Source organism: Gordionus sp. m RMFG-2023, chromosome 1, assembly GCF_954871325.1.
Source record: "Gordionus sp. m RMFG-2023 chromosome 1, tfGorSpeb1-WG-v2, whole genome shotgun sequence".
Lineage (NCBI taxonomy): Eukaryota > Metazoa > Nematomorpha > Gordioida > Chordodea > Parachordodidae > Gordionus > Gordionus sp. m RMFG-2023.
In genome coordinates this window covers 43,158,393-43,421,549 of record NC_088775.1, presented here as the reverse complement: position 1 = coordinate 43,421,549, position 263,157 = coordinate 43,158,393, and the positions used below count along the sequence as shown (strand labels likewise).

At 27.3% G+C, this 263,157-nt stretch overlaps 5 protein-coding genes and 1 long non-coding RNA gene across 11 annotated transcripts; 3 read left to right on the top strand and 3 right to left on the bottom strand.

Annotated features, from left to right (window-relative positions):
• Positions 1 to 28,830: 28,830 nt before the first annotated feature.
• Positions 28,831 to 88,219, top strand: LOC135931390 (histone-lysine N-methyltransferase EZH2-like). 5 transcript variants are annotated; one of them, XM_065468460.1, is made up of 18 exons: positions 28,834 to 28,877; positions 28,922 to 29,015; positions 29,054 to 29,107; positions 29,143 to 29,283; positions 29,321 to 29,681; positions 29,756 to 29,891; positions 41,472 to 41,686; positions 41,824 to 41,924; positions 42,045 to 42,108; positions 46,497 to 46,717; positions 62,371 to 62,468; positions 62,872 to 63,266; positions 64,464 to 64,577; positions 65,365 to 65,423; positions 66,132 to 66,227; positions 66,486 to 66,543; positions 86,345 to 86,510; positions 88,095 to 88,219. In XM_065468460.1, exons 1-18 carry the CDS (start codon positions 28,870 to 28,872, stop codon positions 88,153 to 88,155), a joined length of 2,442 nt encoding a protein of 813 aa, XP_065324532.1. In that variant the 5' UTR covers positions 28,834 to 28,869; the 3' UTR covers positions 88,156 to 88,219. The 5 variants fall into 5 exon arrangements, with proteins under 5 accessions (XP_065324533.1, XP_065324532.1, XP_065324531.1 ...); XM_065468459.1 differs by having other exon boundaries at positions 28,839 to 28,877; positions 29,149 to 29,283; positions 66,486 to 66,567; XM_065468458.1 differs by having other exon boundaries at positions 28,839 to 28,877; positions 66,486 to 66,567.
• An 18,280-nt stretch (positions 88,220 to 106,499) lies between these two features.
• LOC135922970 (uncharacterized) lies at positions 106,500 to 168,520 on the bottom strand. Of its 2 annotated transcripts, none has more exons than XM_065457530.1 (15): positions 168,351 to 168,520; positions 168,193 to 168,309; positions 122,793 to 122,967; positions 117,651 to 117,845; positions 116,381 to 117,510; positions 116,173 to 116,268; positions 115,372 to 115,527; positions 114,955 to 115,230; positions 114,565 to 114,797; positions 114,356 to 114,413; positions 112,105 to 112,219; positions 110,831 to 111,024; positions 109,792 to 109,896; positions 108,182 to 108,274; positions 106,500 to 107,041 (listed from the first exon to the last, which is right to left on the bottom strand). In XM_065457530.1, exons 1-15 carry the CDS (start codon positions 168,411 to 168,413, stop codon positions 106,997 to 106,999), a joined length of 3,051 nt encoding a protein of 1,016 aa, XP_065313602.1. In that variant the 5' UTR covers positions 168,414 to 168,520; the 3' UTR covers positions 106,500 to 106,996. The 2 variants fall into 2 exon arrangements, with proteins under 2 accessions (XP_065313602.1, XP_065313603.1); XM_065457531.1 differs by having other exon boundaries at positions 168,363 to 168,520.
• LOC135922490 (uncharacterized) lies at positions 147,424 to 148,014 on the top strand. Its single transcript, XR_010570929.1, has 4 exons — positions 147,424 to 147,548; positions 147,590 to 147,634; positions 147,685 to 147,717; positions 147,823 to 148,014. It is a non-coding gene; the product is annotated as an uncharacterized LOC135922490 (long non-coding RNA).
• Positions 168,521 to 190,193: 21,673 nt separating the features above from the next.
• On the bottom strand, positions 190,194 to 190,907 carry LOC135925917 (uncharacterized). Its single transcript, XM_065461499.1, has one exon. It carries the CDS (start codon positions 190,905 to 190,907, stop codon positions 190,194 to 190,196), a length of 714 nt encoding a protein of 237 aa, XP_065317571.1.
• A 650-nt stretch (positions 190,908 to 191,557) lies between these two features.
• LOC135925912 (uncharacterized) lies at positions 191,558 to 209,498 on the bottom strand. Its single transcript, XM_065461488.1, has 7 exons — positions 209,416 to 209,498; positions 206,130 to 206,249; positions 205,798 to 205,978; positions 205,364 to 205,480; positions 195,914 to 196,003; positions 195,545 to 195,697; positions 191,558 to 193,957 (listed from the first exon to the last, which is right to left on the bottom strand). Exons 1-7 carry the CDS (start codon positions 209,496 to 209,498, stop codon positions 191,558 to 191,560), a joined length of 3,144 nt encoding a protein of 1,047 aa, XP_065317560.1.
• Positions 209,499 to 210,051: 553 nt separating this feature from the next.
• LOC135925906 (WD repeat-containing protein 76-like) lies at positions 210,052 to 260,712 on the top strand. The gene is made up of 9 exons (XM_065461476.1): positions 210,052 to 210,155; positions 210,333 to 210,438; positions 210,483 to 210,649; positions 215,262 to 215,418; positions 258,121 to 258,251; positions 259,644 to 259,748; positions 259,965 to 260,210; positions 260,369 to 260,471; positions 260,566 to 260,712. The coding sequence occupies exons 1-9, from the start codon at positions 210,052 to 210,054 to the stop codon at positions 260,710 to 260,712; spliced, it is 1,266 nt and encodes a 421-aa protein (XP_065317548.1).
• Positions 260,713 to 263,157: the final 2,445 nt, after the last annotated feature.

The following is a 263,157-nucleotide window of genomic DNA, read 5'->3' as shown; positions in this document are numbered from 1 at the left end:
GTGACACTCATGTATTTTATCTTAACTTTAATAAATTGTTTTTTTTTACATCCTTAAGCGATTTATGGCGTAACTTAATATATTTCAAATGTAATAAGAATTGTTTCTTTCTTTTTGTTAAAAACAACTTTTATATTTTAAAAATCAATTTGTTTATAAACTAATATTAAATTTTATATTTTATAAATCAATTTACTTAATAAACTAATGTTCAATTTTTTATTTTAACTTTAAAAAAATAAGATCAATTTATTATAAACTACATTAAATTAAATTGTCAATATATATAGGAAACTATTTTGAATTATGTGATCATTATATTTTTTAAATTTAAATATCAATAAATTGACGTAATATACGTTTATAACATTTAATTTCTGCCTTTGATTTCTGCAACCTTTTCATGGTGGCAGCATCCTAAATTAAAATTTTCTAAAATATTAAATATAAATTAACTTCTTAAAATTTTTATAAAATCCAATACTATAAAATAGAAAAATTCAAGGATATTGTAAATTATAAATTATGAAACAGACCTCAAATAATAACGTTAATATTAATATTGAATTTCCAACATACACAGGTAATGGCGATGTTTTTCTAAGTCGTTTCGAAGACATATTCAACGATGCTCAGATCTCTGATATCGAAAAAGCAGGATCCTTCACAAGAAGACTACCAGACGAAGAATACATCAAGCTCAAATCGATATGTTCACCTACCGATTTCATCAATCCATCGATATTGATTGAAAAATTTAGGTTATTACACCCGAGGAAATCTACAAGTTTGAAATTGTTATTATTCAATGCAGCTGTACAAGGTAAAAATGAAAGTTACATCAATTGGGTAAGTAGATTATGTATTTTACAAAATGAATGTTCGTTAAGCGATAGTAGAATCATTGAAAAAGTAAAAATTTTATCAAATAGCAGAAATATCAGGCAGAAAATTACGTTGAAAGAGAATATTACGTTAGCAGAAGTCTTTAGTTTAAGAGATGATTTTGAGGAGACAGAATTAAAAGAAAATATAATAGCTAAAGTTGAAAACATTTCTTTAAGTGAAAAGACTGAAGAAGAAACAAGCGTAAAACATTTAGAAAGACAAAGAGGCATAAAAGTTGAAGAAAACAAACAGGTGGTCAGATACGACGATAGACATAATCCACGATCGAATAACGATAACAGACAACGCTGGACAGCAAGAGGCCATGACTTTCAAAGTTTATCAAGGAAATAGTTATAACCCCAGTTACCAAGGAAATAATTACAACCCTAGATATCAGAATTATAACGCGAATTATTACAACGTCAGAGCAAACTATCCAGGATCATACAATTCTTCGAGATTTGATAATAGAGCTAGTTATAATAAAAATGACTATAATAATAATAGATTTAATAATGATTATAATTACAGATATAACAGACATTATAACGATTCAAGATGTATTCAAAGATATAACGATAATCATAATATTGGAAATCGAGGAACTAATCAAGTATGCAATTGTAAATATCATAACAACGACAATAATCAATCACGATATACAAATAAAAAACACTGTAAATATAGAAGAGATAAAAGAAGATGATAATGACAAACTAGAAAGAAAAGAATATAATTTATACAATTTAGACATAAACAATATGGATACCGATAATAATTGCACAGCTAACGATGCTTATAAGGTCACGGTATATTTGAACGACATGCTTTTTTTGATGCAGATCGATACCGGGTCAAGGTATAGTATTCTACCGATTCATATCGCGAAAAAGATTGGAGTAAAAATCTTAAATAAATCAGATATTAAATTAACTGGTTATGATGGAAACACAATAAATGTTTTAGGAACTACCAAAGTCAAGGCAAAATTCGAAGACAAAAGTCAAATCTTAACTGCTTATGTAGTCCAGAGTGATAAAATTGCACTGTTAGGAAGGACCTGGATAGCAGTCTTTAGAAATATATTAGATAGATTTGCAAACTTAGTCGAAGAAGATTATGACAATACTATTCAAGAACTGATCAAACAATGCGAGTCAAAACTTAGCAAGAAACCAATACTACGCAATTATGTCAAACCAATGACATATAATAATACCTAGACTGACGATTCATTCATTAAAAGTGTACATCAATACAAATCAGCTGGGGACGCCATTTTTGTAACCTATAAAGTAATTGTTCTCATGTAAAAAGCTGCTATATATTTTCTAATTTTTTGGAATTAAAAAAACAAATATATATTATCCTAATTTTATGATTAAGATTGATGTTATTTGTAAATATGTTATTTTAAAAAGATTTTTCAATATTTGAAGATATTTGCCACTCATATTTTCCAAGTATATTAATAATTTATGATTGATATTTGATAATGGTTTGTTTTTCATTTATGTAACAAGACTTAAATTCTTAAAGATGTAGATTTGGAGAAACCTGCTAGTCATGTAAGCCCTATTTATTAAAATTCTTGTGAGATTTATTATTTGTCTATATTTTTATATTTATTACAATATTTATATTATAAAGCATATTTTTATAAGAATGTTTCAAAAACAATTGACACTATTAATATTCTTGAAGATGTAGATTTGGAGAAACCTGCTAGTCATGTAAGCCCTATTTATTAAAATTCTTGTGAGATTTATTATTTGTCTATATTTTAATATTTATTACAATATTTATATAAAACATATTTTTATAAGAATGTTTCAAAAACAATTGACACTATTAATATTCTTGAAGATGTAGATTTGGAGAAACCTGCTAGTCTTGTAAGCCCTATTTATTAAAATTCTTGTGAGATTTATTATTTGTCTATATTTTAATATTTATTACAATATTTATATTATAAAACATATTTTTATAAGAATGTTTCAAAAACAATTGACACTATTAAAATAAGGCCAGGTTTATATTTTATAAATTAATAATTTGATTTTAATTTTTCTCGATGCTTCTTTTGATAGAATTAAAAGATTTCAATCTCATTCGAAAGTAAAATTATTCACCACATTAGCCTTGATGAAATGTCCATTCGTCATATTGTACAATGGGACAAAAAGGAGTACCATGGATATGTTGATTTGGGCAATGAAATCAAACCATCTGATTCTCTTCCTAAAGCCAAACAGGCTCTTTTTCTTATGGCAACATGTCTTAATGGAACATGGAAAATTCCCATAGGATACTTCTTAGTATCAAATACTACTGGAGATTTGCTTGCTAATATAGTCACTAATGCTCTTCATTTATTACATGATACAGGCACTTCCTGTAAAGTTATAGTATGTGATGGTTTGGCGGCTAATATAAAAATGTACCAACTACTTGGTGCATCTATAGATCCTGATCTATGTATACCCTATTTAACTCACCCATTAAATTTTGATGAAAAAGTCTACATTATGTTGGAAGTATGCCACATGATTAAGTTGTTGAGAAATCTTCTCGGTGATAAAAAAATTTTAATTTATAATAATGGATCAGTAATTAAATTACTATTAATAAATTGGAAATATATAGCTAATCTTCACAATTTACAAGATAAAGAAGGACTTTGTGCTGCTAATAAAATTAATAAATCTCATATTGACTATCACAAACAAAAAATGAAAGTACAATTAAAAATACTACAATACTTATATTTTTTTTAAAGGTTAAACTTGCTGTACAAGTTTTTAGTAGCTCAGTGGCAAAAGGTATTCTTTTGGCACAAGAGCTAAAGATTGATGGGTTTGAAAATTGTGAGAGCACAGTTGACTTTATTCAAATGATTGATCAGTATTAAAATATATTAATATTTTAAATAATATTTTTATAGAATGTTTGACTTTTTAAATACATGGAACATAGTTGCTAAAGGGTTTAAAAAACCACTAACTACAAATTCACTTTCTTATTATGAAAATTTTTTTGAGATGTGCATTACAACTTTAAAATCCTTAAAATTTGAAAGTGGAAAATACGTTTATAGATCAAAAAAAAAGTCTGCATTATAGGCTTAATCTTGTCAATGAAAAGCATTTTGGGAATTGGGAGGGAATTATTATTAGGACCTAACCCCAAACTCAAGTATTTTATTTAGCATTATATATATTTTCGTATATTTATTGCTTTTCATATTTTAGATATCTTTTAACCTACAAAACATCTCAAGATCATCTAGAGCTCTTCTTTAGCTGTTTACAAAGCAGAGGAGGTTTTAACTTCTGCCTATCAATTACGATCAGCTATAAGAGGCGTTATGATAGCAAAGATGGGAGCCTTATGCACAGGTAATTATATTCCACTCGATAATACAAATCTTTTTTGTGGAGATTATCAAGATAATGATGATGACAATATACAAGCTATAGATTTTTCTTTTATAGATGTTCCAGATATCCAAAAATTATCGCCATTCGTTAATAACATCGCAACTTATATATCAGAATATATAACACGTAAACTTATATCCGAAAATAAGGTAAAGTGTTATATATGTATTTCTGCAATGATTATTAAAAATTGTAAAGATCAAAAGAGCTATAATTTAATTAAAATTAAAAACAATCAGGGATTAATAATTCCTTCCAGAGATGTATCTAGATTATTCCAATATCTGAAAGTGGTTTCCGTACATTTGAACATAATAATCAAATTAAAAGGCCTTGTATATTTAAACGAATAGTATCTTTTGTGATTTCAAAAGTGATAGAAACAAATATTTTTGATAATCTGGTTGATCACATGCTAGATCAAGAAGAAACATCTAGCCATTATCAAAAATTAATTAGATTAATAGTTGAACGTTACATAAACATAAGATTTTATCATTTTGCAGATAAACAAAATGAAAATGCCAACATTCGTCAGAAGCTGACCAAAACCATTCTATTTAAAGGACAATAAATATATCTATATAATCTTTTTTAATTTAAATGATATTAGATATATATTGTAACTATATATATTTAAATATAAATAATATCTATAAATCCTTTTTGTAATTCATGAATATTATTTCTATTTATTAATTTATAATAAACAATTATTGATTTTCATCATAAGATTAATAATCTCATAATATTAAGTTATGAAATTCTTCAAAAAATAAAAAGGTAAGATTAAGCTAAATTTATCTGAAGTCTTAGAAATGTTTTAATTTATTTAATCTATATTTTTTATTGATAAAATAAACTGGATAATATAATATAAGGAAAAATAATTTTTTATTTGCAATACATAATTTATCCTAAGTAGTGTTGCGTAATCGGCTAATTTTAGCCGACTAAAAACGGCTTAACCGAGATTTTAGGTGGAAAAATCGGCTAAGCCTAATTAGGTATGGCCTAAAAATCGGCTAAACCTAATTAGGCTAAGCCTAAAAATTGGATAAGCCTAAAAATGGGCTAAGCCTAAAAATTGGCTAAAATAAATTAGTCAAAATTCTGCATCGATGCTTAGCATTAATTATTATTTATTTATTTTAGTAAAATAATTTATTTTATTTATATTTAATGTAAATATTTTATTATTATCAACAAATAAACATGATATGATTTAATATTTTTTATTTATATTATTATATTTTGAAATGAAAATAAATTTATTTATTTGATGTTTTTTTAATAAAAAAAAATAATATGCTGCTATATTGTAAAAATGTAATATTATTTATAATATAATTTATTAGTGATTTTCACAATCTTCTTTGTAAATACATCTTTTATTGAGGTATTATATTGTAAATTTTATTAGATAAATAAACAATCTTTTAGGTGAAATCTTTTATCATTTTTTTAAAATTATCTATTTATTATTAAATAAGGTGGATTTTATGAAACTTTTTTGATGTTATTTTATATGATCTTTTTAAGGATAATATTTTAATGTGACAATTGTCATAATCGTTCTTTTATAAGTTTTTTGAATTTTTTTGAAGGAAGTATGTTAAAATAAGTATTAATAACATGTGTAAATACAAATTTAGTGAAGATGTACCAATGAAAAGTGACAATTGTCATAATCGTTATTTTTAAATTTTTCGAATTTTTTTGACGAAAATATGTTAAAATAAGAATTAATAACATGTGTAAATATAAATTTAGTGAAGATGTACCAAAGAAAAGTGACAATTGTCATAATGGTTAATTTTAAAGTTTTTTGAATTTTTTTGACGAAAATTTGTTAAAATAAGTATTAATAACATGTGTAAATATAAATTTAGTGAAGATGTACCATAGAAAAGTGACAATTGTCATAATCGTTATTTTTAAAGTTTTTTGAATTTTTTTGACGAAAATATGTTAAAATAAGTGTTAATAACATGTGTAAATATAAATTTAGTGAAGATGTACCAGTGAAAAGTGACAATTGTCATAATCACTATTTTTAAAGTTTTTTGAATTTTTTTGACGAAAATATGTTAAAATAAGTATTAATAACATGTGTAAATATAAATTTAGAAGATGTACCATAGAAAAGTGACAATTGTCATAATCGTTATTTTTAAAGTTTTTTGAATTTTTTTGACGAAAATATGTTAAAATAAGTATTAATAACATGTGTAAATATAAATTTAGTGAAGATGTACTATAGAAAACTGACAATTGTCATAATCGCTATTTTTAAAGTTTTTTGAATTTTTTTGACGAAAATATGTTAAAATAAGTATTAATAACATGTGTAAATATAAATTTAGTGAAGATGTACCAATGAAAAGTGACATTTGTCATAATCGTTAATTTTAAAATTTTTTGAATTTTTTGAAGAAAATATGTTAAAATAAGTATTAATAACATGTGTAAATATAAATTTAGTGAAGAAGTACCAATGAAAAGTACATTTGTCATAATTGTTATTTTTAAAGTTTTTTGAATTTTTTTGAAGAAAACATGTTAAAATAAATATTAAAAACATGTTTAAATTAAAATTTAGTGAGGATGTGCCATAGAAAAGTGACAATTGTCATAATCGTTATTTTTAATTTTTTGAATTTTTTTGACGAAAATATGTTAAAATAAGTATTAATAACATGTGTAAATATAAATTTAGTGAAATGTACCAATGAAAAGTGACAATTGTCATAATCGTTATTTTTAAAGTTTTTTGAATTTTATTGACAAAGATATTTTAAAATAAGTATTGATAACATGTTTAAATAAAAATTTAGTGAAGATGTACTCTAGATAAGCGACAATTGTCATAATCGTTATTTTTAAAGTTTTTTGATTTTTTTTGACGAAAATAGTTAACTTGCATCGATATTGATTTTAAAATAGAAAAAAAAGTTTACCCAAATTTTAAACAAGATTGTCTGGCGAAAATTGGTAAAAAAATAATAATTTCTAACTTAGGATTAGATATTATGATATAAATTTTGCATATTAATTTCTGACCCGATGAACAAATGTAATAAAATGCCAATTTGCTCCTGTTTTTGGGGAAGAATCTATTATTACCATATGTTTTTCTATGGCATATACTCAGGCAATTTTAATTTTACAATCTATATTTTTACCCATTTACATCAAAGAAATTTTAAAAATAACGATTATGACAATTGTCACTTTTCTATAGTACATCTTCACTAAATTTATATTTACACATGTTATTAATACTTATTTTAACATATTTTCGTCAAAAAAATTTAAAAAATAACGAATATGACAATTGTCACTTTTCATTGTCTTCACTAAATTTATATTTACACATGTTATTAATACTTATTTTAACATATTTTCGTCAAAAAACTTTAAAAATAGTGATTATGACAATTGTCACTTTTCATTGGTACATCTTCACTAAATTTATATTTACACATGTTATTAACACTTATTTTAACATATTTTCGTCAAAAAACTTTAAAAATAACGATTATGACAATTGTCACTTTTCTATGGTACATCTTCACTAAATTTATATTTACACATGTTATTAATACTTATTTTAACAAATTTTCGTCAAAAAAATTCAAAAAACTTTAAAATTAACCATTATGACAATTGTCACTTTTCATTGGTACATCTTCACTAAATTTATATTTACACATGTTATTAATTCTTATTTTAACATATTTTCGTCAAAAAAATTCGAAAAACTTTAAAAATAACGATTATGACAATTGTCACTTTTCATTGGTACATCTTCACTAAATTTGTATTTACACATGTTATTAATACTTATTTTAACATACTTCCTTCAAAAAAATTCAAAAAACTTATAAAAGAACGATTATGACAATTGTCACTTTTCTATGGTACATCTTCACTAAATTTATATTTACACATGTTATTAATACTTATTTTAACATATTTTCGTCAAAAAAATTCAAAAAACTTTAAAAATAACGATTATGACAAATGTCACTTTTCATTGGTACATCTTCACTAAATTTATATTTACACATGTTATTAATACTTATTTTAACCTATTTTCTTCAAAAAAATTCAAAAAACTTATAAAATAACGATTATGACAAATGTCACTTTTCATTGGTACATCTTCACTAAATTTATATTTACACATGTTATTAATACTTATTTTAACAAATTTTCGTCAAAAAAATTCAAAAAACTTTAAAATTAACCATTATGACAATTGTCACTTTTCATTGGTACATCTTCACTAAATTTATATTTACACATGTTATTAATTCTTATTTTAACATATTTTCGTCAAAAAAATTCGAAAAACTTTAAAAATAACGATTATGACAATTGTCACTTTTCATTGGTACATCTTCACTAAATTTGTATTTACACATGTTATTAATACTTATTTTAACATACTTCCTTCAAAAAAATTCAAAAAACTTATAAAAGAACGATTATGATAATTGTCACTTTTCTATGGTACATCTTCACTAAGTTTTTATTTAAACATGTTTTTACTACTTATTTTAACATATTTTCTTCAAAAAACTTTAAAAATAACGATTATGACAAATATCACTTTTCATTGGTACATCTTCACTAAATTTATATTTACACATGTTATTAATACTTATTTTAACCTATTTTCTTCAAAAAAATTCAAAAAACTTATAAAATAACGATTATGACAAATGTCACTTTTCTATGGTACATCTTCACTAAATTTATATTTACACATGTTATTAATACTTATTTTAACATATTTTCTTCAAAAAAATTCCAAAAACTTAAAAAAATAACGATTATGATAATTGTCACTTTTCTATGGTACATCTTCACTAAGTTTTTATTTCAACATGTTTTTAATACTTATTTTAACCTATTTTCTTCAAAAAAATTCAAAAAACTTATAAAATAACGATTATGACAAATGTCACTTTTCATTGGTACATCTTCACTAAATTTATATTTACACATGTTATTAATACTTATTTTAACCTATTTTCTTCAAAAAAATTCAAAAAACGTATAAAATAACGATTATGACAATTGTCACTTTTCTATGGTACATCTTCACTAAATTTTTATTTAAACATGTTATTAATACTTATTTTAACATATTGTCGTCAAAAAAATTCAAAAAACTTTAAAAATAACGATTATGACAATTGTCACTTTTCTTTGGTACATCTTCACTAAATTTATATTTACACATGTTATTAATACTTATTTTAACATATTTTCGTCAAAAAAATTCAAAAAACTTTAAAAATAGCGATTATGACAATTGTCACTTTTCATTGGTACATCTTCACTAAATTTATATTTACACATGTTATTAATACTTATTTTAACATATTTTCGTCAAAAAAATTCAAAAAACTTTAAAAATAACGATTATGACAATTGTCACTTTTCTATGGTACATCTTCACTAAATTTATATTTACACATGTTATTAATACTTATTTTAACAAATTTTCGTCAAAAAAATTCAAAAAACTTTAAAATTAACCATTATGACAATTGTCACTTTTCATTGGTACATCTTCACTAAATTTATATTTACACATGTTATTAATTCTTATTTTAACATATTTTCGTCAAAAAAATTCGAAAAACTTTAAAAATAACGATTATGACAATTGTCACTTTTCATTGGTACATCTTCACTAAATTTGTATTTACACATGTTATTAATACTTATTTTAACATATTTTCGTCAAAAAAATTCAAAAAACTTTAAAAATAGCGATTATGACAATTGTCACTTTTCATTGGTACATCTTCACTAAATTTATATTTACACATGTTATTAATACTTATTTTAACATATTTTCGTCAAAAAAATTCAAAAAACTTTAAAAATAACGATTATGACAATTGTCACTTTTCTATGGTACATCTTCACTAAATTTATATTTACACATGTTATTAATACTTATTTTAACAAATTTTCGTCAAAAAAATTCAAAAAACTTTAAAATTAACCATTATGACAATTGTCACTTTTCTATGGTACATCTTCACTAAATTTATATTTACACATGTTATTAATACTTATTTTAACAAATTTTGGTCTATTTTAACAAATTTTCGTCAAAAAAATTCAAAAAACTTTAATATTAACCATTATGACAATTGTCACTTTTCATTGGTACATCTTCACTAAATTTATATTTACACATGTTATTAATTCTTATTTTAACATATTTTCGTCAAAAAAATTCGAAAAACTTTAAAAATAACGATTATGACAATTGTCATTTTTCATTGGTACATCTTCACTAAATTTGTACTTACACATGTTATTAATACTTATTTTAACATACTTCCTTCAAAAAAATTCAAAAAACTTATAAAAAAACGATTATGACAATTGTCTCATTAAAATATTATCCTTAAAAAGATCATATAAAATCATCAAAAAAGTTTCATAAAATCCACCTCATTTAATAAAAAAGATAATTTAAAAAAAATGATAAAAAAATTATAAAAGATTTCACCTAAAAGATTGTTTATTTATCTAATAAAATTTACAATATAATTTCTCATTAAAAGATGTATTTATAAAGAAGATTGTGAAAATCACTAATAAATTATATTAAAAAGAATATTACAATTTTACAATATAGCAGCATATTATTTTTTTTATTAAAATAACTTCAAATAAATAAATTTATTTTCATTTGAAAATATAATAATATAAATAAAAAATATTAAATCATATCATGTTTATTTGTTGATAATAATAAAATATTTACATTAAATAAAAATAAAATAAATTATTTTACTAAAATAAATAAATAATAATTAATACTAAGCATCGATGCAGAATTTTGACTAATTTTTAGCAGATTTATATAGGCTTAGCCGATTTTTAGGCTTAACCTAATTAGGCTTAGCCGATTTTTAGTTTTAGCCGATTTTTAGGCTTACCTAATTAGGCTTAGCCGATTTTTAGGCTTAGGCTAATAGGCTTAGCCTAATTAGGATTAGCCGATTTTTAGGCTTAGCCTAATTAGGATTAGCCGATTTTTAGGCTTAGCCGATTTTTAGGCTTAGCCTAATTAGGATTAGCCGATTTTTAGGCTTAGCCTAATTAGGATTAGCCGATTTTTAGGCTTAGCCGATTTTTAGGCTTAGGCGTAGTTTTTAGCCGATTACGCAACACTAATCCTAAGATATATTTATTAAATCAATATGATCCAATTAGCACAACTGATTAAAATATTAAATTCATATTGTATTTCTTTAATAATATAACATATTTTTTATAATATATATATTATTGAGAATCTGAAGATTAAACATTTACTTTATATTTAAAAAAAAGAAATACCTCTATTTTTAAGATTCAGGATCACAACTTTAAAATTGAGAGAACTTTACATTTATTATTTAAGAAAAATATTGGAAAGGATGCCTAATATTCTGGATTTCTAAGTTATATTTTACTTTTTTATTAATATCATAATGTAAATTTTTAGCTAGAATTCTTTAAAAATTAACTTATGTTTAGATGTTTAAGCCAAACAATATGAATATTTATAATAAAAATCCTGATTCAGTTTATCACCTTGTATGATTCGAAATAATAAAAGGGCAAGTAAAGTCTCATATTAAGATAAACATAAATTTAAGCAATGATTTAAATATATCTACCTTATTAGATATTTTAAGAATAGAATAGAAACTAAAAACAATTATATTGTGTCTTAAGAAAAACAAATGATAAGTAAGGGAACTTTATTTGATACTTTATATTCTATGTATAAAAAAATGTTTAAAATAAAAATTTTAATAATTTAGTCATATAATTTTAAATTATTTGAATTTGGTCTGCTAAATATATATCTTCTTGGAAGAATAGCCTTGGAATATTTGTGGGGTAGGATCCTTGATGGTACCATTAATGCAGATGGATGTGGATTTAAATTCTTTGTTAAGTATCATAGGAAAAATTTCAGATATAGTAATAAATTAGGCTCTCGTTTAAAATTTTAATAATGATTTCTGTTACCAAAATGGCGGGTCCAGCTGATTTGCTTTTAACGACGCTTAAAAATGCATTTTAATGAATGAATCGTCAGCCTAGGTATATTATATGTCATTGTGTCAAACTACATCTAAAACAAGGTGCTACACCGAAAATCATACCTCCCAGGCGTGTACCTTATTCAAGAATTGACTTGGTTACAAAAGAACTACAGAAGTGGATAAGCGACAAAATAATCGAACCTGTTGAAGAGGTAAGATGGGCCAGTCCTCTCACTCCTGTTGTCAAGAGCGATGGTTCAATTCGGCTATGTGCTGACTTCAAGAATACTATTAATCCTGCGTTAGAGGATTTCAAGTACCCAATTCCACGCATCAATGACCTTATGGCAAAGTTATCGAAAGGCAAGAAATTTACAAAGATCGACTTTAAAAATGCATTTCTTCAAGTTCCAATACACAAAGAATCAAGAGATTTTCTCACTATTTCAACTCATAAAGCCTATTTCAGGTTTACAAGACTTCCGTTTGTATTAAAAACTTCGTCAGCAATATTCCAACAAACTATGGACAATATTTTCGGGAACATGAAAGACGTCGTGTTTTATATTGATGACTTATTGATTACTGGGGAGGATGATGAAGCTCACGTGAACAACATAAAAATGGTATTTGACAAAATATCAAAGTATGGGCTTACACCAAACTTCACAAAGAGTATATTTTTGAAGAAAAAACTACGGTTTCTACACGATATAGACGACAATGGAATCCATCCGAACGCAGATAAAATAAAGGCTATTTCTAATATGCCGGAACCTAAGACAAAAGAAGAGTTGGCATTTTGGGGATGGCGAGCTATTATCGAAAATTTCTGTGCAATTTTGCTGACATCGCCGATCCCTTATACAAAATAGTAAATAAAGACAAGTGGTCATGGGATAGTACACATCAAGAAAGCTTTGATTACCTAAAAAAAACTCATAAGCACTCCGCCTACGTTAAATTTTTATAACCCGGATCTACCAGTGGGCATTGCAACTGATGCTTCAAAGAAAGGTTTAGGCGCAGTCTTATTTCATATTGAGGGTGATGGCAAAGAAAAACCCATTGCTTTCGCGTCAAGAGCACTATTGAAATCAGAGTTAAATTATACCAATATGGAAAGAGAAGCTTTGTCGGTAATTTACGCGGTTAAAAAATTCCAGGAGTATTTAATAGGCACAAGATTTGTAATAATTACCGACCACAAGCCACTCGTGTATATATTTACGAAGGGACTCAAGGACAATTTGTTATGTTCATCATTTTTTTTTATTTATTTTTTTTTCTCGGAATTATATATATTATTTTTTTTTATCGATTTTTAAGAAGAAAAATTATTATGAGAAAAGAATTTGAAAAAAAAAAGAGAATAAAAAAATATAAGAAATAATAGAAATCGGAAAATATTATGAAGATATTATAATAGCGACGATGTATACGGAAGAACCCGCGCGGAAATATATATAAAAAAAAAGAAAAAAGAGAAAATTTAAATTTGATATAAAATTGTCTAAAATGCCAGCAGTAATTCCGGTCAAAGAAACCAATGACTCATTTACTACTTTTCGAATAAAACTAGAAGCCTACTTTACACTAAATGATATATCGGACAACGAGAAAAAGAGAGCAGCATTGATATCGGCACTATCAACCTATGACTTAAATAAAGTAATTTTAAAATTCGCTCCCAAGTCTATTAATAAAATTAAATATGACGATATGTTAGATTCTTTGATAGCTAACGAAAAAAAAATAGCACCATTGGAAAGTTTCCAATTTGTTAAACGTACCTAAAGAGAGGGAGAAACTAATTTGGAATTTTTAAATTCGTTAAAGGCTTTAGCATTGAAATGCAACTTCAAAGAGAAATATGAAGAAAATCTAAAAATGCAGATAATCAACGGATTGGAGAGTAAAGAGATCAAAACAAAGTTATTATTAGAAGAGGACATGGGAGTAGAGGAAATCGAAAAACTCCTCCGAACTATGGATTTGATAGAGGAAAAAGAAAAAGCGAAAGATATATTTTATTGTCAAGATGGAAAGGATCGATGCGAAGATAAAATAGAAAATAAGGAAATAAACTATATACAAGACAATAAAAGGTATAATAGTAATAATAATAATAACAGAGTTCAGGAACGCTACATTGACAATTATTATCCCCACCAAACGAGATTCGATAACAGATTTACAAGATATAATAATTATGACAACTTGAATTATGGAAGATATAATAACGTTAATCCGCGGTACAAATATGATAATGATAACAAATATTATAATAATGATAACAAATATAATAATAATGACAACAAATATAATAACAATGATAACTACCGACATAAAAACTGGTACGACAACAATAATTATTATCATAAAAATAAGTATCAATATTCTTACGATAAGACAAGGGGAAATTACAACACCAACAATAATAACTTTAAATACAACGACAATCAATATTACAGTCAGACAAAAAAAACTTGCTTCAAATGCGGTAGCGATAAACATCTTATTAAATATTGCGATCAAAGAGACAAAGAGGAAGATATATCGTATATATACTCGATGGATATCAAATCTTGTAAAGAAAAATTCAAAATCAATTTAAATATAGAAGGTAAGAAAACAAACATGATCCTAGATACAGGAGCATCAGTATCAATCATTTCATTAAAGACATGGAATAAAATTAACTCCAATAAAACAATTCATGATTCGGACACAAAATTAAAGACGTACGAAGGTAACGAAATCGCCATCATAGGCAGCGTGGACGTAAAGGTTCAAATAAAAGAAACCATAAAATATCTACCCTTAATAATAGTGAAAGCTGATGGACCCTCATTGGTAGGTATAAACTGGATAAAGGAATTCAGAGAATTGGTATGGAAAGAATCAATATTAGCAGGAACAGAAAACACATACGATAATAATAACAAAATATATTATGTGGAACAAGAATTAAAAGCCCTAACGGAGAAGTACGTAACAATATTCGATAAAAAATTCCGGGAAAAAGCACCCCACTCAAAAAAATTACCAGATTTTATGCCTTGTCATATGACTTCCATTAACGATTCTGTAAATTCTTACAGTTACTTGTATCAAGTATCGAGAAAAAAGAGCAAGTCCCGTCAAAACGAAAGATATGTTCTAAGTATTTATTAAAAGATAAATTATACCTTAAAACCACTAAAATTTTACATGAGTGTAATAAAATTGATGTAATACCCAAGTCTCCAACTAGACATTATCAAGATATAAAAAATATTTTAAAAAATAAAAATAGTGAAAAAATCAAATTAAATAATGACAATATAAAAGTGAAAAATATTTTAAAGGACAAAAATAAGGGAAAATATTCACCCAAAATCAAAAAATACAAATTCGATATATGTAAATTAAAAATATTTCAATATAACATCTGGGACGACGATGTATCAGCACCTCCGATAAAATTAGGAGAAATTGGCAACAAAAAGATTAAGAGACTCACGATCAGAATAATTCAACAAATAGAGCTACCGAAGAGGGAACAATTTACGAATTCCAACAAGACTAAATTCACATCCAAGATCTTCAACTTCGACTTCGGAAGGGGAAGGAAATGGAAGCAGGATACGAAAATAAAAAAAAAATACTAAACGAATTCTTATTAGCTTATAGAAACACCCAGCATACGACTACAGGAGAAACCCCAGCACAGATGATGTTGGGACGAAATGTTCGAAATCATCTGGAAATGATTAAAGAGACCACCCAAGAAAGCCGATCAAACGATACACAAACGGAACAGAGAGGTCAATTTAGGATAGGACAACCGGTGTGGGCCAAAATGTACAACGACAAGGTAAAATGGATAAAAGGAACAATAGTGGCTCGTGCTGGGAGGTGCATATACGTTTACCTCCAAGGGCCGATGGAGAAGACATCAAGATCAAATGCGGAAGAGAACAGACATTCTCTAAGAGGAGAGATGTTATGTTCATCATTTTTTTTTATTTATTTATTTTTTTCTCGGAATTATATATATTATTTTTTTTTTATCGATTTTTAAGAAGAAAAATTATTATGAGAAAAGAATTTGAAAAAAAAAAGAGAATAAAAAAATATAAGAAATAATAGAAATCGGAAAATATTATGAAGATATTATACAATTCTTGATATCAATGCGACTCCAAAAATGGAACTTGGCTATGGGAGCGCATGACTTTACGATAGTTCACAGACCCGGGAAACGAAATATTGTACCAGACTGTTTGTCCAGATTACCACTAATGAATACAGAAGAGATGGTACAAAAGTTAGATGACGAAATAATGGATGACAATTTTTGGGACACACCAATAAATTTTAAAAGAATAGTTAAAGAAACTAATATTGATCAAGAACTAATGGAAGTAATCAACGATATAAGGAATCATGAGCAGATAAAGAACAAAACGTATAAAAATATGGTATTGGAATAGTTTAATCAAAGGTTGCCTTTTTAAAGAGAATAGGATCATAATACCGAAAGGTATGAGAAAAGAGATTTTGCAAGAGTTGCATAATGGGCATCTCGGTGCTGGAAAAACAAAATCATTAGCGAGAGAGTATCTGTGGTGGCCTGGTTTAAATGCAGAAATAGATCAGGAGGTAAAGAATTGCGATGCTTGCAATAAATACGCAGACAATCCTCATAATATTCAAAACCCATGGGAAACAGCAACGAAAGTATTCGAGCGCGTACACATAGACTTTGCAGAGTTCAAAGATAATAATTTTATGGTATGTGTTGACGCCTTCAGCAAATTTCCTATTATTAGGAGAATGAGAAACACAACTACGGAATCAACGATTAAAGAATTGATGAAAATAATAAGTTTATTTGGTATACCTAATAGAATAGTCAGTGATAATGGAACTAACTTTACCAGTAAATTATTTAAGAAATTTTGCGAAGATCACGAAATCGAACACTTACTCACCGCACCTCACCACCAACAGTCCAATGGCCAATGTGAGCGTATGATTAGATCAATGAAAATGAATATGAAAAGGAATATGGAAAATAATAATAAAATAGACGTAGACATAGCTCTAGAAAAGTTTCTTTTTAATTATCGTAATACACCCAACGCAACGACCAACAAAATACCAAGCGAAGTAATGTTCTCCAGAATGATTAGGACAAAATGGGAGTTGATAAAACCGAGGGATGAAAGAGATCATATACTAAATCGCAAGATATCAATAGATAGGGATATAGAAATAGGAGACAGCATATGGTATAAAACTTTTAAAGATAATAATTGGGGAAAAGGTACAATAATGCGCAAAAACGGAAATTTGTTGTATGATATAGATACTGGGAACAAAATTATAAAAAGACACTTGGACCAAATAAAAAAAAGATCAACTAATGTAGAACTTTCTTCTAATGGTGCAACAGTTTTTAAAGCGAATGTTAATAATAATGCATCACCTTATACATTGAATTTTAGAAGGGGAGGTGATGAACCAAGAAACCAAAATGTACAAGTGAATCATCAGAATCGCAACGTTCAAAGACCAGTTAGAAATAGTGTGTTGCCTAGAAAATTTGAAAATTTTATAATGAATTAAATTTGATAATAAATTTTTTCTTTCCTCTTCCTTATATTAAAACAAAATTAGTTTTTTTGTGTGTGGAACTAAATAGATAAAACGTACAACAAAAAAAGATCAACGAAGGGGTTAACGAGCAAGAATGACAAACGACAAAATTATAGACAGAGGGCAAATAAAAAATAAAAATAAAAAAAGTGTGAAATGTTAAACAGTGACACTCATGTATTTTATCTTAACTTTAAAAAATTGTTATGTTAAACAGTGACACTCATGTATTTTATCTTAACTAGTGTTGCGTAATCGGCTAAAAACTACGCCTAAGCCTAATAAGGCTAAGCCTAAAAATCGGCTAAGCCTAATTAGGCTAAGCCTAAAAATCGGCTGCCTAATTAGGCTAAGCCTAAAAATCGGCTAAGCCTATTAGGCTAAGCCTAATAATCGGCTAAGCCTAATAATCGGCTAAGCCTAATTAAGTAAGCCTAAAAATAGGCTAAAACTAAAAATCGGCTAAGCCTAATTAGGTTAAGCCTAAAAATTGGCTAAGCCTATATATATCTGCTAAAATTAAATTAGTCAAAATTCTGCATCGATGCTTAGTATAGTATTAATTATTATTTATTTATTTTAGTAAAATAATTTATTTTATTTATATTTAATGTAAATATTTTATTATTATCAACAAATAAACATGATATGATTTAATATTTTTTATTTATATTATTATATTTTGAAATGAAAATAAATTTATTTATTTGATGTTATTTTAATAAAAAAAATAATATGCTGCTATATTGTAAAATTGTAATATTCTTTTTAATATAATTTATTAGTGATTTTTACAATCTTCTTTATAAATACATCTTTTATTGAGGAATTATATTGTAAATTTTATTAGATAAATAAACAATCTTTTAGGTGAAATCTTTTATAATTTTTTTATCATTTAAAATTATCTATTTTTTATTAAATGAGGTGGATTTTATGAAACTTTTTTGATGATTTTATATGATCTTTTTAAGGATAATATTTTAATGTGACAATTGTCATAATCGTTATTTTATAAGTTTTTTGAATTTTTTTGAAGAAAATAGGTTAAAAAAAGTATTAATAACATGTAAATATAAATTTAGTGAAGATGTACCAAAGAAAAGTGACAATTGTCATAATCGCTATTTTTAAAGTTTTTTGATTTTTTATGACGACAATATGTTAAAATAAGTATTAATAACATGTTTAAATAAAAATTTAGTGAAGATGTACCATAGAAAAGTGACATTTGTCATAATCGTTATTTTATACGTTTTTTGAATTTTTTTGAAGAAAATAGGTTAAAATAAGTAGTAAAAACATGTTTAAATAAAATTTAGTGAAGATGTACCATAGAAAAGTGACAATTATCATAATCGTTATTTTATAAGTTTTTGGAATTTTTTTGAAGAAAATTTGTTAAAATAAGTATTAATAACATGTGTAAATATAAATTTAGTGAAGATGTACCATAGAAAAGTGACAATTGTCATAATCGTTATTTTATAAGTTTTTTGAATTTTTTTGAAGAAAATATGTTAAAATAAGTATTGATAACATGTTTAAATAAAATTTAGTGAAGATGTACCATGGAAAATTGACATTGTCATAATGGTTATTTTTAAAGTTTTTTGACGAAAATATGTTAAAATAAGTATTAATAACATGTGTAAATATAAATTTAGTGAAGACAATGAAAAGTGACAATTGTCATAATCGTTATTTTTAAAGTTTCTTGAATTTTTTTGACGAAAATATGTTAAAATAAGTATTAAATTAATAACATGTGTAAATATAAATTTAGTGAAGATGTACTCTAGATAAGCGACAATTTTCATAATCATTATTTTTTAAATTTTTTGATTTTTGTTGACGAAATAATAACATGTGTAAATAAAAATTTAGTGAAGATGTACTATAGAAAAGTGACAATTGTCATAATCGTTATTTTTAAAATTTCTTTGATGTAAATGGGTAAAAATATAGATTGTAAAATTAAAATTGCCTGAGTATATGCCATAGAAACACATATGGTAATAATAGATTCTTCCCCAAAAACAGGAGCAAATTGGCATTTTATTACATTTGTTCATCGGGTCAGAAATTAATATGCAAAATTTATATCATAATATCTAATCCTAATTTAGAAATTATTATTTTTTTTACCAATTTTCATCAGACAATCTTGTTTAAAATTTGGGTAAACTTTTTTTTCTATTTTAAAATCAATATCGATGCAAGTTAACTATTTTCGTCAAAAAAAATCAAAAAACTTTAAAAATAACGATTATGACAATTGTCGCTTATCTAGAGTACATCTTCACTAAATTTTTATTTAAACATGTTATCAATACTTATTTTAAAATATCTTTGTCAATAAAATTCAAAAAACTTTAAAAATAACAATTATGACAAATGTCACTTTTCATTGGTACATCTTCACTAAATTTATATTTACACATGTTATTAATACTTATTTTAACATATTTTCGTCAAAAAAATTCAAAAAACTTTAAAGATAACGATTATGACAATTGTCACTTTTCTATAGTACATCTTCACTAAATTTTTATTTAAACAGGTTTTTAATATTTATTTTAACATATTTTCTTCAAAAAAATTCAAAAAACTTTAAAAATAACAATTATGACAAATGTCACTTTTCATTGGTACATCTTCACTAAATTTATATTTACACATGTTATTAATACTTATTTTAACATATTTTCTTCAAAAAAAATCAAAAAACTTTAAAATTAACGATTATGACAAATGTCACTATCTTCACTAAATTTATATTTAAAAAACTTTAAAAATAGCGATTATGACAATTTTCACTTTTCATTGGTACATCTTCACTAAATTTATATTTACACATGTTATTAATTCTTATTTTAACATATTTTCGTCAAAAAAATTCGAAAAACTTTAAAAATAACGATTATGACAATTGTCACTTTTCTATGGTACATCTTCACTAAATTTATATTTACACATGTTATTAATACTTATTTTAACAAATTTTCGTCAAAAAAATTCAAAAAACTTTAAAATTAACCATTATGACAATTGTCACTTTTCATTGGTACATCTTCACTAAATTTATATTTACACATGTTATTAATTCTTATTTTAACATATTTTCGTCAAAAAAATTCGAAAAACTTTAAAAATAACGATTATGACAATTGTCACTTTTCTATGGTACATCTTCACTAAATTTATATTTACACATGTTATTAATACTTATTTTAACAAATTTTCGTCAAAAAAATTCAAAAAACTTTAAAATTAACCATTATGACAATTGTCACTTTTCATTGGTACATCTTCACTAAATTTATATTTACACATGTTATTAATTCTTATTTTAACATATTTTCGTCAAAAAAATTCGAAAAACTTTAAAAATAACGATTATGACAATTGTCACTTTTCTATGGTACATCTTCACTAAATTTATATTTACACATGTTATTAATACTTATTTTAACAAATTTTCGTCAAAAAAATTCAAAAAACTTTAAAATTTACCATTATGACAATTGTCACTTTTCATTGGTACATCTTCACTAAATTTATATTTACACATGTTATTAATTCTTATTTTAACATATTTTCGTCAAAAAAATTCGAAAAACTTTAAAAATAACGATTATGACAATTGTCACTTTTCTATGGTACATCTTCACTAAATTTATATTTACACATGTTATTAATACTTATTTTAACAAATTTTCGTCAAAAAAATTCAAAAAACTTTAAAATTAACTATTATGACAATTTTCACTTTTCATTGGTACATCTTCACTAAATTTATATTTACACATGTTATTAATTCTTATTTTAACATATTTTCGTCAATAAAATTCGAAAAACTTTAAAAATAACGATTATGACAATTGTCACTTTTCTATGGTACATCTTCACTAAATTTATATTTACACATGTTATTAATAATTATTTTAACAAATTTTCGTCAAAAAAATTCAAAAAACTTTAAAATTAACCATTATGACAATTGTCACTTTTCATTGGTACATCTTCACTAAATTTGTATTTACACATGTTATTAATACTTATTTTAACATACTTTCTTCAAAAAAATTCAAAAAACTTATAAAAGAACGATTATGACAATTGTCATATTAAAATATTATCCTTAAAAAGATCATATAAAATAACATCAAAAAAGTTTCATAAAATCCACCTCATTTAATAATAAATAGATAATTTTAAAAAAATGATAAAAGATTTCACCTAAAAGATTGTGTATTTATCTAATAAAATTTACAATATAATTCCTCAATAAAAGATGTATTTACAAAGAAGATTGTGAAAATCACTAATAAATTATATTTAAAGAATATTACATTTTTACAATATAGCAGCATATTATTTTTTTTTATTAAAAAAACATCAAATAAATAAATTTATTTTCATTTCAAAATATAATAATATAAATAAAAAATATTAAATCCTATCATGTTTATTTGTTGATAATAATAAAATATTTACATTAAATATAAATAAAATAAATTATTTTACTAAAATAAATAAATAATAATTAATGCTAAGCATCGATGCAGAATTTTGAATAATTTATTTTAGCCAATTTTTAGGCTTAGCCCATTTTTAGGCTTAGCCAATTTTTAGGCTTAGCCGATTTTTAGTCTTAGCCAATTTTTAGGCTTAGCCGATTTTTAGGCTTAGCCTAATTAGGTTTAGCCGATTTTTCCACCTAAAATCTCGGCTAAGCCGTTTTTAGTCGGCTAAAATTAGCCGATTACGCAACACTAATCTTAACTTTAAAAAATTGTTTACATCCTTAAGCTATTTATGGCGTAACTTAATATATTTCAAATGTAATAAGAATTGTTTCTTTCTTTTTGTTAAAAACAATTTTTATATTTTAAAAATCAATTTGTTTATAAACTAATATTAAATTTTATATTTTATAAATCAATTTACTTAATAAACTAATGTTCAATTTTTTATTTTAACTTAAAAAAAAAAAGATCAATTTATTATAAACTACATTAAATTAAATTGTCAATATATATAGGAAACTATTTTGAATTATGTGATCATTATATTTTTTAAATTTAAATATCAATAAATTGACGTAATATACGTTTATAACATTTGATTTCTGCCTTTGATTTCTGCAACCTTTTCAGATATGATACATAATATTTTCATTATATCAATTATATTCAAATATTCAAAATTAATTTTCTTATTTAATTTATTTTTAAATAGATCAATCGTCATTTTAATTTGAATTTTTTTTTTATAAAAGCATTTTATAAATTTATAAAATCAAAATATAACAAAAACTATAACCCTGATCATAGTACAAAAAAATATAAGAATCATTTATTTTTATTTCATGGTTAACAAATAATGATGCAAACATTAATTGTATTATAAAAAATAAATTGTTAGAATTGTTGCAGTGAAAACATTCAATCTATATTTTTCTCTATAACTTAATTTTTAAAGTTATTTCCAATAATATAAGGTAGGATTTGTTATTTCTTTTAATAATATTAGGACAGATCTAATTTTGTCATGAATCTTTAATAAGTGGTTTGCCCAGGCTTTCCCATTTTCCCTTATTACAAATTCACGTGTTTTTTTTGTATGTATGCTGTTAAATTTCGATGTTTTTGGTATGAATAGAAAGATAAATATTAATGTCTTAAATATAAATTACTTTAGTAATAATTTTAGTAATCCAATTATAGTAATCCAAACTATGTAGTTCCAAATTTATTAAATAAGAAAAAAAATGAATTATTATCGATTCACAAATTCGGGGTTTATATATGTTAACAGATTAAATATTCACAAAAAAAAATTAATATTCAAAAAAAATTAATATTCAAAAAAAATTTATATGCAAAAATAAAATTAACAATAATATTCTCAGTATATTCAAGTTCGTTAACAATAATTTTAATATTCGTCTCACATTTTAATATTCAAATCATAAAATAAAAAATTATTTTTATTCAAAAAACTTCATAACTTTAACACCTTTTCACTTCGACTTGATTCTACCACTCATAAACTGCTATCTTGTCCTCCCATCGGTTCCTCCTCCTGTACTGCTAATATGTTATTGTCAACGCTAATCGTGGGACACCTCCGTAAAATATGATCTCCCCCACAATACCAACACGACATTCTTCTTCGTGTTCCCCAATCCCGTTCTCTTCTTCGATTGTATGACCAGCCTGCGGGTCTGTCTACCGTCATATCTCCATACCTGGTCTGTGTCTCTTCTCTGGCTGCGTCTACCCATCTTCTAGATTCTGCCGATCCATCAACCATCCTAATTTCTATCTTAATAATAAAGTTGCCCACTTGAACGTAAGAAGCCATCTATAACGGAATTAAGCTAAATATTTACTATATATTATCATTTATCTATCTCATATAATTCACCTACTTCCTAATTCTAAATACTCATAATTATTCTGTACTAACTTATACCTCTCTCATTCTCTTTTACCTTATATCAGATGTAATATCAAATTGTTCATCCCTTCAGCCTACCTATTCCACTAATTGTGTACATCATGCGTCAACATCATAATTATCATAACTCTCACAGACTTGTTACAAAAACAAATCAGTTAAGTCTATCATTATTCCCAACATCATGATTCTCATAACTCTCGCAGACTTGTTAAGAAAAACAAATTAATTATGTCTAACATCATTCCCAACATCATGGTTCTCATAACTCTAGCAGACTTGTTAAAAAAAACAAATCAATTATGTCTATCATCATTCCCAACATCATGATTCTCATCAAACTTGTTAAAAAACAAATCAATTATGTCTATCAGCATTCCCAACATCATGATTCTCATAACTCTCGCAGACTTGTTAAAAACAAATCAATTATGTCTATCAGCATTCCCAAATCAAAGCAATTTAATCGATTACACCGTCTTATATTCCTAACCTATAGGTTATCATATTCCAGTCCAACATCCAGAGCCAGGACACCATGAAGAAAGAAGCTTTTTGCATGAATGTGCTAAGGTTTGATTCTAGGTCATCTCCATAGATTAAGCAATCAACACAATAGGTAGTCATCACAATAGGTAGTCATATAAATAGAGTCATCTCAATGGATTAAGCAATCGTCACAATAGGTAGTCATCACAATAGGTAGTCATATAAATAGAGTCATCTCAATGGATTTAGCAATCGTCACAATAGGTAGTCACCACAATAGGTAGTCATATAAATAGAGTCATCTCAATGGATTAAGCAATCGTCACAATAGGTAATCAAATCAATAAATAAGGTAGTCAACACAATTTCGAATTTAATTTTTACTTTTTTATTTTAATTTTAGGCAAATTTTATATATTTTCTTCTTTTTTTTTTTTACCTTTTTATAATTTTGTAAATTTGGATAAAATTTTGACTATCGAAAAGAAAAGTAAAAAAATTTTATTTGTCCTTTTATCATCTCCAATATCGAACGACGAATTTGATAAGTAATTCCTTTACTTTTTATTTTTACAAAAGAAATCGAAAGAAAAGACGGATAAATTCTTTTATTATTTTATTTTCAAGGTAAGGATATATTTTAATTTTTTAAACTTTTATTATATACTTTTTTTTAAAAAAAAAAAACGAAAAACGTACCACCGTAACCGGGGCACCATGAAGTAAGCTATTCAAATTAATTATTTTTTAAAATATTTTATTATTATTCTATGTCTAAAAGAACTAAAAATATATCAGTATATATATATAAAAGTTAATTGAAAAATATATAATATAACAAATGTTTACAATCACGTTTAGTGAATAATAAGTAAATTAAAAATAACCAAAGTCGACTATGGTAATTGAAATAGTTAAATTAAATCAAACATATCAATTAATAATATAAGATTAACTATTTAAATTTAAGATTAATTATTTAAATTTATTTAAATATATGATCAATCAACAAAGGTAATTATAAGTTTTTATAATATATATATATATAAATTATAGGCATTCCTACTAGCAGCTGGTTGCAGAGATTTAGGAAAAGACAGAATATAAATTTTCATATTGTTTGCAATGAAAAGGGGAGTGCCGATATTATTAATGCAAAATGGAGCAGAAATACACTCCCATCTCTGATTAAAGATTATCAAAGGAGTAATATTTACAATTGTGATGAGACAGGACTATACTACCGAGCATTACCAAAGGGCACAATGGAATTTAGTGGAACTCAACCACTGGGCTTCAAAATAGACAAGGAAAAGGTCACAGTTCTATTTATCATAAATGGGGATGGATCTGATAAAAAGTTATATGTTGTAGGGAAATTTAAAAACCCTAGGTGCTTTAAAAATAAAAAATTACCAGTTAAATACTACCCAATAAAAGCAGCTGGATGACAACCTCAACTTTTGAAGATATTCTTAAAGAATGGGATTCCTCATTAAAGAAGAAAATTTTATTGTTTTGTGACAATGCATCTTGTCACAAAACAAAATTAACATTTAACAATATAAAATTAATTTTTTTACCAGCAAATACAACATCATTAATTCAACCTTTGGACATGGGTGCAATTAGATCCTTTAAATGTCATTATAGAAAGGGTATCATGAGAAAAATGATAACATTGATAAAAGGAAATGATACCACCTCTTTTTATAAAAGATTAACACTTTATAATAGCCTCTATATAAAATTTGCATGGGGTGAGGTGACAAGTACCACAATCATAAAGTGTTTTATTGAAGCTAAATTTTTTGATAAGTCTATGGCATTTGATTGGGAATCGGAGGATGATATAGCATTAACTGACAACGAAGAAGATGAATTTGATCCCATATTTGAAGAATATGTGTTACACGATGATGATGCTAGCTGCCATGGAATTTAAGATGATCAAGATATTTGTAATCAGATAAGATTAGAGTTGGAAGGTTTAATTACTTAAAATTTTAATTAATCTTATTTTTTATAGAAGGTTATGAAAGCTCCGAGAATGACGAAGGGAACCTAGAGATATCTGATCATTTAATTACAAAAAATCAGGCTCTTAATGGTTATTATACTTTTCTTGAATATGCTCATGAACATCTAAGGGATCAAGATTCACTAAGAAAGCTAGAGAATATAGTGGAAAAAGAATTATTTACTCCAGAGTCTAGCCAAACTCTTATCACAAAATATTTTTATTCTTACATTACTTTATAATAATTGTGATGCATGTATAATAAAATTAGTTCAAATAAAATCTTATGTTATAAAGCATTAATAAACTTTTATTCCAGCATGGTCTGTTAATATACATTTATAATATTAGAATTCATAAGATTTGAATAGGCACAGGATTTTAAATCAAATATCATGTGAATGAAAACAAAACACTTAATAAACTTAAATTCTTTTATATTAATCTTATTGTTTCCAGTTTTTTAGGCAAAATATTTTAAAATTTGGCTTTAATAATAAATTAGAATTTAAAAAGTGATAATATATTTGTGTAAAATTATATTTCAGTAAATTTAATGAAGGTAAAATGACAAAAGTAGTTAAAATTAATGGAAATAAATATTAGGGTATTGTAAAGGAAAAAATGTTATTATCTTTCACAAAAGCTTTTTTTTGCTTTAATTCTTACATATCTTAAATAAAAAATGAAATAAAATCAAGTAAACAAATTTAATTGAAATAATTTTATTCAATAAAAAATAATTTATTAACAACTATAATGCTAATACATAAATAATTACAATCTTTTTATAATTAAAAGTCTTGTTTTCTTTGTTCCTTTCTGTCTATAATCATGTGATCTAGAGAAAATATAAATATATATATCAAAATATATCACATTACTTTCAAGTGCTTCAGATATTTTAATATTATTTGATTGATCTAAATTAATTTAATACTTTTTATAAAATAATAACTTGATAAATTGACGATAAAAATATAGGATTATTGGTGGGAAGAAAAAAAAGCTATGATCATATGTTTTAACAAATAAGATAAATTTTTAAAATTTAGTTTTTTTATTCGTTACATAACTTATTCAAATTAAAATATATAGTTGGTTACATTAATTAAAAATTGTATTTATTGCAAAGTTTGATGGCTTATATGATTAAAATATATATAGATGATAAATATCTTTATAAAAAACACAAACTGATTTTTAATAAATAAATTGTTGAATTTTAATCGTATAATTGCGAAAAATCGGATAATTGCGAAATTTTTAAATATTTCGGTCCCAAGCTTTCGCAATTAAACGGTTTTGACTGTAATGAAGGTTGTATTTTAATTTTTTGAGATAATTGGAATTGAGTTATTGGTTGATTATCAGACATACGTAGAAGGTTATTGACTAAATAATAGGTGTTATAGTGAATTATTTATAAAAAATACTTACCAATAGGGGATTTACATTGTTCTAAGATATGATCATGAGTTTCTGTGAACTTACCTGATTATAAAATACTTCATCCAGAACAATTTCTTTTTCTACATCGGTAATATGATATGGAATTTATTACCCTATATGCATAGTATATTCCAAATCATTAAAACATAGAATATCATGTCCTCTTTTTGATTTTTTATTAGTAATTTTGTTTTCTAAAATTACATTACTAAATTGATTATATCTAGATTGTTAACTTTGAATTATATTGGGATTAATTCTTTACCAATGATATATATGTTCTTTTCTCAAGAAGATTTTCCCGCACTTTAATGAACTAATCACAGAATTGGACAAAACTTTACGATGAAGTGTCCATACGATCATAGACACGGAAATCAAAATAATGAAAAGGTTAATTTTTAAAGATTAATATAATCTAATTCTTATTCAAAAAGGAAATCAAATGAAAAAGATCTTTCTGTGGATGTTAGTTTTATATATGAAACAATTATTGAAAAGTATCAAAAGAAATATATCGACTCTGTACAAGTAATAAGTTTTAATAGTAAATAAATAAATATATTTAGAATTATTATCATTATAATAATAATGCCAAATTATCTTCTACTATACAAAAACAGGTATATGCTTATTTTTATCAATTAATTAATTATAGATAAAGAATATTGAAAAAATATCTGAAAATACCATTGAATCATTATTAAATCTTCAAGAATCATGCAAAGTTGTTAAACTCTATGGAGTAACTAAACTTCCAAATTCATATGCCTGGTGCCCTATCCAACATAATTATATGGTATTATATTAAATTAATGTTTTTATAATTAAAATAGGTAGAGGATGAATCATGTTTGCACAATATACCTTATATGGGCCCAGATATTTTAGATAGAGATGTTAATTTTATAGATGATTTATTAAAGAGTTATGAGGGAAAAGTTCATGAAACAGAAGATGATTTTTGTCAAACTCTGCAATCTTCTGAAGGAAATCAAATCTGGGCAGATTTAGGCATTAAAGAAGAGAATTTTGATTATTATTTATCAAATAATATACCAACAGGCTGGCTATATATAATAATATATGAGCTGATTGAGAATATAAAAGCAAAAACTAGCAATTATAATCACAGTTTAGGATTTTGTCATAGAGGATCTCCAGTTAAAGTTTCTTTGTCACCTACTAATATATTAAGTAATTTATTTTATTTAAAATGTTAACAAATAAAAAATTATATTAATAAATTTAATATAAATATGTTAAATAAGTGATAAAATTAAACCAATTGATTAATGAAGACATCTTATGTGGAATTTATATAATAACTGAAGAAGAACAAATGATTATGAAGGAAATATCTGAAAAATTCTCTTGTTTGGGGAGATATGAAGAAATCAAGCGAAAGTTATACATTTTCTTAATATCTCATATACTCAGGGCTGTAGTTAGGGGGGGGGGGAGATTGTGTCCCTTCAAAAAAATTAATTTTATTTATAGTGGTATTTAGCATTATGAATATTTTTAACATTAAACAAACATTATAAAATATTTTTTAAACAAAATGGTAGTATATTAATTAGGGTTGGGCATTAATGTGAATACTTAAGTATTTGTATTTTATATTCTAAAAAAATAAAAAGTATTTATTATGATTTCACAATTTTCAAACAAATACAAATTGTATTTTTTATTATAAATTGAATTATAAATGTAAATCCATATTTAAATATTAAATTTGTAACCCAAGTTAGCAACATTCTCCATTTAAAATCTTATTGTATTTTTTAAATAAGTATTACTGAAAACAAAAATACAAGTTTTTAGATGAGGAATGTAAGTAATCAAAGAAAAGGAGTTTCTATATTAAGATTATGTTTAAAAGATATTTTACAGAGATTCCATGTCAACATTACCAACCTCTAATTGTATTTTGACAATTTTGAATGGATATTCATAAATCTTATGATTTGGTTATCCAGCAATTTATTATATTCTGTAATTATTCATTAATTCTAAATAGATATTATTTAAGTTAAAAAATTGATAGTGTGTTGCAAAAAATTGACTTGCAAAAAGTTTTTGTTAAATATTTTATATTTAACCCACTAATGGTCAATGTATTATATCTGCAACATATTTATAGATTTTTCACATAAATTTTTTGAATTGATATAATTTCACATATGAATCTTATAGCTCGAGGATTGTACTATAACGTATAAAAACATTTTTTTTAAAAATAATTATTTTTGTATGCTTGATGCCACGACTATTTTGGAATATTAAAATGCCATATGTTCTAGGCTCTTTTAAATGCAATTGAAATAAATTTATTTCTTGTAGATGCCTTAACCTATTCTAATTAATTTTGACCCATCATTCTATCTATTCTATTTATAATCATGTTTTTTTACTCATTTATGCAATGTTGACCATATAAGGATTCAAAAAAAGTAATTTTTCTAAAAAAAATTATATAAAATTTGGTATACTATTTCATTATAAATTTTTATTTATAATCTTACTAAACAAATACTATTTTTTCATCATAATATTTATATTATTTATAAGAAAAAAATTCCAGAAAATTCATAATTTTATTGCTATTCTCATTTTATTTTTCATTTGAACATCAAAATTTGTAAATTATTTATTATCATCTTATATTTTTGACAAATTTTTAAATAATATTAGAATTATTATGACAATCAATTTCTAACAGTTGATGAAGCCCTATCCATGCTTTTTGATTAAGGCCCTATTTATAAAACCGATGTTCTAATTATACCTCCTAATGTTACTTTAGTTAGTCATGAAGAATATTTTGATGAAAATGATCTAACTGAAACACCTAATCTTACACAAGATACTGCAGGGTAGATTGAAATCCAGAAGACATTGATATTGTCTATGAAACTTCAATATCTACAAATTAGGAAAGCAAATTAAATTTTCCAAAAATTTAAAATGGAGAAAAATTGATCCAATATACACACTATTAGTTCAATTTATAAAACGTGGAATATATGGTTCCACTGGCAGAATTCAAAAATCTATATATCCGGCCCTTTCACTTCCTCCTTCTTTTAACAAATCCAGTAATAACTACATCCTTCATTGCAAAAAATTTTCCGCTGGAGACTCATTTTCATTCCAGCTATTATTGTAGAACAATTGTTATAACCATCTTTCTCCATCACTATACTTTTCATTTTTCAACCACGATTTCACTACTGCAACTATTCTCTCAGCCTGACTATTGGAACTGGTATGATTTGGAACCGTGATAACATGCTTGATACCGTGCATCTCACAAAACGCCTTAAACGCTACACTTGTAAACGCCGTTCCACCATCAGTTATCATCTTTAACATTTCATACTTCCCAAAAAATTCCTTCAATCTTCGTATGTAACGTTAATCCTGACACCTTTGAGCAATCAATCCATTTTGAAAAAGCACCCAATACAAAAAAATAATACTTCCTAATCCAAATGAATCCGTTCACATGCCTGTGTAGTTTCCATCCAGCCTTCTTGGTAGATTTGACCAAACATTACACGTTAAACACTCTCCTCACTATTCCAATCGGTCACTATACATATTCTCTAGTCCATTGTTTCATTCTACTTACCCCTTGATGTCCTGCTTGTAGCATTCTAACTACTTTATCCATCAATCTTCGTGGTACTATAGCTCTATTACCCCTCACCAAATAGTAATTTATAATTGTTATTTCCTGTTCCATCAATATATATGGATTAACTTTCCTTTTCCAATTTTTTTCTCCTATTAAACATTGCTTAATTTTCTTTAACTCCTCATTTTAGCGTGCTATGTTTTATTTCTTGCCAAGTTGCTGGACCATTCTCGAAGGATAATTTTCTAATCACTCAATTATCATAATCAACCTCATCCTTGTTCACAACTTCTTCGATACATAATCAGGATAACACATCTGTCATATGATTAATCATTCTCTGTCTATAATGTACCTCCATATTGAAATTTCCAACTAACAATAGCCACCTGCAGTCTAGGAGACCATCAGTTCCTTGTTATCTTTTTTGAATAGATACATCAACGGTGATCCGTATAAAATGAATATGCACCCTATCAGATACTCTCAGCTTTTCATGAACCCAAATATAACCGCCAACGGCTCCTTTTTGATAACAGAATAATGCTCCCCCTTGCGACAAAATATAACAGGCATTTCCTCCTTGTCTAAAATTTGTAATAGCCCTCCTCCAACCCCCCTTGCAGAAGCATCAACTGATAAAATCACCTCCAAATTCTTAACACATAATAAAATTGGCTTTGACATATATTATCCTTCAACTCTTAAAATACTTAAATCACCTGAAGGCTGTATTATCTTTCAACAAATAATATAATGGATGGCTATCTCTGCAAAACCTTTAATAAATAGATGATAAAAATTCATCATTCCCATAAATGATTGCAACTCCTTCTTGTCCTTTGGCGGCCACATATTTATACCTTAAATATTTTTGCTTAATGGAATGACTCCTCTGTCTTCTATTATATGTTCTAAATATATTACCCGGGTGACTCTGAACATACTCTTTTCCCTATTTGCGCAATCCTCTCATTTATAAGTTGTAATACCTCATCTAATCTTTTATTATGTTTCTCCATTGAACTCCCACTAATCAGCAGATCATCTATATAATAAAAAAATTTTCATTTCTTGGAAATTTGTATTCATCACTTTTTGGAAAACTGGCACAGACATACTTAACCCGAATGGTAACCGTTTAAAGTTGAACAATTCCTTATTCGTCGTTATAGTCAACAGCTTACTGGTATCTTCGCTAACCTTCATTTTGAAAAATATTTGGCACCTTTCAAATTAACTAAAAGTTCATCTATTCTTGGCAAAGGAAATTTGATCTCTTATACCCATTAAAATATCGTGATCCGGAAATCAACACATAAGCAGAGTGCCATTGGGCGTTCTATTTGACACTATCGGTGTCACCCAACTACTATTATTCACTGGCTCTATACTTCCTCCCTGCACTCATCTGTTCAACTCTTTTTCTATATCAGCCCGCCATTTAAAAGAAATGCAACAAGTTGGACAATACTTAGGTATTGAATTATCTTTCAATTTTATATTCACCTTAAAATTATTTAATTTACCCAATTCCTTTATAAAAATATCATTGTATAGAATCTAAAATTCCTCCATCTCTTGTATATATTTACCTACAACACTTTATCTGATTCCTTCACCATATTATTGTCATTTGTTCTGTTACCCTCAGTTCCGTCTTTATTTATCCAAACCTTTTTCCCATTTTCAATATCTTCTCCATTATCCCTTATTTCATTATTTTCTTTTAACATAAATCACTATATCTCTCATATAATCATGATTACAAAATTCCAATAGAAATATTTGAATTATTTTTTGATCAAAAAATGCATTCACTGTTTGTGGACCAATCACATAATTACTCGCAAAACAATAGACCAAGTTTTATTACAACCGAGTCAGAGATGAATAGATTATAGGAATTCTTTTGCTGACTGGATATCATTCAATACTGCAAGAATGAATGTATTGGTAGAATGACAATGATATTACTTTACCAATCGTTAGGAATTATGACACCACATACATTTTGTGATATCAAAAGGAATCTAAGGATAATCTTTAGTCCGCCCATATTTAAATTTACTAAATAAAAAGTTTTAAAATTCGGTATATTTTTACAGAATTTATGCATATATGAGCAAATAATACTTTATCGAGGAAGGATTTGAATATAAATCATAAACCCTTGCTTCCTCTGATGGATGCATATTTGCAATTAATATATATCAAGGTAAAAATAAAAGCCCAGTAGTTCGAATCTTGGATTAGGAGGTACGGTTGTTACAAATTTACTCAAAGTTGTCCAAGTACCTTCTTTGCATTCTATTTACTTCAATAATTATTTATACATCTCTAAGACTTTTATAACATTTGAGGCATTGATTTTTCGGACTATGAGAAAAAATAGACCTGAAAATTCTCCCTTAGAAATAATTAATATGGCAAAAAAGAGAGGGGCTATTACGACTGCCAGTTTGAAAAGACATATTGTAGTTCGATGGAATGATAGTTCAGTGGTGACAGTTACATCAACATGTAAAGTTCTTAGCCATCTATGCAATGTATCAAGATTCTCTAAAGATTTTCTCTAAAATAAAAATTACACAACCTAATCTTATAAATTCATATAATTCCAATATGGGTGGCATTGATCTGTGCAATAACATAGTACATATAGAATGAATATACGAAGTAAAAAATGGTGGTGGCCTATTTTTAGTAATTATTTACGTAATAGTAGCAAATTCATGGAAGTTATGGAATCTAGTGAATCCTGATGATAAAAAATTATTACTAATATTTCGGAGGGAAATAATTATGACACTTTTGAGAACTCCCTTGATAAATAAAAAGATGAGTACAAGTAGAGGCCAACGGATTCCGAAACCCCATACGACATATATATTATTGATTCTATTTTATAGAGCATTTAATAAAAATTTGATGAATTTCTATGAAACTTTGTTTAGATCTTGCTGAATTTGGATAATTTGTGCATATATATATATTAGTGATTCTATTTTATAGAGCATTTAAAAATAATAATTTGATGAATTTCTATGAAACCTTGTTTAGATCTTGCTAAATTTGGATAATTTGTGTATATATATATATATATTATTGATTCTATTTTATAGTGCATTTAAAAATAATAATTTGATGAATTTCTATGAAACCTTGTTTAGATCTTGCTGAATTTGGATAATTTGTGTATATATATTAGTGATTGAGCATTTAAAAATAATAATTTGATGAATTTCTATAAAACCTTGTTTAGATTTTGCTGAATTTGGTCTTTTCCATATTTATTCCCAAGCAGGAAACTATAATTATATTATGCAAAGTGTGAACTTTCACCCAATATTTTATTAATCATAACTATATACAATCATTATAATCATATCTAATTGACGTATAATAATTCATGATTTATAAATTTTTAAAAAAATTATACGGCCCGGCCCGAGTTAAATAATCTTAGGCCCGGCCCGGGTATTTAAAAAAAATTCGATCCGGGCTTAGGGCCGTGCCAGCAGGTCTCTAACAATTTGTGCATTATATAATAATAAAATTACAGATTTGTGCAGATTTTATGGAAAACATTCTCATATTTTTTTTAATTTGTTTGCAAATAAAATATTTAATTTGTTAAAATTGCTAAGAATATAAATGTTATTGTGACAATTTTTGCAAGTTAAATAATTTTATTTGCAAATATAAAATATGTAAATGTTTTTAATGAAATCTGTATGAAATGTATTTAAAAAATTACGTCATTTTTTATGGAAATATATTTTGCAATATATTTCAATTTTTAAATAGCTATTTTATATAATACTAGCTAATCACCCGTCAAGAATGACTGGGTTGAGGGGTAATTAGTTTATGTATATGGTACTAAATATATTTTATTAATAAATTTTATAAAATGTTAAAATTAGGAGAAAGTAAGGTAAATTTGTGAATCACACCTCATAAGATATTCTTAATTTAAAGTATGATGACCCGTCTTTCCTGTAGGGCAAAATGATAAATATGTAACTAAGAGTACCAGAGCTCTCGTTAGTCAGCATTGCTGAGCTCGTCAAAAATCATGGGGAATGAGAATTTTCTCCCTACTCTTATGATAGTTGTTACCTGTTATTTGAAAATAATAACAATTTTTATTCTTTATAACCCCCCCCCCCTTCAAACCAGGTCCAATCCATTAAAACTAAGTGTAAATCCTATTTTTTTGAGTAAAAATATATTTAAAGCTTGTACTTGATACCCATATCAATATTTTTTTTAAAAATATTACTGATCATCTATGCCTAATATTTAATATTGAAATAATTCCCAAGCAAGGTCCAAGACCATAATAGCTTTGAAAAAATTTCCCCAACCCCAACCAAAGATCATAATAATTTTGTTAGTTGAGAACTGGAATAAAATAAGGGCCTTGGTTTTTTGATCAGGCCGAGCTCATGCCTGCAAAAAAAATTTTGTTTTAGGTTAATATCTGATCCATAGTTAATAATAAAAAAATTCCTAAGCGTCCAAGCTGATAATAATTTGAAAAATTTGCCCCAAGCTTAACCCAATATAATTTATAAAAATATTTTCTAAGCCTAGCCCGACCCATTATAATTTAAAGAAAATTTTCTCAAATCTGGACAACTGATAATAATTTGAAATTTTTTTCCAAAGCCTGGAGCTTCCAAAAAAAAATAAATATTCATATAATTATATTACTTTATCAAAATATAGTTTCATTTATAAGAAGAATTGTAATACAAAATTTAAGATAGAAGCAGGCTGAGTTGGAAAGAACGTTTGCCTATGTAACGTTAACTCTATAATTCCTTTTTTAATAAAAAATAATTTAACATTATAGTTATATAGTCTCCTTCGATTTATTAACATTAAGATGATAGGAAAGTTGATAGAAAAAATAAAATTAACATTAAGATTATACGAAAACGTCATTTCCTGATTACGGCGATTATATATATTAGATAATGTATTTTATTATGAAATGGATCGATATGTAAACTATTTTAAAAAATATATAAAATTTACAAAAAATAATTTTTCCTCACATTCTTGCAAAAACAAAAATTCCCTTCTATTTTTTGCCCATTTTAGCGTGACCCATCCTATTTATTTCGAGCATGCGTGCCTCCGCCGCAAATTTTAGGACTAAAGCACAACATGGGTAATCAAATCGATTTGGGCCCGACCTTTTTAATTTCGATAAAATTTTATATACTGACAGAATATCATTAGAAAGCATCGAATCCAAAATTTTAGCCTCCCAGTACTCATTAGTTCCTGAGATATCAATGGTCAAAAGTGCCCAAAATGACTCGAAAAATACGATTTTTAAAATTGAGATAAGTTAAAAAATAATGATTTTAAAATATAAGTTATATGTCATTTTGTAAATCTATTAAAGGCCTTTTATTAAATATTAAGGATTTTTTTGCAATAATATTGTTGCGGTTTTTATTTACTTTATAAATTTTAAACATAAAAATCCAGGTGTTTCGCTTTTCAAATTTTTTTGAATTTAATATTTTCTTGTTCTCTAACCTTATATCTATTCATAAAAAAATTTAAACTTGGGACAACCAAAGGTTTTTTAGTTATTGGGATTTAAAAAATTAAAAAATAAATATTTTTTTCAAAAATAGATGGCGCTCCTTTATAAAATAACGCGATTTAAGATTATTATTTTTTAAACTTTTTTCTATTTTTAGCAAGATTTTATATCATTAATATCATGAAATGAGATTATTTAGCGGCGGTTATAATCATTTTTTTCTTATAAAAAATTTTAATTTTCGAAAATTTAAATTTTGTAGATATAATAGATAAATTAAAATTCATGAAAGATATTACCTATTTTCGGGTTTTCATTAAATTTAGTTTTTTTGACGCCATGATAATTTAGTGTTGCGATAAATTATATGTACGCCCAGTAGCCGTTGATAGGCTAACTATTGTTAAAATATTATTTTTTGGTATGAAAAGGATATCTTGTGCAGCTGGATTAACAAAAGAATTTGCTGGTCCTTTAGGGTGAAGAAAATTAATTTTTACTTCATCTCTAATTACATTCATTTCTTATGCAAATCCTAACCACCAATCGTGTTCATATGCACATGTTACATATCCTCTAATCTCATCGATTAACAGATCCTCCCTCAATCAAAGGATCCTCACGTGGATATACTATATTCTTCACAATAAATCTCTGCGAATTAGAATATATTTTAGTGTTGAGTTTAGTTAAACAATTACTCGCCTTAAAATGATTATATAATTTTTTCAAATGATTAAGAACTAACCTTTTTTGAGCGTTCACTCGTTCCCCCTTTTCAATGATAGATATGCAATCTTTTTTTCCTGGTAATACCCTACTAACTTCATTACTGCCAAATTTTTTTAACAATATCAACTGTTTTTTGATAGAGATATTTTTGCAGGCTTTCGATTTAGAGTTGAAATAATTACTTTTTCTTCTTAAACGATTTTGGATTACATGCCATATTATTAGGTAACGTTGAATGTCTTTTTTTTTATTTGCGCTCCAATTAGGAGGCAGAATGGTCAGCAATGGATATTTTTTTATTTTTAGATAAATTAGGATATTGTAATTTCATATTATTGAGTAATATCATTATTATCTTTTGTACCCGATTCTGGATTGTTAATTATTATATCTGAAATAGTTTTTTATATTTTCGCTAACCTTTTTTTTGGATAATTTTTTTCGGTTAGTTTTTTTTTCTTAATAGGAGATATTCCAATTTCGTTTAAAGTTATATTGATTGTATCTATTGATGTTGATGCTGAGTTGATATTATTTATATATTAGCTATCAGAATAGTTATATTTTTAATATTTTTTTGTGATAACCGTTTACGACATTTATCACAAATATAGTGTTCCGCCTCAATGTTTGCATATTTTGTCATTCACGTCATGACTTTACGCTATTTCTTTTTATAATTAAAGTGTTTAGATTCTTTATAAGGATTTAACGCATTTATATTTATACCTTATAAATAATTTTAAAAAGAAAAATAATATCAAAATATTTGTAAAATAAAAATTAATTAATATTAGGGACTTGCTTTTATCTTTCAACAATTAATTATTATATTTTCTTGTAGGAGATATCAGAATCTTAAATATCTTTTGAGGAAATTTAATCATTTATTATAAAACAACTAATTTTTACAAGTTATTTATATAATAGATAATCAGAGTTGTTAAAAAATACTTTTTATATGGATCTAGATACTGATACATTGTCTAAAATAATATCTAGATACAGATATTTTAATCAAAAATCTATTTAGATAGATACCATATTTTTATAAATCTGATAATAATAATAAGTAAGCCTATCAAACTGTCTATATAATATTTTTTCATGATAGTAATGCTGGAAAATCTTATTATTTATATTTAAAAATGAAAAAAAAGTTTAAAAAAATAATAATCTTAACAAAACACGTTATATTTATTTTTTGATTTTTTAAATCGTTAATAACTAAAAAACCTATGACTGTCCCAAGTTTAAATTATTTTTATGAATAGATGTAAGGTTAGAGAATAAAAAAATATAAAACTTTCAAAAATATCCTTAACATTTAATAAAAGGCCTTTAATAGAATTACAAAATGTAACTTATATTTTTAAAATCATTATTTTTTAACTTATCTCCATTTTAAAAAATCGTATTTTTCGAAAAAAGTCATTTTTGGCACTTTTGACCATTGATATCTCAATAACTATGAGTAATAGGAGGCTAAAATTTTGGATTCTATGCTTTCTAATGATATTCTATCAGCATACAAAATTTTATCAAAATTAAAAAAGTCGGGGCGAAAAGTTATCGATTTGGTATGGAATTACCCACATACTTAATATAAGGAAGAGACCTGCAAAGGTCAACAGTTTTGGCCTGGTCTAGGTTTGAATAATTTTATTTTTAAGCCTGGTCTTGGTTTTTTGCCTGGTCTGTATCCTTATTTTAGATCATTTTTTTTGGCTCATCCTAGAATTTGAAAATTTATTTAATCATTTTGGAGTATTTTGTAAAAAAAATTTATGGGAAATTGAAAATATGAGCAGTACATAAATATTAAACAACCCTTTATATAATTTTTCGATTCAACCCGTGTTTTTAAAATTTCTAGGCATGCCCGTTTATTTTGAAATTTGTAAGTTCAGCTCGGATTTTTTTAAATTGGACTATTGTTCAGGGTCAGTTCGGCAGGTCCTGATATAAAAATATATCCTATTACATTAAGGATCTGCATGATTGAATGAGAGGCAAAATATTTTTCAGGCCAAGAAATTTTTGCTCAACTTGAAATTTTGGATAATTTTTTAAACTTTGAATAATACAAAATATTATTTTTCTTCGTAATTAGTCATAACCCAGTATAAGGAGGTGCGAACTTTTAATTGACTCATCTAAATATTGTCATAGGCGTATCTAGGATTTCATATAGGAAGCATGTAATTTTTTAAAATTTGAGTATCATTATTATAGATATCATATAGTCCGAATACATGATATCTTAAAATGGAAATGCGGTGGGTATAAATTCCATGATTTATTACAATCTTTTTACATAATTTATTTTAATATTTATTTAAAGAATTCAAATTAAAATATTTTTTAATTATTAGGTCATAACAAAGATATATCATCCGGGTACATTAGAATATATCTTTCTATAAACTAATTTATTAACTTAATCAAAATAAACTATGACCATATTAGAGGAAAATAGTTACTGGTCAGAAAGGAAAGGAAACAGCTGAGTAAGAAAATGAGATTTTTATTTTTAAAAAATTTAACCATTTTTTAAAAACTTTTTATAATTAAATGAACACAAAAAACGAAGTGTTCATTAAAACAAATGAAGTTCAGGTTTAAAATTTGTCCATGCAAACGAATTTTTATTCACGAACATATACAATTTAAGTAAAATAGTTACGGTTCGATTCCATCATAAATTAAAGCCCAAATTGAGCTTGTTATTTTTTTATCATACTAAAAAAACAACTTTTCCATTAAGATGATAACTTTTTAAGGTGACTAAGGACCAACAAATTATTGAAGGACCATTTTATAAAGACATTTTTATTATTCTTCCATGATATAATAATAATCTAGAACTATTACCTGAACGGAGGAGTATAAATTGAATTAAATTTAGCATAAGAGGTGAAAAGGTAAAATCATAAATTTCATGAAAAATAAAGAAGGATGATTAGATGCCATCTTGCTCATTTTAATAATGATTATGTTAAAATAGACGACATTTTGGTCATTATATCTTCCTATCTAGGTATATAAAAGTTCTGGATTTGTTAAACACATCTCAGAGGCTTGATCACCCGCTTCTCAACGAAAAATGTGCTGTCCTTCATCGATCACCGTTCTCATGCCATAATTCGGATATTGTTAAGTCACATACCGACGAATTATCTTTCAAGAAGTTGGTTCACACCTATCAGACTCTCTTTTGTCGTCGATGTTTCAAATATGATTGTCAATTGCATCGTAAGATAAGCAAAATATTGAAATATTTATTTGCTGATGTTTTATATGAGATTAGTGAAAATTGAAAGAATTTTATAACATACAATTTCTATAAATCTATTATCTTTAATTAATTTAAAAAAATATATTATTCATAGTTTTTCAACCTCCATCTATGTTGGCCAGAGAAATCAGAAGGCCTCCCATTCCTGTGAATTTATTTGAGGACCCTTCGTGCTCACCTAATTGCTATATAAATGTTTTTTCTTCATGTTTTATTAAATTTTTATTTTTAGTATAATTCGTAAATAGTTTAAATTAAAGATATTTTAAAACTAAAAAATGGCAATGATTATAAATTATTTTATTTTTTGGAAAGTTTAAACCGGCATCTATAATGAAACTTCGCAGCGCGGTACATAAAAGTGACTTAGATACAAAAGGTAAATCCCCACCATTTAAAAATAAATCTCTATCTAAATCAGAGACCTGCAGACAGGCCCGGAAAATATTTTTTTAAATGACCGGGCTTTGCTGAAAATTTAAAATAATAAAATATATTTAAAAGTTGTGATTCATAGAACAATATATCACATTCATTCACTTTAAAAGATGCTGTACAAAGGTTTTAATCAAAATTTAATTTTCATTTTTTCGTTTCTTAAAAAAATATTTATATTAAAATATTATTCAAATTAATTATTCAACTAATGCAACAGAGATACACTCAATATTCAAAATGTAATACACTTTTTAAAGGGAAAACAGGGAGAGAGCTCAAAATAACTGATATTTTTATTAATGACTATATTAAATTACAAGAATCGCTGGGGTGGCCCAGTTGTCTGTTGTCCCAAGTTCAATCCTGGTAAGGAACTAAAAGTTTTCGGGTTTTTATTTGATGATGGATGGCTTTAGACGAATCCCGGAAAAAAAACCCCGGAAACCCAAGGAAAAAAACTTCTAGGAAAAAAACCCGAGATTTTTTTTTCGAATTTATTTAAGACCTAATAATATCGGTATATTTTTATTTGGATTAATTAGTATTTTAGAAATAAAATATTGTAGATCTCATATACCCTCCATAAAAAAATGCTGATTTCAAATTGATACAGGGACAAAAAAATACATCAGTAAAATAACCCTTGTATTACTTATTTCCGTAATAATTATTTGCTATAGTAATAAATACAATATCCATCCTTAATTACTATATTAAGTAGACAAAATTTGCAATAAGATGTGTTTATTTTATTAAAAAATCATTATTATGTATATACAAATTTAAAAATTTTCAATAATAATTATATCGGTTGACTCGTATATTGAAGGAAATTGCCCTCATAAAATCTGGAAGGCTTCGCACCCCATCACGGTATTCCTTGCAAAGTTTCTTTAACCGAATCTGTGTATTGAAACTGCGATTTTGTTTTCGGTGTCCAACTGACTACACGCCATCGTTCAAGTTTGGTTTCATCGGCAGCCACTTGACATTTCATTTTTTAGATCAATACCCAGATTGATAGGTGCTTGTTCACAACCAGATTAGAAAAACGATGATTCCAACCTTCGCATTGATTATTTGTGTGTTCTTTGTCGGATAGAGTGCTTTCATTCACGTTTCAAGTTTCTGGAGGAAATCGAGGCCCAATTCGACGTGTCTGGGATTGAGAATTGTTTCTTGAAACCTCCCTTGATACTCCATTGATGTAATTTTTATCGAAATATTCAAGAATATCTTTACCATTGGTCGCAGTCACCGATCTCAGGAATGCCATTGCATCGCCCATATCACATAAAGGAACAAAAGCTAAGCCGTCCATCATGCCACAAAAGAAGCTTAGGGCTTCATCGGTTATGTATTGGCTTTCCAGACCTAGATTTTGTATTTTCCCGTGGGTACTTTGACACAAATGGTATAAGCATACTCTGATTATGATATGATCCCCTAATTGAAAAAATAAATATAAATAATTTAACATATTAATAATCATACCAATGACAGTTTTAACCGCACTCATAGCAGACTTTTCGAAATCCATGTATATATATAATGGATCAGGAAATAAATCCCTTTCTTGACATTTAGACAGTAATATTTCAAATATTTTTTCATAAGTATTTTGTGTTTTTTTTGTAGTACACAATAAACAGCCGTGATAAAAATATTGTTTATTGATATTCTAACGATATATTTTTTTTTCTTCTCTTTAGCTTTCATCTTTTCTGGTGGTAAGCTCCTTCAACATCTCTCTCCACTTTATGTTATTCATACAATCTCTTTTATCTATTTTATACTTCTTTATATTGGCTCTAACTTTATGGCCCCATTGAAGTTTTGGCCTTCCTCTTTTACGTTTGCCCATCACTTCCAAACTTTCAACTTTATTTCCTATGTAGTTCATAGGCCTTCTCATTGTGTGCCCATACCACCTAAGTCTGTTTACCATTAACTTAGTCTTAATGGGCACTACCTTTAAACTATTTAGTATTCTTGTACTGCGCACCTTATCCTTTCTTGTTACCCCAGCAATCATCCTCAGCATTCTCATCTCCATAGTTTGTAGACTTCTCTCGTCTGATTCTTTGGTTGGCCATGTTTCCGAACTATATAGAATAGTTGGTTGTACTATGGAACTGTAGATTTTTCCCTTTAATTTGTGTGGGATTCTTTTGTCAAATAGCACTCCAGATAAAGATCTCCACTTTAACCACCCTTGATTAATCTTATTCTTTATCTCTTTTTCTATTGTGCCGTTTGTTTGTATAGTGGAGCCCAAGTATTTGCAGCTTTCAATCGATATATAATTGTAGAAAATTTTTGGGGGACATGGCAAAATTTCCATCCATATACCATGCTGTGTATTTGATATTAAATTCAAGGATTCATCCGTTGCAAACATGATGATGCGTTCTTCAGCTTGTGGGCCATTATCAAATAATAAAAATCTTTTTTCGTTCTGGGAACCACAATTCGCCCAATCACCTATAATATTTAAATTTTTATAAAAATATAATTTTATTTATACTAATACCTTCAATAACTATGTATTCCAAATTATCAAGATTTGAAGGGTTGTTCTTTGCCCTATGATTCCTTAGAGTTCTTTTGATTGAATCTTCAGATATCATGTGTGACTGAACACTTTGATATAATTTTACAACTTCCTCTGCATATATTTGAAGAGGTTTTGCTAAAGCGTCTGCACATCGTTTCTTCATGTTTGCAACAGATTTCATTGCTACTAGTCCATTGAAATTTTATGGATGATTATGAGCTGTTTCAACTATCGGGTTTTGATTTTCAAGTGTTGATGAAAGTATTGCCCGGCATTTGAAAGATGAATATTTTGAACAGCGCCATCTTATCTTGTTTACGCATTTTTTATGGATGGTATAAGAAAAACCTTCGAATATGATTTTTCCAGGATGAATTAAATCCATTAGTTTTTTTAAATAAAATTAAAATTTTATGACTTAAATATTATATTATAAATTATCAAAATTAAAATACAATAAAAAAATTTTTTGTCTTTTTATACCATATAAAGTTGATACAAATTATTAATTTTCAATTGTCTAAATACCAGGAATTATAGCGTTTTCAATGCAGATAAACAATTTTAATTCTTTTGATTAAATATTAATTTAAATTCTTAATGATAAACAGTAAGGTAAAACATCTTAATAGCTGTTCATTTAGGTACTTTCAGAGCAATTATATTTTGTAACAAATTATTAAATTTTAAATTGTTTAAATACCAGGAATTATAGCGTTTTCAATTCTGGTAAACAATTTTAATTCTGTTGATTAAATATTAATTTAAGCCCTTAATGATAAACAATAAGGTAATACATTCATGAGCAATCACTTATAAATTTATTTATCAAAATTAAATTGAGAAAAAAAAATCTTTTTTCTATGGGTTTTTTTTCCTGGGGGTTTTTTTCCGGGGGTTTTTTTCCTATTACCCTTTAGACATATGATATGATAAATTTTTGAACCGAGAAATGCCACCCGGTCACGACACGAGTGCTAGGATACTTGTCCAATAAACCAAAAATGACGGTCAGCTGAATTCGTGGGTCAGATGATAACGATTTCTTGGCCAGCGCTAGGATGATAGGATGATGGTGACCTCGGGGGCCGCTCAAGTTCAATGTCTACCAATACAATGGACTTGATAACGATACTCCGGTGGGAGATCCATTGGGATTGATACTCCAGTGGGAGATCAGGATTGGGATATCTGTCGATTTGATAATTCGTTGTGAGGAATACTCCGGTGGGATATCTGGTCGATATTGATTTGATACATCTGTGTGAGATCAAGATACTTTGGCCTCGATAGCGATACATCGGTGATCGATACAAATGAAAAAGATCAGAAATACAAATAGATAAAAATAGATAGCATGAATAAATAATAAAGTGGAGATAGATAGTGAAGGAGTTTACCACCAGAAACGGTGAAAGCTAAAAGGAAAAAAAAATTAAATTACAAGAGGAACAGGAAATAAAGGAATTACAATCGACAAGTTGAATAGAAAGTGTTTTTTTATTTAAACTCACTCATTTTATGATAAATGGAGAGGTAATATAATTGACAAGTTGTTATATATAGATTTTATATTCACGCTAAAAACGACCGTAAAATTCCGAATAGTAAAATTTATTTTATAGAAATCCTAGCAGATTTTTTTTGTTTAAAATTGTACCTTGTCATGCAAATGGTACTTCTGCAAGTCTCTAATCTAAATTATAATTGTTAAATCATTTAATCTATCTTAAAAACCATAAGTAATCAATGATTTACTGAAAATTTTTAAGAATTCGATCATAACTTAACCGATTCTCCTATTAAATATACCAACCAACCTAATGAAACAAACCAGCATCTGATCCCGAAAATGGATTGGGAGGAAACCCGAACGGAAAAGGATATTGGCAATTCAGATGACTTGACTACTCTCAGGTTGGTGAGAACCGTGTATGGCTCAGAGGATTTTTGCAGTATGGCCAAATTTTTGCCTCATTTGACCTGTCATCAGGTGATTTTTTGGAAAAAATAATATAAATACATATGGTTAGCAAAAATCATGATTTTATTTATAATGAAAGAGAAATAATAGGCTTGAGGATTTAATCTAGAACGGTTATTAGAATGGTCGCACAGTAAAAATTAGAACAAAAAAAGACACTTTATTAAATTCAATCGAAGAAAAATGATAGTCTTTATTGATTATATTATTAGAATATTAACGTTGATGTGGTCTTTTTATTTTATGATATGGTTATACAAAAGAAAACAAGTGGTGTTCGAAAATGAAAATATATATATGGTGAATTTCATATCAAATCAACCAAAAAAAGTCGATTCTCAACCCGACCCCCTTCAATTTTTCTTAAATTTTGCATAATGGTAGTATATACTATAACTAAGAAAAAAATGAAATTTTACCTCCCAAAAAGGTTTACTCGCTCAGATATGGGCGTTTAAAGCGCGGAAAAATGGTTTATTTTTGACAAAAAGTGCCTCATTTATTTTCAAATATCTCAAGAAATAATTAAGTTAGAAAAATAATTTAAATTTTATTATGTAGCTTAATAATAGTTCTTTAATATGACATAAAAATAAATATGATATAAATTTGATGAATGTCCAAAACCGGATGTATAAAACCGGAAATGGCCATAGAAAAAAAAGGTATTTTTTTTTTCGAAATTTTTTTTCTGTAGATAGATATATTACTATTTTATATTTGCCAAATCCTAGCCTGGGATGAAAAAGGGTCTAGGAGTTATGACTCTTTATATGGCTTAAATTGATCAAAAATATCTTCATTTAATGAATACTTATGAAATAATGTTTTTTTAAAAATTCTGTCTAAATGATAGGCCCTAACTTTTTTTTATTTTTATGTTAACATATTGTGACTGAAAATTATTGACAAAATAATTCTAAACCAATTTATAACTTTATTTTTCTGAAATGCATAATTACATATAATATAATAATTCATAATTATGTTTACAATATATCATATATTAAATTATCTAAAGAATTGGAATAAATTTTGACTTTAATTTTATTTTCGTCAAGGGGAATATAAGCATGGTATTTTTGTGTTCCCGGAATTCTTTTTGCTCTCAAAAATCTGCTTTCTAGATGATTTTCCATATTATTGTATTCATTATTGCTTACAAAAATGTAATTTACTCCGTGTATATTATTTGTTGCAAAGTCGAATAAATCCATTGGTGTCAAAATATGGTTTTGATATGGCCGTTGCAAACTAGCTCGAGCTGCTAACCGTTTTGTAATACCTCCTAAACTGTCGCACGGACTTTTTCCATGAGCTGTAGCAAAAAAATGCCACTCGGCCTTTATACCAAAATCACATTCATGATTATAGAGATTTATGAAATTTTTTTTATTTTTATATTGGGTTACGGCCCCATCAGAAAAATAATAAATTTTGGTCAATGTATCAAATCTTTCTTTTAAAAATAAGATCATTTTAGTTTGAAATAAATAAAAGGCACAGGCATTGTGCTTTAAACAATCTGATATTACCACTAAACTTATATGTTTTATAGTGTTGTCCTGACGATAATAAATGATAAAAGGGTGAATAGTGGACTGATTATTTGTCCAATGAAATCCCTGTGCATGGTCTTGCACTATAGATGCATAATTTTACGAAAAGTCGGCAATAACTAAGTATTCGCCAACATTTAAATTAGATTTTAAATTGTTTTGAAATAATGATTGTTGTGATGCTATAAATGAATGTGGAATCTAATTGTCTAATTTCTCAATTAAATAATCTAGGAATTCATCAGCTGATTTTGTCAGCGTTTCGAGCGTAGTTCTATCAACTGCCAACCATTGTTTAAATGATATATAATCTATTGAATTCGTATCAAATAATATAATAAGTCTTTGATCCAGGACAAAATTTACATTTATTGAAGTAACATCCAGGCTGGGCAGGATTTCAAAGACTTTGTGCAATACAATGTTTATAATCGTTTATTGGAGGATAATTATAATGATCATTATTGTTTGTAAGCTGTTTTAATTTTCCCCCTATTAAAATAAGCTTAAAATTTTGGTGTAGTGTGCAGATACACATGGTATGTGTACCTGGACCACCTGCTAAAACACAGTTTTTGGGTCGTAAGAATGCAAATCTACTAAGACCTAACTGAATATCGTTATGAGTCTCTCTAAAGTGAACGAAAAGTTCTTTAATATTACATAAAATTAATCTTTTCTGCACTTGATCCTTTTTCCCATTTATATTCATTGATATAAAATTATTTTTTCCAGGCATAAGCCTACTATTTACTTCAGAATTATAAAAATTTTTTACTTTTTCCACAATATCTTCTGAAATATACCGACTTGGTTTAATAATATTAGGATTTGAGAGAATACCCTTTTCCCTAACTAACTTCTTGGCTGTTCTGGCCATAAAATTAGTCGTGGAAAATTCTTCTTCAATTTTTTTATTAGTCCATGATTTTGGTAAAATAGTTAAAATTAAAATTTTTTCGCTGCGAGAAGTTTTTGTTAAAAATTTTTCTTCCAATTGATTAATGATTTCGGATTCATATTTTTCAACTACATCTGACTCTGAATTTATCTTAAAAATATCCTTTTTAATCTTTTTCTGAATTTTAATACATTTTTTTGTAGAATATTTTTTTTCAATAATTCGCTTCTTTTTAATAGGAGTCTCGTCTAAAAACTGTAATGTCTCGTTTAAAACTTCTATAGAAACATCTCTATCAATGTATTGTTCGGGAATTGTGGAAATAGATGGTAATGGTAAGTCATGTTCCGTGGATATATTTTTTAATTTTTTTCTGCATCCACTGCAAATTTTATCTTTTAGTGTTAACGACTTGTTTTTTCTATCATCCACTGCAAGACATTTCTCAAGTCTTTGCGAATGGAATGCTTTTCATATTTGAAAGGATTAGAGCAATATAAATTAATTGGGTTCATTAAGTTAAATAATTGTGAAATTAATAAAATATTTGTTATTTGAAATAAACCTATAATTTTTAATTTTATTTTTTTAAGATCGATTTTGAAATTTAATTTTCTTTTTAAATAATATAATATGATTTTTTTATTATTTTTTTCGTTTAATAATATTATTGATTCTGATAATTTAGTTTCTGTTTCCCAATAATATAATATGATTTTATTATTTTTTTAGTTTAATAATATTATCGATTCTGAAAATTTATTTTCTTTTTCCTAACTAAAAAAATAATAAAATCAATTATAATATTGGGAAAAAGAAACTTCTTCTTCTTCTTCTTCTCCGTTTTATGGCGATTTCCAGGTTTACCCGGGTAGGCCAGTTTTCCCTCTGATTTTTCTTTTCCATTTTTGACGGTCCTGAGCATCAATACTTGTAAGATTCAAGCTTCTCATATCCGCCGCTATCACATTTGTCCACGTCATCTTGGGTCTTCCTCTAGGTCTTGATCCTCCTACTTCCATCATTGTGCATCTCTTTACCCAGTCATCTCTTGTCATACGTTCCACATGCCCAAACCATAGAAACTAAATTATCAGAATCGATAATATTATTAAACTAAAAAATAATAAAATCATATTATATTATTGGGAAACAGAAACTAAATTATAAGAAGCAATAATATTATTAAACGAAAAAAATAATAAAATCATTATATTATTTAAAAACTAAAATCTCAAAATCGATCTTATAAAAATAAAATTAAAAATTATAGGTTTATTTCAAATAACAAATATTTTATTAATTTCACAATTATTTAACTTAATGAACCCAATTAATTTATATTGCTCTAATCCTTTCAAATATGAAAAGCATTCCATTCGCAAAGACTTGAGAAATGTCTTGCAGTGGATGATAGAAAAAAACCAGTCGTTAACACTAAAAGATAAAATTTGCAGTGGATGCAGAAAAAAATTAAAAAATATATCCACGGAACATGACTTACCCTTACCATCTATTTCCACAATTCCCGAACAATACATTGATAGAGATGTTTCTATAGAAGTTTTAAACGAGACATTACAGTTTTTAGACGAGACTCCTATTAAAAAGAAGCGAATTATTGAAAAAAAATATTGTACAAATAAATGTATTAAAATTCAGAAAAAGATTAAAAAGGATATTTTTAAGATTAATTCAGAGTCAGATGAAGTTAAAAAATATGAATCCGAAATCATTAATCAATTGAAAGAATGAATTCAATAATATGGAAAATCATCTAGAAAGCAGATTTTTGAGAGCAAAATGAATTACGGGAACACAAAAATACCATGCTTATATTCCCCTTGACGAAAATAAAATTAAAGTCAAAATTTATTCCAATTCTTTAGATAATTTAATATATGATATATTGTAAACATAATTATGAATTATTATATTATATGTAATTATGCATTTCAGAAAAATAAAGTTATAAATTGGTTTAGAATTATTTTATCAAGTAATTTTCAGTCACAATATGTTAACAATTAAAAATAAAAAAAAGTTAGGGCCTAATATTTAGACATAATTTTTAAAAAAACATTATTTCATAAGTATTCATTAAATGAAGATATTTTTGATCAATTTAAGCCATATAAAGAGTCATAACTCCTAGACCCTTTTTCATCCCAGGCTAGGATTTGGCACAAATATAAAGCAGTGTTATATCTATCTATAGAAAAAAAATTTCGAAAAAAAAATACCTTTTTTTTTCTACGGCCATTTCCGGTTTTATACATCCGGTTTTGGACATTCATCAAATTTATATCATATTTATTTTTATGTCATATTAAAGAACTATTATTAAGCTACATAATAAAATTTAAATTATTTTTCTAACTTAATTATTTCTTGAGATATTTGAAAATAAATGAGGCACTTTTTGTCAAAAATGTACCATTTTTCCGCGCTTTAAACGCCCATATCTTAGCGGGTAAACCTTTTTGGGAGGTAAAATTTCATTTTTTTCTTAGTTATAGTATATACTACCAGTATGCAAAATTTAAAAAAAATTGAAAGGGGTCGGGTTGAAACCTTGGTTGATTTGATATGGAATTCACCATATATATTTAATCGCCTTGAGATGTATTTATATATATGTTAATTTCATTGAATAAAAAGATAATATGAACATATTTAAATATACAATCACAACAAATTGAATAAGCGAAATATTTAAGAAGTATTTAAATAAGGAATTACAACAAATTAAGCGAACATGTAACAATTTATTTTGATTATCGCCATTTTTTTAAATATTTGAAATCAAATTTTATATTAAAATAAAAATAATTTTTAAAAAATATGATTTGGAGGTAAATATCTATAAGGCAAAGTTATGAATGAAGCTTGTATTGCTTGCAAATTGAGTATAATCGTTTAGCGTTGTTTTTTTTAAAAAACACTGTTTAAATTAAAGTATTTATTTTATTTTTTTTAAAAATATTGACAAACATAAACAATTTTGCCTTTTTTAAAGCAACAAACATTGTATTGTTAAATGGCTCCATTTAGCTAATTTTAAATTAGTATTTTAGTCAAAATGATATTACGCAAGCCTCGAGATTTTGCTAGTAGAGGTTTAATCCGCCCTCCAGGCTTGCATAATATTTTTTCGCTAAAATATTGAATTAGCCGTTTTTAAATCGAGCCTAACATAGCGTTGTTAATTCGTTGGTTGTGTAAAACCCAGACCCGGGGTTTGGGTCTGATAAATAGCCCAAACCAGCTCTGAGCATGAACCCCGAGCACAGACACGGGGTCCAGATTCGGGGTTCAGACCCTGGGTTTAGACCTATCGTTCAGATAAATGCAAAGTAAAAAAATAAATATCATTTTCATTTACTAATCTTAAAATAAATCTTATACATTTTATTCTAATTAATTATTAAAGCTTTGTTTATTATTATACTATACATTAATCTCATTTAATTTAAATATTTGTTTAAATTGGATTGGGGTGCTTTTGATTGGAATCTGTTAAATTCACATTCAGCATCCGTTTTTTTATATTTTTAAATTCTTAATTATTATTTTTCAGTGTTGTCTTGTTGGTATAACGATTTACAGTGTTGTGATGATTTAACATATTGACGATTAAATTCAAACCCATTCATATAAAATTATAATATTTGCAAAAATAATTAAAATATAGACAAAGCATTATTGAAATTTCTTTTATGCTCATTTCTTTTATTTTTTAAAAATTATATATATTTAAAATAACATGTAAACTATTTGTAAAATAAAATTTATATAAAAACTATATTAAATAAAATAATAATTAAACATTTAATTAGGTATGATCACGGGACTTATAGACCCATGTATGGATATGCAGTTAGAACGGCAGATTTCAGTTGATATTCTCTGTCGAAGGTAGAAGCCTTCTTTTGGGTCATCTATGATTAAGCGTAACCTTTGCCTTTTTGTTTTGAATAATTTTAGGGCTTGTAGTTCAAATGATCCACAGGTATCTGAGACTACCGGAACAAACAAAACATTATCAAGGTTGCTATTATTGTTTGTTTTTGTGTTTTCGGCTTTCGTGATAGAGTTGGAAGAAATAGATCTGGCAAAACGATCCACACAAGTATAATCCGAGGCGAGAGGTAGACCTTGGTTCCAAGGGACTAGCGTCATACCATCTGGTCTGGTTTGATTGTCGGGGCCCGGATGGTTCCGTGGAGGAAATATTTGAGGATTTCAAGGTTTTGTTGATGATTGAATTGATATGGTGTCTGGGTAATCTGCCTTTTGAGAAACGACAGTGAAGGGGGTGGTGTCCAATACTATTGATGTGGGTTTCACATAGGACGCATGATCTAGGTGTTACGATTTCACTCCTAAGCGAAGGCCTATGGCTATTCTGAGTTCTTCGTATTTTAATGACAAGCCTAGATTAGAACTAGTTACAGTTTCTAACCATTCATATCCTAGATGGCATATGGGTGAAGTTGGAATTATTGGATCTGGCAGAGGGGTCAGATTATTGTCATTATGTATAATTAAGTTAGGGGTGGAGAAAGAGTGATGGAGATTTTCTTTGAACAGCTTTGAAGTGTAAGTAATCAACGCAATGCTGTATCAATGGAAAGTTCCAGTCTCTTTGCTTTAGTGAATCTGGATATGAGCGATTTGGGGCATTTTTGCTTCAGAGGTCTAGTGCTGCCATTCGATGTGGGTCCATATACAAGTCTCTCAGTGTGTGTCAAAGTTTAGCCACTGAGGATAGAAAAGCTGAAATGCTTAGGGATATAGAGGATTGTATGCCTATACCGCCTAGCTTTGGTGGAAGAGCGGCTTGCATACAGAAGGATGATGGAAATTAGATATTTAATATGGATTCGAGAGTATTTTTTAAGTGAACTTCGAGGTCCAATAATACCTTAGGGGATGTGATAATTGTAGATTATCGTAAGGCATGTAAAATTTTTGGAATGAATAAAAAAATTTTCAGTAAATAGAAAGCCTGGTGAGCGGGTCAATATTTTAGAATATTTTTCATTCTATTAAATTTAGCAAGGAATTCATCTCTAAAATTAAATATAGCTTTTTCCCCTCCAATAGGTGAACCTAAATGGGTAAAGTTGGCTTTGTCCACTAAAATAAAATTTTCGGGTGGGCAGTCCGATTCAGAAGGGGAATAAAATTCACACTTATAAGTGATTAGTGAAAGTCCTGTAATAGGAGCTAAGTGATTTATAATTGATGGAATTTTTAAGATTTTGTTATAAGGGCCTGCTAGTGTGCCATCGTCCAGGTACCATACATTTAATTTAAGATCACATTTGGAGGAGATCTCTTTTATAATTAATTGGATGCCTTGGCAGAATAATACCGGACCTAAAGGGTCTCCTTGTTGGATGCCCTGTTTAGAGAGAATAATAGAATCATTAAATTTTAAAAAGTGGGTTGGTTGTAACATGCAGCGATGTATTTTGTATAATCTGGGAAATTTTCACAAAAGGAGGGGATAAAATGTTCCCTCCTAAGTGAGTTGAAGGCATTATGTAGGTCAATTTTGAGAATGCATTGATCATGTGTATTATGGAGGATGATACGTGTCAAGTGGGATGCAGCCTCACATCCTCCAGGAACATTAAAACCAAGCTGGTTTGGTTGTAGTAGATTGGATAGGTTAGATATTATATAGGAGCAAATTATTTTGATGATTAGCCGGAAGAGTGACCATATTGCAATAGGCCTGATGTCCCCATTGGTTTTATTAAAGGATATTAAGCCGGCTCCAAAAATGATGGGCTGAATGAGATTAGGTATGATATTATGAAAGATATGATTAAGCTATATGGTGAATTGTTTAAATATGTTTTGATATAGGGGTATAGTTGGTTTAATTATATCTTGAGATAAATGGCTTGAAAACCATCGATGCCTCCTGAAGAATCTTTTTTGAATTTTATTGCTTCCAATATTTCCATCTCGGTTTGTGGAATGGGATTATTAGATAGTGGAAGGATGATTTGTGATCTTGAGGATGTTTAGATTGCATGGCCATGAGAGTTATATCATTATTGGGGGCCATAGTATCACTTTAACAAGCTATGTTGATAGCGGAATTTTTGCATAGGTTTATTTTATTTTCAATAAACTTGGCCTTTTTTTTATCTGTCAAAAGCTTATTGAAAAAATGTGGAGGTAAGTAGCTATTATCATTTGAATTTAATGTTTTTTTGATGCTTTGTGTTAAGTTTGATTTTGATGTTGGAAGATGTAGATTTAAATATATAAATGATAATAATTTAATCCAATTATCTAAGCTTTTAATATTTTTATTTAGGGTGGTTAAAATAGCTAAAAAAAAATTGTGAAAATATAATTCTGACACCTTTTGGTATACGAACTATTGTGGGGGGGGGGGGGGACTGTGCCTCAGCAATAAAGGTTGAATTAATGTTATTATCTGGGCATGAAGATATAGTTAAAGGGATTGTTTCTGTGTTGAAGGTATTGTTGGAGCTTGAAGTTGTAGTATTGGTTAATACTATTAATAAGAGCAGGATAAGAAGAAGGAGGCATAACATGTTCATTGTTGTTAAAGAAAGTACCTGATGAAGGGCATCTGTTGGCTTGTTTACCATGACAAATAATTTTATTTCCTTTTGTTAAGGAAACATTCTTAAAGCATGTGGGACATATCACCATGGTTCATATTATTGTTATGTATGATTATGTTTAAAGGTTACTTATTGAAAGATTCTTGATATACAAAACAAAACTTATCTAAGATTCAATCAGGGACAGCTGGTGGATTGATGAAAAAATAAGTTAAATTTGTTATTTTAATTATTTTTGCAAATATTATAATTTTATATGAATGTGTTTGAATTTAATCGTCAATATGTTTCATTAAATCATCACAACACTGTAATAAACATGTTGATTAAATTAAAAATAAACACATTGTTGAGATAGAAATATATTGTTTGTAATAACATACCACATTTATTTACTTTTAAAACTTGAAGTTGAAAAAAAATGTTGAAAATAAAAACTTCAGATATAGTAACTTTAATTAAATTTAAAACTATATAAAAAGTGTAAATTTATCTTATATATTTTGACTTCAGAATAGGCAGGAGAAAAAGATGCTTTTTAGAAATTGAACAAACCTGGCTAGAAGGTTCGCACCTCATTCTGAACTAAGAATGTGCATAGTGATACTAATTTATTAAGTTAGGGCATGCTGAAACACGTTTTAAGAAAGTTTCCATGGCCCCTCGACCTGTTTGTTGTTTTGAATCATTTTTTTAATACCGGAAATGATTTTAAAACTCAAAATAAAAAGGATTTATATTTTGATTTAAAAATTTTAAAAAAAAGAAAATAATTTATGAATGAAATTAAAGAAAACTTTAAATTGTTACTGGATATATAAAATGCAAATGTGTTATTCATCTGAACCCCGGGTCTAAACATAGTAATGCTTACTAATTGCTGGTTAGCAAGAGGAAAATATATTACAATAATGTATTGTAGTCAGGGTTGGCATGTCGGTCAATTGACCGGTCAAATTCGGTCAATTGACTGGTCAAATTCGGTCAATTGACTGGTCAATTGACCGGAGGAGTATTTGACTGGTCAAATACGTTCAAATACTCTAAAATATTAATGGCGAATAAATATTTTGATATAATTAACTAGTATGCATTAAAAGCATGTTTATCAATCTTATTTTTTTTTATTAAAATATAAATATGTAATTTTTCTAAATATAGTAATATTTTTAGTTATTTTTTTGCCTAATCATTGCCGTTTCTCGCCTTCTTTATTTTTTTCAATTCATTTTTCTTAAAAAAAATAAAAATACCCGATTTATTATAATCATAATATAATTTTTTCATTCTTATTTTTTAATAAATTTAAATTTTATTTAATATTTAGCCGAGTATAAATTATATTAATTCTCATTTGTTTTACTTACACTTGCTATATTTGGTTTTTAAAATTAATTTTCATTTTAATTGTTCTGGTCAGATTTACGGAATATTATTCAATTCTGGTAAAAAGTTTATTATATTATATTTATAATATTAAGAAATTATTGGAATAATTGGTCGATAATTATAAAATAGTTAAGATTGATTAACTTTACAATAATCAAAATCATTTTTTGTTAAATTTTAATATATTAGGGATTATGGTCAAACCAAAGCATCATGTTTGGAAACATTTTCAAGAAGTACGCGATGGTAAATCAGTTAAAGCGGTGTGCAAGTTTTGCAAGATGTCCTATATCACCCACGTTGATAGAATGGTCAAACATTTATTAAGCAACTGTACTATGTGCCCTGTTATAATTAAGGAAAAATTTTATTCAAATTCCAAAATATCAACCTCTACAAAAAATATCACAAATGTAATTTGTAATACTTCTAAGTCTAACTCTAATGAAGAATTGGGTGAAATTAGTGAGAATGATTATCAAATGAACAATATTTTGTCTTGTGACTCAGGAGAATTTGATTCCCTTATTTCTAATCAATCTACAAGCAAGGCGATTAAATATAAATCTCAATCTTGTATAACCGGTTTCATAGATAGAATTAATCCCAAAGAAAAAAATGAGCTGGATCAATTGTTTGCAAAGGCTGTATATGCGAGCAATTTACCTTTCCACATCACTGAAAATCCCTACATCCAAGAATTTTTAAAAAAAATACGTCCTATTTACACATTACCCAGGAGAAGGCAGCTGGCTGGATATCTTCTAGACAAAGCGTCAGGTGATATGGAGGTGAGAGTTGCAGATATAATAGATAAAGCTCCTTACTTATCAATTGTATCAGATGGCTGGAGCAACATTAGAAACGAGAGTATTATTAATTTTATGGTGATGACGCCTGTTCCAGTGTTCTACAAATTTCTAAATACTGAGGAAAATCGCCATACGGCAGATTATATTGCCCAGGAATTTAAAAATGTAATTCATGAATTGAATCCGGTAAAAGTATATTCTTTAGTTACTGATAATGCCGCTAACATGAAAGCAGCCTGGAGAATTCTAAAATCTGAATCTATTTATAATAATATACAATGTTATGGTTGTGCAGCGCATACATTCAGTTATTCTTTCACGATTTTGAACGATTGGACGCCTTCAGTGACCATATTTCAATAATTAAAAAAATTGTTAAATTTTTCAAGAATAAACACATACCAGCTGCAGTATTTTCCCCTAATAAGAATCTTCATGGCATACCATCTACATTAAGTACAATTAGCCAAACAAGATGGGCATCGTCAATAAAATGTATGGAGCAAATTAAAATATGCAAGAAAGCTCTAAAAGCATCAGTTGTTGAAGAAGCTGTTTGTGATAATTGTCCCATAGAAATTACCAATAATATATTAGTCGAAGAATTTTGGACGAAAAATTTAAAATTTTTAGCTATACTCCAACCTTTAGCTACCTCATTGTTGAAAGTGCAAGGGGATAAATGTACTTTGGCCCAAGTAAAAAACGAGATGCTTAATTTGGAAAAACACATAATACAATCATGCCATGATTCTATATTTTTTTCTCCATCTCAAGAAAAAAAAATTAAGGTTATGTTTGAAAAGAGAAAAACTGATATAAATACATGTGCTCACAATGCTGCTTATTTATTGGACCCCCAATATCAAGGGGAGCATCTTACTAATACTGAATTTGATGAAGCATGTAATATAATACAAGAATTGGGTATTTTACAAGGTGGTGATAATCAAAATATTTTGAGTAATATAGTAAATTTCAGAAGCAAAAGCGGTATATTTAATAGCCATAATATGTGGAAAGTTGTAACTTCCATAAGAAACAATCAAATTTCGGCCTCAAGTTGGTGGAATGCATTTTGCCCACCTTGCCCATTAAGAGAAGTCGCTAATATTTTACTAACATTTCCTAGTTCGACTTCTTCTTCTGAAAGAAATTGGTCAGTTTGGGGCAATATTCACACGAAAAACAGAAATAGATTAAAGGCTTCTACAGCAGGAAAATTAGTAAGAGTGTATCATAATTTAAGATTGATTAAAAATATTAAAGAAAATAATGATATTGAATATGAATCGGAACAAGACTCTGCCACGGAGGGTGAAACATTGACTATAGAATGTATTAAAAAATATTATGATATTTATTATTATACATAGATTTATTATAATATTATATAAATGCAAAATAAAGTTAATATTGGTGTAAAAAACATTTATTTGAATTTGACCATATTTGACCGGTCAAATATCGGTCAATTGACCGAATTGTATTTGACCGGTCAAATGCACAACCCTGATTGTAGTGATCTGCATCGAGCCTAATTTTTCAAGCCCTGCCCGGCCTAAAATTTTTTTAAATATGTTTTCCGGCTAGAACCCGTATTTTTTTTAAAAAAATTTATCAGTCTGGCAGGAATTTATTTAAATATAGAAATTAATTTTTATAATATATCGAAATAAAGGATATATGTTATATGGCGTCTACTTTCTATAAATAAAATTAAATATTTTTATTTTACATAAAAAATTCAGCATAAAATTTAGTTATATTTAAAAAAAAATTTTAAGGCCCTACCCTAACTGGTCGGAATTTTTTTAAACCGATTTATTTTAAAAAAAATAAAACCGGACCTTACTTTTGCAGATATCTAATGTATTATACAATTTGCAACACTCGTTGGAACAGTTATAATTATAAATTTGATGAAAATTATTTTACTTCCTTTTTTTTATAATTTCGGAAGAAAAGGAAACTTTACAAGTATAAGAAATATATTTTTTAATTATATATTATTAAAAAAGATAGAAAAGTCACTTCTTTTAACAATATTTATACTTATTATTTTTTATAAACAAAATTATCCACCTCATAATTTTTCGATTACAGTCGGTCGAGTATTATTAATATTATTATTATTTAAACAAAGTAAGATTTAATTTTAATTTAATACACATTGAAATTAAATTTTTTTTTCATCTTTAAAAATATATAAATTCAAATGTATTAAAAAATAAAAAAATAGACTCGGGCCGGGCCCTGTTTTACAGATAAGATATATTTCTTATGCTACCCTGTCCTTGCTGATTATTGAGTTAGCCATTTATAAAATTACTATGTAAAAACCTTTTTAGATGCTGTCGATGCAGAAATTGAGTTATAAAATTTATTGAGCTAATATCACATCTATATACATAAATATAAATACATAGTGTAAAAACCTTTTTAGACTGTCGATGCAGAAATTGAGCTATAAAATTTATTGAGCTAATATCATATCTATATACAAATATATAATTAAAATAATGATTTAGATTTAAAAATATTGTACAAATCTTTTCTTTATTGAAATAAGGGAGGAAGCCAGAAAGTGGTGGAAAAAATTTTCAAATAAATGATTGCACACTATTATATCAGAGAGTTATACTGACACCCGGGTCTGGACCCCGGGTTCGTGGTCAGAGTAGGCATGAGCATATAATTGGGTCGTAAATTTTACGACCAAGTAAATTAAAAACATCAGCCTAACAACACTAAAAAAACGTTTACCATTTTGCACGTTGTCATTTTAAATTCATTATTTATAATAAAACAAAAACATTTCAATTTATTGTATTACATATGTTTTCCTGGAAATATATGATTAAATCAATATAAAATCGTCATATTGAAGATTGTCTAAATTAAACAGTATATCATAAGGATATCGACATTTAATATTTGTCCATTTATAATTTAATACATTTTGTTCTGAGTATATTGTGTTAGCAGTAATGTGTTTTTCCGGTAATATGTTATTTTTTCAACTATATCATTTTTTAAGCGCTTTTATTTACATATCAAAATCTGATTTTACCAGAAATATATTCCATCATGTTTGGAATCCTACCACTTTCATTTTAACAATTTTGCTGAACTTTTGATATTATTTATATTAGTTTTTCCATAAATTTTTTATATAATAATTGACTTAAATGTTAACGGCAAAATTGTCTACACTTCATAAGATAGGTATTCTAAACATGCTGGAATACATTTCCAGTAAAATCAGATTTTTAAATTTAAAAAAAATGCTCTCAAAAAATGATTTAAAGTTTAAAAAATAACACACTGCCCCTAACTTATATAACTTATAATGAAAAAATTGAAATTTATTGAGTATTAAGTAATGTTCGATTATTTTAACCGTTTTTTCACTCTTTCAAGAATTAAAAAACAAACATCATTTTTTATGTTTTTTAAAATAAATTAAACCGGTTTATGGAAATTTTTTATCGAATTTTTCTGCCTGGCCCGTAATTTTTTTTCCTGGCCCGGCACGTAAAATTTATTTTATGCAAGTTGTCCGGCTTGGAATTTATTAATTCCTTGTGAAGGAAAACGATATAAATTTGTCTAATTATCAAAAAGTTTAGAAATAAGCCTGGTTTTCCCCGTTTTTTATGCTTGTTTGCTCTTATATCCTTAGTTATAATAAATATTTTTACTTGAAAATTTAAACTAATCATTAAAATACAAACAAAATTGATTTATTATACTAAAATACTAAGTTGTTAAAGTAGCGGTAGCTAACAGCACTCTACTTTAAAATAATGATAGCGCGCTTTTTTTTAAAAGAGAAGTCGCGCTAAAATTTATATGACATATATATAGCATAAAAAATACAAAAATTTTAATTTAATAATTAATTTTAATATTATAATCTTTAAATTTAATCATTAAAATATAAAATATCGCCAATAAAGATAAATATGTAATCGAATTTCTAGGCATTTCACTAGAAAATGATATTTTGAAATTACCTTTCCACAAATTTTCAAAATATTTTGAAAATAAGATTGGTATAAGGATGCATAAAAGATGATGAACAATAGTTAAATAATCAAGCAGCTTCAACCTAAAAAAACCAAAGATATTATTCATAAATTTTAACAAAATTATTTTCTTCAAATCGTAAATAAATTAGTTGTAAATATTTAAACAATAAAATCGTTATTTTTAATATTCTAGATTTAGATTAATATATTTTTTTAATTTGATAACAAGTATTTTTTTGAATAATTTAAAAAAAATATATTTAACTGCTCTTTTGGATTTTTTCAGTCTTAATGGATTTAAATGAAAAATTGTCACTCAATATTTTGTTAATTTTTTTTCTCGATTATAGGTGAGTCAATTGATTAAAAAATTGGGGATCGAGAACATTCAAGAGACAATGGAAATTCGTTCGACCATATCTCCAACTTCGAAAAAGAAAACAAATAAGTTATTTTTTATAAATAGAATGCCTCAATTATCCTTAATGACATTAAGATGTTAACAAAAATATGATTCTAATTCTTAAATAAACCTAGACCTCGTCCAGATTTATAATATCAATTTTTTTTAAACAGAGTTTTTCTTTTAGTATGATTGAGAATTCATGATAATAACTATAATTCATTATTTGAAAGGAATCTGGGGAAGGGGTGGGTTCTTATTTGATTTCATATATGTCATTGGGTATAGTATTAGCTTATTTTAAAAAATTGTTTAAATGAGCATGGGCTGCAAGGTTAGGATATATTATTAAAATAACTGTAAATTTTGTTGGGACTCAATTTATATATTTTGAAAATACTCTTTAATAATGAACAGCTAAATTCTTTATTTTATTAACCATTTTTAGCACCAAGCTTGGGAGCTGGAAGAAGAATAGAAAGAAAATTGGTCATTTTGTCCCAACACATCCTTTTGCCTTACATTCTGATTTCTCAAAGACGATCGATGATGATTTGAACGATGTTAAGGAACCTATTTTGAACGATGCCTATTCCGATTCGATTATCAACACTGAAAATAATAACTTTCCAACTTTAGTGCTGGCCAAAAATTTTGGCGTTCGTGGTAATAAATCGAGCAGTCATAACGGACAGGCCAAGGGGGGAGGAGGTGTCAGCGGGTCTCTTTACAGCTATAATCCTTGCGACCATGGAGACTTGGAATGTTCTGATCTGGTGGGCTGCAATTGCTGCACAAACGCCGACGCCTTTTGCGAAAAATTTTGCCTTTGCAAGAACTCATGTTTTTATGTTTTTACTTATCCTTTTTTAAAAAAATAGATTTTAATATAATTAATATTATCACGTAAAGCGGTCAAGTGATTTTTTTTCACTCAATCGATTCTAAGATTAGGCCCTAATTTTTTGAGTCGCAAGATAAGTCAACAATCAGAAAGAAAATATTTTATCGTGCAAATATGTGAAGGCGTTTTAGATAACCTTAGCTATATTAAAGTATTGGGTACTTAATGAAGTTAAATATAAATCTCATATTAATAATTTACACCAAAAATATAAATTTCGTTTTAATTTTATTATATAGAAAAGGTAAAGATTTTAACTATGATTTTCAAGTGTATATATCAGAATTTACATATATAAACTGAAATTATAAATTTGCATAGTCATACATAAAATATATCAAAAAATATCAAATTCCACTTATTTAATTGACAAATTCCCAAACTCGATTTAATCCCAAATTTCAGTATTCAAACTTTATAAACATATTCAAACCTTTCCTTATAATTTGTTCCTCCCTACTCCATATTGTTCCCTAACTGGAATCTCTTATTATGTTCTTTTATAGATCCGCCTTGTTCAGGGTGAGCTATTACACTATCGTTATGGTAAAAATGCATGTAATGTTTTTCACATACTTCATATTTCATCTTTGACATGTATCAGTGGATGAAGAGAAGAGTATTGTAAAAATCAACAGTTTGTTGTGAAAGCTGATTTTTAGAAGAAAAAATTTAATTTAGATTATATCATTGAATAAATATATGCTTTGCATGTTGTGATGCAATAGATATGTTACGTTTAATTTTTTGAATATTTGCAATTCGATTATGGCATCCTCTCCCAAGTTAATACGAGATTTTGACTTAATTAACAAAAAGTGTTGTGATTGAAGAATTGTCTTAAATTGTATTTATTATTACTTCATTTATGGATATATTATATATTTGAATAATATACAATTTTTACTTTATACAAATTTAAGTTATTTTTAAGGGCCATAGTCAATCAATATCTTTTTTTAAAAAAAATAATGATAAAAAAAATAGAATATTGTTAAGGAAAATAAATTAGCGGGGTTCAGTGAAAAGAGATTAGCTGTTATCACCATATCCATTATTAATATTCTAACCTCTTAAAAATAGCAATCAAAAAATATACCACTATATTTTTAAATTTAAAAAAAAATATCCATTAGGCAAAAATAGATTTCCGGGTTGCCGGTGCCGATCTCAGTGCAACACTAAACAATGCCCTTGCTTTTTAGCTGTTCGGGAGTGCGACCCTGATTTATGTACCCCTTGTGGAGCTAGTTATTTTTTCATTATTACATTAAAAAAATTGTGGCTAGCTTGTAGAAAATATAGGGAATACTCATGGCTACATGACATTTTTTTAAATTTCAACTTTTGATAGTTAAACTCGCCTCTTATTCGAGAAAATTTATCAAAAATCTTAAAGGAATCATTGTGTAAATTATACTGATTTAAGATAATTAATGAACATTTTTCTATTCACATATGAATTTGAAGAAAAAGAATTCATTTATATTATTTTTTATTTTAGTAATCCATAAATTAATTATAACGTATTGGGGGGTTATTTTTTTGCAGATGATGTATTTTATTACCTTATTAAATAAAGCATCGAACGACTTTATCATAAAAAATTAAAGAATGAAAGGCAACTGAAATTTCTGTAAGCCAGTTACCTATTGTTATTTTTACTTATTTAAAATATATAAACTAAATTAGCTTTATTAAGGTAAAAAACTAATAATCTCACTCATGATAATTTTGTAATATTATCTAGTTGATCTTGCAATGATATTTGCGCTTTCTAAAGACTTTAAATATAAATTTGTTTTTAAAGGGCGTTATTTTTATCTCATCATAGGTGTGATTATTTTATTTTAACACAATCCCTGCCATCTTATTGGAAAATTGACATTATTAAATATGGAACCCTATGTAAATAAGATATTGACTGACTTCGAAATAATTATACCACTCTACTAATATAGAAAAAATCGTAAAATATAAAATAACGAGTCTATAATTTATATATGAAATTTATTGGATGTAATTATTATTATTTAGATAAAGTTGGTTCAGAAGTCAGCTGTCGTAACACTAATATTCAAAGGGGTCTCAAAAAGGTTTGTATTTTTTATAAATTGTTATGATAATCCAATATTCCAGTCAATCTTTTCAAAATTATATAGTAAAAGAAATAAAGGCAAAATAAATATAATACTCATGTAGCAAAACCCTATCCTATAATGGCAATGAGAAAGCTTGCAGGAAAAAATTTTCTCCGGAAAAAGTTTTCGGAAAATATATATGTACTTTTAAAAATAAAATAAAATAAAACTACCAAGGGTCATATTTAAGGTCAATAATTAATGTTTTAATTAAGGGAAAATCATAAGATTTTATTACTCAAGGTGTAAATATAACTCAAAGTTTCTTAGCTAGCCCAGAAAAAAAATATTTTACAGAACAAATTGGCTATCTTGTTTAGCCCGATCTGCTGACCATGCCGATGCAGATCTTCAATGTTTATTTTCTCCACTGATATAACATTTGAAAATTCCCTTTGAAAAAATAGTCCCTTAATTTTTTTAAAAATATATATTATTTTTAAAATTTTACGGCCTGACCAATATAGACTTATAGGTCTGTGACTTATATATCAATATGGTATAAGTCCTTTTACCAGTGTTAATAAAATATTAATGGGAACAACGTCGCGGCCCAGCCTTTCTTGCAACTTGCGTCTGCGAAGTGCAAAAATTATGCTTAAAGGGTTTCATCTAATACAGAGTTTATCTAAAAAAATTATTAATCTATTTTTTATTACAAAGCATCTCCTCTTGTCCTATTCAGACACTGCTGGTTGGGGTATATTTTTAAAATACGATGTTCAGAAAAATGATTTTATATCCGAATATTGTGGTGAAGTAATATATTTTATTAAAAATATTTTTTTTATATTACCAATTAAACGATCATAGTTCACTTCACTATGTTGACCAGAATGTAACATATTTAGTTGCAATTATATAGTAAATGATGCATATTTTATACTGTAGTCCAAAATTATCTGATTACCCTTAACCCCTCCCCTATATTCAGTTGCTTTTTGGTAATAATTTTCCCCCTATTTCAATAAACTTGCATTTTTTTTGAATCTTAATTTTTATATGATTTATTTTAAGGTCATTAGTCAAGATGAAGCCGAGAGGCGGGGGCGAATATATGACAAGCACAAATCAAGTTTCCTATTCAATTTAAACATAGGTTATATTCTTTCTAAATATTATTTTATGATTATAAAAGAAATTATCATATAGCATATAAGGTATCTCTAATTTAAGCCATAAAATTTTTTTTATCTCGAATTAAACAGTTGTTGTAATTATAAAAAAATACAGACACATAGTGGTAAAGATAGCTCGGATTCTATAAATCGCAAATTAGGCAGATCAGTCACGTAGGCAGAAATTTTCTATAGGGATGGGGGGGGGGGGTAATTTTTTAAAATACTGAAAGATTTTTTTGGGCATTAAAAATTTATTACAACTAATTATCATATAAAATTTCTTAGAACCAATCATATTTGAAAATATGATAATTTCGGATACAAAGAATAAAATATTGGAATACAAAATATTAAGAGCGAATACAATACGATTAAAAAATATTATAGTTATATAAACCGGTATGAAAATCACAATAAAATATAAAATTCAATCAAATTTAACATGTCATACTATTGATGGTTCTTATTTCCTGTAATAAAGAAAAGGTCCTATCATTTGTGCTTGTATGGTATCATTGCCAAAATATACAGTAATTTTAATATATTTGGAAAACTTATAAAATATATTTAAAAATATGCAATGCTCTTCTTTCACTGTACTTCTTCATAAATTATCTACAAAAATGAATCTTTCATACCTTTTAAATTCTGAAATTAATTGGCCTTCAGATGCAGTTATATCCCCTGATATTAAATTTTTCAATATCGAGATTTGATAGATCCTCAGTTCAGAGGGAATTATGAGATATAGTATTTGTAAATTGGATAGAGTCATTGCTAAATCACAAATCATTCTTTGATTTGAGTCAAAATTAAATCCAAAAGTGGAATAAAAACGGTTATTTTATAGTAATCCTCAATTGCGTCCACTTTAATATTGGAACGATTTGTTCGTTGGTAAAGGCGGGGCTTGTGAGAATCTCAAAATCATATAATATTACTTTCACCTCAACAATCACTCAAATCTCGAAAAATCCCTGGTCGATATTATTTCTTGGTCTTCTAGTAATATAATAATATTCGCGATTCTCATAACTTCTTTGAAAAACATTGCATAAAATTGTTGTGTAATAAATAATTTATTAATACATTACAATGAAAAAAATCGACTGTCATATTAAATCTAATAATGTATCAGCTTCAGATGAAATATGTGTTTTAGGTGATTCTGATATTTCTCCAAGGGCATAAAAAAATTCTAGATTCAAAAAATGCTGTAACGGTTTGATGCCAATGGATCCACTTGTCCTGCAGACTTTTTGTAGTTTCTTTTTTCCTATAGCACAAGCATAATTAATTATATTCTAAAATTTCTTTCTATTTGGAAATCTGAACATTTCATACACTAGAAATTTTCTAATCATAGATATTAGTAGAGATAAATTAAATAGAATTTATTTTTGTTTATAAAATTTTCTTATATCCATCAGTGTTTAGGGTTTAAAAAATGTAAAATGAACTTTAAATTTTTAAGAGGTGAAATATTAATATACAATAAATAAATATTTAAATTAATTTTAATATTTATAATATATAACTTATTTAAAATAGAATACTTTGCAATTCACGAAGCCCTTTTATATTTTTTTCAAAAATTTGGCTATGGGGCGGGGGCCCACCCCTCCTCACTGGCTACATGCCTGAGCCATTTAATATTTAAAAAAAAATTTGCTACGGATGTGGGGCTCTCTGACTACACGCCTCAGATAGTCTACATTCCTGTCTTATAATTATAAATATTAGCAAAATAGCATACATAAGATTCATAGGTTATATTGGCTACCCGCTATTTGCGGAAAAGTAACTCACAAGATTAAAACTCAATAGATTTTTTATTAATAATCGTGCGTTATTTTACCAACATGTATTTTTATTCATCATTTTGTTTTAAAGAATAAAATTATTTATGCACAACACCCTAAGACTAATATTACTACTTTCATATCATATATCAAATTTATAATATGAATGAAGGTATATTTAACAGCATATTGTAAAGCAAATTCGAGTGAATTTGTAAGCATCAAGAAAAGATGATATTAACCCTGTGTATTTAGGTCTCTGACCGAAAACATATATTTATTGAATATTCAAAAACAAAACGAGAAAAACCAACTTCTCCGTTTTATGGCGATTTCCATGTTTACCCAGGTAGGCCAGTTTTCCCTCTGATTTTTCTTTTCCATTTTTGACGGTCCTTAACATCAATATTTGTAAGATTCATGTTTCTCTTATCCGCCACTATCACATTTGTTCACGTCATCTTGGGCCTTCTTCTAGGTCTTGATCTTCCTACTTCCATCAAGGTGCATCTCTTTACCCACTCATCTTTTGTCATACGTTCCACACATCCAACCCATCTTAGTCTATTTTGTTACATTACCATTCTAATCATTTCTATACCCAATCTTGCTCGCAATTCCTTGCTAGTTTTTATCTCTCTCAGAGATACCCCACACATCCATCTAAGCATCCTCATCTCTATTCTTTCCAATTTGGCTTCGTGAGTCGCTTTCATTGCCTATATTTCGCCGCCATAAATTAGACAATTCCTCACACAGCTTACGTAAACTTTCTCCTTTAGAGAGACTTTTTTATTTGCTAGGATAGATAACATCTCCCTGAACTTCTTCCATGCTTGTCTGACACTTGCAACAACGGCAGAATTCACACCACCATCTCCGTTTAGCATATCACCCAAATAACAAAACTTGTCCATTTTCCCAGGGTTAACCCATTACCATATCCAGACTATCATTTTCTACGTTAACATTATTATGTACTGCTTTTATGCACGTTCTACAAATAAAGGTCATTCTTGCTAACATCACGCTACATCTATTGTGCACCCATTTCTGGCATCTGGTGCATTAAATCGAATTTCAATCAACACCATACACCACTAGGCCAGTTCCCGGATTTCTCTATATTCAAATTATCCCCACCATTTATCACCTTTGTCTTATTGCATTCATTCTCAGACCCTTTGCTTCCATAGCCATCTTCCATCTACTAATTTTATCCCTCACCCATGAATACAACGTCATCTCCATATAATAGCCTTGGGAAATCCTTCACGCATCTCTCTAGTCACCACATTCATTACTAAGATAAATAATAATGGTTTCAGCATGGATTCCACGAAGTCTTACCTTCACTCCAAAGCTTTCACTATCTCCATCATCCTTCCGGACCGGAGTTTGTGCTCCCACATTCATTGCCAACCATTCTTCCACAGCTGATTTTCTCAAGGCCCATCTAGTAACCTCGCGTGGTACCCTATCAAATGTTTTTTGCAAATCAACAAACGCATAGTTTCTTTTCCTTCGCAAGATATATCAGTATTTGTCTCACTACAAAAATTGCATCTGTCGTGCCTTTCCACGATGTATAACCAAACTGCATTTCATCAATTTTAGTTTGTTCCCTTATCCGCTTCTCTAACACCCTCTCAAATACATTCATTACATTTTCCACGAGTTTAATAGCTCTATAAGACCCGCAATCTAAAGGATCATCTTTCCTCTTGTATACTCGAATAATTATACTACTTTGCCAATACTTGTAAATAGTTCCTTCTGTGACAATTTGATTGGCTAAATTAATTAACTATTCAATCCCTGAGTCATCAGAACCTTTTTAAACATCTCTGATACCACCCTCTTTAAACTCGCGGCTTTCCCTTTTTTCATCTTTTCACTGCTCTATTTATTTCGTTACACTCTGGACCTTCTACCTTGCACAACTAACATCATTATCCCATTTATTTTCTTCGTTTAAAAGTCCTTCCATGTAAATCTTCCATGTGTTCTTAATACCATTACTATCAATCACCATTTTTCCTTCTATATTTTTCAAACATTTAACACCTACCACATCCTCCCTCTTTTTTGCCATCTGCTTTGCCATTCGAACCACATTTCCGATTCTTTCAGTGCATTCAATTTCTTTAGCAAACTCCTGCCTTTTTTCTTCTTGCGCCTTCGTTATTAATTTATTAGCATTTCTTTTCCCCCCTTTTTAAATATCTTATCACTATTTTTTTACTATTATACCATTCTTTGAAGCACTTCCGTTTCTCATCCATACTTTTGCTTACTCCGGATTTCACCACCATGTCTCCTTATGTCTAGACGGCCCTTTTGTCCATCCACATACCTCCTCAGTTGTCCTCACCCAGGCCTTGATGGTTTCCCACTTGTCATTTGCCTCAGATGCTTGTGCCACCTCCGCCTCTCTTATCACCAATGTCATATTCAATACTAGTACTGTTAATTTGCTTGGTCGTAAAATTTACGACCCAATTATATGCTCAGGCCTGCTCTGAGCACGAACCTGGGGTCCAGACCCGGAGTCCTTAATTAACAATCAACATGCGTTTTTTTATTTTTTGAATTATTAATTTTTATTTTTCAGTGTTGTTGTGACGATTTAATAAACATGTTTTCTTGATTAAGTTAAAAATAAAACACATTGCATTGTTGAGATAAAAATATTTAATTTGTAAAAGTAATTAAGATAACACATTTACTTTTAAAAACTAAGTTGAAAATAAAAACTTCAGATAATTTAACTTTAATTAAATTTATTCAGTTTGATTTGTACCATTATCGTTTTCTATGGCGCCAAAAATAAAAAAACACTCAATTTTTTTAAAAAAATTTCTTAACTTACAACGATAGGGAATTTTTTTCTCTTCCTAATGATGCCTCAAATTAAGTTTTATCTCCATTAATTTCAGAAATCAAATTTTAAACCTTATATTATAGCGTGAAGTTAGCCCCACGATATTCAAAACTTTTCAAATTGTTAAAACGGGATTGATTTGTTCCTGATTTGTACCGTTAGCTTTATTGAAAATTCGTTTATTCCTCTTTTTTGTATTCTCATTGAAATATATGTTATTATATTTTGTTTGCAAAAATAATTAAAATATAGACAAAGCATTATTGAAATTTTTTTCCCCTCCTTTTGTTATTTTAATGAATATTTTTATATGGATGGGTTTTAATTGAATCGTCAAGATGTTTCATTACTGTATATATAGCAGACATATCAAATCCTAATCAAAAATTTTTTTTATGCTTAATGAAAATAAATAAATTCTATTTAAGGATCCTATTCTCCCCTCCACCCTGAATATAATATATTTTCTCAATATTTTATTAGTATATATCTGCATGCCATTTCTTCGAATTAAAAATTTATTCACTTGATCCATTTTTTCTTATATAAAAATTCTCGTTGTAAAGTAAGTAAATCATAATTATTTTTTATTTCCCTCAGAATTTAATAATTTATATAGCTTATACCAACATGCTATATCAGTGGGGGAGACTGGGGTTAGGTAAACCCCGGGGCTTGGCAAACCACTTAATCTCACTTTAAATACACCAGAAAGTAAAAATTTTATCCTAATATAGTTTTTATTAGTTTACATTTATAGACAAAAAATCTTTTGAAATAAAATTTTGATGAAATTTTCAAAAGATTTTTACATGATAGAATTTTAATTTTTATTAAAATATATAATAATTGATATGTAAATTAAATTTTATAGCAAAGTTTATTATAATTTCGGAAAGTTTTATGAGTATTTATTATATCTAGACCTGTGCGCCGACGAAACTATCGGCGGCCGGCGCGATTTTCAAAAATTTTATCAAAGGCCGGCGGCGCGCCGATTTTTAGTCGCCGTCAACAAAAGCGGCGTAAATCGGCGCAGTTATAAATTTTTATAAAATTTTTTTTTAAAAATAAAAAATACACTACACATATCTTGGCATATTTTTTTAATCTTTATTTATGAGAAAACTCATTATACATCGAAAAAAGATTTTGTAATTTTATAATTATCATGTATAAAAATTATTTTATTTAAATTTTCCGAGCATAATGATGACCTCCTCGAATTCAACGTCAATCCAGAGGTAGAGAAAACTCTTTCACTGGGTGTACTAGTAGCCGGAATACATAGAATTTTTTTCGCCAGCCTGGAAAGATTGGGAAGTTCACTCTTCTTTTCTCTCCCAAAATTTAAAACACCCATTTCTTGTGAATGTCATTTTCCAAGTAGAATGTGGCATTCTTGTTCTGTCACCTAATGTGGAATCATAATTGTTAATTGTGGAATGTTTATTTGCCAGTTTTGTCAAATAACTTGAATTTGATAATACCTCTTGATCCTCATTAGCTATATTTACTACCTGATTATCATCATTCTCTATAAGTTTAAGATGTTTTAATATAAATTCTGAAGTTGCGCTAATTTGCTCTTCTATATACTTTGACACAATTGTCAATTTTTGAAATCTTGGATCTAAAAGAGAAGCCAATACCTAGATAATTTTTTAAATAAAAAATAAATTAAATAAATGAATATACATGTATATTATTACTTGCAGATCACAAACCGGAAATCGTAACGCAAGTTTTTTTATAATTATATTTTTAAAATTGTAGAAGAATATGGTGGAGCTATATAACATTCATAAAATAAATACAGAAATTTTAATGAGTAAATTTAATGAGTGCGTGAAATATAATTATAATATATTGCTATTTAATAACTATTTTAATTTATTAATTCCTATTATATAATAAAAACATGTAGAAAATAAAAATTCATTAAAATCCTGATTGGCATTAATAAAATTACAACAGTGATGTTTACCAATTATTAGAATAAAAAGGTATAAAATATGAAAAAAAATTCTGCGCCGGCCGTACGCCGCGATATGGAAATCGGCGGCGCGCCGGCGCAATTTTCATAAACGGCGGAGTTTTCGGCATACCCAAAAAAGCCGGCCGGCGCACAGGTCTAATTATATCTATATATCATTTCAATTATAATTTGTCGATTTAGAGCTAGCGGTGCTTGCTAAACCATACAGGTCATTTATGGTAGTTAATAAAAAAAATTTTAAATCTTGAAAAGGCAATTTTTATGATTAGTATTTAGGATTTATGCTTAGAAATCATAATTTCTCCTTAAGATCCTCATTTTTCTATGTCCATAATGTTTTAACCAAAATTAAGTTCAATTTTTTATATTTAGCTTCAATTTATAAGCATGATGATATTTTGAACACTAAAATTATTATATACATATCTTTTTTAATTAATTAATTAATGTGCTATCTAATTTTTTTTGTAAAAACTTATGATTTAGGAAGCCTCTTGAAGTGGTTTGTTTCACCCCGCTATTGGGGCTTGCTGGACAAAATTTTCACATTTCAAAAAATGAAATTTAAAAAAAAGATTATATTCATTACATAGATCCCACCTAGTCATCCGTGTAACTTTTTTAATCTGTTTTGGCATTGATATATTAAGCATAAATATTCACTTTTTTATACATGTTTTATATTAATTAAAAATTATATTCATTAAATATTATTTAAATACCGGATTTGGTCTTTTATACTGGCTTACAACTAAGATTTATTTATAAAAATATTACAATGATTCCATTCCTAAAACTTGTTCTTATTTTTATCAATTCCTTATTACCTGAGCCCAATTAGCATAGACCTAAATTTCCTTTACATATTAAGATATATTCCTGAAATTAAATAATTTATTTCTGCGCTGTAAAAAACACATAATTTTAACCGGTTTAATCCAAGGTTTTAAAAATGTCAAAATTTGAATATCGGGGGGCTAACTTCACGCTATAATATAAGGTTTAAAATTTGATTTCCGAATTTAATAATGGAGATAAAACTTAATTTGAGGCATCATTAGGAAGAGAAAAAATATTATTTAAAAAATAAATGGAATATCTCGAAAACGATGATTATACAAATCGAACTGAAAACGGTACAAATCAGTCCAACTGATAAACTATTAAAAATCCAAAAAGTGGGGGGCCAACTTTACGACCTAATATAATACATAATATTATATAAAGTGAAGTGTTATTATTATCTATTAAATTAATCGTTCAAAGATATAGATCGGATTTCCTCTTCGATATATCTTATCTTATTTGAGTAGAAGGCCGTGAAATCCAGTGTTGTTAAACGGCTCGTTTTGAGCCGATTTTTAAAAACGGCTAAACTCAAAATTTTATCCATAATAATATTACGCAAGCCGGGAGATTTTGTTTGTAGAAGGAACAAAGGTTTGGACAACTATTAGCGAAATCTCGAGGCTTAGGCAATATTTTTCTGGCTAAAATATAGATTTAGCCGTTTTTAAAAATCGGCTCAAAACGAGCCAATTAACGTCACTAGTGAAATCATAATTAGTGAAATTAACCAAAATGATTTTCTAAACAATATCTTTAAGTTTTATTTTATTTTTGCAAAGAAAATATTTTTATCTAAAGGGGTTTTATTTTTATAATCAACATATTTCATTATAAACATCGAAATTATTCATAACTTAATAAACCCCACTTCTAAAATATAATAAGAAATGGAAATTTTTTTAAAAAAATAAATAAAATAAAACACGCAATTTATAAAAGAAATTTTTAATTTTTCTTTAATTTCATATTAGAAATTTTTTCTTTATTTGAAATTTTTAAATCAAAATATAAATCTTTTCTTTTTTTGCGTTTTAAAATAATATCCAGTATTAAAAAAAGGATTCAAAATACAATATGAAACAAAACGGTACGTAAAACTTATTTTGAAGCGTCACTTGCAATACCTATAGGTAAATCTGGGTCTTAAAAATTGAGCGTTGGCGGAGAACCTATTAACTTTTTAAATCATCAAAGATTTTAAATGTGTATTTTCCCATAACCATTTTGTTGACTATCTTATATAAAGGTCCGTAAAATTACATAAAGATTTTCGTTATTAACTACACATGCCCAAGAATGTTGCTAATTCCTTTTTTGTTTTAGATTCTGGCGTGTGTGTGTTAGCATTTATTTTGTCTCCATTGGGATGTATAACTTTATCGTCGATGTCATGTCCCAAAAAACTTATTTCATTTTTGAAAAATATACTCTTAGCAAAATTAGTTATTACCCCATACTTTATGTTTTTGTCAAATCTTTTTATATAAATGAGCCTCATCATCATCACCAGTTATAAGCAAATCATCCATGTAAAATCATCTTTCGTGTCCCCAAAGATTTTATCCATAGTCTGTTGAAAAATAGCTGAAGTTTTCAATCCAAAAGGAGGTTTTGTAAATCTGTAGTAACCCTTGAGCATAGATATCGTGAGTATATCCCTAGATTCTTTATATATTTGTACTTGAAGAAAAGCGTTTTTGAAATCAAGATTTGTAAATTTCCTGCCTTTGATAATTTCTAAATTCAATCATTAATACGTGGTTTTGGATATTTAGAATCTTCACAAGCTCGATTTATAGAATTTTTGAAATCTGTGCAGTCTAAGTGAGCCATCATTCTTAAAAAAAGAGGTAAGAAAACTTGCCCAGCTAACATCTTGAACGGGTTCAATAATTTTATCATCTATCCATTTTTGTAATTTTTTTGTTAATAGATCAAATCTTTTATATGGAACACGCCTTGGTGGTATGATTTTTGGTATTGCATTTTGTTTTAAATGAAGCTTGACGTAGCTGCGAAATATTGGCTTTTTGTTAAGTTTCAAATTACATTGCTTTATTAATTTAGTATAGTATCTTTATAATCTTCCTCAATTAGTATCACAAATTTATTTAGTATATTTTCAAAATTTTTTTATCCACCAAAAGTGCAATCTTGTCAGGACCACATAAGCATTTATTGAGTTTTGTCTTCTAATTTTGTTGACTTGAACAGTGCCTAGAACTTTTATAATTCTTCCATCATAGCCAGTTAGTTTTGTATTTGAAGAGACGGTGCTTCAGTAAAGTTAGAACGGTAGGTGGTTCGTCTTTCTGAGATCTCATAAGAGGTATTTAAGTTATATAAATAAATTACTCGTAACTTTAATTTAACGGTTATTAATCTTATAAGAATTATAAAAATTATTTTTCCAAAAGAAAGTATTTTTAAGACTAAAATAAAAGGTGTATATCGTAAGTATAAAAATTTGTCCCTTTTACATGGAAAATAAAACGCGCAATTATAAATTTAAATAAAATTGGCGTAAAGTGAAAAAAAGAACGTTTTTGCAAAAGGGAGTTGTGTTAGTTTTATCTTACATAATTAAGGATAAAACCTACCTCCCCCCCCCATACTTTCCGGAACTCTAATTATACCTCTGGATGCAGGCGATCTCCCGGATCTAAATATCTAGCTTATATTAGCTGAACACCTTACTAAGAACTCAAAAGTATGAAAAACCCCCTAAGTAAAAGAAAAACTAAAACCATATGTTATACGTTTACTGTGCTTAACTCAAAACAAAAGAAAAACTTTATTTAATTTTTATGTATTTAAGGCAAACAAGGGTAAAAAGGGGAACTAATTTTAATTAGTAACTAGACTAAAAATAAAATACCATATTTAACAGTATCCGATTTATTTAAGATTATAATTCCTTTCTTACAATATCAATCGGTAGTAATCGTAAATCTTGATACTGTATCTATTTGTATTACATTTGGCACATCATTTAGGTATACCTTGACTTTATTCTCATCGTGAGCTCTGCTATCATGGTCTGCGTCCATATTATTCGCATCTATGTTAAATAAATTATATTCCTTTTTTTCTAATTTATCATTATTATCCTCTTTTATTTCTTGTATGTTAACTGTATTAATAATGTTCGAATATCGATGTTGGTTACTATCATTGTTTTGATATCTTTTGTTATATGATTGATTGAAATTTTGATTCTTGTTGTATCTTGGTATAAATCTTGATTCGTTATGCTGTCTATTATATCTGTAATTATTATCATTATTAAATCTATAGTTATTGTAATTATTATTATAATTGGCCCTTTATTAAATCTCGAAAAATTATTATACGATCTTGGCCCGTAGTATCCTCTGTCGTTATTGTAAAATTTTGAATAGAAGTTGTGTAGTAATTGTTTCCTTGATAACTATTCCTCTGATAGTTGTTATACCTCGATGTTCATTGTTGTCTATTAACGTAATTTGATTGCGTATATAGTCTTATGTTGTAGTCCTAATAGCTCACTATTTGTTGATCTGTATCCACTTTTTACCTCTCTGATCATCTTTCTATTTTATTAATGATGTTTCACCTTCTATTTTTATATTTTCTACTTCAGCAATTATATCGCTTTTTAATTCTTCTTTCTCTATTTCATTCCCTATACTCAAAACTTCGCTTATTGTAATATTGTCTTTACGGGAAATTTTCTGACGAATGTTCTTATTTATAGATGATATTTTTACCTTCTCTATCACTCTGCTATAATCAGTGAACTTACATTTATTATTTATAATGTATATAAGGCTTACCCAGTTATTATACATTTCATTTTTGTTTTGAACGGTCAAATTGAAATACGATGCATGTGACCTTTCTTGGTGTAACCTCAATCTTTCAATTAAAATTGTTGGATTGACGAAGTCCGTTGATGAGCATATGGCCTCTAGTTTCATATATTCATTAACTTCCTAATAAATGCATTTGCCTTTTCAATATCCGTTAGTTGCGAGTCCCTAAATATAACCTCAAACTTTTTGAAAATGTGGGGTATTCTATAATAATATTTTAATGTTTACTAATAGTTTCATTTTAATCAATTTATTTTATTTATTTAACACTATAATTTTATCAATTTATAATATATTATATAAAAAATATATAATTCGACGTGTTCTAATAACTTTAATATCGTTTTGCGTTTATAGTAGAAGCTTTGCCCTCTGAATTTAAGCATTGCCATGGATGTGTCAGTACGCCATAAGCCTCTACTTCTAATTCATCGTAGTAGAAATGTACTCTGAATCTTGTTTTGTATTCTTGTAGCACAAAGTTGCGTCAGTATTCATCATAAACGTATTTTGTTGGATATTTAACAACTATTACCGGTATATCTACTGCCACCACATAGATTATGGTAAGCAGAGAGTGGTGGATATCCAAAATCAAAAACAAGTTCAAGATCAAAATTGTTATCCAAGACGAACTAGAAAATTAATCAACAAGTTCATGATCAAAATTATTATCTAAGACCTAGAAAATTTTTTAATTATAAATATTTTAAAATTAAAAAAATTAAACGCGAAAATATCACATAATTCACATATCAATTAACGAATAATGGAAAATTGTAACGATAACAATCAAGGGATAGTCCAACCAACAAATAATACGATCAGCAAAGGACCAAAGTCGATGGGGGAAAACTAAGTAATCCACAGAAAAAAATAAAATGAAAAAATAAAAATGTTTTTTTATATGATAAAAAGAAAGAATAAATTAATTATAATACTTTTTTAAAAATCCACCACTCTCTGCTTAACATAATCTTTATGTTTGAAACACACGATGGCTAACTAAGATTAAGAAAACTATTTTATTAAAATTAAAATGAAGAATTACATAGTGTTACAATATATTTAAAATTTTAACTTTATATTATATTATCTTAGAAAATAAATTTGAATATAAAATAAAATGAAATAAGTTAGTAAAAATCGCGATATATTTTATAAAGGGTCATACGAATATTATAATTATTATAAATTATTTTAATTAATATTAAAATGTCATTTTATTTAATGTCTATAACATTCTCCTCTCTTAGAAATCCATTATATTTCTTTTCCGTGATCGTCAAATTTGTTATAGCAATGAATTTCGTTGTCATTTATATCGCGAATTAGTCGTCAGGTTAATTTGTTGTTTATCGATCTTGTTTGTATGTCAATAATCGGCATCAATATCTTTTAGTATTATCATCGTCGTTGTCTTGGTTATCCTTATCGAAACCATTAACCTGTTGATTTGATATAGACATCATAATTTCTTTTATTTGCATCATCGTAGTATTTATTTATTATCACAATTTGAAAATATTTGTTATTATCATCAAGTATATATTATTTAATTTAAATATTTATGAATATTTCTATTTATTCTAAAAAAATTTATTTTTCATATCATCAATTTACAAATATCTATTTAAATCTTTAATATTTTAAATATTATCAATTTATGAATATCTATTTAAATATTTTATTTTTTAAATTAATTACTTTAAATATTTTGTTTTTTAAAATTTTTAATTTTCATTAATTTTCCGTTTACTTGAAAATCCTGAACCTGAGGTGGAAGAGTTAGGTTTAATCTAGCACGATGTTTTATTATATTTATATAGCTTTCGGCATGTTTTGTAAATATCACCATTTTAATCTGTGTTATATAAATCATTTTTTAGCCTGGGGTTGGTCTGTATTTTCGTCATCAACGTTAGCTTGAAACTATCATCCTAGAAATTTTTGTCTTTGAAATATCTAGTCCGAGAAAATAGTTTTCATCTATAGCTTGCCAAGTGTTCATCTCCATATGTTTTAATTAAAGTTTATTTTTAATTTCCTTGATGAAAAAAATGGAAATATTTTTTATATTTGCTAACAAACTTTTACCGATGCCACCATGATGGAAACACATGATAAGCAAGGAGGATTAAGCAAAAGATTTTTAAAAAATTTTTTGAGCACGTTTTTAAATATAAAAATCTGATTTTACCAAAAATGTATTTCAGCATACTTAGAATATCTATCTTATGAATTGTAGCAGGGATTTAAACTGAATCTTAAGCCCGATTCAACCCGTTTTTTGGTGAACCCGAACCCTCATTAATTATTTATGAACCCGAACCTAAAAAATATAAAAACTCGGTTCGAGTTCAATAAGTTTTAAAATATTGTATTTTTAATATATTTATTTAATTTATTTCTTTAAATTATACTATTTTATTTCAAATGCCTAATTGATTTAAAAATTTCACATCAATTACCTTTATTTCCTTCTTTATTAGCTTATATTTCCTACAATCAGATAATGAAAAATCTTCAAGCTAGAATATAAAAAATATTTTATTAGAAGTGATAAACACTTATAATATTTCTGCAGATTTATACTATCACCTCTGTAGAAATATGTTTAAATATATTATTATTAGACCAAGAATATCAACAGATTTATGGTGTGAAGACTGACTATTTTCTAATTTCACAATAAAGCCCTTCAATATTAGAGAATATTTTTGGAGGGGATTAGAATGTAAAAAATATATTCGAATATTTATGACAACTCGATGCGCTGTTTCCACTTGCTATAGAAGATGCATTTAAGGAAAATGATAATTCCTATCATATTAAAGGCCAGGTTAATTAATAAAAAAAGTAAAATCGCTTACGGTTTTAAAGCTTATATTTTGTTACAATTTGTTAAAGTCAATTCTGGATTGTTATAGGTGGCATTCTACTTATGATATACTAAAACGGCTTATTAAGCTAAAAAAATTTTTTACCAAGATTTAGACAATTCGGATAAACTATTATTTGACAATGGAGCGAGATATTTTTTTTCTCTTTAGCTTTCACCTTTACTGGTGGTAAACTCCTTCAAAATCTCTCTCCACTTTATGTGATTCATACAATCTCTTTTATCTAATTTATATTTCTTTATATTGGCTCTAACTTTATGGCCCCATTGAAGTTTTGGCATTCCTATTTTACGTTTGCCCATCACTTCCAAACTCTCAACCTTATTTCCTATGTAGTTCATAGGCCTTCTCATTATGTGCCCATACCACCTAAGTCTGTTTACCATTAACTTAGTCTTAATAGGCACTACCTTTAAACTACTTAGTATTCTTGTACTGCGCACTTTATCCTTTCTTGTTACCCCAGCAATCATCCTCAGCATTATCATATTATAGTTTGTAGACTTCCCTCGTCTGATTCCTTGGTTGGCCATGTTTCCGAACTATATAGAATAGTTGGTTGTACTATGGAACTGTAAATTTTTCCCTTTAATTTGTGTGGGATTCTTTTGTCAAATAGCACTCCAGATAAAGATCTCCACTTTAACCACCCTTCATTAATTTTACTCTTTTTCTATTATGCCGTTTGTTTGTATAGTGGAGCCCATATATTTGCAGCTTTCAATTGCCGATATCGGCCATTCATTTATATCAATACTCTCTGTTTCATCTCCTTCTATTACCATATACTCCGTCTTTTCTCTATTTACCTTTAGTCCTTGCTTTTCTAGTATATTACTCACTAATTTTTCTTTCATTTCATCCTTGGATTCTACAAGTATCATAATATCATCTGCAAATATCATATTCCACGCGACTGTTTGAGGTATAGACTGTGCTAATACATCTATTACTGTAATGAAGAAAAGTGGGCTGAGAGCCGACCCTTGATGAACTCCTTCAGCTATTGTGAAGCCTGCTGAATACCTGTTGTGCTACGGACCATTGTTGTATGGCCCATATACATATCCTGTATTATTCATATATTATTTTTCGGTAACCTTTTTGTGGCGTAGCACCCACCAGATAAGTTTTCTTTAGATCGAGAAAGACCATGTGTAGCTTTTTGTTCTTTTCCCTGTATTTTTCACTCATTTGCCTAATTGCGTGGATAGCATCAGTTGTTGATCTTCCAGGCATAAAGCCAAACTGAATCTCCTATTTCGATTATGTCTCTTAATCTTTTTTCTATTATTTTTTCGTATAGTTTTAGACAGTGTGTCATTAGTTCTATGCCCCTGTAATTTTGACAATTGTGTGGATCCCCTTTATTTTTGAAGATAGGAACTAGATAGCTCTGCCTCCATTTTTGAGGAACCTCTTCATTTCCATATATTTTATTGTATAGATTTGTGAGGAAATGTATTCCATCATCTCCTAGTGCTTTAAGGATTTCTATTGGAATATCATCTGGACCCCTAGCCTTGTTGTTTTTCATATGCTTGAGGCATGTGATTATTTCTTGTTCTGTTATAGGTTGTACAAGGTTTTGACATGGGGAGTATTCGTCTAGATAGTATGTGGGGATTAAAGTTGAGAAGCTCCTGAAAATATTATTTCCATCTATTCATTATTTCTTTTTCCTTTATTATCAATCCCATATTTTTGATTACTTTCGGAGCTCCGTTTATATCCCTAGAATTCTTTTCTCACTGTTTGGCTAATTTCTATATTTTATTTTACCCTTCTTTGGTATGTAGTTCTTCATACATGTCATCGTATGCCATAGATTTGGCATAGCCACCGCCTTTGTAGCTATTCTCTTGGATTTTTTGTATCTTGTCTTGTCATCTGGGTTTTTGGATTTGTACCATATTTTATAAAGGGCTTTTTTCTCCTGTATAGTGGTTTGTACCTCTTCATTTCACCACCATAGTTCTTTGTATGATTTGTTACCTCCATCAATTTGGCAGTGTCTATTAATCTGGATGAAAGGTCTGTCCACATTTTTTTCACTGACTTGTCAGGAATCTATTGTTTCGATGTTTACATTGATTGCAAAAGCATCTGTCATTGTTTTTAATCCCATTTGATGCATGGTTCCAGTTTTATCTTGTTTTGAGTGGATTTATTTATGATGTGCAAATCCATGCTAGTAGCTTGTGTTGTGCAGCTATATCTTCCTTTGGGATGACTTTGCAGTCTATACATCTTTTAATCTTCTATGAGAGATTAGCATGCAATCTATCTGTGTTTTCCTTGTACCACTTTCATATGTTATTAAATGAATGCCTTTTTTCCTTTAGTAGGTGTTGGTTAAGGCAGGGATTTCCATTACAGCTTCATCAAGGATAGCTCTAAAGTCATCTTTCTCCTCTTTGCAGCCTGTTTGAGGAGCATATACTGAAAGGATGTGTAGTATTTATTGACCAATGCAGAGTTATATCTTCATTAGTCTATCAGAGATCCTGTTGACTTCTACTACTGAGGAGGTTAGATCCTGACTGAGGATGATGCCCACACCGTTCCTATTGCTAACAATTCCATTATAGTACAATTTATACCCATCTTCAATCATTAAAGTTTTCTGACCTTTCCATTTCGTCTCTTGTATGCACGCTAGATCAACTTTTCTCTTGTTCAACATTGATGCCAATTTTCTCATTTTACCTTTAAGTGTACCAATATTCAAACTTGCTAATCTTGTCTTTTTTGCTTTGACCTTTATTTTACTTTTCACAGGATGGAGGTCTACACCCTGCGCGTCGCTTGGAGGGAACGCCCTAGCTTTCATATTTTCATTTGTTTCATTCATTTTTTTTATTGGACAAGTATCCTTAGCACCCGGCTGTCCAAGCCTGTCGGTGACCGGGGTGTCATCTCTAAGCTCCGAAATTCATCTTGCCATATGTCTTTACACATCTGTCATCGAAGAAAAACCTGAAAGTTTTTATGTTCTTTATCAGGATTGAACCTGCGTCCTTCTGTTTCCAAGCATAAATCATAACCTATTAGGCCACCCCGTATATTATAAAGATATTGAAACCACTAAAAATAGCAACCAAGGTTTGTGGAGCGAGCAATTAACGTTGAGTAGTTTTTATTCCGATTCACACTAACGACACTCTTGCCAATTTATTAGCAACTAGCATAAAAATACAGGAACGTGACTATCTTAGAAATGGTGTACACCTTTCTGCCCTTTTTAGATCTTATATACTAAATTTTAATATAAAAATGGCACTTTTGGTAAAATGGCACTTTTGGTAAAATGGCATTTAATAAATTTATGGACAAGAATGCAAAATCGAGGATGTTATATTATTATTGTAAATAATGAAATTAATGTTGATGTTGATATGCCATCCCTAATGATGAACTAAAAAGGTTGTTGAGGAAGATAGAAAGTCAAAATTCTGGGAAGATTACTGGTCAACAAAATTATGAAAGAAACATTGGAACTCTACATGTTTTTTGGGTTGGATAAATTAACTTCAATATAATCTATGTTTGGCTTCTATTTGATATTTTAGATAAAGGTAGAATATCCTAAGAGGAGAATATATACTTCAATATTGGAAGGAATGAAGAAAACCCAGCCTGTTATTGTTAAAATTTCTCAAGTCATTTTAGCAGTTCCAGCCATAAAGTCAGCGAGGAAAGAGCATTTTCTTCATTTAAATTTGTATTATCACCATATAGATCTAGAATGTTCAATAATTTATTAGAAAATATATAGTAATTTTTTTAAAATGTAAAAATATTTTATTCTATATTATATAAATATATAAAGAATTAAAAATAAAGTATACATCAAAAATTATAATGATAAAAGATAAGGAGAAAGCTAAGTGAATGGTTCAGGCCAAGAATTTTTAAACACAAGATAATTGAACTGAATTATTTTAACAGCTATATTTTAAGTTTATATAATGGGTAGGTGTAATTTATTTTATATATATTTCGAAACGGTTTTAAAAAGATTCCAAGCGGCTTCTCCAAAAGAAAGGAGGATGTAGCTATCATGGAGGCGAAGTTGCAACAAATGTAATCAGGTAGCAGATTGTTATGGGCATGCCTTCCATTGTAAATTCACATCAAAAATTAATCGTCATAACAAAATATACACTAATTGCTACATTTTTGAATAAGACAAATCTCCCATGCATTCTTGAACCCAAATTCTGCATAGATAAAAAAAACTCCCCGACGGCAAAACTATAGTTCTCTTTGTATCAGGCAAACCCTTTGCCTGGGATTTTACTTGCATAGACCCCCTTGCCCCTTCTAGTAATATAACCCTCTTCTCAGGGCTGAGGCATTAAAGTGTTAAAAATATTCCTACCTGATATGTGATAACCACTTCGTCTCCAAAGTAGTTATATCCTTCTGCTCCTTTGGGCAAGTCGCTTTGAATCTTTTTGAGACCGTTTCGAAATCTATAAAGAGAAAAACATACATCTTCCCATTTTGTAAACTTTAAAAAAATATTTAAAGATACTTTACCGAATATGAAATTTTTTTCATAATAAATTATAATGCAAAACACAAGCGAGATATTTTTATTTGAATACAATTTAAGAATTATCAAAATAGATAAATATAATTGATGAAATTATGTTGGATCTCTCCTCTTTTATTTTGTGTAACACCTAACAATCTAATCTTCCACTAATTCGACGTCAACTTCATTTTTGCTTGCGAAATTTAAGGCCATTCAGGAATTTTTTTTTCAAGTTTGTCTAAAGATTCAAAAGGTTGAACTACATATTTATAAAGTAGCCTTTATTCGTTCCACACTTGATAATACGGTGATTATTTCGTAGTCGCTTTAAATTTCTTTGAACTGCATGAATATTTTAAATTTTCATAATCAAACTTGATGCATTCCAATTTTCCCCCTCATGCCATAATTTTATCAGTAAAAGGATCTTCTAAAATCTCAAATTTACATTTTATTTTATTTCATCATTAGCTTTCATCTATACTATTAAGTATTTATTTTAATTATCGTTTTGTTGAGTGTTAATGAAAACCATTTAATGAACAAATTTGCTCGATGACCCACATTTTTTGTTATAATTTATTAATACAATAGAATTTTTAAAAAAGATGAGCTTCCGGATATAATCCAATTGGAATTTTTTTTGAGGGTTAAGTTGTTTTATTAAATTTAATATTTTTGATTTCAATTTTTAAAAAAAAATCAAATTCAAATTTTGTTTAGCACATTAAATTAGATAAATTCTTTATCTAAATACTAAATTTAATTTTTAATAAACCGAATGAAACATTTATTATAAAGGTTTCAACGTGACGTTTTTTTTTGAGCCACCCTGTTATACCGTATTATTTATTGTTTCTATTCCAATTACCTTTGGTCACGGTTAGAAAATTATTATTATACACATACGAAATATGAAAGATTTCGTGGTTGATGCTACCCGAAAAGGAAACAAGATACGTTTTGCAAATCACTCACACACCCCCAATTGTTACGCGAAAGTTCTAATGGTCAACGGTGATCACAGGATAGGAATTTTTGCTAAACATAATATCAAAGCTGGTGATGAACTATTTTTCGATTACAGGTGCTTATTATTAAATAGTATATTTATTTATTACTTGTGAGAGGATTTATATCAGAGACCTGCAGAGGCACCATTTATACGGCCCGGCCCAGATTAAAAAATTTTCGGCCCGGCCCGGATTTTTTTTTCTAAAATTTTTTACGGCCCGAATATTTAAAAAAAAATTTTTGGGGCCCAGCCCGGCCTTGATTTTTTAAAAAAGAATTTTTAAGGCCCGGCTCGGAATTATTTAAAATTATATTCGACCTGGTATATATAAAAATATGATTATTTCGTATTTCATCATATTTTTTGGCGAGTATTATCATTTAATAAGCAAGTATATTAGCTAATGTTGTTAAACGGCTCGTTTTGAGCCGATTTTTAAAAACGGCTAACTCAATATTTTCGCCAGAAAAATATTGACTGCCTAGAAATTTCGATACTATATGTCTAGACCTTTGCTCCTTCTATGAGCAAAATTTTCAGGCTTGCATAATACTTTTCTGGATAAAAAACTGAGTTACCCGTTTTTAAAAATCGGCTCAAAACGAACCGTTTAACAAACATATTTTATTTTTATTTTAAACAGATATTTAATATATTACAAATTGATACGTGTAAATAATATTTTGAGAATATACTATATATTTATAAAAAAAATATAACATTATATTATATAATATATAATAATGTATTTAATCCTTTGCGTATTTATTCCATGGCAGCAAAACTATAATTTTATTATGTAATAGATACTATGAGTGTTAGCTAGTGTTAACTTTCACCAAACATTATATTAATCATAACTATATATAATTCTTATAACCATATCTAATTGACGAATATAATAATTGATGTTGTATAAATTTTTTAAAAAAATACGGCTCGGCCCAGGTATTTTTTAAAAAAAAATTTTCAGGCCCAGCCCGGGTATATTTTAAAAATTTAAAATCCGGGCCGGGCCTGCAGGTCGATTTATATAAAGGCTCATATATGCTTATTAAATTTTTTTTAAATTAAACTATCCTTTACTAACTACTATTATATCCTCAATAAAATAACCTAAATTAAATTTTGATGAATCAAAATATTAGAATAATCGTTTTGTGATTTTTAAAAAAATAATGTTAACAATTTTCAAATGCGTTTGTCACGCAATATTAATTTACTTTTACTACAAATTTAGCCATAATATATTTATTTTAGTAAAAGATAAATTATGTCTCATAATCCAAAGAGCTTGAGGGAGGTTATAATAAAAACGCATTCATGATGTGGCTACTAAAATTCAATCTATATTTTAGAAGAGTTAAAACTAAAAACTATTTCTTACATATAATTTAATTATATTTTTCCTGTTTTCAATATTAAGCTAACACCATAACCAGATCAGTTTTTATATAAGATACATTTCTGAATTAGTTAATTAATTCCCTCTGAATTATATAATACTAATTATAAAAATTTTATGAGAATATTTTCTCTGGGAAGTAATTTATTTACAATACAAATAAAATTTTTGAAATATATAAATTAATAAGAAATAAAATCTAATAGTCATTTTGCTAAAATGTTAAATTAAATTATGAAAAATTACATAAGATATGGACCCATGGATGCTCTGAAATATGTTCTGCACGAAAAGAAGAATCTAGAAAAATAAAGCATTTAAATCAACGATTTGAAATCCTTAATGATATATTTTTAAAATTTTTTTTACATTTTACGATTATTTCATTCAATTCTTATTTTATAAATTAATATTATACTAATAAATAAATATGTTATTTTTTACATGCGTAAAAAAGTGAATACAATAAAATATCAAGTATTAATATACATATGAGTCAGGCAGTTTGCCACGATATGGGCTAAATAACAACACTAGCATCTAGTTTCGGTAAAATATATTTAACTATGTAAAAATATTTTGCATAGGTTACTCTGCTTAACCCAAAATACTTTTTACCCGATCCCAGCCCATGCTGACCTCCAATTGAGTTTATTCACAATTATTCATGCTGAGAATAAATTGTCATGATTACAAAAAACTTAAATGAATTATTAAATGAAGATTAAAAAATTAATCATTTAAAAAAATATGATTTCTAAAAAATCGATGAGAATTTTAATCAATTGGGCGGGGGGGGGGGGTGATCTATCTAAAGTTTGAATTAAGAATCATTAGTGTTATTAAAGGGTCGGAGCAGCTCAAATGACTCGACTCATTTTGAGGATTTCATAGTATAAATATACCGAATTATGATATTCAATATTCTATACAGGCTAGATTATTGAAACAAGTTTAGGACCTAACTATAATAAATAAAAGTCAATGCGATACAACATTTTTGGTCTATTTTTTTATTACATTAAAAAAATAAACATAGAATAATCAATAAAATTGTCTATTTTTATTAATAAATAAAGGGAAAATTATTTCGAATGGTTGCAATTTTACTTTTAAAAAAATAGGCGTTAGGGGGAAGCAAAGAAAAAAAAATGTTCAATTTTTAAAAAAGTAATTATCTAATTGAAGTATTGAAAATTTATTTTAAATATTTTTTTCAAGAAATTTATTATCTAAAAAATGTCTCACTAGATAACTAATTCCAAACATTTCTTCAAAATTTTCCCATAAATTTGTTGGTAATTTTTTACAAAAAATCTTATTCTCATTTTTTTTAATTACACTAGTTGCAAACCAAATTAAAGAAGTGTTTCAGGACGATTAATGAATTACTAAAATTTTTAATATATATCTAATTAGTGTAAATTCTCAAAGAGTCTTTAAAATTATGTAAATTTATTTCAACTTTGATTTCAATCCAACAACCATAAATAAAGGAGTAAAGCTTATTTTAGAAAATCTTTATTATTAATTTCAATTTAAAAAAATTATTTCAAAATTTAAAACAGGGATGTGAACCCGGACCCTTAACCCCTGTATTTTGGTTGAACCCGAATCCGGAGACCCTTATTAAAAGTGGAGGGTCCAAGAGTTCTAGGTGTTATAAAAAATTTTAAAAATAAAAATATTTTTTTAAAAAATTATATAAATAAATTTTATTAACTTTTTTTGTGGAATCTATTTTATCTTCGCGTTTTTCTTTCAATTTTCTTCCAGGACTTCCATTTTATTTAGAGATTGATATCATTAGTATAGGTAATAATATTTTATTATGTAATTTTTTTTACATGCTATGTTATAGAAATACGTTGATTATTTTTAAAGTGAATTGTGTAATAATATTTTAATTTAAATGATAATGCACAACACGTTCTTCCTCAATTTGTATGATGCTAGAACGATTATCAAGTTTGAAAGATTTCTGTAATGATTTTATTATAGGAGCATGTGAAGTCATTTTGTCGGAAGATGATTGTTGCCAAATAAAGGACCTTACGTATTAGTTCCTTTAAAAATAGCAATAATAAGATTACAATCAGAACAATTATGTTTATTTCATATTAATCGCATATGGATTAGATGCCGATAAAATTTAGAAAAATTTACAGTTCGAAATATTAGATAACATGAAAATTAAAGAGCAACAATATTTGCAAAAAATAGTATTGTATACGCCTCTATATATTTAGACCCTCGATATTAAGTTTGAGTATTGAGCAAAATCAAATGGCTAAAGACCATCTTAAGGATTTATAGCATACTTAAATCTCCATTATTTACATTATATTGGAGGCTACGACAATACCTACTGGTAGTAGTGATAATAATAATGATAGCAACATTGATGATCTTGAAATTTTACTTCTAGATAGAGAAAAAAGAATCAAATTATCATCAGATAGAAAGGAGGATCAAAAAAGCCTATTGCTTCTTTAATAGTAAAGTTCTCAGAAGTTAAGAGAATAAATAAGGATATAAATATTTAAAAATTCTGGGAAAATATTTTTCAATATATCCAGAATTGTATATTTTATCTAGAATCTTCATGGCTGTACCGGCATCGCAAGTACAATAATTTTATAAAGATAACTATCTATTTTAGGTAAGGGCAGGGTTGGGCAAATTTTCAGAAAATTGTATTCGGATACAGATACAGATACTTTATAAAATTTTGTATTTAAGATACAAGATACTAAATACTTTAGAAAAATTTCAATAAGATACAAGATACTTGTATTTTTTTAAAAAAAAAGTATCTAAGATACAAGATACTTTTTTAAAAAACTTTAAATAGTCAAAATCAAAATGTATAAAGCTTTATTTTCTTATCTATAATATAAATTTATAAAAAAATATTTAAAATAAATTGTAGAAAATAACAAATTTATTAAAAAAGATAATGCGATATTCCATTTAATAATTATATAATTAGTAAATAATAATAAATCAGCATTATTTTTTAATATTATTAATTTTTCAAATGATTTATCGTTCAATCTTTGACGATTTGGTCTATTAACCATATTAGCAAAGCTAAATAATCTTTCAACGGGTGCTGAGGAGAGTAATATTGTGTTATATTTAATAAATATCTTTTATATATTTATAACTATTTAACATATTTATACTCCGCCTGTCATCTTTCATATAATTTAGGACCTCTATTTCAATATCATTTATTGAATTATTAGAATTGGATGTGGTACTTTTAAGGCAAAAGTAATCATCACCTTCATCAATTGAAAATTTTGTTGAAGTATTAATTTCAATATTATTTTTAAAAACAATTAAAACTTCATGTAATAACAAATCCTGAAGGTATATTTTTTCTTTTTCACCATCAATCCAACGATTTTTAAAATAGGGATGAGAAATAGTTGCCAAAAATGCACTTTTAAAATTGTTATCAAAATCATATATATTTTTAAATCTTTTATTTAAATAATTTTCTATGGCAATAGCTAATAGTTTGCAAAATTGTAGAATGGTTTGAATTAAATTTGTAATTTTTTTTTAACATTCAAAATTGGAGCTGATTCTCCATAATAGCAGTTGATTTCACTCTGTATTTCAATCGCTATAGCCAATGGGGCCATTATATTGCAATATTCTTCTAAATGTTGAATTTCAATATCTCTTAATTTAGGAAATTCTAATTTTTGACATAATTTAGGAAGTTCGCCTTTATTTTAATAAACTATGAAGACTATCATACAAACTATTCCATCTAGTGTAACTAATTGTTTTCCTAAAACTGCTTTGATAAGTTCTGCAGTTTTAGGCCTATTATTTGCATTCCATAGCTTAGTACATTTAGCTATTGCAGGATGATGAATTTTAGAAATGTTAGGAGAATCCTTAATAGCTCTCTCGACATCTGTTGTGGCAATTAGACTTATCGTATGGCACAAACAACGAATGTGTTAAGGCAATGTTATTGAGGCTTCTTTAGACCATTAAATAAACAAATAAATAATTTTATTTGAATAAAATTTTTTACTAAATTTACAATATCATAATAAATTTTAAAGAAGTATTAAATAATACTTTCAATGATTTCGAATTCTATACATTCATTATCATTGATGTCAAAGTCATTCTCTACAGCTTCCATAGAATATCCAAACTTCTTGAAAGCTTTCTTAAAGTTAGACCCGTTATCTATAACAGTTGCTATAACTTTTTCGTCAATACCAAAGTCACGATGAATTTTTTTATTATGATCATCTTGAAGTACTTCAAAAAATTTGCCATTAAGTATGCTTAGTTTAAATTTATTGTTATAATTTTCGGTTGAAGAATCATCTGAAGACGAAGATAAACATATTATTCTATTTTCTTCTTCCATAATTTTAAAATAGACAGATATAAAACGATTCAAATATGGTAGTTCTAATTGTTAGCAAATTGCTATATGACGACCAACGTCATATATCAAAAATTATCTTAAAATATCTATATTTTGATTAAATTTTTCATTTAAATCTTAAAACAATATTTTAAATTTTAATACTATTTAAATTAACCAATATAAATTTTTTTTAAAGTATCTGGATCTTTTTGAATATAAAGTTGGTTAAGATACAAATACTTTTAAATAATATGTATCTTAGATACTGGATACAAGATACTTTCCAAAATTTTAAAAAAGATACAAGATACAAAAGTATCTTGCATCTTAGATACAAATATCCGCGATACTGCCCAACCCTGGGTAAGGGTATACGTTAATTTACATCTGTGAAATATATATTGTTTAATTTACGTGGAAATCTCAAGAATGATATTTTAGAAGATATTATGATTGTGCGATTGAATAAAACATTTAACATATAAATTATTTCATTTGTAAATTATGAATATGTATATATTCAAGTATAATAATAAATGAATGAAAAAAATATCTTATTTTGAGTCATTATTTTTATGTTCCCTGAAACCGAACCCTGGACCCGGTTCTTTTCAAATTTTATTCCTGTACCCGAACCCTGACCTGGACCCTTTATTTTTATCGAAGGGTTCACATACCTGATTTAAAATGTAACCTTATCAATTATAATTCAGTACTTGAACATTTTACTCAAAAACAAACACGAATTCCGCTTATTTGTAAATCTTAATATATATGGTCTTACTATAAAAAAATATATTAATTGCTTCCCTAGTAATAAAATTAACGTTTCATCAATGTAATATGATATAGATGAATAATTATATTATCTTATTAAAATATTTAGTAAAAATATATTTTTTAAAATAATTAATATGCAAGTAGGCTTTTATTATTAATATTATTTTATAAGAATAAATTTCGGGTCAATTTTAGAAAATTATACATTTAATAGTTATTATAATTTATGTACTATAAAGCAACCTCGATAAAAGTAATGGCGTTACATTTTTAAAGAAATGTAAGGCAATTTGTTTCTTTTTAAGAGTAATGTGCTAAAAAAAATTTAATTATGGAAAAAATATTTTTTGTTTTTATTATATATTATATATTTTTTAACTTTTATAAATAATTTAAGGCGAGTTTTCAACTCAAATTAATAAACCAAAATTGAGCCTATTTCAAATGGTAGGTTAACATATAACAATTTACTTGATAATGACGAATACATTTAAAACGCAATAAGAGAACTTATTTTCACTTCAAGGAAACAATTTTTATTTGCCATAATCCAAAAATTTCGACCTGGCAATCCAGCCCTGCCACTATCTGAACAACATTAGCATCCTTCAAATTTCTTCCCAACTTTTGATAAATTGACTTCCTCCCACTCTCATGGTTGCTCCTAATAGTTCCCATTCCAATAATTCTCGGGTAAATTTTTCCCCATGGTAGGCTATGTTTAACAGTTTCATGATCCATTGATCTTGCCTATACTGAGTTTATCTATTGAAATCTATATTTTAATTTCTTCTACAATAAAATTATAGAACCATGCCAATCATAGCCTTATGTAGGATTTTATAAAAGGGGGAGGGACTTTTTCTGACAATGATTTGATATAGTATTCGGCAGTTTGGAACCGAAGAATTCTAGGAATTAGAACATTCTTTTAAAATTTACAAGAACCAGAACCAGGGGAGTCGCTAGCCTTTACAATCTCAGAGGGCTCAACTAAAAAAAATTTTATGGGGGGCGGCCCCCCATGCCCCCACATTTGCGGGCCTTTCTGCCCGCTTTTGCACAGTCTTCGGCCGGCCGGGTTTTATATTAATATATTATACTTTTTTAAAATTTGTTAACTCTGAGCAATTATTCTGAATTTTAATTTTATCATTTATTATATTTTGCATACAAATTAAACTGGCATATAAATAATAAAACAATACAAGACATTTCTAAAAATAAAATTTTTTAATACAAAATCTATTTATTACAGTATAAAATATTTTCGATTACTGAGATAAAATTTGCGTCTAAAGAATTACAATTGATAAAAAAAGATTAATTAATTCATACATATACCTCAATTGATAATAGTTTTTGAAAACCACATAATGCAATAATATAATTCTTATCAAATTACATTGACTAAAGGTTATCTAACTAATATAACTCTGTTACCATTTTACACATTTACAGAATGGACTAATAAGGAAAAATTTATAGGCCTATACCAAATCAACAATTCTTATAGAAGAGAGTATAAACGACCAATCCAAATCATAAAACTATTAAGTGGTTGGAGCTTCCTTTTAGATGACATGATGGTAACTAGATTAGTAATCGAGAAAAATATTGTGAGATATTAAATCTAAAAGATTATCATCCATTTTAAATGTTATATTATATATAAACGACTACACCATTGACCATTTTTGTTTATCTAAAATATGCAATCATATGCTCTCAGCCGTTGTAGTAATAATCTTAAATTACATACACAAATAATAGATGTTGGTTAATTTGCAGTAATAGCCATGACACTCACGATGTAAACTAGTATCAGAATTTATTATGTTGGATAAATTGATAAAATAAAAACATTAAAAATTTTTGGAAGAAATATATGTGCAAATATATTGAAGCCTTGAGTTATTTACACGGCAAGAATGCCATATTAGAAATGAAACATTTTTGAACTAAAAAATAAGGACCAGAATGATGATGAAACAATTAAGATTTTATATATTGTCGCACCACCTCTAGTTGGTATATTTTATCTTAAAATAATAGTAGTTTGTAAAAATATCAAAAATAAAACTCAAAACTGTTTTTTGAAAAAGAATAAAAATAGCTTTCCTAACGTAAAAAAGAAAAAAAATCAAATTTATTACATCTATTGTAAGATAAATAATAAAATGTATAATCTTTAAAAATATTTATAACTAAATAGATGGCGTTAAATATTTAAAAGCAAATTGTTACTAAATTTATTATCAAAAGCATTTATATTAGTAAAATTCATTATAATATTAGCTGTAATATATTATAACTGTCAAATACGTCTATAAAAGTGGCATTTTATCTAATATTTTATAAACAACTGTATATAATAAACGATTATAAACTATAGGTCTACTTATTTACTTTTTATTATACTTATTTAGACCTTGAAAATATTTTTAAGAATAGGTATGGTTAGACCTGTGCACCGATGTCTCAATCAACGGCGGCGGTTTTTGATGGCGCAATATTTATTTAAATTTTTTTTTAATGAATTTAATTTATAAATCAATTTATTAATCTCAGATAATATTGTTTCCCCAGTATGCTTTTAAGTCACTTTCTAGTTCCTAGGGTAAAATATTTTAAATCAAAATTTTCATCTAAATGATGAAGACTAAATGTGATATAATTTCGACGCTTGAAATGATCGGTCCATAAATCAAAAGTGTTAGAACAAAATTTTGGTCCAGAATTAATCAGATTTAAAACATGGGCCTTTATATATAAATAAACATCGTCTAGTGCACCCCGACTAATGGTTGTCCTATTTGGCAATTCTGACGAGGAATCAATTATCTTATATTTCAATTTTTGGTTTTATTTTTTAATAATCATTTTATATAAATTTTAAACCTTTAGAAAATCTGTCATTCCTTTATTGTTTATAGAATCTTATGGCATTAAATCTAAGCAGCACATCAAAACATAATTTCGCTATTAGATTTCATATTTATTTTAAACATTAAAAAGATATTTAAAAAACATCAAAATAATTAGAGCTGGAATGAAACAAATTATAAATTAGATTTAGTTTTAACTTTCAAAATAAAGCTTTACATAATTAATTTAATAAATTATATATTACGTTTATACATTAAAAAGACATTTAAAAAACATAATAATTAGAGTTTGAATGAAACAAATTATGAATTTGATTTAGTAGTAACTTTCAAAATAAAGATCTACATAATTAATTTAATAAATTATATATTAAGTTTATATATTAAGAAGATCTCAAAATATAGCTGGCAATAAATAAACTAAAAATTTATTTGTTTTGAACTTTCAAAATAAAGCTTAATAAAATTAATTTAACAAACCAGTTAAAAATTTTAAATGAATAATAATAAAAAATAATACTAATCTAAGAGCCATTTTTTATCTTTTGTTGCTGCATCTTGGTGTTGGCTTTAAAAATATTTTTAGACTTTGATTGTATTTATTATTATTCATTTTTTCTGATAGTTTGTGATAATTAATTAAGTGCCGAGATAGATTACTTGTACTTATATTTTTACTAAAACATTTTATTTCATAACTAAAATATAAATACAAGTCTAAAAAAAAATTAGTGTGAAAATGAATTATAATTATTCAAATCTTCCTCATCTTTTTTCGCCAATTTTAAACAAGGTTCACAATAAATATAATCAAGCATTATTGTGCTTTTCTTATTTTCATTCTTCAAAATAAGATTTCCAAAGTACCTCCAGAAATAACTTGATTTATGTTTAGTAGGAAAGTTGTTATTTCAAATTGTATTTAGTGTGGCTTAAAACGTGCAAGTCCATAAAAATAATTAATATAAATTGTTTATGGAAATAAAATATGATGTATGAATGCATGTAAATGATATATACTGGTCTATTATATATAGCAATAGAATAAAATTCATATTTTAATTTTATTAATGTTAGTATTCAAATTAAAATAATGATAATTTAATATATAAATATAATTAATATGATTTCTAAAAATTACACACGCCACGCCGCCGCCATAATAAAAATCGGCGGTTTTTCCGGCGCGAATAAAAATATCGGCGGCGCACAGGTTTAGGTATGATAATAAAATTTAAAAATAAATATACTGTTAATTAGTCATTTTGAATTCTGCTAATTACAATATTAAATTTTTTAGCTTTCAATTAATAAATGATTATATTTATTTAATTAGGGTTATAAAATAATTTAAATAATAATAGTCAATTAAGCTTCAACTGTTAATGCTGAATTAATATTTAGTGAGTGATATTGATATTCTATTTTTAACACAAAATTTAATTGCTAGCTGACATAGTGAAAATATAATTTATATTTATTAATTTAATCTAATATTTAAATAGTATTCATTTAATAAATATTTAGATAGTCTTATTAATTTTTAAATAAAATTAAATCTATATTTTACTTAATAGAATTATAAAAGAAATCTTTCAGGGGGCAATCAAAAAAATTGATTATTAGTTCAAAGGGTTAAGATTCCATTAAAAAAATTTTTTTTTGCTTCAAGGGCCTATTTAAATTTTCCAGGGGGCTCGAGCCCTTGCCCCCCCCCTTAGCGACGCCACTGACCAGAACCTATTTTAAAACGGAACTAGTTCTAACAATAAGGCAAGTTATTTAATTATATAAAATGTTGTATATTTCATTTTAGAAGGTTTATTTAGTATAAATGTTTTTGATTAATAATTTGGAACCCTTGGAACTAAATCAAATTTAGGAACCTGAACCCTTTAACGACCAGGTTTCTAATTCTGACTTTCTGCTTCCTCGTTGAAAGCTTTTCGGATTTATCTTTTGTTTTAATTTATGTTTTTAAGTTTTTTTAAAAAAATCGAAGTAGTCATTATTTTAAAAATTATTTATTTATACTTTAAAAAAAATAAGCATGGTGTTTATGACATATTGTATTCATCGTGAAAAACGTTGGGGGAAATTTTTTATTAGCTTAAAATAATATTTACAAAAACTCACAATTTCGCTTTTGGGGGTGGGGGTGTTCTTGCTTCTCCTACCCCTAACCTATCACTAATTGACATTTCACAACTTCGCTTTTCCACCTAATTTTTAAAAAATTCCTTTTTAATTATGATATTCAATCAGGCAGAAAAATGCAGGTCTATATTTTATTGAGGAAGTTACCTGGACGGTGCGGTCTTGTAGGAGTCTAATATACACTTATATCTATTTTTTAAACAAATCTTACAAGTCGATATCTGTAATGTAGTCGAAAGGAAAGTCAGCAGTCAATATTTTGCTAAAATGACTATTGTGAAATTCACTGATTCAAGGAAAACTCTTGTTGAATAATAAAAATTAAACTATTAACTTTGTATTGACCTTTTCATATTAAGCGTATTTGAATAATTGAGCGTAACTTTTATCTTTATATAATTTATAATTCATTATTTTTGTGAAGCATTCAAATTGTACAAAGATATTTTGTATATATACCAATGATATATTTTACTTAAAAAGTGATATAATATTTTTAGAAATAATATAATAAAATTTATTTATCCACCACCATTTAGCTTCGTTTTAGAGTACACCGGGTGAGGACTGGAAAACCATGGTGGTAGGAAAAATTTCTTCAATCTTCTTTACCTGGGAAATCAAAATTATTAAAAAATTTAAATTTAAACTAATAAAAATATATGGAAAAGTTATAGATAATGTTAACATGATTTAAAAATAATTCTACTCAATTTAAAGAACAAAATTTAGACATGCAACTCAATGTGATGATCAAGAAGCAGTATGGAAATTTGACAATAAGCTATAAATTTTATATAGTAAAATCAATGAGGATTTACAGGACGATTCTAAATGCATGTAAGAAGAAAAGTTATTATAAATTAAAATACCATTCCAAAATCAAGTCATAACATAAAATAACTTGTAACATAAATATTAATCATTCATAATGGATATAAATGAATGCATAGTAAACGTAGAAATATATATATATTAAACTATGAAATAAGAATTGATTTTCACCTGATTATATTTTTCAAATTTTTGATTTCTTGAATAATAATCAAATATTGAAATTAACTAGATGAATTCATAGGCACAATAAAAGTATTATGAATATAAATCATCTTTAATTCAACCATATAATCTTTATAAAAATCATAATATTGACAATTTTCAGTCTAAAACTCATTATAAAAAAAGTTATAATAGTAATTGTCATAATAGAAATAATAGTCCAGTTTATTATAAGAATAATCAATATAAAAATTATAATGAATATAATTATTGTAATAATAAAATTCATAATCATAAAATTTCCATAATAAAATTAATTATTACTATGGAACAACCTTATATTCATAATAAGAATGGAAATGTTCGTAAATAAAATAAAACTATAATAAAATATGGAAATAAAAGTTAAAAAATCAATTGATTTGGAATAAAATACCTGGTTGATTTATCGCTAATTATGGTTCTGATCTTTATCAAAACTACAAAAATGCTAATTGGATAAATAGGGATTTTTAAGGAACTTAAAATTAAAATGTTATGGACATATATCGTCTAAACTAATTAAAAATTTGAAAATTATAACTAAAAATTTTAAAGTAATTTCAAGACAATTCATATATGAAGATAAAATAGAGTCTTATAAATTAAAATATGCAAATCATATGATGAAATATAATGAAATACTTATTAGTGAAGAAATTAAGGATATAAATATTTAAAAAAAATTAAATTATTATTTCAAAATTGAATCTTAAAAATTGAGATCTATTAATCACATGTTAAAGTACAAAGAAACTCTTATAATTAATATTAAAGGTGATAAAGAATTTAGGAAATATAACACTTTGAAAATAATAAAACTTAAATCGTAATTAAAGGATGATACTTTTGTAAGAATAAAAGTATTACAAAGAGAGACAATGTCAAAACTAAACATCTATTAATTTTATAAAGAGGTTATAAAGAGATTATTTACTCGAAATTTGAGGATAAAGAAATTATTTTTTACGAAAAGCAATGATGATCTGAAGAAGAATTATAATATTAAGACCCTTTTTAAATTAAAAAATAATGGTAAGTCAAACTTTTTTTAGAAGAGAGGGAAATTTGCATAGTAATATTTTATTTGCATATTTCAACCTCGCGGATTGGAATTATTAATATAAACATAAATAAAAATCGACCTATAAAAAAATATATAAAATAAAAATTTAACACTAAAACGCGAAATTTAACATTAAAAAATATGATATAATAATCTTATTGATTTATCATTCTAATTGTCGATTTGAGATATTTTATATATTATTCCGAATTTCATATAATATTCCGATTATTCATTTATTCCAATATACAATTTGATCAATTATTATTCCTAATTATTCACGACTGATTGATGATGATAACAATTTTGAAAATTTATAATAATAACAACGCGGAGTACGACAAGCAAGCTAACATGACGAAATTACGATCGATGATAACAATTTACGATAAGGATATCAAGTTAAAGATTTGGACAAACCAACGTACAAGCTCAAAAAAGATTTGGACAAACTAACTTACAAACTTTAAAAAAACGATTTGAACAAACTAACGTATAAAATCAAATGTGATATAGACAAGCCAACGATAACGAATGCGACTTATGCAACAGCGAGAATCACTTTTTATATTTTTTATAATTCTTTATTTTTGTAAACATTCAAATGTACAAAGATTTTTTGTATATATACCAATGATATTTTTTTGGTATAATATTTTTAGAAATAATATATTAACATTTATTTATCCACCACCATTTAGCTTCCTTTTAACAACTCTTAAACCACATTTAGAATTATTTTTTAAATGATATTGTCATGAAGCGTTAGCCTAAATTAAAGATCCTGAAGTAATATTTATACTCTCATAAATTTTCCGTCATTTGAAAAATTCTTGATTTAATTACGAGTTATGACAATTGTTTTCAAAAAAATTACATAAATAAAATAAGCAAATGTAATCATTTATGGATATTATTTTGACATAAATTATATATTAATTTGTTTTTTAAATTAATTTATATTATGGTTTACAATCAAATCTCTTTTTGCAAAATTTTTCATTTTATACCTCAATTGCTATATTTGCTATATAATTCTGAAATTGCTAATTTTAGTCAAACATTTTTAATATTGTTAAAATTTATGGGGATACTAAGACATTTCTATAATTATATTTACCCTGTTTAATATTATACTAATTCAAAATTTTTCTGATAAATGTATTAATTCAAACGCAGCGCAGTCTATAACTATCAATTATTTTTTTAAATTTAGTAATATTGTAAATGAACGCGTTCAAATTGATGTTCGTGAACGAAGTTCTTTTATTTGGAAAAAAATGATGAACGACGTTCCTTTTATTTTTGACGAGCTTGAACCTTTTTTTTTGACGAACGCGTTCGTTCAATCTTAGAAAATCTTATTTTTATTCATTTGTAAACAAAAAACATTAATCCCAGCCAGTTTATATATTGTAGTATAGTTTATAATTAAATATTATTATTTATAGATTAGCGTAAGCGTGGATGTTGTTATTTCATCTTCTTATTCTCCAAATTTAAAAATACCTTATAGTAACATCCTGTATTCAATAAACTAATTCTGATATAAAAAAAAATTAATATTATGTATAGATATACAATAGTTAATTTTATTTAGAATTATTTATTTTTAGAGTAAATTTATAAAATATCAAATTTTAAACATGGCTAATATTGTGTTAAAAAATATATGGTATTTATTTATATTAAATGAATTTTAAAAAAAAATTTACTAATAGTTTTCAGAGTTGTTAAAAGATACTTTTTAAATGGATCTAGATACAGATACATAGTCTTAAAGGTTATCTAGATACAGATACAGCGTCTAAAAAGTTATCAAGATACAGATACAATTTTTAAATGTATCTGAATACAGATACATTTTTTATTATGCTCTTATAGGTTTGCATAAACCTAAATTAATATTATATTGTAAAAATTCATGAAATGAGCAAAAAAATTTATTGACGCGATATAAAATTTATCAGAATATAACTAAAATAATGATTTTAATATAATATATGAAAATATATGATTAAATAATTATAAATAATTATTAGATTTCAGTAATAAAATATTTTCAAAATTTTGATCATTTAGACATCCTCGTTTATCTGTAAAGACATTTTTAGCAACACTAAATAGTCTTTCCACAGGGGCGCTTGAAGGAATTGTAGTGTTATATTTAATAAATAACAATTTTATATCAGGGTATTCTTTAAAAATGCTAAAATCTCTACATTCATTTTTGAAAATTTTTTTTAAAATTTGTTGATTATCAAAATTTAAATCATTATTAGAAATTATATCTGATGTAGGGTACTGAAAAAAATCTGAAATTAAATTATTTGTTTTTTTTGGCAGGTTATTTGCTTGCAGTCAGTTGATGGGCATCCCCTTCCTTTAAGGCCTGGCGTAATTGCCTTCCAAAAATTAAAAATGGCGTAATTGCCTTCCAAAAATTAAAAACGCAAATCTTATATTGCTGATAAGTTTCAGCAGATAGAGGAATTATTAATTGCCTTCCAAAAATTAAAAATAGATAATTCATAAGCTAATCTTTGTATCAATTGTTTTCTTTTATTAAGATTTTCTTCAATTTGCAACCATGTCCAATCAAGTTTAAAAAAAGAGTGGAGCATGGTTGCTATAATATTATCATCTTCAAATAAGTTCACAATAAACCTAGAATCATTAAATATTTTTAATTTATTATATTAATTTACCTATCCTCAATCCCTTTAAGTAAGGCATCTAAGAGTGGTAAACAGAAGGTTCATTTCTTTAAAATTCTTTAATTTGATAAGTTGTGAAATAGTTGCACAGTAATAAGCTGTGTACATATACTTATCTCCCTGCAAAATATCAAGGGAATTAGCTATTGGCTTCATTAGCTAATTTAAAATAATGCTATATATATATATTATTGATAACTTACTAAACAATATTCATGAATAAAATCACATTCATTAGGTAAAAACCTAGGTAGTTTTATTCCATCACATATCTTATCCACTTTGTCAGATTTAGCTTTTAAAATTTCTGACATTAATTGTAAGGCATTATAGGTGGAGTTCCATCTAGTTATATTAGGACATATAAAATAACGACCAATATATTCCTTAATAATCTCAGATGAAATAGGAGACTTATTTTGCCTATTCCATATATTTTGGCATTTATGTAGTGTTGTGCTATATATCTAATGAAGAAAATATTACTTATTTAATTAAAATTTACCCTCTGATATTGTTTACACTGCATGGCTCCACAGTGACTATAAGATTCAATGTGTGACTGGCACGACATTGGTGATGAGGTAAACTAAATGATTCTGATAATTCAGAATCCTGTGCAGTATTATAAAGATTTGATATAGAAATTGGCATAACTGCTTCATCTTCCAGATCATCAATTGATTCACTTGTATTATTTTCAATTGGTATGAAAACTCTTTAATAAATTAAGTAATCAATCATATATTATGTTTATATTTATTTATAATAAAATAAACCTAAAACATTTTATAAAATTTTTGGCATTATCTGTAATGGTCTTTGAAATTTTATTTTGAATGCAATAATCCTTCGCTATATCTTGTAAATTTTTTGCTATTTTATCATATGTATGACCACCAGTCATTCTTTTACAAGCCAGCGCTATATTTTTTCTTTCCAAACTTATTGGATTTATATAGTGAGCGGTTACTCTTATGTATGAACTAAAAATGAAAATTTCTTAAAATTGCTGAAATAATTTATTCTTAATTAATTATTATACAAATTTAAATGTTAGCTATACCGGCGATAGGCACTCCAACAATCTGCTGTTGTACATATTAATGATGGTTCTATAAGACTTTTAATTATTTCTTTCTTTTCATTTTCCCATCTTTGGGAAATTCTACCAACAACTGTCTGTCGGCAAATTATATTTTGTGTAGAGCCAAAGTGTTGATCATTTTTTTAAAAGAAGGATTTTCAACAATTGAAAATGGCTGCATGCCATCTATAATAAAAGCAATAATTAAATCATCTAAAGTGCCTTGAGTTAAAGTCAAAGGTCTTTTAGCAAAAATATTATTGGAGGATGAGCCTTGTCCAATATTTTCTTTGGTAGTTTTATTTTCCTTCCCCTTTTTTATTTTTGTTAACAAGGTTGGGTGTTTTCTCTTAAAATTTAAACTAGAATTTTAAATATATAATATCTATACCCTTATGTGCTTCACGATATTGCACGTTGAAGTTATACTGACGGATATTTTTGTATTTTTAGGTAGACACGGCAAACATTTTACCATCAGAGAATTGTTTTCTTTGTTTTGAGATATTATTTTAAAATATGCTCTATAAATTGGCCATGGTAAAGCAATAGAACTTGTTGTTGCTTCCTCTTCTTCATCGATATAGATCTAAATAAATATATAAACTTAAAAATTTAGTTATAAAATAAAATTTACCATTTCCATATTGTAATATTAAAATTTGTATGGTTTATTGATAAACTCGGACATAATATTTAAATTAATGAATATTTATATATATTTTTTATATATAAGTTTTAATATTTTATGTATATATAATTCTTTATTATAGTATTAATAAATATTAATATATAATATATATATTTATTTATTTCATAAGCTCATATGAAATAAAATAAATTTTACAGTCAAATATTTTTATTTATAATAAAAAAAGGGGTATATCAAATGTATCTTAAAAGTATCTAAAAACATATACAGATACCTCTAAAAAAATATCTAGATACAGATACCTTTCTAAAAAATCTATCTAGATACAGATACTACATTTTTATATCTAGATACTTTAACAACTCTGATAGTTTTAAACGAACATGAACACGTTCCCTTTTTTTTAAGGTGAACGCGTTCGATTTTTGATAATAATTTTTTCTATATAAAATATAATTGAATCAATTGTTTAATTTTTAAAATTATTATAAGATTTTTCAGTCTCCAACTAAAATATTTTTAATTATTAGCCTTTCAGTCAAAATTTTTAAGGTAAAAAGAAATAGGAATTAGTGGATCAATTTTTTTTATCAATTTATAGCTTGATATAGGCAATTTATAAAACTTTCAATTTCTTTATTAGAAAATAAGACCTTTCCTTTATACATTAAAGTCAACTTAGCCTATGTTAATATAGCTATAGTAGACGTCATTGAAAGATATTTCATCTAAATGTATTTAATGGCGGACCTCAATGTAAGTGTACACTTTAATAAATGATTCGTAAATCTAGGTTGGTATTAATGTCAATGGGTTAGTAATTATTCTGAGTATCGGTTAAGATTGAGAGTATTCATTGATACCGTCTGTATCGATGTATCTCTAGTTTAAATATAAAATGAATGCCTGTTCGATGACCCAGGAGTATTTTCCTCGAAGTAGATATTGTTTAAAAAATAGCGATCAAATAGGTTTTTAGAAATAAAAATCATGATTTTTATAGAATTTTGTTAGCTCTAGTTTATTTGTTAAATGGTTTTTGTAACCCACAATCATTAAAATATGTCAACATTATAATAATTTTACTGGCACAACACAAAACATAACGAATAATTGGTTCGGATAAATATAGCGATTTGTGATTCAGGTTCGGTTCGAAAATATCCACTCAGTTTGAACCTTTAACCGGTATAGACCTTTTCGAATACAAGTATATTAAAATTATGTAAAAAGATATAATTTTAAATTTTATCACTATTCTCTATAAAAAATAAAATTGAGTTGTATATAATTAAAATATTTTCAAGATTCTCTTTTGTCAAATGATATCTATAAGGTTGAAGAATAAATTTTAAGGCTGAGAACACTTTTATATGCTAACTTGGGTAGCTGGCACGGTCCAATAACGATATAGAAAAATATCTAATAATTAATTATACTTTTTAGTCAAATCTCATTTTTAGTCATCAAAAGCATTTTTTAGAGGTTCATTTCAGATGACAAATCTTTTGCGGTAAATCGGCAAATAATTAGCGGTTAATACCGATTACAACCAATGAAACTGAAATAGCCCTAATTCGTTACTAACAGCAAATAATTAACTTTATTTAAAATTTTTGTTTGATAAGAATATTTAATTCTTTACTCTATTATTTTGGTAATAGAGGATTTTGGTAAAATCCTAAATATTTAAATTAAAAATGATCATCTTTTATTATTTTCAACACACAATATTACACGATAATCATATATAAATCAACAAATATAACATAGGAATTACTTGCATCTTTTTTTTATACATGAAATACATTAAAGTAACAAAAAAATAAATAAATAAAATATAGTTAAATATATAAATATACTACGTTTATGTTATAATAATTTATTTAAAAAATATAACAATCAAAGATATTATAATAAATTTGATATATAAAACAATATAAATGATTCAAAAAATATCTGCATAAAGATTAATTTTGATTCAAATTTTAATTTCCATTTTCACAATAAAAATCATTTTTACTTAATAATCACTGTACATATATTTAAATAGGATAAAAAGCTCTAAAAAAGCAGTATAAAATATGAATTGCTGGTAAAATTAAAAATTGCATTAATAAAAAATATATTTAAATAAGAATATAATAATAATTGAAAACGGGCTATAAAATATGTAAATTTACAAAATTAAAAAAATTATAATTTTCTGCAAAAGAACTCAATAAAATTTTTTTTATATTAATGTATTTTTTAAAAAATATATTTTAGTTCTAAAATTTTTTTAAATATCAAACTGCCATTAAAAAATTTAATAAAACTATATTTAAGATGATTTGATTCCTTTCATCATATCTCAATCATCGAAGATGCGAAAAGAGATTTAAGCTAGATTTAATTTCAGGCTAGATTATTTTTTGTGATAAAATATAAGAATGAGTTTGGAAATGGAGCTAAACTAAACTGTTAAAAAAATTATACTCTGTGATTTTAAATGATAAATATTTTAATTTTAGATTTTAGTATTTAAAAATAAATGTAAATAGGATATAATAATAGTGTCTTATTATAATTATTATTTTGTCAAATTGAAAAATGGCGTTAATATTATCTTAATAAAAATGGCCAACATACTTATGCATTATATTGACCAAAACTTAACTTCCAACTCCATAAAGTGGCTAAAAAATCAGACAAAGGTGCACTTTAAAAAAACCAAGAGCAAAACAAAGGATAAAAACTAAAGACAGAAAAATATAAGAAAAGTGCATTCTAAAAAATAAAAAAAATAAGAAAACCAATATTATAAAAAAAAATGCATTTTCCAACCCATTTTTATTAAAATCTATTAGATAATTCTTTAATTTTTCAAAATTATATTCAAATAAAAAGAGCCCTAAATAGAAAAACTAAAATCCAAACAAGATACTTAATAATTCCTAATTTTATGTTTTCGTCGCAGGCATCAATGTGGAACCTTGCTAATTTTTAGTTTAATAAATAGATTATATTAATTACTAAAATGAAATAAAATAATTAAATCTTAGTCATGGTTATCAATAAAACTTTATTTACCAAATATCTAAATCAATCAAAAATATATTCAATATAATAGAGGACTACAAACGGGCTTAAGTTTCAAATAAAATATGACAGGTTTTTAAAAAATATAAAATTATGCTTCCCCCTTTTTTATTAAGATAAAATGATAATTAAATTTTTTTTGGCATTGGAACTAAGTGATTTTTATTTAACTTTATAAAAATGCATTTATTATATTTTTCAATTCGGGCTGAGTACGAGGTTAAAATAAAAATTCAGTTAAGGTTCGGCCCTATAAATAAATAATATTTCGGGCAGGGTTTAAAAATTGATAAGGGCTCGGCCCGATAAAAAATTCAATTTACAAGGCTCTGCTAAGTAATGACCATTAATGAGTCACCTATTTAAAAATTGAATGATAAAATCCTTAAAAAAATAGTAAGAATAAGTTAAAATTTGCGTTGAACTGTTCTGTTGGAATATTATTTTAAACTATGATATACTTTTTTGTGAATATTCCTATCAAAAACGTTCCAAAATCGCAAAGTTTCATCGCCTGCGCCAGTCACGATAGACTTACCATCAGGAGATAAGGCCTAAATTGAAATAATTTTTAAAATCAAAAATAATACAATTTTCCAAATTTCAGAAATAAATTCTTAACCTAACTCAAAAGACATCAAGGTGCTTCAAAATAGAAGCGACGATGACATAAAATTTTTATTATTAAGTCTACAATGCTATCTATATTATAATTTGTCGAGGATTGTAAAGCATTATATGTAATTTTTAAGAAAACCCTATATTATATTTTTCTATTCTTCAAAATATATTAGATTCTTGTATTTCGTTACCGATTTCTATTCTTATAAATTACCGTTAACAAAATTGGTCTAAGATGGAAATCAAACTTAAGTCGATCGTTACATTATGAATGATGCCTAAAATTTGAAACCCTCGCTCATCATTCGATTAAAAAATGTGTGAATTAAATTTTATAATTTTGCTTAATTATTTTTGGCCTCTTGAAATAAGATTTTTTTGTCTACTAGATGTAAAAAACCCAAGTATGAATTTCGGGAAAAGGTTTGGCATGTCTAGCCATATGTATTATAACAACCTATTGTTATTTGAGTTATGAAATTTGATTTTTTTTTATTGATTTAATTGTATTATTTGCAAAGAAACAATTAATCGGTAAGTAAAAAAATGTAATAAATTAATTTTAAAAAAAGACAATTTTTATTAAATGACTTATTTTGATAAATATTTGTCTTTTCCCGTATTTTTGTAGCTGTAATAGCTAGGAGGCAATTTTGGATATTCTGGTTAGTCTATTTTAAAATAAAAAAAATTTACACTAGTCTTTATTTAATACACATATCTTTCAGGTGGATTCACTTTAAATTACTTTAATCTTGATTGAATTATTATTTTAATTAAGATTTAGATTCGACTATTAAATGTTTAATTGATATATATTATATAATATGCTAGTTTCAGACCCTTGATCCCAAATACTGCACAGAAGCCATTTCATTGGGGCCAATGAATTAAATTAACCCAGGTTTTTAGTATGTAAGGTCATAAAAAGTGACAATATTGAATTAGAAAGAGTTATTTGGAAATAAGTTTAGAAGGGCAGTACCATTCTTCATTACAAAGGAGATGATATGCCTATATATGATCTTCAAAAAACAATCTGAGATTTTTTTCAATGTATTACTAGATCAAGCGAGAAATTCGTTGGAGGAAGGTCTCCAGCAGTTAAAGCTCTTTCAATATAACAAAATTGATAATTGAGCCTGAAAGAGAGCTAAGAGAATATAGTCAATTAAATATTTAACAGATCAAGAGTTTTGGTATCAATTTTTTATGAATATCACATTGAAATGGTGAAAAAATTGTGGATCGGCATAGCTTGACATTAGTTTTACCCTAGCCAAAGGCTACACTGACTATTCTTCTTTTCTTTCATCTAACCCCCTAAGAGACTCTTTCTACCTGAAGGCCGGGCTATGGTAAAGCTTAGATTTTTTAAAATTTATCATACCAATCTTATATGATAGAATCATAAATCCTTGAAATCATATATATTTTTTAATGTATAAACCAAATATAAAACGCGATATGAGTGTCCAGTCAAGACGGTCATCTGGGACAAAGAAGGGTATTTCCATATAACTATTTGATTTTGAGAATATCCGTGTGTGCTAACCTGTTAAGAATTGTATTTAAAAAATTTTAAGCATTCAACTGTATTAAAAATAGAGAGTAATTGGTTTAATGTATGTAAAGATATAAAAAAAATAATAACATGACTTTGTACTAGTATAAACGGGGATACCCGCAATCTAATATATTATAATATAATATAGGAAAGTAATCATACATAATACAAACATGCGCCTTTTATTTTTATAATATAACATCCGGGTTCATTTAATATATTTAAAATTAACTAGTTGTCATCTGCAGGCGGCTGCTCCTAAAAAATTACAAACCCAGTTTTTAAATTTTAATTATATAAATTAACGCAAGAAAATCAAATAATTGATCATATAACATTCATTTTCTCAATACTTTCAATTTAACTTATAAATATCTAACAAAATAGAGCTGAAATTATTCAAAATGACAAAAATTTAAAAATCAGTGTTGGGCATAATAATAAGAAAACCTAGCAGTTAAAAAAATTATTAAGATAACTTATGCTGAACTTATAATGGGGAAATAAATCAAATCTGGACCAAGTCTAAAAATTTGACCTCTAAAGATTTCTGGTATTTATAGAATCTTAGGGTTTTTCAATCATTATAAAATATAATCGTATGTATGTTTTGCAATTCAATAATCTACAAATTTCTTTGATCTTTCCAAAATTATAAATGATATTAATGTCTTTTCTAGACGTGTGAAGTTGAGAGAAAAAAAAGGTAAATATTCAAATACTGAGAGGAAATACTACCTATCAGTAACTGATTCATAAAAGATAGGAATATATTATTATAGGGAGAATAACGGCTTTATTATGACGACTATTTATATTCTAAAGTTTCTCATATTTAGGATGCCACTTAAAAACGATTATTCGTGTTAAAAAAATTTAGAATATTTCGCCATTTTTAGTAAAAATAAAATAATGAACTCACAAATTCGTCCGGGTGAGCCATGGACCAGGCCAGATTACAAACCTGGCTGCCTGTATTGATGGCGAGTCTCGAGCCCTGCTCGGCAACAAGCGTGTTCCAAAAGCGGAGACTGCGATCAGCTGTCCCGCCCCCACTCACTAAGGAGCCTCGCTGGTGCGGGTTCCAGGTTATGGCCTTCACCGCGGCAGTGTGTTCTTTGTATATGTATAGCGTAATTGCAATAATTTTTTTTAAAAATGAAATATATTTTATATGACATAAGAAAATACAGTACTATTAGTTATTAAAACATAAAAAATGTTGCATCATGTTTCTCCAAATTTAGATACCTGGGTCAACTCAAATAATGATTTTTTAACATGTTATTTTAAAACATAAAAACACAATACTGACATTTTAACGGTAAAGAATAATGCTGCCCTATTATGGGGGGGGGGGGGGGTTCATCATCAATTGTTGGCCTGAGAGTTAAAGAATGAATATTGATATGAGAAATAAGTAATTGTTTTATTTAATAATTAATATAATATAATCATAAGAAATAGTTTTTTTCATAAAAAAAAATCTACGTCTTTTATATAAAATAAAAATGTAATTATAAAAGGGATATATATATAAATTTATATAATTATTTATGTAACGAGTTAAATTTAAATGAAATCAATTTATTTCCAATTATTTCTGTCGAACACGAATGCGTTATATTAAGTTGAACATGTTTGATTATTTTAGTTTACAGCACTAATATTACACGATTAAGTCATTTACCAATTATTTATATTTTTCTTTGAAATGTTGAAAATTTTAATATTATAATCTGCGCATTGTCCATAAAAAAAGTTATCAAAATATGCAAAAAAATTAGCCCCACCTCCTCCAGAGAAAAATCTCATTTATGGAACTGCCCTCCTTTTAACCCCATTTGGGTTACATGGAATAGGGTTGTATGTTGAAAAAAAGGAGAGGATATTATTATTCATATAACAAATTGCAAAATGAAATAAAATTTTAAAAAATATAAAAATGTCAGGAGAAAAGGCTGAGGTGATCTTTATAAAAATTCAATCTCGGGTGGTGGGGGAGTTAAGCCGGCAAACCACACTAAAATACTTGGTTTCCTATATGCATACTAAAATTTCATAACAATTATAAAAATGAAAAATTTGTCCTATCGGTATATTATAATTTTAATAACCTTTTTTAAAAATTGCTTTTTTCGTTTTTATTTAAAATTATAATTCCTTGCTAAGATAATCAATTACATAAAGGCCTACCAGTATATTCCCTCAAAGGTGTGACTGCTTGACGCAAATCCCATAATAACAACTTGTTGTCGTTTCCACCTGTCGCTAAGTGAACGTTATCAGGAGACCATTTCATACCACAAACCTTTTTTTTAATGTGCGGTTAAGTTAATAATAAACTATGAAGTTTTAAATTTAAGATGATTAAACACAATATAACAAATTAAATATATGGAAAATAATTAAAATAAATGAAGATTATGGAATGTTATATTTAAATAATCATTCGTGCGAGAAGTAACATAAGATACTAATTGACCGCCTTTGAGGGTCATGATGTAAGAATTTATTATTCGGATAAAAAGGAACATTACAATAGAAAATTGGTACGCCTCGTGCCAATATTTTAAAATAAAATCGCCTGATCATTCTTTTAAATGGGTATTTTTTTAATTGACAAATTCGATATAATAGATACGTTATTATTAGATAATAGAATTTTTATTTTAAATTGCAATCAATACATTTGCATTATATTATACATTTAATTTTTAAAATCAACAAAAAAACACAATTTTTTTTCAAATTTTGTTAAAAAATGTATATATTATAACTACGAATTGATTTTCTTTTCTCATAAAAATAATTACAAAAAATCAGTTTTTGATTATAATTTTAATGAAGACAAAATTTTATTTTTATATATTGTAAATAAAATAATTTTCATAATATAATATAATTTAGCTTTCGTTTAATTTTCCCTAAGAGGCATAAAAGCATGAAGCATCTTCAGAAAAAGTGTTTGGCCTTTGAAACGAGATATTTTTCTTGTGCATTAATTCCAGTGAGGTTAGCTTTACAAAAATTAAATAAGTCTAAGATATTAAATATTTGATTCTCATATGGATGCTGAAGAATCGCTTTTGTTACTAATTTGGTATGAGTTTCTATAAAATTATATTATTCCTTAAGATTACATAATGAGCCTTCTTCAATTGTCACTTATCACCTTTGACATTTATTGATATAAAACGTTTTTCTCAGGTATTATACGACTGTATTGGATAAAATTTCACAATAACAATTATACTATAATCTCGAAAAACATTCACAGGCTTTATATTTGGATTGGGCAAAACACCCTTTTCCTTGACAAAAAATTCTTCGTGTTTTTAGGGTCCAAAAATTTGGCAAAACCATCAATATCTTAATTTCGGAATGTGTTGTTTCAAATTTATTTTTCAATTGATTAATGATTTCACATTCATCGTTAATATTATAATTATCTTCTGAAGAAATTTTTAAAACATCTTTATTAATTTTTTCCTTACAATTATTTTAAAACAGGATATCTTTTTTTGCTTAAGCGTTTCTTCTTAAATGATGTCTCGCCCATTAATGGTAATGAATATTTAGATATTCGAGGGCACCATCCCTTATATATTCCTCATGAAATATGGATGTTGAAGGAAATGAGATACTGGTTGAAGCATTGAAGACAGATTTTCTAATTTTATCGTTAATTGTTAAGATTTAATCTGGTTAATCATCCTGGTAGCCTTCGCAACGTATGTTTATCCAAATTTAATATATTTTATGTACTGTTTAAAAAGAAGGAAGAAAGTTCAAATGTTATCAAGTAAATATATATCATAATTAACAATACCCCACCTCTATTTAAATACATAAAATATTTTTACAATTAATGATTTATTAAGAATTTTTACAATTTACTAATGAATAAAATGCCACATAAAACAGATCCTAGGTCCAATTTGAATATATTAATTGATCTTATATACGTAAAAAAAATGCCGATTTAGTTTTATGATTATTTCCGGTTTTGGGCATTAAAATTCTTTTGACAATATTTAAAATTACATCACTTTAAAGGCCCACCATTAGGCTGTATAAAGAAATTTGAATGAGGCTTCTAGTTCAATTATATATAGATATCTAAAATTAAGGGGAGTACATTTTCCCCAAATTGCCTTGTTTTTTACCTTTAGAGGCCCATATCTCGCCAATGTTTAATGTTGGAGGTTAAAATGTTATCTATTTCTTTATTATAATATATTCTAACTCTAGTAAAATTACTAGAAAAATCTGAAGGGATTGGGTTGAAACTCATGTTAATTTGTCATGAAATTCACCATATATTTCACATCGACAATTTTAATATTATGTTATGTAATTAGAAAAAATGCTGTATACATCTTTTTTATTTGGGTGAAGCTTGCATATAAAATAAAAATAATAAGCATTAAATATTCGAAGTCACTTCTTGTTTATGTCCTGTCAACATCTTCTTCCAGTCAGATTTATTATCATTTTCCGGGCTAAATAGTGGCAAAAAGGTTTTTTTTTAAATTATATGATTTTAATATATGGTACTTCAAGTTTATAAATATGATTTGGTAAAATATTTCCAAATCATATTCAAAACCAATTATCGAAAATGGCAAAATATACATAATATATGATAAAAACCTTGGCACAGGTACTCTGGTATCTAGATGGCAAATGTCGCGGTCCCGAGATCCCGTGCACAGTGAATTCGCGTCACGCCACGCTAAAGCACCTATACGCCCCTTATGCACGCGCGGGTAGCAGAGTACCTGCTTGAGGGCTGACGCATCCCAAACGTGTACGCGTCCCTGGTGGGTACCTATGGCTAGGAAGGCCGGATGACCCCATCCCCGACTCCAACTTACAGACGTTACCTAGTTTGTTTATTTATATCATTTTACGAAATACAAAAGGCAGTCAAAACTAAATAAAATTTTCCAAAATTTCTCAATGATACATTATTCTTATGTTTATATTAAATTAATCAATAGCTCTTTTTTTAAATTTAAGTTTTAAAATAGTTTGACGAACCTTATCGCTATCTAATCGATTGAAGTCATTATTTCCACCTTCGAGGGTGCTGTCATCCATAACATTCCCTGTAAATCCAGGCAAGGGGGTGGATCGGTTTTCTGCACCGTCATTAACATATTGTGACTCGCGTGTAGAGTGTAAGGGAGTAGATGCGTGAAGAGCAGGTTCGGCTGAGTCTCGGGATGGGTTAGACGATGAGTAGTACATAATGGATGAGCGGGATGGAAGTAGTGAAAAACGAACCTCGTGGCTCAGGTCACAAAGTTTGGTTACCTTGGTGTAGAATAAATATAAGAATTTAGAATTCGGAAGAAAAATATATGTAAACGACTAAATAGGTGTTGGTTGTTATTTTGGAACTTATTTTTATAGAACTAAACTATTATGATGTTGATACTAATACAGTTTTCATACTTGACTGGTAATGGCGTTCCATAAATAAACACAGCTGCCCAGTCCTACAGCTAATATGTTCGAGTCAGACCAATCCACGAGGTTAAGATAAAAATCGTCTTGCAAATCGGGGGCATCCAATATCTTGTAAGGCATAGAAGGAATTTTTCTAAAGCACTTAATAATGTTAAAATTTAATAATAAACAAATGGTTATATTTTGGTTATAGGTGATAGTTTTGTAACTAATTTATAGGTTCAGGCAAGGTGTCAGACCGAACCTTGAGCCGTAACTTCTGGACCATAACAATAACCGAAATAGGAGTAAAAAGGAAAGAATCAAACCGTTATAAGAACTTCAAATTGGCATAAACCAGTTTTTAAATTTATTTATTTAAATTGATTAACATTTATAATATTTATTAATTTAAAGAGAATATATTTCATCAATTTTCATTAAAAAATAGTATAAATTTATATGATGGTTATGTTATCAAACTTTGTTTCTCTTATTCCATAAAATCTTTATATATTTTACTAATATACTTTTAATAATTGTTTTATAATCAAATAAAGAAATTTATCTTTAATTTTTGTAAACATTTTTATTGGATGATTAATAGGGGCCAATTAAATATATCTTGTGATTAATTCAAAAATTTATCAAAACTAAAATGCAGTGAAATGAATTTATAACCAAAATGAAAAAATAATGGGAATGGAACTCAACCGTTATGCTAATGGTTTATACCTTAGTTAATCCAATAAAAATAATTATATAAAAGTGGTCATTGTTAAAATATTATAAATATTTTTAGATTACTTTTCTAGGGGAACTCATCAAACTTTCAGTATCCACAGTAAGATTTGACAAGGAAAGGGGGGATACTTTTATAGGGTTGTCTTTTCTTGGTGTGAACTGTATAAAAGAAATAAATATATATTTGATGAATAAAGAATAGTGTACATATAAATACAGAACAATGTTTAGCACATGGAAAAATTTAATTAATAAACAAATGAACACATACCCTGAATAGCTTTCGGGGAGAGTAGTCAAAACTGTCATCATGGCTGATGCCTGGCATAAGTTTAGTCTCGTTTTTAATGATAAACATGGATTTTCCATTGAATAAACCACTGCCCATTCCACTCTCATTAGGGCGGAAGGCACTCTTGAGAGGAGATACATAGAGATCCACCAGATCTACGTCTGCTGAACATCTTGTATAGTTGGCCATCGATAATTCGGTACAACCATCTGAGTGAATTTGATTGCCACCATTTCCACTACCGGGCAGCAGCAAAATGGGGCGATATCGGTCAGTTGCCCCAGGAACCATGTAGTGGGGTACCTCCAAACCACCAGCTCCACCTGCGATATCTCTTTCATAAACCAATGTGCGAGAGTGATGAATTCCGGTGCGAAATGAGCCAAGAAGGAAAAGTAAATTCTGATCTGCTCCATGACCCATGCGATCGTTAAATGCTGACCCCAGTATTTCGTTTTCAAGAGCTGAGGAATAGCGCTGATTGATAGCAACACCTCCAGAGCGATACTGTAGAGGGGAGGAAGAGGGTTCAAGTCCACCATCACCATCAAGATGACGAGGTGAAACTATGTGGCAACGACGACGACTATGAAACACACCACGGTGGATTACAGTACCAGCAGGTTCAATTAGTTCAGAGGAAATGTCCGAGTTATCGTGATGGGTTGAGACCACGTCACCTACTGGAAATGGGTAGGCCCGTTTGACAGAACGCTCAAAAATAGTGGCCAAGTCAGTAATGTTTTCTTGACTAAGAGTAAGTCCATGTTCGATGCCCTTATTAATGTCATCACCATTATTATCTTCAAAATGGTCTAGTTTATCATCGGTCATTGTGTGTTTTATAGGATTTTGAGATGCGTCAATTTCGAAACGCAACCTCCTACTAGCCGAGCACAGCGAGTTCATAAGAGTATCATCCGGAGATGCAAGCGGCAGTTGCTCGGTGCTCTCACTTATAGCAACCAGTTTTTGCATTAAATCTGTATCCTCGTCCCTGAAAGGACAGACACGTTTAGGGGCAGCAGGGAGAATGGGATTATCAGGTGTCTTAAATATGTCGCAAAATTCTTTGGTTTTGGTCCCTTTTTCAGAGAGTTGGGAAGGTTCTAAGGGGCAGGAGTGGGTATAGAAATCGAAAAAACTAATTAATTTTACATTTCAACATTTTAATAACATTAGACTCGGCCATGTTTTTTAATGAGGTTTGCAAAAATAAAAAGCAAAAGTTAAACTACAAAAAGATCACCTGTTTCTTGTTGAAGAGTTTGGAATCCGTTGGAATGGATTGATAAATCCTCTTTAACTGGCGGATTCCAGAATGAATGTGTTGGTGTCGAAATTCCATCACAATCTAGTGGAAAGATCTCCATATCCTGGAGGGAAATCAAATCATCCTGCTCGTTAGATATACATTCACTATTATTGACGTTATTTTCGTCATCTTAATTTTATTAATTGGTAAAAAAATTGTAGTAATTAAGGAGGGGAGAAAATAATTTCGCTTTGTTACTTTTTGAGGAAAAAATAATGGTAGCAAAACAAATTTAAGTAAAAGTAACTGTTGCAGATGTTTAATTAAAGATGTTTATTTATTTTCAAGAAATGTCAATCAGATTATTATTCTTTTCATAATATATTTTTATAAAAATAATTTTTATTCTTTAGTCGGAGAATTTATGGAATCAAAATCATTAATGTTGTAGATTCATGATTATTGGATTATTGTATCGAGATATATTATTATTGATTTGGAATTTAATCGATACATTGATTCATTAATTTTTATATAGATTCTTGAAGTGGTATTTTTTGGATTTAATAAAAGTGATTTTGTAAATTTTTGTGTGTACGATTAACAAATTGGTGATGTTGTACCAGGATAGAAATTCTAACTAGGAAATATTTAAATAAAGAGAAACAAATTTATAGGACGTGGTTCCTAAAGAAGATCATTTTTATTCGAAGAAGAAATTTTTCTGAAGAAGATCATTCGAATCCGGATAAAAAAGGTAAAAAAAAATGTTTAAATATCTTTTTGGTACACAACGTAGTGGTCTATTTTTAATGACAAAATTTTTATTATCAATATTCTAATGAGAACATGGTTTATTTTTTTATTAGTAATCATAGGAATTCTAAAGAAAATAAAATGCAAATTTATAAGAATAATTTTGTTAAATTATTTAATTCGAGTTAATATAAATTGGATGTGACCAATTGTGTGGTTACAGCTTTAAAATTCATTGATTTTTTTATACATTTAATTAAGATAATTAAGAATAAATATGTTATAAATAAAGTGAGTAAGTTATATGATTCTAATGTTATGGATTTGAATCCTATGACATCTGATAAATATTTAGATTTTTCTGAAGATCTAAAAAATAGTTTAAATTTGATTTTACTGGAACTTAGAAATTTGAAGATTAAAAAAAGGTAATTCCAGTGGGAATGAAAAGTCAAATACTAGTGAAGTACCTATTGTTGGTAAATATATTATGACATCAAAAGATATAAATGATAGTTTAAATTCATTTATGAGTGAAATTAAAGAGAAAATTTCTGAATTGTGATTAATAAACCTTTGTAAAAGATCATGATGTTATTAATAATGTTAAAAGAAATGAAAATGAATGTGTAATTTCAAATGATATAAGAGAAATTAGAGAAAGTTTGAAGAATATTTCTAAAGATATAGATATAATTAGAAATAAAAATCAAAATTTTAGTGAAAATTGTGATATTTGTGGCCGAAGGGGTCATAGTGGGAAAAACTGTTTTTCACGTGATCAAAAAATCAATGAAAATGTAAGTGTAAAAGTTAATGATAAAAATGATATAACTTGTCATCGATGTGGTTTTACAGGTCATATATAGAAAAATTGTATGGTAAGCAAATTTTAAAGATGGTTTTCCAAAGAGACCACCGGTATTGATAAATCCAGTGGTTCGTAATATAAAGGATTCTATTATTTCAAATCGAAGTGAAAAAGACGTGAGTAATAAAGATAATGACCGAATGTGTTTTAAGTGTGAGAAGATAGGTCATGTGGCTATGAATTTTGTTCAATCTTTGAGTGAATTACAATGATTATATGATTTGAAAGAGAACATATAAAAATTGAAAAATCTTATATTAATAATAAAATTTGTAATATATATAGTGTTGTTAAAAATAATTCCGATATATTTAATAAAAAAAGTATTGATATTTCAGAGGCCATTGAATTCAGAGTTGAATTTAGACATGAATATTAATGATATTAATGGTAATCCAAATATAATAAATATAATTCAGTTGATTAAAATGAATAAAATTTTAATGATTGAAAGAGAAATTAATCAGTGTTCATGTCCTCGTGTAAATATAAAATTTGATAGACAAAATATAGAAATGTTGTTTGACACGGGCAAGCATTTCAGTAATGTCTAGAGCAAATTATTATAAATATTGGCATGAGGGTACACTTGAGAAAGAAACAATGTGTGTTAGACAATCTGATGGATTTGAAATTGTGGTTTTGAGTAAAACCAAATTAGGAGTGATAATAGATGATAACAAATTTTTTTGATAAGGGTAACATATGGGAAGAAAAGTATTATTTATTTTAAGCCATGGAGAAGACTATTTTAATTTAAGAATTAAATTGTTATCAATTAAAGAGAACATTTATTTTAATAGATTCATGTGAATAATACCATGTGTCATGGTATTAGAAGGTTCAATAAAATAAAAACATTTATTTTAATAAATTCATGTGAATAATACCACACGTTACGGTATTAGAAGGTTCAATGAAATACAATCTTTTGTGTAAAATTAATTTTAAAAAAATAATAAAAATTTTTTTCTTAATAATATGTGATAAAAAAAACTTTTAAAATAAAAGTTGGTGGACAATAAAAGATTTTAAGCTTTGACCTTGTGGTTGAATTATGTAAAATAAAAGAGTTTGAAAAAAGGATGGAATGGAATGTGATGAAATTGTTTATAGTTTTAATAGTTCTAATTATTAATTTAAATATATTTTTGTAAAAAAATATGATTTTGATGATATTATATATATAAAATATGTTTTGTAGTTTTGTATTTTTGATATATGACATATCTTTTTATTTTTTTTGTGATTCATATTATTTTTCTAAATTGATATAATGATATTCAATGTATGTAGTTTTAATAGTGATAATTATAAAGATATAATGATATTCCATATATGTAGTTTCAATAGTGATAATTATAAATTATTGTTTTTATCCCTCTTCATATTCTTTATTTTGTTTGTGGCCAATTATATGTTTTAATTGAAAATTACGAAAAGGAAAAAATAATTGTAAAGGATTATTAGACATTAGTAATTTGATTGTTATATGTAATTTTCCTTGTATTGACTTATTAAAATAAAAGGATTGTTGAATCCAAATTTATATGTATTATGAAACAAACAGATTATATTATAATTATTCGCATTTCGGAAAAAGACAATTCAAGAGTTAAAAGTTGATAATGTTCAAACGATAAATGACGAGGAAATGATCAATGTCTTAAAAGAACGATAATTATATGGTATCTGGGCTTTTGAAGGGTGGGCGTGTTGCAGATGTTTAATTAAAGAGAAAAATAAAAAATGTTTATTTATTTTCAAGAAATGTCAATCAGATTATTATTCTTTTCATAATATGTTTTTATTGAAAAAATAATATTTATTCTTCGGAATTAAAATCATGAATGTTGTTGATTCATGATTATTGGAATATTATCGAGATATATTATTATTGATTTGGAATTTAATGGATAGATTGATTCATTAATATTTATATAGATTCGTGAAGTGGTATTTTTTTTGATTTAATAAAAGTGATTTTGTAAATTTTTCTGTGTACGATTAACAAATTAATTTTTTTATAGGTTTCGTTATAACAAGGATACACTCATTAACATTATTACTTCAAAGTGAAAGTGTGATAATTGAAAAAAGGGAGATATGATCTTTCTTTTTACAGAGGACAAAATGTTATCACTGATTGTGATGATAGTGTGTTAAAAAATCAATTAATACATCTTTCTCTAATCGAAAAATTGTTCAAATAATGGTTCCCAATTCCATCAAGCATTCTTGTAGAAAGATTATTAATTTGAGGGAATATTTTGAGAAAGCCAATTTTGATTACCAATTATTATTAAAAGTAAATATTGTATTAGTTAGTCAAAAACTCGGCCTGAATTCAAAAAAAAATTAAAACGGGTGGGGCCTGGCAATCTGTGCATAAATTCAGGCCAAGCCAGACAATTAATACATAAAAAATCAGACAGAACCTTGCAAATCTCAAATTTTTAAGTATAATTTTTATAGGCCAGCCCTGGCAATAAATTTTGATATTTAAATTAATGCTATTTGAAATAAATTACAATATTCTAATTTCTTTGTATTTTAAGAGTTGTCTAGCTAAAATACGAATTCTATAAATATAGAAAATTCACAAAAAATTAAACAATTTATTAAATAGTTGTTATAGAAATAGATGTCCATAGAGGAGAAATGAGAAATATAGGAGCCTTAACTGATGGGGAAAGGTAGATATTGAAAATTTGATGACACAAAAATTAAAATTTAAAAGGATCGGACCTGATTTTTCATAAAATTTTCAGGATGGGCCAGGCATGTTTTAAAAAACAACGGGCTGAGCCAAGCAAAAAATTTGAAGTGCTGGCCATCTTGTGCGTAAATTCTTGGCCGGCCGGAGGAGACGGGGCCGAGCTTTGCAAATCTCTAATACAGAGATGCACCTGGACCATTCTTTAGCCGATATCCAAGCCAATACTAATACAGTATCAGCCGATACCACAAATAATATATTTATCGAAAAGTAGCTATTTCTTTAATTTAAACTACCTACTTTTGAGAAATACTAGTAAGTAGAATAAGTTACTTGTGATAATAATTGGAATTAGTTACTTGCGAGAACATGTATATTTTTTAAAGGTAACTTGAACAACCTTATTTTTTAAGGACTTTTATAGAAGAGGTAACTTGAACAAACCTATTTTTATGTACAACGTATAAGTGATTTAATCTAATAATTAGTAGCCTTTAAATGTTACTGATAGTATAAAACAAAAAAGATCATTAAGAAAATGGTAGGCAATTCAATGTCAAAACGTTTCGGCCAATCCCTTTAGATTTTGGCAAAATATGGTACACAAAGTAAGGTTAATGTAACTAAGAATCATGCGCAATTTTAGATGCCTAACAATTACATTTTGGGAATTATTAGAGGCGCCACCATTATGGGGTTGATTAAATTAATAATTAGTAAAAAAAAAATTCTAGGGGGGGGGGGGGGGGGTTATCAGATGATATCCATTAATAATGTTATTAACACTTGCCGTTATTTGCATTATTCGTATTGCCATCCATATTGTTGAAGTTATCGGATAATCGACGAACGCTGAGTGAGGAATCGCTCGTAGAAGTAATATAACTTGGGCGCCAAGCCTTTCTACCGCTGAAAGTCGTTGGGTGAGATATTTTTTGCCGTTTTTTGGGTGTACTCCAAAGATCCTTTTCGAATTCGTATATGATAATATAAATGTTTTATTCTCTCTTCATTAAATCATTTAAAATATATACCATTAAATAATCTAGAAACCAGTTCCGGCTAGAGTCACTAAAATTTAAAAGAAATCCTGGTCATCTAAATTTTAATATAACACCTGCAGGCCGTCCCCGGAACTAGTCGAAAAATGGAATAATTGTTTAAAATTTTATTTTTAAAATAAATTAAATTTTATATTAAATCTGTAGCCAGGTTCACATCCTGCTTGTTTCGGATTTTAATTTTTTTCGATCCATAATCTTGGGCATGCGGGCCATTGCATCCCAAGTAGAGCATTAAAACTTATTATTTATTATCACCAAATTTCCCCCAAAAAAATCCTTATACCAGCTAAAGGTAACAAAAAAAATTTCTAAACCTCCACATCCTGCGAAAGAATATAGCTATTTTAAATACAATGCAATACGTTAATAATTTTGAAAATACGCGAAAAAATCTAATTTTTCGCAATTTTGTTTAATTTTGGAATATAATTTTCGATAAATACATTGAACTAACAATTATTAGGAATAATATCATTTACGAAAATTGGAAATAACATCTAAATCAAGATGATTGCAAATTGTTATCAATCAATTATTATGACTATAAAAAATTTGACATTGTTTTTCTATTTTTAAAGGCAAAATAATGGTTATAAGATTGTATATAATTGATAACACTGTAACGTTAAAAATAAATAGAGAATATTGTAGTACATAATATTAATTTATTAGTTTTGGCTTGCGCATTGTTTTTATTCTTAAACCCAAATTAGATGTTTAAAATTTCATTATTTTAAATAATTTGAAAATTGTAAATATGAGCAGCAAATCAATGTTAATTGATTTAATCAGAGATTGAAGATTTTTATTGCCTAAAATTTTTTTAAATCAAAATTGAAGATTTAATCATTCTTTTATTAACCGAATTCGTGATTAAATTATGGAAAAATATTAAGAGTCATATTAAAAAAATATTTATTTTGTCAATTTATTATCTATGAAAGCCATTTTATATTTGTTTATTACAGTATTATAAAAAAAACCAGTCGGAACGCTTCTTATTAAGCTTTCCCACTTTTAGAATAATAAATTAGTTTAAAATATGATTTTGATAATCATTTTGTTCAAAGGTTACATATAATTCGTAAAAATGATCCAAGCTCTCACATGTATAAACAGTTTACTTGTCTGATTGATTTATTAAATAAACATCACTAAATAAAGTACAAATTGGTTCATAAGATAGTGTTGGTAAAACCCCAATAATTTAGCCAATTATTAAAGAAGAACTAAATTTATCGCCAGAAAAATATTAGCTAAGCCTCGATATTTACCAAATGATGTTCTTCCGATAAAATCTCAAGGCTTAGATAATATTTCTTTGCAGTGGCGTAGCCAGGATTTTATCATGAGGGGGGGGGGGGTTTAAAAATTTTTTTTGGGGGGGGGGGCGAAGAACCCCCAAACCTCCTATTTTTTTAAACACTTAATTGCTTATATTTTTGGATTTGTTAAAATTGTTTTATATTTTCATATAACAAAATTTTAGGCTATTTTATTATATATTTTATATTCCTTTATTTAATCATATATATATTTTTATTAATTAAAATATTTTCAAAATGTTGATATTTTATATAATACAGATTTTAATATTAAAAATTATAATGTATAAAGACTCTATTTTAAAAAAAGTAATTTTTTATAATTATATAAAATATGTGTAATTCTTATGCAAATAATGGTATTTAAAAAAATATGATGATATTATCTTATAAATAATACTTTTTTTACAAAAAAAAAGTTGATTTTATATTAAAACTAATAAAATCTTATTGCTATTTTTTGATTTGAATTTAAAAAGAGAGATCTACTTTTCTCAGAGATTTTGCTAATTCATCTAGAATCAAATTTTTATCTAAAATAATCTCCTTGTTAATATTCAATAGGGCTAATCCATTTATAGGGTAAATTATTTAAAAAAAAACAAAACAATGTTATTTTATTTTTGCACAACCCTCAAAAAATAAATGACAATCAAATATATAATATATAACAAAACATTTAAAAAATACATACGGTAATTTTTTTGCATTTACAATTTTTATATAATTTAATTTAATTTTTTTTATAAAATACATACGGTAATTTTTTTGCATTTACAATTTTTATATAACTTAATTTTTTTTATAAAATAGAGTTTAATATTTTTTTCAAATGTTTAATATACGACAAATTTTATCTAGTAATACAAATTCATTTACATTAAATCCTGATCCTGTTTTATCTAATTCAAATTCAATACCTAATATTACAAATAATTTCCATATGATCAATTCTTCCTCTGTAAGTGGTGATTCTATATGAATGCACTAATTAATATTCTACCGAGTGATGCAGTTATTGTTATGGACAATGCATCCATCCATAAAAGCCACCTCATTGATTGTTTTAGAGCGCGAATAGAATATTTGCCACCCTATTCGCCGCAACTAAACCCGATAGAAAATTTTTTTGGAGTGTTAAAAAACAAATATAGGTCGATCAATCCCCAACCAAATACTCGAAACGAAATAATTAATAATGTAACATCAATTCTTAATGAATTTACTATTCCTTTTGATTTTTCAAATTAATCAATTTTTGGAGATTGGTTATCAAGGACAACCAATGAATTAAGGTAAATTTATAAAAATATAATTTATATTGAAATATATTTTAAAGGAATTTAGAAAAAGGAGAATATATATATAAAGAAAAAATGAAAATTAAAATATCCAATTTTTAATGTATTTTTTAAATCTGTTTTGTTATATATTATATATTTGATTGTCATTTATTTTTTGAGGGTTGTGCAAAAATTAAAAAACATATTGTTATTTTATTTTAATTGTTTGTTTTTTTTTAAATAATTTACCCTATAAACGTTTTTCACCGGTTATGTTTCTTAAATAGGTTTTTAACCTTTTTAAAGTTGAAAAAGACCTTTCATTAATGCAGGTACTAATTGGCAAGGTAGTTAAAATTAATAATGTTTTGATATTAGGCAGGGAATCTAAAATGCAAATACACATGGAAAGGGCCTACAGAGCATTTTTTGGTCTCAAAGAATACCCTATTCTGTCAAGATATTTATACCAAAATTCGACATCACAAAGTAACTTATCATATGAACCTACTAAATCATAAGCATAAAACTCTGAGATTTTTTTAATATCCTCTCGTTTCAAGTGTAATCAACAGTTTAGACTCAACCGGCAAAAGAAAATAAAAGCTTTGAAAATATAATTATGACTAATAAATCTTTCTTTTAATTGAAATGAAAATGTATCAATAAGGGGAATAAAAATGTTTATTTTATAAAAATCCTCAATCGTAGATGCATTAATATTTGATCGATTGGATTGTCTAGAGACTACTCTAGGTTTAAAAATTTCAATTCCAAACATAGTAGCAATCTCCTTTACTTTTTCATATATTTCATGAAATTTTTCATCCACATTCTCTCTGATATTTGTTGATATTTCAACAATATCTTTGCTCTATTCATAATCTCCCTTAAATCCAAATCAATTTTTTGTAGCATTTTGCTAAAATCATATGTATAATTAAATAAAAAATAAACATATTGAATTGAAATTAAAAACTGTGGCTTAATAATAGCCTGCAAAAGATTTTCGGCATATGCTGAATCTTTTTCCTTGCTTGATATATAAAATTCTAGTGCTGCAAAGACAACATCATATATTTCAATAAAGAGTTTCACCAACTCTTGTCTTTCGATGAATCTGGTCGGACAAAATCTTTAGTTTTTTTTTTGATTTTTTAAGTCAATATCATGATACGTTTGAATAAATAACTTCCTTTTTTTGGGTGGTGTGAAACAGCTGCAAACCAATAAATATAAAAATAATCAAATGTGTATATCTATTATTATTTATAATAAATTTAAAACATAAAAATCAAGCGTTTATTAAGAATTTATTAAATTTAAATTAAAAAATTTTTTAAAATAAATTAAAAAAATAAAATTTAAAAAAAAGGGGGGATTTGAATTCCCAAACCCCCCCCCCATGCCAACGCCACTGTTTCTTTGGGTAACATCTTAAGGCTAATTATAGGTTTTTAACAACATTCGTGTAATTAATTTATCGATAAATAGCTTCTTTGAAGGGAATTTTTTAACCAATCCGGACAGATACTCAGGATTGGGCATATCGCAAATACTTGTATCTTTATTTTGCATCTTGAAAAATTACTTTATATATTTTATTAATATTTAATAGATACAGAAGATATTTTAATTTTTAATTATTTTTTGATATATTTATTTAATTAATAGGGTTAAATATTTAATTTAAATTCAAGTTAAACTATTAAACATTTTTTTTAAAATAATTTCCCATCAATAATTCTTAACATCCTCTCCTCCCCAAATATAAATTTGTTAAAAAAAATTTAATAAATAGATATCAATAAATGTTAATAGTTTTCTTCTGATTCAAGGCAACACCAATAATAGCTTAAAGGATAATCCTAAGGAATATACTAAAACAATGCATCCCTTAGCAATAGCTATTGATAGGCTGCAGGGCCAAAATAATTGTTATTACAGAGATTGAGTCCCAATTTTATCTGTTGTAAATAGAAATATATACATCTTTTTACTTCAAGCCGACTTACGTTTTTTCCTACCACTTGTTAAAGCCGTAGAAATTGGGTTGAATAAAAGATTGGAAATATTTTCAATTTAATAATGAATATAAAATGGCTTTTTAGTCAATAAAATCATTGTTCTAAAATTAGATAGGTTTAATGATAGAAAAATATAGTTGCGAAATAGGTTGCTACGATTTTTTTATATGAATTAACACATTGTATTATAAACTACTTTTATAAAATTTGTAAACTATATATAATCATAATTGTAATATACTGCATTATATACCCTATATAAAAGTCAGAAATCGACAGAGGTATTTGCACGGCCCAGCCAGGATTTTTTTCAAAAAAATTTTTCGACCCGACCCGGCCCTAATTTTATATTTTCAGGCCCGGCCTGGATTTTTAAAAATATATTACATTTTTTCTTAATTTTTATAACTAATAATGGCGATTTAAAATATACGGCCCGGCCCGGGTATTTTTTTTTAAAATTTTTAAGTTCGACCCTGCCCGGGTACTTAGGACCGACCTGCAGGTCTCTGATAGAAATATATTAAAATGAAATGGATATAACTCATATCCAAATATATAAGGTCATATTATGTCAATTTTTTAAGATAAAGTATCTGTGTCTTATTGAACTTCTTGAAATAGTATTTTGTATCTGTATCTTAAATACTTATATATATTTATATCTGTATCTAAATATTTTATTTAGCCAATCCCTGCAGGAAATGCATAGGGCGTGTTATCATATAATTCATAATTCTTAACGGGTTTATATTTATAATAAAGAATACCCGAAATTAAAAATTCAATTCCCCCTCCCACACCTTTTAATTAAGTTTTCTAGCATTTTAAAAATGATAAATTTATTTTATAGCTATTTATAATATAGTAAAGGAAAGTTAAAGACAATTTTTAACAAAGTGCGTGAGAATAAAAATCGAAAACCAAAGGTATTAATATCAAATATTGAATGAGGCATGATTGATTGTTGACTAAAATGTATATAAATTTCGAATTTCTAATGTCTGATTATGAGAGAGGGGATAAAAAAAAATTTATATTTTTAGTTGGTATTTGACTATTGAGGGGAGAGTAAGTTGGAATGAATCAATATTCAAATCCGCTTTCCGCTATCTGACAAAGTCTTTTCTAAAAAGCATGGGTGAATTTCTTATGTAATTTATTACGCGTCCAGTAGTTTGTTTTTGAGGCTAGGAATTTCGAAAACTTCGATGAAAACAAAGAAATAAGCATTTCCCGACGACAAATAAAAATATAACCAAAATATTTTTTGAGGATTTTCCGTAAGTTTCAAATTTAGAAGGTAGGATTTTGACGAATAACTAAAATATTTTTGCTAAATTTTCAGTATTTTTTGATCAATTATTATTTTTATTTCAAAATAATTTGTTCAGCAAAAAATGGAGTTTCAATATAACTACTGCTGTAAACGTTACTTCAAAAAATAAACGCGTTATTCGTTACGACTGAAAAAAATAAGCATCACGTTACCGTTACTCTGTGAAAAAAGGAATGCGCGTTAATGACTATTCAAAAAAGTAATGAGTTATACTCGTTACTTAAAAAATTTTATTACAAAAATTTTTTTTTGCCTGTATATAATATAAATAAAATTATGCAAAAATAATATTAATAAGATATTTATTAATTTTTTTAAATATATAATAAGATATTTATTAATTTTTTTTTGATCCTTGTTTTCCAAATATCCATAGCCACGATTAAGGAAAGGTCTTCTTTAGAATTATGGGCGGTGGTTATTGGCTTTGTCAAGAGACTACTCGATATGAAAGTAGTTATTGCTAAGTCATGTGGAGATCTGATGCCGAGACCACCAAATTTGGTTGGAAGAGTTGCTTGGGCCCAAGAGGTTTCGTTGAATCTGATATTTACTTTTTTTTCGGATAAGTCCTTTATTCCTTTTTCGTAAGTTTGGAGAAGAATTCATAACGAGAATACCCAAAGGAGCGAGAATACAAGTAGCTAAATCTCTCAGCAACTGCATATTTTCTCTTTTGCAAAATTTTAACAATGAAGAAGAATTGTCGCTCCTGCAATGGACGATTCATCAGACACAAGCAATGTAATACAATCATCCAACATGCACTGAAATCCGCCCAAATTCCTTCCACTCTAGAACCACAGGGTCTTTTTAGATCTGACGGTAAACATCCTGACGGGATCTCTCAAATCCCATAGAGGAGAGGCCAACTTTTGGTATGGGACTATTCCTGTATTGACCCCTTTGCCCCATCCAACCACGCCATCAACATCCTTGACCAGAAGGATTATATTTAAAAAAAAAATCAAAACAATGGAAACTTGAACTTTAAAAAAAATTAATTGTTTTTCTAAATATATTATTTTAATAATTAATCCTTTTTTTATTTGAAACCTCTCATATTGAGCATCTTTCTCGCTCGTTGCTCGATTTTTCTGACATACATATTCATCATTCCTTCGCTATTTTTGCTCATCAATCAACAGACCTCTCACAGGCGCTTTTGCTTTATTATTGGCAGCATTTTTTTTTATACCTATGGCCATCCCCCATGAACGCAAAATCTGCCCATCCTGCCTGAAAGCAATACATTTAACAAATGATGGAAAATTTTTGTTCATGGACCAATCTCTAGCAAGTGTCCGCATTCAAAACACACGCCTCTTTCTCAGATCACTTACTCGCTTTCCCTCCCTCTCATAGATCCCCCCTAAACCAAGTAATTGTTCTCAGATATTTTTCTTAACACGACAAAACCAAGTATCATAACGAGAATACTCAAAGGAGCGAGAATACAAGTAGCTAAATCTCTCAGCAACTGCATATCTTCTCTTTTGCAAAATTTTAACAATGAAGAAGAATGGTAAAAATTTCTAAACTTCGGGCACAATACTTTCAAAATACCTGACATATCACTCCAAAAATCCTTAACTCAACAAATAAAAGATCCTGTTTAAACATCAACACTCATCTTCATGAGTCCCAAATTACCAGACATCCCAAAAACAAAAAAAAAATAACCTCACTTCAACAAAAAGCCTCATTGATTTCGAAGAAAATTGAGTCTTAATATCAAAGGGGCCCTCAAACTCATTTCAACCAAACACTCTGGCGGAATCCAATTTAGATACCTTAATTAAGCTTCGATCAAAGCATCCCACAACAACATTTATGCCAATATTGCCCCAACCCTACTCCCATTGTGCAGCAGACTTCACACAGGAAGAAGTAAGGAAAGCAATCCTATCTTTTCATCGGGATTCGGCTCATGGTCTAGATGGGATTAGACCAATTTTTTTACAGGACATTACCTCTCCTGTGATCTGTACACAGGTTTCAATTCTCACTAAAATCACAAACTTAGTCAACAAAATCCTAAATGGAGACGTACCCAGCTTTATTACCCCCTTACTCTTCGGTGCCAGACTCATCGCACTCCAAAAACCAAACAAGGACATTCGGCCCATCGCCATTGGTTCAACTTACCGTAGATTGGTCGCTAAATTAATCGCATCTAGAATCAAACACGATGCCGCACACATTCTAAGCCCCTACCAACTTGGTGTAGGGATACCTGGTGGGTGTGAAGCTGCTGTGCACTTAACAAGAATTCACCTTGAAAATAACCCAAAAAACGAATCCCTAGTAAAAATTGACTTCTCTAACGCCTACAACACTCTTTCGCGAAACACGTTTCTACATTCATCTTGCTTCCATTTCCCCGCTTACACCAAATTTCTTTTCTCTTGCTACCAAACACCAACAATCTTACAATTCAACAAAGAAAAGATACTTTCTGTCGAGGGTATCCAACAGGGTGACCCACTCAGATCCCTTCTCTTTAGTCTCGGAATCAATGACATGATAAAATCAATAAACTCTTCATGTACTCTATCGCTCCACGCTTGGTATATTGATGATGGAATCTTGAGTGGTCCCTGTGGTGAAATCGCCAAAGCAGTCAACATAATTAAAGAAATGGGCACAGCCATTGGACTTTCGCTTAACCAGAGCAAATCTGAATTCTCACATTAATTCTAATGCTCCCAACACTCACGATTTCAAATTCACATCAAGCGTTGAATTAACACATCTAGGATCGCCTGTAGACACGAGGCAATAAGCACCTTTCTTCATTCCACACTTGACATACTCCTTAAATTGGAGGACATCTTTACACTTCTTCCATCACACAAGTCTTGCTAAAAAATTTCTTTTTTACACTTCGGTCAACACCAATTTTTAAATATCCTATTCCTCTCCAAACTTACGAAAAAGGAATAAAGGACTTAACCGAAAAAATAGTAAATATCAGATTCAACGAAACCTCTTGGGCCCAAGCAACTCTTCCAACCAAATTTGGTGGTCTCGGCATCAGATCTCCACATGACTCAACAATAACTACTTTCATATCGAGTAGACTCTTGACAAAGCCAATAGTCACCGCCCATAATTCTAAAGAAGACCTTTCCTTAATCGTGGCTATGGATATTTGGAAAACAAGGATCAATGCTGATTCTCATCGCCCCACAACCCATAGACAGAAAGACTGGGATGCACCAGTGGTTGCTCGCTGCGTTGAAACTCTCTTATCTAGCATGCAATCTACCGACCGCACCCTATTCTCTTCCCTGCTCAATGGTACGGGTCATGAGTTTCTTGAGGCCATCCCATCTACCAATCTTCAGCTTCAACTATCCAACAATGAATTTACCTACGCCATCGGCATTCGTCTAAATTGTTCCATCACTCACCCTCACATCTGCTCAGGGTGCAACTCGCCAGTTGACTCGAAGGGTAGACAGTTTACATTGTCGCTCCTGCAATGGACGATTCATCAGACACAAGCAATGTAATACAATCATCCAACATGCACGAAATCCGCCCAAATTCCTTCCACTCTAGAACCACAGGGTCTTTTTAGATCTGACGGTAAACGTCCTGACGGGATCTCTCAAATCCAATGGAGGAGAGGCCAACTTTTGGTATGGGACTATTCCTGTATTGACCCCTTGGCCCCATCCAACCACGCCATCAACATCCTTGACCAGATGGAACAACTTAAAACTTCTAAATACACAGAAATAATGAACGATCATTGCTTCATCCCAATCATATCAACCACTCTTGGCACCTTCGGCAAACTCGCCTTAGCATTTTTCAAAAACTTAGGATCACAAATCAGCAAACTCTCAGAAGAACCTCGAGAGGTTTTTTTCTTCGTCAACGATTATCCATAGCGATTCTCAAAGCTAATTATATCAGTTTCAATGGTAGTCTAGCCAAAGAGCTATCCTAGACAACACTTACGTCCCTTTTTCATTTTTGTTTCCCTGCGTCACACCATCTCCGTTCTTTTTTTTATAGTATTATTATATTTTTCAAACATTTTTAAATATATTAAAACATAAAATATTATATTTTCGTTTTTTTTAATACTTTATATTATTTATTATTTGAAATTGAAAATAAAGGATTTTGGATTTAAAAAAAAAATATATAATTTTGTAAATAAAATCTACTCTCAACTTCTCCAAAACCGTTGTCTAACTATTTTCTTTATTGTATGCTCCCCACGCTTCTTCCTCAAGTACAACAGTATGTCCGAGAACAGTTAATTGGTATCTACTCCGCTCACCCTAATGTGTTCACAACTTGTATATTCGTTAAAATAACCGTTATATAATATTTATTTTTAAATTTACTAATTGCCTTAATCTCTTTTGTTTTCTTGTTTATAATAATACTTTTTATACTTCATGCATTTTTTAAATTATTTTTTTAATTTACCAACCGCCTTAAATTCTTTTTTCTGGTTTTTAATGTTTGAACGCGTTCGTTAACGAAGTTCGTTTTCATGAAAAAATGCTGAACGGCGTTCTTTTATTTTTGACGAACTTTGAACGTGAACGCGTTCCTTTTTTACTTTTATTTATTTGTAAAATTTAATATTAATTCCGAATTTTTTTTTAAAAAAAGTCTTATATTTTATAATCAACTGTTTTTCTTTCACATTTCATTTTTTTTAACACACCATTATTATAGTTTATTAATTTGAATATTATTGATTATATTTTAATTTAATAGATTAGCATAAGCATGGATATTATTATTTCATCATCATTATCTATAGACCTACAAAAATATTAATCGAATAATGGAATTATTCGTATTCGTTTAAATCGAATAATAAAATGATTATTCGATTTGATTCGTCGAATATTCGATTCAATTTGAAAATTTTATTTAACCGTAAATTAAAAAAGATAGCATATTAAATTTATTTTGTAAAATTTAACTATGGATAAAAGACAAACAAATTTTATTAGTATGATAAAATAGATACATATATAGTATATTTATATATAATGTAGAAAAATCAATATAATTTTCATATCATGTAGAAGACAAATATACCAACAACAAATTTTTTAAACGCAAAGTTTTTGCAAAAAGACAAATTTATGATTTCTCTATCATCAAACAAAGGAGAAATATCTGGTTCGCCCCTCATTCTTGACGGGATAGCTACTAGTTATTTATAATTGTATATGTGTTATAAATCATATAAATAAATACTTTCTTCGTCCATCATAAAACAATTTTCGGAAGTTATTTTGTATTATGAATTATTCGATTAAAAACAGCCGTTAATAACATTTAGAAATATAAAATGTTTCTTCATTATTCCACTAGGAAATTATATTAAATAGGAATAATTGCAAATAATTCCCGACGAATAATATATTTTGCTTATTCGAATTCGATTAGAATTTTCGAATCGAATAATTGTTTCGTATTCGTAAAATACGAATCGAATAATTCAAATCGAATCGAATAACAAATAATTCGTTTTAGGTATAATTATCTGATTCTGAAAATTCAAAATCAGATGAATTAACACTATAATGGCCCATGATAAATATTTTACAATAACATCCTATATTGAAGAAACTAATTCAATACTTACCAAATGTAAAAAAGTATTATATCAGTTACAAAATCTTTAAGTTCCAATTTAGGCTGCATTCAAAGTGGAGACGGATCCGTTTTTTACATCCGTTCTGTCAAAAGTCAATCTCATTAAAAATGAATTATATGTTTAAAAATATCTTTTTATTCGCTATATTATATTGTATTTATATAATTACTAGTAGATAGCCCGTCAAAAATGACGGGGAATAAAAATTTTCTTCTTACTTTTATGCTAGATGTTACCTGTTATTTGAAAATAATATCTAATCCCCCTTCAGGCCAGGTTCAATCCATTAAAACTAAATGCTATGGGTTTGAATAAAAATAAATTTAAAGCATTTACTTGATAATACCAATATTATTTGTTAAATATTACTGATTACTTAAACCTAATATTTAATATTAAAAAAAATTCCCAGGCAAAGTCCAAAGCCTATTAATTATGAAAAATTCTTCCAAGCCCAATGAAAGATCATAATAATTTGGTAGTTAAGAACTAAAATAAAATATTTAAATAATCATAATGAATTTAAAAATATAATCAAAATTCAGATTTTCATGGGCCTTGGTTTTTTGATCAGGTCAAGCCCAGGCCTGCAAAAAAATTTGTTTTGGGCCAATATCTGACCTATAATTAATAATAAAAAAATTCTCAAGCGTCCAAGCTCATAATAATTTTGCAAAATTTTCCCCAAGCCCAGCCCAATATAATTTATAAAAATATTTTCTAAGCCCAGCCCAACCCATAATAATTTTATAAAAAAATTTTCTCAAACCTGGCCAACCGATAGTAATTTTCAAAATTTTTTCCCAAGCCTGGAGATAGGTAAATCTCTTAAAACCATATCTATTTTTTAGTCTATTTTAACCCAGCTCACCCCAACCAAGGCCAACCTATTAAGACTAAGAGTGAGTACTATTTTTTTGAATAAAAATATATTTAAATTAGATTTTACCTGAGGGCCATATAAATATTCTGTGTTAAATATTACACCTATGTCTAATATTAAAAAAATTCCCAAGCCAGGTCCTCGCACTTAGTTTTCTTAAAATCACAAAAGACCATAATATTTTTGATAGTTGAGGACTGAAATAAAATATATAAAGTCACAATGCATTTAAAAATACTATCAGACTATGAAAGTTGCATGGGCCTTGGTTTTTGATCAGGCCTTGCCATGTCTTTAAAGGAAATTTTCAGGCCAATTTCTAGCCCATATTTAAAATTAAAAAATTTACAGGAATCTTAGACTATAATAATTATGAAAAAAGTCTCAAGCTATGTCCAAGTCCATATTAATGGTGAAAAATATTTCCCAAGCCCAGGAAAACCCAAATAATTTATTTTGATCCAGAAAAATAGGTCTGATGTAAGGGGTTTATAAGAATTAAATCTGTCTAATTTCAAAATTATTATCAAATGAAGGGTAAATATCTGATTTACCTATGTTTCTACTGGTGAGCTCCTGGTATTTATATGAAATTCATGAATACATATTAAAGTACCATTCTAAAAATATATTTATCCTAATTTAAATTTTAAACAAACCAAATGATTTATTACTTAGTTACAAAATATAAAATTTAATTTAAGAAATTGTTTTTAATTACAATAGAAAAAATAAAAAGATATGTCTAAGTTACCAAATAATAGGAGGTAAACTTCAATCATAGTCAAATTATATATAAGTAAAACAAAAAATGCTATAATAAGATATGAATAACATACATTCTACAATTATGAAGTTATGAGTAAATATACAAAATTTTCCTATCTTATGAGGTTTTATTTAAAAATTCATATTTATTTGGTTATTCTAAAATTTTTCATTATTTTTATAAAATTTGTTAATGATATATTTAGTAATTTTATTTATGTAATTTATTGTATTTGTAATTTATAATCTGAGAATTTATTCTTGCTAGAGTTTTGTGTTACCAAGGTGTGCTTTGTCCCTTCCATATCTCTCTTATCTTTTCTGAAACCCCAATATAATGGTATGAAATCCTATATTATACATAAATTCAAGAATTAAAATAGTATTTAAATAAATATCTTATTTCTATTGAATGGGTACTTTCCATTTAAAGTTCTATTTACCCCTAAATATTCAGGAATATGTATAATATTAGGTGTGTATTCAGTGCATTCAATGCACAGGCAAAATTTTAAAAATGTGAACTATTAAATAATTTATGAAAGTTGCATGGGACATGGTTTTTTGATCAGGCCTGGCTATGTCTGCAAATAAAATTTCAGACCAATCTATAACCCATATTTAAAATTCAAAAATCTTAAAGCACCTCTATTTTAATTTTATCCAATATGATTTCCATCACATTTTTAAATTTTGATATTTCTAATACATGCTCACAGTATACATTGCAACAATTTTACCTCTTTTACTCAATCTTAATATTTATATAAAATTTATTAATAAAGTATATTTAATATAATAAACGGTAGAATTTTGAAAATAATAGATATTAATTAATATCTATATAATTAATATTTTAAATTTAATCATATTCAAGGCATGCGTAAAGCATACGCCTTTGAAACTTTAATATATATAATTAATATTTTAAATTTACTTTATATTAAAGTTGGTGCATGCGGTAAAGCATATGCCTTTGAAACGGGAGGCTCGTGTTCGATTCTCGTAGAGAGCAAAAAATTAACGGTAATAGGAAAAAAACCCGGAAAAAACCCCCAGGAAAAAAACCCCGAGGAAAAAAAATTTTAAAAAAAAGAAAATCGTTATTTTTTAAAAAATTTTCATGTCAATTTTTCTTAATTTATTATTTTCTTCCAATTTTTGCTTTAATTCATTGTTAATCTTTATTTTCTAACCTTTTCTCAGTTTTCACTTAATTTTTTTAGTATAACCTAGCAATAATTTATTGATAAATAATTTTATAAGCGAATGCAACAATCATTAACAGCTATTAGACTCAAAAAAAACACAAAATATTTACGAAAAAATATTCGAAGTAATAATGTCTAAATGTCAAGAACGGAATTTATTTCCTGATCCATTATATATATATATACATGGATTTCGAGAAGTCTGCTATGAGCGCGGTTAAAACTGTCATTGGTATGATTATTAATATGTTAAATTATTATACTTATTTTTTCAATTAGGAGATCACATCATAATCAGAGGATGCTTTTACCATTTGTGTCAAAGTACCCATAGAAAAATTTAAAAGCTAGTTCTGGAAAGCCAATACAGAATCCATAAGCCCTAAGCTTCTTTTGTGGCATGATGGACAGCTTAGCATTTGTTCCTTTATGTGATATGGGCAATGCAATGGCATTCCTAGATCGGTTACTCCGAGCATGGTAAGGATATTCTTTAATATTTAGATAAAAATTACATCAATAGAGTATCAAGGGATGTCACAAGATGCAATTCTCAATCCCAGACAGGTCGAATTGGGCCTCGATTTCCTCCAGAAACTTGAATCAGAGCACTCTATCCAACTAATAACTCATAAATAATCAATGCGAAGGAACACCCATCAATCTGGGTATTGATTAAAAAAAATGAAATGCGAGGTGGATGCCGATGAAACCAAACTTGAACGATGGCGTGTAGGTAGTTGGGACACTGAAAACAAAATCGCAGTGCTTAAACAAGAAAAAATGCTGATATTCAAATTGGTACTGGGAAAAAAATATCCCAGTAAAATAACCCATGTATTACTTATTTTCGTAAAAATTTTTGCTTTAGTAATAAATACAATATCCATCCTTAATTACTATATTAAGTAGACTAAATTTGACAAAATTTGCAATAAGATGTTTATTTTATTGATAAATCATCATTATGTATATAATTTATTATTAAATTATATTTTTACAATTTTTTTTTCTAAAATACTAATTTGTCTATATCTTATATAAATCCAAATAAAAATATGCCGATATTATTTGATCTTAAGTAAATTCGAAAAAAAATTTCGGGGTTTTTTTTCCTGGGGGTTTTTTCCGGGAGTTTTTTTTCCGGGATTCAAAATTAACATTACACTATATAGTCTCCTTAAATTTAAAATACATTAGGGAGATACGAAAACGATCGTGTTATGATTATGGAGATTATATATATTAGATATTATCAAATTAAAGCTATATTATTTTTTAACATGGCTAATATATTGTGTTAAAAAATTTATTTAATACATTTATTTATATTAAATTATTCGAAAAAAATTTATCATAAAATTTTGAACGAACGTGAACGGGTTCGATTTTAGTCAATGAACGTTGAACAAGTTCGATTTTTTTAGAAATGTTTACAGCACTAGTTTTTAATAAAAATTTTTATACTATATGCATTTTTTATTTTTTTCCCCAACATTTGTCTTATTTTACTGTTTTTTTTAAAAAAAAAAAGAAACTAACTTATCATATACTTGTGTTTATCTTATTCGTCGCCTATCTATTAGCTATATTTTTTTTTCTCTTACTAAAATTTTGATTTTTCCCCTTTATTCCTTTAACCTTGTTAATATCTTTTTGTATTTTTCTCCCATCCAAAGTTATATCATGGTAAATGCTTGTTGCTAAGTGTGTTTAAAAATAATTTCACCTAATTTAAATGGCAGAAACAATGTTCACCCGCTTGCCTTAATTCTGGAAATTCCACTTCCCTTCTCTTCTAGATCCTTTTATTAGATCTCCTGAATCGCGTGACCCCAGACCTGATTATAGTTCCTCAAGCTCTTTTGATTTATTTCTTATTTCACATAAGCCCCCAGTTCTATCTAGAATCCCTATAGCAACCCGAGAATCGATGTCAACGATCCTCACGTCACTTATAAATAATTTGAATTCATTTTTCTCCTCAAAACCCTTATGGTTAGACCTGATTAGTTTTTGTTTTCGAGTTCTAGTTAAACCCAAAAATAAAATAAATAATATCAGGCTCAATTAAAGGGAAAGTGTCCAATTTTGATAATTCCATTATTGATGAATTTACTCCATCTAACTTTTCAAATCCTAACTCTTTCCGCTGTAAATTGCTCTCTCGAATTCCTTTTAGTCCAGAAGTTTTCTTCTTTTAATTGGTCATTTGCCTCTTTGCCTGGTTTCCAGGGAGAACTTGGATTTTCACCCCCCAATTTAATGGCAATTCGCAGTTATTTTCCTCAATATCATTTCCCGCTAATCTTGGAATTCCAAGAAATTAAAAAATGCATAAATATAGGTCCCTCTTAAATTCTTTTATTTTCCCCTCTAATCTTTAGTTTTGGGAAACCCCGGTTCCCAATCCTAAAAAAAATTTCGATAAGGACGAGGGTTAAAAACGAGTCCTTTTCCGTCAAACAAAAAATTCAATTTGAAATCCTAAAAAGGAATTACAATTGAAATAAAATATTATCAAAATACAATTGTGAACAATACTTCTATATATCTTTTACCTTTGTCTTGCAGTGTCTTACAAAATGAAATTATTTAAAGTCATTTTTTAAATATTATAATAGTTATCGTGAGAGATTTCCCAGATGCATTTTTTTCTTCTCTCTCAATAGAGAGCCGTAGTAACAGGTTTCATAACCTATAAAATCATATATATATATAGCCATACAATATTTATCTATGAACGACTTGTCATTATCAGAAAATCTCTGTAATTTGGATTTATCGCAAGATTTGTCAAATTTATGGCCATTCTCCTTAATAAGACGATATTAATATCACGGAGTTATAGAAAGAGTTCCATCTTGTTATAACCAGTATAATCAGATATCCCATTTTTTCCTTATAAATAACTGCACAGTTTGGAGGATGTTTATGTTTATTCCACAATTAAGGTTAAAATATTTGAGTTGGGACACAATTTACACTTACAAAATGTAAACTTTGTACCCTTAGTTTTCTTCATTGGCGTAAAAAATGTTCCATATTAAAGCCAATGCAGGCCTTAATCATCTTCATCTGAAGAAAATGTACAATTGACATAATATTCTTTATAAAATAAATTATATTCTTAATAAGAATATAAATTCAATATTAATTAGATTAAGAATCTTGACTAAAAATTTAACAACGAAAATTTAAAATAAAAATGAAGGAATTTGGTGGTTGATGTGAATTAAAAACTCGGTGTAAATTATTTATAAAATTAAAAAATATATAAAAGTAATTTTATAATACAATAAAATATGTTTTTTCCATATTTTTTAAGAAAAATTTGAAGTAACGAGTAACGTTTTGCCTTACTGTTACTCAAAAAGGAATGCGTTACCGTTATTCGTTACCTCTAGAAGGTAACGAATGGCGTTCCTTTTCATCAAAAAAGGTAACGCTAATAACGACGGTACTTTTAAGCAGGGTTGGCAAGTCAGAGTATTTGACCTGGTCAAATACTTTAAAATGTTATTGGTGAATAACTATATTGATTTAATTAACTAATATGTATTTAAAGTATGTTTATCAATCTAATTAGGTTACAATTTATTTTAAAATATATTTGTATCATCAAGGCATTGATTTAATCATAATTTTATATAAAAATATAAAATTTTCTTATTAAAATATTAGAATTTCATTTTGAAACATTAAAAAAAGAATTTTTCTCATTATTAATTTGATTGGATCTGAATATATAAATGAATATAATAATTTTACTTAAGCATGTTTGAGAAAATTACTAATTGCCAATTTATATCACATTATGTACAATAATCCAAACAAGATGGGCATAATCAATAAAATGTAAGGAGCAAATACAAATATGCAAGAAATCTCTGAAAGCTGCTGTAGAAGTTAGATATTTGTCCGTGAGAAATTACCAATAATATATTTAATGTATTTTGGGCAAAAATTTTTTTAAACTATTCATAAACATTTAGATAATCTTATTGACCTTGGCTCACGTAAAAAACGAGATGCTTAATTTAGGAAATATCTTGTCATAATTTTACAATTTACCAACCTGAAGAAAAAATATTAGTGTTTGAAAAAGAAAACAATCCAAATACATGCTCACACAGCACTACTGATTATTTATTAGATCCCCAATATAAGGGGAGCATTCTTGAGTTTGATGAAGCATATGATATATTACAAAAATTAGTCATTTTGCAAAGTGATGATTATTAAAATATTTTAAGTTATATCATAAATAATAGCCAAAATATCTGGAAACCAGCCACTTTCATAAAAAAACAATCAGATTTCGGGCTCAAGATGTTAGGATGAGCTATGTTTACCTTGAATATTAAGAGAAGTCTAATATTTTACTAACAATATCTAGTTATACTTCTTTTTCATAATGAAATTTGTCTGTCTGGGGTAATATTAATACAAGGAAAAGTAATCTGATTGAAGATCTCGACAACCAGAAAATAAATAATGATTAAAAAATGTTAAAGAAAATGATAATATTGAATATAAATTAGTATGAATTAGAATGAGACTCAGCCATGGAGAGCTAAATTAATTATAAAATTTAGGAAAATATAATTTGATATACATAGATTGATTTTTTTACTATTATACATAAAATAAAATTAGTATTGTCTTAAAAAACATTTATTTGAATTTGACCGGTCAAATATCGGTCAATTGACCTGTCAAATGCACAACCGTGCTTTTAAGCACTATTTATAACTAATAATGATATTGTTTAGTGATATAGGCTATTGATTCTTAGATGGAGGGTTAGAGATCTGTAAATTTTTGAAATCAACCTCTTGGACTAATTTAGGGGAAGTAAGGGCAAAAGGTTAAAATATAGTTTGAGGCAATAAAAGCCTAGGTAAATTGCAAACTTTTCAGGTAAAGTTTTAATTTATTTTTTTACACTATATAAAATAAGCTATTAAAATTAAATTACTATAATATAATATCATTTTATCTAATAATACATAATTAAAACCTCTAATAATTAGGCTAAGAAAATATAATTTTACAATATTTAATCCCATGTATTGTTATTTAATTATAAAAATATATTTATAATTTATATTTTCAAGTGAAGGTAGACCGGAATCGGACATATCTTAATTGAAAACCACAGTCCGGATTAGTCTTTTTATTTTTTATGGTTTAGACCGTAGCCCGAACCGGTCTTTCATTAATATTTAAGTTTGCTAACTATTCAATTAATTTATATTTTATTTTGTTACTTTTCTAGAGACGTTTTGTGAATTATTAGTTCATTTTTATTTTGCAATATGAGACCCATGAGTTTGTCAAAGAAGAATTTTACTTACAGTCCCAATAAACAAGGCCGGTCCTGGACCTATCTTTTTAAAGAGAGTGATCCTATCAGGTCCGACTACATCCGTCCGGACCAAAGACCGGACCGTGACCCCAACTAATTTTCATATGAAAAATCTCTTAAATCATAATTATGACTGTTATTTATTTCTTTCGAAATGCTGCCATTCTTAAAAAAATATTTTTCAATATAACAATATGATTGGTATTTTATTAATTTTACCAGTAAAAATAATATGTCAATATCTTAGGATTCAGCGTAAAATTTCAGTAATATTCGGTATTTTAATAGATTTACTGGTAACCTACAATTTTTTTCCCATTAATTTCAATTGATTTCCCAACTAAATATATTTTTTATCAATTATTTTAATAATATTAGCTGTAAAATAAATTCATTGTTATAATTAATTTTTGATATAAAAATAAATATGACCCAGATTATATTCGTTCGTATTGTGATATATTTTACATTATAATATTCAACAGAGGGACCTGCAGAAGTCGAATTTTAAGGTCCGGGCCAGATTTGAAAAAAAAACAACAAATTTCAATTTTAGGCTTAGGAATTTTTAACTATGTCCAGATTTACATTTTTTACCAGTTTGAAATGCTTTTTAAAATAAAAAATCTTTTATAGAAGATTTCTTTGAAAGTGCACATACAAGTTTTTTTAAATCAAATTTTACCTAAAATTTCAAATATTTTTTCTGAAAAAATCTTTTATAAGCAAATCTTTTGATTTTTATGCAAGACAAATCTTTCGCGATAAAATTATAAATCTATTTTAAAAATCATTTTGATCTTCTTAAAAGATCTATAAAAAAATTTTAAGATATTTTTGTACACTGATTTAAACAACTCTCCTTTATTTCTATAATTTATAAGTCCTATTGATATTTTCCAGTAAGCTTTCGAATAATGCAGTCTACGAAGTGGTAATTTTATAAATGTTTATACACCTGAATCCGATATTCCTAGGATAAATAAGGCCCGAATTTTTTTCAAAAATTAACAAATCATATTTAAAGAAATCGGTAGAAAACCATAGAATTGAAGAAGCTTTAGGACAAAATATGAATTCTGAAATCTCGCTTTTTTGAAAATGAATTAGTCAACAATTTAGAAGAGTGTGATTGTTTACCCAGAAAATTTGAAATAAAAACAAAAATTGTTATCAATTTGAACGCGTTATTTTTTTTGTAAATGAACTTTGAAAAAACGAATTTTTTTAAAACTGTTTATGGCATTACAAACATTTCCTATCATATTCCAAGCTGTTTATTCATAATTCTCATTTTAAAAAATGATGAAGTTAGTTATTTTATAACTTTTCTTGAGCTTTGGAAGGTTCCTTTAAAAGGCACCAAATTTATTTTCATCACGGGCCGCCGTCAAAAGCCTTTGCACGGCAATCTCCACTAAAATTTGAAAGCATTCTATCCTGGTTTAGCCTAAGCAACAGCTTTTGAACTAGGCTCCCCTACGATAACAGCTTTTAACTAGGACACCCTATTTTAGTTTGTTTTAAAAATTTTGGTGGCAATGTTATTTTTTTTTCTCGTTTTTTAAAAAAAATTTCTTTTATATTTAGGCGTTTAGTCGAAGCCAAATAGCCGGCTGTTTAGTAATAAGCCAAATCAGGACACTGCCTCATGACTTAAATTAATAATAAAACATCTCGGAAAAAATCTTATATTAAAAATTTTCAAAAAAAACAAGTTTTTATTTGGATTATATTTCACTTCCAAAATAACTTGGTATCGATAAGTTATGTCAAAAAAAATGGCATCTGAGTCCATCTCTGTTAGTAATTTTAAATTTCGAAACTGAAAATTTAATACTGACCCCGAAAACACTGACATATTATTTCTACATTTCGAATACAAAATGCTAGAGATAAATTAACAGCCAAATATTTTCTTTTATTTTTGCCCTCCTTTTTTATTGTTATTTATAACCATTGCTCTTCTATTTAATGCGTAGTTTATAAAATTTGAAGAGTAAATCCAAATGAAAATTTATTTTTAAACTATTATTTTCCTATAAAATTATTTTGAAAAAAAGTATTGTAGATAGAACAACTAAATAATTATGCAAACAATTTTGGGAAGAATTTTTGACAAGATCTTTATAAAACAACAATGATAAGCCCCCCCCCCCCACATAATCATTATATACTATATGGAAATTATTTTGATGATACTTTTACTTCTGAATATTCGTCAATTTACTCTTTTATTTGTATATTATATATTTTTTTAAAACTTTTAATTCAGTAATCGTAATCAGAGACCCGCATATGCCAACAGTTTAGGCCCAGCTCGGATTTGAAAATATAAAATTATTTTACAGCCCGTCCGGAATGTATTGCGTTATTCTATTTTGTCGAATTGTTTCAAAGGGAAATTGAAAATATGCGCAGTTAATATTAAATGGTCCATTATATTATTTTCCAACTGATAAATTGATATAATTTTAAGTAATAAATGGAAAATAACGCAAATAGTAAATGAAAAATATTTAAGAGCGGATATAAATTATTAAAAAATATTATAGCTATATAAACCCAAGGGCGGACTGACTATAAGACCAAGTGGGAATTTTGTCAATGAGGCCACGAGAAAATGTCGATTTTGAGGCAGATCAGAAGAAAAAACGGAAAAAGATGCCGAATAGAAAAAACATATTTTTTTAGTTTACTTTTTTCTAATTCATATATTTTATATATTGATGGATATTTTTAATTATATTTTCTTTTTTAGCATTTTATCATATTCATCATTTCTTGGGGATTATCATTTCAATATTGACATTTTTATGGGGGTTTTCCCCATTTTTTTCAAAAAAGAGCACATCCGTTTGAATCAAAGTCAATTGATTTATTTACAATTTTATATATTATTTTATAATTGAATTAGTTTTAAAATATTAAATGGAAAATTTGATAAATTCGCAATAATATTTATGGGAAAACAAATATTTGAGATAACACAGTTTTTAGGTAAAAACATATCCTAGCAAACGATCAAACCATAATGGGATACTTGGCAATCTTAATGGAAATTTAAAACATAAAAATATCCTTAAGATGATAAGAATTATATTGGCTATTTTTAGAAGCTAACGTAGAAAAAGAAACTAAATCTTTTCGATAAATCAAAATCCAAGAGAAGAGTTTCTTCAATATTTTTATGTTAAAGACAATTGTTAATAAAGTTATTAATTTATTCTAGGTAAAGTTAGGAATTTAATATTTTAAAAAAGGATATAGTTGGCAAACAAAGAAAGTTGAAAATATATAGTACATAAGAGATAAGCTGATTTCGACTCAAATAAAATGGATGCTCTATCCTTTTAGATAATTTATTTCGCCAAAGTAAGCTACGCAGGATTCAAATAATAGATGAAAAGTGTAATTGAAAAAACCCTTAGATGATTTTATGAGGAAAAGAGCTTACTCACCACCGTAAGTGCATTATAGTGTATGAGTAATAAATTGCTTGAGGTTAACCTATCATTAATTTAATCTTTGGTTGAGAATCTGTGCAAATTTAAGATGTTAAATACGCTTTAATTTGGAAATTTTTGAAATAATGTTGCAGTTCTAGTTATACCTTCAACTAAACTATGAGCTTGGAAAATGATTGATACCAATATTTTTTTCCCATCCATTTAAAATAAAGCTAAAAACATGACTACAAATTTAAATGAAAAGATTCCTGATTTATACTTATTAGATAGCATCTGTGTACAAAATGGATTGTCAAAAAAGAAAATAAGTCGAATAAAGATGATGTAACAAAAGTATTTGTAGAAAGTTTCATAATTGGATAACATTTAGTGACAAATTATGACATGAATTGTCTTGATTTTCCTGTATTTATAAATATTTAATATTCGGGTTAATATACTGATGATATAATTTGTATAGTGAGAACTGAGGAGTCTAATAAACGAAAATAAAATAATACAAGATAATAATAACTTTGTTATCAATGTCTAATTTGTGTCTATAAAATTCTTCAACGCTATAATATGCGCACAACCTGGGGTTACCTTTATTCAAAGAAGAAATATAAAGGCTGAGTAGCTGCCTTTACTTAAAAAAACAGATTAACGATTATTCCAAATTCTATTAAATGAAAGAAAAGAAAGTTTAATAAAATGAAATTTGATAAAAAAAATAGGCAGAGGAAAATATGGAACATGATAAATTAGGGACATTTTTGAATAAATTTTAGTTTAATTGCCAAATATCAAAGTTAATGTCATATTTGTTAGCTTAAAAATTACGTATCGTCCCGTATTTGTCGCTTTACGAAAAGGTGAAATTGAATTTACAAGCTAAATACCATTTTTCAATAATCAACCCAGCATAATACTTTGAGTTTATATAAATAGGAAGTATAAAGGTAACCAATTTTTTTAAAACTATTAATTAAATATGACATGGAGATATTTTATGCTATTATAATTACTTAATTATATTTATATAGATGGCTATGCCTAATCACTTTAAAAAGCATAAAGACTATAATAGCTTCACTGCTTACTTTACATGCACAAATAAACCATGCCTTGGATGCTGGATTGTTAAGAACAATTTATTTACTATGTCCAAAGAGTGCACGAGTATATTAATTATAGATAAATTTTATATTAATATATTATAGATGCAATCTGCCTTCAAAAAAATTATTTTTCTGTAGGATGCCAAAGTAAAACCTATTTATATCATCCTTTAACATTATTTACCTCTTTATTAAAGCTTCCATTTCATATGCAAGTATTGGGTGTCAAAGTAATACATTAATTATATCTTATTTACAAAATATTACAAATTATTCACCATGTAAAATACAATATATTTACTATATCAATTATAAAGCTATAAAATTTTTATTAGCTTAAAATGATATTTATGAAAACAGTCAAATTTGCGATGGGGGTGGGGATTTCCCCTCCCCCCCTATATCAATTATAAAGCTATTCAAGATGATATTCCTATTCTCACCCAAGAAGCTGTTGTCAGTGAAAACAATTATGCATCAATTCCATGTAAATATAATATGATTAATACATTTACTATATCAATTATAAAGCTATTCAAGATGATATTCCTATTCTAACCCAATAAGCTGTTGTCAGTGAAATCAATTATGCATCAATTCCATGTATATATAATATGATTAATACATTTACTATATCAATTATAAAGCTATTCAAGATGTTATTCCTATTCTAACCCAAGAAGCTGTTGTCAGTGATAACAATTATGCACCAATTCCATGTATATATAATATGATTAATACATTTACTATATCAATTATAAAGCTATTCAAGATGTTATTCCTATTCTAACCCAAGAAGCTGTTATCAGTGAAAAAAATTATGCATCAATTCCATGTATATATAATATGATTAATACATTTACTATATCAATTATAAAGCTATTCAAGATGATATTCCTATTCTAACCCAAGAAGCTGTTGTCAGTGAAATCAATTATGCATCAATTCCATGTATATATAATATGATTAATACATTTACTATATCAATTATAAAGTAATTCAAGATGATATTCCTATTCTCACCCAAGAAGCTGTTGTCAGTGAAAACAATTATGCATCAATTCCATGTAAAATTCAATATAAATAATATTCATTATATCAATTTAATTGCAATGATATTCAAAATTTATTTTCTTTTTAAATAGATCAATCACCATTCAATTTTCAAGATTTCTTTTTTTTAAAAAATCAATTTATAAATTAATAAAATCAAATTATAATAATGACTTTTTATATTCTAATAAGTATTTGTATATTAATGATAAATTAATATATTATAAATGCCATACAAAACATAGTAAAGGGAGGGGGATTTTAAATACTCATTTTATAATGACACAAAAGCATATTGATCATAATGGTGAAGAAATATATAATACACTCATCACGATCAATATGCCTAAAACAGAACTTCTGTTAAATAAAAATATTAGTATTAGAAAGACATACAGAAAGGTTATGAGAGACAGAAAACTCGATCCTTTCTGTATGCAAAACCCCAAAACGTTACCTACCTTTTTATCAGTTAAATCCATTATGGGACGTGTTATTCAATTAACACGACCCCCCCCCTTCCCCTTTCAAATGGTGATATTATATTAACCCAAGAGCACACAATTACCATGACTGGAACTAATTTTTTAGTTCATAGTTGTGATGATAAAAAATTGTTAATATTTTCTACAAGATCTCTTCTTTCACGCCTTTGTTTGGCTGAAAAAAATTTTTTGGATGGAACTTTTAATTCCTCCCCTAAATTATTTTATCAATTTTATACTATTAATATTTTAATTAACCATACCTTAATTGTATATGTTTATATATTATTGCCTAATAAATACAAAAATACTTATATAAATATGTTTAATTTATTAAAAAATTATTGTTTAACTTTAGGTTTAAATTTTTCCCCAAAATATGCGACCATTGATTTTGAAATTGGCGTATATTTAGCCTTAACGAATGTTTTTCCAAACAATCTTGTCAAAGGCTGTTATTTCTATTTTTGTCAATGTATCGTTAGGCGCATTAAGCAATGTGGTCTGACCATGATAAATATACAAAATAATGATGTAAAAAAATTTTTCCGTATAATTATGGCTATTCCGTTTTTATTAGAGAGAGATGTGCCATATATTATGAATGAACTAAAAATACAAGCTAGGATTCTTTTGGGTTGTATTCTATATACGACTTTTTAGATTATTTTGAAAATACTTGGATTAATAGTAATGCAAGATTTAACTACCAAATGTGGAATACATTTGATGTTAGGGGTGAAAGGACAAATAATCATGTCGAAGGTTTCCACAGATCTTTGAAAGAATATTTTCCTTACTCTCATCCTAACATTTATTTTTTTATTGACACTATAAAAATTATAGAACAGGACATAGATCTTAAATTATTACAATTAGATGATGGAAGGAAAGTTACAGAGAGAAGAAAAATATATTACAAAATAGACGATAAAATTAGGGAAAATATATTTCTTTATTGTGGGTATATTAATACTCCTATGGAATATTTAGAAAAAATATCAAGATATTTATATTCAAAAAAATCTAATCACATTTAAGTTTTTTTAAAACTACAATGTCTACTTTTGCCATATATTCTTTTTTCACGATTTTTTCTCCGTCATGTAATTATATTAATTGTTCAATAATTTTCATGTTGTCAATAAAATAACAGCTATTAGTCTAAGTATTTATATTCTAGTCGGGTCATACAGAAGTGGTATACGCCAATTACAATATTTATGGTCGTTCTTACATTTATAGCCTAATTTTATATTGTATTTATCCACAATTTTTGTGATTTTTTTATTTATTTATTAACGTTTTGTATTGCATTTATGCGCATTTTATATCCAATTATTTTTTTCTGTATTTAACGTTATTCGTATATTTATACTAAATGATACCCATATAAATAATGTATTATAAGATTATATATTTATTTGTGAAATTAATATTATTTAATAAAATAAAAATATATCCTTTAATGCTAATAAATATGTAACATTGCAATAAGTATTAATCCAACGATAAAAAATTTATTAAGGGATTTCCTACTAAGTTAGGTAACTTATATATACTAATAGAATTTCAAAAAAATTAAAAGATGTGAGGAAATCTGATGATTATATAAATAAGTATAAACAACGATAAAAAATTTATTCAGGGATTTCCTACTAAGTTAGGTAACTTATATATACTAATAGAATCTCAAAAAAATTAAAAGATGTGTGGAAATCTGATGATTATATAAATAAGTATAAATCCAACGATATAAAATTTATTCAGGGATTTCCTACTAAGTTAGGTAACATATATACTAATAAAATCTCAAAAAAATTAAAAGGTGTGAGGAAATCTGATGATTATATAAATAAGTATAAATCCAACGATAAAAAATTTATTTAGGGATTTCCTACTAAGTTAGGTAACATATATACTAATAGAATCTTAAAAAAAATAAAAGATGTGAGGAAATCTGATGATTATATAAATAAGTATAAATCGATAAAAAATTTATTCAGGGATTTCCTACTAAGTTAGGTAACATATATACTAATAGTATGTATCTCAAAAAAATTAAAAGATGTGAGGAAATCTGATAATTATATAAATAAGTATAAATCCAACGATAAAAAATTTATTTAGGGATTTCTTAGTAAGTTAAGTAATTAACATATACCAATTAATCATAAAGCAATATATTATATAAACCAATATTCTAAATATATTATAAATAATTATAATTAAATTTTATATATGATGAAATTATATTCAATATATAATTAAATTAATATATAAAATATATTATACTAACTATGTTAATAATATTAACTATTATATTAAATTTAAATATATTGATTACATTATATTAAATACTACAAACAATCATATATTTAATTATTTTATATATCAATTAATTAAATATTTAAATATATTATAATTAAATTTTATATATGATGTAAATAAATAATTATATTCAATATATATATACTAACTATGTTAATATTAACTATTATATTAAATTTAAATATATTGATTACATTATATTAAATTTTTTATATATCAATTAATTAATAAATATTTAAATTGTATTATTTACTTTATTAAATTACAAATTTATAATAATTCGTTATTAATTTAATATTAATTTAAATTATAAAATCTGTCTCATTTGTAATAACCGATTGAAATTTATTGGCGGCCATGTTTTAATTTTATATTTTAAAATCTCTCGCTTCAACCTTTAGGGGCCATATTGGTCGCCATTTTAGCTTATTTGTCTTTTTGATACTTTTTAATATTCGAGACAGCGGACCCAAATCAAAAATTATATAATATTCGTTTAATTCATTTATTTAAATTCTATTTTGAAACTATATTAGCATATTCCTAATTTTATATATACAATAAGTTTTATTCTCGGGACGTGTAATAATTTTGAATTTGCACTTAATATAATTTAAAATGTATATATACTATTTTATATGAGCAATTGAGATTATGTTTTTAAATATGTATTTTTTAAAGTTAATATGTTATTATTGTACAATGGTAGTGTTCTTTTAATAAAAATGTAAAAACAATAATATAGTGCATATCCCGTCATTTTTAGATATGTATTTGTCCAAGAATATAAGAAATAATAAAAACCAAGTATAATATGGAAAAACCATTAAAAGGGACCCGGCCACAAAATTGGGAATATGGGGGCGAAGTTCCCCATAAAAACGAGACCCCTAGTAAAAATTTGCACATGATACCGCAGCATCTCCAGTCCGCTCCTGTATAAACCGGTATGTAAATCACAATAAATTAAACATTATGTTGAGGTGTTGATAAATCTCAACATGCCTTAATCATCGTAAATATTTAATAAGCCTGGTGGATAATATTATTATTTATTGAACGACTGAAAGGGGAGCACTGGCGGTTATCTATAGTATCAATATTAAAAAATTATAAACTAAAGAATAAGATAATTTTTATTTATCAAATTGTTATCATTTTTTATAATGGAATCACCCAAAAAAAGCCCTTCAATTTTTAAAAAAATTTGTGTTGTACACTAATCAAAAATGTAAAATTTTACTTTTCAAATCGGCTTACTTCATGAGATATGGCCATCTTTAGAAACGCAAAAATTCCAAAATACACTACATTTAATTTTAAATATCTCAAAAAGTAATTAAGCTAAAAACACAATTTAAATCTTATTAAATAGCTCTAAAATAGCCATTTAAGTCTATTACCAAAAACCGGAAATGGCTATAGGATAAAATTGCTCTTTTTTTTCTTTCGTATTTTTTTTTACAGATAGACAATATACTTCCTAATATTTGTACAAAATTCTAGATTGGGACGAGTACTGGGCCAATAGTTATTACACTTTATATATAAGTAGTATGGCTTAAATCCTATATTATACCAAATGTATAGCAATTTACGAAACAAATAAAAAGAAAATTCATTTGGGATTAAGCCGATATATTTTTTATCAATCTTTCGGGCCATGTTAGAAAAATTAGGCCCTATGCAGATCAATAGAAGACATTGTGTCATATTTAACACATAAGTTTAGCTATTTTATTTTAGAAAGAAAATAATTGTAAAAATATTTATAACTTTATTTAGCTAATATTTATATTACATGATTATCAATGGGAAATTAATATTTTAAATAATCTAATGAATTGGAATAAAATTAGACTTTCATTTTTCTTTCCATTGGAATAAATGAATGATATTTTTGTGTGCTAGGAATTAGTTTGGCCGTTAAAAATCTATTTTCGAGATTGGTTTCCATTCTTAAATATTCAACGTTGCTGACAAATATGTAATTAATCCCCGGGATATTAATTCTCGCATAATTATATAAATCCATAAGTAAGTATATGATTTTCATAAGGACGTTGCAGGCTTACTCTAGCCGTCAACCTCTTAGTAATTCCCCCTAAACTATCGCAAAGAGTTTTGCCATGTGCAGTTGCAAAAAAATGTCATTCTGCCTTGATCCCAAAATCATTATAATGGTTGTAGAGGTTTACAAAGTTTTTTTTGTTTTTATACTAGGTAACAACTCCATCTGAAAAATAAAAAATTATTGAAATCTTATCAAATCTTTCTTTCAAGAATAAAATTAATTTTATTTGAAACAAATAAAAGTAACAAGTATTATGTTTTAGACAATCTGATATAACCACAACTTACATGTTTGATGATATCGCTTTCGTGGTAATAAATCATAAATGGATGAAGTGTTGCCTGATTATTAATCCAATGGAAACCTTGAGCGTGATCTTGGGCTACAAAAGCGTAGCTCTCTGCAAAATCGGATATTATTAGATATTCCCCATCCCCCAAATTCGATTTTAATGACTTAAAAAAATGAGATTGTTCTGAAGAAATAAATGTATGAGAAATTAAAATATTTAATTTTTCAATCAAATACTCCACAAATTCGTAAGCGGACTTGGTTAACGTTTCGTACGGCCGGCCGCCAACCATTGTTTAAATGTTATACAATCTATGGCATTATTATCAAACAATAAATGACTTTAAAATACATAGTGCCGGGACACATTTGGCATTTCCTTAAGTAGCAGCAAGGGTGAGCTGGATTGCATAGACTTTGTGCAATGTAATGTTTATAATCTTTTAATGGTGGAAAAGGATAGTTAATCATTTTTTGCATAAGAATTTCTTATATTTTATGTAATTGTTAAATTACATTTTTTTTAAATAGAGTTTGTATATAATAAAATTTTTAATATTATAATCTGTATATAACTACATTTTGAAATTATTTTAAATAATGCAGTTAACTTATATAATTTACCACCAATTATAATTAATTTGAAATTTGGATGAAATGTGCAGATGCACATTATATGCGTTCCAGGCCCGCCTGCCAAAATACAGTTTTTTGGTCTCATGATGGCAAACTTGCTAAAACATATCTTTATATTACAATTTATTTTTTTTAAATTAGTAAATAATTCTTTTATATTACATAAAACTAATCTCTTTGGCACTTGTTTCTTTTTTCTATTAACTTTCATTGATATAAAATTATTCATACTTGACATAAGTCTGCTGTTTTCGTCAGAATTATAAAATTTTATAACTTTATTTGCAACGTCATCAGGAATTATTCTACTTGGCTATATGATATTTGGGTTTGACAAAACACCCTTTTCTTCAACTTATTGTTTAGCTGTCCGGGCCATAAAATTTGTGGTAGAAAATTTTTGAATTTTATCAAGCGTCAAGATTTTGGTAACTGTTAAAATTTGTATTTTTTCATTGCGAGAACTTGTAGCAAATTTTTCTTTCAGTTATTTAAGATTTTTAATCTTTTTTTTGCTTGATCCTCTAGATTTATTTAAAATTTTTTTAATTTTCTCCTGATTTTAAAAATTTATTAACCTTTTCTTTTTAATAGGTGTCTCCCCTATGGCAAAGTTACATTTAAAGTTGAAATTGAAGTATTAAAATCTGTACAAGATTCGGGATTATTGCATGGTTGATCAGGTTCAGAATCGCTAAATGTTTCATTAATAGTTGAGGTAGAAGGTAAGTTAGAAATAGAAGTTAATGGCATAGGGATCGTAGAGGTAAAAGGTAAGATGGGATTTGTTGAATATTTTTAAAAAAATTTTTGACAATACAAATTTTTTGATTAATTAATAAGCTAGAATTCACTTGTATCATCCACTGTAAAACACATCCAAGATCGTAACGTACTGAATGAGATTTTATTCAAAAGGGGTTACAGCACTTTACTGGAATAAAAATAACTTTTGGTAAGAAATAAAAAATTTATTCATTTAAATATAATTTTTATAAATAAATAATTCGGATAATGAATACGTTAATTTTCTTAGAAAAATAATCAATAAAAATGACGGCTGTTGCGGTTGGAATTAATTTTGAATATGACTTTATGCCAAATAAAATTATTTTGTTTGAGATTAAAATAATTTTTTAAAATGAAAATATACTCTGACGATCAAAAAGATAATTAATTATCCGGCAATGAAAAATAAACTACATCATTCACTCACAGAGTTGCCAGGTCAAAAAACTCGAATTTAAGAAGAAATTTTTTGGGGGGAATAGATCGTTAGGTGGGGTGAGGAGATTATTAAGCTCACTTTTTATTATCATAGTTGTTACTTTTTACAAAATCTTATATTCCTTACAATACTTCCAAATTAAGGCGTTTTGCATTATATTTAAAATAATATAATACAACTTGGTAAATGTTATTTTGTGTTTTTTTTAAAATTTTTTTAGGATTTTAGTTTTAATGCTAATATTCACATATATTGCCCACTTTTTAAGAAAAAAATAATTACTCTATATTTGGTATAATATATAATTTAAACCTACTACTTATATTTAAAGTGTAATAACTATTGGTCCAGTACTCATCCCAATCTAGGATTTAGTACAAACATTAAGAAATTTAATGTCTATCTGTAAAAAAAATTTGAAAGAAAAAAAAACAATTTTTATTTCACAGCCATTGGTTTTTGGTAATAGATCTATTTTTAATATAATAAATTTTATATCACATTAGAGGGCTATTCTAGAGCTATTAAATAAAATTTAAATGATGTCTTTAGCTTAAATATTTTTTGAGATATTTAAAATTAAATATAGTTATTGTATTTTGAAATTTCCGCCTTTCTAAAGATGGACATATCTCATGAAGTAAACTGAGCTGAGAATTAAAATTTTATATTTTTACTAGTTAGTGTATAAACTACTATCATACAAATTTTTAAAAAAATCGAAGGGGGTCAGGTTGAATCTTCAGTTGATTTGATATGGAATACAACATATGTATGTTTGAAAAACAATCTAAATTCATACAAAGTGATATTTTAGGCCTATAAAATAACAAAATCAATTTTACATATTATTCATTAAACGTATTATTAACATTAACCAATGAAATAAATAATAATGATATTATCCACCAGGTTTAATAAGTATTTATGATTAAGGCATGGTAGAGGTTTATCAACACCTCAACATATCCCCCTTTTTAAGGAGTTCATTTTATACCCAGGAAATTAGGTCTCTTACCTTCTCTATCCCAGTATTCTCTGTAATTTCCTATTCTTCTCATTCGCTAGTATTATTTTCTTCGTTCCTTTAATTGATTTACTTGTCTCCTCTCGGCCTCGTTCTTTGTGCGTACCATGTAAGTTACAGGTCCTTTTTTCAATCACTCTGGCGACCCCCATTTCACATTCGTATTATATAACCGTGTCCATACTAAATCATCCTTCAATTGCAGTGTCCGTAACTTGCTGTTTATCGAAACAGCTGAACATTTTGGCCATAACTGATCCCAAATCACACTTATTTTGCATTTGAATACCATCTCATCTGGCCTTGCTCGAGTTTGGATGTCTAGTCTTTCTGTAATTCTATAGAAACTACTATAATACAAGTTTAGTGTCGTTTCATCGTATGCTTCTTTAACTGAATGTACGTATCTGGCCATTAGAAGCTGGGTGATTAAATACTTGCTGTATTCCTCTCCTTTTGCAGAACACCTTGTAACTCGTTGGAGCTGAATTTAGCCCCATCATCTCAAAATTTCAGAACCTAGCTAATATTTTAGTTAGTTTTTCTATTACTACTTTTGCCATTATTCTTTTCATTCTTTTTACCTCAATCCACTTTGATTGACTATCGACTACCATCACCATTTTGTATGGGTCAGGGTTGGCAAGTCGGTCAATTGACCGGTCAAATTCAGTCAATTGACCGGAAGAGTATTTGTCCTGGTCAAATGATCTAAAAAAATTTTAAAGAAAAAAAATTAAAAATATGTTTAAACCGGAAAAATCGATATAAATACATGTGATTACAATGTTGCTTATTTTTTGGGTCATTAACGAAAATGATAATATTGAATAAGAGTCAGAACAAGACTCTGCTACAGAGAGCTAAACGTTAGTTATTGAATGACAATGAATTTAAAAAATTAATATTATAGATTCATTCTATTATTATATTTAAAATAAAGTTAATATTGACTTAAAAAAACATATATTTGAATTTGACCATATTGAATCGTATTTGACCTGTCAAATATGGTCAATTGATCGAAACGTATTTGACCGGTTAAATGCACAACCCTGGTATGGGTCCATGATGTTCCATATGTAGCTTATTCCAAGGTTCCTCAGTTGCTTCCCAATTGTTTGGTAGCTTGGTGTAGCAGCATTTCTATTAGTGATCTGCATAGGGCCTAATTTTTCAAGCACGGCCCGAATTTTTTTTAAAAAATGTTTTGCCGGCCCGGCCCAAACCCTAAAATTTTTTTAAGAAAATTTACCAGCCCGGCCTGGCCCGAATTTATTTAAATATGAAAATTCATTTTTAAAATTACTCAAAATAAAAGACATATGTATATGGCGTCTAGTTCTATAAATAAAATAAAATATTTTTATTTTACATAAAAATTCAATATAAAATTGATAAATTTAAATATATTTTAAAAATTTTCCAAGACCCAACCAACCTAGCCTAAATTTTATTTAAAACTATTAGGCCCAACCCGACTCGAACCCAATTTTTTTAAAAAAGAACTACTTTTGCAAATCTCTAAATTCTATTGCATTCGGAGAAGCTTATATTCAAGCATTCAGGATAATACACGTAGTTGTTCATCAGTTCGATCATTCTTTTTATCCCGACATGCCTAATATGTAATTCCTGCATGATCGCAAACGTAATCGTTTAAGTATTACTACCCTTTCTTTCTATAATATATAACATCGTTTATGTATAAATAACCTCACCTTTTTGCAATATTGTTTTAATTCTTCTTGAACACATCTTCTTTCCTCATTTTTTTGGAAGCAGCAATTAAGATGATTTAGTATGAGCATGGATATATATTACGAATGTAAAATGGGGGGCCACCAGATTGATTGAAAAAAGGACCCGTAACATACACGGTCATGGTTGCCAGGTCAAAATTTTCAAATTGCGGGAGAAATTTGGTATTATGCGGGAGAAATATAAAAATTGCGGTGGAAATATAAATTGCTAAAAAAAAATTTTTTTGAATTGACTTAATTATCCGCCTTTTATTTTTTATTTATTTTATAAAAATATAAAGTCGGTAACTATTTTCAAAATAAAATAACATATTGATTTATTAAAATATATTAATTTATAAAAAAAACCAACGATATTTTTTATATATAAAAGAATGTAAACAAGATAAAATTTTATAAAAAAAACGATTTTAATTTTACAATTAAAAATATATTTTATGTGAATGTCCCGCAAAACGACCGCAATTGGAAATCTACCGTGTGTGTGTATAACATTATAGGGAAAGGCGCTTAATTATCACGTATCACATTAAAATACATAATAAGGTACTCCAAAAATAAGAAATAATACAGATGAAACTAAAGTTGCGGCAATTGTAATCACTTATCTTGTAGTACAACATTCACAGAGATAATTATCATCACAATGATGGTAGAATCTTTTTCCCATAATATTTAACGACTCTAATATAAATGAAAAGTATACTTGTAGAACAAAAATGAGCAAGGCTATCATCGATGTTTTAGGACCTAATTCCAGGAGGTCAATTCTTGACGATTTGAAAAATGGGCATACATATCCCTTGATCCTCCGCTATTTCATCAAAATTAAGGTCGTTTCAATAAAACTATTAATTTTTTCCCCTCAAATAGTGAAAAATCCAAAGACATAGCCATAGGAGTAGCCAGGATCTACCTAGGGGGGGGGGATTAAAAAATTACTGGGAGCTTTGCCCCCAGACCCCATTTTGGGTGGGCCTTAGGCTAGCTTTTGCCTGGCCTTCGGCCCTGTTACCTTAGTCTATATATAGTCATAAAATATTTTTACATGATAGGAGGTTAATTTTAACAAAAAAAAATAAGCCTGGAACAAATATGAAATATATTTTTATTAGTTTATATAAAATATAATAAATAACTTGTATATACATTAATATAAAAGCATGGTAATCATTTATTCCAAACAAGTATTAAAAATTTATTTATAAAAAGTAAGTAGACATATAGTTGATATTCCTCTGTTATTTAAAATTAGTTACAAAATACTAGGTAAAATTCCACTTTTACAGACATATTTGACAGTTAGAGATTATATTACAGTTAATATTTTAACAAATTTGACTAACCAAGGCTCTTGATAATAAAAATATCACAATTTACATTCAATTATTTAACGCCATCTATTTATTTTAAATATAAAATGATATTTAAAATTAATTTTCATATTATTCATTCTACAATGTCTTTAAAAGATATTTTCTGATGTCCTTATCAATATTTAATAGTTTTCTGTAAAATTTATAAATTAAAAATTACTTGGTTGTCATATGATAATTGATAAAATTATATATACTGTAAATCTACGACAATATTCCACTGTTTGTATTGTACTTTAATTTTTTTATTTAATTTTATAAATAGTTTTATAATTATATTTTACTTTTATTAAGATAAATAAATTAAAATTAATCACTTTATAAAAATTATATATATTATATTATTTAGTAATTTTATGGATCTATTATTAATAATTATTACATTTCACTATTGTCTTAAGACATATCTTTGGCTTATATTCCATTTCTTAAAAACATTTTTGGTTTACTTTTTTATATATAAATGCTTTTCTCCAAAAATATATAAATTATGATGAATAGTTTTATAAAAAAAATATCAACTTTTACATTCTTTCTTTCAAATTTTTAAGATATTTGCATACATTTTTGGGGGTCAGGGGGTAGGGGAAGGACTAAGGGGGATATTTTTATTAGCTTAAAATGATATTCACAAAAAGTGATAAATTTGATGGGGGAAAATTCTCCCTTTCCTCCCCATGGCTACGCCTATGTACATAGCTAACCATATAATGGTAAATATAGCAGATTCGAGATTATCAATAAATTGCATGTCAGATTTCTGATCTGATAATGCTTCAGTGAATTTGGTAAAAACAGAGTGTATTTACAGAATGAGTCAGCACAATGTTGGTTGCGAAATGTTCCTAATACACGCCATCGATAGAATTTTTAAATTTTATAAACCTTTAATAAGATATTTTCTTAAACAAAGATTATAAAAGCTGTCCTAATATTTTGAAAATTTTTTCAATAATGAATGGCAGAGGTATATTTAGGAATGATTTCACATCTAGGAAATCTACTACATGCTGTTAATGTGTAGTTGCAATCAGAAGAATCTTAACAAAGATTCACAAAATTTGCAGATGTGTTTATCTTTACAGTTAAAAATTGACAAAAATTTTATGGCGACATTGGTAAAACTTAATTATATTTTATTTGAGATTAAATAATAGAACTAAATGTTTACCGTCGTTATTGAGATATTTATAAAATTCCTGGTATGACATAAAATATATTTGTTTAACCATTAGCACGGCTTCTAATGTTGTTAAAGCAATCCGATTTCTCTCCTTTTACCAGGCAGTCCTCATCAGGTGCGCTCGGATGAGGCATTAGAATGAGGTAAGGAGAAGACACACTCGCATATTTTTTCCAAGCATGGGGATTTATCTTTATTACGAAAATATTCTACCCATTTCTCCTCTGCTTTTAGACCATCTAACTTTAAGTATTTTGGCGAATCATAAAATATAGAGAGAATTACAATCTCCTCAAACAAGAAATCAATGTCTTTCGGTATTTTTAATATATTTATTAAATTATAAAAAATATCAATTGATGGTTTCTGTTCCAAGGTCATAATATATATACATTTGTAAATAGTTATTAAAATCAAATTTTGATTGTAAATATTCAAAAATTGTCTTAATAAAAATATCTGCTTCATTTAATAATGTATTAGAGTATTATTTGAACATTTTATTATAATATTTTTAATAGCGCCATAAAATTTATTATCAATTTTTAACTGTAGAGATGAACAAAGCTGTAGCATGATTTTGTGAATCTATTTATAAAGAATATTCTGATTGCAACTGAATATTAACTGCATGAAGTAGATTTCCTACATGTGAAACGAATCCCAAATATGCTTCTGCCATTTCATACTCGAAAAAATTTTTCAATATTTTAGGACAGCTTTTAAAATCTTTATTTAAGAAGTATTTTTTAAAGGGTTTGTAAAATTTTAAAAACTCTTTATACATTAACTTTTTTAGTTGATGACTAAATTCGTTAAAACATTTCATCACAATTATTTCGACATCTACAGATAGTACATTTATTGCCTTCTTGCAAGAATTATGTAGTATATTGCATATACAGCGAATTGGTATTAATTCATTATTGTGCTGCCTCAATCCGGTAACTTTGGTTGTTGTCAAAATTTACAGAGGCATTATCAGCGCAGAAAGCTGACATGCTAATCATTGATCTGAATCAGCTATATTTACCATTATGGCTAGGTACATCGTTGGATTTTTCACTATCCGAGGAAAACATTTTAACAGTTTCATTGAAATGTTCTTATTCTTGTTGAAATAGCGAAGGATCGAGGGAAATGTTTTAATATTTCCCTTATTAGTTGCATCTGTTAGAATTGCATATGGGTGCCCATCTTTCAAATCGTCTAGAATTGACCTCTAGGAGGTACTAAAACACTTGTGATAGCCTTGCTCATTTTTGTTCTGCCACAAGTAAGGTTTGCACTTATATTGGAGTCGTTAAATATCATGATAAAAAGATTCGACCCACATTATGATGATATAGCTCTGTGAATGTTGAACTATATGATAGATGTATACGATTTCCGCAAATGTAGTTGCATCTGTATTATTTATTATTTGAGAATATTTTTGTATTGCAATCGATGTTGATATACTCCCCTGTACTGACTTATATGAACGAAATGATGTTGATTTATTATTGGATAAAAATAAAACAGGATAGAAAGAAATTTACAAACTAGACATGTTTTTCGAATAAATATTTAAAATTAATTTTAAAATATAAAAATAATCAATTAATGTCTCTCAAAATTATTATTTATACATTAAAAATGTTAAAATACTAAAAATAAATTGCGGGAGAAATTAAAAAATTGCGGTAGATTTTTGCGGGAGAGAAATTTCTGCGTGTAAACTAAAAAATTGCGGGAGTCTCCCGCTGATGGGGGGAGACATGGCAACCCTGTACATGGTACACATGGAGGCTGAGAGGAAACACGTAAATCAATCAAAAGAAAATACTAGGGAACAGAAAAGGGAATTCCAGAGAATACTGGGATAAGATATTCTAAAAGATGAGGTAAAAGACCTAATTTCCTGGGTATAAAATGAAGTCCTTAAAGAAGGGGGATATATTGAGGTGTTGATAAACCTCAACATGCCTTAATTATTGTAAATACTTATAATTTAGTAAGCTTGGTTGATAATATAATTATTATTTATTTCATTGATTATTGTTAATAATGTGCTTAATGATTAATTTATATAAATTGATTTTGTTATTATATGCACCGAAGATATCATTTTCTATTAATGTAGATTGTTTTTCAAACATATATTTAGATGAACCATTATAAAAAATGATAACAATTTATTCAATAAACATTTTCTTATTCTTGGGTCATTATTCCACATCAAATGAGCAAAAAAATGAGATTTTCGGCCGACCCCTTTCGATTTTTTTAAAATTTGGTAAGCAAAGAAAGGTCAATGTAACTATGAAATAGCCAAAATTTTAGCCTCCTACCTAACATTTATATTTTTGAAGATATTAAGGTTCAAAGTGGCAAAAATGACGTATTTTTACTATTATCTGCCTTCATTCAATTAAGCATATCTTAAAAACTACAAAATTGTAAATAACGAATTTAATATCAAAATTACGTACAAAGATTCTACTTTATAAAAAAAAATTTTAATTTTTTTTACCAATTTCCGGCCATTTTATTTAATATATTAAGACTAAAAACGATTTTTTGGAAATAATACGACCTTCAATTTTTTTAAAAAATTTTGTATAAATTATTAAACTCTTCCTTTATATTTATATAAATAAATTGGTTTGGGACGCGGCCATCAACATTCTCAAAATCGATAAAAATGTAGAAAGGTTATGAATACTTTCCCGAAAGGGGGCGTCTTTGTATAAAATTATATATTAATCAGTTTTTAATGGTTTTTCTTGGACTATTTGATATAATTTAAAGGATTATTCATCTTGTAAGTGAAAATAACAATAAATGGGGCTTTCGTTCAATTATATAAATTGTATATCAATAAAAGAAATTCAATTTATTACTTTATTTATAATTTATTATAAAAATTTTGCCCATATAGCATATATTTAATGAATATTAATAAAATATATTTAACCAAGTTTATAGTTCTTGAATATATGAATCAGAATCTTGTGCATTTCATAGACGCCAAAAAATTATATCAAAATTTTCTCTACTCAATTTTTTAAAATAATTTGATATTTTTAAAATATGACAAATTAATTTATTATTATTATGAAATTATATACAAAATAAAAGTATTATCATAAAATAACCCAAAGCAATATAAATATTGGATCGGATTTTCTAAAATCGGCATAGCCTTACTAAATTAAATAACAATAAATAAGTGTTTCAATCAATAAAATAAATAAAAATTTTAAAATTGATTAATCATTCAATAATACATGCCCACTATATTAATTCATTTTTTAATTAATTTATTGGTATTTTGATTTCTATCAACACCTAACCCCAAGCCTGGAAAAACTATAGACGAATATACAGTTAAAATTGTATAAGACTTTTATTGTATGGACGAAATAAGCAGAATCATGCCAGGCAAGAAAGATTGCGTTTCGATTTTGACTAAAGACGGAAAAAAGAATACCATACATAAGAGATTAATTTTAGATAATTTGAAAGAAATTCATATATTTTTTAAAGAAATGAGGCCTGATGTTAAAATTGGTTTTTCGAAATTTGCAAGCATTCGCTCAAAAATTGTATACTCGTTGGAGGTAGTCGTACACATGTATGTGATTGCAGCTACCATCAAAATTTTAAATTAATGATCATTGGATCAAATTTACCCAATTTAACCAATGATATGTTGCCCAAACATACAAACATATTTTACACTTAATTTGTAATTCGCCTCAACCATCCAATTTATATGGGCAAATGTGATAATTGTCCAGGGTCAACACATTTACGCGATCAAATAGAAATATTGTTTCTTTCTAAGGACATCGAATTTATAACATACAAACAATGGCTATCCGTAGATAGAACAACTCTTGAAACAATAACCAAACCAGTAGGTGAATTTATCAATGCCTTTTTTGAAAAAATGGAATCTTTATCCATTTTTTTATTTCAACGCAACAATCGTTGTATCAAAACAATCTAAAATTGAACTTAGACGAAGACCAATATTTAATTTTATGTGATTTTTAAGAAAACTATAGCTTTATACTTCAGGATGAAGTACAAAATTATCATTGGAATAGGGCTCAATCCTTGCTCACCCTTTTGTTATATATTATAAAGATAATTTTGCCAATATTTGTTGCCTAAATTATGTAATGATATCCAAATCTTTGCAACACAATACAATAGCAGTACATAATTTCAAAAAAACATTGGTAAATTTTTTAATTAATAAAATTTGTAGGTCAAATAAAATTTTTTATTTTTCCGATTATAAAAATCGTAAAAATTTTATTAATATTTGCCATCATGAGATGGATTTCGGGGTACAGGCGAAATGGCATTTTTCTCCTATAGCACACGGGAAAAGTGTTTGTGATGGGATTGGTGGCACTGTTAAAAGATTAACCGCTAGAGCTAGTTTACAAGGCCTTACTCAAAGTAAATAACCACATCATATGAATTGTACAAGTTAAATAAAGAAAATATTAATGTGATATATTTTGAATAGATGACCAAAATAAATTATGATTACGAAGATCTATTACTCAGGGAAAGATTTTCAAAAACTAGATCTATACCTGGAACACACAAAATACACACCTTGATTCCAACAGATCTACATCAATTTAAAAGTAAAATGTATTCCAATTCAATAGAAAGTACTATAGAATAGTTATCATATAATGATGAAAGTTTAATTATTGAAGAAATATCAGGATACCTAACGTATCCTATGATTCTAATTGGTGGTTAGCTTTGTTTTAGTGAAAAATTAAAAGCAGGAAGAAATATATATAAAGTTTTTAACCCATCCAGACAAAGTAGAATCTTTGTACGTAATTTTGATATTAAATTTGTTATTTACAATTATGTAGTTTTTAAGATATGCTTAATTGAATAAAGGCGGATAATGGTAAAAATACGTCATTTTTGCCACTTTGAACCCTAATATCTCCAAAAATATAAATGATAAGAGGCAAAAATATGGCTATTTCTTACTACACTACCCTTTCTTTGCTTACCAAATTTTAAAAAAATCGAAGGGGGTTGGCCGAATCATGGTTGATTTGTCATGGAATGACCCTCTTTGTCTATAACTTTTTAATACATTGTATAATAATTAAAAAAGTTGATCAAAATATTGTGCACAAATGGAAATTCAAATTTTTTATTTGATGTGCCAATTTTTCAATAAGTTGTTCTGTATAATAAGTAGAGTTAGTCCAAATCGATTTTAATCTCATTTGTGCTTGTACCAATTTAATTATTGTTGACAAAATTTATAGTAATCTTAATGTATTTGGAAAAAGTTCTAAAGATTATCAAATAAAATTAATCTTTCATACCAAGATTAAAATTCTGAAATTAATTGGCTTTCAGATACATTTATATCCACTAATAAAAATGACCAAAATTATTATATTTTTTCATAGGTAAATAGTATTTGTAAATTGGATAGAGGCATTTCATGAATCACAAATCGTTCATTGATTTAAATAAAAAATTTTTCCAAGAGTGGAATAAAAGGGTAATCTTATATGATGTTAAACCACTTGTTAGTAAACAAAGATCAAAATTCACTAAAATGCAATAAGACCTAGTTATTTTTTAATGAATATTGACATAATTGTGTTGTCGAGTTTATCTACTATATATCATCCCTCCAAAATCGGAACCACCAATTTAGCTTAAGAAAAAAAGATGGCCCTTGCTGGCGTTGAACCCAGAACCATTAGATTGTAATACATTTATTGAACAGGCTAGGCCAAATATGCTTCTCAAAATCATCAAATTTTTTTGAATATAAGGATAAAATTGCTATTCTATTTAATATTTATAAAAAACACAAAAATCAAGAAAGTTTAATGCTATGCATCATTACCCAGAATAAAAGTGGTTGTTTTATAAAAATCCTCTATTACCTCCTTGTTAATATTGATTTGTTTGTATGGGTGAAGTCAGACTTGTAAATCTCAAAATCATGCTCAACAATCTTATAAATATCATTAAATTCTTGGTCAATATGATGACATAATTTTCTAAGTTGTAATATAATATTATTTGTGATTTTTATAACCTAATCAAATTCAGATCTTTTTTTTTGAAAATATAGTAAAAAACTGTTGGGTATAAATTTATTAATTTATCCCAATGCAAAAAAATGGCTTTTATATTGAATCTTAATGTATCAGCTTCAGATAAAATACTTGGTTTAAGCCTCTGACATTTCATCACACTCAAAATAGGTTCTTCTAGATCCCAAAATATCATAACAGCAAGGCTCCAGGGTATGCATCTTACATTTTTTTTCTTCATGTAACCCAAGATATGTCAGAAATAACTTTATTTAGAAAATTATATCTCCTTGTATATCTGAATATTCAAATATTTTCCCCAATCATAGTTATTAATAGAATAAATAGAATTTTTTTAGTTGATAAAATTTTTTATATCCAGTATCTTTAAAAAATGTAAGAAAATATACTTTAAATTTTGGCAAGATAAAATTTTACTAAAATAAAATATAACCTAATTGAAATAGAATATTTTGCAATTCACAATAAAAAACAATGTAAATATTGGATTTGAATTCGTGTGAATTATTATTGAAAAATATATGATTGAATCATAGAAAATTATATAGATCTAACTTTATAAGAATATTTATATAATAAAAGTTAATCCATCCAATTAGTGTTCTTAATTAAAAAGGGCAATCACATTTAAAAGATTTAATCAAATCTACCTTGATATGACTTAAATAAGTAAATGACTTAATTAATTAACAATGCAATCCATATATATATATTTTAATACTTATTAATGTAGTTTTTAATATATATTTATCAGCAAAAAGTATCAAAGTTAGCAAACTCTTTAATTTTTACAATTATGATTATATAATTAAAAATATAATTGATTAACAGATTAAATTTTTATTTATAAATAAAATATATAAACTAATATATTTAAATGAATTTATTTATTATGCAAGCTTTGATGACATTATGCTAACTATATTATACTTTCTATAAAATCAATATAATTCTAGTGTCAAAGGATATATAATACACTGTCTAACTAGTCAACTAATAATGTAAGAAAGTATTTCAAATTTTAGAATTTGCATGATAATTAGCTTAAACTTAAATGACTTATATATATTTTTTTTATTATAACTATAAATTAAAAAATAAATTAGCAATATATTATATATAATGTCAAATACAAATTTTACATTATATATCCCTGATTTAAGATTCCAATCCAATCCTGTACGACAAGGAATAAAACGGTCACCAAAAATTTTAAATGGAGATGTAACCTTTATACTATTTTTAGGCTTCAAAGAACCCTATAAAATACATGTTTATTAACAATTACATTAATGATTACCGTATATTTTACATTTATTTTATGTAAATTTTCCTTGTTTGGAAGTTCATTATATGAGCCCATTTTCTTTATATTATAAGCGTTGCATACTATTTAAAGATAATAACTCTTTTCGCACTTCAATAAGTATATAAATGAAAGGAATAATAAAAATTTAAAAATTCATAATAACGTTACAAACAAAAAATAAGGAAGGATAAATATTGTATCCACAAGTTAAAATACTGAAATTTTTTTTTCAAATCATTTTTTTACATAGAATAAAGAAAAGAGGCAAGAGCAAAAACGTTTTATTTTTTTTTAAATGACGCTAATTATATTATCTTTTTTCAAATCATACTTTTATACATAGCATAAAGAGGCATGAGCAGCAACGTTTTCTTTTTTCTAAATGAAGTTAAATATTTTTTTTTTTCATTCTTTTTATTAGTATTTTTTTTAATTAAATTTTTCCTTATTTTTATCTAATTTTGCATTTTGCAGTATTCATTGAATATATTTAATGATTTTTTATCTCAGTATGCCTTAATCTTTACCTTATCTTATATTTTAAATTTGGAGTTTTTAAAATGATTTTCTATCTATTTTGTTTTCATTTAGATTGACTTGTATAACCACCCCTCTCTCCAAATGTTTTTACCTGTTCATTGATTTGTCATCTTTGAAGCAACTTAAGGGTTCCTTTCCCACTTTTCTAATTACTTTTTAAGCAATTTAATCATAGGCGTAGCCAGGATTTTCCTAGGGGAGGGGGAATTAAAAAATTGCTGGGGACTTCAACCCCATACCCCATTTTAGGCTTGCCTTCGGTCTGCTTTTACCCGGCCTTTGGCCGGATTACCTTGGTCTAAGTACCTTAATATAAAAGCATGGTAATCATTTATTCCAAATAAGTATAAGTTGTAATTCTTCTATTATATAGAATTGTTATAAAATACTTGGTATAATTCCACTTTTACAGACATATTTGACAGTTACACAATATATTACAGTTAATAATTTAACAAATTTTACTAATCAATGCTCTTGATAACAAATATAGCAATAATTTGCATTCAATTATTTAATGCCATCTATTTATTTTAAATAAGAAATGATATTAAAAATTAATCTTCATATTATTCATCCCATAATGTCTTTAAAATATATTTTCTGATATCCTTTCAATATTTTATAGTTTTCTGTAAAATATATAATTCGCTATATTGGTAAAATTAATTTGATTTTCATATGATAATTGATAAAATTAGATATACTGTAAATCTACTACATATAATATTACACTGTAAGTATTGTGCTTTAATTTTTTTATTTAATTTATGATTTAATTTTATCTATAATTTTATAATTATATTTTACTTTTATTAAGATAAATAAATTAAATTACACACTTTATAAAAAATGATATTTGATATATTATATTATTTAGTAATTTTATGGATCTATTATTAATAATTTTTACATTTCGCTTTTATCTTAAAACTTATTTGGCTTATCCTCCATTTCTTAAAAAAAACATTTTTGGTTCACTTTTTTTTATATACAAATGCTTTTTTCCAAAAATGTATAAATTATGATGAATAGTTTTAGTTTAAAAAATATCAACTTTACATTCTTTCTTTCAAATTATTGCTTAAGATATATGCATACATTTTGGGGGGTCAGGAAGTGGGGGGGGGAGGACTAAGGGGGATATTTTTTATTAGCTTAAAATGATATTCACAAAAAGTGATAAATTTCTACAACGGAATTTTCCCTCTTGCCCCCCCCCCCCTCAAAGGAGGAGCGTTATCAGAGAAAAACAAATGAAGAGGGAGGTGTCAATATGCTACAAGAAGGGCTAGCTAGTGTACATGATCCTTTTCCGAGAGTGATGATAAATTTAGGTGGGAGAATGGTTCCCATGTTTTGATACGGGAGCAGCTATTTCGGTAATTGGATATAATGGATATCAGAGTATTTGGCCCAGTGAAAGGATAGAGAATGAGGGGTTAAGAATAATACAATTCGATGGGACTCTGTTGGCTGAGATGGGTAGGGTGGAGATTGTAGCAACATTGGAGGAAAGAATTAAAATATTAGATTTATGGGTTATCAATCGGAATATAGAAGCGGTGTTGGGATGGGATTGGATAACTAGCATTAGTTAATGGTATAGTTTTTGGGGGGTATTTTCATGGTGGGGTATATTTGTACCAATAAAGATGAGGAATATGCCGTTATGACCTTGAGAGAGAATGTGTTCCCGGGAATTGAGACCACGTTTAATGAGGGAACCAGAGAAAATAATTCTAGGGGCGAAACAAGGAGCGATAATTCAAGGAGCGAAACATGGAAAAATAATTCAAGGAGCGAAACATGGAGCGATAATTTAAAGAGCGAAACAAGGAAAAACAATTCTAGAAGCGAAACAATGAGGATAATTTAAGGAGAGAAACAAGTAAAAACAATTCTAAGAGCGAAACAAGGAGCGAAGCAAGGAAAAATAATTCAAGGAGCGAAGTAAATAAAAGTAATTATAGAAGAGAAATAAAAAGAATAATGCTGGGTGCGGAGTAAAGAAAAAGGATTCTAATAATAAAGTAGTGGAAAGGAATTCTAGGAAAGAAATAAAGGAAAATGACGTTAAAGAGAAAATAGATAAAAATTACCCAGGGCACGTTGGACCTATTAAGGAGGGTCGTGATATTAAAAGTAGGAGGAAAGAGGAATTGGGAAAAGGGAGGTAGGACAGCAGCAAACAAAGCAAAAAGTGATGAATGCGAAGACTTCAGAAAATCAGAAAGTAATGAAGGACAGGACACTGCCCAGTGAAGAAAAGTTGATAACTAATGAAGAAGATGGAAGAAAATTGGCTATGACTCAAGTGCAAGAAGGAGTTCAGAGATTAGTACAAAGTTATCAGAAATTTTTCAACGAAGATATGGATGCCTCAGAGATTATGAAGTAGATATTAAGTTAAAAGATGGTTGTGTTCCAAAATTATTTCCCTTATGACGGTTACCGTTTGAGAAATAGAACTGGAATTGGATCAATGCAAAATTATTTCCCTTACAACGGTTACCGTTTGAGAAGTAGAATTGGAATTGGATCAATGGGTACAAAGAGGAATTGTTTGTCCTGTGGAATACAGTGAGTGGGCAACTCCACTTAAGCCTGTGAAGAAAGCCAATGGTAAACTTCGTTTATGAGCAGATTTTCGAGTAGCGTTAAATCCATGGGTTGTGAATAATTATCCGTTGCCAAGAATTGAAGAAATACTAGCCAATTTAAAGGGAAGCGTTTATTTTTCAAAAGAAGATTTCTATAAAGCATATCTGCAATAATGTGTAAAACCGGAAATAAAGAAATTATTAACTATTACTACGCCTTAGGGATTGTTCGTATTATGTAGATTACCATTCGGACTTAGTGTCTCAGCTCCTCTTTTTCAGCGTACAATGGCTGCTGTTTTCCATGGAATGGAGGGAGTTTTCTACTATATGGATGATGTGTTGGTGACGGGAAGAACTCCCGAGCAACATGAACGGAGATTGGAAGAAGTGTTTCGAAGAATCAAAGAAAAAGGATTGACAGCGCGGAGAAAAGTGTGTTGGGGGTTACCGAAGTGACATATCTGGGGCATAAGATCACTGGGAAGGAGGTGCGGCCTTTGGACAAGAATTAATAATATGATAAGACCTAATATTAAAACAGAGGTACAGGCCTTTTTGGGGATGGTAAATTATTATTATAGGTTCTGGAAGGCTTTGCTCTAATAGCAGCGCCCTTACATCAATTGTTAAAGAAAGGGCGGAAGTTTGATTGGACAGATGAGCAAGAGGAGTCCTTCAAAGAATTAAAATGTAGAATGGGAAAAGAACCGGTGCTGGTATGTTTTAATAATGAATAGGAAGACATATTAGCGGTGTATGCCTCTAATAAAGGTGTAGGAGGAGCGTTGTTGCATTATATTGATGAAGTTGAAAGGCCTGTGTTATTTATCTCAAGAATAGGGCAGCAGAGACCAGGTATGCAGTGATTGAGCAAGAAGCCCGTTATTTTCGGACTAACTAAGTGTCGTTAATATTTAATTAGACACAGATTTGTTATTTACATGAACCATAAGCCGCTTGTATATCTTTTCAAAAAAGACAATAATAAATTAATGCTATCACCCCGGATACAAAGTTGGTTACTGCTAGTGGGTAGTTTTGACGTCCAGTGAAATATCGCAGAGGGAGAGAAAATTATTTACCGGACGTTTTATCCAGATGCGGAGCGGGGAAAGATTTCGGGGAGAAAGAGCAAGAGGAACGGGAAAAAGAAAATGAGCAAGGACTGATTAGGACTATGGTTGGAACATCTAGAGGAGGCGGGCCCGTGACATGGGAAGAAATTAAAAGGGTTACTTTGAAGGATCGGGAACTGAGATGGATCAAAGCTTGCCTTATGGGACGGAAAACGTGGCAAGACGGAGACAAGACCTATAAATATATACAAAAGGAATTGGCAATAATAGATGATTGGTGCGAGGAAATAGGAGTGTTATACCGTCCAAGTTAAGGGAAGCTGTAATGGCGATGATTCATGCTAACATCAAGGAATGGAGAGGATGAAGCAATGGGGACGGGAATATGTTTGGTGCCAGGAATGAACAGAGACATTGAAAATATAAGCCGAGCTTATGTTAAATGTAATTCTTGGGCTCCGATGCCTCGAAAGGATAAGGAAAGTGTGTGGCCGAAAGCAACTCAGCCTTGGGAACGCATCCACTTGGATTTTTTTGACTTTGAGAATAGAATATATATATTGGTGGTAGGTGCTTTTTCAAAATGGGTAGAGTATGAGGAAGTGAGGATTAACCACTCAAGTCGTGATAAAAGTATTGAAAAATTTATGGGTTAAATTTGGGGTCAGTAGGACAGTAGTGGCGGATGGGGGTCCTGCTTTTATTAGTAAACAATTCAAAGTCTTTTGTGCGGAAAATGGAGCTAAACACATTTTAGCTCCGCCGTATCATCCAAGTTCAAATGGACAAGCTGAGAGGATGGTAGCGGTAGTCAAGAACTGGTTGAGAAAGTCAAAGGATGGGGCGGAAAGATGTGGATAGCAGTGGCGTATTATAACAACAGTAAAAAAAGGGAGGAGCCGTCGCCGGCAGAGAAGTTTTTAGGATGGAGAGAATTTGGTTGAATTCGCTGAAACCGACAAGACAGGGAAAGAAGCTGTCCGAGACCGGAAATGAAGCGGAATTCAAGGTAGGGCAGGCAGTATGGGTGAAGTAATAAGAAATGAGAATCCAGAGGATCATGGAAAGCATGGGACAAAAATTAAATCGTGTGAAATTCAACGACGGAAGAGAGGGAGTACGGCATCGATGAAAAGGGGCGTAGAACCTGGGAGGTTACGATCAGGATTATTAATAGGAGGATATAATTGATGGGATTATGAATAAGAGGATATAATTGATCGAAAATTCAGGGTGGAAAAATATTCATCTTAGTATGGTGCTCAATATATCCTAGGAAAATTGAAGGGAACAGTTAAAACAGAGGTACGCTAACTCAATACCGGGGTGATTTATAATAATAATAAAAAGCGAATCAACCATATAGGGGTTAATAGGACAAAATGGTTAATGGAAGGTGCAAATGATAAATGGAGCCAGGTCGAAATAAGACATGATTTCTACAAGGAATCGACAATAGCGGCACATAAAGGGAGGAGACTCAAGAAACTAACCACTGTATAAATAAATTTGTGAAAACACCATAAAGGAACGATAATTATGTCGGGTGAGAGGTGAAATGCGAAGCTGGGTTTTCAATTAGTGGGGGCGTGTATGTGTATCGTGTTTTAGGTAAAGTAGGAGTCACTTTGTTTGATAAGCATTTTATTTGTGATTAATATTTTTTAATTTTTTTGCGCATTCATTCATTTAATTTTTATTTGTGTTATCATATGTATCCTTAATACCTATTTAAGAAGTATATGTCTTTCTAATGGGCTAATATTAAAAATGGCTATATCATATGGATGATCATTTTACTCTAGTTTTGTAAAAGAATTTTAGTTATGAGTATAATATTGAGATTTGTACATTATCATCATTAATATTATTTTTAAAAAAATTGTTTGTGCACATTGTTGCCCTCTCTTTATTTTTACATTAAATATCTAAAGTATTCTTATCCTCTTATATATCATTTGTATGCTTGATTTTTTGCTTTTCCATCCTTACTATTACCAGGTTCTTTATAATAATAACTCTTCCAACTATTCTTACATATGGGAGGGAATTTTAATTACTAAGAGTAAATATTATAAAATGTTTAAAAATTAACCCCCCCCCTTCTTTATGCCACTGTATTTTACACATTTTTGCATTTTTTTTGTAAGATGACTAGGATTTTGAAATTCATCAATATGTGTATAAAATTTCCTTATTATTTTATTAGAAATTTTAAAATGATAGATAAATATTACGCCACTAGAAATTTGAAAGTAATAGATAACGAAACTAATTGATAAAGTAACTTAGTAGATGAATGTGATAAATAAATTTAATTAACCCTTTGGGGTCCATGGATAACTTTTGGAATCATAATTTTTCAGTAATTTTTTTTTTGCATATAAAATGGCCACTGATAATTTTTGAAATCATATTTTTAATTTTTAAAATTTGCTCTTTCGTATTTTATCAATAACTAGCTTTGTTTCGTATGTTATCATCTCTGTTCACACCAGACTTAGAATCTTCAATTCTACAATCATCCCCATATTACTTTTTGGAGGGCACTTATGGGAATTTAACAAAACAGAAAATAGGAGACTCCAATCTTTCATAAATAACTGCCTTAGAATCATAAATGGAATTTTTTATCCGAAGGTTATATCAAACAACAATTTATGGAGAGCGTCTAAGCATACTCCGATACACATCACCCTGAGGAAACGCGGTATTCAATTTCTGGCCCATATCATAAGAAACTCAGATCAAAATCTTGTCCATGATGCTATTACTTGGATTTACACCTATAATAAAAAAGAATATACAAAATACAAATCCCTTTGGTACTATAAGATCATAAAAGATATAATGGAGTTAAATTTAAATATGAAACAATTCATTAAATTAAATAACTGCAAAAAGTCCATTTAAAAACTCTTCAGGATAAAGGAAAGATATTTCAAATGAAAAAATCACCATTTTATATTTTTAATCACCAAAATCAAATATGGGACGTTTCTAAATTAGGACTAATAGCAAACTGGATTGGTATGTACTTTATTTAATCTTAATTTCTATAAAAATCTTAAACTAGAAATCAGCCACAACCCACCCTTAAAGTAATTAACTTAAACTGCAGTTCTTGGGCATAGGCTCTTTTTTTGTCCCGCTCCTTTTTGATTTTAAGCCTATGGACGTCTGCAACTTCTTCGGAATGTTGAGCGTACAAGTACGTGCGGCTTGCCCACAAACGTGTGGAGGGCTCCTCATATTTTATTTTTAATTAATACCCAAATTAACTTTGTTCCAATTAGATGGAAATGAGGAAAACCTAGCGTAGCTCTGTTGATACTCAACGTTAGAGGGCATATGCGCTATATATCACGTATCACGTAATATTTTTTTGATTTTTTTTTGCGCATTCATTCTTTTAATTTTTATTTGTGATTTATTTTTTTGATTTTTTTTTGCGCATTCATTCTTTTAATATATTATAAAAATTGCTATTTTTAGATTAATTAAATTATTAATCAATTTATATTTATTTTATAGTAGATATATATATATATAGATAAAAAAAGGAAATAAAAACAGTTGTCGTTTTTCCAGATTTTCTTCATCATTTGATTATTGTTGTTTATTTTTTTATAGAAATTTATTTTTTTTGGTTTCGTTCTAAAGAGAAAAAATTAAATTTTGGAGAAGAAAGAAAAAAATATTACAAGTAAGAAAAAATTATATATTTTATTGTAAAATTGTAGTAAGAGAAAAAGAAAATAAAAGTATGGATAATAAGTTAGAAACTTATTAATAGTAAAATTAATATAGCCAATAAGCCCTCCCATAATCAGATTTTTTATTTAATCGGGCTTGGGCTTTTTACCTCTCCTCTTATTTCCCATGGGCGTTCAAGTAAAGGGCTTACCTCTTGCGCGCACGGGTAACTGTGACCTGCCAAAAAACGTGGATGATCCTCTTATTTATTTCCTATCTTTTATTCTAGTTTGATGACCTTTTCATGAGAGAACCAAGTGTTGCTCTGTTGTATATATATCTCTGGTATATATGACGTTTAGTGCTAGTGCGCTTAATATCACGTATCACGTAAAGATTGTATTAAATCTTTGGATTACTACAATAAAATATCATGGCAAATCTCTATGAAAAGAGTCTTTAAAAGTTATATAAATAAAATACGGAATAAAGATGCTCAATAAGCTGAGAAAATGTTTGCGATATCTAAACTAGTTTTAATTACTTGGGATAAAAAAAATAAGGTTCAAATTTGTTTACAGATTTTTGAAGGAGGGGACGCTAAATGAGTTGTCAATATTCATGAGTGAAGAAGTTGGATTTTTTAGGTAGTGCCGATTTATAAAATTAGTTCAATTTGTTTAAGATAAGTGGTGCCGATTTATAAAATGTAGAAATCTTTTTGTATATAATAGTTTAAATGTTTTTAAGTTATGTTTTGTCGACGTTATAAATATTTTTATTAAAATAGTTTAAGTTTATTTAAAGAATTGTAAAGAGTCCTGAATATGATTTAGTTTTATTTAAAATTTTTTATTCTTTCCAGTTTAAATTCTAGGTTATTTTAAGTAACTGGTATTTTTTTAATAAATGAAACTAAATTTTTGGATTATTAAAATTCAATAATAGGTATTAGAAGTAGGGGCGCGGGTCTAATTTTTAAGTCACGACCTGTCCGCTCACGGTGGTAATAAATAAATTTCACGCCGTTTCACGCTTATTACTAAAAAAAAGTTTGACCCGATCCGCCCGCTCATGAAAGACAATATTTTGATATCACGCCCGAAAATTCACGATATTTTTAAATTTTACAAAACTTTATTGCTATGCTTTTATTAGTGTTGTTAAACGGCTCGTTTTGAGCCGATTTTTAAAAACGGCTAACTCAATATTTCATCTAGAATAATATTACGCAAGCCTGAATATTTTGTTTGTAGAAGGAACAAAAGTTTAGACATCTATTAGCGAAATCTTGAGGTTTAGGCAACAGTTTTCTGGCTAAAATATTGAGTTAAAAATCGGCTCAAAACGAGCTGTTTAACAACACTAGCTTTACTTTTTTTGAATATATTATGTCATAGTTTTTATTTCTCTTATCCCATAATAATAACACAAAATAATTACAATTTATAAATCAAAATTTTTATTTAGAAAAAGAATAATGTCCAGGTTTTTTTATTTCAATTGTGTTTGCCTTTCCTCTAGTTAACCATTGGCTATATAAAATAACCTTTTACTAGAAGCCGAACGGAGGTTACAAAATTTTACTAGCTAATTTTTTCAAAAAGGGAAATGAATTTTCCTGCTTCCAAAACTTAAAAATATTGTCATTATTATTTGTCTTATGAGCATTGATTTTAAGTATCCTCATAACTTTCATTGCTTCATCAGGATCCACTAGAAATTCTTTAAATGTTTCCTTTCGAATATACAGTTTTTTTATGTAAGTTTTGATGAATTAAAAAGGTTATAAACGATAATTGGCATTGACTTATGTATATTATAATTTCATATCCTTAGGCGACCAGAAGAAATAGATGAGTCATCTATTTAAATAGATATATAAAAGAGGTAGACTTCTATTTAGTAGGACTTACTGGATTGTTAGGGGGATCTGCAATAGAACAATAAACAATAAATTGCTTCTTTGAGTCAATTGTCTGCGAATATGCATACATTAGGAATAGTTAAAAAGTATGTGCATACTCTATAATCATCAAGCCAAGTATATTAATTATAATCATTATGCCGTAGATCATTCAAAAATTTTGTATTAAGGTATGCCCTAAATATATATTCAAACAATTGAGAGGCAATGGAAAGCCTAAAAAAATAGTATCCCAAGAATAAAATAAAAATTAATATTTAAATGAATACATATCTTTTAAAAAATTTGTTAATCTAAATGTAAAGGAAAATTATTGTTATTTATGCATATATTAAATAATTCTACTGAGTAATAAAATATTTGAATATTTATAAATTTTTAAAATTTGTCCACTATATTTAAAATATAAATAAAACAACAAACAATATGTTTATGACGTTTATATTAAGTATTTTAGATATGTAAGTAAATATGAGAGAGTTGAATTGAAACAATAAGTTATTATGATATTTAATCTTCTTATAAATTTTGACTGATTAAATTAGAGTGCAAATGATTAATATTTATTGTAAAGATAAATGAAAATTAAACAAATTTTATGAAATTTATTTATCACCAAATAACGAGAGTTGAGAGATTTATTATTTTTCATTTAATTAAAATTTTACAAGACGGAAAAATATGTGTTTATAAAATTCGAAAGATTTTTGTTTAAAAAAATTTTTATTTTCAAAACTAAATAAAGTTAGAAAATATATATTATAATTATAAAATTACAAATTTATATATAATAAACAATTTAAAAAACTAAAATTTCCGTGATTTACAGGTGTTCACATCACGCCCGGTAAAAATTTTGGAGAGACCCGTCATGCACAATCACGTCTAATAATTTAAAATTTATTCACACTCATGCCGTGACCCTCCGTGATCCATCGCGTAATTTCACGGCCGGCGCCCACCAGTCATAAGAACATGATCTTCAAAGATTATATTAATTGATAAAATATGTTAATTAATATTTAAGAATGGACTTTTACCTTTTTTCAAATCGATGAAATTTTATATAAGAAATTTGAAAAATTAATTGTCTTAAATTTTGAATATATTTTAAAAATTTTAAATAAAAAATTGAAATTATAATAATTAATTGTTATCAAATTTCAACATGCTTTATATTTTATAAAATTTTAGGAAAAAATTTTATTTACAAAACAATTAATGATACATAACGGGCCTCTCAGTCAGTGGAATTCTTTTCCATATATTAAAATATGGTTGACAAATCCCAGGTTTGCAAATAACCAATCAAGGAAACCTTCACTATTATTAGTATTGGAAAAGAATAGCTATGGTATTTTTGCACTATCTTTTGATATTTTCTGATTTATACATTTTATTAGATTGTTATTTTATGCAATATATATTTTTTGCAATATATAATTTATGATAATTAGATTATGTTATTTTATGCAATATGAGCCACCAAAGGTATTCTTTTGCTAAATATTTGGTTTTGCCAGCACTCAAATGTCCTTCGTGCAAATTTTGTAGCATTGACTTTCTTAAATCTTTCGGTATGATGATTTTATACAAAACACATACATTACATAATCTATAATATAATTTTCAATTGTCCTCACTACGTCACTAGTGACATTATGTCATCGGTACGTCATGTCATCAGTACGTATTTATTTATTTTGTTCTTTATATTTTCTTTCGCTTTTCCTTACATTTTCCTTCTCCTTTCCCTGGAAGAAGATGAAAAGTAATGAAAAAGAAGAGGGAATAAAAAAAAGAAGAGGAAAAAAAGAAGAGGGAATAAAAAAAAGAAAATAAAAAAGAAAAGGGAGAAGGGCATCCCTTTTTCCTTCCCTTCACATTTTTTCTTTGCTGCGTCGCTTTACATTTTCCTTTATATCTTCTAACTCCTTTCCACCTTTCTTTCTTTCTCCCCCTTCTCCCTTTATCTAACCCTTTTTTCTTTCCTCTTCCTTTTTTCTTTTATTATCTCTTTTCTTCCCCCCCCCTTTACCGTATTCTTTCCATATTCCTTTTTCTTTTCTATATATTTCTTTTTCGCTTTTCCTTTTTCTTTCTTTTATTCTTCCTTCTCTTTTCTTCTTGACTTTTCTCTTCCATTTTCCTTCTTTTCCCTGTTCTTTTCCTTTTACTTTCCTTTACCATTTTATTTTCATTACCCTTTTCTTTTCTTTCCTTTTCTTTTTTCCCCTCTTCCCTTTTTGATTTACTTTCTATATTTTCCTTTTTTTTTCTCTTTTCTTTCCTTTCCTTTCCTTTTTAATTTCTCTCTTATTACCTCTCCCTTTCTTTTTTTTACTTTTCTTTTCTTTTACCTTTTTTCTTTGCCTTTTCCTTTCCACTTTTCTTTTACTTTTCTTTTTTCCTTTACATATCTCTTTCCCTTTTCTTTTCATTTCACCTTTCTCTTCTTTCTCTACCCCTTTCATTTTCTTTTCCTTATATTTTTCTTTTTCTTTTCCTTCTACTTTTGCTTTCTTCTTTTCTTTCCCTTTCCCCCTTTCTTTCCCTTCCCCGCTTTTCTTCCCCTTTCCTCTCTTCCCTTTTTTATTCCTTTTTTATCTCTTTACTTTCCTCTCCCTTTTAATTTCCATATTTTCTTTCCATTTTCTTTTCTCTTTTATTTCCCTTCGTCCTTTATTCCCCCTTTTTTTTACCTTTTCCTCTGCCTTCCTTTCTTTTTTCCTTTCCTTTCCTTTCCTTTCCTTTCCTTTCCTTTCCTTTACATTTCTATTTTTCTTTTCCTTTTTGCCCCCTTTTTCTTCCTCTTTTTCTTTTTTTCCCTCTTTCATTCCTTTCTTTCCTAATCCTTTTTCTTCACCCTTTTCATTTCCTTCTTTCCATTTTCCTCTCACTTTTTCTCCATTTTTTCACTTTTCCTTTCTCTTCCTATTTCTTTCATCTTTCATTTTTCTCCTGCTTCTTTCTATTTTTCTTTTCTCTTTCTTCCTTCCTCATTCTTAGGAAAAGTTTAATTTCAACTAATTCTGGCTTTCCATTTTCTTTCAGCACCATTAATTTCTCGTTAATTTGATCTAAAAAAAGAAAGGTTCTATCAAAAAGGAAAAGATCCAATAAAAAGGGAAAAATTCCAATTCAAAAAAGGAAAATCGTTATTTTTTTTTAATATTTTTTTTTAAAAAAATTATCAAGGATCCTACATTATAGAAAGCTTGCCAAATTGGTTCTCCAAACAATATTTATCCTAATTCGCATATATACTTATCATTTTGCATATAGTAAATATTTATTTTTATTTCTCATTGTTCCTGCTCAATAAAATTATTAGGTATTGAAAATATATTCATTTATATTATGGCAATACATAAATTAATATTTTTTTAATATCCGTCCTTAACCCCATAACTATATTATATTTTTATTTAAATTCTGATATCTCATGATTTGTGATCCTTCGCCATTTGTAATTCCCAGGTTACACTCCCTCCGGCCAAAGGCCGCACTAGGGCGTAGCCCTATTTATAAACAATACGCATACTTATATAAATAAAAAAAATTTTAAATAAAATATGAGATGATTTATTTAGCAGAATTTTGATCGATCAAGAAATTTAACGATATAGAACTTGATCAAAAAATTAAAAACTTTAATCAGTCAACCTCCTACGTTGAACTTTTTCAATCCAGACTTACCCATTACCCACGGATGCGTCTAAAAGTGGCTTAGGAGCTATCGTATTTTAGAAAGAAGGATGCGGCAAAGAGAAATCGATTGCTAAGTCCTTATTAAAATCTGAAAGAAATTACACCAACATCGAAAGCGAGGCGTTAGCAATTTTGCGATGAAAAGATTCCAGGAGTTTCTAATCGGAACAAAATTTATAAATATCACTGATCATAAGTCTTTGATCCACTTTTTTTCAAAAATTTAAAAGAAAATTCATCTATGTCGATGAGATTACAGAAAGGGAACATTGCAACGGGAGCTAACGACTTCAAAATAAGACATAGAGCAGTAAACACAACAGGTACCAGATTGTTTATCAAGATTGCTAGTAACACTTTCGAAAGAAGAAATACACATTATGGATGATTCAAAAGAAAATAGTGACTTATAGGGCGTACCAATTAACTTCAAAATGATTGCAAAAAAAACTTCTAATGATAGATTTGTTGGAAATAATAAACGATACTAGAAACGGTGATGCGATAAAAAATAATATGATGACGGATTTGTGTATTATGGGAAATTGTCTATTTAAAGAAGATGTAATCTTCATACCGTAGTATCTCTTGTGCGTAAGTATTTTAAGTAAATCTCTAGTATCCTCATGAATTGGAATTTGAAGAAACGATTGTTTATAATTAATTTTGCGGAACTTCTTGCCTATCACTAATTTGGAATTAAATAGTTGATTCTGGGTATAGGGTATTTAAAATCTTCAAGAGCTGGGTTAACAATGTCTTTGAAATCGGCGCATAGCCCAGGGGCGTCGCTAGCCTTTACAATCTCAGGGGCTCAACTAAAAAAATTTTATGGGGGGTATTTTTTTAAAATTTACTAACTCTAAATAATTATTCTGAATGTCATTTATTATATTTTGCATACAAAATAAACTATCATATAAATCATTAAAATAATACAAGACATTTCTAAAAATAATATTTTTTAATACAAAATCTATTTATTACAGTATAAAATATTTTCGATTGTTGATATAAAAAAATTTTGCGCCTAAAGAATTATAAATGATAAAAAAGGTTAATTAATTCATATATATATGCCTCAATTGATAATGGTTTTTGAAAACTACATAATAATATATAATATTAGCAACTTACATTGACAAAAGGTCATGAAACTAATATAACTCCCGATTACCATTTTAGACAATGTTTTATAGAATGGACTAATAAGAAAAAATTCATAGACCTTACCAAATCAACAATACGTGAAGAAGAGAATATAAACCACCAATCCAAATCATAAAACTATATGGTGGTTAGAGCTTCCTCTTAGATGACATGATGGAGCTAGATAAGTAATCGAGAAAATTATTGTATGATATTAAATTTCTAAAAGATTATCTTCCATTTTTAATGATATATAAACGATTACACAGTTGACCATTATTGCTTATCTAAAATATGCGATCACATGCTCTCAGTAGCTGTAGTAATAATCTTAAATTACATAGCCACACAAATAATAGATGTTGGTTAATTTGCAGTCCTATTCATGACACTCAGGATGGTACCATATCAGAATTTATTCTGTTAGATCATAGGCGTAGCCAGGGGGGGGCAAGGGGAAATCCCCCCCCCTTCAGAAATATATCACTTTTCGTAAATATCATTTTAAACTAATAAAAAATACGTTCCTTAGACCCCTCCCCACTCCCTGTCTCTCAAAAATGTATGCATATATCTTCTTAAACAATAATGTGAGAAATAATGAGAGTTAATAATTTTTTAAACTTAAACTATTGACTATAATTTATATTTTTTAAAAAGATTTATATATAAATATATATAAAAAAAAGTGATACCAAAAATGAATTTAAAAAATTAAATATAAGCCATATATAAGTCATAAGACAAAAGTCAATTTTATATAATTACTATTAATAGATCTATAAAAATACTAAGTAAAATAATATATAAATATGATTTTTTATAATTTTATATAGTTAATTATTTTAATTTATTTTTCTTAATAAAAGTAAAATTTAATGACAAAATTATTAATAAAATTAATTTATAAATTTAATAAAAAATTAACATAACCATATTCCCATTTTTTTTAAATTTCCTTCCAATTTATTTTTAAAATATATTTTGCAATTTTTTGACCGAGCAACAAGCATTATATTTGTTTTAAGATTGATATGGACATCAGAAAATATCTTTTAAAGAATATAAATGAAAAAGGTAATTCTATATTTATTATAATAAACATTAATTTCCTACCAAGATCATCATCGCAAGAAAATTGATTCAATTTCAAGTGAAAATAGGCTATCAGAAATATTATGTAACAATCATGAAAGTATGTAAAAAAGGAAGGAAATTAGAATAAATTTAACAAGGATTGATGAACGTATATTTTATATTTATAATGAATTTATATATCTTTTTTTAGTGATGTTGCTGGGAGATAATAATTCTCTAAATATAAGAGACCTTGATTCAAGTAAGAACTATTTGAATATTAACATAATTATTATTATTAGTTGTTATTGATTCTCAAAAAGATGATCAAATATTAGAGATTGTGCTAGAGAATGAGAAAAGTAATCCTATCATCCAGGTAGTCCCAATAGGTATTTTATTTTAATATCATTATGTAATTTGCATTTTTTTAAGTTAATGTTGTTGATGAAAGATCTGCAGTAAATCTTATACAGTCAAGAGTTCAAAATATAGATAGTAAAATTTCTATTTTAAAAATATGTAAATAATTTATTTAGGTACTTTACCATTTGACATAAGTAATTATGTTCAATTGGATGTAGCCCCCAAAGACTTTAATATACTAGAGAGTATATATAGGCCACCCATTATAAATTTCCAAGAGATCTTTCTAGAAGGAAAATAAAATTTCAATTTAATTGGTTTACCACTTGGCCTTGGTTGGCTTACTCACTTTCACAAAATGGGGCTTATTGTAAATATTGTGTTCTATTTGGACCAAAATATGCTGGTAAAGGTGAACAAAAATTAAAGAGACTTGTGAATTGCCCATATAGACGTTGGAAAGATACAGGAGAGAATTTTGAAAATCATCAAAACAATTTATACCATAAAAATACACAAAATATTATATCATCTCTTAGAGCAATTAATGCTAATGATAGAGATTCTATCATTCATATAATAGGTAAACCATTAAAAATTATTATAAGAGAATTATTTATTTTTTATAAAGATCAAGGTAAAAAGAAAATAGCAAATGAAAATAGACGAAAAATATCTCCTATAATAGATGCAATAATTACATGTGGAAATCAATGTATGGCATTAAGAGGTCATTGAGATTTAGGTTGTATATTTAAGGATGATACAAATAAAAATGATGGGAACTTTAGAGCTATTCTTAGAAACCGAGCAATTGGAGATGATGAGCTCAGGATTAACTTGTTAAATGCACCGAAAAATGCTACGTATTTAAGCCCCACCATTCAAAACGAAATCATTGATGTGTGTAATGATTTAATATTAAGAAAGGTAGTTGCCAACATTAACAAGTCTCCATTCTCAGTCTTGGCAGATGAATCAACTGATATATCTGGCATAGACCAAATGTCCTTGTGTGCTCGATATTTATATTCTGAAAATGGTAAAATTTATATTTATTTTATATAAATTATTATCATTTATATAGACGAAGTTCAAATAAAAGAAGACTTTTTGCAATTTATTCCTATTCAAGATATGAGAGGTGAATGTCTTGCTAACACAATTGATGTTCATCTTAGAAAATTTAAAATTAATGTTAATTTAATGCGGGGACAAGGATATGATGGTGCCCCTGCTAGTGGACATTTAAATGGTGTTCAATCACATTTAATAAAAAAATATCCTACTGCAATTTATGTACATTGTGCATCGCATTCCCTAAATCTAGCCATTTCTGATTGTTGCTCAATTCCCGTTATTCGTAGTACCATGGGTTTAATAAACTTTTATTTTAATTATAATCATATATTTAAAAAGGCACAATAGGCAAGGTATATGATATGTTCAAGTATCCAAAAAGATCTAATGTCCTCAAAAACATTCTGGCAAAGGAAGAATTTGGCAATAATCATCATAAACTTGAGAAAATGTGCCCTACAAGATGGATCCTACGACATGAAGGTTGCAGTTTTTCTTGAATTATTTGACCCGATAATTGTTGCATTAGAGGAAATATGTGGATGGACAGATACATCAGTGGTGGCAGAAGCCAATGGAATCTTGAAAGCGATTCAAGATCCTGAGTTTTTATTGGCCATTAATTGCATTAACACTCTCTTCTGCCACACAATATTATTATGCAGAGCCTTGCAAAGAGTGAACCAAGATATGGGTCAGGCATTGATCTTAGCTGAAGATGCATATAATGCTATTTTACAGATAAGAAAAAAAGCTGATTGTGAATTTAGAACGATTTTTAACAAAGTTCAAAAAAAAAGTGCAATCTTATAATATGATAATAAGCATGCCAAGAATAGTATCAAGACACATAGGAATAATATTTCCTTACAATCAGTTGAGGAGTATTACAAAATTATTATTTTTATACCACTTATGGACACTTTTTTAACTCAGATTAAAGAACGTTTATTAAACCATAAACTTTTGCTAAGTAACTTTCATATTTTGTTATCCTCTAATCCATCTGTTAACATTTCGGATGACAGTAGAAATAAAATTCAGTATTTATATAATTTTTATTTGCAAGATATGGTAGGGACCGAATTAGAAAAAATAAGTGTCATAATTGGGAGACTTTGATTTGTAAAATTTGATTTTTCGTAAAGTCAGTATGTATTGCGTTTGATGAGTCATTGTTATTTTTATAATTTTATGTTTTAGTTTAATCGCGTTAACATTTTATTTTTAGATTTATAAAAGTTAATTATTGTAAAGTCATTATGATGATGGGATAATTTATAATTTCTAAAAATGTATTTTTATCTTATAATTTTAATTTGAGGCATTATTAGGTACTTTATAATTGTAAAAGAAGCTATTAGATTGTTAAATTTTAATTATTTATTTGTGATGATTATTGATTCCCTATAAAAGGGAAGAGAAAATTGTAAATTATCAATTCATTTTATTTTTTGAATTCATTTTTTGTTAATTAATTTTTTTTTTTTATTATTACTATTTGTTTTTGGTTTTTGATTATAAAATTATTTTTCTTGTTTTGTGAATAAAATTTATTCTATTATTAGATCATCATTCTAATATTGTAAAAACCGGTCACAACGTGATAATAAGTGAATTTAAATATTGGTTTGCCAATTTAAAAAGAATGGATATAAAGCCTGATAATGCATTAAATGCACTGAATATTTGTAAACACACACTAATTGAATTTCCGAACATAACAAAATTATTTCAAATTTTAGCATGCCTCCCAATTACGACATGTACAAATGAAAGAACTTTCTCTAATTTAAGAAGACTAAAAACATACTTACGAAATACTACCTCGCAAAATAGATTAAATGGTTTAGCGCTATTAAATATTCATTGGGAATTAACACCAGATAATACTAAAATAATTAATGAATTATCAAATTCTAATAGAAAATTAGATATAACATTATAAATTATTACCACGTTTTTGTATGATCTATCTTATATTACACTAAACATAAATTGTTACCACGTTTTTTATGATCTATCTTATGATATAACATAAATTAATACCACATTTTTGTGTGATCTATCTATATTAACAATAAACTAATAAAAATATATTTCATATTTTTTCCGGGCTTATTATTTGTTTAAAAAAATTTTAAATATATATAGGATTAATAACCCAGCCGAAGGCCGGGTAAAACTAGGCCAAAAATAGGGTCTGGGGGCGAAGCCCCCATAAATTTTGTAATTCCCCCCCCCCCCGCCCTTAGGAAAATCCTGGCTACGCCTATGTGTTAGATAAATTGATAAAACAAAAACACTAAAAACCTTTAGAAGAAATTATGCAAACATATTGAAGCCTTGAGTTATTTACACGGCAAAAATGCCATATTAGAAATGAAATTTTGTAACTACAAAATAAGAACCAGAGTGATATTATGAAAGCAATTAAGATTTTATATATTATTGTCGCACCATCTCTAGTTGGTATAATATATCTTAACTAGTTGATAACCCGTCAAAAATGACGGGGATGAGAATTTTATTCGTTCTTTTACGATAATTCTTTTTACCCCTCCCCCTCCTCCTTCAGGCCAATTCCAACCCATTAAGACTAAGAGAGAGGAATTGTCTTTTTTATTCAATGATTGATGAATAATATATTTTACCTTTATTTGATGATGGATGAATCAGACATTTTCCTTTTTATGAGATGTGATTTCGAAATTTATATTTTGAATTACAAAAATGAAACAATATCTCTTATTAGCACCCTAAATACTAACATTATTTACCAAAGCTCCTGTTAGTCAGAATTACTGTTCACTCCCCACCGCGTGAAGGTAGGAGATAGATTTTAGGGGAGCAAAGAAATGAAAAAAAGAATGAAAATAAGAAGGAAGAAATAGAAAAAAAGAGACAAAGATATGAATTATAAGAAAATACAATAAATATTTATACTTCAAGAGTTGATGATTATCGGGTTACAACACATATGCATTTGTAGCCATATAAAAAATATAATATAATAAATTTTATAATATAGAAAATTTTACCTAAAAAAAGAGATTTCAATCTCTTTTCTTTGCTCAAGGTGGTTTCGTGAAGATGATGTTGTGATTTCCTTGCTCGTAGTTTGTCGTAAATAACCTGAAATAAAACGTGTAAATTGAAATTAAATATAATATACTGTTGTTGGTGAGGAAGATGGTTTAGCGATGGTGAAGAAGTTCTCTTTTCTTTGCTCAAGGTGGTTTCGTTTTTGAAGATGATGTTGTGATTTCCTTGCTCGTAGTTTGCCGTAAATAACCTGAAATAAAACGTGTAAATTGAAATTAAATAGAATATACTGTTGTTGGGGAGGAAGATGGTTTAGCGATGGTGAAGAAGTTCTCTTTTCTTTGCTCAAGTTGGTTTCGTTTTTGAAGATGATGTTGTAATTTCCTTGCTCGTAGTTTGCCGTAAATAACCTGAAAAAAAACGTGTAAATTGAAATTATAAAACTGTTGTTAGTAGCGATGGTGAAGAAGTTCTCTTTTCTTTGCTCAAGGTGGTTTCGTTTTTGAAGATGATGTTGTGATTTCCTTGTTCGTAGTTTGCCGTAAATAACCTGAAATAAAACGTGTAAATTGAAATTATAAAATAGAATATACTGTTGTTGGTGAGGAAGATGGTTTAGCGATGGTGAAGAAGTTCTCTTTTCTTTGCTCAAGGTGGTTTTGTTTTTGAAGATGTTGTTGTGATTTCCTTGCTCGTAGTTTGCCGTAAATAACCTGAAATAAAACGTGTAAATTGAAATTAAATAGAATATACTGTTGTTGGTGAGGAAGATGGTTTAGCGATGGTGAAGAAGTTCTTTTTTCTTTACTCAAGGTGGTTTCGTTTTTGAAGATGATGTTATGATTTCCTTGTTCGTAGTTTGCCGTAAATAACCTGAAATAAAACGTGTAAATTGAAATTATAAAATAGAATATACTGTTGTTGGTGAGGAAGATGGTTTAGCGATGGTGAAGAAGTTCTCTTTATTTTGCTCAATGTAGTTTCGTTTTTGAAGATGATGTTGTGATTTTCTTGCTCGTAGTTTGCTGTAAATAACCTGAAATAAAACGCGTAAATTGAAATTATAAAATAGAATATACTGTTTTTGGTGAGGAAGATGGTTTAGCGATGGTGAAGAAGTTCTCTTTGCTTTGCTCAAGGTGGTTTAGTTTTTGAAGATGATGTAAAGTTGGTGATTTGATGGTGAATAACAAAGTTGGTGACTTTTTTAAATTTCTTACAAATTATGAATTTAAGATTTCATTATATACGATATTTTGTGTGAATGTTTTATCATTTTTTAAAATTTTTCCTTGTAATTCTGATGGCAAAATCATAATTTTTATATTATTTTGAGATTTACATCTAGTAAGAGCCACATATAGTTGTCCATGGGCAAAGACGAGCTCAGGGAGGAATAAGTCTACATGATCAAAAGTTTGTCCTTGACTTTTATTTATTGTAATCACAAAAGCGGGAATTATAGGAAACTGTCGTCTTTTTAAAGTAAATGGTAACTGAGAGTCACTTGGAGCTAGATCTATTTGTGGGAGAAAAACTCGATAACCCTTATTAGTGCCTGTCAATACCTCATCAAATTAATATGTAAATGTCGTATGATTAAACGGGTACCATTACAAAGTCCTTTCTTTGGGCTCAAGTTGCGTAATAGCATAACAATTGTACCAACCTTAAGTGTTAGCTTGTGAGGTGGCATACCGGATGGAGTTTGTGAATGCAAAAATTCTAGTGGAAAATTCATTATATCATCCTTATTATCGCTTTCAATGGAATCTGCACTATAATAATGTTTGATAGGGCCTGAAATTATATTAATGATATCGTTGTTGAGGGTAAGTGCAATTTTATTTTTGGTGGTTAATATTATTTTAGTAGAAAGACTATCTATATCAGCAATTTCTATAGAATTACCATACACACATTTTATTAATGAATCATTTTCAAGCAAATAAGGTGGGATTTCAACACTATTTGCAGGAAGATCAGAATTGCTGCGTGATAGCCCATCTCCAATTTTAAGTAACCAAGCATTGTAATCAACTTGATCTGATGAAATACGCATATTATCAATCAAATGTATTATTTTAAAATGACTCCATAAATATGAACTTTTTATACAGGACTCTATAATATCGACTTTGGAGCCTTTAGGCACTACTGGTAAAGTCTGTCTAAAATCACCACCTAATAAAATTACTTTTCCGCCAAATGGGTGGGAATTTTTCATAATGTCTTTAAGTAATCGGTCAATGCATCGCAAAGCGTGTTTAGTCATCATTGTGGCCTCATCAATAATAATCAATTTGCTATTTTAAATATCTAGAGCTAGCGAACTATGTAAATTCATATGGGATGTAGAAGTTTCAAAGATAGGCACAGGTAATTTAAATCCGCTATGGATGGTTCTTCCCCCCTTTAAAAGAATAGAGGATATGCCGGTGGTTGCAAAAGGCAATACAATTTGATTTTTTGCTCTTATATAACACATTAAGGTATTGTAAAGATACGTTTTACCTGAACCTCCAGGGCCATCCACGAAGAAATATCTTTCTGGAATATTTTCTAATTCAATCGCTTGTATAATTAAATCAAAAGCATATTTTTGTAATCGGTTTAATTTAGATATACGCTCGATTGAATCGGCAGCTTCAACATGGGCATCATAATGTTGTTTTGGGGGGATTTTTGTAGGTGAAGGAAGATCAAAACTTTGACAGCATAAACCATGATCAAGAAAAACGTTTTCAATGTCCATTAAAGCCATGTTTATTGCAATTACTTCTGAATATTGACGCAAATAATCTTCAATCATCATAAATCTGAACCTATTCCATAGATATGCAGGATTTTCAGGCTGACAAAAAATGCAGATAAAGGCAAAAGTACTCCGAAGTTGTGACGGCATTTGATATATTGATCCCTCTTCTAAGCATGATTCCCACTCTTTATCATCTGATAACAAATTTCTTTAATAGCTGCCTCTTTAAAAGTACTCATTAAAATTCCATTAATAGTTTTTAAATAATCAAAACTTGTAGCCCCGCAAACATGAAGTAATAATAATCGAAGGAAGAATCGTTCACCAGAATTAGGATGAAGGGAATACATTCTCGAAATTACATTTAATCGTTTTTTTCTTAGTTTCAAATGGTAATTTGTAAACACATAATGATAAGGTATTTCCCCATAAAGATATTGTCTAGCATTTAGATCTGTCTTATTTAACTCAAACCATGCCGTTAAAGTAGTATGTTTATTTTCTGATCTCAATAAAGCATCTCTTTCATGTCCAGCAGTGAAATATACTGGCTGTTGTAAAGGTAAATGAATTCCTAAGCGAATAACAGCGTGCGAGCGGTCATGCATATTATTTTCTAATAATCTCCACATTGATTCACATGCACTCACATATCGCGCATTTAAGTGTGATTTAATTTCGTCATGAATATTTATATTTGAAGCAACATTAATGTCAACATTAGTACAGTCATAGCCCTTGTAAATATACTTAAAGATATATTTTACCGATTTAACAGATGTACAAATTTCCACGTTAATATGAGCATTGAATTTTAACATTAGATATCGATTATATGGAATAACATAACGATTATCCGTAGGTTTACCGGAAAGAATTGTAATACCATTATCTCGCCTTTTATAATATGGATACCCATCAATATTTGGTCTTGTTTCCATTTGAAAATCCTTCGGAAATTTTTTGGTACATATGCCATTTTCCATGCAAGGCGATTTGGGGTTAAATATCCCGCAAGGACCATGTATCATAAAATGGGTAACAATCTGAAAAAGTTTAGGATCGAGAATTTTATCTGGCATTTCGGCACAAACAAATTTATCTATAGCTTGAGATGTTTCAATTTTGCTATCATCGTTTAAAATAATAAGTATATGGGCATGAGGCAAACCTCTTTTTTGGAACTCGATTGTATATATAAAAGCCATAGATTTACCAAATAAATTTTTTTTATTTATATCGAACAATAATTCATTTAATTTCAATTTAAAAACACGGGCTATTAAATCTGGTCTATCTGTAGGACTTTGCCCGGGAAATAGATTTTCCTTAATTTCACGCCAATTAGGATTGCATGTAAAAGTAATAAACAAATCAGGTTTGCCAAATTTGAGCACAATGGCCATTGCATCGTGATAGCGTTCTCGCATATTTCTTTGAGAACCTTGAAAAGATGATGGTAATATTACTGCTTTGCCGGGAATTATATTGTTTGACTTTGTTTCCAAGTAGTCCATTAATCCAGAATATTCATCTACTCGTAATTTTGGCTGATTTTGTCTAATAAAATTTAAATTATTCGCCTCGACCTGTAAATAGGAATCAACAATATATTGTTGTGATAATTTCCCAGCAAAAGGGATTGGGTTGAATTCATTTTCACGAATTGCTAATCTAAATATTTTAAACTGTAGTAGTGAGATATTTGCCCTTGTACGCCCTGTATCTTCACCCTTTAAATCTGGTTTCCAACCAGGGTCACCAAAAGGAAATAATAGAGGATATACCATTGGATCAAGATTAGGGCTTAATATATTTATATTTATCAGATCACTACCATCAACTCGAGGATAGACCTTGATAAATGGGGGTTCACCATCATCATTTGTAAAAATCATAGCTACTTCATCTATATTAGGAATGTTATATCTTCGCTTGTCACTTGAGCGATCTGCACAAAAAATCATATTGATTTTTTGAACTGGACGATTTTCTTGAATAGCCCTATTTTTTTCTTCTTTCTCAATTTCTCCCAAGGTTTTAAAACTAATAGAAAATGGGTTATTCTGTCTTATTAAAATATCTAATCTTTTTAAGAGATCCTCATTGCAACCAGAATTTTCTTTCATGTGTAACCTGCCATTAACAGCCTGGGTGGTCTCAAGGACATATAGTTGTGCAAATTTAGGAGGCATCCCAGTGGAAGGATATAAATGAGATGTTCGGTGATAAATTTGCCCATGAATTCTAAAACAATATGGGCCTGGGTTCAAACTATTAGAAATCTGTGCTCCCATGGATGCGAACGTAAGTGAACTATTATAAGATCTTATATATTTCATAAAGTTTGAATGAAATTCATTGTTAGAATTAGATAAAAGGTCTTGTAAAAAAGGAATATATCGGATTGATGGTATCTTAACTTTACCCTTATGACAGCAATTCTTAAATTTGCCATCTGTGGGTTTTTCCAATAAAAAATTTAGAGAATCGCAATAATCGCACTTAGTGTTGAGTAATCCACAATAATGTTCTTGTACTAATGATTGTTGTGCAGAAATATTTATCTAAAATAAATAAAATAAATTTGAGGCCTGCTAAAAATTATACATATAATTTAATATTTTTGTGATTATTCAGAGACCTGCAGACCCGGTGTAATTGTAAAATAAATACCATCAAAAATCAATACGTTATTGATTTTTATAAATCTTTGATTCGACATTTATATATGAATCACAAAATTTTATAAACTCAATCAATAAGGTCCATTTAATTTATTTGAATTCATAATATCATTTATAAAACTTTGAATCAACAATTATATAGCACTTCACAAATTACAAATAATGAGTAAACAAATATAAAATATATAGGATATCAAGAATTGTAAAATAAATAAATTCTCTGATAAATTATATAAAAGAATAGAAAATCATATTTATCATTTTAATATATTTAAAACTATTAAATCTATTTTAAATAAAATTTTTACAAATCGAAAATGGCCGCCAATATTTATAAAGCGATGAAAAAATATATAATAAATAAATATTTTTTAATTTTAATGGTCGCCAATATATTTGAAGCGATGCAAACATCTTAAAAATCTATACGGTATTGATTCTACAATAGCAATATATCACTACGGTATTGAATCTATAATGATATCAATACGGTATTGAAGTTACAATGGGTATTGATTTCACAATCAATACACCGGCTCTGATGTAAACATATGCCAGGCTTATAATAATTTTTTCTAAAATATTCCATGGGTAATTACGATTATGTAGCACATACTTATTTTATTATATTTTGCCCGTCAAGATGATAGTGAAATAAGAATTTTCTTTTTTATTAGTTGATGAAATATATTTTTTATTGTGGACATAAATTAAAATTAATAACCATATACTTCATAAATAAATAATAAATTTTGAATAACCCCTGATGATGGATAAATCAAAAATTTTCTTATCTATCTTATGAGATGTGATTCAGAAATTTATATTTATTAAAATATTTGTTATACATAAATTAAAATTTTTAACTTGGTTTGTTTTTATTGATTTGGGTAGATTATATTTTTGGTGAATAGTAGATTTTGGTAGTGTCTAATTTAAAAAAATGTATTTGTTAACATAAATTAAAATTTTTAATTTCGTTTGTTTCTATTGATTTGGGTAGATTAAGATTCTGTTGAATGGTACATTTCGGTAATATGATTCGTAGAATCTAATTTAAATAAATTTATTTGTTAATATAAATTAAAATTCATAACTTGGTTTATTTTGATTGATTTTGGTAGATTAAGATTCTGCTGAATGGTACATTTCGGTAATATATATCGTGGAATCTAATTTAAAAAAAATCTATTTGATAACATAAATTAAATTTTTTAACTTCGTTTGTTTTTATTGATTTGGGTAGATTAAGAGTCCGTTGAATGGCACATTTCGGCAATATGTTCCGTGGAATCTAATTTAAATAAATTTATTTATTGTCATAAATTAAAATTTTTAACTTGATTTGTTTTTATTGATATAGGATCACTGAAAAAATTATACTTAGATATTGCACCAAAGGTATCTTGTGTAGGAATCTAAAAAAAATAATAAAATAGATTTTAATGGCCCACAGTAATGTTCAACTTGTTCTTGATTTTCAGTATCTTCAAGATGATTGGATGTTGAAGCAAATTGTTTATTTCCAGTATCTTCAAGATGGTTGGATGTTGTAGGAATAGGACTTTGCTCGTTCCTTTTCTTGATACGACAAAGTGCCTGTCTCTTTCTAGCTTTCTCCTTATGTTGATATATTATTAAAATTTAAAAATATAAGAATTACTCAATTTTATAAAAATAAGTTTAGTTTATAATATTTATTATTGTGGACATAAAATAAAATTACTAAATATATACTTCATAAACATATTTATAAAAAAAATGGAAAATATTAGAATAGCCCCTCACCTAATAAATATATATTTCGGAATCACATCTTAAAAATATAAAATTTACTCTTGTTGAAGCAATAATGCCTTCTTTAGATTTTGGTAGTATGAAACGTTCCATTGTTTGGTTTTGTTGAATGGTATCTTGTGTAGGAATCTAAAAAAAATAATAAAATAGTATTTATAAAAATTTTAACTTACATTGCCTATGAGATAACCTTAAAAAACTTATTTAATATTATATGTATTTATTATGTAAGTTTGTATTTTGTGCAGGAATCTAAAAAAATAGTATTTATAAAAATTTTAAATTACATTGCCTATGAGATAACCTTAAAAAACTTATTTAATATATGTATTTATTATGTAAGTTTGTTTTTTGTACAGGAATCTAAAAAAATAGTATTTATTTAACTTACATTGCCTATGAGATAACCTTAAAAAACTTGTTTAATATTATATGTATTTATTATGTATGTTTGTTTTTTGTGCAGGAATCTAAAAAAATAGTATTTATAAAAATTTTAACTTACATTGCCTATGAGATAACCTTAAAAAACTTATCTAATATTATATGTATTTATTATGTAAGTTTGTTTTTTGTGCAGGAATCTAAAAAATAGTATTTATAAAAATTTTAACTTCCCTAAATCTGCCACTTAACGTGGGTAAAATAGAATAGATAAATGAATTTTCAAATATAAAATAAGATGCTCAGATAAAACGTAAGTATATGTAATGTTCAACTTGTTCTTGATTTTCAGTATCTTCAAGATTAAGATGTGTAAATTGAAAGTATATGGTTTTGCTAGATGTGGTGTCTGTTAAAAAATATAATTATTTACTGATGATTGAAGGTTTTGCTCGATGTTGTGTCTGTTAAAAAAAATATCAATTATTGTAATTATTATATTATTATATGTTTTGTAATTGTTTTTTTGTATTGAAATTCTTTTTTTGAAAATGGCGGTTCGATTTGGTTTATGAATGCGTGTTTGATATGTTTAAGCTATGATGATTTTTATTGAATATATATATTATAGATTTGAATTCCTTAGCTCTTGTAGGATTATCTGCAAACATTTTTTTCATACTAATGTTCCTTCCTGCCTATTGCCTCAAAATACTTCTGAAATGCTTTCCAAGATTTATAGGAGATTAAATCCATTTTGCTAATATGATCTAAATTGGCTTAAAATTGCTATGATAGATAGATAGATAAATTATAGATATATAGAAAGAACAATATATTTGACATCAATTAAGACAAAATATTTACATTTCAACTTAGAAATAATAATGCTATCTAAAATAAAATATAATATTATAGATGGCGCTAAATATCATGGAGATTAAAATTACAATTTAACATAACTTAAATACTTCCGAATTTGTTAATATTAATTAAATATTATTAAGAATCACTCCCTATTTAAGTAGGACAAACGTCCAATAATTAATAAAGAAGTTGAATATCACATAATATATTAACAAAATTATAATTGACTATTATCAGGTAAAATAATTGACTATATAATGTCACAGTTGTGACTGTGACTGCTATAATCATTTTGATTGGACAAATAATATTTAAAAGAAAACTATAGGCTAAATTTGATTGACATTTTTTGAGGATTATATATATAGATAATAGTAGTTTGTAATAATATTAAAAATATATTCGTATTAAAAATTTAACTCAAATCTATATTCCGAAGAAGAAGAAAATAGCTTCTTAAAAACACGTAAAAAAGAGAAGAAAAGATATCGAATTTATTACATCCATTGTGGGATGAATAATAATACCTTTAATTTTAATTATATTGTAAATAAATAGATGGCGTTAAATATTTACAAGCAAATTGTTACTTATATTAATTATCAAAAGCATTTATTAGGAAAATTTTAAAAATATTAACTGTAATATATTATATAACTGTCAGATACGTCTGTAAAAGTGGCATTTTACCTAATATTTTATAAAATATTATATATAATCGAGGATTATAAACTATATGTCTACTTACTTTTTATAAATAAATCTCTTATACTTATTTGGATTTGGACCTTGAAAATAATTTTAGGAAGAAACATGATAATTAAATTTAAAAATCAATAATATAGTTGATTAGTGATTCTTGGCTAAAATATTAAATTATGAATCAATTAATAAATGATATATTTATTATAAAAGTCAATTATGCTTCAACTGTTAATGCTAAATTAATATTTAGTGAGTGATATTGTTATATTTTTAACATATAATTTGTTTGCAAGCTGACATAGTATAATTTATATGTAAAAATCTAATCTAATAATTAAAATAGTATATAACAATTAAGATAGTCTTATTAATTTTTTAATAAATTAAATCTATATATTACTCAATATAATTATAAAAGAAATTAATTAGAGGGCAATTAAAAACATTTATTTTTAGCTCAAGGGGATATTAAGGAACCATTAAAAAAAAAATTTTTGATTCAGGGGGCTATTCAAACTTTTCAGGGGGCTCGAGCCCCTGCCCTCCCTAGCGTCGCCACTGGCTTAAACTTCCATTGTTTTTGAAGACTAATGTAAGTAGACTCTCCCATTTGATGTCTTTCATTGGCTCGATTTTGTTTTCTAGCCAAGTATTTAATTCTTTAGTAATAATGTCCATTCTAGTATGGTACCCTTCTCGGTAGTATAATATTTGGCTCAGCGTATGGTTTTAATCGTGATCTAGCTTGATTCTTCATGACAGGTTTATTAGTCAACTTCGATTCACAATTAGATATCAACTTCGCCAATTCGTCTTTATGATCCACATCTATCATGCCTTTGAATCTTTCAAGTATATTTTTAAAATGTTTTAACCAAGATCTTCCTAACAAAGGCATCTTTTTACTGTTTATGATTAACTCATTCAAAATTTGAAAATCCCCTTCGTATTCTACATTCACTTGTGCTATACCTATCACTTACAGGGTTGCCATGTCTCCCATTAGCGGGAGACTCCCGCAATTTTTTAGTTTACACGCAGACCTCTCTCTCCCGCAAAACTACCGCAATTGGAAATCTCCTGCAAAAATCTACCGCAATTTTTTAATTTCTCCCGCATTTTTTTTAGTATTCCTGGTAAATAATATTTATAATTTATAAAATTTTTATTTACATTTTTTATAGGTGAAATATTTTGAGAAGAAAATCCAAGAAAGCAAGACTCAAATAAAAAGCAACTATAATCCTGGTAAATAACATTTTTAATTTATGATATCAAAAATTAAATATCATTCATTTATTAATTCAACCCATATTCATTTTGAGAAGAAAGAGTAAATAATATTTTTTATTTATAAAAATGAGTTTTTACAAGGGCTAATATCAAAAAATAAATATCATTCAATTCTTTCAAGTAAATTAAATTATAAATGCTTATATTTTTTTTTACATTTAGAATACATCAATTTTAGCTTCTGATGATATTCCCACTCTTTCTAGAGAATTGAACCTAATATTGATTCCTCTTCAGGTTTAATTCATTAATATTTTTAAAATTATTCTTATGTTTTTATTTTAGATAACAAGCCCTGTCTTAACCTCTCTTAATGATTGTACAGATGCTGATTAAGCAACTATTATCCTGGTAAATTATTATTTTTTAATATTAAAATGAGTTTTTACAAGGGTTGATATCAAAAAATAAATATCATTCAATTATTAATTCAGCCCATATTTATTATGAGAAGAAAAGCAAAGTAAGGATAAATAATATTTTTTATTTATAAAAATGAGTTTTTACAAATCAAACAATCATCATACACCCTTAGTTTACAAAATGTATAACATCAATAATTTAAACTTACCCATTCCACACATTCAAAATTATTACAAATATTTATGAAAATAGTTTCAAAACACAAAAGATTAACCTTACCTTTTTTAAAACAAAAATGTGGTATAAAACAAGGATATGCCACCCCCCCTTTCAATCTACTAATTAGTGACATCACAAATACCAGTACAAAATGTAGACTGGCTATGCTACGCCGACAACATATATATCATTATTGAAGATGTCACTAACATTAATTATTTTAACAATAGTCTTAAATAATATGTGAAAAATCAGCCTGATTAAAATTTAAAAAAACTATTCTATCTTTCCTTCCCTTTTAATTTCTTTTATTATCTTCACCTACTTTTTAATTTCCTATTTCTTTCTCTTTAGCTTCATTTCCCTTTTAATTTCCCTATTTTCTTTCCATTTACAATACTTAGTATGATATTTTTTATAATTTTATATTTTTTTTTACATTTAGAATACATCAATTTTAGCTTCTGATGATATTCCCACTCTTTCTAGAGAATTGAACCTAATATTGATTCCTCTTCAGGTTTAATTCATTAATATTTTTAAAATTATTCTTATGTTTTTATTTTAGATAACAAGCCCTGTCTTAACCTCTCTTAATGATTGTACAGATGCTGATTAAGCAACTATTATCCTGGTAAATTATTATTTTTTAATATTAAAATGAGTTTTTACAAGGGTTGATATCAAAAAATAAATATCATTCAATTATTAATTCAGCCCATATTTATTATGAGAAGAAAAGCAAAGTAAGGATAAATAATATTTTTTATTTATAAAAATGAGTTTTTACAAATCAAACAATCATCATACACCCTTAGTTTACAAAATGTATAACATCAATAATTTAAACTTACCCATTCCACACATTCAAAATTATTACAAATATTTATGAAAATAGTTTCAAAACACAAAAGATTAACCTTACCTTTTTTAAAACAAAAATGTGGTATAAAACAAGGATATGCCACCCCCCCTTTCAATCTACTAATTAGTGACATCACAAATACCAGTACAAAATGTAGACTGGCTATGCTACGCCGACAACATATATATCATTATTGAAGATGTCACTAACATTAATTATTTTAACAATAGTCTTAAATAATATGTGAAAAATCAGCCTGATTAAAATTTAAAAAAACTATTCTATCTTTCCTTCCCTTTTAATTTCTTTTATTATCTTCACCTACTTTTTAATTTCCTATTTCTTTCTCTTTAGCTTCATTTCCCTTTTAATTTCCCTATTTTCTTTCCATTTACAATACTTAGTATGATATTTTTTATAATTTAAATAAATTTATATATCTATTTTAAGTATCCTACGTATTTTTAAAGCTATTCATTTTACCGGGCCGCACAATATGTCCTTTTATCTCTGATGAATATTTTGTCTAACTAACAGAAAAATATCCAAAGTAAGTTATTTTTAGTATTTAATTAAATTAATATATCAATTTTTAAGGATTCTACTTTTTTAAAAGCTTGCCTTTTGTCAGATCTACAATTGCTCTATTCTCCATGCTGATTATTTTGTATAACTCACCAAAAAATAAGTATATTATTTTTATTATAAATAATTTTATATCTATCCAAAAAATCGATATATATATATATTACAATATTTTTTTTATTTAATTAAAATTATATATTTATTCTTAAGGATCCTACCTTTTTAACAATACTCCTTTTTATTCTTACTAATTTTTTTGTATAACTCAATAAAAAAGACAAAACGGGGTTTTCTATCTTTAGGATTTTACATTTATTCTAAAACAAAATACATACTATGGTATTTATATTATTTAAATTATTCTATATCTATTCACAAGGTTCCTATTTTTTCTAATTTGCCAATTGGACTCTCCGATTGGTATTTTATTTTAATCCTACCTTATAAAATTAACTTGAGAATTGTTTTGTTTTTAATTATTTAACTATCCCCATCTTATTTCCTCTTTATAATTGTTCAAATATTGATATATCAATGTACAAATGCAAAATAAACCTTTAGAAGAACATGATTGGCTTGATAAGTCCCCAAAAAAATTTTTTGATTATAGCTCCCCAACTACTAGAAATATACTTCTAATATTGACTCCTCTACAGGTTTACAGTATATTAATGTTTGTTTAATTTCAACAATAGTTTATTTATATTTGTGGCTGATTTCTTTATTTGTCTAGGCTAACCCAATCTTAATCCCTCACATTGTTACAAAACATAATGAATCTATTATTAAAAGCAAAGAAAAGAATGCCGATTCAACAAACGCCTTACCCGTTCTAGAGTTACTGGTGGCCAAGATAATAAGGAACTGTGAACTCCTATGGAGGTTTATTTTGTTTTTTATCGAATGTTTTATATCTATATGTTTGTTTTATATTCACCCAGTTGCCTCCAAATGATATTTCTATCACCACTACCACAATACCTATGCCACCTCTGCCTAATTTTTAACAAATATAAGCATTTAATTCCACTATCATTCACCTCACTAGGAGTTAATATAAATACTACTTTATCCGATTCCCTGAGGAACTTTCATGAATATTTAGAGGGATGTTCAAACGTGAATGTGTAGTGCGGCCAATTTTCATATTGCTGTTAGTTTTTTTTTGTTAACTTTCTTATCTTGTCTTGCTCCCTCCATGTGCTTTACATCAGAGTGAGTATTGTCTTTGACTATCTTATGTATTGATATCAATTTCATCTAATTCATTACCTATAATTTAATGTTATCTAAAATAAGTAAATCTTTATTCTTTACTTTATTTCCTTAGATAAGCTTGACACTTTTATTTCCTCTATAACCCTGTCATATTCAACTAAGTTGCAATCCATGGGGCTGACAAATTCGGGTGATTCAAACTTAAAAACTTCCGTTCCTCTTTTGGACCGCAGCATTGAAATAGCTCATTTTCGTTTCAAGTCTTACCAGGCTGTAATAACCTGAGCATAGGCGTGGTTAGGGGGAGAGTCAAGTGGAAATCCCACCCCCCTTCAGAAATTTATCACTTTTTGTGAATATCATTTTAAGCTAATAAAAAATATCCCCCTTAGTCCCCCATTCCTCGACCATCAAAAAAGTATGCATATATTTTAAACAATAATTTGAAAGAAAGTATGTAAAAGTTGATATTTTTTTTATAAAACTATTAATTATAATTTATACATTTTTGGAAAAAAGCATTTATATATATAATAAGTGAACCAAAAATGCTTTTTAAGAAATGGAATATAAGCCAAAGATAAGTCTTAAGACAAAAGTGAAAGGTATTATAATTATTAATAATAGATCCATAAAATAACTAAATAATATAATATATCAAATATAATTTTTTATAAAGTGAATAATTTTAATTTATTTATCTTAATAAAAGTAAAATATAATTATAAAACTATTGATAAAATTAAATCATAAATTAAATAAAATAAAAAAATTAAAGCACAATACAAACAGTGGAATATTATATGTCGTAGATTTACAGTATATCTAATTTTATAAATTATCATATGACAATCAAGTAATTTTTACCAATATAGCGAATTATATATTTTACAGAAAACTATAAAATATGACATTAGAAAATATATTTTAAAGACATTGTGGGATGAATAATATGAAGATTAATTTTTAATATCATTCTTTTTAAAATAAATAGATGGCGTTAAATAATTGAATGCATATTGTTGCTATATTTATTATCAAGAGCATTGATTAGTAAAATTTGTTAAAATATTAACTGTAATATATTCTCTAACTGTCAAATATGTCTCTAAAAGTGGAATTTTATCTAGTATTTTATAACTTATTCTATATAATAGAGGAATATCAACTATATGTCTACTTACTTTTTATAAATAAATATCTTATAATTGTTTAGAATAAATTATTACCATGCTTTTATATTAATCTATATACAAGTAATTTATTATATATAATATAAACTAATAAAAATATATTTCATATTTGTTCAAGGCTTATTTTTTTAATTAAAATTAACCTCCTATCTTGTAAAAATATTTTATGACTAATAGACTAAGGTAACCCGGCAGAAGCCCGGCCTGGGGGGAACCCCCCAGTAATTTTTTAATTCCCCCCCCCCTCACTTAGGAAAATCCTGGCTACCCCTATGAACCTGAGCTTGTTGATTAGTGACGACGATTTCTTAAGATCGGCCTCAGTGCATAGAGATTGTAGTTTAATAAAGATGTCCTCTGGTAAATTGTGGAGTAGTAGTGGCATTATCGTTATATGTACTATTATTATATAATAGATTAATATTAAATAAATTGTATTTTGTTTTTTTTGGTTTATAGTTACCCTTTATTGTAATAGATTAAATATATAAACGATTTTTTAAAAGTTATATATAGATACATTTTCTCATTTTATATTATATTAATAAACACCACATTTTAAACACAACATTTGGCGAGGATTAATTTTTTTTTAAAAAAGAGACGTATTAAATATAAAGGTTAAAATTATACTATGCCTAAGCCTAACGAAGACTCGAAGAAGATATTTCTAAAGAAAAACGAAGAAGCGTCAACATCTAGTCAATTCCATATTCCAGAATTCGTCAAAGAATAAGTGAATATTCCGGACTATGTATATAATTTAGAACTTACAAAGTAAAAAATATTGTCGATCAAACAAAAAAAAAGATTTGTTATTAACATACATAGGTACGGATAACTTAATTAAAATAAAAAAATTCCACCACCCAAATAATTTAGAGAGCATTAATTATATAACTTTAGTTGATAGTTTGAAGAAAATATTTAAGAATATCTCTAGTATTTTCCTACTCGAAATAATTTTTATACTTTAAAAGAGGCGGAGATACTATCATAGATTTTTCTATCAAATTGAAAAGTATTTGCTCATTATGTAAATTTAAATCGCCTAATAAGCTACCATGCAATGATAAATGGGTTGCAGTTTACTATGAAATTTGATACTGGTGCTACGTGTAATATGATAGATGAGGTTACCTGGAGCGTTTAGGCAAGCCATCACTATCGCCTGTATATAAACTAGTGGGATATAATAATATCAAATTCTAAGTATTTGGTAAATTTTTAGTGGAAAAGTAAAAAATATTTCAAAATTTTTACCGATTTGGGTAGTTAAAGGTGAGAATTCCCTTTGAAAGAAGTTCGGATTAATAATATAAATATAAATTTTCCTACTTTAAATTCAATTGCCTCGAAATTTCCGCAAGTTTTTTAAATTAGGAGAAATAAAACTTTAACGAACGTATCCGCAAGCAACCGAACATATTACCTATAGCGTTATCAGCAAGAAGAGTTCCATTTCCGTTATGTCGAACCGTTGAAGCTGAGTTGGACTTTTAGACGAAGTCGTTATCGAGAAGGTGGATCCAACAACAACTCCAATCATATGGGCTACGCCAACGGTTAATATCTTAAATAAATCTGGTGCCGTTCGGATATGCGGAGATTTCGGTTTAACAATCAACAAATATTTAGCCATAGATAATGATTTAATATTAACTTTCGTCGACCTGACAAATGGATCGCGGGGGGTAAAATATTTACAATGATAGATTTAAGAGATGCATTTTTACAATTCGGAGTTGTCCAGAATGTAGGGACCTTTTAGTAATTTCTATTCATGTCGGTTATTACCGATATCAAAGAATCCCTTTTGGATTGACTAGCGCTCTGATAATATTTCAACGCTTTATGCAAAACTCGGATGATAAAACTGTTCGTCTTGGCTAACCATTTTATCCTAGGTACTTTCTTCGATATTTTGATAAGCAATATTATAGCTATCCTGAATCACCCACCGCGGGTATCTTCATTTTTGATGGCTTTCTTTCTCTCGCTCTGAGCTAAGAGAGGATTCATCTTGGCTCAAATCATTTTCTTCTTTTTCTTCATGATTATGTTGTTTTCATCCATATCCCAGTTTACCAGGACGTCGTTTTTCGTAACATTTTGAAGTCAAATTTTTTAATGTAACCGAGTTTACTCGAATTCGCTTTATCGGATTTTACATATTTTTCTGGTTATGAAGAACGAGTCATAGCTTTTTCCTTGAGCTATTCAGCCCATACCATAATTTGGTCGGGGTAGATAGCATCTTTGATAATTTTCCTACCTTTTTTCTCGCGTCTTGTTTTATGGTCACGATCATCCCTTTTAGGCTTTCCACCCTTCTTTTCGGCCGCCCTTTGGATATCTTGTAAATAAGCTTTCAAGACGGTTTCTATGTCCGAAGGACTCTCTTGTTCTTTCCTGGAATGTTTGGATCATCTTTTGGGTAGGGAGGATGTTATTTCCGAGGTTGTCCCTTTAGATTTTATCACTTTCTTTATCACGTTTCTTAGTTTTTTTGGAGGAGGGTTGGGCGAAGGATAGCATTAGTTGATTGAGTAAAGAAACTTACGCTAAATCATAATCGGCCGCCTGGTCACTGGAAGATTCTTCCAACTCGGATTCTGTGGAAGCATCGTCGCTGCTTTCACCGGGACTTAAGGGCGAGCGGTTTGCCCTTCCAACAGCAGATCTACGAATAAATTTCAGAGGGCCTCTCGATCAATCGGATGGCCGGATAGACAGATTTGATTGGCCTCTACGTATTCTTGCCTTAGGAGAGTTGGCCATTTTTTGAAGAGGAGTGAATCTTAGATAATGAGGATTTACGGGATTGGGGTGCGGGTTGTTCTGTCAGAACCTTTGCTACTTTATCCTTTTTATATTTTATTATTTACGAGGTACTCGAGGCGCTCTTATAGGCCTCTTTGTTTGATGATACCTTATTATTGTGCAATGTATGATTTTTTTAAACGTTGATAATTATCTATATTTAAGTTAATAATAATTTGAATCCGTGAGGATAAAATATTCAAATAAAATATTATTATGCACATTTCCCTCTCTTCTAAAAAAGTTTGAATTTCACACCAATTTTTTTCAATTTAAAAAGTGTCTTAATATATAATTCTTCTTCAAATAAAATTTTGTAAAAAATAATTTCCTTAGCCTCAAATCTTTAGAAAAGGATATATTTATCACATCTTTAAAAAAATCTCTACAATTAAGATGTTTAGTTTAAACATTATCTCTCTTTATGATACTTTTATTCTTAAAAGTATTATGCTTTAAAAGTTTCCTAATATTTTATCATATTTGTATTGTTTCATATAAATTTTGTTAGTGATCGCATTGTGTTATTTTTTTTTTCATTTATAAACGTAAAAATATTTCAAAGTATGTAATCAATTTTGAGTATAAGAAATTTTTTTATAAAGATAAAATTCTAAAATGACTAATAAAAAGAATATAAAAACATATAACTATTTGAATTAAAAATGATTCTCAATTAGGTTTTTACTTTGGAGTGACGGTAATTTTAATATTGGGTTATAGTTTTTTTTTGGAATAAAAATAAAAGGAAAAAGATGTAAATAAAATAAGATTGTTAAAACAAATGGAAATAGAAAAAATGAAAACTTTTGTAAATTTAAAAAAGAAATGAAGAAATTATTTAATGAAATGTGCAATATGAAATAGAATAAAAAAAAAGAATAGAATATTAATAATGGATATCTTAGCGATTCTGAAAAGAGAAAGTTTGGAATAAATATTAATAAACCAGATATCATTAGAGATTCTGAAAAATAAAAAGAAGAAATTGATACGGGGAAATAAAAATTAATAAAAATATTGGATTTGAAAATGATCAAATTGAAATAATAAATATGATAAACTGTATTGTGATAAAGGAAATAGAAATTGAAAATATTATGAAAAAGAAAATTGAAATGAAAAATTTAGAAAAAGAAAACAAAGAGAAAGAAAGTTGGAATAATATGATGATAAAATGGAAGGTTTAAGAGTGAACTTAAAATTCGCACATATTCTAATTTTCACATTAGTCTAGATCTCTAAGGGTACTCCATTGTGCTCTAGTTGTAGTCGGATCCACAGGTTCTAGTATTCCGGTTAACACTAATCGATTTAATTCAAGTTTAATCTATTGTCAAAAAGGGAACGGTACTCTCCTTGCGACGAAAGCCCTGGGAACAGCAGAATCATCCAAATTAATTTTCACTGCAAAATCTCTAATACATCCGGGTTTATCATCAAACTGTTTATACTTGTTAATCAACCTTTTTATTTTAACTCCAATTCTCTATTCATAGATATTATAATTGGCGGTGTCTTAATCAGGGACCCGAACCGTTATTTATAACGGTTCAATTTGGTTACGGTTCTTCTCTTCTCTTCTCTTCTCTTCTCTTCTCTTCTCTTCTCTTCTCTTCTCTTCTCTTCTCTTCTCTTCTCTTCTCTTCTCTTCTCTTCTCTTCTCTTCTCTTCTCTTCTCTTCTCTTCTCTTCTCTTCTCTTCTCTTCTCTTCTCTTCTCTTCTCTTCTCTCTCTCTTCTCTTCTCTTCTCTTCTCTTCTCTTCTCTTCTCTTCTCTTCTCTTCTCTTCTCTACGTTTTGATTACGGTTCTTAAGAAGAAATTTATAAAGGTTCGGTTCGGTTTAGCAAAATATAAAAAAGGTTCATTACGGTTAGAAATTTTTTTTTATTGAAGCAACACCATCTTCTAATTTATTTTTACTATAAGCATCTATGAATTATATATAAAAAAAATTATATAAGATTCAAAATAACTCATTTTTAAATATAGTATTTGAAAGTTTTAGTAATATATTTTCTAATATAAATGGATTTTTTTTTGTTAGTTGTGACGATAACACAAATTTTAGCCCCGAAAAAGCCCTTTCTATAGAAACTTGTGTTGCGGGAACCTCTAGTACTATAAGAGCAATTTTATATAATTCTGGATATTCAAATTATTTCCATTTCTAAAATATAAAAACTGAACTGGTTTAAACCGGTTTAACCGTTTTTATAAAGGTTTTTTTTACTCCAAAAAATATACGGTTATGGTTCAGATATTTAAAACGGTTTATAATGGTTTAACGGTTCGTTACGGTTCACTACAGGTCCCTGGTCTTAATGTTATCAATGTTTTCACCATTTTAATCAAAACTTGGCGTGGTATTTCCATATTAAAACTAATATCGAAAGCAATCCAAATAAAAGAGCCTTGTTTGTATTGTTTATAAACACTGATAATCTTTACGACCTTGCTCCGATTTGTGCATAAATTTTAATCTCTCTTTTATATCTAGGATCGGTCGGTTTGATATCTGGTTGCCCTATTTTTCTCAAAATATTTTTCCCAATTAACGATACCTGAGTACGAGTATCAAAATCAAATTCAACTTAAACCATTGACTTTTGTTACTAGTTTAGCTCAATTCTAACAGTTTTTATGTTAATAATCGAATCGTCAAATTCAGATGCCTCCTTAAAATAATTTAAATATGACTTTACAACATCTGGCATACTTACCTATCTGTTGCACTTAAAACAAGTCTCCTTAAAAGCAGGTCGTCTATCAATTCCGTCATTTATTTTGTCACAAAGTTGAAATCTATTTCCTCCCTTTTTATTAAATATAATTAACTAATATTGTAATTTATTGGTATAAAATTATCATAATTGTTATATTTCTAACTAGAATCGCTATCATTGCCTTTATATACCCTTTATCACTACTAGAATAACTTTGATGCTTTCGCAAATTTTGTGTCTAATTTCCTTATCATTTTTATATCTGCTTAATCTTATGGAAGCGCAAGATTGGGTATAAACTTGAAAGTAATATTTCCTTTAGGTAAATCCATGTCAGACATAAATTGATCCCTGAATTTGGTATAAACAATATCAGCATCCATACAATTATTTGGCCCTCAGTGAAGACAATCTTTTAACAAATTCCATAAAAGGCCCTCCTTCCTCTCCTTTTATTTGATTAAAGTCCATACGTGTGGCAAAAATACTTTGTGAGATTATATAGGTTTTCTCGCATATTCTTTTAATTTCCATAAATGTGAGATCCTCAAGTTTCCGTGGAAGAAGTTGTCTTCCATATTTTCTATATTATGATTACCAAAATAAATAAAACAAATCTTATCGGAATAGTTTTTTTTAACCGGAATAAACTTTATCAACATTTAAAATAACAAATAATAACAGAATTTTTTTTATATTTTTCTTATTTGATATGTTTAAAATCATTATCAATTCTTGCATTATTTGATAATTCCAAGAATATTATTTATAAGAATGAGTGTTAATATTGTAGAGTTAAATATATTTAGTTTTCGTAAAATATATTTATTTTAAACTAATAATTTTACTTAATAATCAAAATAGAATGTATATTTCTAGGTAATTAGCTTTTTCTTATTTTATTCATAAAATATTTCTAGCATACATTCGTTACTAATGCCGCGATCATCCCGACCATCAAAAAATTTGAATTCTCGTCCATCTAGTAATCAAGAATTATCTGAATATGAACTCATTCGTCAAAAAAATATAAAAGAAAAGTTAAAATTTCTTGAAACGCTTGGTGTATCTGAGGTTTAAATATCTAAAAATATTTCTTAAATGGATAAGTTTTAGATTAAAAATGATATTAAAATTAACTCTAAAAGAAGCATAAAGGAACCGAAATTTAAGATTATGTACATATAAATGTTGATAAATAATTATATGTTTAATAGAAAACCAGCTAAGGCCAAAATACCTTTAAGAAGAAGTAATCGAATACTGAATAAACCTGCAGAAATTGTACCAAATTCAGAACAACAACCTGAAGAAGAATATTTTGTATGCATATATTATATATGATGTATAGTAAATATTATATATAGTCAAGAAAAGAACCAAAATTATCATTTATTCAAGCCTGTTTAACCGAAACAGAAGAAAAACCAATTGAGGAGATTTTAGAAAATCTTAAGCATCAAGTTTTGAATAAAACAGATTCTAAAGAAAATAAGTCAAAATTAAGCAAAAAATTCTCATCTAAAGTTGAAGAGTAATTTTTATTAATTAATTTCACAAAAATATTATATTGAACCATATTTTAATGAATATCGAATAATTAAATTTAAAAAAATGCTTAATATTAAAAATTTTTTTATATATATAGATGGCATTTATTTTTTAAAATAATCAATGAGATAAGAATGTTGAGTTATTATACTTTTTTTCTATAAATCATATATGTATCAATATAAAATAATGTATCTCAATAATTACACTTGAGTTAAAGATCTGCAAAGTTGGCCCATCCTTGGAAAATTTAAAAAAATAATAACTGACCAGGCAAAGAATTATAACTGGTTTACATAAAAAATTTTTGGACCTGCTGGATGGATAATTTATATATAAAAAAAACTAGTCATAGCCTCACAAATATCTGATTTTTTTGGGAAATTTTGATAGGCCAGCCTAGCATTAATGTCTTAATTTTTTTAATTTCAAGCTAATATTTTGATTGATACTATTTGAAAAGAAATTATAATATGCTTATTTCTTTATATTTTAAGAGCTGCATAACCAGAATATGAAGTCTATATAATATTTACATATACACAATGAAAATATCAAACAGAATGGATTTATAAAAGGGCTGTTGTAGAAAGAAATAGCCACAACGATGAGATATAAGGGCCTTAATTTACATTGGGAAAAATTAGATATAGATATTAAAAATGTGATGGTCAGGAAATTTGTACAAATAAATTTAACAAATTAGGGCAGACTATTCTTAAAATTTTGATGAGCTTATACAATTTTTTTGAAAAATTATCTTGGACTAGGCTGGGCAAAAATTTTAACAAACCAGGGAATAAATAATGAGCCAGGCAGCCCTATAAATTTTTTAATGGGTAAAAATGGGCAAGGCTTTGCAAATCTCTAGCTTGAAATGCTTTAATAGTATATACAATAATTAAGCCAATTTGAAAGCTTAAAGAAACTTTAATTCATAACTAATCCTTTAGATTTAGGTCTATAGAATTTGATTTCTAGAATCAGGACTATAATTTGGATTATTAATTTTTAATGTTTTGTTCTATCTTTTAAAATTGGCTCAGGACCAGGGTTGCCAGGTCAAAATTTTCAAATTGCGGAGAGAAATTTGGTATTTTGCAAAATATGAAAATTATGGGAGAAATATGAAAATTGTGGTAGAAATAACAAATTGCTATAAAATTTTTTTTTGCAGGTGTTCAGGATTTTGAATTGACTTAGTTTTCCTCCTATTATTTTTATAATAATTAGTTTATAATACAAAGTCATTAACAAGTCATTAACTATTTTTCAAAATAAATTAAAATTTTTTAAATACTATCTTTACTATTAAAATAACATCTTAATTTATTAAAATATATTAATTTTATAAAAAAAACAATTTTACAACATAAAAATATATTTTAAGCGAAAGTCCCACAAAACTACCGCAATTGGAAATATACCATGTGTTTGTGTATAACATTATAGGGATATGCTCTTAATTAGACCTATATTGTACTTATTTCAATGATAATTATTTTATTTATTATAGTTCAATTATATTATTATCATTATAATAGGGGAGTGTATCTATATATATTGAAAAATAAAAAATATTCTCCAAAAATAAGAAATAATACAGATGCAACTACAGTTGCGGCTATAGTATACATTTATCATGTAGTACAACATTAACAGAGCTACATATCATCACAATATGGGTAGAATCTTTTCCTCATAATATTTAATGCCTCCAAGATAAATGAAAACTTTACTTGTAGGACAAAAATGAGCAAGGCTATCATCAATGTTTAAGAACCTGAATCCAGGAGGTCAATTCTTGATGATTTGGAAGATAGACATACATATGCAATTCTAACAGATGCATCTAATAAGGGAAATATTCAAACATTTCCCTTGATCCTCTGCTATTTTAACAAAAATAAGGTTGTTTCAATAAAACTTAAATTTTTTCCCTTAAATAGTGAATAATCCAAAGACGTAACTAACCATATAATGGTAAATTAGCAGATTTGAGATTATCAATGAATTGCATGTCAGCTTTCTGATACAGTGTATTTACAGAATTGAGTCACCCCAATGTTGATTGCGACATGTTCCCAATACCTGTCATCAATATAATTTTAAAATTTTATAAATCTTTAAAAAAATATTTCTTAAATAAATTATAAAAAATGTCTAACATTTTGAAATTTTTTTTCAAGAATGAATGGCAGAGGTATATTTAGGAATGATTTCACATGTAGGAAATCTACTACATGCTGTTAATATGAAGTTGAAATCAGAAGAATCTTTTTTAATATAGATTCACAAAATTATGCTGCAGATGTGTTCATAATTTACAGTTAAAAATTGATAATAAATTTTATGGCGCTATTACTAAAAATTTATTAAAATGTTTGAATATTTTAAAAATACTGATAGACATTGATGTCTTGTTTAAGGAGATTGTAATGCTCTCTATTTTTGATTTGCCAGAATATTCAAAACATTAATTTTACAATGTAATAATATTTATTTTTTGTGAATGTATAAATAAGATTTTATAAAATATATATGGAAAATTAAATAGTTATAATGTTTATTATATTTTATTTGAGATTTAAATAATGGAACTAAACGTTTATCGTCGTTACGAGATATTTATAAAATGCCTGGCACGACATATTATAATTTTGTTTAACAATTAGCTCGGCCTCTAATGTTGTTAAAGCAATCCGATTTCACCTTTCTTCAGGCTATCAGGCTAAAAATGCGCTCCGATGAGGCATTAGAATGAGGTAAGGAGAAAACATACTATTTCCAAGCATGGGGATTTATCTTTATTACGAAAAAATTCCACCTATTTCTCCTTTGTTTTAGACCATCTAACATATTCTGGCGAATCATAAAAAATAGAGAGAATTACTATCTCCTCAAACAAGAAATCAATGTCTATCTGTTTTTTTAATATATATTTATATATTAAATTACAAAAACCATCAATTGATGGTTTCTATTTCAAGGTAATATATAAATACTTTTGTAAATAGAGTTATTAAAATCAAATTTTGATTGTAAATGTTCTAAAATTTTCTTAATAAAAATATCTGCTTCATTTAAAAATATAATAATGAAAGTATTATTTGAACATTTTAATATAATATTTTTGGCAATAGCGCCATAAAATTTATTATCAATTTTTAACTGTAGAGATGAACAGAGCTGTAGCATGATTTTGTGAATCTTTATTAATAAAGAATCTTCTGATTACAACTGAATATTAACTACATGAAATAGATTTCAAAATGTGAAACTAATCCCAAATATGTTTTTGCCATTTCATCCTCGAAAAAATTTTTCAATAGGACAGCTTTTAAAATCTTTATTTAAGAAGTATTTTTTTCGTAAAATTTTATAATTCTATCTATGACTACCTGATAGGTACATATCGCAACAACTCACACCATTCCAAATCAGACCACTCCACCAACTCTTTTTTCATTAATTCTTTTAGTTGATGAACTAAATCGTTAAAACATTTCATCACAATTATTTCGACATCCCCGGATAGTACATTCATTGCTTTCTTGCAAGAATTATGTAGTATATGGCATATAAAACCAATTGGTATTAATTCATTATTGTGCTGCCTCAATTTCATAAATATTTGATTTTTGTCAAAATTCACAGAGGCATTATTAGCGCAGAAAGCTGACATGCAACTCATTGATAACCCTGAATCAGCTATATTTACCATTATGTCGTTAGCTATATCGTTGAATTTTTCACTATCCGAGGAAAATTTTTTAAACAGTTTTATTGAAATGCCCTTATTCTTGTTGTTAGATGCATCCGTTAGAATTGCATATGGATGCCCATCTTTCAAATCGTCTAGAATAGCCTCTTGGATTCAGGTCCTAAAATATTTATGATTTGCTCATTTTTGTTTTACTACAAGTAAAATTTGCACTTATATTGGAGTCGTTAAATATTATTGGGAAAAGATTCGACCCACATTGTGATGATAGATAGCTTATGAATGTTGAACTACATGATAGGTGTACACGATATCAGAAATATAGTTGCATCTGTATTATTTATTAATTTTGTAGAATATTTTTGTTTGCAATCGATGTTGTTATACTCCCCTGTACTGACTTATATGAATGAAATTATGTATATTTATTATCGGATAAAAATAAAACAGGATAGAAATAAATTTACAAACTATACATGTTTTTCGAATAAAAATTTAAAATTTATTTTAAAAATATAAAAATAATCAATTAATGTCTTTTAAAACCAAATTATTATTTATATATTAAAAACATTTAAATGTTAAAAAAAAATTTCGGGAGAAATTAAAAAATTACGATAGGTTATCGGGGGAGATTTTCATTTGCGGTTTGCGGGAGTGAGATATCGGCGCGTAGACTAAATTGCCGGAGTCTCCCGCTGATGAGGGGGGCATGACAACCCTGCTCAAGACCAGACTGACATATTTACTTTGTTAAACTAGATTTATAATTACTTTTTTTTATAAATTATAGCTAATTAATTCACTTTATGCCATATAGATGCTATACATCATATATATTAATTATATGCCCATTTCCTTTTTCCATAAGATTGATAAAAAGTTTTTCGCACATGGAATTACCCGAAAAACAGGCTAGAAAAGTTGTCCCAGAAAGAATTTTTTCCCTTTGCTGGTTCCCAAGAAGTGATACTAGACCCATGCTTTTTGCTGGTGATAAATGGGGCAGAATAGGATTGTGGAACATGGTAAATTTTTGTTTTATTAATAGAATTGGCTAATATTTATTTGAAAAGCATCTATTTTATAGACTAAATTACTAAAAATAAATAGCATTTTAAAAATTAAAAACTATTAGAATCTTATTTTTTATAAATTTATTTTGAAATTACAATTACTTATTCTTTTTATGATTAATTTTATTTTACATATGATTTTGACTTTTTACTAGTGTTGTTAAAACGCCGCGAGTCGCGACCCCGACCCAAAGTGCGGGTCGTTTTTTCGACCTCGACCCGAGTTCAAGCCGAAAAAAACGACCTCGACCCGAGTCCAAGCCGAAAAAAACGATCTCGACCCAAAATATGGGTCGTTTTTTACGACTCAGACTTGAAGTTTGGTCGTTTTTTTCGACTCAGACTCGAAGTTTATTTTTTAAGACAAAATAAAAATATATTTTGGAAAAGAATGATAAACATAGGATGGAAAATCCTATGAGGTTGGGAAATAGGGATTTCAGGATTTCTATCTTATTTGTCTGACAATATCTTGAAATTTACTGTAATAAATATATTTGGATATAGCTTATATCACTTAAAGCATAGCTTTGAAGCATCTAAGAATTTTTACCCAAAATATTAATAAAATAAGATTTAACTTTAAATAAATTATTATAGGTTTTGGACCTACGGTTTAAACTTTAACCTCTATTATTATATAGTAAATTTTTTAATTTAATAGTAATATAAAATATGATAAAATTAAAAGTGTTATTCTAATTTTTCTATCATATATCCCCTTTACCTTTTTGTTAAAGATTTTAGGTATTAAATTTAGTATTAAATAAATAGATCAAACTATAATCATGCGATAATAGTAATAATACCCAACCCCTGATAGTAATAAAAGTATTATTACTATTATCGCATGATTATTAATTAGATTAATAACCCCCACTAACTTCATTAAAAAATGTTAGAGGGGGGAGATCCTGACACAGAAAACAATAAAATTATTAGTAGGCTAACTCCTATTACTTTATATATTAGCAAGTAATTAGCTTTTGCATTAGCTACCCTTAAAACTATTATTTTCAAATTTTTTACTCTAAAAATTAAAGAGATATACATTCCTTTAAATAATAAAAAATAATATACCCCTCTTCTTACTAATAAAACTATCCATACTGACATCCCAATTGAAGAATACACTATGATCATCATAAAACTTCTTATAAAAATCGGCGCTAAGGATCTGATTAGTGCTCTCAACCCACAAACCATAATTGGTTTGTCTCAAGATCAAAAATAAGAGGCTGGCAGTTCTTTGTACCAAATAGTACAATAATAAACCAGGATTAACTTTTGCAATGTAGATATTGGTACAAAGAACTGCCAGCCTCTTATTTTTGATCTTGAGACAAACCAATTATGTATGGGTGCCAATCCTGCTTTCATTATGCTGGCAGTTCTTTGTAACAAATAGTACAATAATAAACCAACTTAAGATTCAACCCCCTCCCCCAAAATAATAAAAACTAAAAATAAAACTAAATTTAATGCTAACCCCTGCCAAAAATAAATAAAAGAGGTAGATCTAAATATATAATTTTAAATAGTGATTTTAATTAAGAATTTGAATCTTAATTTGATAGAATCTATCTTCACTAAAATAAGTAAACTTGGTAACTCAAGCTGTAAACTTAAGTGAGACTATAATATAGTCGTTTACTATACCTAGCCTCTATACAACAAACAGAGCACGCTTACTATTTAATAAATAAGATTAGATATTATAAATATTTAATAAGTTGAGTTTGTAACTCAAAGATACTGTACAAAAGTTTTAATCAAATTTTTAAAGGAAGATAGAAGTGGTCTTATCTCAAACCCCCAAAGTTTGTATTTTTTAAACTATCTTTAATATATTAAATTTACTAAAACAGCTGTCTCTACTCTCAGAAGAACTAAGAATACCCTTAACCCTAAAGGGTGGGAAGGGTGGGAGAAGACAGCTGTTTTAGTAAATTTTGATGCACCTTCCTCCTTGTTTACCTTGGTTATTGTGATAACTTACACAGGTGATATACTAATTTTATTCTTGTATTCATGCGTTTTGTCTCCAACCCCAATATGAACCCTATGCTAACTAAACTTTATAATGATAAATAAACTATTAGAAAATCTGAAATATTTAATGAAATTAACAAATTCATTATTGTTCTCCCCCCCCCCCCCAACATTAATTATTGATGAAACACAGGATCAATTACAGGATTTTTCTTTATATCCCAATTTATTACAGGGTTCTTTCTTTCTATACACTATATTTCAGATATTAATAAATCATTTTTTATAGTAGTCTCTATTGAGAATAATATTTGGGAAGGATTTTTATTACGCAATCTTCACTCTATAGGTGCTCCTTTATATTTATTTTTATTTATTTGCACATTTTTCGTGGTTTATTCTACGGATCATTTGTTATAAATTATATAGTATGATCCTCAGGGGTAATTTTGCTACTTCTAACCATAATAACAACCGGTATGTTCTTCCAAGGGGACAAATATTCTACTGAGGAGCAACTGTAATTACTAATATAATGTCCGTCATCCCTATTTTAGGAAAGCCTGTAGTTATTTGAATTTGGAGAGAATTTAATGTGAGAGATCCCACATTAAAATCGATTCTTTTCCTTATATTTTACCTTTTATTTTACTAGTATTCATAATAACACATTTAATTTTATTACATTTAAAGGGTAGCAACAATCCTCTCGGTATCCCTTCTTCTGCTTTTAAAATTCCATTCCACCAAACTTTTTCATATAAAGATATTTTTGGTTTTATGTTACCTCTATTTTTATTTTTTGTACTTATTTTTTTGTGCCCTGATTTGTTTACAGACGTAGTCAATTTTATTGAAGCTAACCCTTTATCCACCCCTCCGCATATTATACCTGAGTGATATTTTCTTTTTGCTTATGGTATCCTACGGAGTGTACCAAATAAATTGAGTGGAGTTATTTCTCTATTTATAAGAATCATGATTATATATGTCTTACTTATATCCTCAAAAAATCTTTTAATTTATAGTTCTTTACGTAAATTTATTACAAACCTTATTGCTTGTTCTTTTATCTTATTAAGCTATATCGGTTCTCAGGTTGTGGAACCCCCTTTCATTATTATAGGGCAAATACTTAGTGTCATTTACTTTTTATTATTTTTTATTATAGCTTCTATCTGAGTAAACTTATATTTGCCTTGAAAGCAAATCAAGATCCTAAAAATCATTACTCTTCAATATTCATTTAATATAATATAGAAATTATATAGAAATTTCAACTCTAAAATACTTAGAATACTTTAAGTAATGAATTTTTAGGTAAATATATACCTCTAAATTCTAAATTTAGTACACAAATTATGCTAACCTAAATTAAATTTAAAGTGGTCCTTTCCTACTAACTTTATACTATAACAATAAAAGATAGGAACCGATCTGGCTCTTGCCGATCTGAACTCAAATCATGGATAAATTTAATGGTCGAACAGACCATCCTTTAAAACTACTGCTTCTTAATAAAAAATAATTCAACATCGAGGTCGCAAACACTATAAATTATAAGATCTAATTTACTATAGTACGCTGTTAACCCTAGGGTAACTTTTTCTAAATATCAATATAAAATTGGATCTCTTTAAAATACACTCTATTTTAATATTTTATAGGGTAGTTTTAATTTTAGCCCTAGTTGCCCCAACTAACTGTAGCTATATACAGAAGCTCCTAGGGTCTTTCCTTCTTTTTATTAACTAAGATTTTTCACTTAAAAATTAAATTCAATTTTATTAATCAATAATAACTTAAAATAAATCTTACCATTCATCCTAGCAAACAATTAATTTGCAAATGATTATGCTACCTTTGCACGGTCAAATTACCGCGGCCATTAAATCTTTCATCATAGGGCAGGCAATACTAAAAACAACTGCTTTTAGCTAAGTATTTGTTAAACCTACATTTTAATCGAGTAAATTGATTAATTCATACATATAATTATTTTATTATAAAATATTACTTCTACTAATTAAAGCAAATTTAAACTTAATTTCTATAAGTTAAACCTAATTAATTTTGATTAATTATATTTAATATATAACGAACTACAATAAACATTAAAAGATTTTATCTCAATTTTATATTAGCATTTTCTCTATACTGGTTAACTTTATTTAAAAGAGCTCACCCCTATTAACTTCGAAGACTACTCATCGCATTCTAAAAGAATTATTATCATTAAGCCAGATATAAAAGAACAAAATGAATTTCACCATAATAAAATTTAAGTAAAAATTTGAAACTTTTTACTTAAATTTTATTAACTATCTTCATTATCTGGGTAGTTAACAATAAACTTTATTATTACCTTATCGTGTTGCAACAGGAAACCCTAATATCTTTATATTTAGGTCCTTTTCAGGACATCAACAATTTATTATCCAAAATACTATAATTAAATCTTTAAAATTTTTACATAATTCACCTTTTCAGTGTAAATGAAACGCTTTATTATAAAATTATTTAAGCTATATGTAATAGGCCTTCTTTCAAGAAGGCCTACTTTGTTACGACTTGTCCCTATAGGGAATGACGGGCGATATGTGTTTAGTTTAGAGCCTTTTCATTAAAACACTCTTATTTTAATTACTTCTAAATCCTAAATTTTAGTGTTAACTATTTTTAAATAGTTAAAAGTATATTATATAAAGTACTCCACTTAACTCTAAATATCCTAAACTTTGACTTGAAAAATTATTTTGTAAAATATTTATTTTTAATTTTTAAACAAAAAATATATTAAACAACAATACATAAAGAAAAATTTAGATAAGGTCAAAAGCGTGCTGTCAACTCAATAAGCTAGATCCTCTAGTCGGAAAAATTTTTTATGTTTCAAATTTTATAATACTTAGGTATTTTCTATTTTATCTATAATAATAGGGTATCTAATCCTAGTCTTAAAACAAAGCTTATAAAAATCCTGGATTTTGGATTTAATATCTTTAGGGATTCCACCCCCCTAAAGATATTAAATTCAGACTAATTTTTACCAAAATCAAATTAAATCTGTTTGTATAACCGCTAATGCTGGCACAAACTTTTTAAGATTTATATTTACTAAACCTTAATTAAAAGTTGTTTAATTTATTTCACCTCTTCCTAAAAATTAAGTTTTAATTTAGAGTATAAATATATAAATAATAATTTTACCTAACTTACACTAAATTAAAACTATCTGCTGAAACTATCAGCAATATAAGATTTGCAATCTAATTTTTAAATAGTTTAAAGTTTTAAAAGGGGGTATATATGATTAAATTATTTTTCTGGCATCCCCCTCCTTTAAGGCCTGGAGTAATTACCTTCCAAAAATTAAAAATACGTATTTTTAATTTTTGGAAGGTAATTAAAGATTCCTCTATCTGCTGAAACTATCAGCAATAAGATTTGCAATCTAATTTTTAAATAGTTTAAAGTTTTAAAAGGGAGTATATAAATTATTTTTCTGGCATCCCCCTCCTTTAAGGCCTGGCGTAATTACGTATTTTTAATTTTTGGAAGGTAATTAAAGATTCATCTATCTGCTGAAACTATCAGCTATATAAGATTTTCAATCTAATTTTTAAATAGTTTAAAGTTTTAAAAGGGGGTATATCATTAAATTATTTTTCTGGCATCCCCCTCCTTTAAGGCCTGACGTAATTACCTTACAAAAATTAAAACAAAACTGGTACTAGTTACTAAGTAACTAAAGCTTTCTATCAAAAAACTTACTATAGTACCTCAAACTTATCAAACCATTAAAATTCACAATCTTATAATTATAATATAAGGTAATAACCCCCCCCCCCCCCCCCCCACGAAAACCTTATTAACTTATCATATTGAACTCGAGGATATGAAGCCTGAATAAACAAAAATATAAGCGAAAATAATCTAGAAAAACCAATAATCACTATAAATCTTATCACGGCTGCTATTTTCACTGACTCTCACAAGTAGTGAAAATATCATAATTGAAATATATTCACATAAAAATTAAAGCAAAAAACCCCGAGTAAAACTCAACATTAAAACCTGATACTAGCTCAGACTCCCCTTCCATTAGATCAAAAGGAGTTCGATTTATCTCAGCCAATGAACAAATCAAAAAGGAAACTAACAAATATATAAATTTATACCCGTATATATTTATAGGAGTTATAAATTTTTCAAACTCATAACTTATCACTACTAACCCTATTAGTAAAAAAATAAATCTTATAATTAACTCATAAGAAACAGCTTGTCTTACCGCTCGTATACCTCCTAATATAGAAAACTTTGAATTTCTTAATCAACCCCCTATAATTAAAAAGTATACGCTCACGCCTATTAATATAATAAAGACCAGTAAAGAATAATCATTTATTAGAGCAAAGGATTCTTGGGTCAGCACAAATTCGAAAAGGACCAAATAAAGTCCTAGTGATAGGATTGGTGCAGCCATGGTCCTTTTCGAATTTCTGCTGACCCAAGAATCCTTCGCTCTAATAATGTATAAGACATTCCTACTTATAAGGAACCTTGGAAAAGGACCAGATCTAAAGACCAAAATAGGTTTATCCAAATCTTAACTTTTGAGCATAATATCTGCCACAATAGACTCTAAAGGAGGGGGATGCTAGCGTTGCCCGTCCCGCCCCCGCCCCCGCCCCATTCTTCTCTTCTTCTCTCTTCTCACCCCCCACCCACCCCTATATATGTTCACTGCGTTCATTTCATTTGTTTCACTTTATCTGGAATTAGGAGAATAGTCATTCTTTATAAATATGGATATTACAGGGTTGCATGTGTTTTATTTGGTGATATAATTAAAACAAAAACTATTAAGTGTTTAAAAAAACAGAAATACCACATTTATGTATTAGGAAAAAAATTTAACAATTAATAAAATTTTTTCATAAAACTTTTTAATTACAAAAATATAATTTTTTAAATTTAAAATGTTTAATATTAATAATATTTTATCCAATAATACCAATAATAGTTATAGAAATTCTTCTTTATATAATAATAATTCATAATCATTCCTTTTCCACATCATTTTCGCAATCTGCTATAAGTGCCAATTCTACTATAATAAACCCTATAAACTCACCGGCAATAGCTGGAATAGAGCCCTATCGACGAAATACACCAGGAGCAATTCGCATTCGCCAGGCTTATTGCCTTAAAATGCTAAACATTCATATGGAAAAAATGTTCTTCCTGAATGAAACAGGCATAAACCTACATGTTGTACCTGTATATGCTTGGGGCCCCTACAACGTCACACCAACTGTGATATCCACCTTCCAAAGGCAAGAACGTTAGCATTTTATGTACAATAGGAATTGGTGGCCTTATAACCTATCGAATTATTGAAGGGCCCTTTAATGGGTTGCTTTTCCTTGATTATCTGAGAGAATTAGTAACAATTCTTCTAAATGATGCAAATATCATTATGGATAATGCCGCAATACACAAGTGTCATCTTGTTGATAGCTTTAAAAATCGAATTGAATATCTTCCGCCATATTCACCTCAATTAAATCCTATTGAAAACTTTTTCGGGGTCATGAAAAACAACAAACAATAGAGATCAAATCATAAATAATGTTACTTCGATATTAAATCAGTACAGTACGTTTTACAAACTTTTATAAACATATGCATGATTTTTTGGAACTTGGTTTTCGGGGACAACCAATCAATTAAAGGTAATATAAATTTATATAATATTTTAATATTTTTATCTTTTCTCTATTTATATAAAAATAAAGATGCCAATTTCGGAACACTCAAAACAACGAGAATGCAATTTTAAAATATAATATTTTCTTACAAAATTAAATCATTATGTAAATTATTATTATTGTGTTTGTATTTGTAATTATAGATTATTATAATATATACAAAATAAAATATTCTTTGGTTGATAATTTTGATATTTCGTTCTTCTGAGCGCCTTTCTATAGAAAAAAACGAATGGCATTTACATTTATCTGCAATATAAGTTAATTACATTAAAGGTGGGTGGTCTTTATGATCAATATTGAGATTTAAGGTTCATAGAATCTGAAATAAAGATCATTAAATACATAGTATTATTTTTTGTTGATGATTTATACAATACAGTATTACCACTTATACTTCCAAATCTTCCAAAAAAATTAATTTTTTAATTACATACGATATTCTAGAAACATTTCATAGGTAAATTTTTATGTTACTTTTTTTAAAAAAATTATTGTAAAAATTTGAAAAAATATTCACTTAAACTATTTTTTTCCTAATACATAAATGTGGTATTTCTGTTTTTTTAAACACTTCAAACTTATTATTATACCACTTAATAGTTTTTGTTTTTATTATATCACCAAATAAAACACATGAAACCCTGTATATATTTTTAGGTTCAAGTTATAAATTAATTTATAACTTGATCCTAAACATATATAATATGCGATGAATTACATCTACCTCACATAAAGATATTGGTATTTTATATTTGGATTTTGGTCTGTATTTTTAGGGACCGCCTTAAGAATAATTATTCGAACAGTGACAATTGTCATCGTCATTTTTGAACTTTTTTGAATTTTTTTAAGGCAAGTGGGTAAAAATATATTTTGTAAACATGTTAAATTAAAATTTCATTGAAGATGTACCATAGGAAAGTGACAATTGTCATAATCGTCATTTTTGAACCTTTTGAATTTTTTTAAGGCAAATGGGTAAAAATATATTTTGTAAACATGTTAAATTAAAATATTATTGAAGATGTACCATAGGAAAGTGACAATTGTCATAATCGTCATTTTTGAATTTTTTTAAGGCAAATGGGTAAAAATATATTTTGTAAACATGTTAAATTATTTTATTTGTAACAAGATGATATGTTATTATTAGTCTAGTAATTTACCAAAAAGGTAATCCTTTTTATGAAGATCTTTTTGGGTTTGATGATGATAGTGCAAATCTAAATCATATAAAAAGCATAAAACCTTAAAATTAAATGTGTCTACACGTTGGCATACTATTTTGACAATGCTGGAAAGTGTGAGTGACAATAACAAAAATCCTAAAAATATTCTATTAAATAGAATGGAGAAACCGGATCTAAATTATTTAACTCCGATTGGAACTTAATGCATAAACTTTTAAATTTTCTTAAAACCTTCAAAAAAACTATTGAATTTTTATCCTTACGAAAAGGATTTACTATAAATTTATCTTTATTATTTCGTAGTAAAATTAAAAATCATTTAATCATAAAAGTATATGATACTTCTCCCATAGCATCCCTTAAACAAAATATGCTTTTAAATTTGATCATAGATTTTCAATAACCGATCTTCAGGTAGTAATTTAAAATACATAAATTAGTTTCTTTTAATATTTATCTTTGTTTTATTTTTTTTTACTTAGGTGTTAGGAGCACTTTTGGATCCTCATTTTCAATCTATAAACATAGTAAATGAATATTTAAAGGAAAAAAAATATTACTCCGGTGCAATTTTTATGTCAACACGCTACCACTCTATGGCCTTACAAGGAAGAATTAACCGAATGTGAAACAACGGAAGTTGCTTCAAAATTTATTCTAAGTCATTGGCTACGAAACATTCATCTTTTCATAACAATTATTTGAAACAACAAGACTATTTAACTAGTTTAGAAAAAGAGTGTTATCCATTATTTTTGCCTTATAATTTAGATAAAAGATTTCTTAGATTTTTGGAAAATAAGAGCATTGGATCTTCCTAAACTTTCGATATTGGCTAGAAAGGTCCTGTGCATTCCAGCTACGAGCACACCCAGCGAGCGTGTATTTTCCATAGCTGGGCTCACTCTGAACTCTAAAAGATAATTATTATGTCTTATGAATCTAAATAAAATAATATTTATACATGATAATGATAACTTAATAAAATCGTTAAATTATAGTTATAAACATAATAAAGCATAAATTTTATTTTAAAAGTGTTTCCAATGATAAGTTAGAAAAATATTTGAAGCCACCGCGCCGCCCCGATTTTATGGCGGCGTCTACATCGATTTCCCACAACCAGCCGATCGTTTTAAAAAAAGAAACGCCGACGCCGATATTGCTGTCGGCGCGCAGGTCTAGGTACAGGTAATTTAATCTGCTATGATCGTTCTTCCCCCCTTTTAAAGAATAGAGAATATTCTGGTGGCTGCAAAAGGCAAAAGCAGTTTGATTATTAACTCTAACATTAGGATAATGTCGTTTTTCCTTAACTCGGGCCATCTACAGAGAAATATCTTCCTGATATAACCTCATATTCAGTAGCTTGTATAATTATGTCAAAAGAATACTTTTGCAATCGGTTTAATTTTGATATGCCCATTGAATCGGCAGCTTCAACACGGGCATCATAATGTTGTTTTTGTAGAATTTTTATAGTTATCATAGAACACAGACCATGATCTCGTAAAACGTCTTCAATGTTCATTAAAGCCATGGCTATAGCAATTTTTTCTGAATATTGATCTAAATAATCTTCAATCATCATGATTCTAAAGAGGATAAGCAGGATTTTAAGGTTGGTAAAATATACAGATAAAGGTAAAAGTGTTCCTAAATTGTGAAGAAATTTTATACACTAATCCCTCTAAGCATAGTTCCTATTCTTTATTATCTGAGAATAAATTTATTTTAACAACTTTAAAAGTATTCATTAAAAATTTATTAACAGTTTTCAAATTATTAAAATTCTTAACCCTATTAACTTGAAGTAGTAATAATCAAAGAAATGGTCATTCACCAGAATTACTTTTCGACAGTATTTTATCGTTGTTTTCTCGGTTTCTAATTGTAATTTGTAAAAAACATAATGATAAAGTATTTTAACATTAATGATATTTTTCATTTAAATCTCTCTGATTTAACCCGAACCATGCTGTTAAAGTATATTTTTGATTGCCGATCTCACTAAAGCCTCCCTTTCACGTCCAGCCGTGAAATATACTGGCTGTTGTTATGGTAAATGAATTCCCAGGCTAATAGCATCGTGCAAGTGGTCATGCATATTATTTTTTAATATTCTCCACATCGATACACAGACACTCACATATCGCGCATTTGAATGTGATTTAATTTCGTCATGAATATTTTTATTTGAAACAGCATTACAGTCATAGCCCTTATAAACATGCATAATAATATATTTTACTAATTTACGTACAAATTTCTACATTAATATGAGCATTTAATTTTAACATCATATATTTACTGTTATGGAATAACAACGATTATCAGTAGGTTTGCCGGAAATAATTATAATACCCATATCTCGTCTTTAATAATATGGATACCTATCAATATTTAATATTGTTTCAGCTTGGAAATCCTTAGGGAATTTTTTCATCCAGATGCCATTTCTATGCCATGCGATTGACGGTTCAAAATCCCGCAAGGTCCGAGTATCATAAACCGGATAACGATTTCAAAAAGTATAGGCTCTACAATTTTATCAGGAATTTCGGTGCAAACAATTTTATCTATGACTTCAGATGTTTCAATTTTATAATTATCATTTAAAATAATAAATATACGAGCCTAAGGCAAGCTTCTTTTTTGTAACTTATTGTATTAACAAAAGCCAGAGATTTGCTTAATATTTTTTAAATATATATCATCGAACAGCAATTCTTTAATTTAAATTTAAATATACGAGCTATTAAACAGGTCTAATGGAATCCTTAGTTTCATGCCAATTGGATTACATGTAAAAGTAATAATCAAATCGGTTTTCCAAATTTGAGCATAATGTTTATTGCACCATGATAACGTTCTAACAAATTTATTTGAGACCCTTGAAAAGATGAAGATATTATTACTACTCTACCAGTAATTATATTTGACCTTTTTCAAGGTACATTACACCGGAATATTCACCCACTTATTATTTTATCTATTAAAATTTAAATTATTTGTCTTAACCTGTAAAAATGAATCAATAATATATTGTTGAGAAGATTTTACGGCAAAAAGGATTTGATTAAATATTTTACCAATTGCTAATCGGAAAATTTTAAACTGTATCATTGAAATTTTTGACATTGTACACCAATTACTCTCGACCTATATATCTGGTTTCCAGCCAGGATCACCAAAAGGGAATAATAAAGGATATACTATAAAAAACGTTGTCATGATTCAATGGCCATTGTGCTCAAATTTGAAACCCGATTTATTTATTACCTTTAAATGCAATCATGATTGACGTGAAATTAAAGAAAATGTATTTCCTGGGCAGACTCCTTCCTATAGATCTGTATTAAAACTAAACGAATTCCTATTCACATAAATAAAAAAATTTAAAGCAAATCTCTGGCTTTTATCCATACCATACAATTGAATTAAAAAAAAATCAAGCTCATATATTTACTATTTTATACGATCACTATAAAGTTAACACATGAAGCCATAAATACAATTGTTTGCACCGAAATACCTGATAAAATTTTGGAACCTGAACTTTTTGAAACCGTTACCCGTTTTATGAATCCTTGCGAGATCTGAACTTTCATTCGCCTTGCATGGAAATGACAACTAACTGCACCAAAAAATTCCCCAAGGATACAAAACCACATATCGATTAATATCAATAATATAAAAACGAGTTATATCTATTACAATTATTTCCAGCAAACCTACTGGAAATTGTTATGTTATTCCATATAATAAATATCGGATGTTAAAATTTAATGCTCATATTAACTTAGCATATCAAGTTATCCTTGCTCCAACTAAAAATATCCACGATAATATTAAATCACTTAAATGCACAATATGTATACGTGTGAATCGACGTGGAGATAATTGGAAAATAATATGCCTGACAGCCTACCATATTATAACAGTCAGTATATGTCATGACTAGACATGAAAGAGAGCCTTTATTAAGGTTGGAATTTTCCTGCATTTAAATAAAGTATATGCAAAAGAATATATTTAAATTTTTATTTAAAAAGTTACATATTTAATTTAAATCCAAACTATTTAACATTTTTTTAAAAATTTATAACCAATAATTATTAACATCCTAATCATATCTCCCTCAAATAATTATTTATTCACATTTTTTGATGGTAATATATCATTAAAATTAATATTAATAATATTTAATAAATATTTATATCATAAAAATAGATCTCAATAAATGTTTATAGTTTTCTTATGCTTCAATACAATACCAATAAAAGTTTGAAAGAAAATTCTTAAAGCAATGTATCCATTAATAATAGCTTGCAGGGCTGACATAATTGTTATAGAGATAGGGCCCTAATATTATTTTTTATAAAAAAAAGTATGTTTAATTTACTTCAAATCGACTTATTTTTGTCCACCACATGTCAAAGTCATCAAAATTCGGTTGAAAAAGATTTGGATATCTTTTTAATTTTAACTATGAATACTTTTTCAACCCCAGTTGAATGGTTATTTAGGACAATTGTAGTTTAGTTTTTATATACGAATTATCACATTGTCCTAATAAATTACTTTTATAACAAAATTTTTTCATATATAATAATTATTTATAACATACTACATTATACTCTATATGAAAATATATTAAGTGAAATATAGATAAAGTTTTATTTATCATTATATCTTATTTTTAACACACTGGGGTAATTTCATGCCAACGATAACTTTTTGGCCTTACCTTTTTAATTTCGATAAAATATTGCATGCTGAGAGAATATCATTAGAAAGCATCGAATCCAAAATTTTAGCCTCCTAGTACCCAGTTCCTGAGATATCAATGGTCAAAAGTGCCCAAAATGATCTTTTTTCGAAAACTACTATTTTTTTTAATTTGAGTTAAGTTAAAAAAAATAATGATTAAAAATATAAGATATATGTCATTTTGTAACTATTAAAGGTCTTTTATTAAATATTAAGGATTTTTTTAAAAATAATATTGTTGCGGTTTTTATTTACTTTATAAATTTTAAACATGAAAACTCGAGTTGTTTCGCTTTGCAATTTTTTTATTTAATATTTTCTTATTCTCTAACCTTATATCTATTCATAAAAATTTAAACTTGGGACAGCCATGGGTTTAGTTATTGCGATTTAAAAAATTAATATTATTTTCAAAAATAGATGGCGCTCCTTTAAAAAATGCGCGTTTTACTAAGATTATTATTTTTTAAAACTTTTTACCATTTTAAACATAAATTATAAGACTTTCCTGCATTAATATCATGAAAAAATATTATATAGATCGTTTGATAGGCTTACTTATTATTATTACTATATTGATAACTTGTAAAAATTAGTTGCTTTTATAATAATTGATTAAATTTCATATACGATTCCGATATCTCCTACAAGAAAATATAATAATAATTGTTGAAAGATAAAAGTAAGTTTTCATTCACCTATCCTGATATTAATTAATTTTTATTTTACAAATATTTCGATATTAATTTTTTTGTTCTTGAAATTATTTATAATGTATAATATAAATGCGCAAATCCTTTTAAAGAATCTAAACACTTTAATTATAAAAAGAAAGAGTCATGACGTGGATGACACAATTTCCAAACATTGAGACGGAACACCATATTTGTGATAAATGTCGTAAACGTTTATCACAAAAATTATTGAAAATATAAATTCTGATAGCCTATATGTAAATAATGTCACCACAGCATCCACATCAATAGATACAATTAATATAACTTTAAACGAAATTGGAATATCTCCTATTAAGAAAATAAAACTAACAAAAAAATTATCCAAAAAAAGATAGCGAAAATATAAAAATCTATTTCAGATATAATTAACAATCCAGAATCGGATACAAAAGACTAATGATATACTCATGAAATTACAATATCTTAATTTATCTAAAAATAAAAAGTATCAATTGCTGACCATTCTGCCTCCTAATTCGATCGCAAATAATATAAAAACGGAATTCAACGCTACATATCACATGGCATATAATTCCAAAATCATTTTAGAAGAAGAGGGGATTCTTTCAACTCCAAATCGAAAGCCTGCAAAATATTTCTATCAAAAAACAGTTGATATTGTTAAAAAAATTTTGAAAAAAAGATTGCATATATATCATTGAAAAGGGGGAACGAGTGAACGTTCAAAAAGATTAGCTCTTAATAATTTAAATGAATTATATAATCATTTTAAGGATAGTAATTCAAATCAAACATAAATTGGATTTTCGAAATTTGCTAGCTTAAGACCAAAAAATTGTATATTAGTAGAGGCTAACGGAACACGTCATCTATGCTCTGTAGCATAGACCAGAATATTAAACATATGATTTTAGACTCTGAATTAGCAACATTGACTAAAAATGGTGAGGATATATTAACAACTTATAGAGATGTTATAGGCAGAATTATTTGCAATCTCCCGTTACCCACCTATTATTTTGGTGACTGCAACAAGTGTCCCTCCTGACTCGGCACTCTAAGAACGCATCGAAAAATTATTTATAATAATGATATAGCTCTTGTTACATTTAAACAATGGGTTTCGGTAGATAGAACAACTGATTATTTCTCAATCTTTAGACGAATTTATTATTTATTTTTTCGATAAAATGAATATTCTCATACGCCATTCATTTACTTGTGAACAACAAAGTTCATTTCACAATAACCTTAAAAATAGAAAATAATCACTATCTAATTATTTGTGACTTTAAAGAAAATTATTCCTTTATTGTCCAAAACGAAGTTCAGGGTTATCATGGGACAACTTCGCAAGTTACGTTGCATCCATTCTCAGTTTATTATAAAATAGAAGATCAAATAAACAACCTAGGTATTGTGGTAATATCGGAAACCTTAATTCATAATACTGTTTCATTCCATTTATTCCAATCACATTTAGTTTATTTAATAAAAAATAAATTCGACACTTTACCAGAAAAATTCACTACTTTATTGATGGTTCAACAGCGCAATATAAAAATAGGAAAAACTTCATCAATGTTTGTTACCATGAAATCGATTTTGGTGTTCAAGCAAAATGGCATTTTTAAAAAAATGATTATAACCGCAACTAAATAATCATTTCATGATATTAATGCTGGAAAATCTTATTACTTATGTTTAAAAATGGAAAAAAGTTTTAAAAATAATAATCTTAACTAAACGCGTTATTTTATAAAGAAGCGTCCCAAGTTTAAATATTTTTTTCATGAGTAGATATAAGGTTAGAGACAAAAAAATATTAAATTAAAAAAATTTGGAAAACGAAACAACTGAAGTTTTTTTATGTTTAAAATTTATAACGTAAATAAAAACCGCAACAATATTATTTTTAAAAAATCCTTAATATTTAATATAAAAGGCCTTTAATTGAGTTACAAAATGACATATCATATTTCTAAAATCATTATTTTTTAACTTATCTCAATTTTAAGAAATCGTATTTTTCGAAAAAGGTCATTTTTGGTACTTTTGACTAGGACTGTGCCTATATTAAATATCGGATCGGCCCGATACCTGTAAAAAACCCCGATTCGATCCGATCTTTTTACTTTTCTTTTTGTTATTTTATGTATATATATTTTACATTAATAATATTTTCTAAATAATTTTTTTTTTAACAATGCAAATACACAACACCCCTTAAATTTTATTTATTTTTTAAAATAGATTCATAGTATTTTAAAAGTTTTTTTTATAAAAAATAGAAAGGAAAAGGAACACCCAAAGTTTTATTTATTTTAAATCTTTTAAAATAATAACGCCAATTTTATTATTTATACTTTAAATAAAAGAATTTTTTTAAATATGGTATCTGAATTATGGAAATATTTTCCAAAATACAAAGGTAATTTTGTAAAATGCGTTATCTGCGGAACTATTAATTTCACGGGGAGGAATAATATAAAATTCATTTAATACTACTAATATCCATAAACTTTTTTTAATTATTGTAGAATAAAAAAATTAAATTAAGTGCATAATTCGATTTTTTGAATAAAAAATTGATTTCTTAATTACATTTGGTTCAAAGGGTGGTGTTGAAAAATAAATATAAATATCGGATCGGGTTTGAACCAATATTGAAATATCGAATCGGTGAAAAATATGTGGATCGGCACAGCCCTACTTTTGACCATTGATATCTCAGAAACTATGAGTACTAGGAGGCTAAAATTTTGGATTCGATGCTTTCTAATGATATTCTCTCAGTATGCAAAATTTTATCGAAATTATGAGATCAGGCTGGAAAGTTATCGATTTGGTATGAAATTACCCATATTCAAAAATATAAGGTGTCACACATTATGCCAATTTTTTATCTTTTTGAAGTATTTTAAATATTTTTATCAGGTATTTGAACTTCTTATTAAGCTTGTTAAAAAAGTATCTTTGTCTCTATCTTAAATACTAATATTTTAAGAGTATTTATATCTGTATCTAAATACCTTTTTTTAAAATTTGCCCATCCATGCCTTTAGTGAGATCGGTTAATGGCATGGTTTGAATTAAATTATACAGATTTAAATGCAAGGCAATATCTTTATATGGAAATTTCTTATCATTATGTATCGACATATTACCATTGGAAACCGAGAAAGACAAAATACCGTCATTTCGAGAATAAATTCTGCTCACCTTAATTTTTGCAAACGATTCTTCCTTCGATTATCACAACTTCATGTTTGCGGTGCTACGAGTTTTGATAATTTGGGAACTGTTAATGGAATTTTAATGAGTAATTTATTTTTACCCCCAGAATTTGCAGTTTACCTATGCATTTGTAGTTTTATTTAAACTGTATATTAACCTTACCCCACAAGAGGTAATTTCAGTAATATATTTATCCCGTGATAGAGACAAATCTTTAAAATTGAAATCGAAGCCTGGCCCAGCCTGTACCTTATTTTTAAATTTTTTTTCTCAGTCGTGGGGCCAATCCGGTCTATGCAGGCATCTGAGAAACCCCACGAGCATTAAATAAATTTAAATGTATAAATATCTTAATAAATTTAATCAATGTTATTGGGTCTAAAGGGGATGTCTATTTGACCTCAGCCCAATAAACTTGAACAGGGTCTTGCAAGGCTCTAATAAATATTATAATGTTTTTAGTATTTCTTAGTTAATAGAATTATTCAACTAATGAATAAGAATATTAAATAATTATACCATTTGGATGAGTAATATATGTAATACGATTCGGATTAATATAAATAACAAATTTAATTATACAATAAATTATATTTAAAATGATCTAAAAATTACAAAGGGAGTCAAGGAAGAAGAAGAGCAGATTCTGGTGTTTCATCCCCATTCCAGTCCCATATGTTGCTTGTCTTTTCCACCCTCCCACCCGGATCGCATCTATTCGTGCAGTTATGATGGTTCAGTCAAAATTGGCGATTTGAATAAAATGACATTTGAAGAGGTTTGAAAAGAGTCAATTAAGAATTTATATTTTTAGCATTTTAACTTTATTCAATCTTTTACCATTTTGGCGAATTTTTTTAAATTTGAAAGTTATTTTTTTGTAATATTTTAAACAACGAATAAGATTTAAATTGACATGGGCTAATAAAAGAGACTTCGGCGCCTGTTTAGGCGGGCTTTTATTTGCACTATCAATAGAACTTGTTTTACATTAGTTTAGGATACATTGTCACTAGCACTGTACATTAAACAATTTTTTAATTAAAAAATCTCTCAATTTTGAATACCATCAATTGTCTATATTAGTAATACGATTAAGAACAATCAGTCATCAATTACCATCTTCCATAATAATTATTTTACCCATTGCCTTTCTAAATTATATTGTTAATTCGGTATATATATTTATTAGATTTACACTCAAAATTTTTCTGATGATTCCGATACTGCTGATCTTTTATTTTAAGGACTCAGCTTCTCTTAGATTAAATTATTTTTTGATCCTTGTCTTGTTTATTATGAAACATTTTTTAAATCATTTTTTAATTTAAAAATACCAATTAATTAACTTAATCACTAATATAAATTATATGAATAAAAACTTAAATTATGACCATTATTCTTACGCCTAACTAGTTGGTTTTCAACAAAATAAAAATTAACATTTATTCAATTACCTACTAAGAATCATACTATAAAAAATATTAAAACTAATAAGAAAATAGTATTTAAATTAGAGATCTGCAGAGTTAGGCCCGGCCGAACGGGCTTCGGTCCGGGCTCGGGCATAATTCTATTTAAAATAATCGGATTCGGGCCGGGCCAGGCTTAATATTTTAAAAAAAAATTTGGGCCGAGCCGGGTCGGGTCAGATCGTGGAAATTTTTTAAAATATATCTAAATTTATCAATTTTATATTGAATTTTTTATGTAAAATAAAAATTTTTGATTATATTTATTGAAACTAAACTTCATATAACATATGCCTTTTATTTTGAGTAATTATAAAAATTAATTTTTTTGATTATATTTATTGAAAGTAAACTTCATATAACATATGTCTTTTATTTTGAGTAATTATAAAAATTAATTTCTATATTTAAATAAATTCGGGCCGGGCCTTTTAAAAAAAATTTTGGGCCAGGCCGGGCTTGAAAAATTAGGCCCGATGCAGATCACTTATAATTTTTTTTACTTATATGAGATATTATTATTAATCATGTTCTAATATTTAAATTTTTTAGTTTTTTCTGTATGAATACAAATGTAAATAATACATTCATTGCAGTAGCCTATCTATCATATACATGGTTACCAGGTCAAAATTTAGCAATGCCAGCAAAGGTCCGGCTTTCAGCCATGATTCCCTTTTTTATTCATTATTACTTTATTCTACTTTGCAAAATCAGTCATTTTATTCTTTACTAACCTCCAAAGTAAGGCTACATTCATAGGGGAACGCGATTGCATATGAATACGATGTAAAAAATATAAAATATGTTATATTTAATCAGATGCAATCATAGTAAGATTTAAGTTATTTTACAGATCCAATTTTTGACATAGCATAAAAAATAAAACATAAATCGATTAGATTTTCGTAGTGAATGCAAATGGCTGACAAAAATCTTTATTATAAAAGTGATATGAATTGTAAAAATACTATTGAAAAGAAAAAATATGGAGAGAAATAGGAAATCAGCTTAATTTAAAAGGTATTAATAGATTCTCATAAATTTTTTATTTTTCAGTTGAAAATATAAACTCAACTTAGCAACTCTGATTCCAATATGATCTCAATTATATTTATTAATTATCAGTGTTGTTAAAGATACTGTATCTAGGTATAAAAATGTGGTATCTATATCTAGATACACTTTTATAAAAAGGATTATCATGAAAACAATGAATTATTTTATTATGTATCGTTTTAATTAACTTCTTCAGTATATATACCTTTTAAAAATCAATTAGTCATCATACACAATTAGCAAATATATTTGATACAATTAATCCTATTATCAATTGCCTTAATTGATTCTATTATATATCGATCTATATCAAGATATTACTTTAGAGATATCTATATCTGTTTCTAAATTTAAGATGCATTTTTATATATTTGAACGCTTTTTTTTTCTTTTTTTTTTTTTTAGCTAATAACACTATTCATTTAAAAATTAATTTTAAAATAATACATTGAACGTTAAAAGTAAAACATATATACGTAATTTAAAAATATATATTAAAAATATTATGTAAACTATTTGTAAATTAAAATCTATATAAAAAACTGTATAATAAAAAAAAATAATTAGTATGTAAATTGTATGTTGGGTGGGAGGAGGTCAAGAAAGAGAGCCGTGGATGGCAATGCAGTTAGATCTGCATATATCAATAGATAAGCGCTGTCTGAGATAGAAGCCTTCCTGTGGGTCACCAGTGATGGCGCGGATTTTTTTACCAAGGGATTTGAAGAAGGTTAGGGCATGATTGCCAAAAAAACTGGTTGTGTCGGATACGATTAGTATGAGATTGCAATTGGTTAAGGAAGTGTATTTATTAATTTTAGAGTTTTCAGCTCGCATGAATGAGTTCTTATTAAAGGAGGGAGCAAATCGGTCGATGCAGGTATAGTCCCATGCTAATGGAATTCCATTACTCCATGGTATTAATGTCAGCCCATCTGGACGTATATTATTCTCGGTTGAGAGGCCACAGGGTTCGAGGGTTGCTGGAATTTGAGCTGAGCGTAAAGCACGGAGAATGGTGCCGTTAACTGCACTGTGTCGAGAATGTCTACCTTTAGAGAATCGACAATGAAGAGGATGATGTCCAAAACAATTAACGGGTTGGGAACATAATGTACATGTGGAGTTGGCCAGTATTTTACAACCAAGACGGAGACCTATTGCTATGCGTAATTCTTTGTTTGTTAAGAGAAGTCCTAAGTTTGAGCTGGGCAAAGCTTCTAACCATTCATAGCCCAATAGGGAAGGCAAAAGTTGTGGAACTTGCAGTTGTGGGAGAGAGAGATGATCAACTGTTAAGGATTCATCAACTGTAATGGGAGATAATACATATGAAAGGATTGATGGGGATCCCTTAGAAGCAGCACTCGATATTAGATATTCAACGGAGTGGCGTATTAAGGGAAGATCCCAGTCATGTTGCTTTCGTGATGTGGGGATTGGAGCGGAGAAGGAATTCTCTTTCCAGATTGCTAGGGCGTGGGGAAGGTGGGGTCTGTGGGGTTATTGTTAAGTGATAGAATAATTAAGCAGGAGCTTGATTCTGAGGCTAAAAAGGCAGCAAGGCTGAGTGATGCGGGTGATCTTAAGCCAAGGCCCCCAAATTTCGAGGGTAAGGAGGCCTGCATCCAAGATTTAGGGCTGAATTTTATATTAAGGATGCCTTCTAAAGAGTCTTTGATTGTTGATTCTATTTGGGTGAGAATTTCCGGGTATAAGAAAAGTGGGGCAGAGCGGAAGGCGTGTTGGATTTTTGGTATAAAGAGAAAGTTTTTGAGAAGGAAGAAAGCTTGTTGGGAAGGAAGGATTTGAAGGATTTTATGTAAAAGGTGGAAATTACTGAGAAATTTTGTTTTGAAATATTCGATTGCTTTATTGTCGCCTATTGGAGATCCAAGATGTGTGAATCCGGATAGGTTAATGGGTGTGAAGTTATGAGGAATGATAAAGGTTTCATCTGGTGAATAAAATTCGCATTTGTTGTTATTAAGAGACAACCCTGTAATATTGGTTAGATTATTTATTATAGGCGCTATTTTTTAGGAGTTCATCATATGGACCAGCAAGGGTTCTATAATCCAAATACCAAACATTGAGGGTCAAACTTGTCTCACGATTTATCGATTCAATGATCGACTGGATACCTAGGCAAAAAAGGGCGGGTCCAAGGGAATCACCCTCTTGAATGCCTTGCCTTGATTCAATTATTGTATTGTTGAATTTAAGGTAGGATGAATTGTTATAAGAGGCAAAAGATATGGAGAATATTCTGGAAAAGCGTCGCAGAAAATAGGGAGAAAGTGTTCTCGTTTAAAAGAGTTAAAGGCGTTTTTAAAATCCACTTTTAGTATGCAGTTTTTAGTGGAGTGAAGTTTGATACGTGTGGCGTGGGAGGCTGCTTTACAACCGGAAGGTATGTTGAAGCCAAGCTGATGGGGAACTAATCGCTCGGTGAGCTTGCTTTTAATGTGGGTACAAATAATTTTAGATATAATTCGACGGAAAATAGAGTTGACGGCGATTTGGCATATGCCGCCATCTTTTTTGTTTAAGGCTATTAAGCGTGCACCGTGAATAAGAGGTTGTACTGTAGAAGGTATGTTGTCGTTTAAAATATGATTAGGTAGAGTTGTTATGTTGTGTATAAGTTCAATGTTGGTGATTGTTGATTTGGTAAGGTCCTGAAGGTATATAGCTCTAAAACCGTCAAGTCCTCCTGAGGAGTCTTTTCTGAAAGAGACTATTGCCTTAGTAACTTCTAGACAGTTAAAGGAGGAGTAGGAATGGATAGAGGTGGTGGTGGTAATTCATTAAAATCTTGGGAATGTATAGATTGTAATAAGAGTATAATGTCCAAATTTTCAGGGGATATGGTGTCTTCGGACACTGCTTAATTTAAAGCTGCTTTAATATTACATGCGTTAATTTTACAGCTGATAAGTTTAGCCTTTAAATTTGGGATGTTATGATTATAGTTAGGTCTTGAAGAGCAAGAGGCATTGCTGTTAGGGATTTGGTTGTTTAATTGAAACTTAATTTGCTTTGTTAAGTTCAATTTTGTTGATGGAGCCTTCAAGTGGGTAAAACAAAAGTCAAAGAGTTTTTCCAGTTGTCAGCATTGGTGATATTATTATTGAGGGATTGAATAGTCATATTAATTTATTGGCTGTGAGTGTTCTAACTCCTCGAGGAATCCTAGATATCGTCAAGGGTAGTGTGTTATATAAATGATCATTTATCCATACTGGGATTGGAGAATTATTGGTAGAGCATTCCAGAGGTTGGGAGGGTGCATCAAAACAAGTTTAATATCATTATTTAAAGCAGGGTAGCTTGTATGAAGGGAGGTCTATTTGGGCTATTGGTAGTGAGACACCTGAGAGAGGACATCTATTTTTCCGGGGGCCATGGGTCTCTATTTTCCCATTTTTGGTAACAGAAATGTTTTTAGAACAAACAGAACATGTTGTGTATTTAAACATATTTTGTATTTATCTGAAATGTCTTTATATTGATATAAGGATGAAATTGTGGTAATATTAAATTATAAGATACTATAGTTGATTATTAAGTGTTTTCTTGACAGCATCTTATTTTATTTCATATTCATTTATAGGTTAGCGCTTTTTTATATTCAAAATAAAAATATTTGAATGCAAAATTTATTTTATTTCATATGATCATATAATTTAAATAAATATATATTAAAAAATATTAGGACGAATATAATAAAAAAAAAATATATGTATATATATATAAAATTAAAAGTTATATATTAAATATCATATATATAAAATATTAAGACTTTTACATATAAGAATTATATAAATATTCATTAGATATTTTTTCCCCCATTTAAATCTATAGATATCAGTTTAAGATTATGAAGGACATTTTTATCATATACGTTAAAAAACCTATTGCAAACTCAAACGCTCAATTTGTTCGCACTTAAAAGATATATAAATCCCTGCTTAGCCATGACGTCCATTAATTATTAAAAACAATACCATTGATGCACAAAATTATTTTAAGCAAATAAATTTATTTCGAATTTTTTAAAATAATTATAGATACTCACCTGATAATAAATAAATTATAAGTTTAATGTAAAAATTTTTTTTTAATAAATGCTCCTTTTAAGGGAGAATTTGTTCAAAAAAATGACAAAAATAGGGGTATTGCCATTTTTTTATTATCTTGTTTACATATTTTGTGCTCTCATAATAATACTTTTGTTCAAGAACAGCGGCATAAAATTGTATCGGTTTACAGATACATTTGTAAATTATATCTTGATGCGTTTTTATATGATGTATCTATATCCATTTTAGACGATGTATCAATATCTAGCTTTAACAGAATCTTTCAATAACTCTGCTAATTATAATTAATATTAAGCTTCTTTGATAATAAAATTTCATATATATATATCAAATAATTCTGAAATCATTCATCGAGGTATTTGCTTATTATTATATCTGTATAAATATAATGCCTCTAAACCCCTTTTACCTCAATTAAAGGAAGTAGTAAAAAAAGGACAAAGATAATAAAAATTTTATATCTGTTTATAAGAAAATATAACCATAAAAGAGTTTTCTTTCAAAAAATATTAGAGATCGAGGATAAAAAAAAGTAAAATGGATGAAGAAAAATTGATGATGTAAAAGAAAAGGGTGCAACTCGTTTATTTATTAATAATGTGCAAAATGTCACTCACTATGTATCACATATAACATATTCACTTAATTAATTAAAAATATATTTAAGGATTTTATAATTCCTAAATCAAGCGTTTGGTTGAATGACATAGTCACTGTGATTGTTTGGTCGATTCCAGGCTCGCCATTGAATATATTCCTGATGGTTCATTCATTGTGGGTTGAGCTCCGCCAATATGTTTTCCATTTCAATTGTTTCTTCCATCTCACTCAGGTCAAGTGTTCATCACTCCTATTTCCTTTTCTGACTCCCAATTTCCACCCCACTTTTATGACATAATTAGTCAGCATGCTTCCTAACGACTCTGGGTCTAGAATCTACCCTCTAAGAATAATTCCATGCCTATTTACAATAAACTGTTCTTTCCATCCCGGCTTTAATTCATTCCTTATCTCCTTATCCAAACCAATTGTCCCGTTGGGAATTCTTGTTGCTTTAGATTTCTATCATGGTATTCCTCGCTCTTTCTTTTACTCTCTTCGATCTCCATTATCGGATTTAATCTCAACCAATCTAAATTGGTTTTTAAATTTTTTCCTAACATTAATTTGCCTGGAGATCTCTCAATAGCACTGTGAACACTTATTCTATAAGGTCATAAGTTTTCATATATTATTTCTCTTGGCTTATTCATCATCACTTTTGAGGCGTAATATTTTCCTTTTAATACGTTACACCTGTCCATTAGATTTGGGATGGCATGGCTTTCATGGATGAGTTGATTATTTTCTTCTTTGCAAAAATTTCTAAACTCCATGAAATTAATTGCGCTCCATTGTCAAACACCACCTCTAGGCGTGTCAAATCTCGCAAATCAACCTCAACACCTTCATTAAATTCTTGGATGTCGTTGATTTCAATAACTCAACTTCGGCTTATTTGGAATATTAATCCACTCCTATTAATCAAGAAACGAATCAATTAGCCCTTCAAAATCGATATGCAGCTGCTCCCGGGATTCCCGGAATACCCCAAAGGTATAACGGCGTTTCTGCAATTTCTGGTTGTGTTGTTTGACAACCTCGACACTGATTAACATAGCTCTCCACATCACAGTCCTAATTCTACCACCAAGATCAAATCATAATATCGACTTCATGGTTTTCATTCCCGGATAACCCCAATGGAAGTGTAATGAAAATTACATTTTGTACATTCCTTTTACCCTGATAATTACCAATCCAACCTTGTTTGCTGCTATTCTGATTATTTTGTTTATTGGACCAATTATTAACAGGCATGTTAACCCTTCAACAAAAAAAAAGGTTCCGGGATAAAATTTAAAAAAAGGTTTAGGGTTTAGAGAACATAAAGAAATATTTACTCAAAATAAATCTTTTTCCATTTATTAATTTTTTATACTTCATGTAAATACATATACATAATTTACTACTAAAAAAATATCTGGATTATTTATTTTTTATCATTCAATTATAATTGATAATCATGATATCATTTTTACATATTTTTAAATATTGCTATATGACAGTCTTTTTGAGCCGAAATATATTTATTTGTTATTTAACCCTAATTCGCTAATGGATATTACGACATCATTTATTGCTAAATGAATAGCCAAAAATTGCCTTCCGATTAAAATTTTTATCAATATTGGCTATCTAAAAAAATAACCTTAAATATAACCCTCTAACGAGTAGTTCTAGCTGTTCCTTGCTCGCAAGTCACGGTAGACACTAGCAGTAAGCAACTCCATTACGAACTAGATTAAACAAATGTACTTTAGACAATATTTTAATCATCAAACTTAATAAAAATTTGTTAAATAACCTTCTTTTGAGTTATGTCATTCATTTATTTATATTTATCATTTTTATATGGTGATTATTATTTTTTTTAGGATTTTAGTTATAAAGGCAATAATTTAAAATAAAAAATAGATAAATTATAAAAAGAAATTTTAATTCCTGATATAATTACTGAATGAATAGCAGGAAAAAACTAAAATAATATTCGTCAAATCAGAAAAGTTAGAACTAAAATGATACTAACTCTTTATTAAATAATAAGTTAAAAATATAATCAAACTAAATTAATTAAAAAAATTAAAATAATCAAACTATAATTAAGTTCGTAAAATCATCCTCTTTCTTTTTTTTAAGTAAAATATTTCCGATTATATATACTTTTCTATCATATTCATTTACATAATGTTTAAAAGACAAACTGAAATAATCTTGAACTTTTTTTAATCTGAATAATAAATATTTTTTTATTCATTTTTCTTTAACTAATTTGAATATTACAACAATCCTTCCCTCCCCGTATATAAAAACAAAAATAATTTTCTTAATCTAAATTTTAAAAATGAAATAAAGCGAATATAAAAATTTTATTTCATTATTACAGAGTTGTTAACGCTCCTTTTTAAAAGTAGCTAGCCAAAAGGAGCTAGCTCCCGCTCCCGCTACTACATTTTTAAAAGGAGCTAGCTCCCGCTCCAAGGAATGGAGTGCCACTCCATAACCGCTCCTTTGATTTTAATTTTTTTTAGACAAAATGATATTTTTTTTTTATCAAAACGCCTTATTTATATTAAATGATCTATATAAATATTTATAACCTTTTATTAGCTTTTAAAAGTAATAAATATTCTAAATTAAAATCTAACAAACATCCACGCCTCCCCCCTAAAACCTGTTTTGCAATAATAAATAGGCACTCCACAGGAGCACTAGAGGGAAGCGGAGTATTGTATTTTATAAAGATATTTTTTAATTCAGGGAATTTATAGTAATTTTTGTATCATTATTTAAAAAAATATTTGCCTAATATAAATTTGTTTGATCATTTGGATCAACATCTTTTAGAAGTTTAAAATATTTTTTGTATGATGGAAATGGAAATTCGATTTCTTCATCTATGATCTCTAAATCCATAATATCTAAAACTATTTTTTATTAATCTATAAAATTAATATTAATATGACTTACAAGATTTTCCAAAAAATTTTCACTATAAAAAAGAAAACTTGATGTTTAATATTTAAAATGATTAGATGAAAAACCAACATAAAACTCGGCTAAACATTTAATAATGGATAAATTTAAATAAAATAAAATTTCATTTTTATTTAATTTTAATTAACAAATATTATTAATATTTAAAAAATAATTTAATTTATACATTAAATTTAAAAGAGCGGTGGAGCGGCGCTCCTCCACTCCAGCCCTAAAAGGAGCTAGCTCCCTATCCCGCTCCCTAATTTTAAAACAGGTGTTTTTGAAAAAATGTAGCGGCGTTCCAGGAGCGCCGCTCCTTAACAACTCTGAATTATTATTTTTTATATATGTGCCGTAATACATATAAAACAAAAACATTAATAAATTAAATTCAGTATTTTTGTTTATTTTTATATTTAATTTTTTTTAATGAAATATATTAAAAATAAATGTTAAGGGATTCTCTATAAATTTGGAATCTTGTTCTAAGAGTTGTACAAAATATCTCCAAAGATTTCAGCAAGATCTAACTATACAAACATCTTCCTTTTATCCCTGAGTCCGAAAATATTTAAATTTAAAAAGCATATTAATTTTTGTATAAAGTTAAATTTAATACTATTGTCCTAATCCTAGAAAAATTCTAATTTATCCTTTATTTAGAAAATAAAGTGATTTTTCGAATCGTTGCAAAAGTCTTATGGCTGAAAATAATTGCTCAGTTAACCAACATAATAACTATTTAATTCTATTTTTTTTGGTGATTTTAAGCCCTAGGTCGACCCGATTAAAATTTTTTTAACCCAAAGTTAAGTTGCTTGCAGGGCTTTACTATCTAACCCAAAAAAACGCCATTGCATTTTGCTGCTTCTTTACTTTTGGTAAATAATTTTTATTTGTACTATTTAGAATAACATTATTCATATCAACCACGGGTCTGTGCTCAGGATTCGTGCTCAGAGCTGTTTTAATCAATTTTTACACCCAACCCCGGGTCTGTTTTACACAACAAACTAATAAACAACACTAGGACCGGTTTCAAAGATTCGACCTGTTGTGATAAAATCGGTACCCATCCTATTTCGTGCATCTACTGATGTTAATAATTTGTATTTTATTAATATTAGCCATTGCCCGATATTTATTTTTCAAAACTCCAAAAAAATTTTCGACGGGATTTAGCTGAGGTGAATATGATGGTAGGTATTCAATCCTATCTTTATAAGCATCGATAAGATGGCTTCTATGGATAGATGCATTATCCATTACATTAATTACATTTGGTGGTAAGACACTGATAAGCTCTGTCATAAAATTACGAAATAATAACACTATACGCTTCGATTATTTTATAATGGATTACGCCTCCAATTCCAATTGTACAAAGTATGCTAACATTTTTACCCTTAGAGGATGGGATTTTTATTATTGGATGGATATTCTATGGCGCCCAGGTGTAGATTGGTACAAATGCAAGTTTATTCCAGTTTCATCTAAGAAATATAATTTTTCTCTTGGGATATTTAAGATCTTTACACAATATTTACACAATAGATTTGACGAATATTAAATGCCCCAGGAGTATTTCTTCTATCAAGCAACTTGTCAGGTCTTTTTTTCTACATACCTATATTTTTGATGTATTTACTATTTGTTGTTTTCGTTTTTGGACTACCAGGGGGTAAAATTTTCTATTATTTCCTGGATAGTAAGAGTGTTATTTTCCATCGATAAGCTTTGTATCTTTCAATTATGGAAGACTCTTTTTTTTCCTTCCTCTTTTTTGAATACTGTGTGCTTTTAAAGGATCTCCATTTATATCTGGGAATGTGTCCCGTGTAAATTTATGGATCGTGCTGTAGAAATTTCGGCGTATTTTGCGATATCTTTAATTTTCATTTGTCCTTTTTCAGGCATTGATAGCATTTTAGTAACTATATTTATTTTTTTTGGTCTTTGTATTCCCGACGAAGATTAGGAGTTTTCATTTAAATTGGAAAATTAGTATTACTATTGGATAATAAAGATGCTATATTAAACATTTAAAAAAAAATAATTTAAGAAAAATTAATAAATATCAGAGACCTGCACAGGTACCATTTGCACGGCCCGGCCCGGTTTTAAATTTTTTAGGCCCGGCCCGGATATTTTTTTAAAAAATTTTTTACGGCCCTGCCCGGCCCGGATTCAAAAATTTAAGGCCAGGCCCGGCCCGGATATTTTTTAAAAAAATTTTTTACATCCCGGCCCGTATTTTAAAATTTCAGGCCCGGCTCGGAATTTTTTAAAATTATATTCGACCTGTTGTATACAAAAATTCACCTATGAGGTATTTTGCCATATTTTTCAGTGAGTATTATCGCTTATTATTTAAAAAATACATGTAAAAAGCTAATATTTTGAGAATATTATATTGAATTTATAAAAATTATAAAACTGTTATTTATAAAAATGGATATTTTGAGCATAATATTGCATTTATAAAAATAAAACTAATATTTAGTTTATAAAAATGGAAAATATTTTGAGAATATAATATATTGTATTTAATTTACTATTTAATTTATAAAATAAAAATAAATCGCTATTTAAAAAAATGCATGTATAATAAATAGTATTTTGAAAATATAATCTAATTGCACAATATTAATATAATTTATTTTATAATATAAATTTTTAACAAAAGAAGATAATTGTATTATATAATATTGTAAAAAAAAATAATAAAAAATGTTGGATTAAAAACTTTCATGACTCAAGGTAAAATATAATAAATGCAATAAATATTTGACAGTTTGCAAAGTAAAAAACCAGCATGATTGACGAAACCCTATACTCAAGAAAGGTATTAAAAATTCACAAATTATCATGAAGAAAGAGAAGCATATCTACCTTTTCAGGTTGAAGATTACTTCTTTTTTCTTCAAGAATTCTCCCAGTAGTGGAAAAATTCCGCTCACAGCTTGCACTTGAAGCAGGAATTGCCAATACCCGTTTTGCCAATTTTGCTAAAATTGGAAATTTGCTTTGATGAGCCGCCCACCACTCTAACAAATTATCCACCTTAAATGTTTCATCTATTTTTTTATTTATGTAATTATAATATTCATTATCGGGTATTGACATATTACCAGAATTACCATCGCCCCATTTGTCATAAAACGATTCAGTTTGTTTAACAACAGTCGTAATTTGACTGGTCGATGGTATTTCATTTACTTCCTGAGCCTCTTGTAATTTAATATAATCTTTTATATAGTTTTCCGTCATCTTGCGATCTGTCCCTGACAACATATGTAATTGCTTGAATTTTGGACAGAGAAAAAGAGAAATAAAATGATACTTGTGTAAAACAAATTTTTCAATTAAAAAATGCTTTATATTAAGTAAAAACAATTTTATTTTTCCTTTTTCGCTTTGAAAGGTATTACAAACTTCAAGAAGTGATATTCCTTTATTTGATTGTTTTGGTAAAATATATTCTAAAAATTTAGATATGAATTATAAAAAAATATATTAATAATACTTGAATATTGGGGCGTATTTAAGATATTCCTTTATTTGATTGTTTTGGTAAAATATGTTGTAAAAATTTAGATATGAATTATAAAAAAATATATTAATACTTTGAATAAATTTGCAGGAAATTTATAATTTGATCGATCTGTGGGTGTTAGGTAGTGTTAACCATCACCCAATATCAGTGACGAAGCGTCAAGTTTACTACTAGGGAATCAATCAAAAAAAATTTTTTATTTTTATTTTAGTCAAACTCAAACCATAAAAACATTAAGATTTACAAATAAGTGGTATTCGTGTTTGTTTTTGAGTAAAATGATCAAGTACTGCATTATAAAAGTTATTGCTAGATTTTAAATTTTTTAATAATTTTTTTTCAATCGAAATCAAAGATAGATTCGATAATTGATTTTGGGCCATCCTGTTTCTGCAATAAGATTTGATTCTTTTTAAAGATGAAAAACTCCGTTCTGCACATGCTGTTGTTGAAGCCAAAGTTAAGATGAATTTGCATAATTTAAAAAACTTTAAAACTTTTCATCAAATTGGTGCATATTAAAAATTCAAGTATTTCATTAACATTCTTTTTCTTTCTAAATTGAACATCCCAAAACACTACCTTTAATTAGGTTTCCAGCTTGTGTAAGTCGAAAAATTGAGAATAAGTGTCATTTAAATTATCTAATAAATATTTTGGGTAATTAATTATTTGGAATTTACTAATATCTAACAATTCGGCGAATTTAATATTTTTTGGTGTAAGACATATGAAATAGAATTAATCAAATCATTTTGAATATTGCTTGATAGTCCAATAAAAACTGCACTATTTCTAAATAATGTTTCAATAGTAAATTTTCCGCGAGCAAATAAATTAATACAATATAATTTCCTCTTCATCCTCACCATGGAATACGAGCTCCTGAATTCCAAGAAAACATATAGAGTTAGTTGATCAATATTTTCAATATTTCTCTATTTGATTTGACTTTAGAATTATGCTGTTCGATTGATATTTTGCGCATCGAATTTATCATATTTTCAAATGTTTTTAATTGAATCGACTGCAAATGAGCGGTTGATTCTTTGCCATTTAACTGCCTTTGAAAAATTATTCATATCCGAAAATCCTTTATCATTCCTAACATATTTTTCCTTTGGGAATAATAGGCATGACCAACAATATAGAGAATTAGAAAATTTACATCTAGTGAGCCATTAATATTTTTCATATTTATCGATAGAAAAATTATGGATGCAAGTTTTGATTTCTTTTTTAAGGTTTTGGTCTTCCTTTTTCAATAATCAATTTTTTCGCATCAAAATTTCTTGAGCTAAATGATGTTAATAAATTTTCAATAATACAATTACAATTATTAAACATTAATTAAGGATTTTAAAAACGAAAATTTTTTTATTTTAATAAAGTAAGGAAAAAAAATATTATATAAAAAAATTTCTTTCTCTTTTATTTAATAAAATAATAAGCATTTTTTTATTTGCTTCCCCAATACTTATTTTTTAAAGGTAAAATTATACAATACCATGGCATGATTTTCTCTTTATTTATTAAAAAAATAAGCAATATTAAATTTGCTTCCCTCGTGTATATTTTTTTTATCGTAGTAAAAATAATAGTAAATTTTTTAACGTAGTAAAAATAATAGTAACATTTTTAACAGGGATGTGAACCCTTCGACAAAAAAAAGGGTCCGGGTTCGGGTCCGGTAATAAATTTAAAAAGGACCAGGGTTCAGGCCGGGTTCAGAGGGAACATAAAAATAATGACTCAAAATAAGACTTTTTTTCATTCATTTTTTATTATACTTCATTATATACACATTTATAATTCGAAATGAGATAATTTATATTTTAAATATTTTATTCAATCGCACAATCATGATATCTTTTAAAATATCATCCTTCAGATTTCCACGTAAATTAGACAAAATTTATTTCAACGATGAAAATCCTCGTTCCACGCTTACCTAAAATAGATAGTCCTTTTTATAATACATAAATTATTGTACTTGTGTCGCCGGTACAGCCATGACGATTCTAGACAAGGTATATAATTCTGGATATATTGAAGAATTTTCCTTCCAGAATTTTAAAATGTTTGCATCTCTATTTATTCTCTTAACTTCCGAGAACTTTTCTATTAAAGATACAAAGATATTTTTTGCTCCTTATTTTTTTTCTCTATCTAATAGTAAAATTTCCAGATCATCAATATCGTTATCATTATCATTGTTATCGCTACAACCAGTAGATATTGTTGTAGCCTCCAATATATTGTAAATAATAGAGTTTTGGGTATGCCATAAATCTTCAAGATGGTCTATAGCCATTTGTTTTGGTCACTACTTAATAAAACCTGATATCGCGAGTCTAAATATATCAAAGCATATACAATACTATTTTGTAAATATTGTTGCTCTCTTATTTTTATATTTTCTAATACTTCATTTGAAAAAGAACTTATTAATCTCCCTAACTCTAATCGACATCTTAACCATATGCCATAAAAATCCGATAAACATAATAGTTCTGTTTGCAATCTTAATGTTGTTATTTTTAAAGGAACCAGCACACTAGTAAGCTCTTTTACTTGATTCCAATCATCTTCTGACAAAATGATTTCACATGCTCCTATGATAAAATCATTACAGAAATCTTTCAAACTTAATAATCGCTCTAGCATCATACATATAGAGGACCAACGTGTTGTGCAATCTAAAATTTCCATTTGCCTTTTCATGGATTTTAATATTCTTGATAACTTATAATAAAATTATATATTTGCAAAACACTGCCAATTTTGATTAATTTAAATTTACTGCTCAAAAAACATAACCTTAATATTTTAACACTGCAAAATAATCACTTAATAAAATTTTTATAAAAGATATTAATAAATTAGCCTTTAAAATTAAAATATTATTACTTGCAGTACAAAATAATTCCAATTATTTCACTTTCAAATCAAAATAGTCAAAGTATTTCTAATAAATTTACATAATAAAATATTATTACTTACACTATATTATAATGTATGGTATCAATATCTAAATAAAATGAAATGAAGTCCAGGAAGAAAAACGCGAAGATAAAATAAATGATTCCACGAAATAATTAATAAAATTATAAAAATTTTATATTATTTTTAAAAAAAATAAATAATTTAAGTTTAAAATTTTTAACACCCTGAACCCTTGGACCCTCTACTTTTTATAAGAGTCCGGGTTCAGCCAAAATACGAGGGTCCAGGAGGGTTCAGGGTCCGGGTTCACATCCCTGATTTTTAACGTAGTAAAAATAATAGTATTTCTTAATATAGTAAATAATATCAATTTTTTAGCGTTATAAAAATTATATTAATCTTTTTAACGTTATAAAAATTTTATTAATATTTTTAACGTTATAAAAATTATATTAATCTTTTTAACGTTATAAGAATTATATTAAATTTTTTAACGAAGTCAAATTAGTTTATTTAGCATAGTACAGAGATTATATTAAGTTTATTTAAAATTTTTGTAAGAAAAATTTCAAGGGAAGCAATGCTTCCCTTGCTTCTATGGACGCTTCGTCACTGCCCAATATTATATTAATCATAACTATAATATAATCTTATAACCATTAACTCATAATGTAAAGATTTTTATAAAATATATTAAGGCCCGGTCCGGCCCGGGTTTAACAATCTTAGGCCCGGCCCGGATATATTTTAAAAAAATTTTTTAGGCCCGGCCCGGATATGTTTAAAAAAATTTTTTAGGCCCGGCCCGGGTATATTTAAAAAATTTAAAATCCGGGCCGGGTTTAGGGCCGGGCCTGCAGATCTCTGATAAATATTTTACTATAACACATTTTTTTATTTTAAATTAAATTTTCAACATTTTTTTCAACGATTAATCTTGTTAATTAATTGCTTGTCCATATTTAAATTCAATATATATTAAATTAAAACAAAATTTTATTAGTAAGTTGATTATTAACACTCGTTTCACGTATTAATATATGATTGGTTCCTTTTCTGTTTGGTTAATATTTTATTTTAAAATAAATATATATTTTTCGAAATATTTTTTTTAAAATAAAGTTGTAAGATATATCTAAATATAAATATTATCACTTCCGAGTTTTTAAATTTTTAACATATTTAGAGCTATATTCTTAGTTCCGATTATTATTAGAGTATTTATATAAAAGACTGTGACCTGATCTATAAGCAAAATAAATGATTTAAGAATCGGGATAATATTCATGAATATCTTCTTGAATAGAGATATTTTCGAAAATATTGATTTAAATCGTTTTGATATTTTTATTCATTTTATTAATCATTGTATAAATTTTAATATTAAATTTCAATTTAATGAATAGAACTGCGTCATTTTTTACTATATTTCGATTTAATGAATAAAACTGCGTTTCATCTAAAAATTTAATTGATAACCCCCAAAATTCGATTTTTAATAATGATTGTATAAATTTTAATACTATATTTCGATTTAATGAAAAAACTTCGTTTCACTAAGGTTGGCAAGTCGTTAAATTGATAGGTCAAATTCAATTGATCGGAGGAGTATTTTACCAGGTCAAATACTATAAAAAAATCGGAAAAAGAAAAAAATTAAAAAAAAATGGTTGAAAAAAGAAAAAACGATATAAATACTTGTGATCACAATGCTGCTTATTTATTGGATCCCCAATATCAAGGGGAGCTCTTAATAGTAGTGAATTTAATAAAGTATATAATATAATACAAGAATTAGGCACTTTACAAGTTTAATAGCAAATTATGTGGAAAGCAGTAACTTCCATAGGAAAAAATCAGATTCCGGCATACAAGAATTAGGCATTTTACAAGTTTAATAGCAAATTATATGGAAAGCAGTAACTTCCATAGGAAAAAATCAGATTCCGGCCTCAAGTTAATGCAATGGGTTTTGCTCGCCATGCCCATTAACAGAAGTGGCATTTTATTAACAATTTCCTTTTTTATTTCTTCAGAAAGAAATTGATTGATGTGGGTTTATATTCTTACTAAAATAGAAATCGAATGAAGATCTCGGCAGCAGGAAAATGCTTAAAAAATAATATTAAAAAAAATGATAATATTGAATATAAACAGAACAAGACTGCCACTGAGAGCGAAATTTAAAAATATTATAAATAGATTCATTTTACTATTACGGACAATAGTGTTGTTAATCGGCTCGATTTTTAAAAACGACTAACCCGATATTTTAGCCAAAAATATTATGCCAGCCTGGAAATTTAGCTCATAGATAGCAGAATAGTTCGGACATCTATTAACGAAATCTTGAAGCTTGCATAATTTTTTTAGATAAATATTGTATTAACAAAAATCGAGCCATTTAACAACACAGCACTTTTAAATAAAATAAAGTTTATATTGTCTTAAAATACATTTATTTGAATTGACCATATTTGACTAGTCAAATATACAACCCTGGTTTCATTTAAAGATTAAATTGATATCTTACATTAACCCTAGCCTACCCCCTTTAAAAAATTTATAGACAAAATGCTCCCCCCCCCCTTTCCCCATCCCCATATATAAACGCTGTATGCATATTTTAGAAATAAATTATTTTAAAATATCTTTAAATAAAAATGATATATTTATTTTTTGAAAGTTGTGGTAAAGAACTGACTGAAATTATATAATATTAAAATAAATTTAAGAAGACTAATAAGTTAATTAAATGATTAAAATCTAAGAAAGATATCTTGATTAATTCCAAAAAACGAAGTATAATTAAATTTTACTTTATTTTATAAAATATATATAAACAAAAAAATAATCCAAATTATAATATTTTCTCTCCTTTTATACAAACAATTTAAAAATTTGAATAAGTTTAAATATTACTTTGCTAAAATCAGACGATTTACTTTTTATAAATTACTAATTTAAACATAAAAAACTATTTGCAAAATAATAAAAATATGAAATATCGATCTAAAAAAATTAAATAATCCAAAAATAACTACTTTTATGAGAAATATTTGCATAATCATAAAAACAAACTATTTAATTACAAATTCATTTAAATTCAATAAAAATAAGACGATATTTGCCTGAGTTGAGACAATTTCCCTTCGAAGGACTGCACTGCAGTATTCTACGTTATCTTACTGCCAGTTCTTCCGCCGATTTCCCCGAAAGTATTAACTGTTGTTCATTACTAGAGCTGTCTCCATGCAGACTCGGATATAATGATTATTACGCCCTGCAGCCCCAACATCTTTTCACCCTGTATGATACATACGGCCTCCTTGATACCTGTTCCTCTCGTTTGATTTGATCCCTGGCTATTGTTTTTAACTCGTTTATAATCTCTCCTTACTGGCGAGATGCTTCTTCTTTGGCCCGTTGTAACCAATCTTTAGATTCTCTTGAACCATCTATTTCTCGGATCTCCATCCAATCTTATTTTCTATTCGTACATAAGAGGCCATCTAAAAATAAAATTAGTATGCATTTATCCCTTCTTCTCCCTTTTCCTTTTCTTACCTTTATTTCTCCGTGACCCTTTAAATCTTTCATTTTGTTTTTCAATGCAAACCTATAGTGATGATTTTTCTACATCTATTTTCATTTTCAATAAAAACCTCCAGTTACTTTTAATTTGCTATCATCCAAAAATTTCTTTTTTCCATAAAAATCTCACTTCTATTATTTTGCCGTCATCCAAAAATTTTGTTTTTCAATAAAAACCTCAATTACTATTATTTTGCTATCCAAATTTTCTTTTTTCAATATCAATATATTATTTTGCTATTATCCAAAATTTTCGTTTTTCAATAACAATATTATCGAAAAAAAAATGACCCTTACTCTCAACCCTTCCCTCTCAAAAATATAACTTAACAATCCAAAACGATCCTTTTAATAATATTAAATAAATATAATAAACATTACTATAAGTCCACTTTATTTATGCACATATAACATTATATTTCATAAACATATTAAATCTTCCCCAATCAATCCCGTCTTCATCCAACATCATGTCTTCTTCACTCCAAATCGTAAACAAAGAAACTTTTATTGTTCTTTTCTAAAAACAACCCATGTCATCATCTCGTTTTGCTCTCATCCACAAGGAAACATTAATTCCCCTGTCAGAAAATAACTGACATTTTTTGTATTATATTAAATTTATTTCTTTTTTTTTCAAGAGCTACAACACGCCCACCCTTCACAAGCCCATCGTCCCTCTCTCTGTGGTGGTGTTGTATCGAATCGTCCCTTTGAATTGTATCGGTGCGCCTTGAAGAATTTATCGAATCGTCTCCCCTTATGATGATTTATAATATAATATCTTCGATACATTTAAATATATAATCGCGGAAACACATATTATCAATAATGACATGTACATTGGGGTATCTGCATTTATAATCTATGGAACATTAATATGGACAATGTAATATCAGCAAAACATAATAATTCATTCATTTTAAGACATTTGGGAAATAGGAGCTATAATATACATTATTTGGGTATTATTATTAGTAATTAGGAAATATTGATTTTACATATAATACTGTAATGTGAACACATGGTCTATGTGTGAAATGCAATTTCAACACATGTAATTGTCCTTGTTTCATGTAAACAAAATCAAAGCTACATTTTTATAAATATCTCCTAAAATAGATATAAAAATCTATTTTTAGGTATTTAAAATTGCGAAAATTTTCCGAACAAAGATTTTAACAAAATTACAAGACATATGTATAGAAATAAATTTAATATTTTGTAGGGAGGAAAAATATATAATATGTAGAAAATACAATATTTTCCATCTAGGAATCAGTATCCTAAGAAAAATATACCATTTCTACCTAACTCTGCCATCACAATTAGCACAAATTCACAAAAATGTAGAATGCAAAGTAACAAAAATTGATAATATAATGGGCTATATGGTATATATATAAAGAATTTTTAATATACCTTCACAATATAAAATAATTTGAGTCTTTTTAAAAAAAAATATATATTGTGAATTAGTTATATCTGATATATTCATTAACTTACATGATTAATAAAGTTATTATTTCATTTTGAAAATTTATTTTATATAGCTATTTTTATAAAAAATTTTACATTCTATTTTTATGAATTTATTTATTAACTATTAAAAAAGAAGTGTGCTGTTTATAGCTCTTTTTATATAAAATTTTACATGCTAACTATTTTTATGAATTTATTTACTCTCTACATATGCACATTATAAATCAAATTCAAAGCGGATAAATTTTAATATATATATGTATATAAACCCATTATAAATCAATTATATAAATTGAAATAAAGAATACTATAAGACAAGACGAGTTCGATAATTCAGACAACTCAAGGAATTTTAACCCTCAAGGGTTTATTAAAAGATAGACAATGGGCCTTGAATTAGAGGTGTGCATTGGGCAGGTTTTTCGCCCACCCGCTTATACTTTGAATGAGCATGGTCGGGTTTTTTAAAATATTTCCAACATTGGGCGGGTTGTAATTTTTTTTAAAGTAATGGGCGGGTAAATTTGTGATATTTTTTCAGGCTTAATGAGCAGAACAGACTTCAATTTATTAAAAATATTGGTTTTATTTCATAATATTGCATATTATATATTTTTAATAAAAAATACATTTAAATAAATAATGAGCTAAACCAGCCATTAAAATATTTTAAACATTAGCCGGGCGGGCGGATTAAACAAAATTTATAGATAAATGGGCAGGTAAATTTTAAAAAAAAATTATAATTGGGCTGGTTAAATAAATTTCAAAACGAACGGATAGATCTCTACTTTAAATAGGGGCCGTGTCATAAAATGTCAATAATAATATTTCGTATGTACATTATTTAACCATTAGATGTCAATCAAGATTGTAAAATTATGATTGGACCTGATATTACTATTATTATCATAGACAACATTAATTATAAAAAATATAAATAATCATAATTATTTTTTTTGGATTTTAAAATAAATTAATTAAACTAATCAGATATTCATTCGATTATTATTTGAAAGGTGACTAATAAAACAATCTAAAATGAGTAGTAAAACAACTGCTTGGATCGTTTTGCTAGATCCATTTCTACTACATCATGAGAGCAAAATATTTTAAAGCCAATAAATATAATCACCTAAACAATCAATCTCGTTAAGATTGTCTCAGACACCTGATTCATTTGAACCTCAAGTCCTAAAATTATTTAAAATAGTAGGGAAAACGCTACTTTTAATCATAAGAGATCCAAAAGAGGGTTATTATTTATGGCATAGAATATCTATTGAAATTTGCCGATCCAACTATATTTCTCCGCATGGGTCATTAAGTGCCAACTTAACTTAAATTGTTTTTTATTTTATAGATATAGTTATAGTTTTTTTGATATGTATATTTTTTTAATAGAAATTTTTTAAAGTCCCAATCAAAGTTCAATCAAAAAAGGAAAAGTGTCAAACAAAAAAGGAAAAAGTTCAATCAAAAAAGGAATAGGTCCGATCAAAAAAGGAAAATTGTCAATCAAAAAAGGAAAAGTCCCAAAGGTTAAGGAAAAAGTCCAATCAAAAAAGGAAAAGTGTCAAACAAAAAAGGAAAAGGTTCAATCAAAAAAGGAAAAGTGTCAAACAAAAAAGGAAAAGTGTCAATCGAAAAGGGAAAATTCCCCCAAAAAAAGGAAAAGGGTCAATCAAAAAAGGAAAATTCCCATTCAAAAAAGGAAAATCGTAATTTTTTAAAAAAATATATAAACTTTTCAATTTTTCTTAAATTTATTTATTTTTGTCATTCCTTCTTATTTTATTTCTAACTTTTTGCGATTTCTTTATTTTATTTGTATCTTTTCTCAATTTTTTTCTTCTCATTTTTGATAATTCTTTTAAGTATATTTAATTTTCACTAAATTTTTGGCAGACAATTTTTTTATTATAATTTTTTACATATGAAATTATTTAATTTCAATTACGATATATATTTAATATAGTACGAAACAAATTTATATTAATCATTAATAATTTCTCTCCTTCTACATTTTGGGATATAGTGTTAATGATTAATATAATTTTTTTTCGTACTATATTAAATATATATCGTAATTGTAATTAAATAATTTCATATGTAAAATATTATAATAAAAAAGTTGTCTGCCAAAAATTTAGTGAAAATTAAATATACTTAAAAGAATTATCAAAAATGAGAAGAAAAAAAATTGAGAAAAGATATAGTGAGAAAAGATACAAATAAAATAAAGAAATCGCAAAAAGTTAGAAATAAAATAAGAAGGAATGACAAAAATAAATAAATTTAAGAAAAATTGAAAAGTTTATATATTTTTTTTAAAAAATTACGATTTTCCTTTTTTGAATGGGAATTTTCCTTTTTTGATTGACCCTTTTTCTTTTGGGAATTTTCCTTTTTCGATTGACACTTTTCCTTTTTTGATTCTTTTCCTTTTTTGTTTGACACTTTTCCTTTTTTGTTTGACACTTTTCCTTTTTTGATTAAACCTTTTCCTTTTTTGTTTGACACTTTTCCTTTTTTGTTTGACACTTTTCCTTTTTTGATTGGACTATTTCCTTAACCTTTGGGACTTTTCCTTTTTTGATTGACAATTTTCCTTTTTTGATCGGACCTTTTCCTTTTTTGATTGAACTTTTTCCTTTTTTGTTTGACACTTTTCCTTTTTTGTTTGAACCTTTTCCTTTTTTGGATGGGAAACCCTGTAATATATTATTGAATGAGGGTTAAGTTAGTTAATAAAAATTTTATATAAGATCCGCTTTATTACTCTAATCTAAAGCTGAATCAAACACATAAAATTGTAAAAGATTTGTGGAATTTTTTAAATTTTTTTGATAGAAGTCAGGTCTGACCGAAAGAATATTTTCTTAAGTCTGGTTCGATTAGTGTTGTTAAACGGCTTGATTTATGTACATGATTAAATTAATATTTTAACCAAAAAATGTTATGCAACTCAAGATTTCGTTAATAGATGTTCGCCATCTATGAGGAAAATCACGTTTGCGTAATACTTTGGCTAAAATATGGTTAACCGTTTAACAACATTAAGTTCGAAACGAAAAACAAAATTTGGCATAGCCAAATCCAAAATAATCTCTGCCTGAGACTGGTCCGAGTTTAATCGGACTTGGGCAGATCTTTTTAGGGATCTAATAAATATTAAAATTTTTAAAAGGTTTATTCTACACCCCTCGAACTCAACAATTTATGCAAAAGTTTTGATTTTTTGACCCCTAACGGTGATGCCTTTTTAGTAGCTCAGCAAAATGGAACTGTTGTATTGGTGGATCATAGAGCTTCTAAGGAGTAACGCAATTTTGTTTGAATATAGAATTTATTTAGAGTTTTTCAAGTTATTTTTGTTAATATTTACCTGTCTGAAAATTTGACATGATAATTGAATCTTATATGAACATAACAATAGTAATAGAATTTATATAAAAAGCAGTGTATCATTTTATGTTAATTTATTTTGCAAAAATACCATAATAGCTAATAAATGAAGTAAGTTGGATAGAAGGCTAACTTTCATAATTTTTGTCAACTAATATTTTAGATTCAATTAAAACGATTCTTGATTTATTTCATTATTCATGTTCATAATTTATCTCAACCTAAAATTTAAAGAGAAATATGTTGGCTTTATATATTCATTTAATTTGAAGAAATGATTCTATAAAAAAAATAAAGAGGTGTTCACTCCAATGACGCCGAACCTCCTCACTGTCCTCTTTTACTAAAATATAAAATGATTCAATTATAAACATATACTGTTTAGAGATAATCAAACCCGTTTTGCACCTTTAAGATTTTTTTCGCGAAAGATGCCCTGCTCCCGTTATTTAAACATTTGTTAGGCCTGCGCATGCCGAATCTTTTTATACTAATTTTCCGGCCCAGCTCTTAAAACTTTACGAAAAATCCTAACCTGAACGTTAATTTTTTTAGCTATAACGTCTATATCTTTATATGATTTTTTTTCAATAGCAATGCTCTATATTATTTCTATAACCACCATTTTATAAATCAATTGTGTTTTGATATCTATATTTTTTAATAGGATCATATCATAAATGACTTGTTTAATTTTTTTGTGAATTTGCTATTTTATATATTATATAGATAAAGTATTTTAATTGGATAGCTCTCAAAATATAATAAACATATTGTAATTTATTTTTAAATAGTATCAGTCAAAATATTAGTTTTGAAATTCAATAAATATGTCAAAATTTTAATGCCCGGGCTGGAGGCATATTAAAATTTTAGCTAAAATAAAAGATTTATGAGATCCTGCCTGATATTTTAATTATAATGTTCAGCCCGGCCCGAAAATTTTTTATGAATTGCTCTGTCCGGATATTTTTTAATTGTCTTTAGGCCGGGTTTTGCAAATTTCTACTGGCTGTGTTTTGACTAAGAGCGTACTTCCTGAAATTTTGATAATACTCCCCCCTCCATTTGTAGAGAACCCTCTGTCCGCGTAGTATATCATTCCACTTAAAATTTCGATATCATTTAAAGCTATTTAATAATGAATGCAATATTTTAATGATTATTTATGAAAAAACAAAATTTTTGCCCAAAGAGGTCGACCTGCAATAAGCATGTTCTTGTATTTTGTTATTTATATATATACTTACCACTTCTTCTAAGATACATTATATTTATTCTATATTTTATTTATTATAAATATAGTGCCAAATTAACTCAACATATCTATGATTGCAGTAGACGGTCCCTCCGGACTCTTCAGATGCATCCCCTTAATGCTAACTTTTTTTTGACTTCATCTTCCGACACGTAATAAATCCATATTTATATTTATAAAAAATATACAGTAATTTAATGTTCCTGATAACTTCATAAGTGTATTTTTAACCTGTCAACATATAAAGGTGTATTTATTCTTTAAAATTGTGCCTAAAATAGATTCGGATATAAAACCCATTACTAATTAATTAATATCAATTCCATTTCGAGTGTCTTAAATAATATATAACTGATTTAATTACAAAGTAATGCCAGCATATGGGATCTACGCTATATGACGACATCCTCCGAATGTGAACCTTTAGTGAGAATGACGCACCCTAAAGGTATACACTCGGCATATTTCAGTCCCCAAACTGGTTCTAAAGTTTTAACGGTGTGTATTGATGATAGCCTTAGGGTATTCAACACTGATCTCTCATCCAGAATAGGGGACATCAATAATTATCTAATGAAAAACCTTCCTGGTCCTCCTCTGTTAACGCAAATCAAGTTGAAAAAGATATTATAACTATTTCGGTCGTTTTGAACTTCTCATTATATGACTAGGGATAAATTTATATAAATTTGGCCAAAATAATGAAAATCGCAGAAAACTATTATTTTTTTTTAAATTTAAAGTAGTGAAAAATTCTCTTATTGTTTTTTAGACACAATAATCATGTTGGAAGGTGGCTTACCAATTTTAAAGCTACTTGGCACCCTCATGTGGAAAATTTCTTTGCTATAGGAAGCATGGAACATCCAAGACAAGTAATATTTCCTTTAAAGCCAAAATTTTGTAAACATTTAACTAATTATAGATATCATTTTTATTAATAATATTTTTTATATCATATTATTTAAGATCCAAATATTTTCTACAGCCGGGGATTTGGTTTATAAATTTATGTCAGAAAATTTGAGCTCTATAACATCCTTAAACCTATTTCATCCTCATTTGAACATGCTGGCAGGTGGAAATTCTAGTGGCAAGGCATTCATATTTTCTTAAACATAAATTATTTATAGTTTCAATCATAAATTTGTATGTGTTATATTTATTTTTGTTAAATATGATTTTTTTAATGCTCTAGCTATTGATAATATAATTTTGTAGTCTTCTTAGTAATGGGTAGTAGCTTAGCGCCAACTTTTCACTCATATTATAATTTTGAATAATATATTGAAATATCGAAACTACTAAAATGAAGAATATAAAAAAAATATATAATGGATTAAGTTACATTTGGATTTTAACCACACCATTGTGCTAGGTTTTTAAATATTGCAAAGATCATTTTTTTAGAGACTTGTACAAAGTTTTATTTATTTTTTGATTATTATGATAAAGATGTTTATGTTAATTTTAAAAAAATCAACATAATCTAGCTTTAAAGCAATTACTAATTTATCTTAATTATATATTTAGTTTAATATCCAAAATGGATGAGGAAAAGTCTAATATAATAAGTATAAAATTATGTTAAGATAGATAAAATGCAAATAATTAACTTGTAGCTGAACAATATATATAAAAAACATTATTTTCAACCGACCTTGATATTTAAATGAAATTATATATACAAATTAAAGGATACTTAAATAAAGCATAATTTACGCATTCTAGCTCTTATATTTTTGGAGATATCGAGGGTCAAATTATTCATAATGACCTATTTTTACTTATATTGTCATTCAAGTAAAGATCACTAAATACCGAATAAATAATGATTCAAATACAAAATAAAATATGTGCATTCTATTTTTAAAAATATTTATTTTTTATAATGTAGGGATCCATATAACAGGGATGTGAAATCTTTAAAGAAAAAGGGTCCGGGTTCAGGAATAAAATTTAAAAAGGAGATTCAAGGTTTGGAGAACATTAAGAAATATTGACTGAAAATAACACAATTTTTTTACATTTATTTATTTAATCCGCATTATAAATGATATAAATTTTAAAGATTTTCTAAATACCTAGATTTGCTGAACCCCTAAAAATATAAAATTATTTTATTTAATTATCATATTGTCGTCATCCACTGTAAAATTTAATTAACCCAGAAACCAGAGGCCGTCAAGCCTTTACAATCTCAGGGCTCAAAAAATTGTTTAAAATTATTTTCAAAATTATGTTTTATCTAGTTAACATGGTATATTTTTTTTACAATTTTCAGGGGACTCGAGTCCCTGCCCCCCTCTCTTAGTGGCGCTACTACCAGAAACGTAAAAAGATTAAAAAATAATATTATAAACAACAATATATAACAGTTATATTTGCTTTAAATTTAATTGTAAAGAAATAAACTAGGACAGATATTATTTAATAAATATAAAATAGAAAGATGAGAACAGTGGCGTAGAGAAGGTGGGGGTTGGGGTTGAACCCCCCCCCCCCATAACCTCCGAAAAAAGAATTTTTTTAATTTAAAAAGAAATTAAAAAAAATTTTATTGCAAATAATTTTATTTAAAAAATGGTTTCAATTTATAAAAATTATATACCATATGAAAATGAAATATATTTAAATAACAAATAAAAATTTTTAATTTTTAATGATAACATGGTTTAAAAATATATATTAAAAATTATATGTAAAATATTAAATAACATTAAAAATATATTCTAAAATTTTTCTCGCATAGTTAAATTAGATATTTATAAATTTAATAATAAAATTGATATTGTTAAACTAATTAGATAGTTTTAAAAATTTTAATTAATTTTTTATAATTTTTAAATAAAAAAAATTATTTAATTTGGTAAATATAATGAGAAAGTAAAGGTGATCGTTAATATGTTTGGGATTAAAATTTTTAAACCTTTCTAGATAGTCCAATCGCTTAAATATTAATGCATCTACGATTGAGGATTTTTATAAAATAAATATTTTTACTCCCCTTATTGATACATTTTTATTTCAATTAAATGAAAGATTTATTAGTCACAATTTTATTTTAAACCGCTTTTATTTTCTTTTGCCGGTTGAGTCTAAATACACTTTAAATGCGAGAGGATATTAAGAAAATCTCAGAGTTTGAATTATCAGGATCGTATGATAAATTACTTTGTGATGTCGAATTTTGGTATAAAAATTTTGACAGAATAAAGTACTCTTTGAGACCAAAATATACTTTGCAGGCCCTTTCCTTGTATAATTGCACTTTAGATTCCCTGCCTAATATCAAAACATTGCTTTTTATCTTAGCTACCTTACCGATTAGCACCTGCACTAATGAAAGGTCTTTTTCAACTTTGAAAAGGTTAAAAATCTATTTAAGAAATAGCACGGGTGAAAGCCGTTTAAATGAATTCGTAATATTAAATATTTATAAGGAGATTATTCTAGATAAAAATTTGATTCTAGATGATTTAGTCAAATCTCAGATAAAAGTAGACCTTTCTTTATAAATTCAAATTATAAAATTGCTATGTTATTATAATATGATCTGAT

Excerpts from the sequence above, each read along its gene's own strand:
- LOC135931390 (XM_065468458.1), top strand. Across the intron at positions 29,682-29,755 it reads GTCACCTACTAATATATTAA|TGATAAAATTAAACCAATTG; the intron begins GTAATTTATTTT and ends ATGTTAAATAAG. Across the intron at positions 66,228-66,485 it reads TATCCGAATATTGTGGTGAA|GTCATTAGTCAAGATGAAGC; the intron begins GTAATATATTTT and ends ATTTATTTTAAG.
- LOC135922970 (XM_065457530.1), bottom strand. The coding sequence starts at position 168,413 with ATGGGCTCATATAATGAACTTCCAAACAAGGAAAATTTACATAAAATA. Across the intron at positions 117,846-122,792 it reads TACGAATAATGCAAATAACG|ATGACGAAAATAACGTCAAT; the intron begins GCAAGTGTTAAT and ends AATAAAATTAAG. Across the intron at positions 108,275-109,791 it reads CATATCGCGTTTTATATTTG|GCCTTATCTCCTGATGGTAA; the intron begins GTTTATACATTA and ends ATTTCAATTTAG.
- LOC135925917 (XM_065461499.1), bottom strand. The coding sequence starts at position 190,907 with ATGACTAAACACGCTTTGCGATGCATTGACCGATTACTTAAAGACATT.
- LOC135925912 (XM_065461488.1), bottom strand. The coding sequence starts at position 209,498 with ATGGATGCTGATATTGTTTATACCAAATTCAGGGATCAATTTATGTCT. Across the intron at positions 206,250-209,415 it reads AAAGGAAATATTACTTTCAA|ATCTGCTGTTGGAAGGGCAA; the intron begins GTTTATACCCAA and ends ATTTATTCGTAG. Across the intron at positions 205,979-206,129 it reads GCGGCCGATTATGATTTAGC|GAAAGAACAAGAGAGTCCTT; the intron begins GTAAGTTTCTTT and ends CAAACATTCCAG.
- LOC135925906 (XM_065461476.1), top strand. The coding sequence starts at position 210,052 with ATGCCGCGATCATCCCGACCATCAAAAAATTTGAATTCTCGTCCATCT. Across the intron at positions 258,252-259,643 it reads GATCATAGAGCTTCTAAGGA|TGCCAAATTAACTCAACATA; the intron begins GTAACGCAATTT and ends TTATAAATATAG. Across the intron at positions 260,211-260,368 it reads CCTCTGTTAACGCAAATCAA|ACACAATAATCATGTTGGAA; the intron begins GTTGAAAAAGAT and ends ATTGTTTTTTAG.